The sequence below is a fragment of the Ahaetulla prasina genome, chromosome 7, assembly GCF_028640845.1.
Source record: "Ahaetulla prasina isolate Xishuangbanna chromosome 7, ASM2864084v1, whole genome shotgun sequence".
NCBI lineage: Eukaryota > Metazoa > Chordata > Lepidosauria > Squamata > Colubridae > Ahaetulla > Ahaetulla prasina.
Genome location: NC_080545.1, coordinates 13944341 through 14232698, shown reverse-complemented (window position 1 = coordinate 14232698; position 288358 = coordinate 13944341). Strand labels below are relative to the sequence as shown.

At 41.8% G+C, this 288358-nt stretch overlaps 1 long non-coding RNA gene across 3 annotated transcripts; it reads left to right on the top strand.

The window, feature by feature from the left end:
* The first annotated feature begins 89299 nt into the window (after positions 1-89299).
* On the top strand, positions 89300-275994 carry LOC131202100 (uncharacterized). 3 transcript variants are annotated; one of them, XR_009156056.1, is made up of 6 exons: positions 89300-89447; positions 90208-90277; positions 227080-227164; positions 248604-248686; positions 272673-272793; positions 273327-275994. It is a non-coding gene; the product is annotated as an uncharacterized LOC131202100 (long non-coding RNA). The 3 variants fall into 3 exon arrangements; XR_009156055.1 differs by lacking the exons at positions 89300-89447; positions 90208-90277 and adding an exon at positions 156497-156729; XR_009156057.1 differs by lacking the exons at positions 89300-89447; positions 90208-90277; positions 248604-248686 and adding an exon at positions 156497-156729.
* Positions 275995-288358: the final 12364 nt, after the last annotated feature.

Here is a 288358-nt window from a genome sequence, read left to right as displayed (position 1 = left end):
ATTCTATTCTATTCTATTCCATTCTATTCCATTCCATTCCTATTCCTATTCCTATTCCTATTCCTATTTCTATTCCTACTCTACTTTACTCTACTCTACTCTACTCTACTCTACTCTACTCTGGGCCACATCAATTATCTACACTTTCATCTTTTTAACCACAGTTAAATCTGGTGTGTCATGTGTTCAGAAATCCCACAATACTTTAACCTGCTCGTTTTCGACTACTTTTTCAACTGCACAGTATGTTCCCGCCTATTTTTCATTACTGGCACGTGGTCATTGTTACAGATGTTCCAGTGAATCATTTGGGGGGACTGTGTTATGTCAAGTTGTTTGTAATCGGTTTATGCCATCTTCTTTCCCCAGCTGGAGGATACAATTGTTCTGCCCTTGGAATCGTTGGATGATTGCTGTTAATGGCCTTCTTCACAAGATCACAGCGAATAAGATAAGCCATAGAATTTCTATTTCACCTCCTCTCCCCACTTCCATCTTGAGGCCTCACCGAGAAAAAGGGCCTGCCTGCTTCTTCCTAATAAAAGGTTTAAAACCATCTGCTTTCTCGATTAACCAGGAAGCATCTTATCAATCAGCCAAAGTAGTTATAAGGTGCAATCTACAGCCAACCATCCTTTCTTTGCAAGCCACCCAATGGCCATGTGTAAATAGAGTTGATGCTAATAAAGATACCGTATTTTTCAGAGTATAAGATGCACCGGAATATAAGACGCACCTTAGTTTTTGGGGAGGAAAATAAGAAAAAAGCTGATTGGCAGGGGGATCGGCCTCCCGGAATACCCCCAATCAGCTGTTCCCAGAGGTGAATTTTAGCAACAGGTTCTTTGGTTGTGAGCTCTGTGCCTTGTTTTTTTTTTTGCTTTTTTTTTCTGCCTCTTAAACTCCCTTTCAGAAAAAAACCTTTTTCTGCCTCTGAAAGCCTCCGAAATAGAACTTCAGAAAAAAGCCTCTGAAGCTCTGTTTGGGGGCTTCTTTTCTGAAGCTTCGCTTCTGATGCTTTTTTCAGCCTCTGAAACCTCCCTTTGAGAAGCTGGGTGGGGCTACATTTGGAGTGTAAGACGCATCCAGATTTTCACCCTCTTTTTTGCGGGGGGGGGGGGGAAGGTGTGTCTTATACTCCGAAAAATACAGTAATTCCCTACTCCATCTCTCTTTTTAATCTTCCAGAGATGCCCCATGAGGTGGCTCTTTATAGCTAAGTGTGAAGAGTGATTAAAAAAAAAAAGAAACTGGAGCCAAGTGACTCGCTTCAAGGTGGCACCTTTCTACAGGCACAGGCTGCCCCATCAAGCTTAACTTCAGGGCATGAGTGCCCATTGCAAAGAGGTTGATCTGCTTACCTCTAGATAGATTTAAGTCGCAATCGGGAACATTAATCGGGGAAGAAACTTACCCTCTTCCCAGATACTGGGAAGATGAGGGAGTTAAAGCGTCCTTCCCCTAGCATTTCCAGGTTTCTCTAGGAGGAAGAGAGACCATAGAGTTGTGCTTGAAGGCAACATTGTTCACACGTGGCTGCCATCTTTGACATGGCTGGTTTGTTCTCCACCAGCAAGCTGTTGTCTAAAAACCTCTGGAAGGCACTAGGTTGCCCATCAACAATGGATTAGACTCCTGCTCTTAAACTCTTAAACTTCATACTTAGGAAGGAAGGAATTCAGGAAAGTAAGGCAGATGGTCCAAGTCTGGTGTAGATGTATGTTGATTGAAGACCAGGAGGTGGTGGAAGGAGAAGGGAAAGAAAGACATCAAGAAGTGATGCCAGGTGTCTTCTCCAGGATTCAAACCTTCTTGGTGGTGTCCACGCAGGCAAGTGTGAACATTGGCAAGATGATTCTTAGAATCATCTACAATCATCTAATTGATGAAGGTATCTTGTCTTTTATGTACACTGAGACCGTATGCATCAAGACAAATCCCTTGTGTATCCAACCATACTTGCCCAATAAAGAATTCTATTCTATTCTATTCTATTCTATTCTATTCTATTCTATTCTATTCTATTCTATTCTATTCTATTCTATTCTATTCTATTCCATTCTATGATGGACATTCTTTTCATTCTCTTTCACACATCTGCATGAGAGGTTTGGGATTGAATTCCAATGCCCCGCTCGCCATCCTGCAGATTTTGATTATTTCCCAGAATTCCCCAGACAGGCAGGGGACTCTGGGAGTTGAAGTCCACACATCTTCAAATTGACAAAACTGAGAAATGCAGCCCTAGATTATGGTCATGTTGTTGTGACCCAGGCCCAAATAGGTAGTAGGAAACTCAGTGTAAAAACAAACAAACTTTATTCGAACAGCTGAGAATTACTTCATTCTCAGCGTAGTTCAACTAAATTAAAGCAAATTCCTCCCAACACAAATTCCTCAGTCCTACCACAAACCTTGGTCCAATTAGGCAAACTGCCAAAGGTCTTTCTTGGTGCAAGTTCAGAAGACACCGATACAAAATAAGTGCAATAAGACAAAGCTATCAACATTGTTTTCCGGCAAAGAGCCCAAATACTGTTGCTGGTCTTTTAAGCCTTATGGGAGAGGCCAATCATCTCTTGTCCCTACTCCCGAGTCATCCTCTTTACTCGAGCTGCTCTTGCCTTCTGGCAGCTTTTCTCATGCGTGCATTAGGAACAGGCTCCTCCTGTTCCTCTGCCTCACTACTGTCAGCCTCTGGAGGCTCTGGAGTCTGCACATCACTCTCCGATGGCCCTGGCCCCATCTCTGCCTCCAACGCAGAGCCCTCATCCAGGTCTTCCCCAGCCTCCAGGACTGGCCCATGTTCTTCCTCAGCCTCATCGCTGTCTGACTCCATTGCCAGCTCCGCAGGCTGCTGGCGGACCACAACACATATCCCTGCTTCTATGTTTTGCTTGCTTCTGTGATTCTTATCTTTAGTCTTTTAGCCCCCCTCCCTTTTTTTCCTTTTTCTTTTTCTTTTTCTTTTTCTTTTTCTTTTTCTTTTTCTGATTATGAACTTAACTTCCTCCTGGAGTTGCCACCTGCATAAATTACAACTAGCCAAGGGTCCCTTGGCTACAATGTCCTGGAAAGTTTTTTATTTGCTCCAGGTTTGTCTGCAAGGTACGGTTAAAAAAAAAAGGAAGTTTAAAAGGTGGCCATGATGGCGCGAACAAACGTGGTGCTTTGAACACACCAGCCACCATTTTGACTTTTTTGACCACCCCCTTGTGAACATAGATGATTTGTTTGTTCTCTACTGGCCTTTATGGCTGCAGAATGCCCATTTTCCATGCCTTCAGCTCTGCAGTCTTGCTCAAAGAACATGATCTGCGGTCATGAAAGATTTCCGCAAGAGAGTTTAAAAAAAAAAGAAGTCAAAAATGACGGCTGCAATCCTGAAATCCCTGGTCCCAAACCCAACAGAGTTTTTTAAGTGTGCATCAGTGGTCAGAGTTGAGGGCCTCTGGTGGCTCAACAGACTAATGCAGTCTGTTATTAACACAGCTGCTTGCAATTACTGCAAGTTCAAGTCCCACCAGGCCCAAGGTTGACTCAGCCTTCCATCCTTTATAAAGTAGGTAAAATGAGGACCCAGATTGTCGGGGGCAATAAAAGTTGACTTTGTATATAATATACAAATGGATGAGACTATTGCTTAACACAATGTAAGCCGCCCTTAGTCTTCGGAGAAGGGCGGGATATAAATTCAAATTTAAAAAAAAGAGTTACAATCCCATGCTTGCTAGTTGACCTCACCGTCCCTGAACCATTTCACTCCTAAACTGGATGCAAACCATTGAACAAAATCAGTTGATGGAATCGTGGAGTCTGTTCGGTATATCAGCTTGATTCAATCTGCCAAACCATTTGACTCGAAACCTTCATTGGCATAATCCATTTAAGTCCATTCAGTTCAGCCGGGATTCATATTGGGCCAAGCAGTTCAAATCATAATGGGGGGGGGGTGAAAGTTGGGAAAGGGGTGTTTTTGGATATGCACCAGAGCAATGGAACTTTTGAATCAGATCAGTTCCATGTGACTGTTTGAACTGGTTCAGTTGTGGAGTTTAACAAATCAATTCAGAATCAGGATTCTCCAAAGGAAATATTCATACAACCTACACCCACACATTTAACAATAAGATTGCCGGGAGAAATATCAACAATCTCAGATATACAGATGATACCACTTTAATGGCAGAAAGTGAAGAGGAACTAAAAAGCCTCTTGATGCGGGTGAAGAAGGAGAGTGCAAAAGTTGGCTTAAAACTCAACATTAAGAAAACTAAGATCATGGCTCTCTCAAGTCCTGGCAAATAGTTGGGGAAGAAATGGAGATAGTGACAGATTTTATTTTCCTGGGCTCCAAGATCACTGCAGATGGGGACTGCAGCCAAGAAATTGAAAAGTGCTTGCTCCTGGGGAGGAAAGCTATGGCAAATCTAGATAGCTTACTAAAAAGTAGAGACATCCAAAGTGCATATAGTCAAGGCTATGGTTTTCCCAGTTGCAATGTATGGCTGTGAAAGATGGACCATAAGAAAGGCTGAGCGTCAAAGAATTGAAGTCTTTGAATTATGGTGCTGGAGAAGACTTCTGCGAGTCCCTTGGACTGTAAGGCAATCCAACCGGTCAGTCCTAGAGGAGATCAATCCTGACTGCTCTTTAGAAGGCCAGATCCTGAAGATGAAACTCAAATGCTTTGGCTACCTAAAGAGAAGGAAGGACTCACTGGAGAAGAGCCTAATGCTGGGAATGATGGAGGGCAGAGAATGAGGTGGCTGGATGGAGTCACTGAAGCAGTTGGCATGAGCTTAAATGGACTCCAGAGGATGCTAGAGGACAGGAAGGCCTGGAGGAAACATTGTCCATGGGGTAGCAATGGGTCGGACATGACTTTCGCAACTAACAACAACCACACATACACATATACACAGACACACACACAACACAGACCAACCCTGCCACAACTCTGCTGGGGAGTTGGATCCTTGTGCTTTTTCCAAGCAATCAGGTAGACTGCAAGAAAGGGCCAGACACACACATATATATATTGTTGAATCCATGAATAAAAGACAGATAAGGTAGCTGGGCAATTCTTCAAAGGGGTATTTTGCTGGAATGAAAATCCATGCAAAATGACTCCTTGAATCTGCTTCAAGGGGCAGGACAACCTCCCTGCCTCTCTGGGTGAACAAAATGTAGTGAGGCTTCGCTTTCCTTTCTTCCCCTCCGGGAAAGTGCCAAGGAGGCCTCTGAAGAGGGAAGAAGCCAAGCCACACCAGCCCTAAAGCCTCAGCCATAAGAAATGCTGCTAATCCTGCAAAGGCTTGTGATGGGAGCAGAGCTCTGCAGCATTTCTTCAGTTCCTCTTTACAGGCGCTGGAGGTTGAGCCCCAGATTTGCTCAAGGCTTTCTTATCAGGTTGGGAGAAACCATCTTTCACCCTGGAATTTCAATACAAGCATTACTCATTGCCCTGGGGAACTTTGTGCCTTCAAAATCTTCCACTTCAGTGAAATAGGATATGAGAGTAGAAACTCAGACTCCGGGCGTGCTCTTACAAGTGATGGTTTCTTCTTCTTCTTCTTCTCCTTTTCTTGTTTTTCTTTTTCTTCTTCTCCTTCTCCTTCTCCTTCTCTTCCTCTTCCTCCTCCTCCTCCTCCTTCTGTTTCTGCTCCTCCTCCTCTTCTCCTTCCTCTTCCTCTCCTCCTCCTCCTCCTCCTCCTCCTCCTCCTCCTCCTCCTCCTCCTCCTCCTCCTCCTCTTCTTCTTCTTCTTCTTCTTCTTCTTCTTCTTCTTCTTCTTCTTCTCCTCCTCCCTTTCCTTCTCTTTCTCCTCCTTCTTCTGCTTCTTCTTCTTCTCCTGCTCCTTTTCTTCTTCTTCTTCTCCTTCTCCTTTTCTTCTCCTCCTCCTCCTTCTTCTTCTCCTTTTCTTCTTCTTGGGGCTGGGGAATTCTGGGAGCTGAAGTCCTCCAGGCTTAAAGTTGCCAAGATTGGAAATCCCTGGTATAGAGTATTTGACATGAGTATAAATACAGGACAGAGACAGAGAAACCTTTTTATTCGAAAGAACACCATTTTCCAGTCATCCCTTTGCAGCCATGATCAGGTTTGAGGCACCAAAAGTGTTTAGGCCTGATGTCTTGGACACCAGGTCCCGCTCTCCCACAAAAGGGCAGAACTCCAATCACATGGTTGTGGCTGCCCTCTTGACTTTCTTTAACACTCCCCCCATTGATCTATAGACATTCACAACTAGAAGCCTTGCAGACACACCAATCTTGAACATCCTCCTTGCTGACTAGGGATGATATCCCACAACTTTTGTAGCATTAGTTGTGTGGGAAGTAGGATGAGAAGAAGCAGGGGTGAAATCCAGCAGGTTCTGACAGGTTCGGGAGAACCAGTAGCGGAAATTTTGAATAGTTTGGCGAACTGGCAAATACCACCTCTGGCTGACCCCAGAGTGGGGTGGGAATGAGGATGTTGCAGTATCCTTCCCCTGGAGTGAGGTGGGAATGTGGATTTTGCAGCATCCTTCCCCTGCCATGCCCACCAAGCCACACCCACAGAACCAGTAGTAAAAAAAATTGAATTTCACCACTGGGAAGAAGCCACAGGAAAAAAAGATTGTTCAACTTTCCTTCTATTAAAATACAAACAAACGTTAAAGATTTGAATTATACCAATCGTAAAGCCAGGTGGTGCAGCCCTAACTTGGGCTATTCCATTCAGAATATAGGTAAGAAATCTATTTCAATGAGAAAACATCTTGCTAGGGAGGAGAAGTTAGAACAATTAATCAGTGGAACAACTTGCCTCAAGATGTTGCGAATGCTCCAACACTGGATGATTTTTTTAGAAAATGTTGGATAACCATTTGAAGTGGTATAGGGTTTCCTGCAGTGGTGAAATCTAATTCTTTTTACTTCAAGTTTCTGTGGGCGTGGTTTGGTGGGCGTGGTGTGGCTTGGTGGGTGTGGTGTGGCTTGGTGGGCGTGGCAGGGGAAGGATACGGCAAAATCCCCATTCCCTCCCCACTCTGGATATTTGCCGGTTCTCCAAACTACTCAAAATTTCCACTACCAGTTCTCCAAACTACTCAAAATTTCCATTACTGGTTCTCCAGAACCTGTCAGAACCTGCTAGATTTCACCCCTGGTTTCCTGCTTGAGAAGGGGGTTGGACTAGAAGACCTCCAAGGTCCCTTCCAACTCCGTTATTCTATATAACTTCTATATAAGTGTATCTCAGACTCCTTTGAGCAAAGCAAGTTTTTGTGGTTCGGAGTCCGCTGTTTCAGTAGCATAGCTCAATAGCTCTAGACCAGTCTTTCTCCTTGGCAACTTTAGAACCTGCAGACTTCAATTCTCAGAATCCCCCAGCCAGCACGGGGAAATCCATATGTCTCAAAGTTGCCATGGTTGAAAAACACCGATCTAGACTTTCATTTCCAGATGTTCTGCTGTATTTCCAGAATTATTCTGCTTGCGTTGACATGTCTGAGATGCTAAGCCCAAGAACGAGAGGTTTTTAAAGCTGGAACTCCAAAGAAAATCTCACCTGGATTTTTGAAATAAATGCATTTATTTTGCACATACATTCTGTGCCTGGATTTGAAAGAGACAGCTACAGGATCACCAGCAAAACTGACCTCAGTGCTCAGTTAGATTTCACACACACACACCATTTGTACATACTTACTTACTTACTTATATTTCATATTTGTTAACTACCCATCTTCCTCAGAGAGAAACTTTAGGCAGTGAGAGGAGATTTCTGGTCCTCTATTAGAAGAGAATATATAGGAAATCTCCTGTTAATTTTCATTTGAAATGAGGAAATACATCGTATCAGCTCAATCTTGATGTCAGCTCACTATCGATTTGATAGAAAAGTAGCAGGTTCTTCCTTCCAGATTGTAAAAATACTAAAAATGCAGCTCATTAACTGGATTGTAAATTGCAGTCAAAGTCAGTATTCTCAAATATGTCATTTAGAAGGAATACGGCCACATCAGAGTAGGAAAGTATATAATCGTATCTATCATATTAATATATGTTTTCACCTTTACTGATCCAATGCAAAGGCAAACAAAGAATTATAAAAAAGAAATACAAGAAAACAACGAAAATAAATCCTTTTTAGTTCCATGCATTTCATTATACGATAACTATGGGGTGCTACTAATTGAGAAAGTATTGTACAGGAAAATTGTACCCCAAATTAATGGTAGGATGAGTTTTTCTGATTTTAATTTTTACCAATTAGATTTTGGGGCAACAATGGTTTTGCAGTTGACAAAGTCAATTTAAGAAATTTTATCCAATGGGAAGCAGATTTTAATCCATTGCAGGAAGCAGGAAGTCTGCTATTCACATTGTATTAACTTGCTAGCATATAGGTATGAATTTGAAGAAGTGAAGAAATGCATGGTAAATTGTGATTAGGATGTAGAAGTCAGCTATTGCAGCCCTCTGAAACTATAGCGATGTTGATATTTCAATAAAGTAATATTGGCAGGAATGAGTACATAACATTGATTTAATGAAATGCAAAACAGGGAATATTTTCAGCTGTGATGGAACTGTCCTTGGATTACCAAATTTGTAGCAGGGAGGGGCTAAAAAACCCATGAATAAATGATTTTTTTTATTGCAGGCCACAAACTCACAGTACAATAGCTAAAGAGTAGCAGAAGATTACATCAATCCAAAACAACAAGTTTCTAAACACTCCAAAATATATTTGTAAAAATAGTTATCAAATCATTGCTGCTGAAGGGACATGGATGAGTTTTGCAAAGGAAGAGTCCGCCAATAGTCAGGGGAGCTCCCTCTCCAAAGAATTTTAGGTCTCCCCCCTCCCAAAGAATTTTAGGTTAAAGTGGAGACAGTTGGATTCCACCAATTAGCCAGAACAATCTAGTTTTGTTTCAGACTTTGTTTTCCTCTTTTTGCTCCTGCATTTTTGTTTTTGAGATGCATCTTAGTTATCTGTTGGCCTGTGGGCAAACCTTGTTTTAACATTTTCTGCCAGGCTGAGGCAAAAATCGCTTAAGAATGACAATTGACCAGCCTGAGTGATCTAGAATTCAAACCTTCACTCTCTTGGGTTTGTATCATGAATATGATCAAGATATGCAACATTTACATAGATAGATGCTTTTACTTTACATACGCTATCTTCATTTTGTATTCTGAATTGCTTCCAGTGAAGATAACTTTTTTTTTTTTTTTTAATTCAAAAAGTTTTACAAAATTTTTTTTTCCCCCCTTTCCCCCCCTCCTCCCCCTTCCCTTCGCAACCCCCCTCCCCCCCCCCCGACTTCCCGGAACGAGCACAAGGTATAGTTAAAAGTAAAACAAACATATGCTAAAAGTTTTCGTCCCAACTTAATTATACCCTACAATCATCAATTCCTAACTTCCCCAAAAGCAATCAAAATAATACATCATAATCATTCAAAACAGTCTGATAACTCTTAGTCTGATATCTACGTTGAATATAGTCAATCCATTTTTTCCATTCCTTTAAGTATCTTTCTTGCGTATTGTCTTTCAAAAAGGCTGATATCTTCGCCATCTCAGCCAAATTGGCAACTTTCAATATCCATTCTTGTATTGTTGGTACTTCTTTTTTCTTCCAATATTGTCCTATTAGTAATCTTGCTGCAGTTATTAGATTTAAAATCAATTTAGTCTCAATTACTGTACAATCCGTAATAATTCCCAACAAGAAAAATTGCGGCAGGAACTTTATCTTCTTTTTCAGAACATTTTGTAAAATCCACCAAATTTTTATCCAAAAGGCCTTTATGTCCTTACAAGTCCACCAAATGTGAAAATATGTAGCGTCATCACAATTACATCTCCAACATTTTGCTTGCATTTCTGGATACATACACGATAATTTTTTAGGATCTAGATGCCATCTATAAAACATTTTATAAAAATTTTCCTCAGATTCTGTGCCTGCGTGAATTTAACATTTCTAACCCAAATTCTTTCCCACGTTTCCAATAATATTGGCTCCTGAAAATTTTGTGCCCACTTTATCATACAGTCCTTTACCAAGTCCCTTTCAGAATCTATTTCAAGTAACACATTATACAATCTCTTTATATGCTCCTGAGACTGATTTCTAATTTGCTTTACCAAATTTCCCTCGTTCAGCTCTATACCAATTTTTTGATCTCCCTTCCATCTAGCATGTAATTGCTCATATTGAAACCAAGTATAATTTTTCCCTTCCTCTCTTAATACTTGCAGAGATTTTAACTGCAAATTACCTCTTTCAGTATACAAAAGATCTTTATATGTAATCATTTCCTGCTTCTGTTCTATGTTTATATTTTCTACTGTATGTCTAGGACATGCCCATATAGGAACCTTATAATTTAGTTTAAGATAACTTTTTTAACCAACAAATACAACTGCAGAGATTATAGAAGAAGCAAATTATTTCTATCCTTTTCAGTCAGGTGTCAGATCACACCAGGGGAGGATCTTCACTGGGATCTGGAAAGGGGAAGCATGCCCCCTTGGTCCCTGTTGATCACCTTATCTTTCTGGATTTCCTGCAAGGAATGTGGGGCACTGTTTTATAGTGGTTCTGCTATTTCCTGGTTCCATAAAGCCATTCAAAGAGGTCATCTATTTATTCAGGTTGAGTTAACTTCAACTACTCATCGTCACCCTGGGTGAAGCCAAGAACGTTGGGAGCCAAGAAGAAGCCAGGTGAAGTCCAGAAATTGTACAATTCTTGGTCTGTTTTGATGATAACACTGGATGGGCAGATTGTTGACTTGAGGGTTTCATTAGAGTCTAGAGTCACAACCCCCTAGGACCTGGAGTCACAGATAATAGGTAGGCAGATGAGGTAGTGCAAAGCGGTGGGGGGGACTTTGCTCACTTCTGCCTGCTATAACAGCTGTGTTTTTTCTGAAGAAAGTTTCTGGTTATTATTTCGTACGGCATAACAATATACAGCATTAGTGCGTAAACATTCACAAAAACCAGCTAGTTCTATAGGGACATCAGATCAACGTACATAGACCAATTGTACATAGACCAATTCTTGAATACAGCTCGCCTGTCTGGAACCCATACCACATTTCTGACATCAATACAATCAAACGTGTCCAGAAATATTTTACAAGAAGAGTTCTCCACTCCTCTGGAAACAACAAAATACCTTATGCCACCAGACTTGAAATCCTAGGTTTAGAAAACTTAGAACTCCGTCGCCTTCGACAAGACCTAAGTTTAACTCATAGAATCATCTATTGTAATGTCCTTCCTGTTAAAGACTACTTCAGCTTCAATTGCAATAATACAAGAGCAACCAATAGATTTAAACTTAATGTTAACCGCTTCAATCTAGATTGCAGAAAATATGACTTCTGTAACAGAATTATCAGCTCTTGGAACACATTGCCTTACACAATGTAAGCCGCCCTGAGTCTTCGGAGAAGGGCGGGATATAAATTCAAATAAAAATTTTTAAAAATAAAATAATAATAAAAAAAACATTACCTGACTCTGTAGTCTCTTTTCATAATCCCAAAAGCTTTAACCAAAAACTTTCTACTATTGATCTCACCCCATTCCTAAGAGGTCTGTAAGGGGTGTGCATAAGAGCACAAACGTGCCTACTGTTCCTATCCTATTGTTTTCTTTTTTTCATATATATATATATATATATATATATATATATATATATATATATATATATTTGTTTTCTGAGGTTTTCACGGGTGTTTGTATATAGGTCTTTGGTTGTTCGGGTTTTCTCCCGTGTAAAATTGGAAGTGTCTTGGCGACGTTTCGACGAAGTCTCATTCGTCATCTTCAGGCTTCAGCTTCGTACATATATATATATGTATATTCGTACATATATATATGTATATTCGTACATATATATATATATATGTATATATATATATACACACACACATACACTTATACTTCCTTATATTTCCTCATATATATGTTTATATACTATATAATCATTTTGTGTGATGCTTATGTATATTGTTGTAACAAAAATAAATAAATAAAATAAATCGTGCCTCCAATGTAGAGATTTCTAGGGAGATCAGATCATTTCTATGTGAACCATCTTCTTCAGAATCCGAATCCAGCCTCGATTCGTGCAATAGCAAAATTTTGTGCACAGAAGTGACCCAGCAATAAAACCCAGTTAATAGAAGCAATCATTCAATCTTGGTTTCACATTATAACAGCTGCAGAACTAAAAGACTTGGTTCACTCCATGGGAAGACATTGTAAGGCCATAATGGTTACCCAACTAAGTATAAGCTGACATGGTGATAATTTTTGTATATCTCATTTTTTTCTACGGTGATAATTTTTGTATATCTCCTTTTTTCTACGTGTTTCACTTTTCTTCTTTATACTGTAACTGCTATTCTAATAGCAAATCCTTCATAAAAGTTATTGAATTACATTCTTGATTAAATCATCTTTCCATTGATATATAATTTTATGGTACTGCTCCCCAAAAAAAGTGTTGTTATTAGCTAGTTTTAGAAAATATACTTTTCCCAAAAGGTTCCCACAATTTTGGCCACTACTGTGTGGGGTGGGGTGGGGGAACCAGCTAAAGAACTAAAGACCCTTATTCATAGGAATACTTATTTAGTTATTTTCCAGTTACGTGTATTTGGTTGCATACTTTTATTATATTGATTTTATTGGTGTTGGATGGGTAGACAGGGAGTTGTTTGATTTATTTATATTTATTTTATTTGTAGTTGCTGATATAGAATAGAATAGAATAGAATTTTATTGGCCAAGTGTGATTGGACACACAAGGAATTTGTCTTGGTGCATATGCTCTCAGTGTACATAAAAGAAAAGATACGTTCATCAAGGTACATATGCGGCTGCACCCGCTCCTCCTGCCTGATCCTGGTTGTGTTTCCTGCTTTTTATCGCTCGTTTTGTCGTTTAGTGTTGCTGAACATTGATGGAATAAATAAATACATTTAAATGTTCACAAAAACAGCAAATGAAATGCGTATCAAAATATAAAACACCAGAACAGTGAATTATTTTGGCCAGATATTTAGATTGCTCAGGATGATGTATTTCATGAAGGGATCCAGGGAACCTTCGGAGGGGCCATTCTGTTGCAATACAAAGTAAAGTTTGTGGCACATTGGTTGACCTTAGTAAGCAGGCTTGCTCCTGATTAGGGCATGAAAGGGAGACCACAAGGAGATCTCAGCTTGCTAGAATAGACTAACAAAAAATCACAATATTCTGAAAAAAGGTTATACTTCCTTAATTCTGCTGGTAAACCTCCACGGGTATAGTCACCAGGAATCTGACATATGCACCCTGTGTGGAGATGAGGGGTCTCCCCATTCCCATGGGAAATTGAGTGCTCCGCAGTTATGGTCCCATTCCTCTGGAACAGACTCCTTGGAGATCCATGTTTGCCAAAGCTGAGAAAACATGTTGAAGCTAAAAAATCGTTGTTGGCTCAGAGTGTCCTGATAATACAGGTAGTTCTGACTTACAAGCACAATTTGAACCAGGGGTGAAATGCTCTGAAGTCTGCTATTGGTTCACTTCGCTACTGGTTCAGTTCACTACCGGTTCACTTCCCTACCAGTTCGTTTTGTGCGTGCATGCGTGGTGCGCGCCAAATGTGCGCTTCGCACACATGTGCACTGCAGGTGCTACCGCACAGCGCTGAAAAAGGAGGATTAAAAAGCCTTTTCTAAGGTAAGTAGAACAGCGAGGGTCGGGGGGGAACAGCTGTGCCACGCAATTTAGATTCACTAGAAAGCAGGACTTCCTGCTTTCTAGTGAATATAAATCACGCGGCACAGCTGATTGTCGGAAATACCGGTTCGCCCGAACTAGTAGCATTTTTTTTTACTACCTGTTCACCCGAACCGGTAGCTTTTATTACTACCCGTTCAAGCGAACCAGTCTGAACCAGTAGCATTTCACCCCTGATTTGAACTCAACATTTTTGTTGCTAAGCAAGACAGCTGTTGGGTGAGCTTTGTCCCATTTTACAACCTTTCGTGTCACAATTGTTAAGGGAATCGCTGCAGTTGTTAATATCATGGTTATAAAATAAATCTGACTTTCCCACTGACTTTGCTTGCCAGAAGGTTGCAAAAGGCGATCGCATGACCCTGGGACACTGCAACTGTCATGAAGATAAATCAACTGCCAGGCATCCGAATTTTGATGCTATGACCTTGGGGATGCTACAATGGTCGTAACTGTGAAAAATGGTCATAAGTCACTTGTAACTTTGAAAGGTCACTAAACAAATGATTGTAAGTCTAGAATTACCTACATTAATTTTTAAGGACAGACTTAAACAGCAGCATAATCGGGATGGCTATTCTGCTGTGTTAAACTGTTGCAAACAATTGTGTATAAGGTGGCACACAATTCACTGAAGAAATGAACTGAAACAACACAGCAAATGTATACCATTCATTACTGATGCCCATTTCTTCCTCCCCTATTTCTCCAGGTACTGCAATTGATATAATAATATGTAATATTTGCTGCAAGAGTAATTTGATGTAATAACAATGATCATTACCAAGAAAAAGAGCAACAGAGACAGACTTGAGGGCAAAAGAGCCAAGCACTTGCTACAAGGCATAAACAAAGACTGTGCTGTACACTACACTACATTAGTTTATTTATTATTTATTTATTTATTTATTTATTTATTCGATTTTTATACCGCCCTTCTCCCGAAGGACTCAGAGCGGTGTACAGCCAAATAAAAAGCGCAATATATATATTAAAACAAGACTAAAACAAACATATTACAAAATGGCCAAAAATTTAAAAAATTTAAAACATTTAAAATAGTTTAAAAAACCCTAAAAATATAAATAACCCCAGATTAAAATTTAATTAGGCCAGTCCCGCTTGAATAAATAGATGTGTTTTCAGCTCACGGCGAAAAGTCCGAAGATCAGGCACTTGACGTAAACCAGGGGGAAGTTTGTTCCAAAGCGTAGGAGCTCCCACAGAGAAGGCCCTAACCCTGGGGGCCGCCAGCCGACATTGTCTGGCGGACGGCACCCTGAGAAGGCCCTCTCTGTGAGAGCGTACAGGTCGGTGGGAGGCATAGGGTAACAGCAGGCAGTCCCGTAAGTACCCGGGCCCTAAGCCATGGAGTGCTTTAAAGGTGGTAACCAAAATCTCATGGCTCCCCAGACTGTTTTGCAAATAGCCACTAGAAAGTTAAAAAATGCCCATACGTAAATAATATAACCTTCTTTCAGAATGTTGTAGTTTTTGTTAGTCTATTCTTAAGGTGACCAACTTTTTTACAATGAGGAGGAGGATACAAATAAATTGAAGGAAAAAAATATCGTAAATAAAAGAAACATTTTATTCATTGCAACAATAATACAGAATACACTATAATATGATAAATGCATAATAAAAAACATTTGTAGCGATAACATTTTATACTGTAATTATGCTTACGTTCCTATTCATTGTTATTTAAGTGAGTACTTTTCCATTGAATAAATAAGCTTGTAAATAAAATTATACATATTTGGAAATTATGAAATAGATAATGAATTAATAAAACGTGAATTATTGTGCTCGCCTGTGTATGACTGAATATTCACTGAGAAAGAAGTGAGTCTAATGCGTGCGTGGGTGCCGTGTCGTGTTTCGGTAATAAGTAAACAAAGCCACTTGTGCATGGTGCACTCTTGTGCGTGGCGCACTCTCACACGTGGCACACTCTTTCAAAACAATTCTCCTGTGTGGAGCGCATGCATCTCATAATCGCGTCACATCACACTGTACTGAGCCTTGACGAATCGTCATGTCACATACAAATACATCACATCACACGCAACGGATCGTGTGTCATCGATCAAATACGGAGATTTACAGATTAGTCTTCAAATATCGAAAAGGAGGACATGTAGGAGGACACTTTTCGAGAGAGGACAGAACTTACAAAAGAAGGACTGTCCTCCCTAAAGTAGGACGATTGGTCACCTTACTATTCTAGCAGGCTGAGATCTCCTTGTGGTCTCTCTTTCAAGTCCTGATCAGGAGCGACCCTGCTTACTTAGATTGACCAAGATCCGTCAAGTGCCTTTAGCTGACTGGCAACTTTAACAAAATGCTGCCTGGGGATTTCTGGGAGTGGAAGACCAGATACCTTAAAGTTGCCAATGCTCTAGATTATGTTTGTTGTTTCTTTTACATTTGCTTTTCTTTTAGTTGAGTCCCTTATCTACCAACCATCTTTAAAGCATCTTAGCCCAAAGGTAGCATTTCTCAGAGGGCCTTTGGAAACCACAAATTTGTTTTTCTGTCCCAGCAGGGATTTTTTTTTTTTTTTTACTGAACATGTGAGTGTTTCTTATTTAGTGTTACGAGGTTGTCATGTTATTGTGTTTTGCTTTATCTGGTTACAGGCCCTGGGATTTTGGGCTACAGGCAGAATTGCTAGAAAGGCAAGGCTCCTGTTCTGGCCCCAAAAAGTGATTTAAGATTCTTCCAATCCCGGCTGGAGACTGGGGAGAATGATAATTGCCAGAGAGGAGCGGAGTGGGGGCTGCAATAAAGAGCATTTCTCTTACAATCCAATTGCAACGCGGTCGGGGAGTGGGAGAAATTGCAGCTGAGAATATCGCCCCTTAGTGGACATAAGACTCAGCAAGTCAAGCCTCTAATGGGGCAATGCTGCCATCTAGCGGAGAGAAATAAGAACAAACTGGCATTCCCTTTCTTTCTCTCCGTGAAAAGCAGTGGGTTTTTTCCCCCCAGTACCGTTCAAATCAAGGAATTTGCAGAAGCGGTCCAAATAGTCAAGATGGTGGCTACCAGGATTTGAATTGTATGCTATCGTGCTTTCCTCGAATCCCTCCCCACCAGGACACCCTTGAAAACTGCCCCAAAATATTTCCCACCTAGTTGTACTAGTAAGATATCCTTTTATTTTTTATAAAAGGATATCTTATTTTTATTTTATTTTATTTTATACTAGTAAGATATCCTATTATTAACCTCGTTAGTAGTAACAATGGCAAAATAACCACAGGGAAATGTAAAGTGGCATGGAAGAGCAAGGATTTTGGGAGAAATCGAAGATGTATCTTAAGCAGGCTAAGAAACCGCTGCAGAAGAGCAATTCCAAAGCCAGTCTGCCAAAAGAGTTAAAAACGTAGTTTGCAAGGAGGAACAGAGAAGTGTTTCTCAACCCTGGCATCTTTATAATGTGTGGACTTCAACTCCCAGGATTCCTCAGCCAGCATTTTGCTGGCTAGGGAATTCTGGGAGCTGAAATCTACACATCTTAAAGTTGCCAAGATTCAGAGATACTCTGCTAGAGAAACGAAAATGGTTTTTGATCTGGGATTAACAGAATTCTCTCATGGGACATTTAAGCAAGTGTTTAATTGAACAAAAGACACGAAGAGAAACCAGTCTGGTCCCTGCAATTTTTCACTATCCTGCACAGAGCTGGGAAGAATTTTCTCCCAGTAAAGCAACTCAAGGAAGGAACAGTCCCTCATTCCGCCTCCCAGTCTTCCATCTCATTCCAAACCTGGCACACACACACACACACACACACACACACACACACACACTGCAGCTGCAATTCATTTTTCAAGAAACCACGGGAAATTTCAGTGCATATTTCCCACATCATGGCGAGCGGTGCTTTCCAGCAATCGCACATCCATTCTGACTTGACACAGCTTCTTCTGGCCTTGGAAACCTCAAAAACTCCCTGGAGGGATTTGCTTGGCAGAACGTTTGGTTCCTATTTTGCTTTCAACAGCTCATCTTCCTTTCACCACCGCTGGCCTTAGATATTCTTCATCTTGGGTTACGCAAGGCTGCTTAACCTCCATCATTCTGAAGGAAGACTACAAGATCACCAGCTTTCTTACGGTTTTATATTCTGAGGATTTGTGGGTATCAGTATAGGGGAGAGAAAAAACGATGCCGTCCATAGTACCCCTTTTTCCAATTAGGGGCCCTGCAGATGTATTGAGATCATATGCATGCCCCAAAGAGGCTAAACATTTTAGTTCACTGTGGGTGTTTTAAAGGTACCCACAGTGGTGGCGGTGGTTCAAACTGGTGTTCACAACTGCATGATCATGACACCATTCTGATATTTCTTGGTGGCTGAGTGGCTAGGACACTGAGCTTGTCAATCAAAAGGTCAGCAGTTCAGCGGTTCAAATCCCTAGTGCCGCATAACAGGGTGAGTTCCCGTTACTTGTCCCAGCTTCTGCCAACCTAGCAGTTCGACAGCATGTAAAAAATGCAAGTAGAAAAATAGGGACCACCTTTGGTGGGAAGGTAACAGCATTCCATGCGCCTTTGGCGGTTTAGTCATGCCGGCCACATGACCACGGAAATGTCTTCGGACAGCATTGGCTCTTCGGCTTTGAAACGGAGATGAGCAGCACCCCCTAGAGTTGGGAACAACTAGCACAGATGTGCAAGGGGAACCTTTACCTTTACCTCTGCCAGTATCCCTGAAGTGTCTCCAGATATCGGGAGAACACCATGTTTGGAACAATCTGTTCCAATGGAAGTCAATCCCTGACTTTTACCAATTTGCACTTCCATTAAATAAAGTTTACACTTTATTAGGGTATTCTCCAAAATTCAGAACTGTTTTGGGGCGGGGAATGGTGATGTATAAGAAAAAAAAAGAGTGTGACAACAGGAATCCTCTTCATCTATAGCAGTGTTTCTCAACCTCGGCAACATTATGATGTAAGGACTTCAACATCTAGAATTCCCAAGCCAGCATTTTGCCAGCAAGGACTGACGCTGAATTAGACATTCCTGAAGAAGCAGGAATGGTATTGTGGCAAAGATCATCAGCCAAACATGAGTTCAGACTGGAGAAATTTCTTTGAAAAGGGGAAAGATCGTGAGATTACCTATTTGTACTCTGGACAGCTGCTCCTCGTGGGTAGACTGCAGCAACTGAGATTTTTGTGGTTGGCTTATGAGTTGAGCAACTGGGAGTCGGGATTTTAATAATAATAATAATAATAATAATAATAATAATAATAATAATAATAATAATAATAATAATAATAATAATAACAACAACAACAACAACAACAACAACAATAACAATAACAATAACAATAATAATAATAATAATAATAATAATAATAATAATAATAATAATAATAATACAAATTGCAGCTTCCTGCAATAACACCAGCAGAACTGCAAAAAACTGCGCTACGTGGAACATCATACATCTTAAGAAAGTACTTGGTTGATACCTAAGATGCTGGCAGCAACCTGTATCAACCATCAGCACCAGTCAATGGTATTTGTGATGCCTTTTTGAATGTTCAGTTGACTGAGTTTCATGTTTAATGAATAAAGATAATATAATAACAGAATAACAGAGTTGGAAACAGAATAACAGAATAACAGGTTGGTCATCTAGTCCAATCCCCCACCCAAGCAGGAGACCCTACACCATTTCTGTCAGATGGCAGTCCAGTCTCTTCTTGAAAGCTTCCAGTGATGAAGCTCCCACAACTTCTGAAGGCAACTTTTGTTCCATGGGTTGATTGCTCTCGCTGTCAGAAAATTTCTCCTTATTTCTAGGTTGAATCCCTCCTTGATCAGTTTCTATCCATTATACCTCATCTGGCCTTCAGGTGCTTCGGAAAATAAGTTTTAATCTATCAATCCCTTTTAATTTTAATTAAGTTCCTAGCCATAATAAAGCCTATGTGTTAAGATATTTAACATTTAATAGCTGGAGCAGTGAAGGGTTGGCCAATGAGCAAGAACACCCAGTTGTCGCTAATTAGTTGAGGAGAGCTGGCCCCTGCATGAGGGAATCTGAGCTGTGATTGGCTGCTGTGAGTGAAAAGGGGGCGTTTCTTTGTTTCCCGCCTTTTTCCTCTGTGTACCCTGTGTGCTCGCTTTGATTTACCTCATGATATTCCTTCTGTGTTGATTTACCTGACAATGCTCCTGTTTGCCTATCTTATTTTCTACAAATATATTTATTTATATAAAACTTCTGGTTTGTGTCGGGGTCTCTGACTCCGTTTGGACACCGGCTGCGCAATTACCTGTACAGTGACAATTCCTTGACACTATACAGGTAATCTTTACTTAACAACTGGTAGCTTAGCAACTGTTCAAAGCTATGACAGACCACCAAAAGCAACCTACAACCTGGTTCTGATGGTGACAACCCCCCGCCGTTAGTCACATTGTGGGTTCTTGGCAACAGTACACTTTCATAGCCGGTCGCAGCATTTTGTTGCATTCCAATGAACGCACATTGCTATGATCACGCATCCCCATGACCATGATTTATAATAATTTTTTTGCGGATTTCTGGCCATTTTCCGGTTAAAAAAAAAATGCCCGTAGGAATGAATGGATTCACTTAACAACCATGGTGTTCGCGTAATGACTATTGCATTCCCTTTTGTTCAATGACCGCCACCGGGCAAAGATTAATTCATTGTGGAAATGTGAACAAAGAGGAACATTTTATCATATTTGAAAAATCGGGTTTCAAATTGATTTAGATTCAGAGGATTTTAAAAATGTATCTATAAATTGAGACCAGAAGTTTTTCCTTTGGGATTGATGGACAGACAGTTGGAAAAGCTTATGGAACTTTGTTTTCGTACGTGGTAATTTCAGCAAGATTATTATACGCACAAAGGTGGAGAGATTCGGGACAACCCATTTTGGAGGAATGGTTGGTGGAGATGAATGAATTTGCTGAGATGGCCAAATTGACTTCTCTTAGCAGAGAAAAAAAATCCACATCTACGTTTATTGCTAACTGGAAATTCCTTATGGACATTTTGTGTAAAACAAAAACAAATAAACTTATGATTTTTTATTTTTATTTTTGTTTACATTTATATCCCGCCCTTCTCCGAAGACTCAGGGCGGCTTACAGTGTATAAGGCAATAGTCTCATTCTATTTGTATATTTTTACAAAGTCAACTTATTGCCCCCCCAACATTCTGGGTCCTCATTTTACCTACCTTATAAAGGATGGAAGGCTGAGTCAACCTTGATTTATGGCCTTGGTGATTAGACAGGATAGATTATAGAAAGAAGAGAGTAACTATACAACAAGAAGTAAATGTATATTTGTATTTTTAATTGCTGTAAAGAAAATGGGAAGCTACTTGTATCTTTTTTCTTTTCCTTCCCCCTTTCTTACACTTTTAGCTTTTTCTTTTATTTCTTTTATTTTTCTTATTTTATGTTCATTTGCACTGGTGAAATCACAGGGTATTATAAGAATTTTTGCATCATCTTCAATGTGATTTTAAATCTCAAAAGACAAAAACATCAGAATGTCAAAAACAATCAATAGTTACAAATATCGAACAACATTGAATTACCAAAGATTGATGCTTAGCCAGAAATAAATTATAGTCACTAAAGCAGCAATAGTAATGAAATACGTCATTCCTCATCCAGCACAAATGGTCAATAACCTAATTCAAGAAAATAAAAAGCCATAAAATAATAAAATATGAAAATCTAGGTCTTAAATGTCTAGCTAGGAGTTGTATTTTCAGTAATGCCCAGGTTTCACTGCCTTTTTCCTGGACTGAAACAAATTGTGTCTTTAAACCCTCCTAAGGAAACTTAGGGGACACGATGGCTCAGTGGCTAAGACACTGAGCTTGTCAATCAGAAAGGTTGGCGGTTCAGCGGTTTGAATCCCTAGCACTGCATAACTGAGTAAGCTCCCGTTACCTGCCCCAGCTTCTGCCAACCTAGCAGTTTGGAAGCATGTAAAAATGCAAGTAGAAAAATCAGGACCACCTTGGTGAGAAGGTAACAGCGTTCCGTGCGCCTTTGGTGTTTAGTCATCCTGGCCACATGACCATGGAATTGTCATCAGACAGCGCTGGCTCTTCGGCTTAGAAACGGAGATGAGCACCGCCCCCTAGGAGGAACAACTAACACATAGGTGTGAGGAGAACCTTTACATTTACCTTTAAGGGAGTTTACGATTGGTTGCTAGAAAGCTTGAAGCTGGTTCCATAACGTAAAGGCCAAATCCTGACAAATTGTTACTCATGAAGAGGAAAGAAGAAGAACTTCAGACAAGTTCATCTTCAGAGGCATCAACTGAAAGTTAGAGATGGAAGAGAAGATGAAAGTTGGCACCAGGGAGCCCTAAAGACCAAACCCAAAAGTTAATTTTTGCTTTGAGTAATACATTTCTATTCAAAACTAGCCCATAGCCTGGAGAATCTACTTTGGACTATCAATCCCTACTTTAAGAGTGTTGGAATGCATTGTTGGAATATATTTTTATGCAACAACTATAGAAATATTCAGCCAGTAGATGACAGTATTTACTGTTAAGTTTGGATCTATGATATATACTTTATGCTCTTTTGTTCTAAGTAGAATTTCCTGTTTCCTGTTACAGTTATATAGTTGATCAGTAAAGCACATGGTGACTGTACTCTTCATTTGCTCTGCGTGGTGCTTTATATAAACAGAATTTCTAACAAAAGAGTGTGCCAGTTGTGCTGTTCCTGGATCATGAGGCTTTCCAGGCAGTGACTGACATGCTAATCACCTGCTGAATTGACACTTGCAATGTGATCTATGTGGGACTGCCCTTGAAGATCACTCCAGAAGCTTCAACTAGTCAATTCTGATTCAGGATGCAGCAGCATGAGTAGCAAAGGGCATGATAGTGTGGCATCACTATCTTGTCAGCTGCATTGTTTGCCACTTGGCTTCTGGGTACAATATGAGATGCTGGTTATCACCATGGCATAAGGCCTGGTTATGTGAGGGATTGTCTATCTATGACCATCTCTGGCTGTTTAATGGAGATCAGGCAGAATAGGAATACTGCAAGTTCCTTCAATTAAACTATGTTATCTTTCAGAACCTACAAAGTGTGACTTCTGCTAAAACAGCCTCTACCCAGAGCTCTAAATGACCAATGGAACAGCTTGCCTTCTGGATCTGTGGGTGCTCCATTAATGGAGGTTTTCAAGAAAAGATTGGGCAACCATTTGACCAGGATGCTGTAAGGACTCCTGCTTGGATAGGTGGTTGGACTCAAAGGTATTTTCCAGCCCTATAATTTTATGATGTTGAGGATATTGCTGAAAAGCTGGTTATTAACTCAAACCTTGAGATAGATGGGTATTAAGCAGTGGTGAAATCCAAATTTTTTTACTACCAGTTCTGTGGGCATGGCTTGGTGGGCTTGGTGTGGCTTGGTGGGCGTGGCAGGATAAGGATACTGCAAAATCTCCATTCCCTCCCCATTCCTGGGAGAAGGATATTGCTAAATCTCCATTCCCACCCCATTCTGGGTCCAGCCAGAGGTGGTACTTTCCAGTTCTCTGAACCAGTCACAATTTCCGCTACCGGTTTTCCAGAACCTGGTAGAACCTGCTGGATTTCACCCCTGGTATTAAGTCCTTGTGGGACTTTTAATCTGTTATTATTAATGGATTTCTCTGATGTCTATCATCCATGGGTTTTTATTATTATTATTATTATTATTATTGGTCCTTGGTTTTAAAGCTGCAAGCCACCCAGAATCTTGTGCAGTTGGGTGGCCTCTCAATGGTGAAATTTAAATTTAATTCATGTTATGGGGAAGGGCTATAGAAGCACTTTCCTGTAAAAGGCTACTTCAGCTTCAATCGCAATAATACAAGAGCAAACAATAGATTCAAACTTAATGTCAACCGCTTCAAACTTGATTCCAGAAAATATGACTTCTGTAACAGAGTTGTTAACGCTTGGAACTCACTACCTGACTCTATAGTCTCAACTCAAAATCCCAAAAACTTCAACCAAAAACTGTCTACCATTGACCTCACCCCATTCCTAAGAGGACTATAAGGGGCGTGCATAAGAGCACAAAAGTGCCTACCGTTCCTGTCCTATTGTTCCCTTTCCTTATATCAAATTAATATAGTTGATGCATACTTTTGCTCATATATATGTTCTTTTCTTTTATGATGTGTTGTTGTTTTATGTCGATGTTTACGTATACTGTTGTGACCAAAATAAATAAATAAATAAATAAAAGCATAGGACAAAATCCAAGACAAGGCCTGCATGAATAGGAGTATCTTTGAGAAGGAATGGGGAATCAAGATAGTGTTGGTTACTGTACAATTGAAGCCCAGGTCATGGACACCAACTTAATTTCTTTGACCTACTTGGAAATGCCCTGTGCATCAGAAGCCTCATCATACCTTAGAGATTATTATATTGTCTAGAAAAATGGGAGAGCGTCTTCACTTCTATAGCCATGATGGCGAACCTATAGCATGAGTTCCAGAGGTGGCACGCAGAGCCCTCTCTGGGGGCATGTGTGTTGTCGCCAGTTGCGCTTCTCGGTTTGATTGCACACATGTGCATTGGCCAGCTGGTCTGGAATGCATGCACACCGGACAGCTGCTCTCTCCCCATGCAAACGGGCTCCAATTTTGCCATTCAGTGCTAAAAAGGTTAGCCGTCACTGTTCTATAGCAATCGTATCAATGGATCTCAAATTACCCCACAAAAGATAATATTACAATGTATTGGACTCCATTACATTTGTAGAGAAGGGGACTCCCAAAGCAGCATTTTTGGGGGGAATGTAATAGGGATACTGCATCTTTAAAACACATTTCTACAATGTCCTATACTTCCCATGTTTGGGGAGAAAAGAATGGATTAGTATGATTGTGGGACAAAGGTAAACTTTTCGGAAGGTAATGTTCTTTTGAACTATATACCTGGTAAATGGAATTTGACAATCAGATAATGCAAATAGATTCTCCATGTCCTTATTATGACCAATAGACTGATATTTCAGCACTGGAGAAATACATGCATGGCATCATTTATTCAATGGATTGAACCCCTGAGTGCCCCTGCCCCTTACGAGCGGATTGCGTAGAGACATAGACTTTGTATGGACCAGTATAATGAAATATGAGACTCATTTATACAGAGTAGAATAGGTTAGGGACGCGGTGGCTCAGAGGCTAGGACGTTGAGCTTGTTGATCGAAAGGTTGGCAGCTCGGCGGTTCGAATCCCTAGTGCTGCCGTGTAACGGGGTGAGCTCCCGTTACTTTTCCCAGCTTCTGCCAACCTAGCAGTTTTGAAAGCACATAAAAATGCAAGTAGAAAAAATAGGGACCACCTTTGGTGGGAAGGTAACAGCGTTCCGTGCGCCTTTGATGTTGAGTCATGCCGGCCACATGACCACGGAGACGTCTTCGGACAGCGCTGGCTCTTCGGCTTTGAAACGGAGATGAGAACCGCCCCCTAGAGTCGGCAACGACTAGCACATATGTGCGAGGGGAACCTTTACCTTTACCTTTAGAGTAATTTAAAAATATAGTCACATCAGGGGTGAAATGCTCCCGGTTTGGACTGGATCGGCTGATCCAGTAGCGATGGCGGCGGGTGGTGCAGAGAACCGGTAGCAAAAATTGCCCATACCCAGCTGAGCCGCGTGATCATCAGAGGCTTTTTTTTACTTTTAAAAGCATTTTTTACAACCTCTTCGTCTGAAGAGGTTGTAAAAAATATTCTTTTAAAAGGTAAAAAAAAGATTCCACGCCACAGCTGATCATCCCCCCGTGCGCTGTTCTATTTACCCCATGCCTCCTTTTGGTGTGCACTACGTGTGTATGCATCTCGCATTTGGTGCATGGGGCACACTGCACATGCACACACAGTGCGCATGCGCAGCCAGTGAACCGGTAGTAAACCGGTTCAGATTTCACCACTGAGTCATATGTATTAGAACTATATATGTACTGAAATAATGTTTGCATTAAAGGTAAATGTTCCCCTTGCACATATGTGCTAGTCATTCCTGACTCTAGGGGGCGGTGCTCATCTCCGTTTCAAAGCCAAAGAGCCAGCGCTGTCCGAAGATGTCTCCGTGGTCATGTGGCCAGCATGACTCAACGCCAAAGGTGCATGGAACACTGTTACCTTCCCACCAAAGATGGTCCCTATTTTTCTACTTGCATGTTTTACATGCTTTCGAACTGCTAGGTTGGCAGAAGCTGGGACAAATAACGGGAGCTCACCCCATTATACGGCACTAGGGATTTGAAGCACTGAACTGCCGACCTTTCGATCGACAAGCTCAGCGTCTTAGCCACTGAGCCACAATAGAATTGTGTTTTTTCATGCTAATGATAAAAGAGGATAAACATTAAAAACAAACAATGAACCCAAACCACAACCTGACTAAACTCCACCTTAATGGAGCTGAAATGTTGAAATGTGTTCAATATTTCCCCTGCAGCCCCAGTTTTGGATTTTTTTTTAGAGTGAAGGGTGGGGTAAGGGAAGAAAAATAAAGACTGTGGGTCTTCGCATCAAAACACCAAAGAGCTGGACCCGTTTTTGATCAGGTTTCTTTCCCACAAGGGGGCAACAGACCTCTTCCGCATCTGAAAAACTTACCAAGCCTCTTTCTTCCCCTGCCCAAAAGCTAAAGACTAACTAACCTCTTTTCTTTTTAATACGAACAATAATTCTGATTTGTTTTTTAAAACAATCCTCGGTGAATTAAAGAATTCAACAATATGGGCTGCTCCCAAGGGTGGGCTGCTGGGGGTTTGCAGGGGTTCGGGAGAACCTCTAGCTAAGATTCTGTGCAGTTCGGAGAACCCCCAAATCCCACTCCTGTCTGGCCCCACCCACCCTGCCCCACCCCTCCCAGGAGTCCCCAGGCGGCCCATTTTGGGTGCTAGGTCCGCACAGAGGCTCAGGGAGGGCAAAAAACAGGCCTACCTCCAGAGGGCCTCCGGAGCCTGAGAAGGCCATTTTCGCCCTCCCGGAGACTCAAGGAAAACCTCCAGAGCCTGGGGAGGGCAAAAACGCCCCCCACACCCTGGCATGGTGCAGGAGGCCTACTAGGCCACACCCACCATGGCCACGCCCACCCAGCAACCGGGCAGAGAACCCCTTGCTAATTTTTTTGAAGCCCACCCCTGTCTGCTCCTCCTCCTGCTTCATCTGCATGGACTATTTTTTGCATTTGTCTAATCAGAGTCCCCCACCCTCAAAAAAAGCAGAACAAAAACACGTCCGTAGCATCAGAGACTCCAAATCTGCCTTCCAAACTCCAAGGAATCCTCCTGTTTCCTGCTATTCAGCATGATTTTAGTCCTGAAAATATTTTCCTTGGATAAGATGAAGCTCAAATACAGCTCTGGGTGTATTTGAGCACTGTATTAAAAATATCTGGGCTAATTTATTTGCATCTAGTTCTTCTTCCTCTGTCCCTCTTAAACATATTGAATGAATGCAGGACAATGCTATAGGTAGTCCTCAATTTATGACCGATTGCTTAGCAACCAGTTCCAAGTTACGAAGGAGCACCGGGGAAGGTACTTAACATTTACCATGACCTGCATTTACAGATGTTTGCAGCGTTTTGTGGTCACATGAAGATGATTTACGATGTTTTTGTCAAAAGCCAGCGTTTACTTCCAGTTTTCATCAAAAGCGCTCCATAGCAAAGAATGAGTTTGCTTAGCAACCATGGCATTTGCTTAATGACTGTAGATTCACTCAGTGATCATGGTGACCTATGAACAATGGCCACAAAAATGGTTGGAAAATCGGATCCGTCATAACACCGTCACAATCCTATGGGCAGGCTTCAATACAGACTAGCTCTGCTTCCAAGGATTTAGTTTAACTATGAATTAAACCGCCACAAATTTCACTTCACAGCAGCAGGAGCCGCATAGTCCTGCGTTCAGATGACACACTTAATTGTTGTTAAATCAAAGAGGGATGTTTATTTATTATTTATTTATTTATTAATTCAATTTATATACTGCCCTTCTCCCGAAGGACTCAGGGCGGTTTACAGCCAAATAAAAACAGAGTTACAAAAATTAAAAACATTTTAAAATCTAAATTCAATTAGGCCTGAAAATCTAAATTCAATTAGTTTGTCGGAGCTGTTCTTTGGTAGACAAGATGCTCCCGGAAGGAAGTTGCAGGTCCTAATTGGTTGCCTTCAACTTCTGATTGCCTTTTCTGTGTTCCTGGATCAGAACGGATGCACCACAACTCACACCCATTCAGACCCCACATTTTTCTAAGTATGTTGTGTAGAAGTTGGAGATGACACTGACTTTGTTTCCCTAAAGAAGTTGCCGAAGGACCTATAAAGAGACATATACATGTGCCAGGGAGGAAGCATGGCTTCTCTTGGAAAGGGACTTTCCTCCCTGCCAATATTCCTGTTAAAAGACAGGTGCCAAACTTCAACAACTTTAAGACCCGTGGACTTCAATTCCCAGAATTCTGGGAGTTTTAAGTCCACAGCCCTTAAATTTGCCAAGGAGTGGGATTATATCGGTTCACACCAGTTCGATCGAACCGGTAGCTCATACAATCAGCTGGGAGCAAACCGGTTCTCTCCAATGATCAGGTGCGCCTGTGCATCCACCCCTACACTTTACTGACTGATATCTTTTCAGCTGATTCATGTGGCAGAGCGGATTGCCGCGCCTCAGCTGTGTTACTCCCCAGCAGAAGGTAAGTTTTCATAAAACTGTGCACAGCACGCGTCAGCGTGCAATCACCGAATCGGTTGTTCAACCGGCAGGATCCCACCATTGGTTGGACGCCCCTGTATTAAAGGCTGGGCTTCAGCAGCACCTGCTGCTCTGGGTGGAGAGGAGCAACTCTGGATGGTGGAGAGGTGCAGAAGAAGAAATCTCCCCCTCCCTGCCTCAAAGGAAGTGTTTGAAGACTTTCTTTGGAGTCCGGGGGATGAAAGAGGTAAGCGTCCCACTGAAAACAAAATGCTCATGCATCAATTTTTTTAAAACGAACGGGATAAAAAAGAGAATAGATTTTCACATTTGGCATGTTAAATGAAACTCTAGAAGAAAATGTATGCCTTCCCAAAAGAAGAGCAAAGATACCCCTTGACCGTTTCCTCATAAAACATCTGGTTGCTGTCTCTCAAGATGTACGCCATTTGCTCTGCGAGCCGCTGGAAGGGTTCCAGAGGCCTTAAATAACCAGCTTTTTAAAAAAGCAGCAGCCTGAAAAACTCTCCTTTAAAAGACGGGTCAACAGGCCTAATTCAAATGAGACAACCCAATCTCCCCAGGACTCTCCCTCTCACCCATGACGGAATATTTGAACAGATCGGAGTGAATTCATCTTTGAGAAGAAGTTCTTTTGGGGGGAAAAAAAACAAAGAGAAATTTCACAGCACACTAAGGCTAAAATGATGTGATGAAACAGAATCCACTAACACTAACAAGAGTTGGAAGGGACCTTGGAGGTCATCTAGTCCAGCCCCCTGCTCACGCAGGAGACCTGTACTAGGGATTCAAACTGCCGAATGGCCAACCTTTCTGATCGACAATCTCAGTGTCTTAGCCGCTGAGCCACCTAGTCAAGCATCCAGGACATCATTGCTTGGGATCTGATGGCCAATTCATATTTAGCTCCACTCTTGATGTTCAGCAGAGAGAGAGAGAGAGAAAGGAAGAGACAAAAACTAACAGGATCAGCAGTTTGGGAGTAGGCACTGTGGGAAGTATACACCAAAAGAACAGTGCCAGAAATCTCATAGCACCAGAAACCTCAGAAAACGGTGCCAAGAGACTTAGGCCAGCACTTCCCTCTTTAAGAAAACCCCAGTAAAAACCACCAGCTGAAAGTAGAGCCATTAAGATAAGGGGAATCAGGCTAAAAATAACTCACCTGGAACTTCCCTTTTCCTCTTTCCTGGTAGAATTAACCCCCAGGATAAGAAAGACAAAAGCCCCAAGGACAGGATTAAACCAATAAGGCAGGAAGACAAAATTCAGAGCAATCACTTTAACTAAAGGCACAAACAAAACCTCATCAAACCACACAAAGTTCTCTTGGAAGAAAACATCCATCTGGGTTCAGTTCCAAGTGGGAAAAAAGACACTGGAAACATGGAGGCTGCTTGGAAAGATGGTTTAATGGTGGTCAGGATCATATGGCTTGAGTTCCTGAACAGAAAAAAGGGCGGGGTGCTGTGCACGCCCTGGCTTTATGCTCTCTCTAAGCTTTGAACTTCCCGGGGCACAGGAAGAGTATTCTGATTGGTTGTCAAACTCCCACGGGGTGGGGGTCTTAGCTAGCCTTGCTGGCTGATGTAATCTTCCCAGGTGCCATGTAATGAGTTTCTGTTGCTAGATGGGCCCTATTGTGTTGCAGATGATGGTCCATTGACAAAGGTGGGGGGAATGAGTGAGCTTGGCTGAGGCCTTAATGGCCCATTGACAAAGGTGGTGGTGGGGAGGCAGGAAGCTGCTGGGAGCTGCTTTGTCCTTAAAACATGTTTCTCCATTTCTCATCCAGGGAAATATATTCTGCCTTTTTAATATTTTCTAAAATATTTCATTCTTCTAGGACGGAGTGGGTGCTAACTTCCTACAGTTCAAAGGGAAAATGGCAGGGGTAAAATCCTCCCAGTCTGGACTGGATCAGCTGATCTGGTAGCGATGGCGGCGGGTGGTTTGGAGAACCTGTAGCAAAAATCCCTCTCCCCGCCCCGCCTACGCCCCCCCATGCCCGGTTGCCTGCTTCCCCGCTTGCCGCTTCTTTTAAAAAATGTTTTTAAAAGGTAAAAAAAGAGGCTCTGATGATCACAGCTATTAGGCTGAATAGGTTGTAAAAAAATGCTTTTAAAAGTAAAAAAAAAGATTGCGCACCACATCTGATCACCACCACCACCACCACCACAACTCCGCTCGCTGTTCTACTTACCTCATGCCTCCTTTTGGTGTGCACTATGTGTGGGCAGGTGCACCCTGCATTTGGTGTGTGGTGCACACTGAACATGCGCGCGTGCAGAACCGGTAGTAAGCCGGTTCAGATTTCACCCCTTGAAAATGGGTATAAAAATCCATAAACTTATAATGCCACTCTGCTTGCAACCCAGGAACGCTTGAGCTGTGTCGCTACTTTTCTTGCCTTCCTGAATTAAAGGATCCCTTTTCTGGCAGCTGCTTCCATGTCTATTTCTTCTCAGCATCGGTGACTGCTTCCCAGCTGGGAAACGAACCAGGGAAATTTCTTCCAACAGTACCAACAAAAATCTCAAGAAAAATGACATCCGTTTTCTGCCACATGATTCTCCTTCCCCTCTGCAGAGACCCATGGTTTGGGAAATCCATGGTGCCTTTTAATAGCCCTACTGTGGCTTGTGTTGTTTTGAAGACACTCTGCTTCTCCTTGCATCGTTGGAGATCACACGTCATTGGGACACAGCAATGATCATAAGTATGAACCAGCCGCCAACCATCTGAATTTCGATCATATGAGCATGTAAAGGCCCCACTGGGGTTTTGAATGACCCAACTTGGTGCAGAATTATAGGTTAACATTCCAGCCCTATACAGTAGTCCTCGACTTATGTCTACAATCAGGATTAGAATTTCCATGGCTAAGCAAGAGAATTGTGCCCAATTGTTCTTGATCTTTTTTTTTGCCATGGTGTTGTGTCTTGCCCGCCCTCAGAGCAGCTGGGGCCTTCTTATCTGCTCCCAAACACGGAGGAATGTATGCCTCCCGGCCCCAGTCCTGGCTCCATGCCCAGACAAACTGCAGAAGAAGGAGCACCTCCCTGCCCCAGCCCTGACTCCATGCCCAGGCAAATGGAGCAGCTAGACCCCTCCCCCTCCTCCACAGCATGTGAGCCTGAGGAGGGTTTATTACCAACAGCTGATTGGAGTGATCCTCGCATCAGAAGATTGGATAGGCGGAGGCAACAGAAGGAAGGGAGGGGCAGGCCTTAATGAGTGCTGAGTCATGGAGCCACACCCCATGGCCTATATAAAGGATCTGCTTTCTGGCAGTCTCTGAGTCAGGCAAAAGTCGAACTTATCTTGCTGAAATCACTTTCTGGTCTCCTGCCTGCTCTGAGGACTTTGCTAGGACTTTGGGCAGAGCTGCAGAGGCAAGCCTGATTCGGATTTCCCTGACCCGGCCGTCAGCGGAGGAGTGGGACACGACACATGGTTATTAAGCAAATCACTGCATTTTTAAAGTGAATCACAAGCAATTCCAGCTTCCCCCATTGACTTTGCTTGCCAGAAGCCAGCTGGGAAATGGAGATCGTGTGACCCCCCCCAACACTACAACTGTCATAAACATGTCCATTGCCAGGGGTACAAATTTTGACCGAGGAGACGCTGGTGGCTCAGACTGTTAATAGAATAGAATAGAATAGAATAGAATAGAATAGAATAGAAGACAGTCTGTTATTAACACAGCTGCTTGCAATTACTGCACGTTCAAGTCCCACCAGGCCCAAGGTTGGCTCAGCCTTCCATCCTTTATAAGGGAGGTAAAATGAGGACTCAGATTGTTGGGGGCAATAAGCTGACTTTGTATAATATACAAATGGATGAAGAATATTGCTTAATATAGTGAAAGCCGCCCTGAGTCTTTGGAGAAGGGCGGAATATAAATGCAAATTTTTAAAAAATGGTCGTTAAGTGCAAGGACCGGTCATAAGTTACTTTTTTCAGGGCTGTCGTAACTTCGGAACCATCACTAAACAATTGGTTGTAACTCAAGGACTATCATGCCCATTGCCGATCATCCAAATTTTGATCAGATGGCTGTAAGAATGCTGAGATGGCTATAAGTGTGAGGACCGTTCATAAGTTACTTTTTCAGTGCTGTCATAACTTTGAACAGTTGCTAAATGAAATTTTGTAAGTCAAGGACCACCTCTGTTTATAATGACCAAACCATACAGTTTAGGGAAGGCATAGATAAACTAGGAAGAAGTCTTTTCTGTAGACGTTCTAAACTTTAACTTCTAGTATGCTTCTAAGAACTTCAGATAGTCCTCAACTTACATTTCAGTTCATTTAGTGACCATTCAAACTTACAACGGCACTGAAGAAAGTACCTTATGGACATTTTCCACACTTACGACCTTCGTAGCATCCCAATGATCATGCAATCAAAATACAGTTCCTTGGCAAATGACTCATCCTTATGACCATTGCTGTGACCCAAGGTCATGTGATTCCCTTTTTCAACCTTTTGACAAGCAAAGTCAACCAGGAAGCCCGATTCACTTAACAACTGGGTCACTCCCTTGTCAACTGCAGTGATTCACTTAATAACCGTGGCACAGGAACATCCTAAAATGGGGCAAAACTCACTTAACAAATGAGCAAAAATTTTGGGCTCAATTGTCATAAGTCAAGGACTACCTGTATATTAGGCTTTGTTGGGCAAAAATCAAAAGTCGGCTAGGATTTCTTCTGATTAATACATTTTATTCCAAGACTTCAGTTTCCATGAATGGCAGCTCCCTTCATCAAAAGCCTACAACCGTTTAGCCACCCGATGCATCGGATGAAGGGAGCTGCAACTCATCAAAACTGATGCCTTGAACTAAGTGTGTTAGTGCAGGGGTCTGCAAACTTGGCTCTCTTAAGACTTGTAGACTTCAACTCCCAGAGTTGAACTTGTTCAACTCTGGGAGTTGAAGTCCACAAGTCTTAAAAGAGCCAAGTTTGCAGACCCCTGTGTTAGTGCAAAAAAATGTTACCAGATTATATCCTCCTAGTTAGGAACAAGCCTGATTTTGAATTTTCCAGAAGAAGGAACGGCTCCATCCTAAGTATCATAGACACTCAAACATCACCCAGTGATGTTCCCGCCAGTGGTGGGATTCAAATAATTTAACAACTGGTTCTCTTCTCTAATGACTGGCTGGGTGGGCGTGGCCATGGTGGATGTGGCCAGGGGGTGTGACAGGAAGCACTCGGCCTCCCGCATCCCCCTGGGAGCAAAAATGGGCCGCGGGAAGGATGCGCCGCATCCCCGTGTGCCCCGTTTTGGGCCTAGGAGGCCGTCCTGAAGCCTCCTGGGAGTGAAAATGGGCTGGAAGGGCCCGCTGCACCCTCTGCGCCCTGTTTTGGGCCTAGTAAGCCTCCCTGCACTTACCTGAGAGCCAAAATGGGGTGTGCAGGGACTCCTGGAAGGGACAGGGAGTGGATGGGGTGGGGCCAGCCAGCAATTTAACTACCAGTTCGCCTGAACCAGCTGAATCTCACACTGCCTTCTGCTAATAAACCGGAATGACAGTTTATAATAAAGAAAATAGAAGAAAACCAAGAACAATAATATAATAATATACATTTTATCTGGCATATTCTGTAAAACAGGGGTCTCCAACTTTGATCCCGTTAAGACTTGTGGACTTCAACTCCCAGAGTTCCTCAGCCAGCAAAGCTGGCTGAGGAACTCTGGGAGTTGGTCCACAAGTCTTAAAGGGACCAAGGTTGGAGACCCCTGCTGTAAAACACTAAAACTTATTCAATCACTGCAGTAGTTAAGTGATTGCAGTCATTAAGTAAACCTGGCTTCCTTCGCTGACTTTGCTTGTGGGGAAACAGGCTGAGAAGGAAGCAAATGGCAATCGCCCTGGGACGCTATAAAGATCATAAATGAGAACTGGTTGCCAAGCACCTGAATTTTGATCGTGCGACTCTGGAAATGCTGCAGCCATCGTAAGTGTGAGGATAAAGTCATAGACCCACTTTTTTCAGTACTGTTGTAACTAGGGGTGGGTTTCACTTACCTTTACCACCGGTTCGCCCAGCGTGTGCGCACTTGCTTTTCGTGCACACGCACTGTCTGTGCATGCACCCGGCCTTCGGCGCATGCACTTTGCTCGCTCGCGTGCCTTCTGCGCATGCGCCCAGTCTCAAAAATATGCCTAAATAGTACGACTTGGAGCTAGGACGGGCCCACCTGCGATTGCCGCTTCCAGTTCGTCTGAACCGGTGCGGACCGGCAGAATACCACCTCTGGTTGTAACTTAGAACGGTTGAAAAACAAATGATTGTACATCGAAGTCTACCTGTATTTGACATGGTGCCCTAGCAGTCTAAGGGTGGCAATAGAATCCTCCTTCTCACCTCTACCATCGTTACTTATTTTAAACATCTGTCCTTGCTATAGCGTTGACTTCCTTGATCCTGCACTTCTTAGCCCCCAGGTACATTTTCCACTTAACGTGAAGGCCGAATTGGTTTTCCTTTTTTTTTTTTTTTTTTTTAAATCTCACAAGGGCAGGTTTCCCTGTCTGGGTTTTGCCTCTGGTCGCAAGAGGCTCAGGAGAATGAAGAGCTACTTAACTCTGCTCTCCATCCCCTCCCTTCACAAGCAGACATGGGCATCTGGCTGCCCATGTCGTTCTACCCATCTGTTCGCATGGCCCGGTGCCCAGTTCAAGCCTGGTCAGACCTTTATTCTAGGGGCGCACAAAGGAGGAGAAAGAAAGGATTGAGATGGTGTGCAGAGAGAACAATGGAGATGCCATCCCTTAGGCAGGAACGCTTTTTCAAGCTGATGATTAGTTGGGCATCCTGCAGAGACCCTCTTCACGCCTGCTTGGTAAGGCTAAATTGGGCTGGTTTACAAGCTGGGAATGTTTTGTGTTTGTTTACATGTCTCAGCCCTGGCCAGAGGTAACAAAGAACGAGACATGGAACCAAACTGTACTTAGCATTAAAAAAAGAGAGAAGAATTTTGTCTAGAATTACGATGATCAAGCAGGGGAGTGGTCACGCACCCCTGGCAAAAAGATTACCCTCCTTCGGCAGGGACTGTAATCTTGGATTGAGGTAATCAAAAATCAAATTCTATCCACAAGACCAGGAAGCACTGAAACCGTATTCTATCTCCCTGAACTCCCTCAAATGGGCACTCATCCGGTTCCTGCAACTCTACAGATTTTAAAAGATTATTTTAAGACCAAAAAAAGAGTCATTTATTGACAAAAAAGGACACCATAAAACCATTGGAATTCATTTACCTTCGCTACCGGTTCGCAAATGTGAGCACGCATGTGCAGAGCATCAAAAATGGGACATGATGACATCCAGGCGGATGGGCAGAGCCTCCCACAGCCGTGCTACCAGTTTCCCTGAACTGGACCAGATCAGCTGAATACCACCACTGATTGGAATCAAAGCATAAAGCAAAAATTAGAGATCCTTATCAAAGGAGGCAGCATAAATCTTGCTAAACAGCAGGAGATGGCTAAGCTATTGCAGGTAAACAATGGCAGGAGTCAGTGCCAGATGGCATAGGATGTTTAAAAAAGGTAAGATGGAGATTAAGGTGGCTCAGTGGCTAAGATGCTGAGCTTGTCGATCGAAAGGTCGGCAGTTCAGCAGTTCGAATCCCTAGTGCCGCATAACAGGGTGAGCTCCCGTGACTTGTCCCAGCTTCTGCCAACCTAGCAGTACAAAAGCACGTAAAAAATGCAAGTAGAAAAATAGGGACCACTTTTGGTGGGAAGGTAACAGCATTCTGTGCCCCTTTGGCGTTTAGTCATGCCGGCCACATGACCACGAAGATGTCTTCGGACAGTGCTGGCTCTTAGGCTTTGAAACGGAGATGAGCACCGCCCCCTAGAGCCGGAAAAAACTAGCACATATGTGTGAGGGGAACCTTTACCTTTAAGATGGAGATTGTAACCACTCATCGAGTGGTCCATGCCAGAAATGATTTCCTTGGATTAAATCTGAATAAAGACCTGCAGATGATACCAAGTTAGCAGGAATAGCCAACGCTCCGGAAGATAGACTTAAGATACAAAACAAGGATCTTGACAGACTTGAACACTGGGCGCTATCTAACAAAATAAAATTCAAGGGTGAAAAAAGTAAGGTTCTAAATTTAGGCAAGAAAAAACAAATGCACAGGTATACCGTAGTATAGGTGGTACCTGGCTCAGTAGTAGTAACTGTGAGAGGGATCTTGAGTGGACAATCATTTAAATGATGAGCCAGCCGTGTGCTGCAGTTGCCAAAAAAGCCAATGGAGTTCTAGGCTGCATTAACAGAGGGATAGAATCAAGACCACGTGAAATGTTAATACCACTTTATCATGCCTTGGTAAGGCCACACTTGGAATATTGCATCCAGTTTTGGTCATCATGATGTAAAAAAGATGTTGAGACTCTAGAAAGAATGAAGAGAAGAGCAACAAAGATGATGAGGGAACTTGAGGCTAAAACATATAAAAAATGGTTGCTGGAATTGGGTATGTCTAGTTTAATAAAAAGAAGGTCTAGGGGTGATATGATAGCAGTCTTTAAATAGCTAAGGAGAAGAGGGAGTCAAACTATTCTCAAAAGCACCTGAGGGCAGGACAAGAAGCAATGGGTGGAAACTAATCAAGGAGAGAAGCAACCTAGAACTAAGGAAGAATTTCCTGACAATTGGAACAATTAACCTGTGGAACAACTTGCCTCCAGAAGTTGTGAATGCTCCAACACTGAAAGTTTTAAAGAAGAGATTGGACAACTAGTTGTCTGTATTGGTATAGGGTTTCCTGCCTGAACAGGGGGTTGATTAGAAGACCTTCAAGTTCCCTTCCAACTTTGTTATTCTGACTTCTGAATGATTGGCAGTTCTGTGTCCAAAATTGGTGGACTGAAGACGGGTGCACTGAGTTATGCTCAGCAAATCCTGACAGGCTCTTCCCTTCTGCCCACATCTGCCCTTTGGGCTATTTTCAGGCAAAGGTTTCCAAGACGTCCTATTATTGGGCTAAAAAAAGGCAACTGGCAAAATGTTTCTCAAGTCCACTCCAGCTCTCAAATTGCCCATTCTGGTAAGGCTGCAAGAGAAAAGCTGGGCTGGGAGTGAGAAGACACAGCCAGTAGCATCTGGAAGCATCCTGAGGAATAAATAAAGGATGTTCAAAATGAGACTGCCGCCCTTTGAAAGTGATAAAGACCGACGAAATCATAGCCCTGCAAACATCCATGTTGGCAAAGCAGAAAACCTTTAGCACCCCCATCCAAGAAAGAATCACGAATGGATCTTTTTCCAAGTAAAAAAAATTAATAGCATCACTTTTTATTACTGATGTACTGGTCTTTCAAAGGACTAATAAAACATTTTAATAACCATTATTCTGATTTTCTAGAAGAACAGAAGAATCGGGGTGGGCTGCTGGGGGTTTGCAGCAGTGGTGAAATGCTCCCAGTTTAGACCGGATCTCCCGATCCGGTAGCGATGACGGCGGGTGGTTCGGAAAACCGGTAGCAAAAATCCCTGGCCCCCCCTCCCCCGCCCCAGCTGAGCCACACAATCATCAGAGGGGGTTTTTTTTTACTTTTAAAAGCGTTTTTTCTTCGACCAAAAAATGCTTTTAAAAGTTTTAAAAAAGCCTCTGTTGATGGTGCGGCTCAGCTGGGATCGTCAGAACCCTTTAAAAGCATTTTTTCTACAACCTCTTCGGCCAAAGGGGTTGTTAAAAAAAAGCTTTTAAAAGGCTTCTCTGGCGATCCCAGCTGAGTTGCCTGATCACCAGAATCTTTTAAAAGCATGTTTTCTACAAGCTCTTTGGCTGAAGAGGTTGTAAAAAAAATGCTTTTAAAAGGTTCTGGCGATCAGGCAACTCAGCTGGGTTCGTCAGAACCCTTCAAAAACTTTTTTTCCCTCTGGCGACCCCAGCTAAATTATCTGATCATCACAGGCTTTTAAAAGCATTTTTTTACAACCTCTTCGGCCAAAAGGTTGTAAAAAAAATGCTTTTAAAAATAAAATTAAAAAAAAACAGTTGGCCATGTCCACCCAGTCACATTAACCTCCCCAAGCCACACCCACAGAACCAGTAGTAACAAATTTTACATTTCACCCCTGGTTTGCAGGGATTCGGGAGAACCTCTAGTTAAGATTCTGTGCAGTTTGGAGAACCCGCAAATCCCACACCTGACTGGCCCCGCCCCGCTCACCCCTCCCTGGTGTCACAACGTGGCCCATTTTGGATGCAGGTAAGTGCAGGGCGCATGTGGAGGCTCGGGGAGGGCGAAAAGCAGGCCTACCGGAAGTTCAGTAAGGCTGGAAATGGGCCCATTTCTGGCTTCCGGAGCCTGGGGAGGCTGTTTTGCCCTCCCAGAGGTTCAAGGAAAGCCCCCCCGCCCCACCACGGTGTAGGAGGCTGACTAGGCCACGCCCACCATGACCACGCCCACCCAGCAACCGGGCAGAGAACCCCTTGCTAAAATTTTTGAAGCCTACCCCTGAGAAGAATGCTGTATATATAGAGTCTATGAAAAGCCTCTATGGGACTTTGTAAAACACAGGTGGGCATTACCTGGACAAAGGCCTCCATGGAAGTGAGTGGACTCAACCTCAAGTCCAAGCCGAGAAGGCAGTGGAATGCAATGCCAGTTACTGGAGCCATGCCTGCTTGCAGCCTGAATCGGTCCTTAGAAGCTCAGCTGATGTCTCCTCTTGACCAAGCCACCAAGTTCAGGAATGAGACAGAGTAACTCATTCAGACAGCAAGTCTGAAGAAGATAGAATTTTTTTATTTTAAAACTGAAAGAGCTAAGGATGAATTGAAGTTGCCACTGCTTTGGGTGTTGAAGGCAGGTTAACTCAGAAATGTCTGCAGACCATGGTCAACTTACAATGGTGCAATCAAAACCTCCTCTAGAAATACTTAATGGGCATTTTTGTGCCACAGTGGGTAGATGTGAGAACAAGCTTCTACAGTAGTCTACTAGCTGCTGGGAGATATTAATCTATATATTAATACAACTCTTATGTCTGTAACCTTTAACTGGGCCAAACTATGCGTCATAGGACAAAAATTTTTTGATCAAAGTAAGCCACTTGGACTAACTTACAGAATGCAGCCAAAACCCAGGACCTACGGCTCCCTTGGAGTTGAAATTTGGCAAATTTTCTAAAACATTGTATGACATAAAATGATCATAAAACATTTTATGACATAATACAAAATGTCATAAAACATTTCCTGTGGTTAACTGCTGACGTTTGACTCAGTAGTGGGTTTCAAAACCCGTTGCTACCGGTTCGCGCGCAAGTGCGCACATGCTCGCGTGCTCACGGGTGTGTGCAAAGCTTCTGCACATGCACAGAAGCATCCAGGTGGGTGGGCGGAGCCTCCCGCCACCATGCTACGGGTTCGCCTGATCTGGGGCGAACTAGTAGCAACCCACCACTGGTTTGACTGTGCTTTCCAGCTCAGTCTGGGCTATGTTCAAGGCAGATGCATCTCTGAAGATCTTCCTGGATTTTTAAGAACCTTTCCAATACATAAGAAACTCTGCCACTGGGGAATCCAAGAAGGAAATATCTCTGAAACCAAGACCAGGGGTGAAATCCAGCAGGTTCTGACAGGTTCTGGAGAACCGGTAGTGGGAAAGTTGAGCAGTTCGGAGAACCGGTAGAGGAAATTTTGAGTAATTCGGAGAACCGGCAAATACCACCTCTGGCTGGCCCCAGAGTGGGGTGGGAATGCAGATTTTGCAATATCCTTCCCCTGCCACGCCCACCAAGCCATGCCCACAGATTTGATAATAAAAAAAAATTGGATTTCACCACTGACTAAGACCCAAGGGCTCCTAGCTTATGTAGCCCTCACTCAAAATGAATAAGGAAGAATGAGCTGAGATCCTTGATGGTATGGCCAGTAGATCAAGCTAGCTAATAGAATTTGCCCTGTTGGAATGCCAATTTTTAGACTTGACTATGCTTGGGTCAATAGAATGCCCTTACTAAACCTTTCCTTTTGGGCAATCAGATAAATCTGGTGACTTCTTTCTAGACAGATCATGTCCCCAGCTGCTCAAGAGTCTTCTGCAGAATTGGTGTGACCAACTGAAATTGCAGGAACTCAGTATGCCTAGTTTAATGAAAAGAAGGACTGGGGGAGACATGATAGCAGTGTTCCAATATCTCAGGGGTTGCCACAAAGAAGAGGGAGTCAAACTATTCTCCAATGCACCTGAGGGTAGAACAAGAAGCAATGGGTGGAAACTAATCAAGGAGAGAAGCAACTTAGAACCAAGGAGAAATTTCCTGACAGTTAGAACAATTAATCAGTGGAACGACTTGCCTGCAGAAGTTGTAAATGCTCCAACACTGGAAATTTTTAAGAAAATGTTGGATAGCCATTTGTCTGAAATGGTGTAGGGTTTCCTGCCTGGGCAGGGGGTTGGACTGGAAGACCTCCAAGGTTTCTTCCAACTCTGATATTATTATTATTATTATTATTAATTAACTAAACATAATAAAAATAAATACAAACATCCTTTCTTGAAAATGTAGCTAATAGTAGATAATATCTACTATATGAGATAGTATCTACTATATGAGACGGGGTGAAATCTACTTACCTTCCTTACTGGTTCGGAAGTGCGCGTATGCGCGTCACATGCACACCCAGACCTTCTGCGCATGCGCAAAACCTGCACATGCACAGAAGGTAAAAAACACATTACTTCCTAGTTAAAACCAGGAAGTAATGACACCTGAGCAGGTGGGTGGAGCTTTGCTCCACCATCGCTACCAGATCGCCAAATTACCGGCCATGATCGCTACCGGATCGCATGATTTGGTCCGATCTGGGAGCATTTCACCCCTGTTATGAGATAATATCTACTATATGAGATAGATAATATATACGGAGGGAGGGAAGGAGAGACATTTTAAATGTCTATGGATCTTGAATATTTTGGGGTGGGGTGTTATGTTATTTTTATTTTGCTTGCTTTCTTTTTAACATTCTATGTTATTTACCTTCTTTCCTGTTTGTGATTTTATAGCCAGTTCATAAAAACACAAACCAATAAATAAATGAATGTGGCCAAATGTTTCAAATGATACTTAGCAGAATTTTGCCACAATCACTTTCCCTTTGACCATCTTAATTGGCTGTCTTTATATCTGACTATAGCAGGGCGCTAAAATTTATGAATATCAATTGCCCGGTTTTTTTTTCCTTATCTGCCAGGAGCATCATAAACAGAAGAAGCAATCCAGAGACCAGCTCCCCTTCACCACTTGTTATAGTTCCTATTGACTACCATTGAGTGGAAGTTGAATTAAATTAGTGGAAACATGAGGGAAATGATTTCATACTGCAGGAATTTATGATCTTATGGAAAGCTAGAAATGAGTGAAGTCAAACACCTTGGACTGTGTGAACATTTTTGATTATGGCCAAAAAAAAATAAAATGCTAGACAAATTTCGTAGCTGAGTATCCGAATAAAGAACGTATATTTCCATTTGCAAAGATGGAAACCAAAGAGATTAATCCACCCAGGGGCCATTATTGATCCCTCTGGATTCCAGACAGTTTGAGGTAATGTTTTCTCAAACCTGTTTGGATGCTCTATCAGAAACTTGGTCGAGATATGGAATATCAATGTCTTTGAGAGCTCACTAAGTGCCCCTTGCTAAACATTAGATCTGTGGTTTATCGAGCAGCTCTGAAAATGCAGGGACTGGAGGCTTGAAGGACGTTCAAATGTTTAACCATTTGAACAATTTCATCGATTCAAAAGGCACCGCTTTACAATATTGCACGTTTCTTTTTAAGAGGTCTTTTGTTGTTTTTATTGTATTTCTTTATTCAACCCTGTACCAGTAAGAATGCTGGTGGAAGGAAGGAAGGAAGGAAGGAAGGAAGGGAGGGAGGGAGGGAGGGAGGGAGGGAGGGAGGGAGGGAGGGGATAGGGCTGCAATAAAGTTATGTATAAAAGTATCAGAAAAACCAATATTTTGCTAAGAGTAGCGAAAAGAATGTATTGATCTGTTTGAAAGAACATAAGATAACTTGAATAACTGCTGTTTAGTAATAAAGAGCATTCAGAATTGCTTGGTTTGCTTCTTTTTCTCCCCACCAAAGCGGCCCAACCTAACATAAGCAGCCCCATGGCAAATCAGAACTAGAACCCAGGGTGGACGAAGAGGTTGTTGAGAAATACTCGACATCTTTAAACAAATCCAACCGAGTGGCACCATTGATGCCCCTTGGAGAAAAGCAGGAAAACTGGAGATTATATTGTGATTATAACAGATCTTTAACCATATTAATCAAAAGTCTTCTTTCGCCCCTTTCAAAAAAAACAAAAAAAAACAAACCCATATGTTGACAGACAATAATATCAATACTCCTTTGCTGCTAACACAGGTTTCTGCTTTGCTTTTACCCCTCTTGCATGCCCTCTAAATCAGGGCTGAAACCCAGCAGGTTCTGACAGGTTCTGGAGAACTGGTAGTGGAAATTTTGAGCATTTCGGAGAACCGGTAGCGGAAATTTTGAGTAGTTTGGAGAACCGGCAAATACCACACTCCAGGGGAAGGATATTGCAAAATCCCCCTTCCTTCCCCACTCCTGGTGGAAGGATATTGCAAAATCTCCATCCCCACCCCACTCTGGGGCCAGCCAGAGGCGGCATCTGGCGGTTCTCCGAACTACTCAAAATTTCCGCTACCGGTTCTCCAGAACCTGTCAGAACCTGCTGGATTTCACCCATAATTGAAAGGCAAGCTCTTCTCATTAATACACACGTGATTTTTTTAAACTATTTTAATATTTGACAATAAGGAAATCACTAAATTATATGGGGGGGGAGTGCAAATTTTCATAATGTGATACTAGAAATATTTTGGTCTGCCTCTTCTTTTTCTCTACGCTGTTTTTATATGCAAGAAAAATAAAACCCTTTGTTTTCATTACAAAGGAAAATAACGTAGATAGCTGTAAGGTCTGAAACAACACTAGGAAACAATAAAGATTCGATGCACTTTTAAATGTAAGTTTTTGGGTTTTTTTACTGTGCCTTTATTTATTTTTATTTTTATTTATTTATTTTTATTTGTCACAATAATATATATAAGCATCACACAAAAGATTATATAGTATATAAACATATATATGAGGAAATATAAGGAGGTATAAGCATATATATATATATGAAGAAAAAGAAAATTTATGCATGTTTACTGTCCTCTTCGACTAGCTGCAACTTCCTCTTAACGTTCAGGCTCAGTTCCCAAGTTAAATTAAGCAGAACTGACCGAAATGATGCATGGCTCTTAGCAAGCGGTGGTGGGAACTCTCACTTCAGCATACATTCTCAAAAGCACTCCAGATTGTCTGGAAGGAAAATCAGATGCCCTATTTACTAGCTGGGCTTTATATCTTTTGAATGTTCTCCCACCTTCACCCCACCCGGAGCCAGGCTACAGCTTTTAATTGAATCTCAGCCTGAAGTTGGCACGCTTTCAAATGAATATGCAAATGAGCGAGGGTTCCCATTCCCTCCTGAGTCCCCCCCCCCACAGCCAGGCCCGCCTTGGCATTCCTACGGTGGGCAGATGGTAACCGCCTATTGCTGCCCCCCTCTCCAATGTGGGAATATTTGCCTTTGGGAAACACATCCCAGCCCGCAAAACGAAAGGTTCTTCTTGAGGTTGAGCAACGTGAAAAGGGCAAAATGGGCCTATTTGTGAAGCAGTGGGGGCTCCGATTATCAAAGCCTTGAGTTTTGTCTTGTTTTTCAGGCCGAATGGAGGACAAAAGCTATAGCATTTTGGAAAGGGGAAATTCCATTTTGACCCAACTAAGTAGGAACATCCAGCCAAACTTTGCTCACATCGAAAAGCTAAGGAGGGTTGGATTGGCTAAATTCTTGGATGGGCAGTGATGTCCCCAAGACATGGTTGAAGAAGTCAATTATGGCGGCCTGAATGATGGGATTGAAGGTCTACATCAGGAACAGGCAACTATAGCCCCTTTATGAACTGTGGACTTCAATTCCCAGAATTCCTGAGCTAGAATACCGTAGCTGGCTCACGAATTCTGGGAGTTGAAGTCCACAAGTTGTAAAAGAGCCATCGTTGCCCATCCCTGCTCAATATGTTTGCATATGTGTTGCTCACATATGTAATGGATGAAGCTTCAGTTACATGGTTGGGGATCCTAAGAAATCTCATGAGCATAGACTAGATTGAAAAGTTGGGAAAGAAGACTTCCTGGAAGAAAAAGGAGGAGGAGGAGGGGGAAGAAGAAGAAGAGGAAGAGGAGGAAGAAGACGAGAAGTTCACTTCTTCTTGTTGCCAAAAAAAAAACCCAGATGGATCTATCCATGAACTCATCAAGAATGAAACTCCACTTGAGAAACTTCAGATTTTGACCTTGACAACATGTTGCATCTCAAAGCCGATCAAATCTTTTTCAAAGCAATAGATCCACAGCAGGTTGAACTTAAATCTCTGCTGCCTAATCTTCTGCCCAAATCAGTGTCTCCTGAGCTTGGCAACTTTAAGATGGGCGGACTTCAACTTTCCACCCAACTTAAAGTGCTGAGAAACACTGCCCTTGGTCCTAGTGCAGGAGTATCAGCATGGAGGTCAAAAAAGGCCCGAGGGTCAGCTGTGAACATTCCCAAGGTTTTGCCCATCAGATACCAGCAGATTTGGGGGGGAAGGGTGGTTATCCAGTGCCCCACCTACATTTCCTCAGGCACCTGAGGTCTTCAGGTTGAACATTCAGAACCAGCCAGTCACTCCAGAGATATGAATGGTAAGGCCACACTGGGAATACTGCATCCAGTTTTTGTCGCCACTATGTAAAACATATGTGGAGACTCTAGAAAGAGTACAGAGAAGAGCAACGAAGATGATTAGGGTCCTGGAGGCTAAAACATATGAAGAACGGTTGCAGGAACTGGGCATGGGTTGTTGTTGTTAGTTGTGAAGTTGTGTCTGACCCATCATAACTGCATGGACAACATTCCTCCAGGCCTTCCTGTCCTCTCCCATCCTCTGGAGTCCATTTAAGCTCACACCGACTGCTTCAGTAGCTCCATCCAGCCACCTCATTCTCTGTTGTCCCGTTCTTCTTTTGCCCTCAATCATTCCCAGCATTAGGCTCTTCTCCAGTGAGTCCTTCCTTCTCATTAAGAGCCAAAGTATTCATCTGAGTTTCATCTTCAGGATCTGGCCTTCTAAAGAGCAGTCAGGATTGATCTCCTCTAGGACTGACCGGTTTGATTGCCTTGCAGCCCAAGGGACTCGCAGGAGTCTACTCCAGCACCAGAGTTCAAAGGCCTTAATTCTTTGGCGCTCAGCCTTTCTTATGGTCCAACTTTCACAGGGCATGGATAATTTAGTGAAAAGAAGGACTAGGGGAGACATGATAGCAGTGTTCCACTATCTCAGGGGCTGGCACAAAGAAGAGAGAGTCAAGCTATTCTCCAAAGCACCTGAGGGCAGGACAAGAAGCAATGGGTGGAAACTAACCAAGGAGAGAAGCAACTTAGAACTAAGGAGAAATTTCCTGACACTGAGAACAATTAATCAATGGAACAACTTGCCTCCAGAAGTTGTGAATGTTCCAACACTGAAAGTTTTTAAGAAGAGGTTGTACAACCATTTGTCTGAAGTGGTGTAGGGTTTCCTGCCTAAGTAGAGGGTTGGACTAGATGACCTCCATGGTCCCTTCCAGCTCTATCATTCTATTCTATTGTCTGAATATGGTTCCTGGGACTAGTTTTCTTTCCCTCCCCTCGAATTGAAAGGAGAGAATCAAGATGTTTGTTGCATGATAACAACGAATTTTCTTTTTGGGGAGGGTGGGGTATTCCAGACTTATTGGCAAGGAACCACAAAGTGAAGGTGGGAGAGAGAGAGAGAGAGAGAGAGAGAGAGAGACGAAGAGATTTGTTGCTTGTTGTTTCTGTTTACCCACCTGTTTTCTGACTCCGTGAATAACTTTGCTCCGGCAAAGAAAGGCCGGCTGTTACTGAAACAAGTCCGTCCTGGTGTACATTGGAGGCTCCCTCTTTGTAGAGGAGGTTTTAAGGGACCAGATGCAATAAGTTTGCAACAGACCGTCCTGAGACCATCTGTGCATTGTTTGGGAGAGGCAGGGGGAGAAGATGAATGGCGGGGGTGTGAAGAAAGGCCATTTGTGCAAGCCGTGGGAAAACCAGTGGCTGGCCTTGTCAGCGCGCTCCATGAATTGAACTAATTGAAGATTAGACTGGGGAGCTCCCGGGAGCTGTGAGAGAAGATAATCCTTCGTCAACCAGCCTCAAAAGCCAGTAATTGGAGTATATTACAGGACCTGGTTTCCCTATGGTGCAGGCGAAACTGAGACACATCGGCTCTTAATGATAAGTTCCCAGCAGAAACAGGGGTTTGTAGGTTTCCTGCAGGAGTAAAAGCCTAGAGTCAGAGAAGAAGCTCAGATTGGAAAGCAAAGTTGGAGAAAAGTCACAGATAGAGAGACAGGCAGGCAGGCAGACAGATGTATCAACATCCATGCATAACATATGCACACACACACACACACATACACAATTGAGGCTGCCCTAGAAAATTCATTTCTTCATGCAAATTTATGCTTCTATCAAATGGATACAGGAAACCTTTAAAATGATTAGACTAGGTAGGATAGGATAGGATAGGATAGGATAGGATAGGATAGGATAGGATAGGATAGGATAGGATAGGATAAGGGGAGTCCTTGTCCTAGAGGAGATCAACCCTGACTACTCTTTAGAAGGCCAGATCCTGAAGATGAAACTCAAAGACTTTGGCCACCTAATGAGAAGGAAGAACTCACTGGAGAAGAGCCTAATGCTGGGGAAGATTGAGGGCAAAAGAAGAATGGGGCAACAGAGAATGAGGTGGCTGGATGGAGTCACTGAAGCAGTCGGCGTGAGCTTCAATGGACTCCAGAGGATGGTAGAGGACAGGAAGGCCTGGAGGACCGTTGTCCATGGGGCCGCGATGGGTCGGACACGACTTCGCAACTAACAACAACAAGGATAGGGTAGAATTAGATAGAATAGGATAGAATAGAATAGAATTTTTTAATGGCCAAGTGTGATTGGACACACAAGGAATTCGTCTTGGTGCATAAGCTCTCAGTGAACATAAAAAGACAAGATACATTCGTCAAGAATCACAAGGCACAACACTTAATGATAGCCATAGGGTACAAATAAGCAATTAAATCATACTAGGAAACAATATCAATATAAATTGTAAGGATACAAGCAACAAAGTTATAGTCATGCAGTCATAAGTGGAAGGAGATGGGTGGTGGGAACGATGAGAACATTAATAGTAACGGTAATGCAGACTTAGTGAATAGTTTCACAGTGCTGAGGGAATTATTTGTTTAGTAGAGTGATGGTGTTTGGGGAAAAACTGTTCTTGTGTCTAGTTGTCTTAGTGTGCAGTGCTCTATAGAGTCGTTTTGAGGGTAGAAGTTGAAACTGTTTATGTCCAGGATGTGAGGGGTCTGTAGATATTTTCACAGCCCTCTTTTTGACTCGTGCAGTATACAGGTCCTCAATGGAAGGCAGGTTGGTAGCCATTGTTTTGTCTGCAGTTCTAATTATCCTCTGAAGTCTGTGTCAGTCTTGTTAGGTGGCAGAACCAAACCAGACAGTTATAGAGGTGCAGATGACAGACCCAATAATTCAAGATTATGGCAGAATGAAGAGGCATTCTTCTTGTGCTGCTTCTCGCCGCATAAGAATGTCTCAGATGTTTGATCCAAAAAAGTCAAGAGAACAATTATGATTGACAGTAAGTTCTTTGGAGTTTATATATCAGAGGTGAGTTTCAGCAGGTTCTGACCAGTTCTGGAAAACCGGTAGTGGAAATTTTGATTAGTTTGGAGAACCGGTAGTAAAAATTATGACTGGCCCCACACCCATCTATTCTCTGCCTCCCAAGTCCCAACTGATGGGAGGAAATGGGGATTTTTGCAGTAACCTTTCCCTGGAGTGGGGAGGGAATGGAGATTTTACAGTATCCTTGCCCTGCCACGCCCACCAAGCCACGCCCACCAAGCCATGCCACACCCACCAAGCCACACCCACAGAATCGGTAGTAAAAAAATTTGAAACCCACCACTGTTCTATATGTATCAATAATAACATGGAAAACATAAAGTCCCATCTTGCATTGTGTGATTGCCATCTTGACTTTTTTTTTACTCCCTTGACTCTGCAAGAACAGTCAATGTATTGGAATGAAAAACAATAATAATCCTACACAAATGGATTCCCTCTTAGTAATACCTCTACTTAGCTACAGTTGAAAGACTTTCTTTTAAAAACCGTGAGCAAAATATAAGTCAGTCAGAAGACAGAATACAAATCTTAGGTTTTAAAATTCAAAATTATATTTTAAAAGACCCTACAACACTACAGCTGCTCAGCTCAGCTCGCCTTCCAAAAGGGAAACAGTATGTTGGTATGGTGACAATGGAAAAGAAAAGAAAAAGGAAAGGAAATAAAATGAGCGTTTGAGGATTTGAAAAAATTGCAAAGCAGAATTGGAACTGAGAAAGGAGAGGTGACTCCCAGTTGAGAACTCACTGGAGGTTATGTAACAATATATATAAGAGTACTTTTACATATAGTTTTTTAAACCAGTCCAGAATTAGGTCCAACCTAGTGGTGGGATTCAAAAAATTTTTAGTACCGGTCCTGTGGGTGTGGCTTGGTGGGCGTGGCAGGGGAAGGATACTATAAAATCTCCATTCCCTCCCTACTCCAGGGGAAGGTTACTGCAAAATCCCCATTTCCTCCCCATCAGCTGGGACTCAGGAGACAGAATAGATGTGGGGCGGGGCCAGTCAGAGGTGGTATTTACCAGTTCTCTGAACTACTCAAAATGTCCGCTACCGGTTCTCCAGAACTGGTCAGAACCTGGTGAAACCCACTTCTAATGTCACCCTGGTCCTTCCTTTCATTACCATCACCATCACCCATCTCTTTCCACTTATGACTGTAACTTTGTTGCTGGTAATCCTTATGATTTATATTGATATTGATTGTTCCTGATTGCTTATTTGTACCCTATGATTATCATTAAGTGTTGTATCATTAAGTGTTAAATTGTACCCTATGACCATCATTTGTGTTGTAAATGTTGTATCTTGATGAAGGTATCTTTTCTTTTATGTACACTGAGAGCATATGCACCAAGACAAATTCCTTGTGTGTCCAATCACACTTGGCCAATAAAAAATTCTATTCTATTCTATTCTATTCTATTCTATTCTATTCTATTCTATTCTATTCTATTCTATTCTATTCTATTCTATTCTGGACTAGAGTCTAACAGCATAGAAGAAAATTATTGAGAAAGTCAAAGAGAATCTAGAATTACATCCATGTCCAAGACCTGCAGGTCTTGACACTTGGCCAGTATACATCATCATGATTCCACCATCAGAAAAGCACTGGCTATAAGTCAAGAGAGAATCCAATAGATGAGTAGTGTGATGGAAACCATGGTTAACTACGAAGAACATTGCTGCTCATCTCAGATTTGACAAAAAGCACCTGGATTTCCCTCTGGAAGGTTGTTCTAACGACAGATGAATTCAAAGTGGGACATGAAGGGCTACGTGGCCGTTGTTGTGTCTGATAGAAACCAAACACTACATTCCACAATAAAGACCTCATCGCCAACTGTCTAGCACGGTGAGGGTACCGTCAGGGTTGGAGAAAGCTTTGCAACCTTGGGACCTCAGTTCATTGCCAGCACTAAAAGGATCATGAATTCTGCTTTGTATCAGAACATTCTACAGGAGAATGTCAAGCCAACTGTCCCTCAGATAACACCGAAGTGAGTCATACAGCAAGGCAATGATCCAAAATATACAAACAAGTCTACACAAGAATGGATCAAGACCAAGTTCATTGTTCTGAAAGTCACAATCCAGACCTCGTTCTCTTAGAAATGTGGGGGCAGGAACTGAAAGGAACAGTTAAGGTTAGAAGAAAACCCTCAAATGTTGACAGAAGTGTCTGGGGCAGCTTTAGAAGGGAAGAGGGGGGGATTCCGTAGCTGCCCGTCACAAACGACCTAGGGGCCGAAGTCGTTTCCCACAAAGGAATGGGCCAAAAGACTTGCACAGAGATGAGAGAGATGGATGATTAGCAATAATAGGAAACAGTTTGATAGCAATTCTTGTAACCAACGGAGGTGTAGTAAGTCATTTAAGGAAGTGGTTACCATTATTTTTTTTTAGATTGTGTGATTTTTGTTTAGGAAGTAATTGAAACATTTGTGTTACTTGTTTACTCAGATTCCCAATCTCTCAATCGGCTCCATATGATAACATTCTTTTTTTTTTTTTTGGTAAAAAAAAATTTTTAACACACACACACACAAACATACATTTTTTTCTGAACAGAATATTGGCCAGGTTTCAGATTTATACAACTTTTAGTTCTCTTCCAACACGTTTTTGTATGTTTACATTAATATATTTTTTCCTTTTTTCTCTCATTTTTGTTTTCTTGCCTTTATTTATGTTGTATATCTAATCTTACCCTTCGCCCTGAATTCTAATCATTTATCAACTTCCCTCTTCTTCCCCCTTTCTCATTATTCCCTCTGTTAAACCCTTTATTTCCAAATCAATCGTTATCAAAATTGATATTTGAAAAATTTTATATATACTACTTATCAAACATTAAAATCATTCATATATTTGCGATTCAAAACAATTCATATAATATTCAACTGTTTATAAATGTATAACTCTTTATAATAAACCATAATCAAAAAAGAAAAAAAACTTAGTTAATCTTCATAACATAATATCATTTCTGGAGACGACTTCCGGTATCCAGTGGCAACGGACGTCTGGAAGGTTTCTCCTGCCTCCAGCGCCCGAATCCGGCCGCCGCCGAGGCCCTCAGGGGCCAGGTGTTCCGAAAAGGACACCTGCCGTACGGACGGCTCGCCAGGGGTCTCCCAGCCGACATACAGGACTGTGGGGACCGATGCTGGCGCGTCCTAGGCTTGGCGGGGTTCGGAGGCCACAGGCCGCGGCCATTATTTTGGTCGTCGCCTGGGCCGCTGTGCCCGGTGACACCGGGGCATTGGATTTATAACTGCAGCAGCCTGGTGGTGAACAGGGCACGGAGTAGAATTGAGGAGGAGAAGGGAAGGGAATATCGGTAAACGTGAGTGGAGTGCTCCGGAGTGCGGGGGGGTTTTCTCTCCCCTGCGGTTGGAAGGAGCACGAGTTATTTTGGAGAGAGGAGAACTTAAAATAAGAAGATTACCGGTTTTGTGGAGCTCTGGAGAGAAGAGGTGATGGAGAAATTTAGGAGGGAAGGTTTGAGGCCCCCCCTCCTTCTGGGGAACAGTGGTGGCGTCCAGCTTCCGCCTTCACTATGAGAATTTTGATGACATCACTTCCCTTCGGTTTCCTGGTTGACTAACTGTACTCTGGACTCGTTGCTCCTGTGAGTGCCCCCTGGTGGATCCGGAGGAAATTACAAGGATACTGTGCTTGCCTGAGGATTTTGATTCTTTTTTTTTTCAAATGGCAAAAGGTCAGAGACCAACTGCTGGAGAGATGGAGAGAATTCTGGAAAAGTTATCCAATATGGACAAGAAACTGGATGATTTGCAAAGAGGCCAAACGGAAATAAGAGAAGAAATTGTGACTATCCAAAAGGATCTAAAGGATACTCAACAAGTCTCAGCAGAAAACAAGCAGAAAGTGGAAGGTCTGGAGGGTGAAATGCGGGCAGTGCAGAAAAGAGAGGAGACGACAGGCAATGCTGTGCTTGGACTACAGATGGATAAAATGTCTTATTTCCTTAGGTTTCAAAATTTGGAAGAAGTGGACCAAGAAGACTTGAGAGATGTTGTGACTAAATTGTTGGGAGAATTTCTTGGGAGAAGTGTTGATTTCATGAATTGGGATGTGGATCGAGTTTATAGAGTTAATTCAGCAATATGCACGCACGCATGCAGTTCCCAGAGAGGTTCATGTCAAATTTGTGAGAAGAGAGACGAGAGATGAAATTCTTAGAAAACATAGGAGTGGGGCACTGATTTACAGGGGCAGGAGATAGCCATTCTGAGGCAGATTCCCAGACAGGTACGTGAAAAAGAAAGAAATATTATTTTTGTCAAGCAAATTGTACCAGAAGGAGTGGGCTTCAGATGGCTGATGCCAGAGGGATTGATGATTTTCCGGGAGGGCATTACGAAAAAAATTAGTACAATTGCGGAGGCTACGGCCTATGTGGAGGAACACAAAGCCTTCCTGGAATCAGATGACCCAGGAATTGAAGAAGGGGAGGTTATAGATCATGGGGCTGAAGCGGCTGCCGCTGTTGCGGCCCTGGAGTTGGGTCAGGCTGAACCCAGAGTTCTGAGATCCAAAACTAGGAAGTGATAAAGATATTTGGGATTGTGTTGGTTTTCCTTATTCTCTTTTGTACGATATTCTGTTTATTCTTGACTCTTCTTTATTACGTATTTAAAATTTGCAAACTTTGCTACTTCGTGTCACCTGCTTGCCTTATGGCTGTTGTATGTGTTAAAAAATTTGAGTAAAATTCTTATTTTAGATAAGAAAAATGAAAATTTACCATACCTGATATGTATTTGTATAAACCTTTTTTGACTAATAAAAACTTTTTGAACAAAAAAAAAAAAAAAAAAAAAAAAAAAAAAAAAACATAATATCATTTCTAATGCTTTAAGTGAATTCCATAATTACAGTTAAAGACTTTTTATATTTTCAAATTCCATTATTGATATTTAAACCATTCAATATATTGTCAGCTATTTTTTTATTTTTTTATTTTCTTCTTTTCTCTCTTTCTCCTTTTTTTCTTCTTTCTCTTAAAATCCTTTACTCTCTATATGTGCCCTGTATTTCTATCCACTCTCCCCTTTCCCCTTTCCCTTGTTCTTATGTTCTCACTGTTACTCCCAAAGTGGTCCTTTAACTTTGTATCATAGAAAGTATGATAACATTCAATGGCCAAGATATGCAAACATTCAGGAAATTGGGCGGGGAGGGGGGGGGTGCTATTTCACAGAATGATAGCTTTGTAGGAGGCTGTTTTTCACATACAATAAAAATGTAACCTTATAAAATGTGAGCCAGAGGAAGGGCAAAAATAAAACAAACATGTGGATCCTTTAAAAAGGTTCAAAATAGGGCAGCAGAAAGCATTTTTTGATAGGTATGGTGATTTACGTAAAAGCTAGAATGTGCCAGTTTCTGGTATTAACGATAATTAAAGTTGATCACTTTTCAAGAAATCATGATTAAAACAGGGGGAAAAAGTACAAATAGAAATTCTAAGTGGACTTCTTGCAAATTTAGCATGGCATATGGAGAGATTCCAAGTGCAACGTAACATCATTGAAAAACTTTTGGAGGTCAAATGCATTTTCAGAAGTGCCATCTTTTAAATGATATTTTAAATCTTTTAAAATTTAAAATTTTTATTTAAATCTTTTAAATAAGTCCTAAGAGGACTGTAAGGGGCATGCATAAGAGCACAAAAGTGCCTACCGTTCCTGTCCTATTGTTTCTTTTCATTATATCCAATTAATATAGTTATTACATACTTATGCTCATATATATGCTTATATATTATATAGCTATTTCATTTCATGTTAATGCCTATATATACTGATATGACAAAATTAAAAAAAAATGATTTTGGTAAGGAGTTATGTCATGCTAAATATAACAGAAAGTAGAATTTAAGAAGTTTGAACAGTCGAAAAAGTGAGGAGTTATATTAAAAGAATTCTATGCAACAAGAGACAGCTTAGTGGAAAGAAAAGTAAAGTAGGAAAAACTTAGGCACTTAGGCAGGAAAAATCAAATGCTACAGGTACAGAATAGGTGGTACCTGGCTCACAGTACTAACTGTGAGAGGAAACTAGATATCTATGAGCTGTGGTAGCGCAGTGGTTAGAGTGAAGTCTAACAGGCTACTTCTGCTGACTGCCAGCTGCCTGCAATTTGGCAGTTCAAATCTCACCAGACTCAGGGTTGACTCAGCCTTCCATCCTTCTGAGGCAGGTAAAATGAGGACCCAGATTGTTGGGGGCAATAGGCTGACTCTGTAAACCGCTTAGAGGGAGCTGTAAAGCAGTATACAAGTCTAAGTGCTATTGCTATCTTAGTGGTAAAGGTAAAAGGTAAAGGTTCCCCTCGCACATATGTGGTACTCTTTCCCAACTCTAGGGGACGGTGCTCATCTCCGTTTCAAAGCCAAAGAGCCAGCGCTGTCCAAAGACGTCTCTGTGGCCATGTGGCCGGCATGACTCAACGCCAAAGGCGCACAAAACATTATTATCTTCCCACCAAAGGTGGTCCCTATTTTTCTACTTGAGGCTGAGGTGAGGCCAGGGCCATCAGGAAGTGAGGTGCGGACTCCAGAGCCTCTAGAGACTGATAGTAGTGAGGCAGTGGAACAGGAGGAGCCTGTTCCTAATGCATGCATGAGAAGAGCTGCCAGAAGGCAAGAGCAGCTCAAGCAAAGAGGACGACTCAGGAGTAGGGCCAAGAGATGATTGGCCCCTCCCGTAAGGCTTAAAACAGACCAGCATCGGCGTTTGAGCTTTGCCAGAAAACAATGTTGGTAGCTGCATCTTCTGCTTCATCTTCTGCTTCATCTACGTCTTTATTTTTGTGACTTCTGAACATTTGCCAAGAAAGGCATTTGGCAGTTTGACTAATTGGACTAAGGTTTGCAAGAAAACTGAGGAATTTGTGTTGGGAGGCATTTGTTTTAATTTGAGTTGAACGATGCTGGGAATGAAGGAATTCTCAGCTGTTCAAATAAAGTTGGTTTGTTTTTTCAGGGACTGAGTTGGGCCTGGGTCACAACATAGGTATACCTCCTAGCCCAGGGGTCTGCAACCTTAAACACTGAAAGAGCCATTTGGATCCGTTTCCCATAGAAAAGAAAATACTGGGAGCCACAAAACTCTTCCCATGCCTGACTATTTCTTGAGCAGCCACAAAGCTAGCATATGTAATTGAATTAAACGTTCTGTTTTCTTCTGACACTTTTTTCTTTTCTTGGATTTATCCATGGTTGGCCTACCGGGGATTGAAAACCTCAATAAATCGCATGCCGGCAGGTGTCACACATTGGCGGTTGTGACGCATATTTTGAGTGACAGGGAGCCACAGCAGAGGGGTGAAAAAGTCACATGCAGCTCCAGGTTGCTGACCCCTATCCTAGCCTGTCAAAGAGAAGTGTTAGGGATGACATGATAGTTGTCTTCCAGTACTTGAGAGGCTGTCACAGAGAGGAGGGAGTCTACTTATTTTCCAAAGCACCTGAGGGCAGGGCAAGAAACCTGTTGTGTCTGTGCCCCCCGAGCCGGGCCTCCTGCCAGAAAGTGACTTGGAAAGTGAGGGGGAAGGGCCGTCAGGACTTACCTCGGGAGCACCGGCTTCCCTGGCTCAGCTCCAGGAGCCAGAGGCAGGCCAGGTGGAAGAGATAATGAGGCCTCCGTCCCCTGACTCTTCCCCCCCCCGGCCACGCCTCCAGGCCTAGCTGATGGCAATCAGGCTTGGTTGGACCCTAGGTTTCGTAGGCAGGAGAGGAGGGAACAACAGAAGCAGGAGTGGGGCAGGCCTAGGAACTGCTGAGTCATGGAGCCACACCCCACAGGATATAAAGGCAGCACGAGCTGCTGTGCCTCTTCGTAGCAGGCAAATCAACTGATTAACTAAGAGCTGAAGTTTGTTCCTGGGTGACTCATCGGCGTCGAGGGAGATAACAGAGACTCTTGGCAGACACTCGCTATTTTGCTGCCAGAGCTGATAGGGCTGGCTAATTAAGCCATCACTCGGACGGAGGCGAAGGAGGACAGAACAAAACCAAACCATGGGTGGAAGCTCATCAAAGAGAGATCCAACTTGGAGCAAAGAAACAACTTTCTGGCACTGAGAACAATTAACAGCTTGCCTCCCAGAGTTATGGGTACGCCACCACTGGAAGAAAAGATTGGGCATCCATTTGTCTAGGATGGTATAAGGCAGGGGTGTCAAACACTATTTCATTGAGGGCCGCATATCTGACCTTGGGGGGGCTGGGATGGACCTGGCCAGGGTGGGCGTGGCCAGCTCGACATCACTCATATCGGGGGGCGCCTGTGGTGGAGCCAGCGAAATGGGCTCCCAAGCTCCATTTTCGGCTGCAACAGCCTCCTGCAACCCTTTGCCAGAAAAAATTGGAGCTTGGGAGGGACACCTGCAGCCCTCCCGAGCTCTTTTTTTGCTGGCAGATGCATCATGGGCCGGTCCTTTGCTGTTTCCAGAGCGGCCCTGCAGGCCAGATCTAAGCACCTCGTGGGCCAGATCCGGTCTGTGGGCTGTGAGTTTGACAACCCTGGTATAAGGTCTCTTGCCTTGGGCAGGGAATTGGACTAGACCAGTGGTGTGTTTCAAAAATTTTTTTACTACCGGTTCTGTGGGTGTGGCTTGGTGGGCGTGGCAGGGGAAGGATACTGTAAAATCTCCATTCCCTCCCCACTCCAGGGGAAGGATACTGCAAAATCCCCATTTCCTCCCGATCATCTGGGACTCGGGAGGCAGAGAATAGATGGGGGTGGGGCCACTCATAATTTTTACTACCGGTTCTTCGAACTACTCAAAATTTCCACTACCGATTCTCCAGAATTGGTCAGAACCTGCTGAAACCCACCTCTGGACTAGACCTCTGAGGTCCCTTCCAACGTTGTGATTCTGTGTTCTATTTCCCCAAACTTGACTGCTTCTAGCACTTCCAGACCCCCCCAAAACAACAAATTGGTTTTGTAAATACTTTAGGATGACGAATCTTCAGAGCAGAGTTACAAGTGAATTTGTTTCAATGGGGGGGGGGGGGACAAAAAAATACCAACCCATCATTTGGACCATTTGAAAACATCGTTCCTTGGTTGCAGTTCCGTCAGCGCACTGCGGAAATACGTCATCTCTATTTGTAAAGATGCACTTGGCAAAAATTCTCAGAAGCATCTCAACCCACCACTGAAGAAGCTGCACCTCTGGAATGTCTGCGGCTTCCTTGTGTTTGCAAAGATTCTTCCCAGCAGCAGAGTGCTAGCACAGAAAATGATACGGCTGCTTTGATGAGTTGCAGCCAAAAACGTCGCTTCTGAAAATAAGTCTGAATCACTAAAAGCAGCCAAAAAAAAAAAAAATGTGGATTTTAAGCCAAACTGCCAGCATCTTTTAACAAACGTGTACAAATTATAGTATTACAGTCTTTCCTTTTTCTATTTTAATTTTTAAAACGTTGTTTGAATCAAATGAGATAGACAGGAAATTGCAGGGGTAATTTTATCAGCCCAACAGAAGAATCGGTCAATTTGCCAAAAGAGGAAGGAGAGAGAGAGGAAAGTCTTGGAGAAATGCCACTTTTATTTCCATATATCGCTTTCCCAGCTTGTGAGCTTTATTGCACTACATTTAATTGATGTCGTTTCAGATTTCTTTAATAAGTCTGAAATATATTTTTTTCCCAACTTAAATGACATGTCACTTACCAAGAGAGTGCTTTCTGTGAATCAGTCTTCTGGCAAACTGAATAATGTTCAATGAAGGCTCGTGGATAGAGGTGCACCTGGGGATGGAAGGTCAAAAGGTCAAGATGATGACCGTAAACCCATGAAGGAGGCTCCCTCACTTTTAATTTCAGTCCCACCCAGTGGTGGGATTCAGCCAGTTCGCACCACTTCGGGAAAACCGTTTTTTTAAAATTTGCATTTATATCCCGCCCTTCTCCGAAGACTCAGGGCGGCTTACACTATGTCAAGCAATAGTCTTCATCCATTTGTATATTATATACAAAGTCAACTTATTGCCCCCAACAATCTGGGTCCTCAATTTTACCTACCTTATAAAGGATGGAAGGCTGAGTCAACCTTGGGCCTGGTGGGACTTGAACCTGCAGTAATTGCAAGCAGCTGCTGTTAATAATAGACTGTCCTACCAGTCTGAGCCACAGAGGCCCGTTAACTTTCTGAGCAGTTTGGTGAACTGGTTGTTGGAAGAAATCATTAGGGCAGAGAACCGGTTGTTAAATTATTTGAATCCTACCACTGGTCCCACCCCATTGATGTGCCTGTGCGGCAGTGCCTGCCAAAAAATCAACAAGACTGTGGGGTCATCACACCAATGTTGTGGTTACATTCTTGGTTGAGGTCCTTTAGTCCAAATAGCTACCGTATTTTTCGGACTATAAGACACACTTTTTTGTCTCTCAAAAGGGGATGAAAATGTCTGTGTGTCTCATAGACTGAATATTGCTGAAACCCTGCCCACCCGCTGGCCATTTTACTGCCTCCGCACACCCAATTTTCAGGCCTTTTTTCGGCCTTTTTCAGGCCTTTTTTTGGCCCCTTTTTCAGTGCAGTTTTTGATCCATTTTTGAGGCTTTTTTCGGCCTTTTTTCCAAAAAACAAATGAGTTGAAAAAAGCCTCAAAAATGGGCTGAAAAAAGGCTAGAAAAGGCTCAAAAAAAGGCCCAAAAATGAGGCGCACAGAGACCAAAAACTTTTTTGTTGTTGTTGTTTTCCTCTTCTAAATGTAGGCACGTCTTATAGTCAAGTGCATCTTATAGTCCAAAAAATACAGTACATCTTGGCCTTTCTGTGATAAAGTTGCATCCTGTGTGGACGTCCGCGGGTCAGAGAACCCAGAGAAGTTGGTTAGATCTCGAGGAAATGCCCACTGTTCAATTTCTTTGCTATGCAAATAGCCCTGCAAGCTAGACTCTGTGAACTGAGTGTTGGCCAAGAACTTCTCATTGGACATTGATTAATGGAAGACAAGTGCAATGGGATGGCACATTCCTGGTTAATGTAAGCTGGAGCCTCAATTATAAAGCATACTGCTCCTAAAATTCCATCCACCCCATACAGGTCCAGGCAAGTCAATCATCCACAGCCATTTCCTACAGTAATGAATTTCTACCTAATATTTTAAAGAATAGAATAGAATGGAATGGAATGGAATAGAATAGAATTTTTTTATTGGCCAAGTGTGATTGGACACACAAGGAATTTGTCTTGGTGCAGATGCTCTCAGTGTACATAAAAGAAAAGATACCTTCATCAAGGTACAACATTTACAACACAATTGATGGTCAATATATCAATATAAATCATAAGGATTGCCAGCAACAAAGTTACAGTCATACAGTCATAAGTGGAAAGAGATTGGTGATGGGAACGATGAGAAGATTAATAGTAGTGCAGATTTAGTAAATAGTTTGACAGTGTTGAAGGAATTATTTGTTTAGCAGAGTGATGGCCTTCGGGAAAAAACCGTTCAGTGCTCTATAGCCTCGTTTTGAGGGTAGGAGTTGAAACAGTTTATGTCCAGGATGCGAGGGGTCTGTAAATATTTTCCCGGCTCTCTTCTTGATTCGTGCAGTATACAGGTCCTCAATGGAAGACAGGTTGGTAGCCATTATTTTTTCTGCAGTTCTAATTATCCTCTGAAGTCTGTGTCTTTCTTGTTGGGTTGCAGAACCGAACCAGACAGTTATAGAGGTGCAAATGACAGACTCAATAATAGGACATGTACATATCTTTAAATGGTTGCTATAAGCCACACCCAGGGGTGGGCTGCTGGGGGTTCGCAGGGGTTCCGGAGAACCTCTAGCTAAGATTCTGTGCAGTTCGGAGAACCCCCAAATCCCACTCCTGGCTGGCCCTGCCCAACCTGCCCTGCCCCACTCTGGAGGCCCCATGTGGCCCGTTTTGGATGCAGGTAAGTGCAGGGGGCACGTGGAGGCTCAGGGAGGGGGGAAAACAGGTCTACTGGAAGTTTGGGAAGGCCGGAAACAGGCCCGTTTCCAGCCTCCAGAGGGCCTCCAGAGCCTGGGGAGGCTGTTTTTGCCGTCACGGAGGCTCGAAGAAAGCCTCCAGAGCCCGTGGAGGGCAAAAAGCAAAAAAATATGGTGCAGGAGGCCGACTAGGCCACACCACCATGGCCATGCCCACCCATCAACCGGGCAGAGAACCCCTTGCTAAAATTTTTGAAGCCCACCCCTGGCCACATCTAATAGCCCTTGCTTCAGCTTCACCTGCTGTTTTTCCCCACTACACAGCTGTAAAGGCTCTCTAGCTGAACAAATGGAGCAGAACGGCAATACTTACCCAGTCACAAAACTGAACGAATAAATCAGTAACCCATCACGGGAATTAAGTCCATACATCTTAAAGCGTGCTGACCGGGGAATTCTGGGAATTTATTTATTTTATTTATTTTATTTAATTTTTATTAATTGAAGTACACACGTCTTAAAGTTGCCAAGTTTGAGAATCACCACGCTGGAAGGCTGATGGGATGTTTGATTTATTTGTTCGGTTTCCAACTCACATTAACGACTGCGTAATATTGTTTTTATTTCTAAGGTTGAATGCGAACTGGAAACACATTCAAAATTGGAATCACTCCCCCCCCCAATTTCCCCAATGACTTTCCTGAAAGTCAAAATCTCCTTTGAGTCAACCTTAACTACCATACTTAATTTCAGAGACAAGTCCTTCTTGAACAAATATGAATGTTATTGGCCATTGGGGTATCAGAAATGTCCAGAGGGGTAAAATAAATCATAATTGACAATCACAACCATGGGACAAAATCCACACTCTTTTTTAATTTGTGTTATGGCCAATCATTTTTCTACAGAAGCATGGAAGTTGCATCAAAATACGTTTTTATGTTTAGCATATTTAATAACATATAAATTAATAGACTTGAGTTAGGTAGCTGCACATTAATATTATATGGACATTTTCCTTTACTTTTCCAATGTTCTCATTCATTCATAATAGCCTGTTATTAAAACACGGCTGCCTGCAATTACTGCAGGTTCTAGTCCCACCAGGCCCAAGGTTGACTCAGCCTTCCATCCTTTATAAGGTAGGTAAAATGAGGACCCAGATTGTTGGGGGGGCAATAAGTTGACTTTGTAAATATACAAATAGAATGAGACTATTGCCTTACACACTGTAAGCCACCCTGAGTCTTCGGAGAAGGGCGGGATATAAATGTAAACAAAAAAAAAATTTAAAAAAATTATACTATTATTTCTTTATTCATTTTTATATTTATTAATTTGCTCTTTTTAATTGTTGTTTTAAATTGTATACATTTTTGTTTTATTTTGGCTGTACACCACCCTGAGTCCTTCGGGAGAAGGGCGGTATAAAAATTTAATAAATAAATAAATAAATAAATAAATTAAACTTAGGTGCTGCCCATCTCATCAAAGGTGACGCTAGGTGTTTTACAATCTTTCAATAAAAATAACATATAAAATATTAAAATGATAAATTTAAAATTCGATTAAAATTTTCTCTCTGTGTGTACAGATAGTGCTGTACTTACAATGGTTCATTTAGTGACCATTCAAAGTTACAACAGCACCTCATCCTGAGGTGATTTTTAAAAAGTGACTTATGACCGTTTTTCACAGTTATGATCTTTGCAGCGTCTCCATGTGATCAAAATTCAGACACTTGGCAACTGGATCATATTTATGACCACTGCTGTGCCCCAAAGCCACGTGATCCCCTTCTGACAAGCAAAGTCAATGGGGAAGCCTGATTCTCTTAACTGGGTTACTAACTTACCAACTGCAGTGGTTCCCTTAACAAATGTGGCAAGAAAAGTTTGTAAAATGGGAGAAAAGAAAACTCATTTATCTTAGTAACATAAATTCTGGGCTCAACTGTGGTTGTAAATGGAGGACCACCTGTTCATGTATATATGTATGTATGTTTGTGTGTATGACATACACACACATACTGTACATATGCATATACATACATACCAGTAGTGGGTTTCAATTTCGTTCGCTACCGGTTCGCTCATGGGCGCGCACATGCACAGAGACATCCGGGTGGGTGGGCGGAGCCTCCCACTACCGCCGCTACCAGTTCGCCCGACCCAGGGTGAACTGGTAGCAACCCACCACTGATACATACACACAAAGGTGTTATGTGTGTATGTGTGTGTGTGTGTGAGTGTGTGTGTGTGTGTAATATTATATATATATATATATATATATATTTGTTTTCACAGGTGTTTGTATATAGGTCTTCGGTTGTTCGGGTTTTCTCCCGTGTAAAATTGGAAGTGTCTTGGCGACGTTTCGACGAAGTCTCATTCGTCATCTTCAGGCTTCAGCTTCGTGCTTCTGGGGCTTCAGCTTCGTGCTTTTGCTCCCAGAAGCAGTTGAAGTTTGAAGATGACGACGAGATTGTCGAACGCCGCCAAGACACTTCCAATTTTACACGGGAGAAAACCCGAACAACCAAAGACATATATATATATATATGTAGGTCTTGGCGTATTCGGGTCTTTTCCTGTGTAAGGTTGAGAGTATCTTGGCGACATTTCGACGAGGTCTCACTCGTCATCTTCAGGCTGGTGCTTATGGCTTTGTGCTTGCACAAGCCATACCCGTGAAAACCTAAGAAAACACACACACAAACACATATTGCTATTTTCTTGCAGTAACATAGAACATACTGTACAAGAATAGAGTAAAGTGAACATATTTCTCATTCAGCCATTTTTTTTCTTCTTCTAAGCCTATTTGTTTACCACTTAGCTACTAGTATATTTATTTGTTCCTTATTCCTTGGACAATTTGAGCCTTCTTACCACTCATTTCCTGCTTGTTCCATGGGGAAATTTTGAAGGCCCTTCAGTTTTCTCTTCCCTGCTAAACTCTTTCAGGTTTATGATGACATGTTCACAGTTTGCTCGCTCAGTCAGTTATCTGCCAAGAAACTGCATACCTTATATACTTTCCAGATCTGCTGCCATAATCTCTGCTTGATCGGAAGAAAGCGATTGGCCAAGGATTTGGTGAACATTCATCCCATCAGATATGTAGGGTTACCCAAACAAAAATTAACAGTGTCAAGTTGGTAAAGTATCTTTTCAGTCTAGGAAAATGAGTCTCGGCATGCCCACATGGAGCTTGCTACAAGGAAGTGTAGAGTGATGTACATTTGGGCCAAATATATATATATATGTATATGCAATTTCAGATAACGTCAATGGAGTTTGAGCTAGTGCCAACTGGTTTGAGAGGGAACGGGAATGGAGAATGCAATAAAACATCAACTCGATTTAAAGAAAACATGCATATTCTAAAGCAGGTGTGTCTAACCCATGGGCCACCTATGGCCCTCTACAGCTCATATTGCAGCCCTAAAAAATATTTCAAAAAATAAAGGAAAATTGTTATTCACATGCATTAACTACATTCTATATGTCATATGTGGCCCAGGACAATCCCTTTTTACTCAATGCAGCCCAGGCAAGCCAAAAGGTCTAAAGCAGAGGTGTCAAACTCAAGGCCCAGGGCGCAGATCCGGCCCAGGGGGGGTGCTTAGATCTGGCCTGCAGAGTCACCCTGGAAACAGCAAGGGACCAGCCCGTGGTGTCTCTGCCAGCAAAAATGGAGCTTCCCATCCAAGCTCTGTTTTTGCTGGCAGGGGATTGCAGGAGGCTGTCACAGCCTAAAATGGTGCTCAGGAGTGTGGTGACTCCAACCCCCGAACCTGGCCCCATGCCCGAAAGTGATTCCGAGAGTGAGGGGGAAGGGCTGGTAAGGCTTACCTTGGGAGCACCGATGCCTTTGGCCCGGCTCTAGGAGCCAGAACCAGGCCAGTTGGAGGACGTAATGAGGCCGTCATCCCCTGATTCCTCCCTTCCTCAGGCTATGCCTTCAGACCCAGCTGATAATAATAATAATAATAATAAAGCTTGGATTAACCCGCGCTTCAGAAGATTAGAGAAGCGGTGTCATCAAAGGGAAGGGTGGGGCAGGAGCCCCACCCCACAGGATATATAAGGAGCTTTGGGACTGCTCGCACTCCACGGGGAGCAAAAGATTAGCTGAACCGTTTCATAGAGAGCTGAAGTCTTACTCTGCAAGTCATTTGTTTGAACTTTGGCAGGCAGCTGCGATTTCTCTGCCAGGACTGATAAGAGCCGTGAATCCAGTGGCTGAAGGCCAGCTCGTTACTCCAAGGTGGGGAAGGAGACAGAACAGGGAGCCTGTTTTCACTGGCAGTGCACCATAGGCGCCCCCAATACAAGTGACGTCGAGCTGGCCATGCCCACCCTGGCCACTCCCACCCTCGCCCCCCAAGGTCAAACACAACCCTGATGCGGCCCTCAATGAAATCGAGTTTGACACCCCCCCCGCTCTAAAGCAGCGGTAGGCAGCTATGGTCCCTTTATAACCTGTGGATTTCAATTCCCAAAATTCCCTGTTCTAAAGGAACTTAAGCTTGGGGGGTGGGGGAAGCAAAACTTTAATCCAAATGACCACAGGAGGGCAGAAAACAGAATACTCTGGTTCTCTTTGCTGCCATCTAGTGGATTTTTCTAACATACACAGGCCTTGATACCGAGAAGCCCTAAACTCCTAAATTCAGTCTTCTCTAAAATCTTTAACCAAGCTTGACCGGACAATCTTTTCTTGCTTTTCTGATTCTAGCCAAGTGACTTTTGCAACTTGAATCGCTATCTAAACAAATTTCCACTTAAGGAGCCAGACAGCCAGTTTGAGAGGGACGAGATGTGAGAAAAGCCAAGTACAGTTTTGGAAAGCAAAAAGAAAACTTTTGCATTCATATTTCATTTATTTTTTTTAAAAAAATACTGACTCTCCAGACCACAGATAAGGGGCACCAATTGACTTCTCACCAATCTATCTTTCCTGGCATTTTGTGGAATGATGAAGAGGAAGAGAGACTGGCGAATACTGTTTTGCCTAATTTCAAATCCACTTAAACTTCATGGGTTGGAGAATTGAAAACAGAACTCCAACATTTTGAGGTTTTTGCTCTGTAGGGAACTGGGCCACTGCCAAAATATATCTAACGCAGAATTTGTTAGCCAAGTCCATACTGGTTTCTCATTATAGGTCATTTACATTTCTTGATGTTTCCTGTGACCCCTTTTTCCTGCTGCCTCACTAACAGCAAAGTTGGAACTAAATATGCCGTTGATTTTCCGTGAAGATTCAGTTATGCAATTCTTGCTCCCTGATTATCTAAAAGAAAACTTTTTAAAAAAAAAAAGTCTCAAGGGAGGGCTGGAAAGTCAGTGGGAGAGAGATGAGACGGGAAAAGCTGGCATGAGAAATGCAAGGCCAAGGGAAGCACTGCCTGTCTTCTTATGAGCCAATCTATTCTCCAAACGCTGGGCAGGAATTCAGCGATAGATTTTGCCACACAAATGGAGCCTCTGCGAAAGTACTTATTACTGAAGAACTCTACAACCAACTTTGCCTGGGGTCACCAGAAGGACAAGATTAGCTTGTACCAGCAAACTTCACTGATTTCCAAGCTTGTCTTTTGTTTGGTTCAAGCTGCAGGCCTGAAGGTCTAAAGCAGTGGTTCTCAACCTTTATAGTGCTGCGACTCATTTAATACAATTCCCCATGATGTGGCGACCCCTTTAATACAATTCCCCACGATGTGGCGACCCCAACCGTAAATTATTTTCGTTTTGAATTTATCGTGCCTGAAGCCGTATTGGCTAGCAATCTGAACTGCTTGCGATTGCCTTGAGGACGGCGGCATTAAAGCGGAGACTCCTCCCCTATTAAGTTTATCGCGCCTGAAGCCAGATTAGGCTAGTGATTGGGAGTGATTGCAGCTGGCTTGAGAGGGAGACATCAGAGCAAAGATTTCTCTCTTTTTTAATTCATCGTGCCTAAAGCTGAATTCGCGATTGTTCGACTCGCAAGTATACTTCCCATATTTCTGATGGTCATAGGTGACCCCTGGCAAATCGTCATTCGACTCCCAACGGAGTCCCGACCCACAGGTTGAGAACTGCTGGTCTAAAGGCCCTGGAGTCAGGGCCTCTCAAGAACCCCATCCTCTGAGATTTTCCGCTTTGTTTCTGACTTGGTCCATGCTGCTTGTTCTCCAGGTGGATCAGCGGCGGGTTTCACATTATGTTACTACCAGTTTGCCCCGCACAGGGCTGGTTCACACACGCGCTTGCCTTCCATTCATGCACCCGGCCTCAAAAACATGCCTAAATAGGATGATATAGAGCCTGGATGGTTGGGTGCGGGTGGGCCCACCTATGATTTCTGCTACCGGTTTGGACGAACTGGTCTGAACCACTTGTTCTCCAGGTGGATCAGCGGCAGGTTTCACATTATGTTACTACCGGTTTGCCCCGTGCGCGGCTGGTTCACACATGTGCCTGCCTTCTGCGCATGCGCTCGGCCTCAAAAATGTGTCTAAATAGGATGGCATAGAGCCGGGATGGTTGGGCGGGGGTGGTTGGGCGGGGGAGGGCCCCACCCATGATTTCCACTACTGGTTCGGTCGAATCGGTCCGAACCGGCTGAATACCACCTCTGAGGTGAATGGTTGGTGGGCAAATAGATGTCCCTTGGAGGAGCGTAGGGAGTTGATCATTCTAGGAAAGTGAAAGTGTTCAAAAGAAAGCAGATCCTATGCTAGATTTCACCTTGCCTTGGAGAGAGAAGACCAGCCAGTTGTGAAACTTGACTTGAGCTGCATAATAATACTACGACAACAAAATGTATCAATGCGTGTCAACCCAACAGGAAAGATTTAGAGCTAGGGTGTTCTGACCCAGCTCCCCAAACATGACAAACCCTCTGTAGTTGAAGCAATGATTCCTTTATTAGGAGGTGCCAGCAGCCCCGGTAAAAGGTTTCTCTCTCAACACAGGCTAAACACGTCTGTCTGGCAGGGGAGATGAATAGTTGTCTGCCACATCTATTCATCTCCGCCCCCTGCCTTTTATCCCCAGAGCTAGGGTGGGGCTTTGCTAGTAGCCATGGCTCTTCCTTCCCAAGGACCAGCCCATGGATTTCCACTGCTCTCCTCTCCTCTGCCTTCTGCGCATCCACACGTCAGGCACTGTTCCTCCTCTTCCTCATCAGCCATCTCCAGACCTGGGGGCTGTTGCCTTGCCATATGAGGGCTGACAGACGGCCCAGGCTCCACCTCTGTCTCTCTTTCTCTCTATGCCACCTCCACTCCCTCTTCCCACTTGGAACTCTCAGGTTGCCTTGATGCTGGCCCTGACTCCAATGCCGCCGCCTCCTCCTCTGATTTGGTTGCTGGATGGGCTGGCAGCCGACAGGCCACAACATAGGGGTTAGGGTTAGAGGGTTAGTGATGTCTTAGATAACTGGAGGGCATGAAAAAATAATCCCACCACAATAGCCCATCATCTGCCTCACCGCAGTGATAGATTTGTCAGTTCTACTGTATGATGACCAGAATCTTTTCAGGTAAATCCAATTTTCTCTTCTCAGTCATGAAGGAATGGAGTTGACAGGAAAAGAATAAGTAATAAGGTTTATCACAACCTCTTTGCCAAACAAGAAGCCCAAAGGAACCATCTCAAGAAGCGTATTAATCTACGGATAATTCTGCAGATTGCTAACGAAGAAACTTGTCTCTCAAGGCTACCAAGGGGATAACCATGGGTGAATGTTGCTTAATTCCTGATAGTACACTTAATTGGGGAAGCTCAGCCATGACAGTGCACTCCCTGGCTCAATACTGCATTGCCTTATTTGACATTTTATCCCCAGATTCAACTGGAGGTATGAATCAGCTTGTCTGAATGGTGGAAGCGTAGGCTAAGATAAATTCCTACAGACGTGGCAAATCCAGTATGCCATTCATAGTCTCTTAAACGAGAAGGATCTGGCCAAAAACCAAGCGAACATTTTTCTCTGCTCAGCTGTCTTGTAAAACTTTGGGTGGAGGGAGAGAACTATGGATTCATTAAAAAAAACCCTTCCAGAAGGAAGAAATGTGAAGATGACCTTTAGTGATAGTGTGGCCCGCTTTTCTTGCCAATATAAGAGACGTTGGGGAAGCACCTTCCATTGTCCTACCTGTCAATGACTACTTCAGCTTCAACCAGGGGCTGGGAAGTGGCTCACCAGGCTAATGCAGCCTGTTATTAACACACAGCTGCCTGCAATTACAATTACTGCAGGCTCCCATCCCACCAGGCCCAAGGTTGACTCAGCCTTCCATCCTTTATAAGTTGGTAAAATGATGACCCAGATTGGGGGGGGGGGCAATAAGTTGACTTTGTATATAAATATACAAATAGGATGAGACTATTGCCTTACACAATGTAAGCCGCCCTGAGTCTTCGGAGAAGGGCGGGATATAAATTCAAATAAAACAAACAAACCACAACAGCCCAAGAGCACACAATAGATACAAACTTAAGGTAAACCGCTCCAAACTCGATTGCAGAAAATAGGACTTCCGCAACAGAGTGGTCAATGCCTGGAATGCACTTCCTGACTCTTTAGTTTCTTCTCCAAACCCCCAAAACTTTAACCTTAGATTATCTACTGCTGACCTCACCCCATTCCTAAGAGGTCTATAAGGGGCATGCATAAGCGCACCAGCATGCCTACCGTCCCTGTCCTATTGTCCCCATTTATTTGTATCCATTTCATGTATTCATAACCATATTTATACTTATATCTGTTATCTTATACATGCTTCACAAAATGAATAAATCAATAAAATATCAAGCTGGAGCCAATAAAGGTTGATCTATACACCAGGCCTGGAAGTTGGGAGAAGATTCCTTCCTATCTTTGATTCTTTTTTTTTGTTTTTTGTTTTGTTTTTTTTTCCTTCTTTTTTTGTTTTTTTGTTTTTTTGTTTTTGCCCCTATCTTTGATTCTTGTTTCACCTGGGAATGCAAGTTGGTTCAGGTTTGGTTCTGCAACCCAACAAGACAGACACAGATTTCAGAGGATAATTAGAACTGAACATCACGGCTCACAAGACCAGTTAGGGGCTATAAACTGACCTGAGCTCCCAGAATTCTGATCTTGTGCACCACAAATATTAAGGCAAAAGATGAAAAGAACTACAGAAATCCTTGGGGTGATCAATTATGCCTATTTCATCAACTAGGAAGTGAGAGAACTGCCTGGGAACTGTGGCATTGGTCAAATTTATAATGAGCTGAAATTGCAGAGGACACCACCTTCTAACAAAAAGACTGGATTTGACTCTGGTGGGAATATTATTCCAGTGGTGGGATTCAAGTAATTTAACAACCGGTTCTCTGCCCTAATGATTTCTTCCAACAACCAATTCACCAAACTGCTCAGAAAGTTAACAACCGGTTCTCCCGAAGTGGTGTGAACTGGCTGAATCCCACCACTGTATTATTCGCTCTGAGAGTTTGCCAAGATTCAAAGAATCCTTGATATACTTCACTGAGAAGGACATAAAATGAGATTCTGCCCAGATCACCAGATACTTTGTTCCTCATCCAAAGGTTCTGTTAGTTGAATGCCATCACTCTGCTAAACAACTAATTCCCACAACACTGTCAAATTAACTACTAAGACTATATTATTATTATTATTATTGTCATCCTTACTAATACCTATCTCTTCCCACTTATGGCTATATCCATGTTGCTTGTATGTTTACAACTTATATTGTTTTATTTTTTCCTAGTATGATTTGATTGCTTATTAGTATCCTGTGGCTATCACTAAGAACTGTTGTATCTTATGATTCTTGATGAATATATTTTATTTTTTCTTTATGTACACTGTGAGCATATGCACCAAAGACAAATTCTTTGTGTGTCCAGTCACAGTTAGCCAATAAAGAATTCTATTCTATTCTACTCTGCTCTTCTATTTGAATCCTGTCTGAAGATTCAATCCCATGTGCAAATAATTGTATATCCAACCTTGTCCAGTTGTGGGGATTAGAAAATTATTTATCATATAAGTATGAACATATACCTTTAGATATCTCATCATTATGTATGACTATAACTTGTTGCTGGCAATCCTTATGATTTATATTGATATATTGATCATCAATTGTGTTGTAAATGTTGTACCTTGATGAACGTATCTTTTCTTTTATGTACACTGAGAGCATATGCACCAAGACAAATTCCTTGTGTGTCCAATCACACTTGGCCAATAAAATTCTATTCTATTCTATTCTATTAAGCATGAGTGCAATGAAAACTCTGAAGGCCTAGGAGAAACAGCTGAGACCAGAACTGACAATGCTTCAAAATCCCCATTGCCCTGATCAAGTTGCAGTATGGAAATATCCTTCCATGGAATCTACCAAGAACAAGAACACCTTCTGATATAAACATAAAAAACTAATCAAGGAGAGAAGCAACTTAAAACTAAGGAGAAATTTCCTGACAGTGAGAACAATTAATCAGTGGAACAACTTGCCTCCAGAAGTTGTGAATGCTCCAACACTGGAAGTTTTTAAGACAATGTTGGATAACCATTTGTCTAAAGTAGTGTAGGGTTTCCTGCCTAAGCAGGGGGTTGGACTAGAAGACCTCCAAGATTCCTTCCAACTCTGTTATTCTAAATGATTAATCTTAGGAAACCCATCCTGGACTTTAAATCTAGGAGGATCTTCCAGCCTTATCTCTGTTTTTATGTTGTGCCAGTTAAGAGGTGGGGAGGGAGGGAAGGAGAGAGAAAAACACAGTTCTGTTTGAAGATATATATATATATATATATATATATATGTATATGTATATGTATATGTATATGTATATGTATATGTATATGTATATGTATATGTATATGTATATGTATATGTATGTATGTATATGTATGTATATGTATGTATATGTTTGTATGTATGTTTTCTGAGGTTTTCGCGGGTGTTTGTATGTAGGTCTTTGGTTATTCGGGTTTTCTCCCGCGTAAAATGAGAAGTGTCTTGGCGGCGTTTCAACGACGTCTCATTCGTCATCTTCAGGCTTCAGCTTTGTGCTCCTAGAAGCACGAAGCTGAAGCCTGAAGATGACGAATGAGGCTTCTTCGAAACCTCGCCAAGACACTTCTAATTTTACTGGGAGAAAACCCGAATAACCAAAGACCTACATATATATGTATATATATTCACACCTCATCTAAGCCAGAGCAAGATTCTTAAGCCATGAGGGCAACATGCCAAATACAACATCATTCCAGATAAACCGAAAGAGATTTTTTTTGTTGCACTGACGACCATGTTATCTATTAGGGCTATCTATTATTATTATTTCGCAGGGAGTCTGACTGCTCCAAGGCTAACAAGGAAACCTTATCCCTGTTCAAATATTGCATGCAGCTCACTTGGAAGAAAAACATGACCCGTCAAAGAGATAAAAAACCAAGAGGTGCATAGGCTGACAATGCTTATTTGTCCATCATATATTACAATGAAGGCAGAGCCGATGCCACCACTTTGTCCAAAGAAACGAGCTCTTAGGACTCCTAAGGGGAAAAAAAGGGAATTTTGCCATGGAAAAATCTAATTTCCCGCCCCCACCCTCCCCTCCAAAGTGATCTAGCCAGTGCAATGTTCCCTCAGAGTTTTCATCTGGAGGAAAAAAACAGCTGGAAAGAAAATAGTTTGGAGCAGAAAAGCCTTGATGACTGGACAAAGTTCGGTTACTGTGTGCCTGATATCAAAGTTGACCGACTCTGATACTCTCCAACTATTAATGGATCCAGTTCAGGGGCGGGCTTCAAAATTTTTTAGCAAGGGGTTCTCTGCCCGGTTGCTGGGTGGGCGTAGCTTAGTTTGCTCCGGCTCCAGAGGCTTTCCTAGAGCCTCCGGGAGGGTGAAAATGGGCTCCCCAGGCTCCGGAGACCCCCTGGAGGCTGGAAACAGACCCGTTTCCAGCCTTCCTGAACTTCCGGTAGGCCCATTTTTCGCCCTCCCCGAGTCTCCGCACGCACCCTGCACTTACCTGCATCCAAAATGGGCCTTGAGGGGACTCCTGGGAGAAGCGGGGCAGGGTGGGCGCAGCCAGCCAGAAGCAGGATTTGGGGGTTCTCCAAACTCCACAGAATCTTAGCTAGAGGTTCTCCTGAACCCCTGCGAACCCCCAGCAGCCCACCCCTTATCCAGTTCCCATCAGCCACAGCTGGCTACTACAGGATTCAACGGTAAGGAAAAAAGAGAGCAGGGACATAAGAAATCTTTTTAGTCCCCCATCTGTAAAAGCCCTCTTCTCCATGAGCCCTAGAACCAGGGCTCTTAAACCAACTAGTGGAAGGGTGCAGGAAGGGTCAAAAAAGTCAAAATGGCAGCTGCAGCCCTATGGTTGAAGTCCTGTTTGTTTTTACATGCCACATCTTGATTTTTGTGTGTATGTGTGTGTAGCGGAGGGGAGACCTTTCTGTAGGATGCTGTCCTACCCAATCCTTCCCAATCAATTTGGATGAGATCAGGGCTTCCTTTTCTGCTGGTCTGTGTTTTAGAGGAAACCCAAATGCTTGGGTCAGCAAAATTTAGCAAAGTGGGCTTTCATTTTATCCCTTTGCCAAGCCACTCCAAAAAAAAAAAAAAAAGGCCACTATAAATTTTTTAACCCCAGAGGAGAAATAAACCAGAATGGTTTGTTCTTAAGCAATCTAAAAAAAAAAAAATCAATTTGAAAACCCTTTTCTTACAATTCCATGCTGAGCTAAGTTAAAAAATCTGGGGATCATTAAAAGCATTCAAAAACTATGTGCTTGTGTCTTTTTCACAGGAAACAAAAGAACATACGGATTTTTTTTTAAAAAACGACTTGTTGAAATATTTACATCAGCACAGCTGATCCTATACAAACCATGTTAACATAGGAAGAGTTCATTTCGGGACATACATTTTCCTGTGGGTTATTGTTTTGTTTTTTTTAAGTGTGCAAATCCTGTGCAAATCATATTGAGAGGGTGGGGGAGAAAGAGAAATTAGGTTCTGGACTCCGATGCTGTTGTATTTTGGCATTCTGCCTCTTGACTGTTTTATTGTCTATTTTGGCTGGACTCAAAGTTCTAGCTAGAGCAGCCTGCCAAAAAGAATAGGGGAAAAATGTTAGGTCTTTTAAGGATACTGAAAAGTAAAGCCAGCTTTTAAATCTGCCACGTTCTGTAAGCATAAAACTGAACCTCTACAGAGCTGAGACGTTCTTTCCTGTTCTGTGTTGTCACATTCCAAGCAGAAATGGAACCACTTTTCTTTGTGTTGGACGAAGAAATTTCAAGTCCCTCGGAGTTCTCTACAGGAGCTTCGCTCAACGCTTCTGCTTGCTCAACTTCTCAGCCTGTTATTCACAGATTGGAACATTTATAGATTGGTAAACCATTTCAAAGAAATTCAGAAGTGACCTTGATAAGGAAAAACCAAGGAAGGACTTTGAAAAGCAATTACTTTCAGTAGTTCAGAAGTGGAAGAGAACAAGAAACCCGGAATAACCCCTCCTCGAGGTTGATAGTGCAAGGAGGAGTAACTGAGTAACAGAATGACACAGTTGGAAGGAACTTTGGAGGTCTTCTGGTCCAACCCCCTGCTCAGGCAGGAAGCCCTATAGCAGTGATGGTGAACCTTTTCGGTACCAAGGGCCCAAAACAAAACACGTGTGCATGTGCATGCAAGTTCCAGAGCACCGGAAACCCGAAGACCAGCTGGTCAGCGCGCCCAGCTGGTCTTCAGGTTCCTGGCATGTGCATGCGCATCGGCCAGCTGGTCTTCGTGTGTGCTGGAGCATTGGAAACCCGAAGACCAGCTGGTCAGCGCGCCCAGCTGGTCTTCAGGTTCCTGGCATGTGCATGCGCATCGGCCAGCTGGTCTTCGTGTGTGCTGGAGCATTGGAAACCCGAAGACCAGCTGACTGGCGTGCACATATACGTTTTTTTGCCATTTGGGGGGCGTTTTCAGGCCATTTTCGGCAGTTTTCAGGGCCGTTTTTAGGTTGTTTTGAGGCCATTTTCAGGCTGGTTTTTTTTTTGGACCAAAAACAGCCCATATAATGACCTGAAAATGGCCTGAAAACGGTCCAGAAAAAAGGCCCCCAAATGTCCTAAAAACGGCCTGTTTTCTGATGCTCTGGCACTCACAAAGATCAGCTGGCTGGCACGCATGTGCATGCTGGAAATCAGAAGAGCAGCTGGCGATGGCGTGCGTGCCCCAAGAGAGGGCTTGCGTGCCATTTCTGGCACGCGTGCCATAGGTTCGCCATCACAGCCCTATACCATATCAGACAACTGGTAGTCCAATCTCTTCTTAAAAACATCCAGTATTGCAGGTTCACAAGTTCTGGAGGCAAGTTGTTCCATCGATTGCTTGTTCTCACCATTGGGAAATTTCTCCTTAGTTCTAGGGTTCTTCTTTCCTTGATTAGTTTCCTTCCATTGCTTGCCCTGCCTTCAGGTGCTTTGGAGAATAGATTGACCCTGTTCTCCAAAGGAAAAAAGGGAAACTTAGTCATACTTTTAAATTATCTTGTCCCATTCTACAGCAGATTTCTTGGAATCTTTATGGTGTCTGTTTCTTGATTACCCTTCAAATGGCTAACATCCATTTAGTGGTTTCTTCAGGGAGAACTTGACTTCCGGTGACTTGACGTGTTGTGTCTTGCCCGCCCTCAGAGCAGCCGGGGCCTTCTTACCTGCTCCCGCACACTGAGGAATGTATGCCTCCCGGTCCCAGTCCTGGCTCCATGCCCACACAAACTGCAGAAGGAGAATCTCCCTGCCCCAGCCCTGACTCCATGCCCAGGCAAACGGAGCAGCTAGACCCCTCCCCCTCCTCCACAGCAGGTGAGCCTGAGGAGGATTTATTACCAACAGCTGATTGGTGTGACCCTCGCATCAGAAGATTGGAGAGGCGGAGGCTACAGAGGGAAGGGAGGGGCAGGCCTTAATGAGTGCTGAGTCATGGTGCCACACCCCATGGCCTATATAAAGGAGCTACTTTCTGGCAGTCTCTGAGTCAGGCAAAAGTCAAACTTATCTTGCTGAAGTCACTTACTGGTCTCCTGCCTGCTCTGAGGACTTTGCTAGGACTTGCAGAGGCAAGCCTGATTCGGATTTCCCGGACCCAGCCGTCAGCGGAGGAGTGGGACACGACATGACGTGTGATTCTCCTTTTTACACATATCACTGGCATGGAATTTTTAAAATTGCATAGGACCGGGATATCTTCGGGACCGCCTTCTGCTACCACATGCCTCCCACCGGCCGATTCGCTCCCATAGAGAGGGTCTTCTCAGGGTGCCGTCAGCCAAACAGTGTAGGCTGGTGACGCCCAGGGGGAGAGCCTTCTCTGTGGGGGCACCTACCCTCTGGAATGAGCTTCCCCCAGGACTTCGACAACTTCCTGACCTCCGGACCTTTCGCCGCGAGCTGAAGGCGTATCTATTCTTCCAAGCAGGACTGGCTTAAATAGGGTTTTTAAATATGGATTTTATTGGGGTTTATTTTATATTTTGTATTGTATTTTAAATTTGAGGCTATATTGAATAAGTTTTTTAAAGAGTGTTTTTATTGTAATATATGGTATTATTTTATCTGCCTGTTCACCGCCCTGAGTCCTTCGGGAGAAGGGCGGTATAAAAATTAAATTATTATTATTATTATTATTATTATTATTATTATTATTATTATTATTATTATTATTATTATTATTATTATTATTATTATTATTAAAAAGAGGGAAATTCTTATCCACATAGTTCTGGCTTCCATTTCTCTTTTCTAATATCACTTCTCTCACCAAAGCTTCAGTGATGGGTTGCTACCAGTTCGCCCTGGATCAGGTGAACCACTAGCACAGCAGCGGGAGGCTCTGCCCACCCACCCGGACATCTCTGCGCATGCATAGAAGCATTGCACATGTGCATGGGCACACGCATGTCCACGAGCGAACTGGTAGTGACGGGATTTGAAATCCATTACTGCAATGCTTGTCCTGAAAGCCCAGATATAACACAGATTGATTATTTATTTATTTATTTATTTATTTATTTATTTATTTATTTATTTATTTATTTGTCACAACAGTATATAAAAGCATGAAATAACTATACGATATATAAGCATATATATAAGCATAAGCATGAAATAACTATATGAGTTGGATACAATCAAAGGGAACATTAGGACAGGAACGGTAGGCACGTTTGTGCTCTTATGCACGTCCCTTACAGACCTCTTAGGAATGGGGTGAGGTCAATAGTAGATAGTCTTTGGTTAAAGCTTTGGGGATTTTGGGAAGAGACTACAGAGTCAGGTAGTGCATTCCAGGCATTAACAACTCTGTTTCTGAAGTCATATTTTCTGCAATCAAGATTAGAGCGGTTCACATTACGCTTAAATCTATTGTGTGCTCGTGTTTTGTTGCGATTGAAGCTGAAGTAGTCTTCGACAGGAAGGACAATCTACAACTACTTTGTACAAGAACAGTTTTTTCCCGAAGGCCATCACTCTGCTAAACAAATAATTCCATCAACACTGTCAAACTATTTACTGAATCTGCACTACTATTAATCTTCTCATAGTTCCCATCACCAATCTCTTTCCACTTATGACTGTATGACTATAACTTGTTGCTGGCAATCCTTATGATTTATATTGATATATTGATCATCAATTGTGTTGTAAATGTTGTACCTTGATGAACGTATCTTTTCTTTTATGTACACTGAGAGCATATGCACCAAGACAAATTCCTTGTGTGTCCAATCACACTTGGCCAATAAAAATTCTATTCTATTCTACATAGGATAATCTACAACTACTTTGATGCAGTGGTGAAGGCACTGAGCTAGAAACTGGAGGACCAAGCGTTCTAGTCCCACCTTGCCACAAAGGTGACCTTGGGGCCAGTCACTTTATCTCAGTCCTAGGAAGGAGGCAATGGCGTGCCACTTCTGAAAACCCTTGCCAAGAAAGTTGCAGACACATCCAGTGACTCTGTGAGAATCAGACGCAATTAAATGGAAGGAAAAAAAGAAGAGAGAGAGAGAGAGAGATGATTGATAATGATTATTGGTGACTGATAGATGGCCGCATGATGTATAGGTTTGCATTCTTTCAAATATATAAAAACTTGAACTGCCAAACTAGTTGCCTCCCAAAGGCAATAAATCTGCCTTTTAATTTGCAAAATGTACAAAGCAAAAGATAAGATAAAAAACATTCCAGATTCTCAAAAAAAAAAAAAAAAGACTTAACCACACCTTGCCCTTTGGACAAGTTCTTGAATTAAATGTCCACCAAAAATCTTTCCTCATTTGTTGTTCTGAATGCTTTCACTTTGCTTCCTTGGGGGTCCCATCTAGGGTTGATTTGTATCCTTAGATCAGTGTTTCTCACCCACCCACCCACGTCCACTTGAAGATGCGTGGACTGGCTGGCTGAGGAATGCTGGGAGTTCAAGTCGACACGTCTTCCCATTGCCAGAGTTGAGAGACATGGATTACATATTCTGTGAGGAAAAGTACAAATGGAGTCTAGAACTTTGAGAAAATGTACTCTAAGGCAACTTTAAGCCTGGTGGACTTCAACTCCCAGAATTCCCCAGCCAGCTTTGCTTTGCTTTGCTTTGCTTTGTGTAGCTGGCTGGGGAATTCTGGGAGTTGAAGTCCTCCAGGCTTAAAGTTGCCAAGGTTGGAGACCCCTGCTCTAAGGGAAGACTGTCTTGTCCCCCATTTAGCAATTAACTTTACAGGGTTTACTCATCGCTCAGAAAACTCAAAACGATTGTCCATGTTTAGGAAGAACTTCAGCAGACATGTCCAAATTGTTGCTTTCCAGGGGATTTTCTGTAACTTGGAGTGGGAATCTCTGACTTTCCAGATGTTATCAGACTACACCTCCATCCCTCGCCTAGCTGGATTGGAGAACAATGCATCATTCTAACATGCCTATCCCTTCAGCTATCCCATTTTCCATATTAACATATAACATAATAACAGAGTTGGAAGGGACCTTGGAGGTCTTCTAGTCCAATCCCCTGCCCAGGCAGGAAACCCTACACCATTTCAGACAAATGGCTGTCCAACATTTTCTTAAAAATTTCCAGTGTTGGAGCATTTACAACTTCTGGAGGCAAGTTGTTCCACTTATTAATTGTTCTAACTGTCAGGAAATTTCTCCTTAGTTCTAAGTTGCTTCTCTCCTTGATTAGTTTCCACCCATTGCTTCTTGTCCTGCCTTCAGGTGCTTTGGAGAATAGCTTGACTCCCTCTTCATTCTGGCAGCCCCTGAGATATTGGAAGACTGATATCATGTCTCCCCTAGTCCTTCTTTTCATTAAACTAGACATATCTAGTTCCTGTAACTGTTCTTCATATGTTTTAGTCTCCAGTCCCCTAATCATCTTTGTTGCTCTTCTCTGCACTCTTTCTAGAGTCTCAATATCTGTCGTGTCCCACTCCTCCACTGACGGCCGGGTCGGGGAAGTCCGTATCAAGTGTGCATCTGCAGCTCTGCCAAAGTCCTATCAGAGTTCTCAAGGCAGGCAGGAGACCAGGAAGTGACTTCAGCAATCCAAGTTAGACTTTGCCTGACTCAGAGAATGCCAGAAAGCAGATCCTTTATATAGGCCATGGGGTGTAGTTCCATGACTCAGCACTTATCAAGGCCTGCCCCTACCTTCTATTTGCTGATGTCGCCTCTCAATTCTCCGGAAGCGAGGATCTCTCTAGCCTCCAGCTGTTGGTAGTCTGAGCTCATGACTGGCTTCACATTCTTCAGGCTCACATGCTGTGGGGGAGGGGTTTAGTTGCTCCGTTTGCCTGGGCATGGTGCCAGGACTGGGGGCTGAAGGCACGTCAGGCCCTTCATCTTGCTCGGCCTGTCCGGGCATGGTGCCAGGGCTGGGGGCTGGAGGCATGCCAGGACATTCTTCCGAACTATCAGCGTCTGGCAGGAGATAAGAGGGGCCCGGCTGTGGCAGGGGGAGCGGGCGAGACACAACAATATCTTTTTTACATCATGGCGACCAAAACTGGATGCAGTATTCCAAGTGTGGCCTTACCAAGGCATTATAAAGTGGTATTAACACTGCACGTGATCTTGATTCTATCCCTCTGTTTATGCAGCCCAGAACTGTGTTGGCTTTTTTGGCGGCAGCTGCACACTGCTGGCTCATATCTAAATGGTTGTCCACTAGAACTCCAAGATCCCTCTCAAAGTTACTACTATTCACAAAGGTAGGGAATGAATGTAGATCTGGTCTTGGAAATTAGAAAGGAAGAGGCAAAGCTATGAAGGGGCAAAGCTGTGAAATCAACCAGGAAGGTTGGTCTAATAAATTTGGAATCGGCAGAGTCAAAGTGCCCTGTGAATGAACAATTTCAGAGGGCTTTGGCACAGCTTCACATCTACCTGGTTGCCCAGTCATACCTCCTTGGTTGCCACCTTTGGTTTTGGAAACTCTTTTTCCCGGAACTGGATTCAAAGGTAGATAAAAGAGGATTTTTTTGCGAGTTTTTTTTGCCACCGGTAGTGAAATATCAAAATATTTCACAACCACAACTTGGCATTTTCACAGGGTCCATTGCCAATACCTATCTTATCTTATCTGCCTTGGCAAGGTGTCAATGTCTAGAAACTTCCATTTTACTTTCCTGAAAAATGGGGACATCACTGAGAGACAACCTCTGCAAAATGACAGGTGTGATATTGCAATGTAGGTCATTAAGCTTCAGTCTTAATTGAAAGATTAAGATTGAAAATTCAATCTTAAAGCCCAACATTGTGTACAGTTTCTCCCCTCTCCAGGCCTCTGTTCATAAGCGTAATATTTTTGTACAGCACCCTTAAGTAAACTTCAGTTTTAGTTTTTAATCTTAAGTTTTCACTGAGTGTAACATTGCATTATTTGGTTGGTACCTAGGAATGCCTTTTCTCTATGGCCAGATCTCCTGCTTCCAGTTGACCAATTGACCAAAATAAAATAATCTAGCTATGGCATCCTGAAGAATTTCCCCCTCAGTATTTCCTCCCTCAAAAAATGCCACCAAATTTGCCAAGAAATACAGTCTGGATGTGCCCAAATATCTAGCTTTTTAGCAGATACCTAAATCCACAGTCTTCTCTTTAGCCAGATTTATTGAGAAAGAAAGAGATAAAGTTACAAGAATTTCAGCAACTTAACAAACTCCCATTGGCAGCTACCGTGTTTCCCTGAAAATAAGACCCTGTCTTATATTTTTTTGAACCCTGAAATAAGCGCTTGGCCTTATTGCCATGCGCTCAAAAGTCCGATTGGGCTTATTATAGGAGGATGTCTTATTTTGGGGGAAACAGGGTAATATATATAGGTAGTCCTTGACTTAAGATCACAAGCGAGCCCAAAATTTCAGTTTTTAAGTGAGACATTGGTTAAGTAAGTCTTGCCCCATTTTATGACTTTTCTTGCCACAACTGTGAGGTGAATCATTGTAGTTGTTAAGTTAGTAGCATGGTTGTTAAGTGATTGGGCTTTCCTGTTGACATTGCTTGTCAGAAGATTGTAAAAGGTGATCATGTGATCCCAAGACTCTGCAAAGGTTATAAATATGAACCAGTTGCCAAGTTTCTGAATTTGGATCCCATGACTGCGGGGATGCTGCAATGGTCGTAAGTGTGAAAAATGGTCGTAAGTCACTTTTTTCAGTGATGCTGTAACTTTGAACGGTCACTAAATGAACTTTTGTACGTGGAGGACTACTGTATCCATGTACCTTTGGGCAGATTGTTCCTGATTCTTTGCCTTATGGATTTCCCATGGGCTGGTGAGGAAACGCATCTGTTCTGTCCCCTCCCAACAACAACCAAAACGACACGCGAGCTGACTATCTTTGCCAGCAATGTATTCCGACGACAGATAACAGTTCTGGCAACGAACCTGCAATTGCCTGCCAAGTTCTCCTCAGACCAGTGTAAGTGCAGTTCAGGAATAAACAGAAGCCAAAGTCTGAATCACAAAATAGCACAGCCAAAGCTCCCAAAAGTCTGTTTTTGTCCGTCACGGAGTCCAAAGGCAGGTCCACCCACTTTTATACCCTGTGGGGTGTGGCTCTGTGACTCAGCACTCCCTGGGCTGGCCCCTCCCTGCCTTTTGCTGTGCACGCTTCAGTCAGCGTCGCTGCCTTGCATTTAACCACAATTGATTCTCCTCAGCTGGCTCTTGGAGCTCTGCCAGGGAGGAGGAGGAGGGGTCGGGGGAAAGAGGCCATGTCAGCTCCTCCTGCTCCACCTGGCCTGCTTCTGGAATCTGGAGCGGAGCCAGAGAGGAAGATTCTGCAGAGGGAAGCCCTCTCGGCTCTTCCCCCTCACTCTCCAAGTCACTCTCTGCCAGGAAGCCTGGCTCGGGCCTCGCAGACACAATAGCATCATTCTCTGGAAATGGATAAGTCTGTGGCTGGTTCTTGACCTAACAGGCTCCTGAAGCTTTATTAGTCCAGTTGCACAGAATGTATAACAAACCAGTAATCAACGCAGAAACCAGTTTCAGCATGACATTGTTGCTCAGCTACTAGATGGGGAATGTGCTACATTGATGTCATCACTCCAAGTAATGAACTCAGGGAAGTCAGGACTCTGTTGTGGCCCACCAGCGGATCTGCCAGCAGTTTCAGACAGTGAAGAGGTTGGGGAAGAACATGGGCCAGTCCTGGAGTCTGGGGAAAGCTCTGATGAGGGCTCTGCATCAGAGGCAGAGAGTGGGCCAGGGCCGTATGCCAGTTATCAGCTGCCTTTGGAGTCAGACATCAGTGAGGCAAACAAACAGCTGGAGCCTGTTCCCAGTGTGTATATGCGCAGAGTTGCCAGATGAAGGGAACAGCTAAAGAACAAGGGTCAACTTAGGAGTAAGGCCACAGGTGGATAATAAATGGCCCCTCCCAGAGGGAATAAAAGAGGAGTGAAAGGGGAGTGGAATTTGCAGGAGACAATTAGTTCATTATGGCATTCTTGCCAAGTATTGGCGGGTGAGCCAGAGGGCGGGTGGGCCAGTGGACGGGGGTGGGCCCACCTGCAATTTCCACTACCGTTTCGGGTGAACCAGTCTGAACTGGCTGAATGCCACCTCTGGTGCCTCTCATCTTCAACACCTAAGCAAAACTGAGGTGGGCTTTCAATTGCTCCATCACTGCTGCCATCTTGAATTTTTTTTTTTTTGACACTCCTGCAGGCCCTTCAGAACTGACACGTTAAGTTCCTGCCTTACCATTTTTTTTAGGAGTGTGCTGAAAATCTTCTGCCGAAAATTCAGCTTAGAAGCACAGCTGACCTGCTTTTCACCACAAAACCCTGTGAGAAATGGCAGGGCCCCCCTTTCACACTCTTGCGGAGAAAATGGAAGGCGTTTCCTTTTTAATTCAAGCAATTGTCCTCTCCCTGTTCTCACCACCAGTGCCATAGTTTTTAAAATATTAATCGTTCAGCAATAGCCATTTTTCAGCCTATCATATGCTTCTGTCTGGTGCCATGTTTAAGTGAGTGTAAAAGCCACTTATCTCCAGTAACATTATTTTTTTTTTAATGGATTCATTCAAGCCCCTGTGTTTTAGCAAAAAGAAACATTTTTACACCCAGCATGCTAACTGTTGCTGGGCCTGACCAGTGATTCATCAAGGAGCTAAAAGGCTGGGGATTCCAAGTGAGATACATTAGCTTGCATTCAATATTAATAGCTTATGCCAATATTTATTTGGGCCATTATTTAAGCGGTTGATGTCATAGCAGTGAGGCTGGGCGGCAGCATGGGAAGCAATGGCGTGGGAACTGCAGGCAGGGTGAGGGGAAGTGGCATGGGAAACATCCTCACAGCAAATTCAGGAATGGATGCCTGCAACCACCATTGTCCAATGGAACTGTTGAGCTGAAACGATGCTGTCAGGTGAGGCTAAATTTGTGGGCGTTTTTCAGTTCTTTGCTGCAGTGGTCAGGCCACACCTGGCCATTTCTCCCTGCCACAGTACAAGAAGGATGGTGAGGAACTAGAAAAGGTGCGGAGAAGAACCACAAAGAGGATTGGAGGTTTGAGGCCTAAATCCTACGAAGAGCAGTGAAAAGAAGAGGGTATGATTTAGCCTCCAGAAGAGGTGGCTGAAGGGAGACAAGACAGTTGTCTCCCAATCGAGGGGTGGAATTCTACCGGTTCGGACCGGTTTGGGCGAACCGGTAGCTCTGACAATCAGCTGGGAGAGAACCGGTTCGCTCCAACAATCAGGTGGGCCCGCCTGCCCACCCTTGCACTTTACTGACCTATAACTTCTCAGCTGATTTGTGCAGCAGAGCAGATTGCCGGGCCTCAGCTGTGATACTCCCCAGCAGTAACGCAGAAGGTAAGTTTTTGTAAAACTGCACAACGTGAACGCAGCTCACACGCTCACAGCGCGTGATCACCGAACCGGTTGTTAAACTGGCAGGATCCCACCACTGCCCCAATCCCTAATGAGATGTCCCAGGGAAGATGGTGTGGATTTATACTCCATAGTGCAGTTTTTTTCAACCTTGGCAAGTTGGAGATGGGTGGTCTTTTAAGTCCCCAAATTCCCAGCCAGGGAGGTTTATGGAGAAGCCATTGAAGCTGAAATAAGGAGGAATTTCCTGACTGCAAGAACAATGAAGCAGGGGAACTGACTCTCTTCTGTAGACTCCATTGCTAGAGGTTTTCAAGGAAAGGTTAGATAACCCTTGGTCTGGAATAGTTTGAGGATTCCTGGGTCTGAGCGAGATTTGTGCTAGAAGGTCCTTTCCACCACGTGTCTATGATTCTAAACCATAAATCAAAGGCTCAACCCTTAACACTTTGATTCTTAACATGGACGAAATGGTTGCAGAAGTTGATGGAGTTGGCTGAAATAGCAAAATTGACTATTTTGATTAAAGAGAAGAATATAAGTACTTTTGTTTCCACACGGAGACCGCTTCTGAACTTCGTGCTTGAAGTGGATTACCAATTAGATTGGTAGATTATTTTTATAGAAATGGCTTATTCATATTATTATGAAAAAAACAAAAAATTGTGCTTTGAGATTAACGCCTTATTTTGCTGCAAGAGAGAGAGCTGGAAGTCAATGTTTCTTTTCTTTTCTTTTTTCTTACTCCCTCACTTCTCTTCACCCTCTTCCTTCCCACCGTTTTCCTATTTACCTTTGTATTTTATCTTATTTTATCTTATTTTATCTTATAACGCAATAAAAATGTTAAACAAGGAAAGGGAACAAGTCTTCTCTGAGTGAAATTTGACTCTGGGAACTTCATCAGAAGTGGGTTTTAGCAGGTTCTGACCAGTTCTGGAGAAGTGATAGCGGAAATTTTGAGTAGTTCGGAGAACCGGCAGTAAAAATTCTGATTGGACCAGCCCCCATCTATTCTCTGCCTCCCAAGTCCCAGCTGATCAGGAGGAAATGGGGATTTTGCAGTAACCTTCCCCTGGATTGGGGAGGGAATGGAGATTTTACAGTATCTTTCCTCTGCCATGCCCACCAAGCCACGCCCACCAAGCCACGCCACACCCACCAAGCCACACCCACAGAACTCCACGTTTTCTCAGGAACAACATGCAATTTGCTATTTGCTTCTGGGATGTGTGTGTCTCTGTCCCAGACTGATGTATAGGCCTGGTAGTCTCTCATCCAAGAGTTAGCCTGGCCCTTCTCTGCTCAGATGGTGTCATTTCCCTATTGCTACCTACTGAGACTTTTAATTCACAACTGAGGCTTAAATCAGTGTCCAAAGCTAATGGACAAAGCCATGTACAGATAATCATCGACTGACAATGAATCATTTAGTGACCATTCTGTTGTGACCCAGGCCCAAGTAGATATTATTAAACGCAATCAGTTCAGAAGCAAACAGACTTTATTAGAACAGCTGAGAATTAAACTCGTTCTCAGCGTAGTCCAAACTAAAACAAACTCTTCATAACACAATTCTTCAGTCTTATCACCAACCTTGGTCTAATTAGGCAAACTGGCAAAGGCTTTTCTTGGCAAAAGTTCAGAAGCAGAAGACGCCGACAAGAAATAAATGCAAAAAACCAAGACTATCAACGTTGTTTTCCGACAAAGAGCCCAAATGCCGTTGCTGGTCTTTTAAGCCTTATGGGAGGGCCAATCATCTCTTGGTCCTACTCCCGAGTTGTCTTCTTTGCTTTAGCTGCTCTTGCCTTCTGGCAGCTCTTCTCATGCAGGCACTAGGAACAGGCTCCTCCTGTTCCTCTGCCTCACTACTGTCAGCCTCTGGAGGCTCCGGAGTCCGCACATCACTCCCCGATGACCCGGGCCCCATATCTGCCTCCGACGCAGAGCCCTCATCCGGGCCTTCCCCAGTCTCCAGGACTGACCCATGTTCCTCCTCAGCCTCATCACTGTCTGACTCCGCTGCCTGCTCCGCAGGCTGCTGGCGGACCACAACACATTCAAAGTTACAACGGCCCTGAAAAAAGTGATTTATGACAGTTTTTCACACTTATGACCATTGCAGCATCCCCCTGGTCAGGGAACAAAAATTCAGATGCTTTTGGCAACTGGCACGTATTTATGACGGTCGCAGTGTCCCAGGGTCATGTGATCACCTTTTGTGAATCTCTGACAAGCAAAGTCAATGGGGAAGCCAGATTCACTTAACAACCAGGTTACTAGCTTAATAGAATAGAATTTTTATTTTATTTTATTTTTTTATTTTTTATTGGCCAAGTGTGATTGGACACACAAGGAATTTGTCTTGGTGCATATGCTCTCAGTGTACATAAAAGAAAAGATACGTTCATCAAGGTACAACATTTACAACACAATTGATGATCAATATATCAATATAAATCATAAGGATTGCCAGCAACAAGTTATAGTCAACAACTGCAGTGATTCACTGTGGCAGGAAAGGTTGTAAAAATGAGGCAAAACCACTGTCTTGTATAGCAACAGAAATGTTGGGTTCAATTGTGGTCGTAAGTCTAGGACTGCCCCTACATAAAAGGTGATTTTGTGAGTATGCAGCCAAATCTTTAACGTGTTTCTACTTATACCCTATGTGAAGATTTGATATTACAGAGTCAATGGACATCCCATCTGCATTGCATTAAGGACATAGAAGACTGAGCTACAAATCACGCAATTATTAGTTCTGGCTTTGCCATCCAAAACTAAATTTCTCTCTGCTTTAATTCTTCACCCCACATTGACTCTGCATTCAGTATAAAAATAGTGACTTTCCTCTCTGTCTTAAAAATATTGGCCAATTCGTGCAGCAGGAACAATTTGTGAACCTTCTGAAAAATTCTGCTGCCTTTGGGTTGGACTGCAAAGCCTATAATACCCTATGCAAATTATGGGTTTTGCAATGCAGTGTTTTTAATTTGAAGGGCACCAGGCTTGGCGAATGCAGCTCTCCAATGCAAGGGCTGAAGAAATACCACAGTGAGAGCATCCCTTGCCTTTGACAGAACGAACCTGTCTATATGTTTCGTGGGAAGCAGGCTGGGAATTATTTACAAAAAGATCGCTGGGCATTTGGAACGGATCATGCCCTTTCCTCGCAGGGGGCAACATACCGAAAACTTGCTTACCCAAAGCAAAAGTAAGGGAATGAACAAAGTCAAGACGAGCACAATAAAGAAACAGAGCATCTACCAAGTTCTATGGCTGCCATCTTGATTTTTTTAAAAAAAAAAAAAACTTCTTTCACGTGTGGTGCTGATCAAAAGTGAACTCCTGTCCAATCTAGAAAGATATTAACAAAATAACAGAGTTGGAAGCAAGGTCTTTTAGTCCAACCCCCTGTTCAGGCAGAAAACCCTATACCAGGGATCCGTAACCTTGTTTTAAATAATTTTTTATTCTATTTTTCAACATCATATTTATGTACAAACTATTATCCATCATTAATCATTAATTTCTTATTTATTACTGATTCAGGCCTGCCCGACTGCCACTTCCTTACTACACAACCTCCCTCTCTACCCTCTACTACTTTCCCATCCTTCATCCCCTTCACTTTACTACTTCCTCTCCTCCTTCTCCACTTCTCCCTTCTTCCACCCTATCTAACCCTCTTATTCCCCTCCTCCTTCTCTACACTTTCCTACCTACTTTCTTCCCTCCTTCTACTCCTCTCTCCTTTTCTTCCTGAAATGGCAGTCGAGCATCCCCAATATCATTTTAAATTTTTTAATTTCATATCTTCAAAAATTACTGTACATTAATAATCAATCCATGTATCACTTGTTGATTCATTTCCCCCCCCCCTCCCCCCCCCAGACTTCCCAGAGCAAATACCGGGTATTATGACCAACAATCACAAGCTAAAATATACAAAATATACATAACCTCCCATCTTAAAAAATTTAAAACTATAGATCCCCTCACAATAAAAATAAAAAGATAGGAAAGAATAATAAAAAAAAGAAAAGAAAAGAAAAGAAACAATACCAACTTCACATATTACTTCTTCTTACAGACATTAAATGTTATGGCAATTGAAGAAATATATAAGTGATAAAAATTTGAGTTCGAGAAGATGGACTGTAATTTGAGAAATGGACTTATGAAATTTGAAGGAATGTACAAGTGGAAAAAAAATTGAATTTGAGAAGATGGATTAATTTTAAAAAGGGATCCGTAACCTTAAACACTCAAAGAGCCATTTGGACCCATTTCCCACAGAAAAGAAAACACTGGGAGCCACAAAACCTGGATGGGTTTGGCCAGCTCGACGTCACTCACTCCCACCCAGTCACATGACACACACCCCAGCCACACCTACCCAGGTTTTGTGACTCCCAGTGTTTTCTGCGAGAAAAAGTTATCTGTGTGTGTGTGTGTGTGTCTCTCTCTCTGTCTCAGTTTCTCATCTTTCTCAGGCCAGGCGAGAACTGACTGGAAGGGGTGGGCAAGGGATGGGGCCAGCCAGTGATGGGTTCAGCCGATACGTAGCCACAGCAGGGGGACGAAAGAGCTGCATGCGGCTCCCGAGCCACGGGTTGCTGACACCTGCCCTATACCATTTCAGACAAATGGTTATCCAATCTCTTCTTAAAAACTTCCAGTGTTGGAGCATTCACAACTTCTAGGGGCCAAGTTGTCCCACTGATTAATTGTTCTAACTGTCAGGAAATTTCTCCTTAGTTCTAGGTTGCTTCTCTCCTGAATTAGTTTCCACCTATTGCTTCTTGTCCTGCCCTCAGGTGCTTTGGAGAATAGCTTGACTCCCTCTTCTTTCTGGCTGCCCCTTAGATACCGGAACACTGCTATCATGTTACCTCTAGTCCTTCTTTTCATTAAACTTATTTGGAATAAACATATTTTTCCAGTTACAAAGCCATGGATCCTCTCCAGCATTTATTTCGTTCCTCCTGTCTCAGGAAAATGCTGTGGCAGGGAAACTTCTCTCGACGCAATGCCCAATGCAACCTCGCCTTTCGCCTCCTCGCTTCTAACCCCTGGCAAGTTTCGGCTGGAAATCGAGGCCGCGAAGGCAAGGCACAAACACTGCTGGGTGGTGGTTTTGTTTTTTTAAAAAATTATTATTATTTTTTTTGCCCAGAGCAGCTGCCGAAGCGAAGCGAAGGGAAGTCAAATGTCAGCCTCTAGTATCCCTTCTGCTGTATTTCAAAATGTATGACTTGAATCTGTAATTGTGTCTGATTGGCTGGCCACGAAAACAAATGCCAGCAGGGCGGGGAGGTGGGGGGGGGGCATGACCCACATTTGTTTCCTACTGTATGCTGGTTGTGTAATTCAAATTTATCTCCTGTAAAAAAAACAAAATGTAAAAAAAACAAAACAGACCCCGCTGTGGAAGGCCTGGCTTCCCAGCAGATGGCAGCAAAATGGAGAAAAAGTGGGTGTAAAGAGACAGCCGCCACCGACAAAAGATTGGAGGTCTCTTAACAGCCTTAGTTTCACTTGTCTGCTTTTGAATCCAAGGTAAGTTAACCCAGGTTTTGGAGCTTTGGATCTGGGCCTCTTTTAGGCCTGCCTTTCGTCTGTTTCAGACAGCTGCAAATCCCACACTGGGATACTTGAGATCAACATTTAAATTATCCCGAGGTTGTTTTTTTTTTTTATTTGTTTGGTTTTTTTCTTTTTCTTTTTCTTTTTCCTGCACTGTTGTGTTTTCTTGACAACTTCTAATGTTTGGGGAGGGGTGTGTGTGGGTTATGTAATTTGCAGATTTAATTCCCTGCACCTATGCGACCTTTTGAAGATTGGCACCCAAAGCTAAACTCCCCAAAAGCTTCTTGACGGTGGCATTATTATAAAGTTGGGCTTCTCCCATTTGTAATCAGCATCTGGGTTCAGGGCTGCAAAATTAGGAACAGAGATCGGTGCAAAACTGCAAATCAGGTCAGTGGGCTTCTCTCCCCCCACCCCCACCCCCAAGCCCTCTTGCAGCTAGTAAGGAGTAGAAGTACATTAAAATCTGAGGCAGGATTCTTAATGCATATTTTTATTCCTTCCTCATGGACAAGTCAAGATGGGGACGTCATTTCAAGAAGGTTCATTGCCCTTTATTTTTAATCTTAAAACTTTATTCTCTGTTGTGCCTTTAGAAAAAGAATTTTAAAAAAAAATCCTAGGCTTGTGAATATGTAATTTGAACTGTCATCCATTGAGAGTATACCTGTGATTGATTGATGGAGTGGAAAATTCCATGAAACTAACATTTATTTTCTTTTCCATATAGTTAATGCAGTGGACTGACATTACTGCAGTGTTCGTAATGTGTAATTTCCTGTCCAGCAATCGCACAGAAGGTAAGAAATAAATTTCATAATCTTATGTTAATTTCTTCTCTTGTTTTTTTTTTTTAAAAAACCAAGGGTATTCTTTTAAATCTGAAGTTCTGAAATCGGATTTTGAAACATGCTGTTGTCTGGATTTTCATTGCTTGTATCTCGTTTCTTTTTATAAAAAAAAAGAATTAGAAAGCGGGTGCTTTTATTTTGAGATGTTACTGGCAATATAAGCCTTGTTTCAGTTCAGGTTTATGTGTTTAAGTTTGTTTTCTACTCATTTGTGTTTTACAGAGAATTTGGTATGGTAGATATTCAGAAAATAGAGAAGGAGGAGTATCCATTGTAGAGGAGCAATTGTGAGGAAAATCTTCCCGAATCTAGTCAGGAGAGCTCTTGTGTAGCTTCATATAATGACTTCAAAGATGTAAACCATCTTATTAATTTTACTCCTTTGTTTCTCTGTGTTCTTTGCCTCGCAAATATTTTGACAGTTGTAGTGATAAACTTTCAGTTTTCCCCAATTCCACTCAGTTTCAATGAAGGGATTCAGAGAGCTTTGATTGCAATTGACCTTGAGGTTAGTGTAAGCCTCTCACAATTCAACACAAGCTGTCGACAAGAATTAGCAAAGGCAAATCTTCTCACACTCACCAGAGAAATTTTGGGATCGTATTTGAACGAAGCCATAATGAGGAGAAACCAGGAATGCCCATCGGCAATGCAAAAGTTAGCATTCCTCCTGCAGATCATGCACCTTTTTTAAAAAAAACTTCTTGCAAGAAAATATTTTTAAATCCTTGCAAAATAATAATTTTCAGGTCCCTGGAATTATGACATTTCCAATGGTTGAATTTCCAGAAAGTCATCTTATATTAATTAAATGTCATTATGGGGACAGCCCAGGTTGCATTTTTTAAATTTCCTGTTGTGAATGGCAAATTCTCATCCTGAATTTGTTCAGGACCAAAGTGGCCATTCTCAAAATAAACATTTAATACTTAAAAATATTTTCTTGCAAAGCATTTTTTTAAAAAGGTGCATTTTATCCCATTTTCACTCAGCTGGTCTAACCTTTTATTACGGGGAGTTAGGAGAGGAGAGAAAAAGAGGAGTAAGCCTACTTAAAAAAAAAAGATGCAGATTTTTCATGCAAATAATAAATGACCAGAGACGCTAAGTGAGCTGAGTCTGTTTCCTTCCAGGAGGAAATATTATTGCAGGGGGTGGCTGGATTTCTTTTTTAAAGGGAATAACAAAATATAAATGCATCAATATTGTAGATAGGCCAGATTCAAATAAAGCAACAATCATACAGGTAAGGTAAGATGGGGAGGCAATTTAAAAAAAATCAAAATGGAACCTACTATGTACCATCTCCTTTTAAGGGGAGGAGCTTCAAACTCAGTGGTACTGCCATCTTGGCTTTTAAAGCCCCTCCCCTACAGTTACCGCCACTTATTGGTAAATAAATCGAGTTAAAATTGGAAAGGATCATTTCTAAGAAATTGTAGCTATGGTAAATGAGCCCATAGGTCTCAATGGTAGGATAAAGAAATGAACGTTCTTAAGTGTTTTGTTAAAATAATAGCTTCATGAAATGAAGTATATGTCCTTCCTCTAAGATTTTATTTCCTGAGCATTTGGGTTGAATCCGTTTTTTTTTTCCTGTTGTGGCCTTCACTTCTAATAGACGTTTATATTACAGCAAGCAATTAATAATTTAGATTGTATTTGGGTTAATGGAATTTTATTACTTAGAAGATCGCCTTTTATAGTCAGGTTACATTCAATAAACTTGACTTTTGTTTCATACCTGCAACTGGACAAGGGTGCCAAAAAGAGAGCAGATGAGCTATTAAAATAATTTCCAATGCCGAGCTGGTCTAGTCTCAAGTTAAATATTTTCATATCCCGTGGACTGGATTAGCAGAATCCAATGCTTGCTGAAGCAATCATATTTTGGACTTTTGTAAAAAAAAAACAAAAAAAAACCCCTGCTTCTAATCTATTTCAGTACCCTCTCTTTATTATCATGATTTGGAAGTTAGAGATATAAAGGAAGAAAAACTCGGTAGTTTTGTATGCATGCATGTATCTATGTAGTTTTGAAAATTAGAGAGAGCTCAAAATGCTTCAAAGCTAAATGAATGTACACCTTAGATTTAATTCTTCAATGTGAATAAGTAGAGCCATTTTATTATTCTGTGTTCTATATTGTATTTGAATTTTTTCCTTTCTCTAAGCAAGAAAAAGGGAATAACAGAAAAATGTTTTGATATGTTAAATTTTCTCTAAAGGACTTAATCTATAATATATGTGTATATAACTCAATAGATAATTGATTTTTATCTTTCATAATTGTGCCTCATGTTTTTGGACATAGGCACCTTGTTCGTTTAGCATCTCAAAACTAATTAGTTTAAGCATTAAAACAAGTTAGTTGGGCTTTTCTTTGAGCAAGGGAACAGCGTTGTGCCTCCTTTTCTTTGTATAAAATAGTGTTAACCGGAGAGCAAACTTTACAACGTTTAAGGAAATTTCAGTTAGTTAATCCAAGTGAGTTGGTTTCATCCTCCTTTACTTCTCCGTGTTAAATTTTATATTTTAAATAGGGCCTTGCAATCTGATGGCTGCAGATACAGGCCAGCATATCTTATCTGATAAAGTCTATTTGTTAAGATTAAGCCCGTGAATACTACAGTTTTGAATAAAGTTACCCAGAAGTATGTAATTATTTTCATTGTTGAACAACAGTGTAATTTACAAACTTGAAACAGAAATTATGCTGAATTATGAAACTATATGAAACTATATAAAACTTATATCAGAGGAAGTTTTTTTTAAAAACAAAGTCTGTGAGGTGTAGCATTATTCAATTTTGAGTCGTTGAGTTGCAAGCTGTGCATTGTCAGGAATATAAACCTTCTTTTTTGATGATACTATAGAGAAATAAAAAATGAACACACTTGGAATACTGCATTCAGTTTTGGTCGTCACAATGTAAAAAAGATGTGGAGACTCTAAAAAGAGTGCAGAGAAGAACAACAAAGATCATTAGGGGACTGGAGGCTAAAATAAACTGGACATACCCAGGAACTGGGTATGTCTAGTTTAATGAAGAGAAGAACTAGTGGAGACATCGTAGCACTGTTCCAATATCTTAGGGGCTGCCACAAAGAAGAGGGAGTCAAGCTATTCTCCAAAGCACCTGAGGGCAGGACAAGAAGCAATGGGTGGAAACTAATCAAGGAGAGAATCAACTTAGAACCACGGAGAAATTTCCCGACAGTTAGAACAATTAATCAGTGGAACAAATTGCCTCAAGAAGTTGTGAATGCTCCAACACTGGAAGTTTTTAAGAAGACCTCCAAGGTCCCTTCCAACTTTATTATTCTATTCTAAGGTTTCTGGCAATAGTGGATGTGAGTGAATGGCATCAACTGCATCCACGACGGGATATAGGGTGCATCATTTGACAAATGGCACAAATGAGGTGATTTATATCCATCCTGACAGTCTACAAATTTCATAGTTTGTATTATTTTCCCAATGACGTCATGACTTTTATGATGTCGTAAGATACTTTCTCTTGGTATTTGAACACTAGTTTAAATAAACAAAAATCAAAAAGATCTATTTTTTTTACACTTCCACCCAAATTTGATTATGTGCCATCAATTTAGTTCGAACTCTTAATGACCATGAATATAGTCTTTCTACATGGACCATCCCAAAAGAGTAATCTTTATTGGGGCATCTAATGCTTTACATATAAGATTTGTTCATGTGAAAATGTTACATTACTTTTACTTCATACGCCTACTGCTGTTGTTGAAATAATCTGTAGCCCTCTGCCCACTTATGGGGAAATCCCTATTATTTCCAACGGAAATTATTCTGAATAGCAAGTTTATGACTCTAAAGCTGACAATCTTATAGATATGTATCCTCAGGTATGTTCCATTGAATCGTCCAAACTTTTCTTGTGAAGAGGGAAGCAGCGGTGGGTTTCCAATATTCTTGCCAGCGATTCGCCCCGCGCATGCGCCCAGCCTCGAAAACGTACCTAAATAGTTCATCATAGAGCCTGGGCGGGTAGGCAGGCCGACCCATGATTTCCACTACCAGTTCACCAGTACGAACCAGTTGAATACTACCTGTAACTTTTGATCATACTATTAGCGCCAAATTGCTTTGCCACTTTTTTAAAAAAATCTCCATAACATTTTAAATGGATTTTAGTGTATTTCTCACAATATATGCAAATGTAAAATACATTTGTGTGGCACATATTCAGTGAATTTGCATTTGATGTCTGTTTTCTCCTAATACGTGAATCACTGGTTGCATTTTTTTTAAATTAAAGAACCGCCCTTCGGTATTCAGACAGGAAACTCAGAAATGTAGCAATTTAAATTCTGTTAATGTGAATTTTTTTACTCTTACTTTTGAATAACTTGGACTGGGGATGCACGATTTGGTATTTCTTCTGGAATGTGACCACTCTACACGTCTTATAAAATGACTGATGTTTATTTGATGAAAATTGAGTCAGAGTTACGGGAAACTTTCCTTATCTTTATCAAAATAAATATTACCTGATTATTCGAAAACACAACAACCATTGATCTTTGCTAAAGTTAGCCATTTATTTGTATTATCTACTCTATAGAACCCTGTCCTGCGCTATGGGGGTGGGGTGAGGTAGATAAAAGTAATTTTGATCAGAAAATTTCTGCAAAAAAAGTCTTCACTTTTTATGAAAAATGCCTCACTTTCTTATTATCAGACATTCACAATGAACTTCTGTAGCTGTCCGAATTGTCTGATTGGGAAGCGCAGGCTTCCTTTGCTTCAACATGCACACACAACGCACAGGGAGATTTGTTGGGAATAAATGAAAACTCAGATGAGTATCTAGCCAGTAACACCATCAATATGATTAAAACCATTTGAATTTTTGAAGGGATAAGATAAAGAAGGCATTGGAATAGTAGTTAACCGGTGGCAGAATGGAACAACTCGCCTCAGCCAATTCGCCGTGGTCAATTTGCCATGGCCAACTCACTGCAAGACAACTCGCCGTGGTCAACTTGCCAAATTCAACAATTCAAATTAATTATTTAAAATAGTTTTTAAATTATTATAAAAAAGTATCATAAAATTATTATAAAAATTATAAAATTATTATAAAAATTACCATAAAATTATTATAAAATTATCATAAAATTTTTAATTAATTAATTTTTGTCATTCACATTTCATTTTGTACCTGTTTTGGCATCCGTTCTTTAATGATTCTATTGCACTATTTCTTCGATATTGGTGTAACTCTTCTCTCGCGGGGAGTTGTCCTGTGGCGACTTGTCCGTGGAAAACTGTCCCGTGGCAAGTTGGCCACAGTGAATTGGCCGTGGCGAGTGGTCGTAGACTCAGTGAGTGGTGGGTTTCTTGTTAGTAGGGGCATACTTATACTTGTGAAAGCACAATGATTGAAACCTGTGTCAGCGTGTAAGGCTTCAATATTTCTCCCTTTTTTATTTTTACCCAAGTTACGAGAAAGTCATATGCACTGTAAAGCAGGGGTCTCCAGCCTTGGCAGCTTGTGGACTTCAACTCCCAGAATTCCTCAGCCAGCTTTGTTCTGGGAGTTGAAGTCCACAAGTCTTAAAGTCGCCAAGGTTGGAGACCCCTGTTGTAAAGTAAGTGAATGTTGCTAAGATGTTTGGGACATCTCTCTTTCTACGTAACAGTTTTGCAAATCAGCATGATTGGGCTTTGATGCTACCATGATGTATAATGTTGAGATCTTTGATGTAGCACAGATCAGGAAACCAAAGGTACGAATGCTACTTTTAGTATAAGACTTCAGCACAGGTAGTCCTTGACTTATGACTGGTTGCTTAGCGACAGTTTGAAGTTATGACAGACCTCCTGGGGGCACTTACAACCTGGTTCTAAATTTCCGACAGCTGCCCTCCCAACAATCATATGACCGCATGTCAGGTTCTTGGCAACTGATCCAAATTTACAGTCCGTTTCCAGTCATGTGACTGTGTTTTAGAACTTTTTTGCTGAAAACCGGCATTTACTTCGGATTTTTGGCAAAACCAGCCCATAAAAAACCATTGGTTTGATTAACACCCAGGGTGTATGCTTAACTGCTGCAAAAAAAATAATAAAAAAAAAATCCTTAAATCGGATAAGCCTTGCGCAGTGGTGGAATTCAATTTTTTTTATTACTGGTTCTGTGGGCGTGGCTTGTTGGATGTGGTGTGGCTTGGTGGGCGTAGTAGGGGAAGGATACTGCAAAATCTCCATTCCTACCCCACTCCAGGGGAAGGATACTGAAAAATCCCCATTCCTACCCCACTCCAGGGGAAGGATATTGCAAAATCTCCATTCCCACCCCACTCTGGGGCCAGCCTGAGGTGGTATTTGCCGGTTCTCCAAACTACTCAACATTTCCGCTCCCGGTTCTCCAGAACCTGTCAGAACCTGCTGAATAGCAGCCCAGGCCTTGTGTGAAACCTGCTTTTTTGACCATCACAACTTACAAACATGATCGGCTGGCTCCATTACTGTTGTTAGTTGAGGATTACCTGTAATAGAACCTTGCAAGTCTAAATGCGCTTCCCCCATCCCTTCCTTGGTCTTCTGGGAAGGACCTTTTTTCCTTTCTCTTTCTGTTTGTTGGCTTGATCGTGACTCCTCTTCCCATTCCTTGAGGTGATTCCCACACCCCATTACAAACCCAAAATGTGGATAACCCTCCTCTACTAAAATCCATGGATCCTCTTGTACTAAGGAGAATCAAGGCAGGACAAAGTTGAATTTTTTCCCTCACCTCCTCCTCTCTATTGAGGTTACATTGATGTTTACATAGAAGTCTTTGATTTCAAAGCCTCTGGAGCAGTGGCAGTCAACCTGGTCCCTACCGCCCACTAGTGGGCGTTCCAGCTTTCATGGTGGGCGGTAGGGGTTTTGTCTGATACTGAAGCACTTTCCTTTTTTTTAATTTAATTGACTTTTTAAAAAATTTTCATAGCATTATTTAAAAACATTTTCATTAGGTTTTCATAAAATTCCCCGTGACAATTTAAATTTCTGAAAATGTACTATTTGTATCGCTCGCGCATAAGTTTAGTTCACGTTACGTAAGTGAAACTAAATGGAGCTATAGTGCGACCGCAAACAAAAGACCCTCATCCCAGAATAGCTCACGCATCTCCCCCACCACCACCCAGCTGTAACAGACAAGCAGAGCTGGTAGCCGGCGCCCCTCCACAAACCAATCCATGATGCGCGAGAGGCATGCGCAGACGACAATACACGGCGCATTACTGTGGAACCGGTGGGTGGTTAGAAAATTTTACTACTAACAGAGATACAAAAGTGGGTGGTAGGGATAAAAAGGTTGACTACCCCTGCTCTAGAGCAGGCCTTTCAAACTCACGGCCCACGGGCTAGATGCGTCATGCGCTGGCCACGCCCAGCCGCGGTTTAGCGAAGGGGGGGAAGTCGCGATACATCACGCCATGACGACGAGAATTTGACACCCCTGCTCTAGGGAATGCTAGAATGCTCCTCTAGAGTAGGGGACAAGTGATGAACATGTGTTGCAATGTAACAACATAGGTATGAAAGAACCCAGAATTTTTGGTTATTTTTGTGGTTACCCGTGAATGGCAATAGAAAGGATTCTGAGCCTACTTTGAAGGTGTTCAGAAATCTATCCAGGATAGGTGGTCACGATCATCTGGCCAAGATCAACCTGCGCTCCTAGTGGGCTAAGAATATGCTGTTGCTCCACTATGGAAGTCTGGTTAATTTTACTGACATCTTGGAATCAACTTAGTTGTAGATTTGTATGAGACATAATGCTTCCTAATGAGCTAGAGATGGTGAAAACTTGGTTGCCAAACTTAATGACAGCCATGCGATTTGTAACATTCCTTACTAAAAGCAAAGGTCATATTAGTAAGTTTAGGCACATTTGCCACAACTTCAGCCATAGCTCCAAATAGGCTAACATTATTCTATGCAAACTAAAATACGATTATCAAGGATTATAAGAAAATAGAATCAAAATATGACTTGCATTTACAAGCAGCATTTAAAAACACAGTATATATGTGTGTGTGTGTGTGTGTGTGTGTGTGTGTGTGTGTGTGTGTCTCTTTGGTTATTCGGGTTTTCTCCTGCGTAAAATTAGAAGTGTCTTGGCGACGTTTCGACGAAGTCTCATTCGTCATCTTCAGGCTTCAGCTTCGTGCTTCTAGGAGCACGAAGCTGAAGATGATGAATGAGACTTCGTCAAACGTCACCAAGACACTTCTAATTTTACGCGGGAGAAAACCCAAATAACCAAAGACCTACATATAAACACCTGCGAAAACCTCAGAAAACACACACACACACACACACATATATATGTAGGTCTTTGGTTATTCGGGTTTTCTCCCGCATAAAATTGGAAGTGTCTTGGCAAGACACTTCCAATTTTACGCAGGAGAAAACCCGAATAACCAAAGACCTACATACAAACACCCGCGAAAACCTCAGAAAACAAATATATATATATATATATATATATATATATATATATATATATATATATATATATATATATATATATATATATATATTTGTTTTCTGAGGTTTTCGCGGGTGTTTGTATGTATATACATACATACATACACATCTGCCAATCCAGAAATCCAGTTATTAGACTGATTAAATATAACCAGCAAGGTTAAAACTATCCCCAAATAAAAAGTTGAAACTAGATGGCTCTCCCAAAGTGGAAATGGACCATGATGTGGTCAAAAAAAGTCAAGATGAACTTTCATGATGGTATGAAGTTCTTCCTTCAATCATACCCTTGTGGCTACCATCTTTTATGGACAATTCTGGAGTAGGTACTGAAAAGAACTTCTATTGCTATGTGCATTCTGTCTGGACTATGTGGAGAGGAAAAATTATCTAGCCAGGTTGGACTTCATGAGGGCCATCTTCGGTTCTGAACTCCAAGGAGATTTCAATACAGGAAAAATACCCAAAAGTAAAATTAGTGACCAAAGTAGCTGGAATGAGAGTGGTGTTACAAAGCCAGTCAAAACCTAGTTTTCAGCCAATGGTAGCAACTGATGGCTTCACACAGGGAGAGTGACAGTAATTTAATTGAGAGGTGACAAAGGCATGCTTGTTCTGGCAAGATCGGTATGCTCCAGAAATTATCATAATTGGTTTACTGCTCAAAGAAGCAGGAAAGGGTCTCATACCCCAGTAAATACCAATTATTAAATAAGAAGCTTGGATCAAGGAGAATTTCAAACTCTTATCAACAAATAAACTAAGAAGACTGCATCAGCCCCTCCTCCCCACAAAAATGTTTCTGTCTAACTCATGTGTATTAAAGTTCATCCCAATTTTCTGAGCTTCGAGCACAAAATTTTAGGCTTTCCAGTTTTTTTTTTTTAATTATTGTCGCCCCTCAATATGATTTTAGAGGGCGGATTTTGTATTCAAGGAACTGTGTTATTTCTGAACAGAGAGAACATCATTCTAATCCTAAAAATAAGGTCATCCGTCTCTTGGAGCTGTGTGTTTGTGTGTGTGTGTGCGTGTTTGTGCATGTGTGTACACTTTCATCAAAGCTATTAGGAGGGAAGATTAGCAGCAGACCAGACCTCAATATCACATGGTTCATCAGATGCTGGCAGCAGACAAAAAGCCTATTTATGTTCTAAGAAAAGGGTTATGGAACAGAAAGGAGACCAGTGATGCCTGATGGCCAAATAAGTCATCAGACCATTGAATAGATCAAGCATCTTACTCTTTCAGCAATTGCAACTCATTCACTTGATAGAGAGAGTTTCCAAGTCTACGTTGTGGGAGCTTGAAGTCTAGAGAGGAGAAGCTGACATACAGTACTTGTCTAAGGAAGACAAGCGAAGATGCATCAGACTCAGGAAGTCTTCATCTGATCCTTCATCTGATCCTAACAGTTTAGGACAGCGATGGCCATCGCATGCCAAAAGCAGGGGGAGCGTGGGGAGGTTGCGTGCGCACATGCCCACATCCATAATTCTATGTGCCCTGCCCCCCACACGCATGCACATGCAACCCCCCCTCTCCCCCAGCTTTTGGCATGCAGCGGCCCAGTGGGTCCGGTAGGCCCGTTTTTTGCTCTCCTCAGTTGGGAAATGGGCCGTTTCCGGCCTCCAGAGGGCCTCGGGGAGGGGGTCGGGAAGGCTGTTTTTGTCCTCCCCAGGCTCCTAGAAAGGCTCTGGAGCCTGGGGACAGTGAAAAACGGGCCATGGCAACCCCCCGGAGGCCCTTCGGAGGCCTGAAACAGTGTGTTTCCTGACTTCCGGTGGGCCCAGAAGGCTTGAAAATCATCTGGCCAGCACACACATGCGCACTGGAGCTGAGCTCATGTGCCCACCGATACGGCTCCCTGTGCCACCTGTGGCACGCGTGCCATAGGTTCGCCATCACGGGTTTAGGACAATGATGCCCTGTTCTGATAAATCCCTTGCTGAAACTGAAATAGAAAGAATGATGAACTTGGTTATCTAGACAGTAAAGCCGTTGATGTGTTTGTGTGTCCATTTGTGCAGAAAAGACCACACTACCTCTTTGTCTCTTCTTCTCTTATCCTTCCACTCCGGGGAAGGATACTGCAAAATCTTCATTCCCATCCCACTCCAGGGGAAGGTTACTGCAAAATCTCCATCCCCTCCCCACTCCTGGGGAAAGGATACTGCAAAATCTCCATTCCCATCCCACTCCAGAGGAAGGATACTGCAAAATCTCCATTCCCAACCCAGTCTGGGGCCAACCAGAGGTGGTATTTGCTGGTTCTCTGAACTACTCAAAATTTCCGCTACCGGTTCTCCAGAACCTGTCAGAACCTGCTGGATTTCACCCCTGCTTTGATCTGCCTTCTCCACCATGAGCTATTTTTTGTTCCTGTTGCCGTCAACAATTGTGGTAATGCCAGAAGCCTTAAGAACAGGGAAATGCGGATGTTGACTATGGAAACACAAACAACATGCCGATTCACTGAGATACATATACCTGTGAGGCAGGTAAATTGTGAAACAGGTGCTCATTTAGCCTGCTGGCCCAAGTCTGTCTGCTCCAATTGGCAAGAGCTCACCCGAATTTTGCCAAAGGTCTTCTTGACCTGGGTGGAGTCAGGAATCATCCTTATTCAATCCAAATAAGGATCTATGACAGGCAATGCAATTTTGGTTCTTTCTGCCAGACTAAGGGTTTGAAAAAAAGAAGAAGTTAAAGCTTGCTGAATCCAAACTGGGAGATGAGTAAAAAAAAAAAAATATCGACAAAAGAGAATATTTGTAGTTCAGGGTTGAACTGTGGGTTCCTTGTGCTCTCTGAGCTGGGTGGTTTTCTTGCAGACATTTTATTACCCAACTAGGTAACATAATCAATGCTAGAAGGCTACGTGTACTCATTGTTGTGACCCAGGCCCAAGTAGGTAGTAATAAACTTAGTCCGTGGAAAAACAAACTTTATTCGAACAGCTGGGAATTACTTCATTCCCAGCGTCGTTCAACTCAAAGTAAAACAAATGCAGTTATCTCACAAACCTTAGTCCAATTAGGCAAACTGCCAAAGGCCCTTCGTGGCAAACATCCAGAAGCCACAAAAACAAAGACTTATACGAAGCAGAAGACGCAGCTACAATGTTGTTTTCCGGCAAAGGCCAAATGCCAGTGCTGGTTTGTTTTAAGCCTTATGGGAGGGGCCAATCATCTCTTGGCCCTGCTCCTGAGTCGTCCTCTCTGCTTGAGCTGCTCTTGCCTTCTGGCAGCTCTTCTCATGCGTGCATTAGGAACAGGCTCCTCCTGTTCCTCTGCCTCACTACTATCAGTCTCCGGAGGCTCTGGAGTCCGCACCTCACTCCCTGATGGCCCTGGCCTCACCTCAGCCTCATCGCTGTCTGACTCCGTTGCCAGTTCCGTAGGCTGCTGACGGACCACAACACTCTTTTTATACGGGCACTCGTCAATTTACAACCACCATTGAGCTCAACATCTCTATTGCTAAGTGAGACAGTTGTTGAGTTTTGCCCCATTTTACGACCTTTCTTGCCACCGTCGTTAAATGAATCTCTGCAGTTGCTAAGTTCATAACACGGTTATAAAGGGAATCTGGGTTCCCCATTGATTTGGCTGGTCAGAAGGTTGCAAAAGCTGATCACATAACATCGGGACTGCAACTATCATAAATATGACTCAGTTGCCAAGTATCTGAATTTTGATCGTGGGGATGCTGCAATAGTCATAAGTGTGAAAAACGGTCATAAGTCACTTTTTTCAGCGCCATTGTCATTTCAAACGGTCACTAAATGAACTGTTGTAAGTCAAGGACTACCTGTATACTAGTCGCTAATGAGTTGAGGGCTACCTGTATGCATTCTACATGGAGTTGCTCTTGAAAAGCATTTTCAGGCTTCAACTGACCCAGAATGCAACAGTGCAGGTAGTCCTCGACTTATGACCACATTTGATCCCAATATTTATGTTGTTAAGTGAGAAATTTGTTAAGTGAGTTTTGCCCCGTCTTATGACTTTTCTGGACACATTTGTTAAGTGAATCACTGCCGTTGTTAAATTACTAACATGGTTGTTAAGTGAATCTGGCTTACCCATTGACTTTGCTCGTCAGACGGTCGCAGAAGGGGATCACATGACCTTGGGACACTGCAACCATCATAAACATGAACCAGTTTTTAAGTATGCCAATGTAAATCCCATGACCATGGAGAGGCTGCACCGGTCATAAGTGTGAAAAACGGTCATAAGTCCAGGGAGCTTTAATGGCGTTTCTCCTCATGCCTTCTCTAAACATTAGTGCCGGTTGTAACTTTGAACGGTCACTAAATGGATGGTTGTAAGTCGAGGACTACCCATATTTGCAATATTGGGTAGATTTGCTTCCAGTAGGTCTCCTGACTTACAGAAGCATTTCTCTCTACAGTTTCTACCTCTCCCACCAGGTTTGGCAAAAACAACATGTAAAACAATATCGTCTGAGGGGAGATAAGCCTTCCCTGTCATGACTGAAAAGCCTTTTGGAGTTTCCTCTTTGTGGTTGGAGATCTTTGATTTCCACAATGTGTCCTGGCATGAGTGCGCTGCAGCTGGAGAAGAAGCAAAGGAAAATTCATTAATCATCCCTGGAGGTTGGCCAAGTTGCTCCAGAAAGTTAAGTTGGAAAGAGAGGGATTTGTGAAAGAATTTTCAAGATGGCAGAGGTATATCTACTAGGCATGGTCGAAGAAAGTCAGTAACTCCTAGGCATCAAAAATCCAGGGGTAGCTCTTAAAAGACTTTCTGAAGATGTTGTTAGTTGTTTGTTTTAAGAAGTAAGCATTAATTCCACCTCTTACAACACTAGACAACACAGTATCAACAGTAGAAACCTTCAAATTTCTAGGTTCTATCATATCGCAAGATCTAAAATGGACAACTAACATCAAAAATGTTATCAAAAAGGCACAATAAAGAATGTTCCTTCTGCGCCAACTCAGAAAGCTCAAACTGCCCAAGGTGCTGCTGATCCAGTTCTACAGAGGAATTATTGAGTCTGTCATCTGCACCTCTATAACTGTATGGTTTGGTTCTGCAGCCCAACAAGACAGACACAGACTTCAGACGATAATTAGAACTGCAGAAAAAACAACTGCAACCAACCTGCCTTCCATTGAGGATCTGTATACTGCACGAGTCAAAAAGAGGGTTGGGAAAATATTTATAGACCCCTCACATCCTGGACATAAATTGTTTCAACTCCTACCCTCAAAACAACGCTATAGAGCACTGCACACCGGAACAACTAGACACAAGGACAGTTTTATCCCGAACACCATCACTCTGCTAAAAAAATAATTCCCTCAACACTGTCAAACTAATTACTAAATCTGCACTACTGTTAATCTTCTCATCGTTCCCGTCACCCATCTCCTTCCACTTATGACTGTAGGACTGTAACTTTGTTGCTTGTATCCTTACAATTTATATTGATATTGTTTCCTGAATGTTTATTTGTACCCTATGACTATCATTGTGTTGTATCATTAAGTGTTAAATTTTTAGCCTATGACTATCATTAAGTGTTGTAAATGTTGTACCTTGATGAAGGTATCTTTTCTTTTATGTACAATGAGAGTATGTGCATCGAAGACAAATTCCTTGTGTGTCCAATCAAACTTGGCCAATAAAAATTCTATTCTATTCTATTAATCAACAAAGAAGAATGGTCTATTAAGTATGAATGCACTAGTATCTCTTTTTTTTTTTATTTGAATTTCTATCCCGCCCTTCTCCGAAGACTCAGGGCGGCTTACACTGCGTTAAGCAATAGTCTTCATCCATTTGTATATTATATACAAAGTCAACTTTTATTGCCCCCAACAATCTGGGTCCTCATTTTACCTACCTTATAAAGGATGGAAGGCTGAGTCAACCTTGGGCCTGGTGGGACTTGAACTTGCAGTAATTGCAAGCAGCTGTGTTAATAACAGACAGGCTTAGTCTGCTGAGCCACCAGAGGCATCTCTAATGCAGGGGTGTGAAAAACAAGGCCTGTGGGCTGGATTTGGCCCACAATGTGGTTGGATCTGGCCCTCAGGGCTGTCCTGGAAAATGTAAGGAGCTGGCCCGTGTCACTTTGGCCCAGTCTACCCAATGTAAAGAGGAAACGTCAGTCCAAAGCCACGCTGGGCCCGGTCTACCAATACAAAGAGGAAATATGCTAGCAGTTTGGGGAGTGGCGTCAAGCTGGCCATGCCCATCCAATTGGCCACGCCCACCCAGGCAGCCCCCCCACCCCCCGAGGTCAACCACAGCCCTGATGTGGCTCTCAATTAAATTGATAGCCCTGCTCTAACGTACGTTACTTTTATTGTGAATAAACAATATTGTCGTGTCCCACTCCTCCGCTGACAGCTGGGTCAGGGAAATCCGAATCAGGCGTGCCTCTGCAGCTCTGCCAAAGTCCTAGCAAAGTCCTCAAGGCAGGCAGGAGACCAGGAAGTGACTTCAGCAAGACATGTTCGACTTTGCCTGACTCAGAGAATGCCAGAAAGCAGATCCTTTATATAGGCCATAGGGTGTGGCTCCATGACTCAGCACTTATCCAGGCCTGCCCCTCCCTTCCTTCTGACGCCGCCACCTATCAATTCTTCTGAAGCGAGGGTCACTCCAGTCGGCAGCTGTTGGTAATTGACCTCCCTCAGGCTCACATGCTGTGGGGGAGGGGGAGGGGTCTAGTTGCTCCGTTTGCCTGGGCATGGAGCCAGGGCTGGGGCTGGGAGGTGCTTCCTCCTCCTCAGCCTGTCTGGGCATGGAGCCAGGGCTGGGGCCGGGAGGCATACTAGGACATTCCTCAGCGTTCGGAAGCAGATAAGAAGGCCCCGGCTGCGGTGAGAGCGGGCAAGACACAACAAATATAGGGGAAAGGGGAAAGTGTAAAAGCATCCTTTTTCCCACTAGTCTAAATTTTCATGGGATCTCTGAAGCAAATAAAAGCAAATAACCATATATGTAAAATACGTGTAATCATACTTCCAACAATGTGGTGGATCAACACCGGTGAAGTTCAAGTCCACCCACAGTCATATGAGTTCATTGGGTGACTATGGCCCGGGGGTAAAATCCAGCAGGTTCTGATAGGTTCTGGAGAACCGGGAGTGGAAATTTTGAGCAGTTCGGAGAACCGGCAAATGCCACCTCTGGCTGGCCTCAGAGTGGGGTGGGAATGGAGATTTTGCAATATCCTTCCCCCAGGAATGGGGAGGGAATGGGGATTTTGTGGTATCATTCCCCTGCCACACCCACCAAGCCACGACCACAGAACCGGTAGTAAAAAAAAATTGGATTTCACCACTGCTATGGCCTCTCACTTTTTCTCACCTCAACCTACCTCATAGGCTGATCGTTGTGGATAACAATTGGAGAAGGGGGCACAGTAAGTCCTTGACGTACAACCATAATTGAACCTGGAATTACAGTCATATGTTCTTGCGGTTGTAAGTTGAGGCATCATGTGACCAAACTTTATTTTTTGACTTTTTTTTTTTTTGCAATGGTCATTAAGCATACAGTTCTTAACTGTATCACTTTTTCCCAATAGGCGTTTTTTGTCAGAAACCAGAAATAAATACCGGAAACTGGCCAAAAGAGTCGTAAATTGTGACCACGGGATGCTGTTAGCGGCTCTAAAGCAGTGGTGAAATTCTGCTGGCTCGATCCAAATCGCACGATCCGGTAGCACCGGCAGCAGGAGGCTCCTCCCACCCGCCCGGACGTCATCATGTCCCATTTTTGACCCTCTGCGTATGCGCAGAAGGCTCTGCACATGAATGGAGGAGGCACGTGCTCACATTTGCGAACCAGTAGCGAAGGTACCCCTGCTCTAAAGGTCAGTTGGTTGCCTCAAATGCAATCGCTTGACCTTGGGGGATTGTAACTTTGAAAATGGGTTGTAAATAGCTTTTAATAAGGTCTGTCATTACTTTGGGCAGTTGTTAAGCAACTGATGGTAGGTCAAGGCCTATCTGTATGTGATTAAACCTCCACCTGTTTTTTATGTGGGCGGCCACCTTCTATTTTGTTCCCTCATCCTAAGGATATCTCTGCAAGACAGAGAAAGGAAGCTTGATGTTGATGCTGGCTCTGCAGAAAGTTCAACCATGTGTTTAAACGAAGTCTGGACTCTAATTAGTTCCATAAAAACCAGACCGACTGTGTGGAAACACTCATCTTGTAAGCCCACAACCTCAAGAGGGACTAACTGGGTTAGACCTAGTTTCCAAGGAGCCTCATGTCACGTCCAACGTCCACAACAATGTCACCCTCCATTTGACAGCGTGAAGGAGAAAAATATTACTATATGAGGTATATGGACTTGAACCATGGCTGGTTGCATCTGTTGCTAACATGAGGCTGCAGTGCACTTCACATTCTAGAACAGGGGTCTCCAACCTTGGTCCCTTTAAGACTTGTGGACTTCAACTCCCAGAGTCCCTCAGTCAGCAAAGCTGGCTGAGGAACTCTGGGAGTTGAAGTCCACAAGTCTTAAAGGGACCAAGGTTGGAGACCCCAGTTCTAGAACTTCTGCTCCTTTATCACTGGTCTGGTTGCTTTGCGGTAGAGAAGATGCCACCATCAGGGTATCTTCAAAGAAGATCCAGTGAGGGAAAGTCCAGTGTGATGCTGGTTTGCTGGAGCCCATTAAGGGATGTATATGGTTGTTTGCTTTTTGCCATGGCTATTTGGTATGGAGACAATGGCTAAATGTTCCATTAGAACATGGTATTTAATAATGAGCATGGAGAAGAAGACCAGGCAGCAATTTGGAAGTAACTATGGAAGTAAAAATTATGGAAGTAAAAAGGCTCAGGGGCTAGGACGTTGAGCTTGTCGATCGAAAGGTCAGCAGCTCAGCGGTTCGAATCCCTAGTGCTGCCGTGTAATGGGGTGAGCTCCTGTTACTTGTCCCAGCTACTGCCAACCTAGCAGTTTCTAAAGCACATTAAAAAGGCAAGTAGAAAAATAGGGACCACCTTTGGTGGGAAGGTAACAGCGTTCCTTGCGCCTTTGGCATTGAGTCATGCCGACCACATGACCACGGAGACGTCTTCGGACAGCGCTGGCTCTTCGGCTCTGAAACGGAGATGAGCACTGCCCCCTAGAGTCGGCAACGACTAGCACATACGTGCAAGGGGAACCTTTACCTTTACCTTATGGAAGTAATATAGTCAAGGCTATGTTTTCCCAGTTGCAATGTATGGCTGTGAAATTGGACCATAAGAAAGGCTAAGCACCATAAAATCAAGGCCTTTGAACTATGGTGCTGGAGAAGACTCCTGAGAGTCCCTTTGTACTGCAAGGCAATCAAATCAGTCAGTTCTAGAGGAGATCAACCCTGACTGCTCTTTAGAAGGCCAGATCCTGAAGATGAAACTGAAATACTTTGGCCACCTAATGAGAAGGAAGGACTCACTGGAGAAGAGCCTAATGCTGGGAAAGATTGAGGGCAAAAGAAGAAGGGGGCGACAGAGAATGAGGGGGCTGGATGGAGTCACTGAAGCAGTTGGCGTGAGCTTCAATGGACTCCAGAGGATGGTAGAGGACAGGAAGGCCTGGAGGAATGTTGTCCATGGAGTCGCAATGGGTCGGACAAGACTTCGCAACTAACAACAACAACAACAACAACAAATGGAGGTAATTAAGAAATGGTAGAGAGACTTCAACCATGCCTTTAGGCTCAATATCCTTCTTTCAAATCCTAGGTTAGATTGATGTCAGTGAATTCTCCAGATTTTAATTCATGAAAATAGCAAGCTGGATGAGGGCTTCCAGCAGTTGAAGCCCACACATATTAAAGTTTGCCAAGACTGAGAAACACTGCACCTACCCTCACAACCCCAATAGCAATACAATGAGGGCAATGGCAGGGTTGTTCCGATGGATGAGCGTTTCCTAGAAAATATGTGGAGGAGACCTGTGGTATTCTGAAGTTACCACACTCTCCATTCTTCTTTGGGTAACCTGATGACACATTATACTCTGGATGATGCATTGGTGTTAATATTTTGATAACTCAGAATTTGCATAGAAACTTAATATTCCAAAGATTATTTTAATACATGTTACCTTTTATGTTTTAGCATGGTCTATAGCTGGGTGTCCCACATCTCCTTCCATTCATGTTTGAAGTTTCCTCTGATGTACAGTCGCATAATCCCAAGTGACTTTTTCCTTATTGATTCATATTTATTTATCACCGCTATCGGCAAACTCTTCTTTTCACATGTCTGAATAATTCAGAGTTGCAGGGAGGGGGGAGAAAAAAAAAACTTTCACAAGGCCCATCAAAAGAATTATTGAGTAGGTAGTTGGAAGAGGCAAGTAGAACATTGTGTGTGTATGTGTGTGTGTTGAACCACCATGTTGGCACAACATACGAAGAAGGTTTTTTTTTTAATCTGACTGTCTCTTGCTAACAACAACAACAAAAAATCTTAGCGATTGGCATTAATAATCCATGGGTTTGATCTGGTCTATTTTTCTTGCTAATCCTAAAAATGCTTCTGTACTTTGGCAGTGCATAGCAACCAGGCGAGGAAATCTACAGGGAGAAGGAACTAAAATGTTGAAATGGCAGCCGCAAGCATGGACTGGGGCTGTTTCCCTGAATATCTCGAAGGTGCTTTTTTTTCAAGAGGCAATTGGACTTTATTGTTTTTCTTTGAAGACGTTTCGCTTCTCATCCAAGAAGCTTCTTCAGCTTTCTTGAAAAAGCATCTTCCGGAGAACCATGACCTGGATGACTGAGAATCTCCATAGATGTTTCCAGGGATAGGCTTCAAAAATTTTAGCAAGGGGTTCCCTGCCCGGTTGCTGTGTGGGCGTGGCCATGGTGGGCGTGGCCTAGTTGGCCTCCTGCATCACAGCAGGGGCGGCATTTTTGCCCTCCCCGGGCTCTGGAGGATGACAAGCAGGCAGGCAGGCAGGAAGGAAGGAAGGAAGGGCAATGTAAGAAGGAAGGAAGGAAGGGCAAGGCAAGGCAAGATGGAAAGATGGTAGGCAGGCAGGCAGGCAGGCAGGCAGGCAGGCAGGCAGGAAGGAAGGAAGGAAGGAAGGAAGGAAGGAATGGTGGGATTCAAATAATTTAACAATGGGTTCTCTGCCCTAATAACCAGCTGGGTAGGTGTGGCTCGGTGGTCATGTGACCGTGTTGGCATGGCCAACTCAACCTCACGCACTGTTACAATGTAATAAGGGTTAAACCAGGGAGGCAGTTTCTGTAAGCAGGGCAATAAAGATTAGGCTAGAAACACCACCAGAATGTTGCCTTCCTGCCTTCCTTACAGGATTAGCCCTGTAAAGTGGGAAAAAACAAAATAAGATTTCTTCCAACCACCGGTTCTCCGAACTGCTTAGAGAGTTAACAACCAGTTCTCCCGAATAGCCGCAAACTGGCTGAATCCCACTACTGAAAGGAAGGAAGGAAGGAAGGAAGGAAGGAAGGAAGGAAGGAAGGAAGGAAGGAAGGAAGGAAGGAAGGAAGGAAGGGTTGTGTTTCAAGGTTGTGTCACAAATAACATTTGATTTTTTATTTGATTTTAGTTTTTCCAAATGATGGGCTGCTGGGTTCATCTCTCATTTGGTGACTTTTAATTCTGAACATGATTTGATCATTTGCAATTTGCGCACAAACACCCCTCTCTGTTGTATCGAGCATATATTAACACCTGAAGAGAAGGCTGCCATTTACACACTCAGTGCTACATATTCAGTTAAGGAACAGATTTAATTGGCAGTGGAGAAGATCAGCTGCAAGGTGTCCAAACAATCTCCTCCATCGTGCAGATTCGATAATTAGGAAAAACAGGCAGGCAAATTGTGAAATTGCGGGTGGGGGTGGGAATTAAGGCAAGTGACGCATTCTGTCAGGTTGGAACCTAGCCTGCAAGAGTCAATCTCACCCGATTTATAGAAATATATCAGCATTTGGCCTGGAAAATTGACCAGGACCAGAAATAAAGGTTCAGTACGGCTTCTCCAAACTTAAGCAAGCAATTGCACTGTCCCTTTTTCCCTTCCAGTATAAAGAAGAAAGTCCCTAACATATGTATTTAGGATTAAAGGTAAAAGTAAAGGTTCCCCTCGCACATACGTGCTAGTCGTTCCTGACTCTAAGGGGTGGTGCTCATCTCCATTTCAAAGCCGGAAAGCCAGAGCTCTCCGAAGACCTCTCCATGGTCGTGTGGACAGCATGACTCAACGCCAAAGGCGCACAGAACGCTGTTACCTTCCCACCAAAGGTGATCCCTATTTTTCTCCTTGCATTTTTGACATGCTTTCGAACTGCTAGGTTGGCAGAAGCTGGGACAAGTAACGGGAGCTCACCCAGTTGCGCGGCGCTAGGGATTCGAACCACCGAACTGCTGATCTTTCGATCGACAAGCTCAGCGTCTTAGCCACTGAGCCGCTGCGTCCCTTATATTTAGGATTAGTTCTAATTTAGGATTGGTTCCCTCTTAATACCCTCTTGCCCCCAATTATGTATGTTGCGATCTAGTCTTTATTTGACCGCACTTTAAGGACCCGTTGCAAATATTTACAATACAGAAAGGGAGGCAGGGATTTTGCTCTGCTTTTGCACCCGAGTAAGAGCTGGAGTATCTACACTGGGAGCCAGAGCTGGGCTTCTCCCCCTAACTGGCATAGGATAGTTATCCCCAATTCATGAGTGACCACAGAGAAACCAGGAATGTTACATGTGTCATGCTGTCCATCTTCTTCTCTCTCTGTATCCTCAAGATCTATTTGGACCAAGTTCTTCAATATTAGCCTTCTAAGATCTGCCAAATTAGGATGGATACTGTTGGCCTGTGATGGATGCCCAGTCCCTGCCATACGGATAGGACCAGGACGACAGGGCTATCAAGAACACCCAAAAAAAAACAAGGGGGTTGATCATATGATCATACTTGCATTCTTGATCTTTATGACTTTCCTGTAGACAGATCCCCCAAATTTTCAGTGTCTGGGAAAGGAGAAAAAAAGGACATTGCATCTCATGTTTTGATATAAAATATGTTACCGGGAGCTACTTGAGTTTACAAAATTCAGGCAAATTTTTGAATTCATAGGGCAAAACCCTAATATCACTTTTAGCACCATTCCAGTGGTGGGTTTCTACTGGTTCACCTTGGTTCACACGAACTAGTAGCGGTGGCGGCGGGAGGCTCCACTCACCCGCCCGGATGTCATCATGGATGGTCTGCACATGTGCAGAAGGTCAAAATTGCGAATCAGTAGCGAAGGTAAGTGGAATCCCACCACTGCACCATTCCTACATATTTAAAGCCCAGCCCTGGTTGGTTGGTTGATTGATTGATTGACTGACTGATAGATTGACTGAGAACACACAGTGCTGTTCAATACCTCCTTAGTCAAAAATGAAGACAATATATATTTCCATAAATAATTTTTGGCACGTGCCAAACCCAGTCCCACAATACGATCATCAGCTGCATATGTTTGTTTTAATCTTCGGGACTATTTATGTAAAAATACGCAGAGGGCAGAGTGTCGGTTTAGCTTCAGCATGTGTAATGAGGAGAAAATACCAGCTGCCACACAGAAATGGTCCAGGTGGATGGAAGCCAAAAAAAAACAAAACAGAAAAAGTGCAGAGGAGAATGGGTGCAAGTAAGATGGTGCTGAGGGCATCGCTTGGCAAAAATAATGGCATATACAGCATCCTTAGTTCTGAATTGCTCGTTGAAGTTTTTATCATCCCATAGGTGCCCAAGGTGTGGTCACAAAGCCAAGATGGTGACCAAGATAATCACATTGAAGTTCCAACTTGGCTAAGTCACTATCTTAAATTTTTTGACCACACCTTGGACATCGCTGCCTTGTGCAATTTATTTACTGGTATAATTACTGTAATAATTGCAATTTCCTGCAAGAAGCCAATTATTGGTTTGTGTGCGGTACAGAGAAACATGGTGTTGGGGACAATGACTAGGAGTCATCTGCTCCATCTTTCTATTCAAAGCAGGACTGATGAAAACATCTCTGGCAGAGGCCCCCTCCACCATCTCTTTGAAGACTAGTAGCAAAGGAGAACTCCTCCCTTCAAATGGTAGCCCGTTCCACTGGCATGAAGATCCCCCTAATATCTAGATGAACTTCCTTCCTCAAAGGTTTAACCCTTCTGAGCTATAGGGAGGCAATCCAGTCCCCCTTCTATGTTCCTGAAATCACATGGAAGCGGGGACTGGACTTTTTGAAGATGCCTGCATTAGCATAGCTGGACATCAGTGAAGCAAAGTTTGCTTGGCTCTTTGAATCCATGGCAATCTTGAAATACATTTCTAAGAATCCAGCTGTAACACCAGCTTCACACTGTTCATTTCTTCAGTCCCACTAGGCTATCCCAAACTTTGTTGAGATGAACACATAGAACCAAAGGGCTGGAAGGCTTCTCAGAGGTCTTGTAGTCCAACCTCCTACTCAAGGCAAGAGATCTTATGCCATTCTGGTCAAATGTTTGACCAGTCTATTCTTTTTTTAAAACTTCCAGTGGTGCAGATGTTTTACTCCATGTGACAACTGCCATGTGACAATTGTAAAAAGCCTTACAGTCCATGCTCCTCAAGTGAACCCACGGTGGTATTCACTTATCTTCGCTATGGGTTCGCAAATGCGAGTGCACCTTCCGAGAGCATCAAAAAGGGGATGTGATGACATCTGGGTGGGTGAGCGGAGCCTCCCGCAGCTGCCGGTACCGGTTTGACCGAACCAGATGGAACCGGCTGAATACCACCACTGAAGTAACCACTATAAATTTCATATTTCATTTTTTCCCCCTCTTGTTCTTAGTTTCTCCCCTTCCCTTTGGAAAATAGAGTGAGGCCTGGAGAAGATAACAGGGGTATAAACCAAAAGCCATGTAAAAATTCAGCCAATGGGGAATTCCTGACCATCCAGAACAGGCGTTGCTTCTGCCCTGAAGTAAACCAGGTTAACAAGGGGAGCATTTTGTGCTGCAAATAGGAAGTGAAGAACAGTGGATTCTGTCTGCATTGCAGCTTCTGTTAGAAAAACCTAGACCCATGATGGTGAACCTTTGACGTTCCCGTGTGCCAGCCTACGTGCCAGAAGTGGTACATGAAACCATCCCGCAAGGTATGCGCGGCCCCGCTGGCCTTTGCATGCGTGGGAGTGCCGACACCTGGAAAAGCGGCAGTCCATCGCGCATGCGCAAGCTGGCACCAAAACACCCGGATATCGGCATGGAAGAGCACCCAACGAACAGCTAGCCGTCGTGCATGCACGCAACCTCAACCCAGAAGGTCGGGTGCTGGCCTGCGCATGTGTGCTGGAACGCCGCGCTTCCGGGTTCTGCCGCTCCTGCGCGCGCGATGGCCAGCTAACTGGCGCACGTGTGATCACAGGCAGAGGAGCCTGCGAGGCCGCGCATTCTTTGTGGGATGGTTTCACGTGCCGCTTCCAACACTGACCTAGACAGCACATGTGTCTTCTTTTTAATTTTTCTTCCTAATTTGGTTCTTAGGGTCTCTCTTTTTTCCCCCTATAATCAGACCATCAAGGAAAAACTAATACAATTGCCACTTAAAGGGGCATCTCCAAAAAGAGTAAAAAAAAAAAATTAAGATGTTGACTACAACTTTGCTATCAAAGCTTCACCTTTTTTTCTTTTAACTCGAATTGTCAGCCTGGGGGGTGGGTCAGAGCCACAATCTTGACTTTTTTGACACATACTGGATATCCTGGTTGCAGTTAGTAACCATTTGCGGGTTTTCTGTGCTTTAGAACAGGGGTCTCCAACCTTGGTCCCTTTAAGACTTGTAGACTTCAACTCCCAGAGTCCCTCAGCCGGCAAAGCTAAAAGCTAGAAGAAGCTCACAAAACATTATGCTTTTAAAAAGCTGTTAGTCAGAAAAGGTGCTACTCAGATCCTTTTTATTTTTTTCTTCCCTTAGACCAGGGGTCTGCAAACTTGGCTCTTTTAAGACTTGTGGACTTCAACTCCCAGAGTTCCTCAGCCAGCAAAGCTGGCTGAGGAACACTGGGGGTTGAAGTCCACAAGTCTTAAAAGAGCCAAGTTTGCAGACCCCTGCCTTAGGCTAACCTGGCTCTCCTCATTCTTGCCATCCAAATGAAACTATGCAGGCACTCTGAATGGGAGCAGAGCGGTTGGCTTAAAGAAGTCATAGGCAACAGATTATATATTGCTCCATCTAAGAGCCACCCTTTTTATACATGTCACCAGATCAATCTGCGATGAAATGCAATCTTCCATATATTTTTTTCTGCAAGCAAAGTTGGTGTTTGTGTTGCTGATTAAGTAAAGGGCCCTGCTAAAATTACAACTGCACAGCTAACAAAAAATGTGAAGGCTTTGACTAACTCTTGGCCATCGTGGAAAGTTCTAGTATGTAAGCCCCCCCCTTCCCCCCAAAGCTCATGTCAACCCTGATGATGTTTAGAAAGAACCAGAAGTCTTGTTTTGACCAGGGTCAGAACTGATTTCAGCCATAACTCCCACAAGGATTGCATCGGTCCAGAAATGGGGCTGTTTCTGCAAGTCTCTACAATCCTGGTCTGCAGGACTTCTGGAGATCTTCACAAATAGCACTAATGAAGTTTCGCTTAATTTCTCCTGAAAGATTCTCTCATTCCTGAAGCCAAGGACTAGCCTTCGTTTCTATTGAAACAATGGCTCTTTTTTTTTTCCTCATTGCACCAACAAATGGAACAAGGAAATGGTGAAGTTTGGGATATCTATACCAACCATGGATATCACCTGGATATCTATATCAACTGTGAGGAGGAGCTGGATGTCTCTGCCCATCACAAATTAACCATTAGCCAGCATTGTGATACCACCAATAAAAAGCTACCATATTTTTTAGAGTATAAGACGCACCTTTCCCCCCCAAAAAAGAGGGTGAAAATCTGGGTGCATCTTATACTCCGAATGTAGCCCCATCCAGCTTCTCAAACGGAGGTTTCAGAGGCTGAAAGAAGCTTCAGAAAAGAAGCCACCAAACAGATCTTCAGAGGCTTTTTTTCTGAAGTTCTGTTTTGGAGGCTTTCAGAGGCAGAAAAGTTTTTCTGAAATGGACTTTCAGAGGCAGGGGAAAAAAGCAAAAAAAAGCAAGGCACAGAGCTCACAACCAAGGACCTCTGGTGGCTCAACGGACTAATGCAGTCTGTTATTAACACAGCTGCTTGCAATTACTGCAAGTTCAAGTCCCACCAGGCCCAAGGTTGACTCAGCCTTCCATCCTTTATAAGGTAGGTAAAATGAGGACCCAGATTGTTGGGGGCAATAAAAGTTGACTTTGTATATAATATACAAATGGATGAGACTATTGCTTAACACAATGTAAGCCGCCCTGAGTCTTCGGAGAAGGGCGGGATATAAATTCAAATAAAAAAAAAAAAGGAACCTGTTGCTAAAATTCACCTCTGGGAACAGCTGATTGGAAGTATTCCGGGAGGCCGATCCACCTGCCAATCAGCTTTTTTCTTATTTTCCTCCCCACAAACTAAGGTGCGTTTTATACTCCAGTGCATCTTATACTCCGAAAAATACGGTATATGCTATCTTGAATTAAGTCCAGGGGTGGGATTCAGCCAGTTTGTTAATTTTAATCTGGTTATTGCAAGGACTGGCTGACCCCGCCCACCCTGGAAGTCACTTCTTTATACAGTAATTCTTTCCTTTGATTTCTTCACCTTTGTCTTGGCTCCTTTCTTCTTTCTCTCATTCTTTCTGTTTCATTCTAAACATTAGCTCTTGTTAGCTTTCATTCTGCTTTAAAAATTATAATAAGATGGAAAGACAGAGGCGGGGGGCAGAGAGTCAGAAGATTTCCAGCCATCCAAGTACTTCCATATGGAAGCAACCCCTTCCCTTTTACCCTCCATTCTCAAGTAACTTCTTTTTCAAAGGGCGAGGGGGGAGAAATGGCCCTGGATCGGGGTGAAATCTGCTTACCTTCCTTAACGGTTTGGAAGTGTACACGCCCCCCTCCGTGCACGCCCCCCTCGCTTCGCTCATGCACACATGTCACATGCACGCGCACACCTTCTGCACATGCACAGAAGGTAGTGCTGTGATCCGTAAGCAGCCTGGGGAGCGGTCGGCGGAATCGGACTGTGATGAGCCTGTTCCTAATGCCCGCATGAGGCGAGCTGCCAGAAGGTAGGAGCAGCTCAAGCAGAGAGGTCACCTCGGGAATAGGGCCAAGAGATAATTGGCCCCTCCCATAAGGTTTAAAAGGAGACCAGCACCGGTGTCTCAGTTTGCCGGAAAGCAACGTTGCAGCTGCGCTCTTTGCTCCGTTCTTTGCTCTGGACATTTATCAGAAAAGTCCTTGGCAGTTATCCAGATTGAACCAGGTTTGAGATAACCAAAGACTGTTTGTTTGTGAAGCCTTTGTTTCATTTCAAGTTACCTGGCGCTGGGAATGAATTAATTCCCAGCTGTTTGAATAAAGTGTATTTTTACTAAGGACTGCATTTGTTGCTACCTGCTAGAGTCGGGGTCACAACAGGTAAAAAGCACATTACTTCCTGGTTAAAACAGTGGTGGGTTGCCCCCGGTTCAGACCGGTTCTATAGAACCGGTAATAAAACGAGCGGGAGGCTCCGCCCACTGACCCGAACATCATCAAAAGTGATCTGCGCATGCGGGCACGATGCGAACCGGTAGTAAACGTAAGTAGAACCTACCCCTGGGTTAAAACCAGGAAGTAATGACATCCCGTGCGGGTGGGCAGAGCTTTGCTCCAGCATCACTACCGGATCGCCGAACCACCAGCCACGATCGCTACCAGATCACGAGATCCAGTCAGAACTGGGAGCATTTTATTTTATTATTTAAATTTATTATTCACTCCTGCCCTGGATTGTCAGTCCTTCCCATGCAGTTGAACTGGTAGAAAAGAAGTGATAAGAGAGCCAGCCTTTAATGAATGGCCACCTGCCCCCCAAACCAGTGGTGGTATTCAGCCGGTTCTGTCCGGTTCGGGAGAACTGGTAGCGGCACTCACATTTGGTAACCGGTAGCGAAAGTGAGTGAATGCCACTTCTGCCCCAAACCCTCTCGCTTCAAAATAGCCTCTCACGACATCAGTGGAAAAGAAGCTATTTTAAACTTGGTATGGGGGCGAGGACCAAGCCTTATCACCAAACAGCTGCTGCTCAAAAGTGGGAGTTTTCTTTTTTTTTTTCTTCTTCTAACCTAAAGAGTGAAAGCAGTGGGCGGCGGTGGCAGGGTGGTGGTGGTTTGAGAAGAAATGGACCTCCAGAGTGGCCGTCTTCTGTGAGTCAGTTGCAACCCTGTTGCTGTTGTGAGGTGGGTTGGGCTGAGAGAAGAAGAGTGTCGCCCAAATGACTCTCACGCCTAAGGCAGGGCTAGAACTCACTAGAATTTGATTTCCAATCCAGACCTTAAACATTGCACCAAACTGTCTCTCAGAATGGACTCCTTCTAATCATCATCATCATCATTTATTTTTATTTATTTTATTATTTAGATTTTTATACCGCCCTTCTCCCGAAGGACTCAGGGCGGTGTACAGCCAGATTAAAAAACAGTACAATATACAAATTAAAACAAAAATTAAAACAACATATTCTATAAATGGCCAAAAATTTAAAACCGTCAAATTTGACCCATAAAATTCATAAAATACCCCAATTAAAATTATTAAAATTCGAAAGTTTAAAAAATTAAGCCAGTCCCGCTTGGATAAACAAGTGCGTTTTCAATTCACGGCGAAAGGTCCGAAGGTCAGGTAATTGACGTAAACCAGGGGGAAGTTCGTTCCAGAGGGTAGGTGCTCCAACAGAGAAGGCCCTTCCCCTGGGGGCCGCCAGCCGACATTGCTTGGCGGACGGCACCCTGAGAAGACCCTCTCTGTGTGAGCGTACGGGTTGGTGGGAGGCATAAGGTAACAGCAGGCGGTCCCGTAAGTAAGCCATGGAGCGCTTTAAAGGTGGTAACCAACACCTTAATCAGTGATACCCAGTCATCGGGGCACTTGGTACCATGTCCAAGACTTTTATAAGACACATCAATAAATTGCAGCTTCCTGCAATAACACCAGCAGAATTGCAAAAAACTGCACTACTTGGAACATCGTACATCTTAAAAAGGTACTTGGTTGATACCTAGGACGCTGGCAGGAACTTGTATCAACCATTAGCACCAGTCAATGGTATTTGTGATGCATTTTTGAATGTTCAGTTGACTGAGTTTCATGTTTAATGAATAAAGTAAATAATAATAATGATGATGATGATGATGATGATGATCTTCAGTCAAACATATCAACAGTGTATCTATTCAGCTTTTCACGTGTATACCCATAAACATGCAGACTGATGGACATGCATATATAAAACTTTACATGTGCCCAAATTTATTGCAGGGGGGGGTACTGTTTTCAATTGGCGTTTGCAAGGACAAAGCCAAGCACTGTCCAAAATTTAGATTTTATTTTATTTTATTTATTTATTTTATCAATCATATATAAGATAACAGGTAAAAACATAATTTGGATACATGAAAAGAGTAAGTAAAAAGGAATATTAGGACAGGGACGGTAGGCTATTCTATTTGCCTTTCTTGACTTTTAATTTCATAAAATGAGATGTTTCACTTAAATTCAGTCATTTTCCCATTGAGAAATTATGGGAACGATGCCACGAATTTCTTATTTACATCAACATTGGTTCATTAGTTCTTCCCTGCCCTTTTTTCCTTCCCTGCACCCATAAGTTGCCATCCTTCTGGAGTGTCTTCAGAAAATAAGTCAGAAAATAGCATTTTAATGGCCAAGTGTGATTGGACACACAAGGAATTTGTCTTGGTGCACATGGTCTCAGTGTACATAAAAGAAAAGATACCTTCATCAAGGTACAACATTTACAACACTTAATGATAGTCATAGGGTACAAATTTAACACTTAAGAAAAGTCAGGACAGGGTAGGACCAAAGCTACACCTGCTTCTTGTTGTTGTTTTAATGTACTCTGCAGCAACATCTTTTTTGTGATGGTGGCAAATATCTCGGGTGTAGGGTAAGGATGGAGGTTCGTTCTCCCCCCTTGCCGGTCAGTTTCTGAATGAACATTTCATTATCAGGTGAGGTGTCATCCTCAGCAGAGTTTAAGGGTTTCATCTATAGCAGGGGTCACCAACCTTTCAGACCTCAGGGACCACCAAATTCATAATTTTAAATCCCATGGACCACTAATATGATTTTTTTAAAAAAAAGATAAATAGCATTTAGCGCAATATAAAAAATGCAAATAATTTTTCTCCGGACCACCAAAATTTTCTGGTGGACCACCAGTGGTCCATGGACCACCAGATCTATCACATCTGTGCAGAAAGCGGGGGTCATCCAGGGTTTGCATTGCCCAGGAGTGACATCTTCATTTTATCTATTTATTTTGTCAATCCCATATAACAGGTAAAAGTATAAACGTAATTTGGATCCATGAAAAGAGTAAGTAAAAAAAAAATGGAACATTAGGACAGGGACGGTAGGCACGCAGGTGCACTTATGCACGCCTCTTACAGACCTCTTAGGAATGGGGTGAGGTCAACAGTAGATAGTTTAAGCTTAAAGTTTTTTTTTGTGGGGGGGGTCTCTCTCCTCCTTTCCGTGCCAGGCCAGTTATTCTGTTCCACACATTTTTTTTCCCTTCGTTCTGCATTCCCTCCCCCCCTCCCCCCCAGTTTTCCTAAATTTGCTTTTCAAGGCCCTTCTAACTAGACACAAGAACAGTCCCCCCCCCCCCGAAGGCCATCACTCTGCTAAACAAATAATTCCCTCAACACTGTCAGACTATTTACTGAATCTGCACTACTATTAATCGTTTCATAGTTCCCATCGCCAATCTCTTTCCACTTATGACTATACGTATGACTATAACTTGTTGCTGGCAATCCTTATGATTTATATTGATATATTGACCATCAATTGTGTTGTAAATGTTGTACCTTGATGAACGTATCTTTTCTTTTATGTACACTGAGAGCCTATGCACCAAGACAAATTCCTTGTGTGTCCAATCACGCTTGGCCAATAAAAAATTCTATTCTATTCTATTCTATTTAGAAAAAAGGAAGACAGTAATAATAATAATAATAAATAAAAAACACGAGCTCTCCTTGCTAAAAAAAACGCCTCTCCAAACATCCTCCATCCCCCCTCGCTCTCTCCCACCCACCCACCCACTCCCGTTCCCTGCACGATGCCCATGCAGTCGGGAGGCATTTGGTGCACACAAATGAGGGCAAAGAAGAGAGAGTGCAACGTTGCCTGCGGTGTGTGTGTGTGTGTGTGTGTGTGTGTTTGTGTGTCTCCGCCGAGGGGCTTTTGTCAAGCAGTTCCCCCCCCCCCACACACACACACGGAGACGGTGCGTTTTTTTGCACGGGGGGACAGTGGCTTATTGTTAGCACCCCCACCCTCCCGACAACCACTCCGTCCAAACACCCTTCGGGGAGGGGGGGTGATGGGATTGGGGGGCTTGGCGAAGCAACGCAGCTCAATTTGCATTTGTTCCAGTCACAAAGGTTTATAGGTCAGGGGGAGGCTGGCTGGCAACCGCAAAAAAAAAAAAAAAAAGAAAAGTGGGGGGGGTGGAAAAAAACACCCCCCACCACCACCATTCCCGGCCCTTGGCCCCATTCTTCTATGGTTGTCAGGAATGTATATTTCTTCTTCCCCGCCATGAATATATGATGGCGCGGTCTCTGAATGCGCTTTGTTCCTCTGGAGCTTGGTACCAGCTGGGACTAAGATGGAGGACGTGGCTTGGTGCCAACTCGGCTCTTTTCAGCCCCTTTCCCTCCTTCGGGTGCCTCCCTGGTGCCCACCCGAAGAGGCAGCCGCAGCCGCAGCCGCGTCGGTACCCGCCGTGGCAGTCAGGGGGCGCTCGCCGCGCTGGCTCCCTTCTGTAAAAGGCGAACGGCTTTGCATTAGCTGCACTGGGCGTGGGGGGGGGGCGCTTTCTGGCCCGGCTTTTTGCTTTTTCAGCCGAGCAAGGACGGGGAAACGGCCCTTCGGTTTCTTTCAGGGAAGCCGGAGACTATATATATATATTTTTTATGCAATGCATGGGGGTGTTTTTATATACATACATACATACATACATATATATATTTATTTATTTCGTCAAATAGAATAGAATAGAATAGAATTATTATTATTTTTTTTATTGGCCAAGTGTGATTGGACACACAAGGAATTTGTCTTGGTGCATATGCTCTCAGTGTACATAAAATACACATTAGATAATACATAGAAGCATAAACTGAAAACATAAAATGAATACAACTAAAGGGAGTATTAGGACAGGGACGGTAAGCAGACTGGTGCTCTTATGCACGCCCCTTACAGACCTCTTAGGAATGGAGTGAGGTCAACAGTACACAATTTTGAGTTAAAGATTTGGGGATTTGGGGAGAGACCACGGAGTCTGGTAGTGCATTCCGGGCATTTAACAACTCTTGTTACTGAAATCATTTTTTTTATTTTATTTTTTTGCCTTAGGAACACAGCAAAATCCCCTTGGGGATGGATAGATAGAAGATGCTCCTTGTATCTAACGGTAAAGAGATACAGCCTTGGGTGGGTTGGTTCAATAGGATATCAAACATTCGGGAGAAGTGGTGGTGGTTGGGTGTTGTTTTTTTAAAAAAAGTATCTTTTGAATATCTTCAAACTTTTAAGGTTTGGACAGCGGGGCTTGGAAAGGGGGAGTGGGTGGGATTTTTTATTTTTTTTTACGCCAGGCAGGTGAAGAGATGCTGGAACAAGATGTTAAGGGGTTGTTATTAGGGTCTCACCGCAGGTTTTGATTGAAAAGCGGGTTTCGGGGTTAAGGAAGGAAGGAAGGGATCCTTCTCCGGAGTCAGGTGAAGATATATCGGTTTCAGGGATCCATTCATCCCGCCTCTGTGTCCGAGATGTGCTGTTCCCCCAATTTCTCCCCGCCATCAACATTTGCCCAGCCTGGAGTGTGTAATGCCCCCATTTAAATGCAAACATCGACTCTCTTTTTTTTTTTTCTGAATCCACTTGAAAAAAAAGGCATCCTGCAGAATGCAGATGGGGCTTCTACTCACAGGCTGCTTCAGGAGAGGCTGGCTAAATCTCATTTTGATGTCTCCCTTTGAAATAGGCAGGGAATCCCATTTAAAGACCTGAATCTCTGCCAAAGATTGATTAGCATTCAGGCCCTGTCTTGAACTCTTCAGCCAAACTCTTCCCCCCACTCCAATCCACCCCCAGCAAATGTTCAGGTACAATCGCCTGATTGTCTGTGGCAGTGTCAGCCTGGCTTGGAGAAATCCTGGTCACCCTTTCCTTAAACATCTTTCTAGTCCCAAACAAATTAATTTGTGTGTGTGTTTGTGTGTGTGTGTTATGGCTGAGCATCAAATCCTACTGCAAGATGCGGTAGCTATTTTATTTATACATTTTTATGTGCCCATTTAGCACCAGGCAGTTTATTGTACACTTTATATATTTAATATAGACTTATATTTAAAAAAAACCTCTGAAATATTCTGAATCTTTTAGGTATCTTTTAAAAGCATGCATTTTTAAAATATGCACACTTAATGTAACTTAAGACTGTCATTTGGTCACCGTGTACAGCTAAGCGTGCAGTCCTAGACATACATGAGCTCTCCGAGTGAAATTTCATATAATTCAATGCATTTTAAAACTTTTCCCATGTGAATAATCCTAATCTAACTCAGATACACACTTAAACAGCATTACAGTGCTGGATGATCAACTAGTGAAGAACATTTAGAACCAACAACTATCAAAATAAGGGTGATTTTATTTAAGTGTAAAAGAATATTTTCATAGTGCTGTATAAGAAAAACATTTTGCAGTGTAAGATAGCTTATTATTTATTTATATGGCATCTCTGTTCTTAAAAATGCCCTTTCCTCAAAATGCATAGTAGTTTTTATTACTAATGAATTCCAAATTATTGCTATACCTGTCTCCAAAACCACACTGACATGACGCTTAACTTTCTCTCGGTCAGTACAAAATAATGTAATCTATTTTTTAAAAAAATAGCAACCTCAGATAAAACTTTCAGAAGGAAAACTCATCACATCCGGCACATTTATCTTCCAAATGTTTGTGCCTATCATAAAGAAACCACTTTTAACAATCCGTACAGATAATTCCACGTTAGATGCTTTCTGCGTGTTTCCTAGTTTTGCAGATTGGGCTTCTTATCTGATAACAAAATGATGCATACCAAACTCTTTAGATATGGTTTGGAACTTGCTTTGATTCGTTCCATTTGCAGAAGGAAATTCCCTTTGGAAAATTGCCCAACCCAACAGACTTCCTTTTAGATCTCAGTGTAAATTTAATTCTGACCTTCTTCGATACAGTGGTCTAGACCGGACCTTCTTCTGCCCAAAGTAAATCCATGTTAGCTGCCTGTCATACAGGTAGTGCCTAGCTCATTTAGTGACTGTTCGCAGTTGCAACGGCATTGAAAAAACTGTCTTATGATCACTTTTTACACTTATAACCATTGTAGCATCCCCATGATCATGTGATCAAAACTCAGACACTTGTCAACTAACTCGTATTTATGATGGGTTGCAGTGCCCGGGAGTCACGTGACCATTTTTGGGTGACCTCCTGACCAGTGAAGTCAGTGGAGAAGCCACATTCACTCCACGAGTGTTACTAATTTAATAAGTGCAGTGATTAACAACTGTGGCAAGAAAGGTTTAAAAGGAGACAAAACTTAACAAATGTTTCACTTAGCCAGTAAACCAAACTGGACGAGTTGAGCTCGGTTCAATGTAGACTCACCTCAAATGGCCAGGTAGATCAAACTTTAAATGGAGGAGGATAAGTCCAAGCAGGATGGCTCAAAGAAGTCAAGATGGCGGCTTAATGGTGGTTACGGCTGCCATTTTAGCTTTTTTAGCCTTCCTTCCTGCTGACGCTTCTCATTCTAGAACCCAGTCCTCGCACAATTCGCACAAAGGAGCCCAGTTTTGAAGCCAATTTAAATTAAAACTCTTCTGTGAAAAGACGTAGCAATTCTTTTCTCTTTTGAGGATTGAATTCTTACACCCCGACAAGGCCTAGGTATTTATAAAGATGGCTTTATTAATCTTTGGAACTCATTTTTGTTGAATTATGTCTGTTAATAAGGCCTCCTCATACACTGCAGCGTCTGCGGAAACACGGAGAGATGCGTAAAAGAAAATGGATCTTGGAGCGCACGATTATCAACCTTTTTAATCAGCACATTGGTTGGGCTACCCCCACCCACCCCACCCCCATCCCAAAGTGACCGTGTCATAGACTGGAATGGGAAGGGGGGAAATATTATTTTCACGGCCACAAAGGGGGCTTTAAATCACACAAAAACCCAGACATTCGATTCATTGCCCGCAGACAGGTCCGGTCAATTGCCAGCCTCTTTGGAAAGCAGCTGAATGGAAGGTGAAGTCTCAGACAAGAGGCCTCTGGATGCCAAGGCGGCAACCGGTTGCTTTGGGATTAGCATTTTCGCCTGCTCCCTGGTGCCAAGGGCTGGTTTTTATGAGCCCGATCATCATCGATGAGCAGAAGAGACAGAGCCACAAAAGGAGCTCTTGGCAGGGGAAGGAGGGAGGAAAGGAGGGGGGGGAAGGCCATCAAGGCTTTCTCTGCCCTTCTCCTCCGCTTGGGAAGGGCGAGGACCCATTGGAAGTGGGGCTGTTGGCGATGTGGAGTGGGGGGGGGGCTGAGTGCTTTGGCTTTCCTCTCCTGGAAGAAACAATGGCCTCTGATTTTGCTGCAGATCTTCACATCCATCGCCAAGGACAGTCCCGTTTCTCTTAAGATCCCCAAAAGCAATTGAAAAAAGCAAAACAAAAACAAAAACCAACAAAATAGGAAACAAAACTCCATGCAGAGGGGTTTTCTGGTTTGTTTTCCCACTGGATGACGTTTCTCATGGCAGGCCTTCACAATTAAGACTTGCTTCTGCCAGGCGTGGTTGCCATTGTGCTTTGTGGCCGTGGTAGGAGACAGACAGACAGACAGACACACACACACACACACACACACACAGACGTTCATCTTGACATTTTCGAAAAGTTTATTTCGTGCAGCAATCTTTGGGGCTGTTTCTATTCTTTTGGCCTCGCCGTCAACATTTCAAACAGTTGAAAGCCTTTTGCAATTTGGAGAGGACCAAGCAAGAGTTTGTGGGAAAGGGAAGAAAGGAAGAGGAGGGAGAGGGTTGCTTGCGCCAATCAGCCTGGTTAGGCTTAAGTTTAAATAAATCAATATTACAAACCATCATGTAAACGAAAAGCCCAAGCCAGCAGCATAAAATCTCTGTTCAGAGCTCTCTTCTACAGTGTTCTAAGGGGAGGCTGCCCTCCTCTTGACTGACAGTTTGTTCTGCATTGAATTTGCTAATGATGATTATTTAGAATTGGGTTGTTTGAACCTCCCAGAAAGAGTGTAGCTGACTGAACAGAACGGTGATATGGTAGCACCAGTCACGAGTATATCTAGCAAACAGGGTTTGTGTCAAAATGATGAAATGTGCATCGCAAAATCACAAAGGGAAGCCCCACCCTCTAGATCAGGGGTAGTCAACCTTTTTACACCTACCGTCCACTTTTGTATCTCTGTTAGTAGTAAAATTTTCTAACCACCCACCAGTTCCACAGTAATGTGCTGTGTATCGTCGTCTGCGCATGCCTTTCACGCATCGAGGATTGGGTTGGGGGGGCGGCAGCTACCAGCTCTGCTTGTCTGTTATAGGTGGGTGGTGTGGGGGGAGATGCGCAAGCTATTCTGGGACAAGGCTCTTTTGCTTGCGGTCGCACAATAGCGTCGTTTAGTTTCACTTAGGTAACGTGACCTAAACTTATGCGCGGGCGATACAAATAGTAATTTTCAGAAATTTAAATTGTCACAGGGAAATTTATGAAAACCTAATGAAAATATTTTAATTTTTTAAAAAGTCAATTAAATTAAAAAAAAGGAAAGTGCTTCAGTATCGGGCAAAACCCCTACCGCCCACCATGAAAACTGGAATGCCCACTAGTGGGCGGTAGGGACCAGGTTGACTACCACTGCTCTAGATATATGTACCCAGGTGCAAAAAGGGCAGGATTTGTATCTCAAAGTTGTGTTGCAGCTTTTGTTTGCCCTCTCTTTGCCTTTCTCGGCAGATAGTCATGCCACCAAGACTATGGTCGAGATCAGAAGATATTATTTATTATTATTTATTCAATTTTTATTCAATATTACAGATAGTCCTTGACTTATGTCCGTTCGTTTAAAGACGGTTCAAAGTTAAAATGGAAAAAGTGATTTAATACTTGCCCTCAAAAGCAGGGGTGAAATTCAGCAGGTTCTGACAGGTTCTGTAGAACTGGTAGCAGAAAGTTTGAGCAGTTTGGAGAACAGGCAAATACCACCTCTAGCTGGCCCCAGAGTGGGGTGGGAAAGGAGATTTTGCAGTATCCTTCCCCCTGGAACGTGGTCAGAATGGAGATTTTGCAATATCCTTCCCCTGCCATGCCCACCAAGCCACGCCCTCAGAACCAGTAGTAAAAAAATTTGTATTTCACCACTGCTCAAAAGTTGTGATTGTTGCACCACTCCCATAGTCTCATGATTGCATTTTGAGCACTTGGCAACCAGCTTGCATTTATGGCCAGTTGCAGAATCCTGTGGTTCTGGGATTGTGATTTATGACCTTACGAATCAGTTTCCAGCAAGCAACATCAATTGAGAAAACCTCATTCCCCAATTACCACATGATTCGCTTAAGGACCATGGTAAAATGGTAATAAAATCAGTTCTAGTCACACGATGACTTGGTTAACAATTACATTGCTTAGCAACCAAAATCCCCATCCAATTTTAGTCGTAATTCAAGGACAACCTGTAACATGATCAAGAATTTACTTGCTCTTACTCAACAGCAATTGTATTGTGGGCAGTGGCAGCTGCAACAATGTGATTGTAGCACCTCCATTTCATATACTGATTTCAAAGAAATAATAAAAAATATTAATAATTCCATGGTTCAACCATTAGACTATGAAATCCCAAATTTATACAAATTTGTGGAAGATTCCCAAAAATAACTGATTGTGTGCCGTCAAGTTGTTTTCAACCACTAGCAACTACACAGATAGATTTTCTCCATGACAATTTGTTCCTATCCTGGCCTTTCAGGTCTTCAAAGTGAATTAGAAGAAGGTAATTTATGCCCATGGATCACGGAGGGTGAAGACTTTCCTGGATGGATGGATGGACCAACAGACCAGGGGTGAAATTCAGCAGGTTCTGACAGGTTCTAGAGAACCAGTAGTGGAAATTTTGAGTAGTTCGGAGAACTGGCAAATACCACCTCTAGCTGGCCCCAGAATGGGGTGGGAATGGAGATTTTGCAGTATCCTTCCCCCAGGAGTGGGAAAGGAATGGGGATTTTGCAGTATTCTTCCCCTGGAGTGAGGTGGGAATGGAGATTTTGCAGTGTCCTTACCGTGCCATGTTCACCAAGCCATGCCCACCAAGCCACATCACGCCTACCAAGCCACACCATGTCCACCAAGCCACGCCCACAGAACCGGCATTAAAACAAATTTGAATTTCACCACTGCAATAGACACATGATAGATGGATGGATGGATGGATGTATAGATAGATAGATAGATAGATAGATAGATAGATAATGTAGTTTGGAAAAACTCAGCTACCTTGAGGCTAATGCTCTGAAAATATATTTTCTTTTGAAAGAATTTTTAAAATCACTAGAAAGGTGGTTTGAATTGAGACAAAAAAAGGAGGCGGAAGGAAGAATATCTTCTACATTTTGATGATACTGTGAGGGAGATGTGATAAAACACATTTCACATTCTGAATTTTTTTGTTTGCAACAGATTTATCTGTCTGTGTGTCGAATGTTATTTGAATGTCAAATATAGGATAGTCTCCCTCGAGCCTAAGAAAAGATCATGTAATTAAAGCAACTTCCTCAAAATTCAGGCATGGAAATTCAGAAGGATCCAGTCTAGAGAACCTGTTGCTCCAAGCTATTGTTTCCATGGCGACAAATGATTTCCAGCAATAGACATGATGCAATCACAATTTGCAAATAAGAGCGAGCTGCATTTTTGAGCCTCTGGTTTTAAAAAGTGGAAAGGCTGCCACTGCACAATTTAAACAGCCTTTGCAACCAATGGTGCAAACATGGTTTAACTTTGCGGCTAATTTTTTTTCTTGGTTTTTGGATCGAATCTAGATTTTTATATATAGGCTCATAGGACAAAAGATGAGGTGGTGAGTATGTCAAAGTCCCCTCTTGCACATGGATTGAGGCTGCAGTATTGACTTTGGGGATCAGTCCTGCCTATAGATCGGGTGGTCAACAACCCACGGCTCCGGATCCAGATGTGGCTTTTCATCCTCCTGCTGTGGCTCCCTGTCGGCTGAACTCACCACTGGTTGGCCCCACCCCTTACTCTCCCCTTCCAGTCACTCCTCTCCTGGCCTGAGGGAGAAAGAGAGAGACAGAGAAAGAGACAGAGAGAGATACCTGTTTCCCACAGAAAACACTGGGAGCCACAAAACCTGGGTAGGTGTGGCTGGGAGGAGGTCACGTGACTGGGTAGGAGTGAGTGACGCCGAGTTGACCACACTCACCCAGGTTCTGTGGCTCCCGGTGTTTTCTGTAGGGAAATGGGTCCAAATGGCTATTTGAGTGTTTAAGGTTGCCGACCCCTGTAGATGTTCCTGAACTTGTCCTCCTTCCAGTCTGCTGGCATTTCTCAGTTACCCACTTTATCCTTTGGACGCTTTAGCTCTTTGGAACTGAAAACTGGAAACAGACATTTTCATACTGGAACCCTGCTGGCAACGGGAGTCTAATTCAGATCAAGGTCGGAGCAAATATTTTTACTCAGGGAGGAGCATTTAAGTGGCCAAGCTTTCAGATTACACCTGGGGAGAGAAAAAAGGAAACGCCCCTTAGCAAAAATGGTGCAGAATGTCATGAAGAATCTAAAGAGGAGATAGTTGCAGGTGACTGTCCCCCCAAAAAGAGGCTGCAGTCAGGGGGGACTTCAATGAAAATGCCAGCCCAGCCATCTGGATAGTATATCATAGCGTTTCTCAACCTTGGGAGTTCTAAGATGTGTGGACTTCAACTCCCAGAATTCCCTAGCCAGCATTTTGCAACAGGATAGTTGTGGCCTGATCCATGTACTTCTACGGAGGGGGAAATTCCCATTTTGAAAATGTAGACAATACAAAAAATATGCCGAGGCACTAGAAAGAATACAAAGGACAATAAAGATGATGTTAAGAGGTCTGGAAGCAGGGGTGAAATGCTCCTGGTTTGGACCGGATCACCTGATCCGGTAGCAATGGTGGCGGGTGGTTCGGAGAACTGGTAGCAAAAATCCCTGCCGCCCGCCCCCCCCAATGCCCAGCTGAGCCGCGTGATCATCAGAGGTTGGTTTTTGTTTTTTTTTACTTTTAAAAGCATTTTTTCTTTGGCTGAAAAAATGCTTTTAAAAATAAAAAAAAAGCCTCTGATGATCGCGTGGCTCAGCTAGGATCGTCAGAGGCTTTTAAAAGCATTTTTTCTATAACCTCTTCGGCCGAAGAGGTTGTAGAAAAAATGCTTTTAAAAGGCTTTGACAATCCCAGCTGAGTTGCCTCATCATCAGAGGCTTTTTTTTTCTTTTAAAGGCAAAAAAATTGCTTTTAAAAGAAATCAAAAGCCTCTGATGATCAGGCAACTCAGCTGGGATCATCAGAGCCTTTTAAAAGCATTTTTTTCCAAAATGCTGAAGAAGTTGTAGAAAAAATGCTTTTAAAAATAAAAAAAGTTGGCCACACCCACCCAGTCACATTAACTCCCCCCACCAAGCCACGCCCACAGAACCGGTAGTAACAAATTTTACATTTCACCACTGTCTGGAAGCCAAAGTGAATAATGAATGGTTGATAGTACAAGAAGAAGGACTAGGGTTGATATCACAGCACTCTTCCAGTACATGAGAGGTCTCACAAGGAAGACAGCATGGATTTATTCTCCATATTACCTGAAGGCTGGACAAGAAGCAATGCATAGAACCTTGTAAAATTCAACCTGACAATGAAAACTTATTAAGCAGTGGAACAACTTGCCACCCAAAGTTGCGGTGCTCCATCATGGAAGGTTTTCAGGAATAGACTGGGCAACCAGTTATCCAGGCAGGTGACTGGATGGGGGGGTGGGACGTGGGACAGATGAAGACTTTCAAGGTCTCTTTCCAGCCCTGTGATTCTATGTCATTGCTGGTTTGGCAGGGCCCTGATGTTACCCCACACTCCACTATTAAGGATTTTGAAGATCATCACCAGGACTTTGAAGTAGGTCTGGCACAATGATTGGGGCTACTTGCACAATGGCACAATGATTGGGGCTACTTGCAAGGATGGGGTTAACTCACCCATTACTTAAAAATGGAGCAAAAATGGGCAGTCAACATTATTAGTATAAAGATGGAATCTGAGGCTTTTTAGCCTGGAGCAAAAGAATAAGGAGACGCACAGTCAATATATTCTCATCTCTTAAAATGTTAAAACTAATGATAATCAAAACTCAGTGCAGAGAGATTCAGGAAAGGAAATACATAGTAAAATGATAGTAGTAGCTGTCATCCAAGGTAAGGATGGCCACTGACATAGAAGACAAGTCCATGAAGAAACAGGGAGCATTTCTTAATTACCAGCTGATGAGAAGCAGCAGTGGAAAAGTACAATTGGTTAGTACTCAAGACCATCACCTTCTAGGACAATCCTTGACCAGCACCTGTTTCATGTGGGAGTTCCTTAGCCCAAAAGCCACTTGAAGGTTTTAGACTGGCAGCAACAAATCTTTTTTTGTTGCTGTTGTTGTGCAGGGGAACTCTTGAAAAAGCAAAATATGCATGGAAGCCTTTGTTAGACCAGCGATTTTCAACCACAGTCATTTAAAGTTATGTGAACTTCAACTCACAGAATTGAAAAAAGTATGGCTCTACATTTAGGCAAAAAAAACAAAATGCACAAGTACTGTATATGTGGTATCTTGCTCAATAGTAGTACCTGTGAGAGGGATCTTGGAGTCCTAGTGGATAACCATTTAGATATGAGCCAGCAGTGTGCAGCAGCTGCTAAAAAAGCCAACACAGTTCTGGCTGCATAAACAGAGGGATAGAATCAAGATCACGTGAAGTGTTAGTGCCACTTTATAATGCCTTGGTAAGGCCACACTTGCAATACTGCATTCAGTTTTGGTCGCCACGATATAAAAAAGATGCTGAGACTCTAGAAAGAGTGCAGAGAAGAGCAACAAAGTTGATTAGGAGACTGGAGGCTAAAACATATGAAGAACGGTTGCAGGAACTCGGTATGTCTAGTTTAATAAACAGAAGGACTAGGGGAGACATGATAGCAGTGTTCCAATATCTCAGGGGTTGCCACAAAGAAGAGGCAGTCGGGCTGTTCTCCAAAGCACCTGAGGATAGAACAAGAAGCAATGGGTGGAAACTGATCAAGGAAAGAAGCAACTTAGAACTAAGGAGAAATTTCCTGACAGTTAGAACAATTAATAAGTGGAACGACTTGCCTGCAGAAGTTGTGAATGCTCTAACACTGGAAATTTTTAAGAAAATGTTGGATAACCATCTGACTGAGATGGTGTAGGGTTTCCTGCCTGGGCAGGGGGTTGGACTAGAAGGCCTCCAAGGTCCCTTCCAACTCTGTTGTTATATTATATTATATTATATTATATTATATTATATTATATTATATTATATTGTATTGTATTGTATTGTATTGTATTGTATTGTATTGTATTATTATATTATATTATATTATATTATATTATATTATATTATATTATATTACATTACATTATATTATATTATATTATATTATAATTCAAGCCAACATACTGGCTGGGGAATTCTGGGAGTTGGGAGTCTCTCCATCTTGAGTTGCTGAGGTTGAGAAACACTGGTTTAAATGAACAACCTCCGAATATAATTGCCCCCCAAAAATTCCACCAATGTCAACAGCAGAATTTTTAAACTCCCACCATTATAAAAATGTCCATCCTAAGCTAATGTTGTTGGAAATCAGGGACATTGACTCAGGCTTCCCTCCTTCCAAGGTCGGTAGAATGAGAACCCAGATTTTAAGCAATATGCTGATTCTGTAAACCACTTAGAGAGGGCTGTAAAAGCACTGCGAAGCGGTATATAAGTTTAAGTGCTATTACTATTCATGGGGGGAGCAGGTGGTGAGGAAATTAAAAAGTGGCATCCACAACCGTGTAAATCGCTACCCCATTTTAAACGTGTAACGTGCCTGTCAGCCAAAGTGGAGCTTCGATGGCTGCCATGTAGCTGCCATTTTGACTCTTTTGACATCCCCCCTCGTAGATAACCCCCACTGGTATAAATGAGTCCTATCGCAACTGCCAACAAAGCCTGTATATTTTACAGTCGTGTGAATGAAACCAAGCAGACTTTGGTGGTTTGTTTCCAATGGATGATGAATGAGAATTTTCCAGGTGGGTGGGGGGCAATAGAGGAGTCAGTGGCCTCCTTTCCCCCCAACCCCACCCCTGGATTTCAGGAGAAGCCATTGCAATCCTACAAAGAAGAGCACGGATCTTTGGCCTCCTTCATTTATCCTGCATCGGTCCAGCCCTTCAGAGATGCGTCCGACACAAGTCATAAGGCGATCGTAGCACCTCCATTTTTGTACATGTCATAAACCGATTTCAAAGAAAGAATAAAAAATATAAATAATTACATGGTTCAACCATTAGATTATGAAATCCCAAATGTATACAAATTTGTGGAAGGTAACTGATTATGCACCATTAAGTTGTTTTCTCAACTACTAACAACTACACAGATAAGATTTTTCTCCATGACGATTTGTCCCTATCCTGGCCTTTCAGGTCTTCAAAGTGAATTAGGAGAAGGTAATTTATGCCCATGGATCACAGATGGAAAAGACTTTTCTGGAGGGAAGGAGGGAGGGATGGTGAAGACTTTGATAGATGGATAGATGGATGGATGCAGTGGTGGGTTTCAAAAATTTTTACTACCAGTTCTGTGGTTGTGGCTTGGTGGGTGTGGTGTGGTTTGGTGGGTGTGGCATGGGAAGGATACTGTAAAATCTCCATTCCCGCCCCACTCCAGGGGAAGGTTACTGCAAAATCCCCATTTCCTCCCGATCAGCTGGGACTCGGGAGGCAGAGAATAGATGGGGGTGGGGCCGTCAGAATTTTTACTACTGGTTCTCGGAACTACTCAAAATTTCCGCTACCGGTTCTCCAGAACTGGTCAGAACCTGCTGAAACCTACCCCTGGATGGATGAATGGTGAGAATTTTCAGGCTAGGGAGGCCATGGAGGAGTCAGTGGCCTCCTTTTTCCCACCCACCCACTTCCACATCTGGATTGCAGGCTGTTGCAATCCTCCAAAGAAGAGCAGGAACCTTTTGAAGCTCCTTCATTCCTCCTGCACCCGGTCCAGCCCTTCAGAGGCGCAAATCCTCTTGCAGAGCCATCTGGGGTTGCTCCCCCAAAACCGCCGCAAAGACCCCCCCCCAAGCCCGGCTCCCTTTCCTTCCTCTCCCACCCCGGGTTGCAGGCACTGGGCAGCGCATACCCCCACCCCACCCTACCCACCCCGCGCGCGAATGCTGCTTCTCCCCTCAACCCCGCCTGTCTTGCTTTCAAGCTTGTTGCTTTTCCCAGGCGGGCGGCCGGCCGGCCGGGCGAGTATGCAAGCAGGCAACGCAAAACTCCTCCGGCTAGACGGTTTTCCACGACGTCTGAGTCTGTTTTTTCTCTCCCACCCCCAGGGCCGCGGGGACAGGACAGAGGCAGAGAGCGAAGGGACGAGTGGGTGGGTGGGTGGGGGAGGCTTTTTTGTCACCGTGCCCGATGCAGCGGGCATCCCGCAGTGGGCTACCCACTCCCACCCGCTGCACCCACTTTCAGCGGGCATCCCGGCGCAAAGGCTGCGCTCCGACGGGGGAGCGCTTGCTGCGTGACTGTCTGCAGGAGGGGAGGGGAAAGAAAGGCGGGGATGGGGGGGGAGGAAAGAGAGAGAGAGAGAAGGCTTCCTTGCCCTGGCTTGACACCAGCCTGGCAGGAGCGGACTTGGCGGCCTGCCAGACGCCCCCACTTCAAGCCCCACGATAAGAGCCGCGCAGAAGGCGCCCCCCCCCCCCAGGCAAGATGGCCGTTGTTTAGTCTGCGTTTGTGCAGCCTTTGCTCGGCAGAGCCGGGCATCGGGTCAGAGGGCGGCTTGCCAGCCCGCAGCTGCTCCTGCTGCCCCCGCCGCCGTCGTCGGAGAATGGCCAGGGGGAGCGGGAGCAGAAACCCCCGCAGAAACGTCCAGGCTTCTTCAACGCTGCCCCTTGAGATACACACTCCACACAGACACAGACACACACACACACAGCGCCTTGGATGAGGGAAAACGCGCGCCCTCTTTGTGGCCGCCGCCTCCCCGGTTGGCTTCTCCCCGGAGGGTGAAGAACCGTCCGGGCTCCGAATTGGGCGCCTGGCTTGCGGCGTTTGGGAAAGAGCGAAGAGATTGCATTGGTGTGGGAAAAGCAAGGCGTGGAAGAGTTGTTCTTGTTGCCTTTGGCCCGGTGTCCGGGCCGGACTTTGGCAAGGAAAGGAAAGGAGCTGGGAGGTTGTCAGAAGAATAATTTGGGGTTCCAACTGGAAACCGGGACTGACTGGGCAAGAATAAATAAAAAAAGGAGATTCCAGACAGCTGTGAGGAAGAGAAGAAATATGTATTCCTAAAAACAAAAGAGTTTGTCTTTTAAGGGCAGGCTGCAGAGAAACGGGGCACGGCAGCAGGTTTTTAATAACAACAACAACAGAGTTGGAAGGGACCTTGGAGGTCTTCTAGTCCAACCCCCTGCTTAGAAGGATAGAACTAGAAGAATAGAATTTTTAGGCAGGAAACCCTACACCACTTCAGGCAAATAGTTATCCAACCTCTTCTTAAAAACTTCCAGTGTTGGAGCATTTACAACTTCTGGAGGCAAGTTGTTCTGCTGATTAATTGTTCTAACTGTCAGGAAATTTCTCCGTAGTTCTAAGTTGCTTCTCTCTTTGATTAGTTTCCACCCATTGCTTCTTGTCCTGCCCTCAGGTGCTTTGGAGAATAGCTTGACTCCCTCTTCTTTGTGGCAATCCCTGAGATATTGGAACACTGCTACCATCTCTCCCCTAGTCCTTCTTTTTATTAAACTAGACATACCCAGTTCCTGCAACTGTTCTCCACATGTTTTAGTCTCCAGTCCCCTAATCATCTTTGTTGTTCTTCTCTGCACTCTTTCTAGGGTCTCCACATCTTTTTTACATCGTGGCGATCAAAACTGAGTGCAGTATTCCAAGTGTGGCCTTACCAAGGCATTATAAAATGGTATTAACACTTATAAAGGGGAGCTTGTTGGGGTGAAGTGCCTATGTGCTGATTCTAGGGTGACACTTTAGGGGGAGTGTGTGTGTGGGTGTAGGTATGTTTTATTCTTGTGGACAGGCAGTTCCTCTAGAAGACATAATTTGATTAACTCTTATGTTTGCTGACCTTATCCTTTGATATGTGGATTAGGTGTGGGTAAGTTTGTTCATTTTAGCTGATTAACTTAAGTTTCAGCCTGACTGTCAATTATCTAGTGGAGGCACTGATTCTCAGACCATTGTGGATTCTGTTAACATTTTAAGGGAAGATGGAAACAGTATAAAGGAACAAAATATATATTTGGATGTAAAACTTCTCATGAGGTCAAAAAAAAACAAAAACCAAGAGGGGAACTGAAAACATGGCCACTACCAACATGGTGCAGATGGGATGTACATACAAAGGGAATGCATCTATGGCCGATTGCAGACACCCCTGGAAGGGAACCATCTTGGGTTTTGCGCAGTTCCCCTCACCCCAGACACAAACACACCCACAGGTACGTTTGTGAACATTGTTTCTTGTATCGGAAATGGTACCAATATTAACTGGCAGTTGTGCGTTGTTCCTCCCTTATGCTGATCTTTCAAAATCAAGAGCAAGTGAGAAGATTTCCAGGGAGACCAAAAGTTGCACGGCTGCAGCTGAGTGTCTGGACATAACCAAACACACCCATTTATCAAAAATTGGCCTCCGTTATAAGTCTTCCCCCTCTGCATCCCCCTCCCGGTTTCATTTGCCTATAAACTACAGGGATAGATTTAAGTATGTGAAAAGATTGCAATGTTTCAAGACATTGAATCTGAAAAACATCTCTGTCTGCTGTTGGGCAGACAGCCGGACATATGCACGTGAAGAATGACTTTTGGTAGAGTCTGGTTTGGGCCAGAAAATTTTGGAGATCAGCATTTATAAAGGAAGAATAGATTAAATGGATTGTCAACAAATAATGCATTTTATAGGCCTCTGTTGACACCTTCAGTTCACCTGAGACGGTTCCCACAATATCTTTCCATTTTAAATTTCGAAAAGATTAAAGGGATATATTTTACAATTGACCATGTCCCCCCAAAAAGTAAGCCTATTCTAATTAAGGCAATCCTATTTACCAATGAATGGGTATGCCTGTTTGGGAAAATTGGCTGCTTATTTCACAGTGAAAGTAGCTGCATTTTTAGAACTATCTTTTTACAAATGTGCAAGAAGAATAATTTGATCTAAATTATACTTGCCTCGTGTGTGCAAAACAGACGAATGGCTTTTCCCCCCCAGAAGTGACCCCTATAGTAAATAGAGTGAAGATATTCGGACAGGAAGAATGTAACAGTTTTATCAGAATGTTGTATTTTAAAATCTTCCGAAACAGGGCAACCGCAAGCACTTCATGTTACAAGCTTCTATTTTATAAATGGAAGGAAAAAAAGTACTGTAAATTCTTGTTCAAATTACTTGAAAATTAATTTCATTCCCTTAATTGAGCTACAAATAATAGCATCCGAGAGGACTGTTTGGCTTTCATTATCAAGAAAGTCCACGTTTCTGCACAGAAATGCAGTCGAAATAATTTAATTTTGTTTATTAAATCTCACTCATTTCACAAACGTGCGTATATATGTGTGAAAATGTTAAAATTCATCTGCACATTGCAACCTTTTCCTTGTGTGTTACTCTTTTTACAGTGTGGAGCAAAACCGTGATTATTCCTTAGACAAAATAATTTCCATCTCTTTTACTCTTTTCCTGGTTCAAATCTGCAACGGAACTCTACTCTCTACTTGCTTGTTTTAACGGTGCTACAGCCAACTCCACAAATGTATCATTATCAAAACATATTACAGGAATATCTGGAATTTTGCATAGGCACTTAAGTATTTTTCCTCTTTTTTTGCCCTTGCGTTTCTCTGAAATATTTCTCCAAACTCATTTTCTTCCATTGCTTTCAGTCAAAAAGCACCTAATGGATTGGGCAGAATCTTTGTGATACTAATCACAATCTTTGTGACCTCTTTATGTGCACAAACTAGTTTTTCTGGAGTTGCTTCTGGGCAAAAGGCGTAATATAAAAAGTGCTGACTTTGGAGAAGAGCTAATTATGGTCTAAATGACTGATAAGCCTCCTTATATGAAATACTGTAGTCTTATAAAAATCACTAAGGTTTCTTGAGAGAAATTTATCAAATAATGAGGCAAACAGCAAACAAACAGTTATAGTTTATCCTGAATTATCCGCGATGAATGAGTGATGAGGTAACTTTAGTTAAATTTCTTGGAAAAACATGGTTGGGCCACTCGAGTGACCCAAACTCTGTAAACAGTAGCATTTTTAACTGTTTATCCTTACAATTAAAGAAAGAAAATCTGAACAAGGGAGAAAAACCTATTAGGACTGAACCAAAATAAACGATTTCCTGACAGAAACTGCCTTCAGAAGTTGTGGGTGCTCCATCACTGGAGGCTTTTAAAAAGAGACTGAACAGTCATTTGTCTGAAATGGCATAGGGTCTCCTGCTTGAGCAGGGGGTTGGACTAGAAGACCTCCAAGGTCCCTTCCAACTCTTATTCTGTTATTCTGATTTTGAATTATAGAGGCCACCCATTTTAAAAAAAAAACATTTTGCTGTATTGTTTCAAAATAAAATGGAATGGAATCCTGCTGCTTTTCTCATGAGGAACTGAAATAATTCCATTTTCCTATCAGTTGTGTACCTCAAATTTCATCCAGAAACTCTGAGGTTGTACTTGCAATGATTTGGACTTTTTTTTTTTTAACATTCACTAATAATTTTGCAAACAGACCCAAGGAAGGCTGGGAAGCTGGCAACCTTTTTGGTATTTAAAACAATGCATAAACTGACTGCCTCTCTAATTAATGGACCTATGAAGAAATTATGACTGTCTGTGCATTTGGCTTTTTTCCAGAATTAAAAAAAAATTAAATAATACACAGAAAAACCTTATAATTAAAATTGTTATGAATAGCAGTGATAATGAAGTCAAGTCATTTTCATAATACATTTAAATTTTATTCATATTCATTGTTTCATCAGCTGAAGTGCTTTTTTATACCTTCCCCCCAAAAAACCCTACATTGCAGTAAGAGCAGTTTTTTAAAGATAAGCCAGCAATTACTTCCACATATTAATAAAACTGCAATGATCAAGTAATATTTGCATTATTAAATACTCATATTTTTAAAAAGAATTAAATCTGTGTTAAATTCCAGGACACCTGGATTTGTTTTATTATGTTGTAGGATACTGAATATGCAATAATAATAGATACTGAATTACCTTTTTGTTAAAATTATAATTTGATACTGAAACTAAATTAGGGTTTGATACCAAAATAATATCTGAATCCAAAAAACCTGTAATTGCCATGATTTTCATTAATATTTGCAGTTAATATTGTGGCATGTTTCCTTGAAAAAGAGTGATGGATAAACTATATGAATTCTGCAATAAAATATTCATTTGATGTTTTAATATTTTAGATGTCTACATTCTCATTGGATCTGGATGAACTTAATTTACCCAAATATCACACAGATATTGTGTGCACAAGATGAAAGGAGATGCTGAATTTTGGATGGTAGTGTGGCAGATTTACTTCCAGTGAATCTGGTTAAAATCAAATTTCAATTCAACTATATTGAATGCATTTTGACTGGAACAAGATCTAACTATAAACACATCTTCCTTATTAATGGCTGAAAATAGATTTAGTACAATTCAAATCATCCTGATCACTTCCTTCTCTCCACTTTTATATATATTTGACTAAAATATAAGGTATATTTTAGTCATTTTACAAGTACCAAATAGGTGGGGATGAGTGCAGATGGGAATTACATGTTGATATTTCCATATTGTGACACACACACATTGTTATCTATTTTTGCGTGAGCTTATTATCCAACTCCAACTATTATTAATGACTAGGAAAGGTAAGCTTTTAATGATTAGAATCTAGCTCTGATTAAACAAAACTCTTTCCCACCCACACTTTTCCTCCCTTTCATTTTTGGGTAGTGGGCTGGGGTTACAACACTGGGCTAAATGATCAGATCTGGAGAAAGTGCACCTTCCAAATTTTTATTTATTCCTTGGGTAAATAGCAGGTGACCACTGCTAGTTCTTGATGAAAATGGTTGGGCTGTTGTCATTGTTCTCCAAAATCCTTACAAGTAATTGCTTGGGGGAAAAGGTCTGGATATCAGGGAGATTTTACTCATAGGAGTTAGGGTTCATGACAAATGGAAACATGGCCACACCCAAGGAAAGGTGGAGAGACAATCAAGGCACAAAATTGCTAGGATATTGATCATCTCTTTATAGGAGTTGCTGTTGAATGAAACTGGTTGGCATTCTTAAGTTGCCACTTACTCATTGTTTAAACCAGTGTTTCTCAACCTTAGCAGTTCTGGACTTCAGGTCCCAGAATTCCCCCGCCGACTGGTTTAGACACTGTTTTAAAATAAATACCACGTTGCAGAAATTCTTGGCTTTTAGGAATTAAGACCGACACTGTTTTTGAATAGCCTCTTGGATCAACACACGGTGAATTTGTCCCTGTATGTTCAGCATTTTAAATATATCATTTTCAGCAGAATTGAATGGTTTTTATTTATTTTATTTTAATTTATTTAAAAGTTGGGATGAAGCATTTCCTGTTGTTTGTTTTAATACAACAGGGACTGCATTAGCTGTTGTTGATTTTAAATGCACACTGGAATCCACTTTTACACAAAAGTTCCATTCCTAATTTTTTTTTTTAAAAAAGAAACAGTTGGATTTGGCAACAAGCATGTTCTAAAAACCTCTGTTCCTGGGCAATGTAAAAGGACAAGTAAGAAGTTGAATGAAGCTAGCACTGAATTGTAGAATGTCATATGTACCTCCTGGGTCACCATAGGCAGGTGTGAGTCACAAGCACCTGGAGAAGAGGGTGCCAAAAGAAGTGGAAATAGTGGTTGTGACCTTGTGCCCAAAGTCCCACATCTTTTTCATGTGCATTGCACGTACAATGCATGAAAAAAAGAATGGAATGAAACTTCAACCAAGGTTGCAGCTGCTATTTTGATCCCATCCAACATTCCAAGTCATAGGATTCAACAGAATTCAAATATAATTGTATGTTTGTAGGAGGAAAAAAAATAGCATCCATTATAAAGCTGAACAGTATATTTGGATATCCCCTTTCAGGCCATTTCATAGCATGAAGTGGGTCAATTGACATTTTCATGCTTGAAAATCCTGTCCAAAATCTGACTAGCCATCTTCAATGTGAGTTTTTTAACTGGTCTTCCACATAGGTTGGCCAAGATAGTGGTCATTTCAATAAACTTATAGTCTGTGTTCTGTAATGACAACTACTTTGCTAATAGCTAATATTGTTGAGCGAACCAGGATTAGGCCTACTTCAGTCTCAAAATATGAGGCCAGTTAAAATGGACATAACCATTTTTTTCCAGGAGCCCCTCTTGAGAGAAAACTGCCTTATGGTGAAATATGGTGTAAACATTTCAGTAGGTCAAGAATAGAATAGAATAGAATAGAATAGAATAGAATAGAATAGAATAGAATAGAATAGAATTTATTGGCCAAGTGTGATTGGACACACAAGGAATTTGTTTTGGTGCATATGCTCTCAGTGTACATAAAAGAAAAAGAAAGAAAAAAAAGAAAAAAAATACCTTCATCAAAGGTACAACATTTACAACACAAATGATGGTCATAGGTTGCAATTTAACCCTTAGTGATAGCAACAAAAAGTTATAATCATACAGTCATAAGTGGAAAAAGATTGGTGATGAAAATGATGAGAAGATTAATAGTAGTGTAGATTTAGTAAATAGTCTGACAGTGTTGATGGAATTATTTGTTTAGCAGAGTGATGGCCTTCGGGGAAAAACTGTCCTTGTGTCTAGTTGTTCTGGTGTGCAATGCTCTATAGCGTCGTTTTGATGGTAGGAGTTGAAACAGTTTATGTCCAGGATGTGAGGACATATGTGAGGACATATGTGAGGACAAAGCATCTTTCTCCCTTCTTTTAGCCTGCTGTCCTAGCAAAATCTGTTGTTCTATTTTATAATGTTGGTTTGGGGATGAATCAGTGGTGAAATCCAAATTATTTTAGTACTGGTTCTGTGGGCGTGACTTAGTGGGCATGGTTTGGCTTGGTGAGCGTGGCAGGGGAAGGATACTGCAAAATCCCCATTTTCTCCCCACTCCTGGGGGAAGGATATTGCAAAATCTCCATTCCCACCCCACTCTGGGGCCAGCCAGAGGTGGTATTTGCCAGTTCTCCAAACTACTCAAAATTTCTGCTATCGGTTCTCCGAACTGCTCAAAATTTCCACTACCAGTTCTCCAGAACCTGTCAGAACCTGCTGGATTTCACCCCTGGGATGAATAGCTAATGCAGGTTAACCAAATAGTGCAGATATCTGTAATAAATTTTCAACGGACCCAAGCTGAGCTCAAAATAGCTTTTTATCAACCCTCCAGATTGTTATCTGTTACTGAAGATGCAACCTCTTTCTAGCACACTTGCGTAGATACCAAAATTAAGCATACTGGGGTGCTTCTTCTCAACTTCTTGAGAACTGTAGCCATTCTTCTGTGTGTGTGTGTGTGTGTGTGTGTGTGAAAATGCCCAACGTTAAAAACAGCAGCCAAAAATTTGACGGTTGATATAGAAATATTTTAAACATATAAATAAATGCAGATAAAAATTTGTTCATAATGGATATTCACCACCACTATTCAAACACAATGTCAGTATGATACCAGAGAAGGAACTCAGAATTCAGAAAGAATTTTTTTTTTTAAAAAAAAGCATTATTAAAAGTCCAATTCTGAATCTCTCCACTTTAAAAAAAATTGTTTATTTTATTATTTATTTTTATTATTTGTACAATTTATCGGCTTAAATATCATCTTAAAATTGTCCAGGGTGTGAAGTCCTGGTGTAGGGAGGCAAGGAAGATGAACGTGGCAGAAACACGCAGGAACCATTTCCTAAATAATGGGGGCTGAAACATTTTTTTAAGTTCAGAGCAATGAGATACCATTCAGAAGCAGTTCAGATGGACCTTCTCCCTGATTATCTAGCATGTAAGAAGCAGGATGAAGCCCAGCACCATCAGACTTGAGGGATTCTGCTTGTGTAGCCAATCTTAATAAAATAAAGTTTAGCCTTCCGACGGAGTTTATTTCTTGGTCTGGTTTACCACATGGGGCTTTTTTTTTTCTTGGCAGTCCTAGCAAACCTGCATACAGGGCCCCCCTAATCCTGCCTTTTTAACAGGCTCAGCCAGAACCACCATGCAGCACCAACAACTCCAGTTCGTGGCCTTCTTGGGACTCCAGGATCCTTGCTAGACCGAATTGCGTTTGGATTGAGATACTACCTCACCAACGATGTCTCAGATTAATGCTAACAGACCAGTCTTTCAACACTGGAAAGATAAATTTACAGCCCAGTTAAACCTGATGTCACTGGAGATTCATGGATGAGTTGTTTCCGGACATAGATGATTGATAGGTGATTAGTATGAAATATGGATATATATAAATACAGAGAGACACAAGTACATACAGAGGAAAAGCCATTCTATACGATAAGTCCTCAACTTACGACCACAACAGAGCCCAAAATTTTGATTACTAAGCAAGTGAGTTTTGTCCCATTTTATGGTCTTTTTGCCATGGTTGTTAAGTGAATTACTGCAGTTGTTAAGTGACTCATGCAGTTGTTAAACAAATCTGGCTTTCCCCCATTGACTTTGCTTGTTGGAAGTGAACTGGGAAGGATACAAATGATGATCACACAACCCTAGGACACTGCAACCATCATAAATACATGCCAGTCGACACACGCCCAAATTTTGATCACATGACCACGAGGATGCTGTGATGGTTGCAAGCATGAAAAAGGGTCATAACTCACTTTTCAGTTGTAACTTCGAATGGTCACTAAATGAATGATTTGGGTTGAGAACTACTTGTAGAGCAGGGGTCTCCAACCTTGGCAACTTTAAGACTTGTGGACTTCAACTCCCAGAGCAAAGCTGGCTGAGGAATTCTGGGAGTTGAAGTCCAGAAGTCTTAAAGTTGCCAAGGTTGGAGACCCCTATTGTAGAGTATATCTAATGATTGTTATGGTTGTGATGTTGCTTTCTTTTTTTCTCCTTTGTTCTTTTCTCGTCTTCTGTTTCATGAAATATAGAGAATAAAATAAATGCCCGAGATCTATTGAGTGAACAGATGTGAGGAAAATTCCTGGGTAGTTTTGAGATGACTGAGATGATTTGTTAGATTTATATCTGATTTTTCCTTCAGAATCATAAGTATGTAGTACTCCCTCCTGCTATTTTCCTGCACAAAAGAACAACCCTGTGGAAAAGGAGTGATTGGTTCAAAATCACCCGTTTCAGATGGCCAAAAGGGATTAGAATCAGTGTCTCCTGAGGCAACATAAAAAGAAACAAGCAATTCTACTTTTACTACTCATGAATCGGTGTACATATAGTATTACTTTTATTTTCAAAGTTTTCAAAACTAAGCCTGATTACACTTAATTAAAAAAAATTTTTAAATCTGTTTTAAAATGTAAGTGCAAACTGAGAATATTTTAAGCTGAGAAAATTGTTTTGAAGTTAAGAAAAAGATTTAGGGTAAACTTTTCTTCAGCGTGGGAAGCAATTAGAATTAAATGCAAGCATGTTCAACTACTACTTTCTTTGGGATGCACTCCCTAGGCCCGAGGTTTTTTGTTTTTTTAAGTCCGACAGTTATTCCTGGCTAAGGAGAGCAGCTCCTTGTCTGATCTCCCTCCCGGGGGATATAATGCTCTTTAGTTAATGTATTGGTGATCTTTACTTAGGCAAAATAAACAGTGTTGAGCTTTACAAAGAGGGGGTCATGCTCCACGCATTGCACTCTGACCTCAGGGTTACGGCCTTTGTTCCCTTCTCAATGGGAATTGCTCTCTAAGGGCCATCACAAAATGGAGAACTAATTTGGGCCACGTGCTGGCATGAAAGGGAAAACGTATTAGGATAACTTTATTGAAGCCTCTTCGGGTCTAACCTGGGCATGCAAAGAAAATGAAAGCCATGGGCAGGCTTCATGTTCCCTGCAAATGTGGCGCATTCACTCCATTTCCTAGTTACGGCCAGAGGCTAAAGCTGATGAATGATCTATTCAAAGGCTTGATACAAATGTGATTTACAAAGTCGTTTTTGATGAAATGCAATATGAAATTTCTGCAGAGTATTATTATTTTAAATAATAGTCTTGAACGTCAATTTATTACACCCAGCCTTCCAGTTTAAGCCTTCTGCTAGAAATTCAACCTCTTATTATTGAAAGAAAATTGGGATTAGACTTTCCAAAAGTATCACGCCATGTATTTTTGCTACCCAAAAGTGCTAAGAAAAAGTCGATTTAGAAGAAACAGGAAAAAAAGTCTTTGAAGCCATGAGAATTTCCCTATGATGTTCTGCTTATAACCCATGGTGACTTTAAAAAGATCTACATTTTTAAATTCAGTAAGGATTTGTCTACTAAACAGTTTGCCCTGTAGTTTTTCACTGGCTTCCAATTTGTAGCAACAATAATAAAAAATGAGAACGATGCTGAATTGCAGGAGTTTTATGCCCAAAATTATAAAAATTACTGAGCTGTTGAAACTTACATTGTAGTAATTTTATTTGAAGGATAACAGGCAGCTCAAAAGTTAAGATATTTATGCCGAAATAAACTTACGCTCTGTGCCAATATTGAAGGAAGAGTGTGTTCTTTGCAAAAGAAATGAAATCTATACTGTTCAAAAAACACACAAGTAGTTTCTCTTTTTAACTTTTCTGTTCCAATCGCAGTTTATAAATAAATTAAAGAGCAATTTTACTTTCATAGAGAAAATAAAGATTCCAAGAATATCTTTTTGAAGCAAGAAGTGTTAGAAAATGTATGCTATAATATATAATCTTGCGCCATAAATTGTTTGAAGAAAGTAATTGAAAGAAAAACTCAGTACGAATGAATGTAATTTAAAAACCAAACTGTATTCCTTACTTTTGCCCAAATTAATACAAATGAATTTTTAAGTACAGTAACTGATGTAAAGATAACAATGAAGCTATTCGTTTAAAAAAGCAAAATGAGTTTTTAATATAGTTAAAAGAGAATTATAGTTTGCTCTCACAAAACACAACATTCATTGCCTTGTATATATGTTTATGTACATATACAAGTATATACACAGTGTTTATATTTCTGAGGCAATACAATACGATTTTTAAATAACTAAACTGAAACTATTAACTAAGTGGATAAGTAAATAGTATTAGAACTTTCATTTTCGACCCAGAGAAGTTTGTTTCATAAAAAACAATATTTTATTTTGGGAAACATTCTAAAAAAAAATTTGTGGAATGGATTTGTTAAAACTATGAAGGAGTTAATAAGAAAAACAACTTTTAATGTATTATGAAAGATCACACTCCAAATGGGGCTAGGCAGACTCGAAGGACAAGCTATTCAATCACTGTACAATCACCCAAAAGGCTTTTAAAGAATCCCAGCCCGTTTTATATCAATATTGCCATAGTTTGAACTACCTTAATTCTAAAAGGGGAATCAGACAAAAGCAGAACCAAAATTGCCCATAATCTACAATTGGAAAAACCATGCTTAATGGTTATGATCTAAACTTTCAGGTTATGATCCCAGAATGCAATGGCATTTGTAGACGGGTATCCATGCAGGAAGTCAAAAAAGTCAAAATGACAGCCGCACTAGCGCAATTAAGGCTCTGCCCCACTTTTATGTGGGTACTTCAATTGTGTGATTATGGTTACCATATTTTTTTTAAAAAAAACTGTTTTCTGAACATCTCCTGTCTATAAGAAAAAGGTAATCTTTCAAAGGAAGGAAATCAACCAAATTTCAAATCCTAATTGGGATAAGATTTTTGAGCTTTCAACCTTTACCGAGTTATTCCTGGTTTTTACTAGAATAAAAAAAAATGTTGGAGAATGTACAAGAAAGAGAGATCCGTATTAAAGTTCGAAGAGTGCCAAATTTCAGATTTTGGAGGAGGCATTCCCAAACTATGAGCTTTTAAATTTTGATTTTGTAAGAAAAATACAATAAACTTCATTCAGAGATAAAATATAATGAAAATTTTTATTCCATACTTCAGAGAAGTGGAGTAGCTCCTGCCATGAATTAATAATATTTCAATTCAAAACACAAACCCACCATTTCTCTATTATTGAGGATAGTTAAATTTCCTACCTGGGTTCCACAATTCTATCTTTTAAAGTCTTTTTTTTTTAATTTATCGAACCTGCTTTCAACTTGCATAGTGATTTTTGGGTACTTTTTGCATTACTTACTGCACAAATTTTATTACTGCAATTGTTTTCGTGAGTGCTCTTAAAGAAACGTAGTGCATATTTTTATAAAAAATAATTCTGCAATAATGCCAAAGTTCTGTTAGACTCTTGGGATAAATAAGTATTAATCATATATGAGACATGACTATGTAAATAGGCAAATTTTGTCAGTTAACATGATTTTAGCTGATTTCAAAAAAATGAATGAGAGTTAGGCCTAATTAATCTTTGAAAGGAACATACAAAGAAATGCTAGCCCTGTAGAGGAGATAGGGCATTAAAAAAGGAACAACCCGGAAAAAAATCTGGTGGCAAACTGCTTTTATAGACTTTCCAATAGCTGAGCTCAGCTCAAAGGAATGCCAATTTTATTAGGGATGATTTAAAGACAGACAAAAGACGGACAATTAAAAATTATTCCACATTTTTAATTAAATGTGGAACAGTAAGAGTAATAATAACTACTACTACTATTAAGTGAGTTTTCTTTCTCTGGCATATATATTTTTGCCCTTTCGTAGCCATTTCATATGGATTTAAACATTTATGTTTGTGTATGTGTATATACACACATGTGCGTGCAGACACACACACAGATTTTACTATCACCATAATAATAAGCACCATCATGATGTTTTCATATAAGAATATAAAAAGATCATAGTCACTAACATATTGACACTCTCTTCATGGCACATAATCAATCAATCAATCAAATGTGAACCGATTCCACATATTTTCTAATTTTTTCCTTAAGAATACACCTGGAAATTAAATATACCTACTTGATTTAAACCACCATTATATTGAATCAAAATTATATTGAATCATTATATTGAATCAAAATTTGAATCCCAACGTTACAATTTATTAAATAAATTTCAATGGTTTGCCTACTCAGGAGAATCTGGAAGAATGGGATGCAGTAATGCGTTCAAAATCCCACTTCTCCTGAGAGCAAATAAAGAGGGGTGGGGCTTCTATTGCATGGAGCACCTGCCATCTTGCAAATTTTGACACACAGGTCCTGAGCCCTCTTCCAATTTTAACAGAAAAGCGCCAGTATGTTGGGTAACTTCTGAGAAAATTTAAGGTAAATCTCGACTGAAATTTAATTGGCCCTAGGTATCAGTGGGGCTAGAACCAAAGTGGGTTACGTGTCCGGGCTGCACAGCTGCTATGCTATCTGTGCCAAAAAGAGAAGGAATTAATTTACAGTGTCATAAAATGCAGAATGGGCATGAATTTAAGAGTTTTGTAGAATTCAATAAAACTTACTGCTGAGGAGACAAGTTTATAACTGCCGTAGAAAAGATTGAAATCTCCGAATTGCAGTGAAATAGTCAACAATGCTAATTTTAAAAGAAAATAATGGGCAGTTGTCCTCAACACCTAGGCAGAAGGTGTCCCAGAAATGGACTGCAGTGGCAATATTTTCTACAATTTGTGATTTTTTCACAATATTTGACCCTCTTCGCTTGTGTTGCTGTTATTATTAGACTGGGAATGTTCAGCACCTCAAGAAATTCTGAGAAAGTGTATTTGATAAACCTTTTGAGTCCTTTTTATTAATGTAATGTATTTTAAATTGTTTCAAAAAGAAGACACAACTTGTTAAGTTGATTCAAATTTAAATTAGTAAATTGAAATTATCAAATACACACAAAATATTCTTAAAGATTCCCTTTATTTCTTACTACAAGTAGCATAAGGACATGTTTTACATGCAGCTTTCCTATATTTTCATACACATCCATTAACAGACCTCAATAATTAATCAAAATTTGAGCCATTCCAGTAAAATCTTTTGTACTATACAGCCCTTAAAAATAGTACGATTAGAGATTATAATTAAAGGGGTGTGACAGAACAGCTCCACAAACAAAATGGTATTTGTCACAGGCTCTTCCTTTATGGGTTTTTTTTAAAAAAGGACAATATTTTTTAGAAATCTTCATTCTGAGTAGTATCATTAAAATAAATGAGGATTACTCAAAAGGAAAATTTCACATTTACTGACACTAAATATGATCTTTTTGATATAATGTAACATGATAAAATATTGTCAGAATTAAGTCCTTATTACTTTCATTAAAAATTTAAAAAGTTTGAAATTTTGTATTTACATAATTCGTATTACTTAAGTTGATTTCTTTTTGACTTTTCAATAAAAATATAAGATCAAAATTCAATTTTCCAGTAAAAACAGAAGAGGAAAAACCCTTTAATAATTTGCATGTGTGGTTTTCCTAAACAAAACTGTTTCCAGTTATAGTTTTATCAATTGTAGAACAATGCCAATATATTTTTCTATATGTATAAGCTAACCATGAACACAAAATACATTAATGCTTCTTCCCCACGATGCCCTCGTTTTTACAGCTAGCTCTAAATAAAATAACATTTGTAGAAAGGCGAAATGGAATTTGGCCAAAAATAGGCAGTTTTGACCTAGTTTCTAATTTTGCCAAAGCTACATTTAAGGTACATCTACAGTTATATCTACAGTTAAGGTAAGTATCAGCACAACTAGTTTTTTTTTTTTAAAAAAAAGATTTACTTCAAAAAGATGGTTCATATATAGATATAGTTTATATTTCCTTCTCGTTTCTCTTCAAGAAATTCTGATTTCTAACCTACTCCTTTCTAGAACATTAAAATATTGGCAAAAATACTTGCCAAATATTTCATTGTCTGCAAGTAATGTACAAATAATATGAACTTTATAGAACAATTATATTTCCTTTTAAACAACAGTAAGAAATTAGAGATCCATATTCTTTCAAGAATGAACTACATGATTTTTTTCCCACTGAGTCAGCTAAAAGCTCCGTTTTTAAAAGGCATCCACAAATGGGTATTCAGTATCTCTTGCTTAAATGATTGGAAATACATTTTAAAATATTGCATAATCCCAAGTAAGAAATTGCCACGGGGCCTTCTTAGTACTACTATCACGTACTTTCAGTTTCAGTTGTGTAACTGTATTGTAACAGAGCAACTTAGTAAGTAACAGAAAATTCCATGGCTCATAATGATAGCAAATTCGAGAAACACCCCACAGATTTTCTACAAAATAAATATATGAAAAGTAGAAAACTAGAGGGCTCTTGAACACAAGCGAGTAAAAGTTTAGGCATGTTCACTTCTATTCTGTGCTACTCCAAAGAGAACTTCAGAATACAATGAATATTAGTTTTAGAGGCAGTCCTCTGCAAAAGCGACGCTTCACTGAATTAGAGACCTTATTCTTTGTTTTTGCTTCTGGAGAGTTTGCTATTAATATTAATAATTGACATGGAAACAATGACAAAATAGGACACTTTCCACTGCAAACCATTTTAACCCATTTGTTAAAAATCAGCGTCTTCTCACAGGATGGAATAATAAGAGGTGCAAGAAATTACTGTCTGTGACACGCAAAGCTTCGTTTTACTTGTTATTTTGCCAAGTTTGTTATGAAACCTGAATGTTAAACATATGGGGGTCTCAGCCTTTCCATGTAACCACTTCTATAATTCCCTGGTGTCTGCGTGGAAAGGTGATTCTGACCTTACTGTATTACCTATAAATATTGCATTTGTATTGTATTTCCTGTGTGTACATTTTTTTCCTGAAATATTTCACTCTACTGTGAAGATCAGTTCAAAAAACAGAGAAAGGGTCAGGCTGGGAGTGAGAGGAGATTTACTTATACACTAGATGTGCCATGACATATATTTTATAGTATTCAGAACAACAACTTTGGCCTTGTATGTCATTTAAAACCCAAACACTGAAGTGGAGTACTAGACGTAATTTTTTGCCATTTTAAAAGTTATACTGTAACCAGCATTTAGTCTATACATAAAGAAATTAAATTAGGACAGTTATGGGATACAAATATATAAATTTATACAAACTCCCTTTTTATGACCCTTTAATTCCTTAATTCAAGGAGGCTGAGAAGAGGCTTTGGATTATTTCAAAATAAATCTCGTACTGGAAATAGAGAAAACAAACAGTTGAAAACAAATATAATGCAATTTCTAAAACTTCACTGAAACACCAAAATGATCAATTCATTTTTAAAACAATGCTCACACATACATTTCTTTAAACGTTGTGTGATAATTATTCTGATTTTCCACAATGATCTAATGTATTGGATGCTAAAATTCCAGAAATTAAATATTCGGGAATAGTTTGGAATGGATGCTATTGTGTAGTAACAGTTCCTATTGAAAAAAAACATTTTTGTAATCCTACCATCCTAAATTCTAGGATTAATTTAAGGTTTTAGAAGACGTGAAAGAGTGCAAATATTTTTATTTTACTGTCCTGCTATGAAGTTTTATATTTGATGTCACAGTGAATTGATAAGAGATGTTCATAAATTAACTTCCAAATATTAGCTATTTAATCGTATTGGGACTGCATGTAGTTAAGGTGACATAATAAAGTATCAACTTTCCATCATTTGCAAAAATTAAATCAGTATTTCACAACAGTTCCACTAAAATTGTGGATTTGAATTAGTCAGTGGACATTGTCACCTAAGCTAAAGCTAGAAATCTACAGCAAACCAGCTGAAATAATCATATAGATCACTTACTGGATAATCCAGTATGTTTATAATCATTTCAGAATGTAGGAAAATGTAATATAACACAGTAACCTTTTCTGTATTTAAATGGCCTTAAAATGTTCCACCTTCTAAAAAAATACTGAAAACACTTGTGGACAGTCTTCATCTTGAAAGAAGGAATTAAAAAGAAAAAAAATCGAGGAGAAATAAAAAAATAGACAAACAAAGGAAGCTTCATGGAAAAGCAAATTGCAAAGATAGACTTTTTTTAATAGCTGGCAAAGTGCCTTTTTTTTTTTTAAAGACAGTAGACATTGTGCTGCCGTCAGGCTGTAGTTTTAAATTTCCTTTTCTATGCTAGTTGTTAGATGGGCTACATTGTGTATGTTTAGGCCAGGGGTTGCAATTTGAGTTTTCTGGTTGCAAAAGTTGCCAGATCTTTAATGTTCAGCAGGGCACTGCAGGTGGATGTGGGGCCAGACAATTGGAGGGGGGGAAGAACTGGTAGTTTTGGGTTCTGTGACTTGCTGTGAAAATGTGCATCGAATTAAGCCTTGCCCTGATCTCCCACTCTCTTTATAAAAGGACTTTTTAAGGAGAATTTTGCCCAGAGAAATGAGAGGGAGAAATTTATCATATTATCAAGCACCAAAAGTGAGGGCTGCCAAGCCAGAGAAGTGACAGAAACTCTCGCAAGTGAATGCTTCCAAGTGCAAATCTTAGGCACGGTTCACGACAATGCCTTGAGTTACAATCCCACACTCACTTCTGTGATCTCTATATAAACGTGGATAGAATCCCACTGGACCTTTTTTTAATTTACTCACCCCGCCTAGCCAAGGGGCTTGCCCAAAATAAGTTCCCATGACCGAACCCTGAAATTATGCTTCAAAAAAAAAAAAAAAAAAGGTCCGGTGAATTAATCAAGGCTCAAAAGCCTTTGACTGCTTCAAGTGTGTGCGTTTGTGTGTCTCAGTGTGTGTGTGTGTATGCGGGTGCAACGTGCGCCTGAGCCATTCATTCCCAAATCCACTAATCGAGAAAAATCGACTATCTATTTATAAGAAGAAAGTGGGGTTTCAATTGGTTGATTGAAATGGCGAGATGTGACGCACAAGGACAGTTGGATGGGGAGAAAACACCGAGGTGCGTGTGCCAAAATAAGGCACACCAAGAAACCGGCGTGTGTTTGTTGCGTGCAACAGTGCAAGGAGAGGAAAAGAAAGTTGCCCGGGCCTTCCCTGTCGTTTTAACCCACGAAAGAGCTTCGCTGCCTTAGAAGCACCCAGCCGGGCCGGCACCACCGCGCGCCCGCAAGGAGCCAAGCAAGCCCGAGGCGGAGCGGACACCGCGGCCGCTTCCCCCTCTCCTCGGCTCCTGAAGGAGACTCGAGAAGCCGCCCTTGAACTCGGCCGGCCCTCCGGCCGGCGGCGCTCCCTTTTCCCAAGCCCCGCCTGGCTCGGCCGGGAAGCCTGAACTTGAACCGGCGAGGCCGAAAAGACGCCCCCCCACCCCCATGCAGAGAGAAGAGGCGGCGGGTCTCTGAGGCGGCGCGCGCTCCCGCTCCGCGACGGCCTTGGGACTGAGGGCCGCAGGCAGCCTGAGAAGGAAGCGTCCCCGTCCCGTCCCCCCACACGAGCCGCCCTCGCAGCTCCAGCGGGCCAGGAAGTGGTTCTTCTTCCCAAGCGCGGCGCGGGGAGCCGCCGGGTGGGAAAGGAGCTCAAGTTTTAGGCAAAAGCCGGCGAAGGCGAGGCGCCGCGCGCGCCACCGCCTGCCCTGAAGGGGCCTTTTCTCCCGGGGCTGCCAACGGCGGTGCGGCCTTTCCCGGCCGGCAGCGGGAGCGGAGCTGAGCGAAGCAAAGCACAAAGCTCGGGGTTTTTGGGGGAAGTCGTCGCCGGGCGAGCAGCCAGCTGGCCCCGTTTTGACGGGGAGTGGGGAGGGGGGGGGCGTCGGAGAGCCGCAACAGCGCCCCCTCCTCGGGCTCAGTTTCCGACGGGGATGCCACCTCGCCGCCCCCGCCAAGCCGGGTGCCAAGCCGGCGGGGTCTTTGTGTGCGAGGCGGGCCTCCCTCCCCTCACACACATAGACACGCACACACACACACTCCTTTCTCTCTCTCCCGGCCCCCTTTCCCAGCCCCACGAAGGAAGAGGCGAGGCCGTGTCGAAAGCGGAATCCGACCGTCCTCCTCCTCCTCTTTTTTTAACATCTGGCTCCCGCGCTCGGGAGCGCGCACGTGTGGAAAAGCCGCCTGCCTTCCCCAAACACCCCCCCCCCGCCCAACGCCGCCTTGGCACGGCCTGCTCCCGTCCGCACGGAGCGCCGCTGCAAATCGCGGGAGGCCACAAGGAGCGCGCAAAATGCACCCCGCCCGACTGAACCCACCCCCGGCCGGAGGGCGCGGGGCCCGGCGCGTCTCTTGCACGCCCTGTCTCGGGACCGCGCCGTGTGTGTGTGTGTGTGTGTGTGTGTGTGTGCAAGGCAGGAGGCGGAGGTGTGTGCGTGCGTGCGTGCGTCGGAGGGGGAGGAGGCCTGGTTCATCCTCGGCTCCAACCCTTCTCGGCTGCGCCAGCCTGGGCCTCGGGGCCGGGGCCGTGCGCGGGGCTCGTTAGCCGGGCGGGTGGCTGCTGCTCTTCACACCACAGCCGCCCGCTGAGGGGTCCTGGCCGAACGGCTTGCAATAGCCGCGGGGCTGCGTGACTCTCCAGCCGGCCTGATATATATATATATATATTCGGGGGGGGGGGAATGCCCCTTTTTACGGGCGCTTTCCCTTCGCGCGCCTCCGTTGGCCGCGGCCGTGGACGCCCCCAACGCCCGTCCCGGCTCCCCGTCCTGACTGGGGTTCACGTGTTAGGGCGGGCAGCGGAAGGTTCAAACAAACACAACACCGAGCCGGGCGCCGCATCCCGAAGCCGGGAGCCGGCTCTGGGTTTTCGGGGCAACGTGGGGAGGAGGGAGAGCGCGGAGAAGGTCTCGCTTCGCTTTGCCCGGAGCTTGTCTTGGGTGTTGTTTCTCTCTCTCTCTCTCTCTCCCACCCACCCGCGGCCGCCTGGCTTGCCAGCCCTTCGGGGATGTTGCGGCTGAAGGTTGGGGAGGGCAGGTGCCCCCTTCTAGAAAGAATGGAGGCGGTGCGGGGAAGGAAGGGACGCGGGAGCCGGCCGCGTTAAGCCCTCCCGGAGTTGGTCTAGGCAGGGCAGTGATTCCATTTTGTCCAGCAAAATGGGCGTAGGGAAAAGTTTCTACAGGCATTGCATAAAGAAAGGGCATTCCTTCCTTCCCTCTCTTCCTCCTTCCTTTCTTCTTTCTTTTTCTTTCTTTCCTTCCTTCCTTCCTTCCTTCCCTTTCTTTCTTCCTTCCTTCCCTCCCTCCCTCCTTCCTTCCTTCCCAGCCGCCTTCTTTCCTTCCTTCCTTCCCTCCCTCCCTCCCTCCCTCCCTCCTTTCTTTCTTTCTCTCTCTCTTTCTTTGTTTCTTTCTTTCCTTCGCTCCTTCTTTCCTTCCTTCCCTCCCTTCTTCTTTCCTTGCTTCCCTCCCTCCTTGCTTCCTTCCTTCCCTCCCTCCCTCCCTCCTTCCTTCTTTCCTTCCTTCCTTCCTCCCTCCCTCCCTCCCTCCCTCCTTGCTTTCTTTCTTTCTTTCTTTCTTTCCTCCCTCCTTCTTTCCTTCCTTCCTTCCTTCCCTCCCTCCTTTCCTTCCTTCCTTCCCTCCCTCCCTCCCTCCTTCCTTCTTTCCTTCCTTCCTTCCTCTTCTTTCTTTCCCTTTTACTTTCTCCTTCCTTCTTTCATTTCTCTCCCTCCCTCCCCCCCCGCCTCTTGCATTATTCAAACTGTCACTGGTGACTCGGAGGGTATTAGCATGCATCAGACATGCTGTTTGTCTGTTTGCTAACATTCTTCATTCAAGACTTGTTAACTGCCAGACAAGCTTAACGCACGCTTCCCTCGCCTTTCCCTTTCTCCTCCGGCGCTCCCTCTCTCTCTCTCATGCCAGCCCGCTCTGCATCGCCTATTGTTATTGCCGGGAGCTGGCAGCCTGGGGGGGGGGGAGTTGGCTGTGTCGTGGGGTGGGGGGAGAAGAGGAGGAGTGGGCAGCGGTGGGCAAGAGGTGGCAGGGGACTGAAGAGGCTTTGCACAGTCCTGCTGGGTCAGCACTGCCTGCCTGCCTGCCTGCTCTGCAGGCCTGCGTCCGCTTTGCAGAACGCCGGCGCGATCGCGGCCGCTCTTCTCGCCTCTGCTTTTCGCCGGAGAGACCCGCAGAGGCTGCAAGACGGGCGGCCCCCTTCTCGCGGCTCCTCACCCGCGGCTGCAAGCTTCTTCTTCCTCCTCCTCCTAGGTAAGCCTCGGTTTCTTTCCCTTAAACCGCTTCTGATGGACTTCGGGTATTTCTCCCCGAGGACACTGCCCGCCGAGAGAGCGGAGCCCCGTTCCGAGCCTGGGGGGGGGGAAAAAAAAGGAAGTTTCAACAAATAGAAAAGGGATCTATTAGATTTCCTTGGGATCTTGAGGGCGAGTAACCCTCCCAGTCATCCTCTCCCCCACCCACCCCATAGGAAAAAAAGGCTGGCTCTTTATTCTTAGCACCGGGTACATCCTTGTGCCAACCTTGCTTCAAAACCAGCTAGCTTTCAGTTTTATGAAAATGCCGCAAAAGGTCAACAACTACGGTTTCGTTCTTGAGAGTTAGCCTTGAGGCCGCTGCAGATTTCCTTTCCCTTTTTAAAAAAAAAATATTCTTATTTTATGTTTGCCATCCTCCTCCTCTCCTCTTGATTCCCTTGTTGTATAAATGCCCGGTGGAGAGTTGTTGAAGAAAATAGCATTTAGCAAATGGATCTCTCTGCCCAGGTAGGAAAAACTGCTTTGAATTGTGCCAGCTGGTGATGGCTGCAATAGAGAACTTACTTTTTTAAACACATCCGGAGCTTTTCTTCTGTTTTAAGAATAAAATGCAAATATAGGCTTTTGCAATAGAAAGGATAATTTCATTCAGTTCTGTTTCTTCGGGAATATAATTTCACGACAATCACCTTTCCTTGAGAAGGACACTAACACGTACATCTGTGTGCCACATTATTAGTGGCTGAAAGAAGATGGATGTGATCATTACTAAAAGCATCTAAGCTTTTTTTTAAAAAGTGTAAGTGAATGTAATATGTGCAAAACAAGGCATAACTAATATATAAAATGTATAGACTGAAAGAAAAAAATCAGCATTAATTGCTGTACACTGGATTTTTTTTTTTTAGCTTGGCACATCAAGCCTGGTAAAACGAGATTTTTTTTTTAATGACTGATGCAGCTGTTTTTGCATTTACTAAATTTAATTTTAGAAATTCAAAAATATTAAATTGTAAAGGAGTAGAAGGTATCTAGTTAAAAAGTACTTTATGCAGAGATTGCTTTAAACCCATGTGTGACAGGGTGATAGTTTGTAGTACCTCTGTATTCTTTCAGTAGTATCTAAAATTGAAATCACAGCTGTTGTGCGAAGGATATTTTTTGTTAGTCATATTATTATTAGCTGGCCATCAAGATAACACATCCTCTTGGGATAAAGGTAGTAAAAGTTTAGGTATTCTTTAATCTTGCTGACTTTTTAGTTCTTTGTAGTATCAGCATATTTTAATTATAAAAAATGGGATGCATTGCTGACGCCTGAATATCTAAAAACTTACTGCTGTTTGTTCAATATTTGGAGTAGTACACTTCCTGTTGTTTGTGATAGTAAATATTTTGTTTGGAGATATTTTAAAGAATAATTAGACCAGTCCTTTCAATGAATCTTAATTTTGGGGTAAGGCTAGATTCGGCAAGAAATATAATGAAGCGTATGCTATGCATTTGTAAAAGCTGTGCAAAACAAAAACTAGGATTTATTTTATATAAAATTTGAAGTTTCCAGCAACTGTCTCAGTTCATTCAAAACTATTGAAATGGGAAAAAAATTAAGCCTGCATATATTTTTTAGGAACTGAATCCTACCTACATTTAAAATAAGAAAATTTACAATCAGGAATTAGGATATAGTATCTGTCAGTTTGCCTACCTGTCTATCTATCCATCCATTATGTTTTATTACATATATTTATTTTTGTGTGTAATATATATGAGTATGTGTGTGCGTAATTTTTAATTGTATAATTTTGTGAGATTTAGGCTTAGGTACAACTGTTTCAGGGCTCTGCACTGCTTTGAAAATGGCTTTGTCTTGTACAATGGTTTGGCAAGGAAATAGATTGAATACAAAACCTATTTCCTTGATGAAAACCTGCCAATATTTCAGAAGTTGTCCTTTCGGGCAATGTGGGAGAAAGATTTCTGTGAGAAAAAGGTACTAGGCATAATGAGGCCTACAAACACACGAAGGCTCCCTGTATTATACCAGTTGAAATAAATCAATTTTTTAATTCGTTCATAACACTGTAGTCAAATGACCGGTACAAAATATATTACAACACATATTCGATTGATTTTTTCAACTTCTTCATCAATTTACCTTAAAGGAGATCTGCATTCAGTCGCTCGTTTCTCCTTTTGATCAAGTGATCAATAGGACTTTGGGTTTGAAAAAGGCTTCCTTAAAAAAAAAAAAAAAGCTCCTACAACAATTAATGGGAATCGCATGTCCTGTTCTCAAGTTGTACATGGTTGAATATCTCTCTGGTATGTGTGTGCCTAGAATTGTTCGGCACATGTAATTTCAGTTCCTCGTAGGAAGGAACAAGGCGCTGTACATTAATAAACTCTAGCCTGACCATGCTGCACAAATGGTGTGTATATTTTAATGACAATGGATACAAGTTGTAATTATTAGGAAAATCATACTTTTGTTAAATAAAATGCAACATAGCTTTGACTGCCTTCTTTTCCCAAATTAAGAAATGGAGATTATTATTTTTTTTAAAAAAATCTCTTAATCATCAGCCCATTCCTCTTTTTTACTTTTTACTTTTTACTTTTTTTTTTGGGCAAAAATATAGACACACAAACACATATACAGAGGGACACCCAGGCACACAAAATAGAGCAATGCATGCAACCAGAGCATTTCTCAGAACAGGGAATACCTAGGAAACTCTCCACAATTAGGCTAAAATAAATTAGTTATTCCCTGTGAGCTGTAAGATCGAAAGCAAGGGGAATTCTTAAAACAATGCTCTTTTATTACCAATATTTTTCTCTGTGGAATTTCTTGAAGAACGCATTTTTAAATTATCATTAGCAAAAGCATATGCCACATGAAACTATTATACACGATGCACATTCTCAACAATATTAAGCTTTGAGATCTGGGTTTTGGCGTCCTTCTAAACCGCATGAAAATAGAATAATTTTTGAAAATTGGTTTTTCCTATATTCTCCTTGAGTGAATCACCTTGTATTGCCGTGAATCTGTAGATGTCTAGTGGGGTGAGGTGGAATGATATCACATCATGAGAATCATATAACGTTTGGAATGACATATGAATGTGTGTAAGGTCATGCTAGCTTGTAATGGACGCCTATGAATGGGAAAGATCTTATATCTTGTGTTTAAGGAATGCAAAATGGAATATGTGTTCCCAGGTTGAAAAAGTCCGTCTGAACGATTTCTTTTGCTGTCAGACAAAGAATTTATGGGATCTTTTATCCCAGTCTTATGTGATCAGTGTGAAAAGGGAATTAACCATCAGCAGGCACAAATCTGATTCAATTGTATTCGTTGCATGACAAGAATGGTTTGGCACTCTATCTCAAGTCTACCTAGGGTAAATCCAAAGAGAAAATGGGAAGCATGTGTTATTTTTATCAATGAGCTTTCATTTTGTGCATGGCACCAAGTACAATTTTTGCTGAATGATTAGAACGATAAGACATCCTTGTCCAATTACAAACAGGGGTTTGCTCTGTTATGGGTGTTTATAAAGCTGTCGCTGGTACAACAAATAATAAAAGCAAGAAGGTAGAGCCACTGAATCGCTGTCTGAAAAATGTTCCAGATCTTGCACAAATTCACAGCATCTCAAAACACAAATCCACATCAGTTTGTGACACAGCAAGCAAATCTCAGCTTAATGAATTAGCTTTTGAAAGTAAAGTGGAAACTGCAGTAGTAAAGAACAAGGTATTAATGGTTCTCTTCGTTACATGTTGATGTAGGAATAAATTACATTAATCTCAGTCTGTTTAGGCTTGGGTTGGAAATGATTAAGATTCAGTTTGCTGAGCAGTGTGCCTGCTGGTATTTTGAGAATATCACAGGGAAATCCAGGTTTCTGTCCGTCCATAGCTTTTATAAAATAGCTGGCTACTATAAGGGAAAGGTTCTTAGCTACCTTGGCTGATTTTAAAAAAATCAGGCAAATAGGACTTGGTTAAAACTTGGAAGAAAGACATGAGGAAATCTTTGGACCGTGGATTTTAACCACCTAGAAAGACCTTGGCAAATGGTCAGCCTGTCGTTTTGGGATATTCTTCTAAAGAACATACCGTATACCAAGGATTGACGTTGCTTTGTCTAATCCTTGATAGTTTCCCAAAATACAACAATGTTCCTCCAAATTGTTCAGTGGGCACCTAAAAGAAGGGTCAGAACTAACATGTCGCCATTTATTTCAAAAATTACCTCTCCATCTCTACGAAGAAAAGACCCAAGTGGTTTTGCATTCATTTACCAACCATTTTGGTTTTGTATAAAACCAGTATCATGTTTGGTTCTTAGTCACGTGATCCGGTTTTAAGGCAGATCGTGCAGCATTGCCTTAGATGTACAATTGAATACTGTTGGTGGTTTAATTGTTCAAATAGCAATATGTCGTGAACTTTGCTGCAGCAATTTTATTTGGGAAATTTTTGTGGATTTGCTTCCTTCTAGAAGCCTAAAAGGGGCTTGTTGCGAGAACGAGGCTTCATTATTGATGCATTTATATGCTTATTTATTTTATGATTGGATTTATAAAGCCCCCAACCCAAGGGATTTTAGGCAGATATTTCTTGTTTAATTTTTTTTAAAAAAAACCAGGCATAAAGCTAAACATCGTCTGTAGATTAACAGCTGTAAAACCTGCTTCTTATATTAAACAATAGACAATCAGAGAAAGGAAATGGAATTAACATATAGTTAACCATGTCTGCGTGTTCTCTTTTACACCTTGATAGCCAGTTTTTTCTTGGATTAGCTATTCAGATACATCAATTAATAATGATTTAGGAAAATCAACCTCAAATAAATATGTCTGCTATGGATGCATTGTTGATGTTGTAAGTAAAGAAGCATTAGGAAGAAAAGAATCAAACTAAGAGGAATAGTTCCTCATTCAGGTTCCCAAAAGACTGACAGACCCTTTCGCTTTTCAAGTATTTTTGCCTTGTTGGTACAATCGAAGAGATTTAAAAGTGGCCATGAACCAAAGCTGCATAAGGAGAGATGAGGCAAAGCCCAGCGACATGAAGGGAGGGGTTGCCAATGTTTCCAGGCCTGAAGGACAGCCATGTTTTGTCCCCCACCCACCCACTCCTCCTCCAGTGGGCTTGAAAAAGCAGCGTCTGGGGCATTGCCAAGGCAACTCGGCCGGTGCTTCTTGTCCTGGCACGCTGCAGCTATTTCATTGCCTGCCTTCAGAACAGCAAAACGGGGCGTCGGGCGTCTCGTCTCAACAACCCTGGGGTACGATGCAGTGTGCTGCATGGGGCAGGCCAGCTACACTGCGGCCCGCTAAGGTAACAAGGGAGCCCAAATGCATCAGCAACGGGAAACTGGATTCCAGAGCTGGTGAAGAAATGGGCCCGTCCTGGGGAATTTCAAAATGTCGTTAAAGCAATTATCTTTCTTTCTTTCTTTCTTTCTTTCTTTCTTTCTTTCTTTCTTTCTTTCTTTCTTTCTTTCTTCCTTCCTTCCTTCCTTCCTTCCTTCCTTCCTTCCTTCCTTCCTGCCTGCCTGCCTGCCTGCCTGCCTGCCTTCCTTCCTTCCTTCCTTCTTTTTTTATCCTTTCATCCTAACGTTTGCTGGCTAGGATGGGCGTAGCTCCTGTGATTTAATCAGCCCAGAAAGGGTGGTTTCATAGCAACCTAAATTTTTTTCATAAGTACTACAGTGTTGAAATTAACAGTCCAGAAAGATGCAACAATTGATTGATTGATTGACTGATTGATTGATTTATGGTCCAGTCCAGTAAAACACAAAATGACTTTAAAATTACCATTAAGCCCTGGGAATTTTCAACGTATGGCAGAAAGCTTCAGGGCACACATAACAAAGAGCAGAGCTTAGATACCATCGTCTTTGGTGCCATCTTGGGGTTTTATGGGGGTTTTTTTGGACCATTGTATCAACATGCTTGTGGAAGCCAAGCTTTCGCCAATTAGTAATACAAAGAGGGCACCGATGAATTTCCACCATTTGTAGCTCCTGCTAAGAACTTCCACAGTGGTGCAATTACTGGCTGATCCACAGATACTTCATCCCATGGGGTCCTCACGGTGGGCCCTTTGCCTTGGCCTCCATGGGCGGATTATCCAGGATGACTGTGCAATGATTGTTACCTTTGGGTGTGTATTCAGACCCAGAGGGTTGCATCGGCAGTTCGCAAATTATATCACTCACGGTTCATGCCACTTCTGACTCTGATCTCCCAAACTTTTGGTTGCTTTTCTGACCAAGAGGCAACAGACTTTGCTCCCACACTACGAAAAATAGGCTGCTGCTAAAACAAATTGTCAAGCTCCTAAAGATATAAATAGTGATTTTGTACTCAGTCAGTTCAGAAAGAGCTTAAGAGATATTGGGGGATCAGAAAGATCTAACATTTCACTGATTTTTATTTTGCGCCCTCTTTCTTGTGCATGTTTTTCCCATTTTCTGACACCCCCCCCCACTTCTCTGTATCCTGCGCTAAGAGATGGTCCCCCTCTTCCCATGGCGTTTGAGAACGTTTAGGTTCACTTTCTGAGCTCCGTTTATTCTCATCTGACTTCTTATTTTTTAAGTTCCGTGCAGTTTTCTTGCAAGCTTTCTGTCAAACTTAATTGAGGTAGTCCTTTCTGTTCAGCGGCCCCGAAGGCCTCTTTCTAAAGAAGGGAGGGCCCCTTTCAGCCAAGAAGGGTGTTCAGTGTGTAAGTGTGTTTGCAACGTATCATTCAGGTATGCATTGGTGAAAGGACACATCAGAAACCTTATTTTGACAGATGACGGCTTTGCAACACTGGTAGTTTCTTAGGAAGGTTAGGTGTGCGGGGGGGGGGATCCTAGTTCAGAGTCGATTTATTTAAGTCAGACTTAATTATGTTACAAGGATAAAGATATGTGACTTCATCCTGGTTTGCTTGGGCTGTATGAGATGTTCTGCTTTCAACAAATTGCACTTTTATGTTTTGTGTCTAATTGTAAATCACTTTTTTTGCTTTTAGGCTTTTCAGTGAATTAAAGAGAAGGAGAAAAGCCAAATTAAAATTTAAAAACAGTGGTTCAGCTTGATGGATAAATCACAGCTGCCATCTTTATTTATTATTTGTCAAACATGTAAGATAACAGATATAAATATAAACATGACTATGAATACAGGCTAAGGAAAGAAATAAATGGGGACAGTAGGACAGGGACGGTAGGCATGTTGGTACGCTTATGCACCATTTTTTTTGGACATTTTTGACAAATCTTTTTCCCATGGACACCCCCAGAAATGGATAAACTAATTCCATTTTTTTGTATTCCCCTAGGTTGCCATATGTCTTTTTTTTTAAATCCAGTCAATTTAAGAATCTATATATAATACAACATTCAAAAACTATATATGCACAATACATGTAAATATATCAATTGTTAAGTTAGGCTACTAAACTACCATCTCTTCTTCATAGTATCGTTAGCTAATAATATGGCAAATACTGTAATACTGATAAATTTATGATTTGTAAGATAAGTCTTCTGTTACATTTCAAGTTGTAAACAAATGTAAACCACAAAATACAACACTTTATATTCCTGTATTATTTAAGCTATTATTTATTTTGCTCTGGATAATTATTGTAAGTGTGTCTCCTAGAGAGTTCAAGAAAGTATCAATTACCTCCTAATTTTATTGCATCTGGTGAAGTAGGGCTAAGGGAACATGATTGGCCTAGAGATACCTAGGGAACTCTTGTGGGGGCTTTGAACCCATGTCTCCAGACTGGTAGTTTATGACTTGCAACAGGTCGCTTAGTGACGATTTGAGATTACAATGGATTCACCCTAAAAGCTACTTATGACCCAGTTTTGAAGTTACAACAGCTACACACACACAGAAAGAGAGAGAGAGAGAGAGATAGAGAGAGAGTCATGCGCTTGCATTTTTGGCACTTTGCAACTGAATCACTTTTACAATAGTTTGCTGCAAACTATTGTAAAAGTGATTCAGTTGCAAATGACCATGATTTTCAACAGGTTTTTTGACGACTTCCAGCATTCACTTCCGGATTCCAGTAAAAAAAAAAAAGCCCATTGGGTAAAATTGATTTGCTTAACAACCACCGTATTTACTTAACAACCACTGCATAAAATGATGTAAAATCGGGTCCAGTTTAATGTGACCTGTTTAACGGCCACAACGATTATGACTATAATTCGAGACTCGATTATGGATGTCAGTTGATGGCTATCTAATACAGTAGTCTAAGTTGAATGTTAGTTGTTATTGTCGTTGTTGTTATTGTATTTCGGAACCAGCATTATATTCCAAGAACTTCTGGAATCATTCTACAATTATTCTGTGATGTCATAAAGGACATATTTTTGAGTTCCTCAAAGTGGTTTTAGAGTGGCAATCACTGATGGTCTTTTGCTAGGTCAAAGCACATTGCAATCTCAAATCCTTATCCAGATAGGGTAGTCCTTCTGGTTTTTCATCCACCATTTTTTCATTGACCATTGGTTATTTCAAGAATCAAAGCACGAAAACCGAATGTACATAAAATTGCAGTTTTCCCACTAAAGCTTGCCTAGAAATTGTGTTTTAATCTGTGATTGCTATGGTGATTTTTTTAAGAAACGCAGGTAGTCCTTGATTTACAAGCAATCAGTTAACCAACATTCAAAATTACAATGGCACTGGAAAAAAATAACGTATGACGAGTCCTCGCCCTTATGACTATTGCAGCAACTCCATGGTCACTTCATCAATTTTGGGGCATTTGGCATTACGATGATTGCAGCTGTGTGCAGATCACACAGATCCTGGGATCATGTGATCGCCATTTGCCACTTTCCCAACTGGCTTCTGACAAGCAACATCATTGGGAAGAAACTGGATTTGATTAACAACTGTGTGATTCACTTAACAACTGCAATATTCACACAACAACCATGGCAAAAGTTAGAATATTGGGTCAACTTGCTTAACAACCACCTTACTTAGCAATGGAAAATCTAGTCCTAATTGTGGTCATAAGTCAAGGACTACCTGTGCTTTCTCTGTATTTAGCATTATTGTTGTAGGTTATGAGACAATGGGACAAATGTAGGTTATGAGAAAATGGGGCAGAAGTACATACAAAGGGAAGTAAGAGGCAAATATTTTCCTTATTAAATCTGCAATGTTGTATAGTCTCTGTTGTATCAATAATTTGATGTATTTCACATATCAAATTATTGGTTTTTAAAAGAGAGTTTTAAAAACTTTTCACTCAGGATTTTGGGGTGAAAAACACCCCCTAAAACATAGCATAAAATATGTTCTCAAGATGCAGCTTTAAAATAATATTTAAATATTTTTAATTATGATTTTCAAGCATTTTAATATCATTTTTTATAGGTATTAAGGCAAAACAGTTATAAAACGGTACCAAAATCAAGTCATGAAAATTTAATGGAATACTAACAGTTGAATGAAATGGTCTTGAAAATTCTGGTTGGTTTTATCACATCACTCTCAGATTTTTATTGCTTCCTACAGAAAAGGTGCTAAATATTGAAATTTCAGAACCAACTCTGGGAAGCACCAACTCAATACCACAGAGATCTGGAAGCTTTAAGCCTCCATACAAGAGAAGCTGAGGTAATGTGGAGATGTTTCTTCACCTCTTTCAAAGATGCTGCCACTGCAATGATTCAGTGATTGTACATCATGGATATTTTAAAAGATTTTAGTAACACCCACATCCACTCCCAGAGTCACACCAAAAGTTACTTTATGGTAAGATAAAGGTAAGATAAAGGTAAAGGTTCCCTTCGCACTTATGTGCTAGTCGTTCCTGATTCTAGGGGGTGGTGCTCATCTCTGTTTCAAAGCCGAAGAGCCAGCGCAGTTCCGAAGACGTCTCTGTCTTCGACTAAACGCCAAAGGCACAGGGAATGCTGTTATCTTCCCATCAAAGGTGGTCCTTATTTTTCTACTTGCATTTTTTACCTGCTTTCGAACTGCTAGGTTGGCAGAAGCTGGGATAAGTAACGGGAGCTCACCCCATTATGCAGCACTAGGGATTTGAACCACTGAACCGCCGACCTTTCGATCGACAAGCTCAGCATCTTAGTCACTGAGCCACCGTGGTCCCTACTTTATGATATTTCCCCCCCAATTTTTCCTTTTTTTCCCCCCAGGCCTTCCCAACTCTATCCTTGACTGGCAATCACAATTAGAAGCAGAATTTCCATTGCTAACTAAGCAAGGCAGTTAAGTGATGCCCGATTTTATGACCCTTTTTGCCATGGTTCTTAAGGGAATCACTGCAGTTGTTAAGTGTATCATGCAGTCATTAAGCGAATCCAGCTTCCCCCATTGATTTTGCTTGACGGAAGCCAGCGAGAAATTCGCAAATGGCAATGACATGACTCTGGGACAGTGCAGTTGCCATAAATACATCTTGGTTGCCTAGCACCCAAATTTTGATCGCTTGGCCAATGGGATGCTGTGAATGTCATAAGTGTGAGGATTGTTCTTAAATCACTTTTCTGTGTGGCTGTAACTTTGAATAGTCACTAAATGAATGGTTGTAAGCCAAGGACTACCTTGGCTTACAACCAAGGTATCCATCCTATATGATGGATCACAAAGGTATAATTTTTGGTATGTGGAATAAGAACAGGAAGTGAATCTGATGATTTGCTAGCGGCTATCAAGGATTATTGTTCTAATTTGCCTTGCAGTGTCCATAAATGAGCCTTTCCTTTTAATGCCATATTAAAGTACATTAATACTTATTTAATGTATTAAATAAGTTATTGATTTGATAGGAGTATTTGATGGGAGTTTGGGTTTCTGTGCTCAGGATACCTCATTGGACCAGGCCTTGTGCAGTGATGCAGGTATATTTTGGAAATATGACATAATTGGAGCTGTTCCCAGAGGGAAGTCCCTATGTAGTTGGCCACAGAAATAGGTGGGTGATGTATTTCTCTTTCTATATTTATTATCGTTAATTATCTTCATGCTGGTAAAGTTTGGTAGTTGGTTGGTTTTTGTTTTTGGTTAGAATTATAGCCACAGGTAGATAAATATAGCTGGAATTAAAAGTAGCGTGGAGATTTAGCCCAAATATTATTGTTTTGCATTTTGTTGTGCCTGTAACTGCAGTGAAAAATGCTGTTTGGGAGCGTTACTGTTTGGGCTGTACAGACAACATGGCAGGCCTAAAAAAAATCCAGCATTTATTTTCAAAGAATGCTTCTGGTTTTCTCTTAAATAGTCTACTGCTCCCTTATCCATGTGGCCGGTTTTTCTCAGCATAATAATAAAAATTATGTTCAGCTCCCAAGGAAATCCACAATGGGAAGAAGAGGAATTGAGAAAGTCCGCAATGGAAAGTTTGCCTCTTTCATACATGTATTGCTCATGTGAGGTACATAAAAAAGAGGTGGAATTTCAATCGCAGCTACCATTTTGACTTTTTTGACCTCCCTCCCTCTCCCACAGCGTCTTCTGTTAGATCTATTTTTCTGTGCAATTACAATTTTAAAAACCCAGACAGGGCCTGTACCATCGCTATCACCATACTTGCATAATTTATAAAAATGCCATTTTGCAAATCAGTTCACCTCTGCATTTATGCTCCGTTCTGACAACTTAATCACAACACTAATTCAAAACAAATAGGCCCTGTTTTATATAAGAGCATAAATCTCTCATAATTGATACCAGATCTTGGGAGAAAGATTTCAGCTTCTATTACCCTCTTTGCTTTCCAGTTGAAATGATTTTTTTGTAAGTTACTTATCCAATTGTATATGTCTTAATTTGATGAATGTTTAATATTAATTTGTCCTTTCTGGCAATATTTTTTTGGAATGTTTTTCAGACCTAATTTTAGATTCTAAAGGTATTTAATAGGATTTTTTAAAAAAAAAAAAGAAAGAAAGAAAAATTGGCTTAGTAATAAGTCAGATTTACAGTAACTCTGGTTTTTAGATATACAATAAGCTGTAGAAGTTGAAACTGAAAAAAAGAATAGAAGGATTAATATGTTTTACTTGGAGTGCAGTTTACTTGGAAGTAAGCTTCACTGAATATGATTCATTCCTTGGGATAGAAGCTTTAAACTTTTTTTTTTTAAGGAAAGAAAGCATGAGGTTAAGTTAAACTGTAAATTTGAACAACGTTGTAGGAAGACAGCTGTGCTAGTCTATGGAAGCCAAAAATCCCAACGTGTTATCAGATTCCTCCTGATATTTCAGAGGCTGCTTTGATATATATATCTGTTTCTGCTGCTTTTTCATTTGTTTTTAAATAATTGGAGTGCTGGCATATCCTTTCCCAGCGACTCAGGAGAAAGTAACTACACAGATTGATCGGCCTTCTCCTTTTTTACCCTTCACTACCCTGTTTCCCTGAGAATAAGACATCCCCTGATAACAAGCCCAATCGGGCTTTTGAGCGTATGTGCTAAAATAAGTCTCCCCCAAAAATAAGCCCTCCCCGAAAATATTTAAACGCAGAGCTGGAAATGGCAAGAGGAGCCCCATCTTGCTCCACACACCCCAAAAATAATAAGACCTCCCTGAAAATAAGGCCAAGCACTTATTTTGGGGTTCAAAAAAATATAAGACAGGGTCTTATTTTCAGGGAAACACAGTACTAAAATCAGCTATATACAGTAGATAAATTTTGCTGGAGATTGACGTCTCAGAGAAAAGTATGCTTAAGAAATCAGAGAAGCAGTTTATTTGTTGTGATCCATAGATCCTACGTTTGGTATAGATTCCCAGATGGTCTTTGAGGTTGTGCTAGATTACAGCTTTGCATGGTGAAGCCTAGAGGTCTATGAAGGGATCATGGAAATCCTGTTGAGGCCCCATGAGTGTTCGTAAGATGTGAACCTTGCCCTGTTCCAAGTTGGTCTTTCAGTCTGATTGATGGCTGAGGAAAAAGAGAGTTTAGGGAAGGAAGGGTGCATGAAAGAAGGGATCAACATGATTTTTAGTGCAGTTTACCCCATATGTGGCTGTTGTGTTGGGATTCAACTCATAGAACTTATGGTGCAGTGGTTAGAGTACAGTACTGCAAGCTACTTCTGCTGGTCACTGGTTGGTAGCAGTTTGGCAGATCGAATCTCACCAGACTCAAGGTTGACTCAGCCTTCCATCCTTCCGAGGTCGGTAAAATGAGGACCCAGATTGTAGGGAGAAATATAGTAACACCGTAAACCACTTAGAGAGGGCTGTAAAGCACTATGAAGCAGTATATAAGTCTAAGTGCTATTGCTATAGAAGTTGGGTAATTTTTTCATGCATGGTGCCTGAATGTGTAAACGAGTGAGTATCCCTGTTCCTTCCATGCGTCAACAGAACAAAAGCATGAAATAAAGGACTTGTTCTTTTATAGAAGAAAAGAAAAATAAGCCACAGTTCTCAGAGGGCAAGCAAGAGAAAATAGAATTCCGATAAGATCCATTATTCTTCATCCCACAAGGTGGGAAAGGAGTGCTAGAAATATAAATGGAAAAACACGCAGCACTTTGGCACGAAAGAGGCCTTGGCAAAATGACAGCTCTCCCTCAAAGGAGGAGCATGACGAAGCTGCAAACAATGAGAGCATCTTGGGCTCTTTGCGCTAAAGGATTAATTCTTAAGACTGAAATGAATTATTTGTGCAGGAAAGGTTCGGTGGATTTATCTGGCTTCTATTGCACAAAGGGAAGGATCACAGATTGATGAGGTCCTCAGATAGGTTTGCTACAGGTGCACTGGAATTAAAGGAGCATCAGTGTGTGAAGTCCACACCAGATGTGGCTTTGCATGTTGCAACTCTGCCCTTCCCAACTGAGTTCTGCTGAGCAAAGTACAGAACATTTTATGCAGGGGTGGGCTGCTGGGGGTTCGCAGGGGTTTGGAGAACATCTAGCTAAGATTTTGTGCAGTTCAGAGAACCCCCAAATCCCACTCCTGGCTGTCCCCATGCGGCCCGTGTTGAATGCAGGTAAGTGCAGGGTGCACATGGAGGCTCGGGGAGGGCACAAAACGGGCCTGTTTCCAGCCTCCAGAAGGCCTCCAGAGCCTGGGGAGGCCATTTTCGGAGCCCGGGGAGGGCAAAAAACCTCCTCTTGCCGTGGTTCAGGCGGCCAACTAGGCCACGCCCGCTGTGGCCACACCCACCCAGCACTCGGACAGAGAACCTCTTGCTAAAATTTTTGAAGCCCACCCCTGATTTTATGGTGGTTGCCTTATAGACACAACAAAATCTATTAAGAGTATTCTGGGAGGTGGGGGGAGGGAAACGTGTGTCAAAAAAAATCAAGATGGCAGCTGCAATCAAAGCCTTACTCCCTTTTTTGCATTCACTATGGGTGGAGCTTTGGTCATACAGAACCCTCCTGTTACTCTGGGATTCCTGAAATAAGATGGGAGTTGTAAAGCGTCTGTCAGGTTGCACTGCATGCTTAGATTAAGGGTAAGTGATGTGTAACTACACACATGCATAATGCACACGTAGTTGTGATAGGCAGAAGATGTAGTTGGGAATCTAGTTTTGCTATATCTTCCACAATAAAAGGGGGGTGGGGAATACAGGTAGTCCTTGACTTACAATGTTTAATTTAGTGGCCGTTCAAAGTTCCACCACGGCACTGAAAATAGTGACTTATGACTGTTTTTCACAGTTACCACCTTCGTAGCATCCCCTTGATCACGTGATCAAAATTCAGAGGCTCGGCAATTGGTTCAGACTTATGACCATTGCTGAATCTTTTTTTTTTGTCTTTTTTTTATAATTATTATGTTTTTTTCTGTATCCTTCCTTTGACTTTTAAATCCTTTACTCATCTAGTTTGCCCTAAGTTCCCATCTGATGTATTCCCCTTTTCTCCTCTCACTTTTCTTCTTTCCCCACTGTTGATCTCAATGTAATCATTTAACATTTTTGTGCCTAATCCTTTCCACTTTTCTTTTCTCTCTTGCTTCATCCTATCCTCTCTATTTTTCCCACTGTTAATCCCAGTGTAATCATTAAAAATATTTTCTTCTAGCCTTTTCCCCTTTCTTCCCTTAGTTTGATTCTTTTTGTAGGTTGTTTCCTCCTATCCCTTCTCTTTTTTTCATTGTTTCTCCCAATATAATCATTTAATTTTTCATCATCAATGTCTTTATCTTCAGTGCTGTTTTCTTGCTTCTCGTTCTTAGCCTCTTTATCCAATTGAATATGTTCTCACACAATTTCTTGTTTTCTATCAAGATTAAATGATACATGCATCATTTTTGACCATCTCAATTAGTTCCTGCCACATTTTGATGTTCTGGTTTGTTTTTAACTCCAGTTTACAGTTTTGTTATTTTCTACCTCCTTTGGTTGTCGAGAGATCAAACAGCTTAAAAGAAAACAAATCCTCCTTCAAACTTCTCACAACTCTTGTAGTTTAAGGTCACTGTAATTTTTTCTGGATTTCAAATTGTTTGTTGTAGTGCTTTTTTCCGCCAGCAGATGTCTCTCTCCAATCCACAAGTTTCAAATCAACAAAGTCGCAAAATATCCAATTTGTGTATTAAATCCTCTTATCAAATGCTTTTCAATTTTCTTCTTTCTCTTCTTAATTTTATATCTCCCAATTCCAGTTTAAAATCCAATTTCAAATCCAATTGAAAAATTTCCTTTACAGGGCTTTAGTGCTTTAACTTCCGTTTTGTTCTTCTCCCTCCATTAACATTCCCCAACGCCAATTAGCTGCTATTTCCTCGCCGGGACTTATTTTAAAAAATTTCAAATGCTTCTTTTTTTACCTGTGAGTTGACCATTCACTCACCTGGTACCAATACTCTGTCCAAAACACCACTCCTGCACAAATCTTATTGTGGTTGCCCCAGCTTCATGACGGTCGTAATGGCCGCCGCTGCCAGATCGAAGAGTTTCCTCCAACCTCCAAGAAACTTGCCTGTTCCTCTTGGTCGTCCGAGGTACCTCTCCTTCCCCGTCCCTACAAGACGGATCTGGTCTGAAGACCCTGCAACAGCGGTTTGGCTGGATTTTCGCAAGGCTCATCGGAGCCTGCTATTTTCCAGCCAGTCTCGCCACCATGTTTCCGGTTCTCCAATTATTAAAGATTGATAGATAGGGTTCTTTGCAATTATTCACTCAGTAATCTTTAGGTAAAGGTAAAGGTTCCCCTCGCACATATGTGCAATTCTTTCCCGACTCTAGTGGGCGGGTGCTCATCTCCGTTTCAAAGCTGAAGAACCAGCGCTGTCCAAAGATGTCTCCGTGGTCATGTGGCCAGCATGACTAAACGCCAAAGGCGCACGGAAGGCTATTACCTTCCCACCAAAGGGGGTCCCTATTTTTCTACTTGCATTTTTTACCTCCTGTCGAACTGCTAGGTTGGCAGAAGCTGGTACAAGTAACGGGAGTTCACCCCGTTGCACAGAACTAGGGGTTCAAACCGCTGAACTGCCGACCTTTCGATTGATAAGTTCAGCATCTTAGCCACTGAGTCACCGCATCCCTTTTCAGTAATCTTTATATAAAAGCTAATGAAAACTACAGAGATCGTTATATACAACTATCTGTAAAGGAACTGTTTATTTATATACCCAAACTACATAGCATTTATTGGAGTCAGTTATGGAAGCATCGTATTAGGTTGAAACACACATTAATTTTCTTACAAAAACTGGACAACATTTTATCTATCTTCAAACAAAATTTAAAGTTATGCTTTCGTTTTCTTATTCATATTAAAACATTGATGTAAGACCCATTGTCCAGATAGGTGGCAGCAGTTACCTGACCTTGGTTGATCTCAAAGACATTTAACAGATTTAGAGTTGGTTTGATTTTGGGTGGGAAACAATTTAGGGATTATAGGCTGGGCTGAGAAGATCGAAAACTTCCTGGAAGAATATTATGGCAAGCCACTTCTGTATTTATGGCTAAGAAAACAGGGTAGATCTGTTGATGAAGACACCAAAATTGAATTTAACCAAAGGAGACCTCACTTTTTAAGATTCATTAAATTGAGGAATATAGATCCTTTGGTAGGGTACAGGGATCTATGGTCTCTATTCTCCAAGATAGTCTGCAAAAGCAGATTTGCACCTCCTTGGAGAACCAATATGGCTTATGGACTGCGCCTGGTTGGCTGATTGGTAGGTATTGCTAAGTGAATATGAAAACCAGTTGTGATCCTTTGAGGCCTGCGGTGACACATGGACGGCACTTGTGAGCACTTACTGTCTCATGGTTGAACTGTGAATGAGCAGCTTTGAAAACCATCCCTGTTTTTAAAATGATTTGTGGGATAACCATTCTCTGGTGATTTTCTAATTAAAAAATGCAAGTTAAATGAGGAGCAGCCTCCCATCAGCCCATCTTAAGGGTTACTGAAGACTCAAGTTGCATTATATATGAATATGCCCACAGAGAATATGATATTATAATTACCTGCCAGTAATTGATCTAGAAGTACAGCTTGAGCAAAATAGAAGAACCGTACATTTAATCCTGACCCTGAGATATTAGAATTCCATGTGAACCAGGATAATTACAATAACTACTGGTAACTGGCAGAATAACATGCGCTACATAGAAGTTGAAACTTGGCATACGTTTATGATTTTTTTAAAAAAAACACATGCAACCTATGCCCTTAATTTGATTCTCCTCTACCCTTTTACCAAATTATTTGCATCTGGTGTTAATAGAAGTAATAACATTCATTGACAGCATGAAGTAGGGGAGTTAAGTTGCCCGTCTAATTGGAAACATTACACCAAAATCTTCCAATCTAGGTGCTGGGTATAGAAAATGAGTAACTATTCAGCAACTACTCGGGAAGATAATTAATTTTGTTGGCTGATCTGGATGGGTTTGGAAGGCATTCTTTATATCAGGCCAAGAAAATTCTCTTGTTCTTTTTTTTTTTTAATGGATCTTGGCTGTCCATCTATCCACCGTTCTATTGTGGTCTATTCTCACAAGCCTATTGTATCCAAGTAGTCAGAACAAATTCATGCAAATTACACCATTTGCAGCAATTTTCAGTACTGCACAAAGGGCATACATTTGGATGTTATGACATGTGCGTTTATCAGACACCACTCCACCCATGATGAGCCATTAAAATAGGGTTTGAAAGTATCAGATACCTTGTTTTAAATCGGGGTGTTTAGCCTTCATAACTTAACACCTATGAACTTCAACAGCCTTGATTTAAATCCTGTCTTTTTTTCTTTAGACCTTAATGATCTTTCAGTCTTATGAGATCATGTGATACCATGTTTCCCCCAAAAATAAGACCCTGTCTTATATTTTTTTGAACCCCGAAATAAGCGCTTGGCCTTATTTTTGGGGAGGTCTTATTATTTTGGGGTGGGTGGAGCAAGACGGGGCTTCTCTTGCCATCTTACCTGATTTCCAGCTCTGTCTCCCTAACCCTAAGCAGAGGAAATGGTGAGGAGCGGCTAGGCATGCATTTAAATATTTTCAGGGAGGGCTTATTTTTTGGGGGGGGGGCTTATTTTAGTGCATGTGCTCAAAAGCCTGATTGGGCTTATTATCCAGGGAGGTGTTATTTTCTGGGAAAATGCAAAATAATGATGTTGGAAGAAGGTGGCTGGTTCCTGACATGGTAGAATGCCAAAAGACCTGAGATACATCTTGAATGTATTCCTTTAACAGTAAAACAGAAGGCTTGCTTTCTGATGCATGGATGCGTTAGTTTTTTCTTGCCAGTAGATACTTTTGTGGTTTCATGTATGAGGACTCACAACAGTGACCACCCTCTGTCAGTCGTTCCATTCCAGTCAGATTTGATTCTTCTCCATGTGTAAACTTCAACTCTTCCTACTTCAGGGTTTTCCTTTGAAAACCAAAAGCATGTTAGGGCAAACCTAGGTACTAGACCTGTGATGGCGAACCTATGGCACGCATGCCACAGTGGGCACACGTAGCCATATCAGTGGGCATGTGAGCTCAGCTCCGGCACACATGCATGTGCCAGCCAGCTGATTTTCGGGTCTTCTGGGCCCAACAGAAGTAAGGAAACAGGCTGTTTCCTGCCTCTGGAGGACCTGGGGGGATGTGGGGAAGGCCTGTTTTTCTCTCTCACCTGGCTCCAGAGCCTCTCTGAGTCTGGGGAGGGTAAAAACTGCCTTCCCCACCCTCCCACAGGCCCTCTGGAGGCCAGAAACAGCCCATCTGCCAACTTCTGGTTGGACAGGAAGTGACATTTTTTGCTGTCCCCAGCCTGCAGAGCCTCTCTAGGAGTCTCATCATCTTTCATCATCTTTGAAAGAATTTGTGCAATCAGCATATGCATTATTGGCAATCAGACTTGGAAAGGATTGAGAAATATTGCTGGGTTCCCTTAAATCTTGCCATTAAGCCTAATGCATGACCCAGAGGGTAAGCCTGGCATCCAAAAATGTCATCCACTTTAAAAAGATGTTTAGTCAACTAGTATATGGATGTTATTACAAATATAAAAATTCAGATTTTTACGCTTTCCAGTAAGTGATTACAGCCAGGATACAATTCTATAAACATTGTTTTGTGTGAACGGGTATGTTTTCAACCCTCTTTCTTTTGGTCAACCTTGTGTAATATATAATGTTTATTAAAACAGGATATTTATATACTAACGTGTTATTAGGAACCTCCCCAAAAAATCAGCAGGACATTCACTTTCCAAGAATTTTCCCCCTGGAGTTTTAAAATATTGACAAAACTTAAATATTTAAGGATAAAGGTCAGTGGTTTGTGGCACGGGTGAGTTATGTGACCATTATAGATACCGTCAAAATTGGAGTGGGATGGCGCACGCAAGCCCATATCAACATTACTTTTCCTACTTCCAACAGGACATGCCATTGCCATAATAACAGATCATTAAAAGATACCTAGTGGTCAAGGGCAGCATTTTTCCCCCTACTTATTACTGCTCAAATTATGGCCTTTTATTTCTTTATAGGCCCCAAGGTATTCTAGACAGCAAAGCACTTCAGAAATCACTTTGCATTACTATGCGTGAAGAAAAAGCACAGACTTGAGCTGTAGTGACCTCTGATGACACAAATGGAATCTCTAATGGAATCTCATTGTGGGCAGAATGGATCTCCCCACACGGGAATTCATCAGCCAAAACCAACAGATTATTTTTTTTTTTAAAGAAAAGCAACCCTTTAGTCACTCTAGAAGTAAAAACATCTCTTTGTTTAGTTTGGTGAGAAAAGCATTTTAGACAGAGAATAAACCGTCTTAGCATTCACATATATAAACTTTGTTTAGAGAAGAAAGAGCTGGAGTTAGTTTTTAAATTATTCCTCTTGGCGGGCAGTGATTTATTCCTCATGAAAAACCATTCAGAGATCCTGATTTTTGATATTAGTAGTGGTGTCAATATTCAGGAAGCTAATGTTGGAACCGAGACAGAAATCTGTGATATTTGAAAACTGGTGATTCGTCTCAGCTTCTAAACCTTTAAAAATGCTGTTTAGCTCGCAGTTATAGATAAAATCCATCACTGTAAAAAAATAGCGCTCTTAAAGCCGTTGTTCAAAAGTGGGAGTTCAGCAGGTTCTGACCAGTTCTGGAGAACTGGTAGCGGAAATTTTAAGTAGTTCGGAGAACCGCTAAATACCACCTCTGACTGACCCTGCCCCCATCTATTCTCTGCCTCCCGAGTCCCAGCTGATTGGGAGGAAATGGGGATTTTGCAGTAACCTTTCCCTGGAGTGGGGAGGGAATGGAGCTTTTATAGTATCCTTCCCCTGCCACGCCCACCAAGCCACACCCACAGAACTGGTAGTAAAAAATTTTGAAACACACCTCTGGTGGGAGGAGGCATTGCAACTAAAAGGCCCCAAGCTCAAACCTTTGGAAGTTCAGGGAGATTTGGGCCTATAAACCAGGGATGGGAAGCTATGGGCCCTTTGTGGCTACCTCATGAATTCTGGGAATTGAAGTCCACAGCTTGTAAAAGAGCCATAGCTGCCCACCCTCGCTTTGTAGATCATGTTCAAGACTTTTCTTGAAATAAAGCAATTACCCAGATTTCTGCAAGCTCATACTTGTCCTGAAATCTTCTTTGAAGAAAATCATTTTTAGGATTACCTCTTTTATGTCCTTAATATTGGGAAGAGGTTCTCTGTGCTTTTAACATGTTCCCCCCCAAAAGAGCCTGGCTAAAAAGTCTCATCTGTCCTTCTAGATAGTTGCTATAAGAAGAACCTTCTTCTGATTCCCCTGCTATTGATTTTATATGCTATAGCAAGATCAGGATTTATTTTATATGATGCTCTTCCATGAATAGCTGTTTTTAAATGAAGGCTAACCTGCAAAGAGCAATTATACGTATACTGTTTGCAAACGTATGCTAACCTGCAAAGAGCAATTATACGTATGTGAAATTGAAGGTGAAATGGTGTGAGACTCCATTAGATGTGATATGAGAACATTGGTATGTATTCACATTGTTATGCAGTTCATACATTCATAATTTGCCTTGGTCTCCAGGTCAACATTTGTATGTTCAGCTGCATCTGGAGATGAGGCTTCTCAAAATTCTTGCTAGTCGGATAGCTTCCAACCAGAGTTTCCTTTCTTTTTCCTCCTTGATCTCCCACTTACATGCAGGCAAACCTTTCAAATTCTCAAAGAATGAAAAAAGAATGAAAAAGTTTCCATTTTGGTTGATAAGTTAACTCCATCTCCCTAGTCCACCACACCTTTGGAGACCTTCATAGCAATTTTATTTTTTTTTAAATATTTTTTATTGAATATTGTACACTTCAAAACCAAAGACATAACAGAAAAAGAAAAAAATGAAAAAGAAAGAAAGGAAGAAAGGAAACAGAAATGTGCAGAAATGGCTAAATTGACAATGGAAATTAAAGAAAGAGATGATTCGGACTATTATAAAGTGTGGAATAGGTTCTATATGTGGTTAGAAAATAGAAATCAACATAAGAAATAAAATTGTGAATTGCATTTTGATTAACTGAAAAGCAAAGTATTGAATATCGACAAGGATAAAATACCGACTTTGTAAATAAATAGGATGCAAATATACGTAACAATTTTGGTTACAAGAGTTGTTAAGATGGTTATATAAGACTAAAGGATTATATAGAAGAATTGAATTTAAAAGCAAAGATAACTCTCGATGGAGAAAGTTGTAAAAATATTATATAATGTTACTTATGTTTTGTATTTTAACATTTGGTGTATTTGTATGTTTTCTTCACAACAATTTTAATGAAGGGGAAGGGGTAATTTTACTTCAAAAAACTTGTTAATTTGAAATCCATTTACGAAACCAATATTGTTTTAATCTTCAGAGCCTAAAATTACATGTATACCCAATCGCAAACTTGGATTTCAGAACTAATTTCTGGTCTGTTCATTGATCTTTGCTCATGTCACACCCAATAAATGTGCATACATGTTATTAAATAGGTTCCTATGCAGTTTGAAGCTCTGCCACAAATTATATCCTTTAAAGTAATACCTCTTAAGTTTGGGAGCGTTAGTTAAAAACTCATTCTCCTTTGTATGGCTGAGAATTTCTGCTCAGCAATACAGATGGAAAAATGAGCTGGACCATTTCAACCAATTCCCTGTTGCACAGCCTCTATCACTTCAATCTAGGCTCAATTCCAGTGTGCAGGAAATGACTGAGAAATCCTATTTCGTGCGGAGGGAAGGATATAAGTGCTGGAACATTAAGTACTCTGTGGAACATAAAGCATGAAATGCACACGCGATTCAACGAATTGGATGTAAAGAAACTGTGCAAGTCCATCCAAGTGCAATCTTAATGCATTCACTTCTGGAAGTAAATGCTTTTCGCTCAAGGTGCTTATGTTTAAATAGGTGTACCTATTGCTCCGTTAATGGGTGTCAATTAGATTGCCCCGAAATCAGAGGAAGCATGGAATATTTTGCATCTTGGAATAATTCTATGAATAATTCTAAAAGTTTCATGTGAAAAATACATTCTCATTCCCCCCTCTCCCCCCTCCCTCTCTCTCTCTCTCCCTCCCTCCCTCCTTCTCTCGTATTTGAATAGGGAAAGTTCACCTCTATTTTTGAGGCACTTCTACCATAAAGGATATAGGACCATAGTTAATGTACAATTGTAATTTAAATGAAAATGGTTCTGCATCATTAAGGTATAATTTGCCCCCAACAGTCTCCCACCGTGTATCTGAAACTAGACAAACAGTATTGTCTAGGACTCTAGTTATTTTGATTTCAGAATTGCAGAGTGTTGCTCCATTCTTGGCTCCTGCGTTGAAGTTCTTGAGAGGCTTGTGAGCGAGCAAGGTGTACTGTGTTTGTGTGAGTAACTAAAAGTAGCCAAAAGGGGAAAATTAATTGGGGTGGGGGAACAATCTGAACAATCTTGGTTGATTTTTTTTTAAAATAAGGGTTAAGCAGGGACCATTAGGGGGAGTTCACTCATATGATCTGGGCTCCATTTTGAGTGGGCTCCTGCCCCTGATAAAGCTTCTTTCTTGTACTTGCTGATTTGGACCGCAGCTACAAAGAGGACGGAAGCAACAACTATCCTATAGCAATGTTTGTGTTACAAAGTGGATGGGAAATGATAGTATTTTATTTTTAATGCATGATAGTATGTAGTCGTCTCAACATATTGTTGGAAGAAATATCCATCTGGTTCAGTTCCAAGTGGGGAGAAAGACATTGGAAACACGGGGGCTGATTGGAAAGATGGTTTAATGATGAACAACTACCAAGCACGTTTGATTCTGGGTAGCTGATCACATGGAGTGGAGAGTGAGGGTTATTTATACCCTCTCTTGGGCCTTGCCCTTGAGCTTCCTGTTCCTGTGGCAAGAGCATGTATTCTATTGGCTGTAGTCAGACTCCCATGGGGCCATGTGGAGTCAGGTTTGTCTGGATCAAGTATGGTTGAACCTTGGACTGATGCAATGAAGGGGCTTTGTTGTGCAGTTTCTATTGTGGCTGAATGGCTTTGCCCTGAAGGATAATCCCATCATCCTGGAGCTGAAAGTCTTTTGTTTTATAGATAGGCTGGCCCAGTCCTTCTCAATGGGTACCAAATATCTGCTGGGGGGCAGGGAGCTGAAGCTCTGAGTTTCTATCTTTAGAAACATGTTTCTCCTTTAGGGAAAATATAATATTCTGCCTTTTTAATATTTCCTAAGATATTTCATTCTCCTAAGAGGGGTGGGTGCTAACTTTCTACAATATGTCTATAAAGTTTTAGGGGAAGAGGTAGGAGGACTCTCTCTCTTGGGTTGATCTGTTCCAAATATTTCATTTCCTTGGCTGTCCTTTATATCTGGGAAGATGCCAGTCTTGTTACACCCCAGAAGGATTTTGGGGAGGAGAACCTCTGTCTCCTGCGGTGAGAAATCTGTCCTTGTTAGCCTTTCCTCACACAGTTTCTTGTTGATTTCATCCATCTGGGTGGAATGTCTCACCTTCTGCTCCAGAGGAAATCTTGCTCTTGCAGCTTGTGTCTTTCAACATTTTCTTAGCTTCCCTTTAGCTTATTTAAAATTTCCAGTCACTCATGTCCAAGCATGGTTACCCAACACATCAGTGATTCCACATCCCAGCAGAGTCTACTGCATTATCATGAAGAAAGGCCTACTGTTACACGAGTCTCTGGCTTGTTTTATTATAATGACATTTTGGGTTTCAGTTATTGTAAATTTGGTTTCATGAGGTACTTCGGGTGAAATTTCAGACTGATCTGATAACATCAAATTAAAAGGGCCTGAACTGTTCACAGGGATACTTCCCTATTTTATTTATGGCCAAAGACCCAACATAAAAGCCAAGAAATACGGTGAAATTACACAGAATCCTGAAACAGTCTCTACCCAAAGATGGCATGACACTACCATATGTCTCTTTACAGCTCATCCTTCTAACTTTTTAATATCCATTTCCTTTTTTCTTCTTTTATCTAGCTCTTTCCGCAGCTTTAACTCATTTTTAGCATATATATCTGTCAAATTTTGCTGAAAGCTATGGATATGCTTTAATCTGAAACCTGAGAAACAGTTCAAAACAGATGCCCGGATTTTGTGATGGGGGCTGCTAATACAATTCAAGAGGTCTTGTGATGCAAATTGCTAACACTGTTATACTGAGCCTGCTCAAATAACAGCAAATAAGTTTAAAACATGTCCGTGCACCGCCATTTGCATCAATGGGGCACGCATAAAGCAACGTACAGGTAGTCCCTGACTTATAGCAATTCACTTAGTGACTGTTCAAAGTTACAATGGCACTGAAAAAAGTGACTTATGACCGTTTTTCACACTTACGACTGTTGCAACATCCCCATGTTGTCACATGATCAAAATTCAGATGCTTGGCAACTGGTTCATATTTATGACGGTTGCAGTGTCCCGGTGGGGATCACGTGATCCCCTTTTGAGACCTTCTGACCAGCAAAGCCAGATTCACTTAACAACCATGTTACTAATTTAACAACCGCAGTGATTCTCTGTGGCAAGGAAGGTCGTAAAATGGAGCAAAACTCACTTAAGAAATGTCTCACTTTGCAACATAAATTACGGGCTCAATTGTGGTCGTACGTCAAGGACTACCTTTACTTGTCTCAAACGTTGTACAAAATATGAAATCACATAATTAGGTCATGGCATTACTAAAACTGCTCAGAACCTGAAAGGAGCAAGGTGGAGTAAGGTTTGTGTAAATCTCTCACCTTGTTGGGTCTGTCTAGAACCTGCTATATTTTGGCCCTGAGGAGCAGCTATTGGAGAGTCCAGGTGTATTTGGAGGAGGTAGCTAAGAAGGTGACCATGATAGTGCACTCAAAGCTCCATCTGGTTTTTTTTGGGCCTCGCACCATGATGGCTGCCATTTTCACATTGTTGAGCTTCTTCCAAAAGTGCTCTTTCTAAAAGGCAGTTGGATTTTTTTTGTTTTTTTTCCCCTTTGAAAACGTTTTGCTTGTCATCCATGAGCTTCTTCAGCTCTAAGTGACTAGAAAGGAAAGCCCAATTGCTTTTGGAAAAAGAACCTTTGAGACAACCATGACGGGCACGATTGAGACTCTCCATAGACATTATTGCCCCCAGAGAGTCCAAGGAAGTAATTTTTTAAAGAGAGATTTGGGGACTAATGAAGGTTCAGGGAAGAGACTGGAAAAAAGGAAATAATAAGAAGCACCATAAGCGGTGGTGGTATTCAGCTGGTTCAGACCGGTTCAGACAAACCGGTAGTGGCGACCTGTGGGTGGGTTCACTCCCACCCGCCCTGGTGCTATGTCATCCTATTTAGCCACGTTTTCTAAGCTGCATGCATGGCTCACACGCGAGCAAAGCGCATGCGCTCACATTTTCGGTGCGTGGCGAACCGGCAGTAAAATTATGTGAAACCCACCTCTGACCATAAGGCACATCCGCTGTTGCTGCAGATCACAATGTGCGTTGTTTGTGGGAAGTCACAAAGCCCCCATAGTGTCTTTGTGTTTAGACACTTTATCAGCCCCAATCTCAGAAGAACCCAGAGAGGAAAAAACACCACCACCACAGCTTTCATTTGTATATGGGTGTCTGTTTAGGGTTGTTACGAATCAGTATAAAAATAATGCTTTTATGGTCATCTCACCAGTTGATTTTAAAGATGACATTTGCTTAGCGCTGCTAGAACCACAGTCTTGAAGCGAGACTGTTATAAAATGAATTATTATCATTACGTAAGCCTACTTATTCTCTGACAGCTTCAGAGACGTGGAGAGAAAAATAAGCAATACCGTAACGACACACTTTGCATCTCAGAAATTCAGTGATGAAAATCTCCCGTTGGAAATGCAGATGAAGATTGCTTCATATCGACGCGTGTTCTTCCAAGCCAAGGAGTTCAGCATTTTCCCCATTACGCCATGTCAGCTAAGTAGTATCTCACACACAACTTCCACAATTAATGATGATGTTGTTTAATAGGAATATCCACCCGTGATCCCATACGTTCCTCTACACCCAAGTTTGGAGGACATGTGGCCAAATGCAAGTGATAGGTTTATTTTAAACTAAGGCTGGAGATGGAAATGGAAGATGCAAATGTATTGACCTCCTTCCGATCCTCAATCCTCAAAAGCCAGGTGCGAACCAGTCCCCAAACAGCTATTTCTGTCAATGGGAAAAACAAGAATCCTAAAAGTAATAATGGGAGCAATTTAAGCCTTAATACTCTTAAAAACCAACAGGAAGGGAGAGAAAATTCAGTTGTTTTCTTATACCCCAATAATGTCACAACATCACCAGATAGTTTTCTGGAAATTTGAAATCCTTGATGTCCCCTCTCCCATTGTATACAGTGTCATAAACCATGTTGCTTACCAGTAGAACATAGAATGAGGTTGGAAGGGACCTTGGAGGTCTTCTAGTCCAATCATCTGCTTGATCAGGAGACCTTATACCATTAATGGTTATCCAATCTCTTCTTGAAAACCTCCAGAGATGGAGCATCTGCAACTTCTGGAGGTAAGCCATCCCACGGATTGAAATCCAGGTCTAGAAAGGACTAGCAAAATTGCTCCATGCTCTTGTGGTCTCCTTGTGTCTTGTGAAGCATCTAAGTCCTTGGATACACCCCACTGATGACCATTTCCTGGTTGTTGTGCCTCGTCCTCCCTCCTCTCCTCAGCCAGGCCCCTCCTGCCTACATCCGGGCCTGTTATTAGACTCGGAGGCTGATAATGAAGATGGCCTGTCATGCCTCCAGCCCCTGGCCCTGGCCCCATGCCCGGACAGGATGTCAGGAATGAACAAACAAACCTCACTCCTACAGTGTGTGAGCAGGGAGCCAGCCACGTGCTAGAATTACTGACAGCAGATCCAGCAGAAGAGAATTCATAGTGGGAGGATCCTCGCTTCCGGAGATCTGAGAGGCGATGCCAGCAGAAGGAAGGGAGGGGCAGGTCTGGATAAATGCTGAGTCATGGAGCCACACCCCACAGCCTATATAAAGGACCTGCTTGTGACATTCCAACCTTGAGTCAAGCAAAGTCTCATCTAGTTTGCTGAAGTCACAACTTGGACTTCTTCCTGCCCTGAGAAACCGGGAAGGAATTTGACAAAGCTGCAGAGGCTTCGTGGCTACGCTTGATACGGACTTCCTAGACCTGGTCGTCGGAGGGGGAGGGGGACACGACACTGGTACTATGTACTGGTACTGGTACTATGTGGGTAGAAGCTTTCAGCCTGTCCTTCTACTGGCAGATTGCTATCACTGAATTCTCACATTCAGCTATATGGGAGCTTGAATATTGATCCCTCAAAAGTCACAGGCATCTGCTTCTTCAGAAAAATAATAGGAATATCAAGGAACAGTTCAGGATGCAGAACAAAAGTAGGTACCCTAATCCTTGACTTACAACAGTTCATTTAGTGACTGTTCAAAGTTACAACGCCACTCACTTAACAAATGTTTCACTGAGCAACATACATTTTGGGCTCCATTGTGGTCATAATTTGAAGGACTACCTGTATTTATTATCAAATAATAAATTGGAGGAATTTACTTCCAGTTCTGGTTTTAGATAGGATCTTAAAACTAGAAAAGAATAGTTAAAAAATAAATACAGAATAATAGAGTTGGAAAGGAAGGCAGAGATCTTCTAATCCGACCCTTTGCTGAAGCAAGGAGACCTTATAATATTTCAGCCAAGTGGCTGTGTAGTCTCTTCTTAAAAGCTTCCAGTGATGAAGCACCCACAACTTCTGGAGGCAAGCTGTTCCACTGGTTAATTATTCCCACTGTTAGGAAATGTCTCCTTATCAGTAAAAATAAGGTCATTGATGGCCTCACCAAAGCTTATGGCTGCAGGTTTGAATCGTGAAATACTGGGACTCTATTGCGGCCAGAGGTGTCTGGAAGGAAATCAAATAGTTGTGACATATAAAAAGGTTCAAGGCAGTGGTGAAATCTGAACCAGTTTACTACTGGTTCACTGGCTGTGCATGCGCGCTGCATGTGCAGTGCTCATGCATAGTGCCCACCACGCACCAAATGTGAGGTACGCATGCGCAGTGCGCGACAAAAGGAGGCATGCGGTAAGTAGAACAGTATGCGGGCTGATCAGCTGTGGTGTGCAATTTTTTTTTTTTTACTTTTAAAAGCATTTTTTTACAACCTATTCGGCCGAAGAGATTGTAGAAAAAATGCTTTTAAAATTAAAAAAAAAAGCCTCTGATGATCAGGCAACTCAGCTGGGATCGTCAGAGCCTTTTAAAAGCATTTTTTACAACCTCTTCAACCGAAGAGGTTATAGAAAAAATGCTTTTAAAAGTAAAAAAAAAAAGGCTCTGATGATCACATGGCTCAGCTGTGATCATCAGAGCCTCTTTTTTTAACCTTTTAAAAACATTGTTTTACAACCTATTTGGCCTAATAGGTTGTAGAAAAAATGCTTTTAAAAGTAAGAAAAAGGCTTTGACGATCGCGTGGCTCAGCTGGGCATGCGGGGGGAGGCAGGGATTTTTGCTACCGGTTCTCCAAACCACCTACCGCCATCGCTACCGGATCAGCCAATCTGGTCCAAACCGGGAGCATTTCACCCCGGTCTAAGGCTTTGATCATGTCCTTGCACTCACCATCGTGAATTTTGTAACACCCACCCACCCCAATAGATCCGAGTGGGCTTCATTTTGCTGGAAGGCTTTACCCCAAATCTTCAAGAATTTGGCAGGGCAGCTTCATCAAAGACATCCATTTTGACGTTTTTCCTGGAAAAATTGAGCCATCCTTGCTGAACATTGCATAGCAACTTGTATTAAAGAAATAGGAACAAACAAACACAAATAATAGCTGGCTCTCTATGACCGAGTTCACGAATGGCAGGGAAAGGGTTAATCTCATAACTGTGCCGGGGCAGTGATGTTCCTTAAAACATCCTTTTATTTGTTCCCATGTGAACGAACATTACTTGTCCCAGCTTCTGCCAGCAATTTCGAAAGCACGTAAAAATGCAAGTAGAAAAAATAGGGACCACCTTTGGTGGGAAGGTAACAGCGTTCCGTGCGCCTTTGGCGTTGAATCATGCCGGCCACATGACCACGGAGATGTCTTCGGACAGCGCTGGCTCTTCGGCTTTGAAACGGAGATGAGCACCGCCCCCTAGAGTCGGCAAAAACTAGCACGTATGTGCGAGGGAACCTTTACCTTTACGTGAACGAACACATGCTATTCGCTGGTGTGTTAAAAGAAAAATTAAAAAAAAAAAGGCACTAGACTTCTTACCGAGAGCAAATCTGCTTTTGATTTCTCCACTAAGTAAGAGGTCCCACGTTGGAGGCCTGCAAACAGAAGGACATCGCATCTCCAAATATCTTGGCAGTCAGACACTCCTGTTTAAGGCCACCCACGTACCAATTGTCATCTATTTTTTGGAGTAGGGGGGAGGGAGGAAGCCTTTGTAATGATTAACATTTCAATTCCTTTTTTTAAAAAAAATACCGTAAACAGTTTTAAAAAGCTTGCATCATAGTGGTTCAGATGTTCTGTATTTGTGAAAGCCTGATGAAGTCACATTTGCAGCTTTCAGGAGAATGTAACTTGAGTGGAAAGCGCAGACATTGGAGAAGAATCCCAAGGAAAAATCCACTTTTATCCCACTCTGCACCCAAAGTCAGACTGGATCTGGAAACACAGGTAGCCCTTGACCTAGGACCACAATTCAACCCAAAATGTATGTTGCTAAGTGAGACAGTCGTTGAGTGAGTTTTGCCCTATTTTACGACCTCTCTTGCCATAATAGGGGGACGGCAGGGGTGAAATCCAGCAGGTTCTGACAGGTTCTGGAGAACCGGTAGCGGAAATTTTGAACAGTTCGGAGAACCAGCAAATGCCACCTCTGGCTGGCCCCAGAGTGGGGTGGGAATGGAGATTTTGTAATATCCTTCCCCTGGAGTGGGGTGGGAATGAAGATTTTGTAGTATCCTTCCCCTACCATGCCCACCAAGCTACGTCCGTCAAGCCACACCACACCACGCCCACCAAGCCACGCCCACAGAACCGGTAGTAAAAAAAATTGAATTTCACCACTGGGGGAATGTCAGATTCGCCTAATGACCAAATGATTCAAGTGATTTACTTAACCACTGTGGCAAGAAAGATCATAAAATGAGACAAAACTCACTTAACAACCATCTTGTTTAGCCGTAGAAATCCTGGGCTCAGTTGTGATCGTAAGTTGACTACCAGTATCTCACGTGGTAGGTTATTGCTGGGGCAGTTCAGTGGGCCACAAACGGGAGAGCGTGGGAATCGGTGGCTCCTGTCCAATCAGTACCACCAAAGAACGGCAGGGGAAGTGCTTGCTGGGCCACAGTGGTTAAGACTAGAATCTTGCATAGTCCATACAGGAGTGTCCTTGACTATGGACAAAAAAGTCAACATGTGTGATTGAAACTCTGTCGTTTCTGTCCTATCTCACGATCATCCCGATCATTCAGAATCTGCATTGGAAGATACGAAGTTGGGTTGCCATTCCAACCACTGCCCTTGAGAACACAACTGGTTTATCATATTGAGCCAGTTGGCATTGCAAGAGGATTGCAGACATGCATTGAGTGAGCTGTTTCTTGTACATTTAATCGTGATGCCGGATGATCGTTTATGTAGTTCATCCGATGTACTTGGGGTTAAAGCAGGGGCATCCGTGGGAAAGGTCAAACCCTGCAAGAAGAACAGCATGGCATAGGACAGTGATGGTGAACCTATGGCACGTGTGCTAGAAGTGGCATGCAGTGCCCTCTGTGTGGGCACATGACCCGTCACCCCAGCTCAGCTCGGCCACACATATGTGCACAGCGCCCGCTGACAAGGTGGTCTTTGGGTCTCTGTTGCACATGCGCAAGGGGACATGGCGCATATGGGGGCACGCACACAGTCGTGGGGGGGTGAGGCGCATGCATGGGGGCCGTGCATGCATTGCATTTGGGGGGGATTCAGGCACGCACGCTCTTTGGGCACTTGGTCCGGAAAAGGTTAACCATCACTGGCATAGGACTTCGGTCACTATGATGTGTCTTATATCTTGCGGATTTGTTTTGGGCACGCACACCCGCACACAGAAAATGCTCCCAGAATTCGGAGTGTGTTTCTTTTCTATAGCCATAGCAAGAATGACATGTTGAAATGAAGATGGGTGTCCTGCACTTGGAATAAGGGAACAAAAGGGGGGTTAAATTAGCAGCATCTTGCAAGGCAGATTTTATTTCTTCTATGAATTTATTAAAGATTCAGCAGCTGTTTTATGCTTCTGTCTAAAGAAAACACAGTGGCATGAACCCGTTAACCGTAGCATCAAGGAGGAGTTAATACAATCCTTAGAACCATTCATTGGACTGTTCAAAGTTACATCACCACTAAAAAAAAGCAACTTACAACTGGTCCTCGGACTTATGACCATCACAGCACTCCCCACAGTCATGGGAACAAAATTTGGCCATATGGCAAACGGCATGTATTTACAATGCTTGCAGCTTCCTGGGATCAGGTGGTCACCATTTGTGATCCTCCCAAGCAGCCTCTGATGAATGAAGTCGATGGGGGGGGGAAGGTGGATTTGCTTAACAACCACTTTAAGTGATTCACTTAAAAGTGACTGATTGGCTTAACAACCACAGCAAAAAGGTCGTAAAATTGAGCACAATTCACTTAACCACTGACTTATTTAGCAATGGAAATTCTGCTTCCACTCATGGTCGTAAATCAAGGACCACCTGTGTTCTAATATCCAGTTTTAATTCAATTATATTAGGGAGGGGAAAGGTGTGCATTTGAGATACAAGAATCCTGTTTTGTTTTATGAGAGCGCTTGCATGTCATATGAGCCCTCTAATTAATAGAGGGTTTTAAGAATAATTTTTTTATTAAAAGAATATTTAGAAAGATTTTCAAAGCCTCAGAAAGATAGTGGGAGAAATAGAAAAAAAAACGATTACACAAGGGTAAAAAAACCCTGAAAAATAACAAAAAAGCAAGGAAAAAAAGGAAATATCTAAAGAAATGACTTTCTCTCCTAGTTTGCAGCCTATACAAATGGCATCTCCAGCCTTCCATATTGCATACCATAGTTTCCTTCTTTCCATAAACAAGCCTTTTTAATCAATGAATCCAAAATTTGGTTTATTTGTATCAATTTTCAGTGAAAATTGTTTCTAGTCTTTTATAAAATTAATTGTAGTTCACTCCTTAATCAAATACATCAATGTAGCAATTTCTGCAGACTCAACCATTTTCAAATCCATTTCTCCATTATTGAGGTTTCTGCGGTTTTCTATATTTTTTTATATATATATAATAGCCTCATTGCAGTTGCTGTATATAAAACCAGGTGTCCATGAGCCTTCTCTACTTGAGTGTCTAAAAATCCTAGTAAAAAAAAACCTTGCAGTTTCATCTGAAAGTTAATTTTCAAAACTCTCTATGTTTGTGTCCAATATCTATTAATTTTTCACCAATCCACCATGCCTGGCAAAATGTCCATATTTTTCACATTTCCAACAGCGATTAGAAGTATCTTTATCATCTTAAAAGACAATTTCTCTGGCATCATATGCCAACACCTTTATAAACAAGTTTCTTTTAAATTGTAGGGCAATATGAATTTCAAACCTTTTAACCACATTCTCTCCCATTGATCCATTTGAATATTATAACCAAAACTCTTGGCATCAGTTAATAGTTTGACTTTTACTTAACTTTCCCACACAAATTTGTCCAAGTTCCTTCGTAGGGGCACATGATTAAAAAAAAATTGAATCAAAAGAGAAGAAATAACAGATACACAATTATGATTTACTCTTCTTTCTCTAACTTGGGATACCGTAATCTGAGTCCATGCCTGAAACCCACAAAGCAGCCTTTTGAACCCGTAGTTTAATAGACATGGTTCCCGATTTATGATTGAGCCCAGACCAGAGGTCTCCAACCTTGGCCACTTTAAGACTTGTGGACTTCAACTCCCAGAGTTCTGGGAGTTGAAGTCCACAAGTCTTAAAGTGACCAAGGTTGGAGATCCCTGGCCCAGACTACAGTCACAAATTGTGGTCATTGTACAGCAGGTCACCTTGTGAATGTGCCCAATTTTATAACCTTTTTTTTTTTGCGGTGGTCGTAAAATGAACACCATAGTCATTAAGCAAATGTGGCCTTAAATAAACCAGTTATACCCAATGGGCGTTTTTTTAACCAGAAACCCACCCAATGTACTGTAAATGCTGGTTTCCTGCAAAAACCTCCAAAAATCAATCCTGTGAGAATGAGGCACTGCAAACAGCCATAAATTTGGGCCATTCCCAGTTGTCCAAAATGCAATCCTGTGACCACAGGGGAAAGCAGTAGCCATTAGAACCTTGAAACTGGGTTGTAAGTAACTCTGGTCAGGTCCTTAAACCAGTTGTAAGTCAAGGACTACCTCTACATCTTTATTTAAAAAAAAAAAAAAAGATTGGGTATCCTAGGAGGAAAACACAATAGCACACCAGTTTTGGAGCTCACTTCTCCTTGGATCTGATGTTTTATCCTTGGTATCAATTTGGGCAGATGGCTGAGATTTATTTTTTTTACTGCATTGGCAATGCCAGATACTATATACCTCAGTAATATTAAGATTACTATCCTATTCTTGGTCTGTTGGTGTCCTGACCAGCTCATCCTTTCCGTGTGGGCTTCCAGATCCACCCACAAAGATCCGATTGCTGTCATTGTGCAAAACTGAGGTGGCTGAAGCGAAATACCTCTTGTTATTTTTAACAGCTCTGATGTATGAAAGTATGTCTTGGCTGGTGTGTGTCTGCGTGTTAATTTCTTGAACGTCAAGATGTTCGATTGGGTGCAGATTCCAGCCTTGGGGTAATTGTGGTTTTCATACTTACTTTCTTTCTTTCTTTCTTTCTTTCTTTCTTTCTTTCTTTCTTTCTTTCTTTCTTCGGTGAAATTTCTAACGCTTAAGGCTTAAGGCTTCAGAATGCAATCCATAGGGAGACTACTGTGAATTCCCTCATTTATTCTGCCATTCAGAGGTGGGTTTCAACAGATTCTGACCAGTTCTGGAGAACTGGTAGCGGAAATTTTGTGTATTTTGGAGAACCGGTAGTAAAAATTCTGACTGGCCCCGCGCCCATCTATTCTCTGCTTCCTGAGTCCCAGCTGATCAGGAGAAAATGGGGATTATGCAGTAACCTATATGCAGTAATTTATATCTCTATTTTAAATATTCGGCCTTTGTAATAAGTTTTTTTAAATTAATGTTTTATTCTGTATATATTTACGTTTTATATGGCTGTAAACCGCCCTGAGTCCCTAGGGAGATAGGGCGGTATAAAAGTGTGAACAAATAAATAAATAAATAAATAAATAAATAAAGAAATAAACCTTCCCCTGGAGGTGGGGTGGGAATGGAGATTTTACAGTATCCTTCCGCTGGAGTGGGATGGAAATGAAGATTTACAGTATCCTTCCCCTGGAGTGGGGTGGGAATGGAAATTTTACAGTATTTTTCCCCTGGAGTGGGAAGGAAATGGAGATTTTACAGGATCTTTCTCCTGGAGTGGGGAGGGAATGGAAATTTTACAGTATCTTTCTCCTGGAGTGGGGTGGGAATGCAGATTTTACAGTATTCTTCCCTACCACGCCCATGAGCCACGCCCACCATGCATGCCACACCCACAGAACCGGTAGTAAAAAAATCTGAAATCCACCACTGCTGCCATTGTAGTATTTCAAATAGTGTTGTTTAACATGAAAAATACATAAAGAGGTGAGTACACGAGTTTGACAAAGCACATTTTCTAAACGGATTATAAGTAAGCAAGATTTCAACTTGTTTCGTTTTTCAGCTTTATTGCTCAGGGTTAGTTGTGATCTGTTCGCTGTAGGCCTTCGGAATAGCAGCTAAGTCTTGGCCCTTGACCAGATCATGAACAGCAGACTTTATAGTTTAGTTCTAATATAATATAGTTTTAATTGGTTTTGTTGGTTTTAATCGTGTGTGTTACTTTTCATTGCATTTTTTTGTTGGATAATTTTTTTTGAATGCATTGTTGTCTGAGCAGGGCAGCTATAAAAATATGTTCTAATAAACAGACTGAAAATAGTCAAGGGTCTTGTTGAAATCTTGTCCTAGACTGCCCTGGCTAAGTAGTGGCACCATTGTAACAATTCAAGCTTCTATATGTTGGTGCCAGTGGAAGGCACCAACATGTGCCTTCCATTGAGCATATGTTCTGTCCCCCTCGCCTCAGTCTGAGCGATGACTTAATTAGCCGGCCACTATCAGCTCTGGCAGCAAACTAGCGAGCGTCTGCCAAGTGTCTGTTATCTCTCTTGATGAGTCAACCAGGAACAAACAGTACTTCAGCTCTAGTTAAGCAGTTGATTTGCTTGCTACGAAGAGGTATAGCAGCCCTTGCTGCTTTTATATCCTGTGGGGTGTGGCTCCATGACTCAGCACTTCCTAGGCCTGCCCCACCCCTGCTTCTGTTGTTCCCACCTCTCCTGCCTACGAAACCTAGGGTCCAGCCAGGCCTGATTGCCATCAGCCGGGTCTGGAGGCGTGGCCTGGGGGGGGGAAGAGTCAGGGGACGGAGGCCTTGTTATCTCCTCCACCTGGCCTGCCTCTGGCTCCTGGAGCTGAGCCAGGGAAGCCGGTGCTCCAGAGGTAAGTCCTGATGGCCCTTCCCCCTCACTTTCCAAGTCACTTTCTGGCAGGGGGCGCAGATACAACAGCATAGGTTTAACCCAGGCTGGAAATGTGGCAACTGGGCTTCCTCCCTCTCCAAATCCCGTGGTTTCCAATATGTCCAGGTCAAAAGAAAATTTGGATAGGAATCCAAAGCTTCTGAAAATGCCTCCTGCCAGAGTCAAAGTATTGTGACCCAGGCCCAGGTAGGTAGTAGTAGACGCAATCAGTTCAAAAACAAACAGACTTTATTAAAACAGCTGAAAATTAACTCATTGTCAGTGTAGTCCAAACTAAACCAAAGCAAATTGTTCATAACACAATTCTTCAGTCTTATCACCAACCTTGGTCTAATTAGGCAAACTGCCAAAGGCTTTTCTTGGCAAAAGTTCAAAAGCAGAAGACGCCGACAAGAAATAAATGCTGCAAGACAAGAAGTAATTCTATCAACGTTGTTTTCCGGCAAAGAGCCCAAACGCCGTTGCTGGTCTTTTAAGCCTTATGGGAGGGGCCAATCATCTCTTGGCCCTACTCCCGAGTTGTCCTCTTTGCTTTAGCTGCTCTTGCCTTCTGGTCATTAGGAACAGGCTTCTATAATTTCTATAATTTCTCTTGCTAAGTGATGCAATTGTTAAGTAAGTTATGCATGCTTTTACATTTTTTGCCATAGTTGTTAAGCGAATCACTGCAGCTATCTGTTAGGGTTCCAAGTAATAGACTCATAGAAAACAAAACTCCGAGGCAGGTAGATTTCTCAAAGAATACCTTTATGGGATATATCATATTGGCGCATATCTGGTGAAAGCCGACTCTACAGGTTCCCGTGGTTTTCACCTAATTAAAAGTAGAAGTTTGTCACTTTCTCAAAACAATCAGTCAGGTCAGCTTCAGGGTTGGCACTGTTAAGTGAATCACACGGTCATTAAGCGAATCCAGCTTACCTCCCCACTCCATGGGAAGGATATTGCAAAATCTCCATTCCCACCCCACTCTGGGGCCAGCCAGAGGTGGCATTTTCTGGTTCTCCAAACTGCTCAAAATTTCCGTTACTGGCTCTCCAGAACCTGAATTTTCTTTGGAATCTTTTCTTGGTTGATGGATCCATGCATGTGATAGATACATTAAATGGAGGCGGGGCTTCAATCATACCACCATCTTGGGTTTTTTGACACACACACACACCCCGGGAGCAAAATTCCTTTTTTCCCTGTGTTATTCATCCCTTTCCAGATGTTTTCATCTGGCAAATAATTTTAATCTATCTCCCTACATTTTAACCTTGTGGACTTTGCTATCCATCAAACTGAATTCAATACACTGCAGGGTTATGAGGATTTAGCAGATCAGCTAATATTTCTTGCTTTTCCTTTCTTGGGAATGACAACTTGGAGAAGTCTGTGGCAATAATTCTACTTCTGCTAGAAAGGAGCCAGCGGTGTAGCAGAAATTCATTTCTTCTGAAGGCCCAGAGGAACCTCCAGCCATCCTTTGCAAGCATAAATTGCTATACATTCCCCACCGTGGGAGACATAAAAACTAAATTCATTTATCCAGAGAAGCCTGGGCTGGATTACCATCGCAGTATGACAATATTAAAGAGATCCTTCTGGATTTCATCTTACGACTAAAAATTCAGGGTTCCGATGTTGCATAATAATATCAAGCTGTGTTTAGGATTTTTTTTCTTCCCTTTGGTCAGAGATCTTAATCTGATTTCAGCGCATATCAGAATATCCTAATACGGATGTTTTCATTAATTGGTTGCATCCTGTTGCTGAAACACCTACTCCCTTACATAGTGACACAGAAAACGGGCGTGCTCCGTAGGGTGTCCTCAACAGGAAAGTAGGTTTCATGGCTGCTGGTCCAGAGGACAGGAAGCCAGCTTCTATTTGCAGCTGTATTCCCACTTTCCTCCCTGACCTTTGGGCAAGTCATTTGATACCTCAATCTCTCCGTTAGGGCAGCTATAAAATTGCGATAATTATACCATGTGCTGTGTGGGTATTAAAAGTCACAGCAATTCAAATTGGGGGTGGGGAGTGGGACATGCTTAAGTCAACAATTTTTCAGGGATACTGGTATACCATCTGGTGGCATTTTTTGGTTTTGGGCTGCAAAGCTGATAGAGTCAACCCAGAAGACGCCAATGCCTTCGGCTAAGGGTGTGAGATTCCTTCCAAAGGGAAGAAATGGTTTTCTGAAAGGCAGCGGATTCAGTGGATAGTAGTTGTGAGCTCCATCTTTAATCGTGATCTGCCTTGCAGAGATTCCTACGGCTCTGGAATATGTAGAAGATAAATGACACTTTCTCCCTTGAGTTAAAAGTCAGCTCCATTTTTATTGGCAATAATACAGATGTGGTCGGCCACTAATCTATTTCAGAACTCACAAACGCACCCACTTTCTTAGTCTAGCCCAGCGTTTCTCAACCATGGCCACTTTAAGATGTGTGGACTTCATTGCCCAGAATTCCTCAGCCACCAAGAACTCTGGGAGTTGAAGTCCATGCAAGTGAAAGCGACCATGGTTTACACACACTGTCCTGAAGAGAGAACTCCAAAGCTTCACAATCTTTGAAATGAGTTCCAGGAAAGGGGAGAAGCGGTGGAAGTGCTGGATGGTGAATTCTGGGTGTTGAAGTCCACACATCTTAAAGTGTTCAAGGTTTTGAGAAGTACTGGGCTAGCCTATGTTCCTTGGGGAGCTTCTGGTGGACCACCCAATCTTAAGTTATCAACTTATTGAGTGCAAATACAGTAGTGGCCAAAATTGTGGAAACCTTTTGGGGAAAGTGTATTTTCTAAAACTAGCTAATAACACCACCTTTTTTTGGAGTAGTAGTACCATAAAATCATATATCAAGATAATTTAATCAAGAATGTAATGCAATAACTTTGATGAAGGATTTGCTATTAGAATAGCAGTTACAGTATGAAGAAGAAAAGTAAAACACGTAGAAAAAACAAGATATACAAAAATTATCACCATGTCAGTTAATACTTAGTTGGGAAACCTTTAGCATGAATGACGGCCTTACAATGTCTTCCCATGGAGTGAACTAAGTCTTCTAGTTCTGCAACTGTTATGTGAAACCAAGATTGAATAATTGCTTCTATTAACTGGGTTTTATTGCTGGGTCGCTTCTGACTAACAAGTTTCTTTAGTCAGCTCCATCGATTTTCAATTGGGTGAAGGTCTGGGCTATTCCCAGGCCATTCCAGCAGTGGAATAGGATTATCTTGAAACTCCCCCTGAAAGTGGTGTTATTAGCCATCAAACCTCAAAAATACCCTTTTCCCAAAAGGTTTCCACAATTTTGGCCATTACTGTACAACATCATTCCACACCTTGTAGTGTCATTGTATTTTCCTACTGATTTTTGGGATTTTTTTTTTCCAAGCACAAAAGGCCTAGCTTTTCAAAAACGTGGTGCCGAAACAGTGCAGTTCAACAATATCGAAGAAAGAGATGTAACTTTTGGGTTCCATTTTTTAAAAAATTATACGGCTTTTTAAATACTTCCTCTCAAGAACTTCTCCAAGTTGTGTATTATGTGATTTGTTTCCATCCCCTTTGCCTCATCCATACCTCTTTCCCCTTTTAGGCAAACAGACCAGGATTATCACCTCAAGAATGAGCAAAACTTTGCTTGTACTGTTGCCATCTTCACTTCTTTGCCACTAATTTGTAGTCATTGGTACTTGTAATGTACCAGGTAAAAAAGCCACATCTTTCAAGATGTTCCAATAGAAGAGAAAATTTATAGCTCAAGGTTGACTTGTGGGTGCTCTCGATTCCCTTGGTGCTCTCTGAGCTTGGTTGTTTGCTTGCTGACATTTCATTGTCCATGTAGGTAACATCATCAATGCACTAATGAAGTTAGCTGGGTAATGAAATGTGGAAACTCCACATTTCAAGGCTATAATATTCAATGTTTTTATTTTGTTTTACTTTATTTGTTCAATTTACCAGCTACCCATCTCACATATGTGACTCTGGGTGCTTCACCCAATTAAATGAGAGACAAAAATAATTACAAATAAACAACTAATGAAAACCATTAAAACTAACTAAACGATTTTTAGAATAGAATAGAATAGAATAACAGAGTTGGAAGGGACCTTGGAGGTCTTCTAGTCCAACCCCCTGCCTAGGCAGGAAACCTTCACCACTTCAGACAAATGCTTATCCAACATCTTCTTAAAAACTTCCAGTGTTGGAGCATTCACAACTTCTGGAGACAAGTTGTTCCACTGATTAATTGTTCTAACTGTCAGAAAATTTCTCCTTAGTTCTAAGTTGCTTCTCTCCTTGATTAGTTTCCACCCATTGCTTCTTGTTCTACCCTCTGGTGCTTTGGAGAATAGCTTGACTCCCTCTTCTTTGTGGCAGCCTGAGATATTGGAACACTGCTATCATGTCTCCCCTAGTCCTTCTTTTTATTAAACTAGACATACCCAGTTCCTGCAACTGTTCTTCATATGTTTTAGCCTCCAGTCCCCTAATCACCTTTGTTGCTCTTCTCTGCATTTTTTCTAGAGACTCCACATCTTTTTTTACATCGTGGTGACCAAAACTGAATGCAGTATTTCAAGTATGGCCTTACCAAGGCATTATAAAGTGGTATTAACACTTCACATGATCTTGTCCATTGAATTTCATTTTGTTAGATAGTGCCCAATGTTCAAGTCTGTCAAGATCCTTCTGTTTTATATCTCACACTGATAAATGAGTAGGAGTTGGATAAAAACAGGAAGAATCGATAAAATGTATTTGAAGTTTTCTTACTAAAATTTTCAGAGATGAAAGAATGTTCATATTTAGACATTAGCAAGACATCTTCCTGATATGTGAACTTCAACTCCCAGAATTCTCAACAATGATCATGTTAGCTAGGAATTTATTTTTTAAAAAAAAATAGAGGTTGCCTGGATGATAGTTGTCAAATCATTAGAGGTATTACTGAAGGATATTTCATCTCTGACATTCAAGTTGCCTGGAGATGGAATAAGAGATAAAATCCCAGAGATAATTCCATTAAGCTTCTTAAAATGTGGTGAATTCCCTCAAAGCTCTTAGATAATTCATCATCTCCATCCTTATTTGAAGTCTATTTTAAGCCAAAATTCAGTGGAAGCTCCTGGGTTAGAGCATGTCACAAGCAGATAAAGGTAGTGAATAAGACTGAACAGACCAGATGTTCTAGTAGGGCCCAGAATATGCCTACGGGGAGAAAAAATCCAGATGGTTAAAAGCAATGGGGCATTTCACAGCCAACATGAATTCCTCCATCAGTAAATTTGAGTTGCATAAATCTGTTTTCATTTCCTTATTCCTTCCTGGTGTTCATAATGTTTGCTTGCCCGTGTTTTTGTTGTTGTTGTTGTTGTTTTTTTGTTGTTTTTTGAACTTTTAGGGATGGGATAATAACCATAATTTAATTTTACATCACATTTGCTCATACACCCCATCGTTAGTGTAGATCTCTCAAAAATATTCTTTTCCTTAGCTTTCCTTTTAAGCATGTCAGTATTGAAAATGTTGCTGTTAGTTGTGAAGTCTATCATTGTGAAGTTCTTCACATTGTGAAGTTCTATCATTCAAAACGACCTTGACCATCTAACCGCTTGGTCTAAAAATTGGCAGCTCCAAATTTCAACCAGCAAATGCTCAGTCTTACATATAGGAAAAAAGAACTCTAAAACTAAGTACATACTAGATGGACATTACCTTACAGACGACCCCCATCCCGTTAAAGACCTTGGAGTTTTCATGTCAAATGATCTAAGTGCCAAAGCCCACTGCAACTACATAGCAAAAAAAGCTCTAAGAGTTGTAAACCTAATTTTGCGCAGCTTCTTTTCCAAAAACACCACACTACTAACCAGAGCATATAAAACATTTGCTAGACCAATTCTAGAATACAGCTCACCTGTTTGGAACCCTCACCACATCTCTGACATCAATACAATTGAACGTGTCCAGAAATATTTTACAAGAAGAGTTCTCCATTCCTCTGAAAACAACAAAATACCTTATCCCACCAGACTTGAAATCCTAGGCTTAGAAAACTTGGAACTCCGTCGCCTTGACAAGACCTAAGTTTAGCTCACAGAATCATCTATTGTAATGTCCTTCCTGTCAAAGACTACTTCAGCTTTAATTGCAATAATACAAGGGCAACCAATAGATTTAAACTTAATGTAAACCGCTTTAATCTAGATTGCAGAAAATACGACTTCTGCAACAGAATCATCAGTGCTTGGAATACTTTACCTGACTCTGTGGTCTCTTCCCATAATCCTAACAGCTTTAACCAAAAACTTTCTACTATTGACCTCACCCCATTCCTAAGAGGACCATAAGGGGCGTGCATAAGCGCACAAACGTGCCTACCGTTCCTGTCCTATTGTTTTTCTTTTCTTCTTCCTATATATGTTTATATGTGTATATACTATATAATCTTTTTGTATGATGTTGTGACAAATAAATAAATAAATAAATAAAGTCGTGTCTAACCCATTGCAACCCCATGGACAATGTTCCTCCAGGCCTTCCTGTCCTCTACCATCCTCTGGAGTCCATTTAAGCTCACGCCGACTGGTTCAGTGACTCCATCCAGCCACCTCGTTCTCTGTCGTCCCCTTCTTCTTTTGCCCTCAATCGTTCCCAGCATTAGGCTCTTCTCCAGTGAGTCCTCCTTTCTCATTAGGTGGCCAAAGTATTTGAAAATATATAACTTAAAAATGATTTTAGAACTTAAGAAAGTTCTTCACTTTTAAGAACAGTGAAAGGAAATCAGATCCATTTGGAAATATATTATTAATAGCAATAATAGTAATAACAATATCAATTGTTTCTTGGCAGGCAAGTTAATACATATAGCCTTAAAATTATGTTTGCCAATACCAAGGAGGCATCATTAAATATCCATCAGGTCTGACGCAAAAGTCTTTTCCCCCCCACCAATAGAGCTATAAAATTTTATCTTCCTCAATGAATGCAAAATAGAATCCACCTGTAATAACAAAGCAGGAGATTTCTCTACATCTATTTCTGGATATATTGATGGCAGTTTTTCAAGCCCTTAGAAAAACTGAAGGAGATGGCTTAGTATACATTATTTCCTCTTAAGATTGAAAACAGATTGTTCTCATAGTGAGTTTCATCAAGCATCTAAATAGACCTAGAAGCATTTAATTACTTCTGCCTTTTGCTTCCTGTTTGAGCTGTTGTCACCCTTCCTTTTCCTCCTTCTCTGTCTCCTTGTTGACCTTCACCGGTTTTAAAACTCGCCTCATGTGTTTCTCAGTGGTGGGTTTCAAAAATTTTTACTACCGGTTCTGTGGGTGTGGCTTGGTGGGTATGGCATGGCTTGGTGGGCATGGCAGTGGAAGGATACTGTAAAATCTCCATTCTCTCCCCACTCCAGGGGAAGGATACTGCAAAATCTCCATTCCCACCCTACTGCAAGGGAAGGATACTGCAAAATCCCCATTTCCTCCCGATCAGCTGGGATTTGGGAGGCAGAGAATAGATGGGGGCGGGGCCAGTCAAAATTTTTACTACCAGTTCTCCGAACTGCTCAAAATTTCTGCTACCAGTTCTCCAGAACTGGTCAGAACCTGCTGAAACCCATCCCTGGTGCTTCATGCACAGGTTTGCTGGGGATTGCATTTCGCATGAATGTGCGATATCAAGGTGAACATATAGAATGAAATCATACTTACCGTACCATACAGTTCTCCCACGTGTACTTTGGGGGTATTTCTGTCTCGAAATCAAGGGTGTCAAACTCAAGGCCTGCGGGCCGGATCCAGTCCGTGGGGTGCTTAGATCTGGCCTGGAAACAGCAAAGGATCAGCCCGCAGTGCCTCTGCCAGCGAAAATGGAGCTTGGGAGGGTTGCGCGTAGCCCCCCAAGCTCTGTTTTTGCTGGCAGAGGGCTTCAAGAGGCCATTGCGGCCAAAAATGGGGCCCCAGGGGGTCGTGCACAGCTACCCGGGCTCCGTTTTCGCTGGCAGAGGGAGGGCTAGCAAAACAAACTAAAAGCAAAACGAAACAAAAGGAGAAATGTTTCCCCTTTTGCATTTGAGCATCCAAGAAGGGACAGGAAAAGGAGAAAAAAGGAAAGAGGAAAGACAAAGAAAAAGAAGGGAAGATGGGAAGAGAGCAAGGAAGGAAAAATAAGGAAAGAGGGGAAGGAAGAAGAAAGGAGAAGGAAGGAAGGAAGGAAGGAGATTATAATGAGAGGGAGGGAGGGTCTGTCCTGCCTTAGCACTTGGCCACCACAGGTGCCCCCAACACAAGTGACGTCGAGCTGGCCATGCCCACCCTGGCCAAGCCCCTCCCCCCCCCCCCAAGGTCAAACACAACCCTGATGCGGCCCTCAATGAAATTGAATTCGACACCCCTGCTCTAAATCATTCTAAGCAAGCAGAAAGGTGTGCTTGTGTGACCAAGATATCTTCCTAGAAGTTCTTCACCTAGCAAAGTCACTGTTCCAAACTTCATTTTACCACTGAATTTTGCCATATTGTACTTCGATAGTGATGGGGTTAAGAAAAAAATTTAAGGCTAGGTACAGCTGGAATTAAAACTGTGCTGTGTGGGCCCAAATCCTGAGGCTGTCCAATCTCCATGGTTACTCCTCAGTTCTCAACATCTAAGCAGGGAGGGTTGGGGACTTGCAATGAAGATGTTTTCCCTTGGAAATCTCCATGCCAGTGTTAGAAGTGGCCTTTAACAGTTTGAAGAGAGACAACAACCAAAAAGTGCAAACAAGCCAAGAATAAAGGCTAAAGAACAAAACAGGAAATAATGAGATGTTAAGACTGCGGGGCAGAGAGCAAGAACAAGAGTGCCAGACACCCGGAAACTTTGGCTGATGTTCCTCCAACAAGGGACAGTGAGATGTCCCTTGATACCTGTATAAGTCCCACCATGTTAGCATTTTGAAAAGCCCTAAAGACCTTCGGGTAAGAAGGTGGGATTGTGTCAGGGGTGAAATGCTTCTGGATCAGACCGGATCGCGCGATCCGGTAGCGATCGTGGCCGGTAGGAATGGGTAACATTTTTCAGTTACGGTCCACCCTTAAGAGAAAAACTGAAAGAATAATCAGCAAAAGACCATATTTTGCTCTTGAAGTTCAGTGCTGCATTCAGGGCCAAACTTTTCAAGTAGAATGTTATAGAACAGCTGACTTAGTCGGCCCTCCTTACAAAATGGCACAACCCAGCCATTATAACTTCAGGGTTCCTGTCTTCAAGAAGGTATGAAATAATTTAAAGTAAACATTTAAAATATGGATTTGAAAGAAGCTCCCTATTTGCTGTAAGCTGTCATTGGAGTATAGGATTTTGATGTGGGCCACCAGAGGCAGGAATTGTTAGGATTTATTTTACATGCACTAAACTAGCTGGTATTATACACCTTGAGTGATTATGTCTTTTGATCTAGGAGTGCACTGAGATGGAATGACATTTCCTATAAATACCTTCACCTTGTTCCCATCAATTTTACTGTAGAGGTTTGAAAGAAAAAAGAAAATGTTCTCACATTTTATTAAATCTCACATCTCACACACAGTTTTTTTCCCCTCGTGCCATCACTCTGCTGAAGACCTAATTCCCACAGTACTGTCTTATGTCTAAGTATATTTACCTATGTTGTATGCCTGTATTACTTTTATCGTTCCCATCTGTTCCACTACCTTCTCTTACTGGTATTATTATTATGATTATTATTACTTTGATATTAACATTAATATTAATATTAGGGCCGCGGTGTGGCTCAGGCTGTAAGAAGCCTGTTATTAAAACACAGCTGCCTGCAATTACTGCAGGTTCAAGTCCCACCAGGTCCAAGGTTGACTCAGCCTTCCATCCTTTATAAGGTAGGTAAAATGAGGACCCAGATTGTTGGGGGGGCAATAAGTTGACTTTGTAAATATACAAATAGAATGAGACTATTGCCTTACACACTGTAAGCCGCCCTGAGTCTTCGGAGAAGGGCGGGATATAAATGTAAATAAATAAACATTATTATTAACAATGACAGCCTATGCACTGGAGACAAATTTCTTGTGTCTAATCACACTTGGCCCATAAAGTATTCTCTACTCCAGTGATTCCCAAACTGTGAGCCGCGGCTCCCCAGGGAGCCGCGCCACCGCCACAAGGGAGCCGCGAAGAAGCAGCGTCCGCTCCACACGCGGTGCCGCGAGATCCCAGACGCACAAAGCCGGACACAGCCGCAGCGACCGGGACTCGCACACCGCAACTCGGGACAACTCCAAAAGCCAAGGGACCCCACGCCTGGGAAAGTTCCACAGAGGCCGCTCCCATCAAAGGAGATGGCGCGTCCATCAGCAAAACATGAGTATGCCAAACACTTTGTAGAAACAGACTTTTTGATTAAACTCACATACCTATGTGATATCTTTGAAAAGTTGAATGTGTTGAATCTCTCTTTACAAGGAGGCAATATGCACATTTTAAAGTTAACAGAAAAGATTTCAGCTTTCAGAAAAAAGACAAAATTAAAAAAAATCGGATGTACCTATTAAGGGAGCCATGGAAAAATCCAGTGTTATGGGAACCGCAAACCGAAAAGATTGGGAACCTCTGCTCTACTCTGTTCTACTCTACTCTACTCTACTCTTATCCCTATTCCCAGGGATGGTCTTCAAAAATTTTAGCAAGGGGTTATCTGCCCGGTGGCTGGGTGGGTGTGGCCATGATGGGCGTGGCCTAATAGGCCTCCTGCACCATGGCGTTTTTAGGCGTTTTGCCTTCCCAGGCTCGGAGGCTTTCCTCAAGCCTCCAGGAGGCGAAACAGCGGCGCACCTCCTCCACAAGGCGGAGACCCGAGGGAACAAGGGGATCGCGAGAGGCCAAACTCCGAGACCGAAGCAGGGACCCCCACGCCTGGGAAAGTTCCACAGAGGCCGCTCCCATCAAAGGAGATGGCGCGTCCATCAGCAAAACATGAGTATGCCAAACACTTTGTAGAAACAGACTTTTTGATTAAACTCACATACCTATGTGATATCTTTGAAAAGTTGAATGTGTTGAATCTCTCTTTACAAGGAGGCAATATGCACATTTTAAAGTTAACAGAAAAGATTTCAGCTTTCAGAAAAAAATTCAGAAAAAAAGACAAAAATTAAAAAAAAAATCGGATGTACCTATTAAGGGAGCCGCGGAAAAAATCCGAAGTGTTATGGGAACCGCAAACCGAAAAAGATTGGGAACCTCTGCTCTACTCTGTTCTACTCTACTCTATTCTACTCTACTCTACTCTACTCTACTCTACTCTTATCCCTATTTTCAGGGGTGGGCTTCAAAAATTTTAGCAAGGGGTTATCTGCCCGGTGGCTGGGTGGGTGTGGCCATGATGGGCATGGCCTAATAGGCCTCCTGCACCATGGCGTTTTTGGGGGCGTTTTTGCCTTCCCCAGGCTCCGGAGGCTTTCCTCAAGCCTCCAGGAGGGCGAAAACAGCCTCTCCAGGCTCCTGAGGCCCTCTGAAGGCCGGAAACATCTGGTAGGCCCGGTTTTTGCCCTCCCCAAGCCTTCGTGTGCGCCCTGCACTTACCTGCATCCAAAATGGGCCGCGTGGGGACTCCTGGGTGGGGCAAGGTGGGCGGGGCCAGCCAGTAGTGAGATTTGGGGGTTCTCCGAACTGCACAGAATCTTAGCTAGAGGTTCTCCTGAACCCCTGCGAACCCCCAGCAGCCCACCCCTGCCTATCCCTATCCCTCTCCATTTCTAATGAGCTGTGATGGCACAGTGGTTAGAATGCAGTACTACAGGCTACTTCTGCTGATTGCCGGCTGCCTGCAGTTCAGCAGTTCAATTCTCATGGGCTTAAGGTTGACTCAGGCTTCCATCCTTCCAAGGTCCTCTGGTGGCTCAGACTGCTAAGACAGTCTGTTATTAACACAGCTGCTTGCAATTACTGCAGGTTCAAGTCCCACCAGGCACAAGGTTGACTCAGCCTTCCATACTTTATAAGGTAGGTAAAATGAGGACCCAGATTGTTGGGGACAATAAGTTAACTTTGTATAATATACAGATGGATGAAGACTATTGCTTGACATAGTGTAAGCCGCCCTGAGTCTTCGGAGAAGGGCGGGATATAAATGCAAATAAAATAATTTTTTTTAAAAAAAGGTCAGTAAAATGAAGGCCCAGATTGTTGGGGGCAATAAACCACTTAAATAAACCACAGGGCTGCAAAGCAATGTGAAGTCTAAGTGCTAGTGCTATTGCAATTCTATTCAAAATGAAGGCAATACAGGACTGGAAATGTTGTCCTCACTCAGAATTGACTTTGCAGAATTGATTTCTATGACAACCTCTCACAGCCGAATCTTACCAATTATATGCTTTTTCTGTTCCTAAAAAAAGAGACTAAATTTTAATGAAAAAAATGGCTCTTTAAACTATCAGCCATAGAATGAAGAATTTGCAAGTGAAAACTTATTCAAAAGGTGTTCTTTTCTGCTGTTTTCTTTATAGAAGCACTTTTATTGGCTGTATAAAGAGCCAGTTTGGTCTAGTGGTGAAGGCACCAGGCTAGAAAGTGGGAGACTGAGTTCAAATCCTGCCTTAACCATGAAAGCCAGATAGATGACTTTGGCCCAGTCACTCTCTCTCAACCTAATCCACCTGACAGGATTGCGTTGTAAGGAAAATAGGAAGCGGAAGGTGTGTAGGATATACCGTATTTGCCATCTTGAGTTATTTGTAAAAATAATAAAGGCAGGAAATAAGTAAAAAAACAACAAGAAGCTTTTGAGCAGAATGAGCAGACATGAAAATAGTGAAAAATCCTAAATGACTGGCAAGCTATTCCAGACACAAGGAAGGAAACACACAGAGTGAATACACTCTTAACTTCCATTTAGAAACCGTACAAAAACCGTATTCTGAAGTTGCACAATTATTCTGTGATTTCATTTGCATTGTAACCATGAGAATTCTCAGGATGGCAACTGGGTTTGCGAAACTAAGCAGGAACAGAAAGGGGCCACTATTTTGAAGGAAGACTCCAGGGAAATTCCAAAACTACTTCTATTGTCGTGACAAACTTCATATAGTCACATCCATGACGTCACCAGGAGACGAGGTCTGCGTAAAGAGATGGGAAGAGATTGATAAATGGAACTCAGATTGTCCTAATATCATCCCAGCGGGACCTATATTCTCGCTAGTCTCAGCCCATAAATGTGCATTAAGATGAAAAAGAACAGGGAACATCTGGAAAAACCCAGGAAAGAATATTTATAGTCGGATGACACTTTACGATGTTCTAGCAAATCGAGTTATTAAGTCTTTTGGAATAAATCATACTCATTTTTAGCCTTGCCCAGTTTGTAAGAAGCGGGTATCTACTCTCTCTGGGTTTTATTGAAATGATTGCACAGTAACTTTTAGTACTGTGAATCTGGACAGAGGGAAAAAATAATCATCATCATCTTCTAACAAGGTCAAAGGTCAGCATGATTCATTGATACAAGATCAGAAATAAGCATACATTGGAGTGAAAATGGTTAATATTGTAAACACAGCAGCTTAGGATTGGGAGAACAGTATTTAGAGACAAGGGTTGACATATGGGTTATGTGTGAAATCTTTCCATATTTCCACTTTCCAGCACTCCGTTATCCTATGTCCTGAGTGCTACACGGCATGAAAAATTACAAGCGGTTGTGCAACCTGCCCTTATTTTATTTGAAACCTTTATTTTGTACCACATTATCTTTCACATCAAGTCACCATTTCTCAGCTTTCTTGCTTTGGAAAGCAGGAGTAAAGGACTGATAAGCAGTAAGTTGAAGCTGTATGAAAACATTTATATGTGTGTGTCAGTGGTGGAATTCAATTTTTTTTACTACCGGTTCTGTGGGTGTGGTTTGGTGGGCGTGGCATTGCTTGGTGGGCGTGGTTTGATGGGCATGGCAGGGGAAGGATACTGTAAAATCTCCATTCCCACCCCACTCCAGGGGAAGGTTACTGCAGAATCCCCATTTCCTCCCGATCAGCTGGGACTCTGGAGGCAGCAGATAGATGGGGGTGGAGCCAGTCAGAATTTTTACTACCGGTTCTCCAAACTACTCAAAATTTCCACTACCGGTTCTCCAGAACTGATCAGAACCTGCTGAAACCCACCTCTGGTGAGTGTGTGTATGTGTATTAAAAGAGCGGTTGAAGGTACTTTAACTAAAACTTCTTGGAGTCCTGACAAAATCAGTCAAAGTTGACCTGAAAGATAATCCAATGTTGGTCCATACAATATTGCAAAGAAAATCACAGAATGATTATGCAACTTCAAAATAAATACTGTTCACATACTTGTTTAGAATGACTTGTTTTATAAGGAAAGGAACAAAGAGCAGATTTGATTTTTACTTCCTGTTCAGAATGTTTTTGATCTCTTATCTGAAAATGGCCTCTAATTTTCTACTGTTGCTTACTTTTACAGAAAAGTAGACAATCAAAGTGGATCACAGCATTTCAATACATTACAGTAGTGGCCAAAATTGTGGAAACCTTTTGGGAAAAGTGTATTTTCTAAAATTAGCTGATAACACCATTTTTTTGAGTAGTATCATAAAATTATATATCAAAGGAAAGATAATTTAATCAAGAATGTAATGCAATAACTTTTAGGAAGGGGCTTGCTATTAGAATAGCAGTTACAGTATACAGAAGAAAAATGATACACATAGAAAAATGAGATATACAAAAATTATCACCGTAGAAAAAACGTGATATACAAAAATTATCACCATGTCAGTTAATAGTTGGGTAACCTTTAGCATGAATTACAGCTTTACAACGTCTTATCATGGAGTGAACCAAGTCTTTTAGTTCTGCAGCTGTTATAATGTGAAACCAAGATTGAATGATGGCTTCTATTAACTAGGTTTTATTGCTGGGTCGCTTCTGACTAACAAGTTTCTTTAGTCGGCTCCATAGATTGTCAATTGGGTGAAGGTCTGGGTTATTCCCAGGCCATTCCAGCAGTGGAATAGGATTATCTTGAAACTCCAAAAGAAGTGGTGTTATTAGCCATCAAACCTCAAAAATACCCTTTTCCCAAAAGGTTTCCACAATTTTGGCCACTACTGTATATTTGATCGTACTTGATATTATACTAGATATTGTTGCTTGAAAGGCATAGGAGAAACATTTTTAATAAACTATATCTTCTGTTTAGATTAAATGCAAGGTTAACTTATATATCATATAGTTATTTCATGCTTATGCTTTTATATACTGTTGTGACAAATAAATAAATAAATACCATTCTTAGTTCTTCACTATAGTATTGAATGATTTCACTAGTATTGAGTGATTAATTCAGATCCCTGCAATTGGAAGTTGGCTAAAGTTCTTACTTGTCCAACTCAGAGGGAGATGAAGTCCCAAATGGCTAGATGTAAAAATGATCTGTTTTTCTCATGATGAAATTTTGTCGTCATTTATTTCATTTGTTCAGAGAAACTGTTATTTCGGATTAAAACAACTGATCAGTTCCCTGTAAACTTTCAGTTGAAATTTAGTAGAAGTTGACCTGAATTTCCACATTCCCTTTGAATATCACCTTGGTGTAGTTTGTTCCTCTGAGAGAGAAACCCCATAGCAATTCCTTTAGGGATGGTCTTCAGAGGGCCATCAGGAATTTCAGATTGGATATGAAATTCACTTTAAACCAATTGTGGAAGACTGAATAATCTTACCACCACTGATTAGGAGATCAGACAATGCAAAGGAGTCGAAAGTGCTTTTCCTTTGAAGCCTATCTTCGTTGATTACCTTCTTTCACCGGTGCTAATAATATGCGCCTTTATTTTACTTCTGTTGTGGGAAGAGTACAACTCTAATTTTTAAAAACAGAGGACAGGAAAGGAAGATAAACAAGAAGGGAAGGGCAAAAGGGGAAAGAAAGGAAAATAAAGGAGAAGGAAAAGGAAAAGGGAAGGGAAGGCAATAGAAGGGAAACGAGTATTGTTTTAATTTGGAGCTGCTATATATGGTATTTTCTACCTGACACAAAATAAGGACACCCTTAAGTTGAGTTCGACTCGCAGCGACCTTGTAGTTCACTTAGCAACGATATTAAGTGGTTTGCCCTTATGTTCTTCCTGTCTGGTCTACAGCTTCTCATGATATGGCAAGATTGGCTAATGCTGCCCCCTGCTTAATTCCTGTCATGTTTGTTTGGGGTTGTTTTTTTTTGTAAATATTAAAGGAGGAACTCCATTAATGTACTACCTTTTTCACCAACTCCCTAACATTGCTTTGGAACAGCGTACCGTACCAAATAGGGAGGCTCTGTTTGTGTCTTTGTGCTGTTTTCTTTTTTATTATTATTATTAGAAAAGTTTTTACAAAAAAAAAGCTTTCCCCCCCTTTCCCCCCTTCCCCCTCCCTTCAAAAATCCCCTCCCCCCGACTTCCCGGAACAAACACAAGGTATAGTTTAAAAATAAAACAAACATATGCTAAAAATTTTCCCTCCCAACTCAGTTATACTCCTGCAATTCTCATCAAATCCTAACCACCCCCATAGCAAACAGAAATAATACATCCTAATCATTCAAAGGCAGTCTGATATCTCTTAATCTGATATCTGTTTTGGATATAGTCAATCCATTTTTTCCATTCATTTAAGTATCTTTCTTGTGTATTGTCTTTCAAAAAGGCTGAGATTTTTGCCATCTCAGCCAAATTAGCAACTTTCAATATCCATTCTTTTATTGTAGGTAATTCTTTTTTCTTCCAATACTTTTAACACTTGTTGCCTGTCAAAGAGCTGGTTCTGTTTGTTCAATTTTAGCTTGTTTTCTTTTTCTTTACTCTCTAGTCATCAATGAAAGTTGGATATTGCTTTAGTTTTACAGACTAGAAGGAGATGGGTGTTTAAAAATCCATTTCTTAGCGTTTTCCATTTTCAGAATAGAATAGAACAGAATAGAATAGAATAACAGAGTTGGAAGGGATCTTGGAGGTCTTCTAGTCCAACCCCCTGCTTAGGCAGGAAACCCTACACCACTTCAGACAAATGGTTGTCCAATCTCTTCTTAAAAACTTCCAGTGTAGGCAAGTTGTTCCACAGAATAATTGTTCTAACAGTCAGGAAATTTCTTAGTTCTAAGTTGCTTCTCTCCTTGATTAGTTTCAACCCATTGCTTCTTGTTCTACCCTCAGGTGCTTTGGAGAATAGCTTGACTCCCTCTTCTTTGTGGCAGCCCCTGAGATATTGGAACACTGCTATCATGTCACTCCTGGTCCTTCTTTTCATTAAACTAGACATACCCAGTTCCTGCAACCGTTCTTCATATGTCTTATCTCACGTACGATTTGTAGAGGACGAATGCAGGAAAGGGTCCCACAGGTTGAATGCTTTTCTTCCCTAGAAAATACAATTTATAAGTCTTGAGACTCCTGGCTGATGCCTACTGGCATCTAATCCGTAATACCTTCTTATCTGTGAGCAGCTCCTTTCGTCTTTCTTGACACAAACTGCTCAGGGGTTATATATACTCTACTTTTTGCATGCAGAATAGGTCGTTCTGGTTTATCCCATCTTACCTTGATATACCCTGGAATTATATTTGAAAATGTATGCAAGTACATATATGTGTATAGGAACGTGGTGGCTCAGTGGCTAAGACGCTGAGTTTATCGACCGAAAGGTCGGCAGTTCAGCAGTTTGAATCCCTAGGGCCTCGTAACGGGGTGAGCTCCCGTTACTTGTCCCAGCTTCTGCCAACCTAGCAGTTCGAAAGCCCGTAAAAAAAGCAAGTAGAAAAATAGGGACCACCTTTGATATAGGAAGGTAACAGCGTTCCGTGCGCCTTTGGCGTTGAGTCATGCCGGCCACATGACCACGGAGACGTCTTCGGACAGCGCTGGCTCTTCGGCTTTGAAACAGAGATGAGCACCGCCCCCTAGAGTCAGGAACGACTAGCACATATGTGCGAGGGGTACCTTTACCTTTAACTTTATGGATTTGGTTGTAGGCACTCCTTCCTGTTCCCCCTCTCCCCATGGAATTCCCTCTTTGGTCCTAGAGAGTCATGGTCCAAATGCCAACCATTACAACCCTTTTCAAGAACTTGGAAGCTGATCTCCTACCTTTTGAATTCAACCCAACCCTGGAACCCCCACCCCCAAAAAAAGACTTTCTCCCGTGTGTGAATTGGTGCTCCTTTACATTAAAGTAGCACCGATTGGATGATTTACAAAGCACTTATCTTGCCTCCCAAATAAACAGCATCTGACTTCTGGACTCTGGAAGAATATCAAAGACCTTGGCAGGACATCAGACGGTTCCTTAATATAACTTTCCAGCTATTTGTGGAAGCCCATCTCAATGTTCCTGCAGGCGGGGCTGCTGACCAGGCTGGAGCGAGGTGGGGGCGGCAGCTGAGAGTTTCAACCTTCTTCCGGAAGACATTTCAGCCACGCAGCCTGTGATGCATCTTGGCTGTGCTTTTATAAAACTTTAGGAGTCCTTAACTGAGAGAACTTGGAGCCACGGCGGGTGGAGGAGAACATCTGGAAGGGAGAAAGCCCAGGTAGAGTGTTGGTTGAGCCTTGCTCTTGCATGTTCCTCTTGTTGCCACCAAGAACCAGGTTGAGAAGAACAAGCAACTGGTGTAATTGACTTAAGGCTTTGTGCATTACAATAGCAAAGCAGGTGCATGGAGAAGCTAAATATCTCCCTTCTTGCAAATAAGCCTGACTAATTTAGCCCTTTGAAAGGGTTTTTGCAGCACAATCATCTCCTTGGAAGAGGAATTAGTCACCGAAATTGTTTAAATGCAATAAAGTCTGTTATTCCAGAATAGAAACAAGCTATATTAAGTTAAATGAAACATAACGGCTAAGTGGGTGGATAGGCAGCTTAGGTTGTGGGTTTAAAATTCTGATAGCTGTGAGCACTAGCATCATCATAAAAATGCTATATTATCATTCCAGGGTTTTTTTTTTCCTCCAAAAAAATAATTCTCCATTATAATTACATAAATATATATATATACCCATCATACTAATTTTCTGGGGGCGTAAGGAACATTGTACCAAGCCAGAGAAAAAAAGATGAAGCTGCAGTTTTCAGGGAAATGAAAGGCGGGCAAACAAGGAAAGGAATTGGGAGATTAAATTAAGCACCAAATTTATTTTATATCAACATCACTCACGATGCCTGGCCGTGCTTTTTATCCGCACAAGGTAACCATGTTTACTTGAAAGTTTGTTTGTTTTTTTAAAGTATTTAAACATTTAAAAATCCTGCTTTCTTTGGTAAGGGGATGTGTGTAGTTTTGTATGACATGGAAACTTAATTGCACTTCATTGTGTCTAAACCATAAATTTAATTTTGCAGCTTGACTTTCCTTAATTAATTACTATAACTAATATAACTAGCATAGATGCATTTTACTTGAACTTTAGTGTCCTTAAAATTTGGAATTTCTTAAAAAAAGAAATCTAGACCTTGCCCTTTAACAGGAAAGATGTTCTATTTATCCTGGTAAGCTGTTTGGGAAAACATATTTTGAATAAGAAAGAGAGCAATTTTCCCTCCTTTCGTTTTAATGGCCAGGCTTGCATCAAGCTCAGAAAATCTTTAAAAAGGTTTTTTTTAAAACCTTTTTAAATTTTAAAATTTAAAATCTAAATTTTAAAAATTTAGATTTAAAAATCTAAATTTTAAAAAAATTTAAATTTTTTTTAAAAAGATTTAAAAATCTTTTAAAAAAATAACTTGTCAGTGATGGGTGGGAAACCACCAAGAATTCCACGGCCGAGAAGATAAAAGATCATTTCAGAGGAAAACAGTGACAAACAACTTGTGTAAAGTTGCCAAGAGCATTTGACTGTGCCCACGTAGTCCATTCAGAGTTCAGATTTACCCGTAATCTCAGAGGGGTAGATTATGAGAGTTGCTTTCTAACCCAACAATTCAAATACTGCTAGGAAATTACAAATTCCAGCTGAATTGAAACCTTTTAAAGCAAAAAAAAACACCAAAAAAACAACAACAACGAAAGACCCAGGCAACAGCATCTCTAGGGACTTCTGCTCCTCATTACATGATTTTTGCAACAATAATGCAGTGAAAATTTCCATTAATGTTGATGGAATAGGAAAAGGAGGTTGCAACTGAGACAACTTTGGAAAGGACAAATAAGTCTTGAGGGTCACCTGTTTGCTTTCCTGTTCCAGGATGTCCCATGGAATCAACCAGATCTGGACTGTAAAAATCTATCTGTCCACTAGAGGGCTGCAAAGAGCTATTGAACCACTGTTTCTTTCTGGTGATCATTCAGATGTTTGCAGCTCAGAACTCGGTGCTGAATTTGTAACCCTTTTGAAAGTTGGGACTATAATGTTAATTACAGGTAGGCCCAGGGGTGAAATGTAAAATTTGTTACTACCGGTTCCTGTGGGCGTGGCTTGGTGATGGTGGGGGTAATGTGACTGGGTTTTGGTTTTTTTTGCTTTTAAAAGCATTTTTTCTACAACCTCGGCCAAAGAGGTTGTAGAAAAGATGCTTTTAAAAAGCTCCTCTGACGATCCCAGCTGAGTTGCCCGATCGTCAAGAGGCTTTTCTTTTCTTTTAAAAGCATTTTTTTTTTGCCTTTAAAAGAAAAAAAAAGCCTCTGACAATCAGGCAATTCAGCTGGGATCGTCAGAGGAGCCTTTTAAAATATTTTTTTCTACAATCTCTTTGGCCAAAGAGGTTTTAAAAGCCTCCGACGATCCCAGCTAAGCCGCGAGATCATCAGATGGTAGTTGTTGTTTTTGTTACTTTTAAAAGCATTATTTCAGCCAAAGAAAAAATGCATTTAAAAGTAAAAAAAAAATCTGATGATCGCGTGGCTCAGCTGGGCGTGGGGGGTGGGTGGGCAGGGATTTTTGCTACTGTTTCTCCGAACCACCTGCCGCCATCGCTACCGGATCAGACGATCCGGTCCAAACCGGGAGCATTTCACCCCTGGGTAGGCCTCAACTTACAACCACAATTGAGCCCAAAATTTCTGTTGTCAAGTGAGACGTTATAATAATAATAATAATAATAATAATAATAATAATAATAATAATAATAATAATAATAATAATAATAATAATAATAATAATATTTTAATTTGTATACCGCCCTTCTCCCGAAGGACTCAGGGCGGTGAACAGGCAGATAAAATATAAATACACACAATAATTAAAAACAACCCTTTAAAAACTAATTTAAATGCCCAAAATGTTAAAAAACATACCGTATATACTCGAATATAAGCCGATCCGAGTATAAGCCGAGGTCCCCAATTTTACCCCAAAAAACTGGGGTAAACTGGGGACTCGAGTATAAGCCGAGGGTGGGAAATGAGGCAGCTACCGGTCGGGAAAGCCTCCTCCTCAGCCGAGAAGGCTGGCGGCTCCCGCCCGCCTCTCACTGCACCGCAGGGCTTCGCTAATGCAAAAGCCCGCCAAGTTTGCGCCATCCGGTATAATGTGAAAAAGAAGAAAAAAAAATAATAATAATAATAATAATAATAATAATAATAATAACAGGATGTTTTTCAGCACAAAAAACGTGCTGAAAAACTCGGCTTATACTCGAGTATATACGGTACTCCCCCGTAAAATAACACAATTTTAAAAACCCATCCAATAAAAATAAAAATAAAAATCAGGCTAGTCCAGCCATATGAAATAAATAAGTTTTAAGTTCGCGGCGAAAGTTTGTTGAGCTTTGTCTCATTTTATGACCTTTCTTGCCTCGCTTGCTAAGTGAATCACTCCAGTTGATAAGTTAGTAAGCCGGTTGTTAAGTGAATGTAGCTTCTCCATTGACTTTTGCCCGTCAGAAGGTCCCAAAAAGTGATCCCAGGACCTTGGGCACAGCTATGGTCGTAAGTATGAAGCAGGTGCCAAGCGTCTGAATTTTGCTGACATGACCGTGGGGATGCTGCAAAGGTCGTAACCAGTGGTGAAATCCAGTTTTTTTTTACTACCGGTTCTGTGGGCGTGGCTTGGTGAGTGTGGCAGGGGAAGGATACTGCAAAATCTCCATTCCCACCTCACTCCCGGGGAAGGATATTGCAAAATCTCCATTCCTACCCCACTCCAGGGGAAGGATACTGCAAAATCCCCATTCCCTTCCCACTCTGGGGCCAGCCAGAGGTGGTATTTGCCGGTTCTCTGAACTACTCAAAATTTCCGCTACCAGTTCTCCAGAACCTGCTGGATTTCACCCCTGGTCGTAACTGTGAAAAAAAACAGTCATAAGTTTCTTTTTTCAGTGCCGTTGTAACTTTGAGCGGTCACTAAACGAACTCTGGTAAATCAAGGATTACCTGTAGTATAATATATACAGATAATCCTCGATGTACAGCCACGATGGGGACCAGAATTTTCATTTTAAGCAAGGCAAAGTTAGGCAATTTGTGTCTGATTTCACAAACGTTTTTGACACAATTAAGCCAATCACAGTACTCGTTAAATGAAACCTGTGGTAATTTGGCAAATCAGGCTTCCCCCCCCCCCATCAACTTTGTTTGTCTAACCCTGGTTGCTGAGCACTCAAATTTTGATCACATGACCCTGGGGATGCCGCAGTGGTTATAAATGCAAGGACTACAGTAGTTGCAAGACACTTCCCCCCCGTAATGCTGTTGTAACTTTGAACAGTCACTAAATGAACGGTTGTAAGTCGAGGACTACTCGTAAATGAGAACCAAATAGCTGAACCAAGGGTGGGCTGCTGGGGGTTCTCAGGGATTCGGGAAAACCTTTAGCTAAGATTCTGTGCAGTTCGGAGAACCCCCAAATCCTACTCCTGGCTGGCCCCTCCCCTCCCAGGAATCCCCACGCGGCCTGGTTTGAATGCAGGTAAGTGCAGGGCACACGCAGAGGCTCTGGGAAGGGCGAAAAACAGGCCTACCGTTTCCGGCCTCTAGAGGGCCTCTGGAGCCTGGGGAGGCTGTTTTCGCCCTCCTGGAAGGCTCAAGGAAAGCCTTCGGAGCCCGGGGAGGGCAAAAACGTGCCCCCCCCCCTTGGTGCAAGAGGCCGACTAGGCCACACCCACCATGTCCACACCTACCCAGCAACCGGGCAGAGAACTCCTTGCTAAAATTTTTGAAGGCCACCCCGGAGTTGAACCAATGTTGAATTTGGAGAATTAATTATGGCGCTGCCCTCCCCCCAAATAAATTCGGTTTCATTGTTTCTCAGCAGAAATTCCTACACTTTCATTCAGGTGAGGTTAGTTTTTTGTTGTTGTTGTTCATTTGTTTCTGGCAGGATCGTCCTCAATTTATTCTGCATACATCAGATTGCAACCCTAGAATTTCCTCTAGAGAAATGTCTTCATCCCACAGCCCATTTCTCCCCACTCTGTCATGGATACAGCATTTTCTACTTGGGCAACTTCAGAGAAGAGAAAAACAAGAAGGAAATAAAAATCTCAAGTCCTTTTATGCTGCTTTAAAAGCCAAGAGATAGGTTATTAAAGACCTACAAAAATAGTTTCAGAATCTGCAAGAGCAGGTATCTGTGGATGCCAGATGGTTTCAAAATCCACAATACACTAGTACCCAAAATAACAAGACTTCACTCATACGAACCTATTTTGAAATTAACCTGTATATAAGAATGCACTTTTATGGTTGGTTGTGGAGGTTTAAGATGGATTTAGTGTTTTTATCCACTTATCCAGTTCTTTCCATGGATCTAGTTAGGCAAGTGTTTTTGTTACTGTAGTTTGGGCAGTTTCCTTTTTTTTAATTGTTTTTGTTTTGTTTTTTTTACATTTATACCCCGCCCTTCTCCGAAGACTCAGGGCGGCTTACAATGTATAGGGCAATAGTCTCATTCTATTTGTATATATTTACAAAGTCAACTTATTGCCCCCCCAACAATCTGGGTCCTCATAATAGGTGGAAAGAGCTTTTTTTTCTATTAGATGCTGTTGGACTGCATCAACTCCCGTACTATTTAGTTGGCCTGTAGTTGCCTGGTGCTGCTCCTTTTGCTGTATCTTGCATTATCTTTTTTTCCCACTTCTTATGTTACTTTTTATTGGGTTCTTCTACTTTACCCTCATCCTGCATACATTGCACGTTTATGTTAATAAGATTTCTTATCAAAATGGTTGTGTGTTTTATTTTTATTTTTTATAAATAACTTTTATTTTAGTTTTTCTTTTTCATAACTCTAATATATAGTCAAACAGACAGTGTCATTTTTACATGCTTTGGATTAACAGTTCAATCTATATTATATACATATATATACATCCTCAGCTTCCTTATAATGGATCTTGCATTATCAAGTAGGTTTTTCTAGATGTTAACATCTAGAAAAACCTACTTGATAATGCAAGATCCATTATAAGGAAGTTGAGGATTATAAGGAAGTCTTCAATTTTACCTCCTTGTGATATGTCATTAAACTGCTTGGCAATGAGTGAGTGTAAACCATTATATAGTAATGGGCAAAATTGTGGAAACCTTTTGGGAAAAGTGCATTTTCTAAAACTAGCTAATAACACCACTTTTTTTTTAGAAATACCATAAAACTATATGTCAATGGAAAGATAATTTAATCAAGCATGTAATGCAATAACATTTATGAAGAATTTGCTATTAGAATAGCAGTTACAGTAAAAAGAAGAAAAGTGAAACATCTATATATACTTTTACCTGTTATCTTATATATGCTTGACAAATAAATAAAATCCCTATTATGTAGAAGAAAACGAGATATACAAAAATTATCACCATAGAAAAGACGAGATATACAAAAATTATCACCATGTCAGTTAATACTTAGTTGGATAACCTTTAGCGTGAATTACGGTCTTACAATGTCTTCCCATGGAGTGAACTAAGTCTCTTAGTTCTGCAGCTGTTATAATGTGAAACCAAGATTGAATGATGGCTTATATTAACTGGGTTTTATTGCTGGATCGCTTCTGACTAACAAGTTTCTTTCAGCTCCATAGATTTTCAATTGGGTTAAGGCCTGGAATATTCCCAGGTCATTCCAGCAGTGGAATAGGATTATCTTGAAACTCTCAAAAAAAGTTGTGTTATTAGACATCAAACCTCAAAAATACACTTTTCTCAAAAGGTTTCCACAATTTTGGCCACTACTGTAGTTAGTTGGCCTGTAGTTGCCTGGTGCTGCTCCTTTTGTTGGATTTTGCATTATCAAGTAGGTATTTCTAAATGTTAACCAGTCTTCAATTTTACCTCCATGTGATATGCTTGGCAATGTGTGTAAACAATTATATATTTCATCCAAAACCATGCAATTCATCATCACCTGCTGCTGATCAGTTCTTGATATTTGTTGTCCTTCTCTCCACCATTTCTGCTGTTATTACAGGTCCTTTCATTTCAGCTTCATTTTTATTCTGATCCACTTCCTATATGCAAGTGGAATGTTCATTGCAGTGGTGAAATCCAAATTTTTTTATTACCGGTTCTGTGGGCGTGGCTTGGTGGGCATGGCAGGGGAAGGATAATGCAAAATCTCCATTCCCACCCCACTCTGGGGCCAGCCAGAGGTGGTATTTGCTGGTTCTCCCAACTGCTCAAAATTTCCGCTACTGGTTCTCCAGAACCTGTGAGAACCTGCTGGATTTCACCCCTGGTTCATTGTATCTTTTTGGGTTGTCCCGAAGCTGCAGCCAGAAGTGCGTTATTCTTTTCTTGTTAGGCATTGACTAGTTCGATGTAGTTCGGTCATTGATGGATTGCTAGAAACAATTCTGATACGACCGAAATTGGAGATTCTACCTATCGTATCAGCTGATCTTGGCTGTGGCTGCTATTTGCTTCTTTATTATTTCCATTGCTTCCTTGATCCTCCTTGCTTCTATTTCTTGATAAGATACTGTTTCCTCTTGATACCAAATCTTAAAAAAAGAAAGAAGCATGCAAAAGAAAAGTAAGACTTTGGAAGCATCCAAATGAAATATGCTTCACCTGAAGAATATTTGCGCTGACCAAGGAAGGCTATTAGCACAAACGTAATATACCACCATGTTTCCCCAAAAATAAGACCCAACTGGAAATAAGTCCTAGCATGATTTTGTTGGATGCTCGTAATATAAGCCCTATCCCCAAAATAAGCCCCAGTTAAGATTGTCAGCCAGACAGACACATTTTAATACTGTATTTTCCCCCAAATAAGACCTAACTGGAAAATAAGCCCTAATGCATTTTTTGGAAGAAAAATTAATATAAGACCCAGTCTTATTTTCAGGGAAACACGGTAAGAAATTGTGAGCAATAAATATCTTCAAACCTCTTGTCTACTACAGTATTTTTTCAATCGGGGCAATTTGAATTTCCCAGCCTTTAATATTACTAACGCAAGGAACAATGTGCTTTAGATTTTCTATAATAAACTGGTTTTTAAAATTGAGCTAAATTCTTTAGGTGGCATGAGTTTAATAAATCTGGAAAGTGTAAATAATAGTGACTTCTACTACTCACAGCTACATTAATTAATTAATTAATTAATGATCAATCAATTATGTTTTCCTCAATTCTACATGTTTGATTAGAATTATAAGCTAAATAAGCTTTATCAAGATGTGCTCGTTTGCTTGCATCCTTTCCAACATATTCCAGAAAGTTTCTAATCTATGTAAATTGAAATTTGATTTAATTAATCATTGTGGGAAGGCTGTAGCTTACTTCCAAATGTCCACTAAATACAGATTGACGTAATTTATGACATTTGTGTAAATCACACAATCAATGTTTTTAGATAATTTGTGACAGTTTTCATCATTTGTATAATTACAGGGAAAAAAACCTAAAAATGTCATTTGCATAATTATTCAAATGACCTAAAGACGTCAGTTGCACAGTTACATAAATTAACACATCTCATGTAAATTATGGTAATTCTCCAGATGGACTTATCTGTAAATATGTGGGTGCATTATAAATGAAAATTTGATCCATTGTATCTCATATTTGTTAAACTGATTTCACCAAAATATATTTCAAATAAGCTTAGTGCCATCTATGGATTATCATCAAAGTCACTTTTTTAATGTCTTACTAGAATTGATTTAATCAGGATTCTCAGCCTGAAAGAATTCCAAACAGATTCACAGAGTTGAAATCCCAAAATTATCTTGAGAGGGTTTTTTTGATACAGACCCTTCAGGTTTAATGTAGGAAAAATTATAATATAATATTGAACACATAGCATTAACTGAAATAGGTGAGATTCCTTTTCTATGAAAAAGGTATCTGATTTATTAAAATATGTACTTTCTGGTTTTAAAACTCAGAATTAGGAAAGAGGAAGAAAATCAGAAGTGAATAGCTGGTTTGCAATTATTCCAAATTTCTGATACAGATTTGAGAAGTAGGTATCAATTTTTCAGAAACAGAGAAAAATTATATTGTAGTATATTCACAAATAGAATAGAATAGAATAGAATAGAATTTTTTATTGGCCAAGTGTGATTGGACACACAAGGAATTTGTCTTGGTGCATATGCTCTCAGTATACATAAAAGTACAACATTTACAACACAAATGATGGTCAATATATCAATATAAATCATAAGGATTGCCAGCAACAAGTTATAGTCATACAGTCATAAGTGGAAAGAGATTGGTAATGGGAACGATGAGAAGATTAATAGTAGTGCAGATTCAGTAAATAGTTTGACAGTGTTGAGGGAATTATTTGTTTAGCAGAGTGATGGCCTTCGGGGAAAAAACTGTTCTTGTGTCTAGTTGTTCTGGTGTGCAGTGCTCTATAGCGTTGTTTTGAGGGTAGGAGTTGAAACAGTTTATGTCCAGGATGCGAGGGGTCTGTAAATATTTTCACATATAATAGAAATTATATGTGAAATATTATATATAAATTATATGTGAAATATATGTGAAATAGAAACAAAAATAGAAGGAGTGGCAGAATCTTGGGGGGGGGCAGAGTAAAAAGAGGAATCAGCCTAGAGCCTCTGTGTATAGCTTTAGTAAAGAACATTATTTATTTAATGTTCTTATAATCTAAATTAAATGTTTAGTAAGATCGCACCTGGAATACTTCATCCAGTTTCGGTCACTACATTCCAAAAAAGATTTTGAGACTTTGGAAGAAGTGCAAATAAGAGCAAGTAAGATGATTAAGGGCCTGGAGACTAAAACATATGAAGAATGGTTGCAGGAGTTGGGTATGTCTAGTCTAGTGAAAAGAAGGATTAGGGGTGACATGAGAGCAGTATTTAAGGGGCTGCCAAAAAAGAAGAGGGGGTCAATCTATTTTCCATAGCATCAGAAGGCAAGACAAGAAACAATGGATGGAAACTAATCAAAGAGAAAAACAACCTAGAACTAAGGAGAAATTTCCTGACAGGACAATTAATCTGTGGAACAACTTGCCTACAGAAGTTGCGAATGCTTTATCACTGGAGGTTTTTAAGAAGACACTATGGACAGCTCACTTGTCTGGAATGGTATAGGATTTCCTGCCTGAGCAGGGGATTGGACTAGAAGACCTCCAAAGTCCCTTCCAGCTCTATTCTGTAACAAGCCATTATTAATGTCAGTTTAATTCATGTGTGGTTCTGATTTTTTATGCCTGACTCTTATAGACAGAAAATTAAATGTGCAAATTTAATTTGTGCCCATTGACATTTATTTAATGTCCTTCAAATCTAAATGAACTGTTTTAATTTAAACTGTCAAAATAATGTTTCAAGAATAATATACCTGAACATAAATGTTATTCTTGCTTGGTTTGTTTCTGTGATCTTAATTTTTTTATATATAGAACGATGTATAGTTTTGCCGTGTCTGAGTAGTTTCCAGCCCAAACATTTTTTAAAGTCTGTTGATACAAAGAATGAAATACTTTGGGGAACAATTAGAACAGATTAATTCAGATAATTAGGTGTAGATGTTTCTCTGATTTTTAAAGATATACATATTTAATTATATTTTAGTAAAATATGCATATTTTTATATTTAATTAACATTTTTAGAAAGAGCAATAAGAGTGCAAAATAGAAAAAATAAAAGGGAAAAAATGCAAAGAATCTCTCTCCTTTATGAAAATTACTTTCTATCTTCATCACAAGTATAAAGAATTTCATAATCTCTTCACTCCTCTTTTTAGCAAATATGAAGCTCTTTATCCAGTAACCCATCTCTTAGTAATAAACAAATCAAATAACTAACCTCTTCTTATCTAATTGCTGGCAAAAAGTCCAAACAGGCCTTTAAAATATTAAAACTAATTAACAAATATAAAACAACATTCCCAACGATATGCATACTAATAATATTTTATAAAACCTGTATGCCTGTATGCCACCCAATGACTCTGGGTGGCTTACATTATAGAAATTACAATAAAAATTAATAAATGGTAAAAGTAAAACATGGCAATAACTATTATTCTATTGCTATTGTTAGAGCACAGATTTTTTTTAAAAAATTTGAACAAGATTTTCATATACTTAATAATAGCAAATATATATATATATCTTTAGGAGTTGGAAAAATGCTAGATTAATTCCAGGTATAAAATTCCAGATGTAAAGAATCAGAGATGAGTGATTTAGCAATTTTTGAGAAAATTGTACATTTTGAGAAAGCAGTAAAAGATGCCTTGATTATATTGGAAATTGATTATTTTCTGCGTCTTTTAATATAAAGTAAATTTAGATTTTCCTGAGCTGAGCTCAACTTCTGGTCACTCCATGGATACGTTTCTAGAATTTTGTGGCAATAATAAGTTGAAACATGTCTCCACTGAGTCAGCTTGCTTCTCCTCAATTTTGTCTTGAAATTGTTTCTTGTTAGGACTACTGTTCGATTTAGTACAGTATTTTAAAGATGACAGGATTGAAAGCCGAAATCACCTGGCCTGTATATCTGTTGACATTTTCAGGGTTAGATGTTGTATTACTAAATATTATAAAATAATGCATTGGTCAAATATTGTCATAAAGATAACTGGACTGTAATAAGAGGTGGTTTAATTGCTAAGAAGGTGAAGGTGTTAGAACTGTTAGGATTTAATATGTTAAATTAATAGAATACTCATTTAGCTGTAGTGGATTAATCAGTAGAGGGAAATTTGCGTTAACCAAGGTCATTTTAATCCCGAAGCTGAAACGTAATAACCAGCTTTGTCTGTTGAGTGAGGTCATTCTGGTCCTGATGTGCTGGAAATTGAGAAGGAAGTGTTAAATATGAACTTATTTTCTGAATGTCAGCTTCAGTTTATTAAACTGTAAGTAGGTTTTTCTCTACTTTAGTGATGTCATGACCCCACAAAACAATAAAAAGTGTGTACTCTTCATGAGTCAATGGAACATTCACCATGATATGAGAAATAATCATATCTCTTCTCCAAAGTTATGTGACTTACGTCATATTGTCTCCAGTCAGGCTTATTTTTGTCAGCTGTGTCAGTAAGACGAGTCATATTTACCTTTTCTCTTCCATGCATTTCAGAAATTTGAAATACAAAATAACGGATAAAAACACTAAATCCCACGCACAATGCACTCTGTGGGTGCTCCAGAGCAGGGTTGAAATTCAGCCGGTTCTATCCGGCTCAGACGAACCGGTAGCAGCAGCTGCAAGAGGCTCCCATCATGACATTGCTGTTTTGCTACATTTTAAGCCTCTGCGCATGCACAGAAGGCTTTGCGCCTGCGCAGACAACAACACATGCACATTGTGAACCGGTAGGGAAGGTACCGTATTTTTCAGAGTATAAGACACACTCCCCCCCCCCAAAAAAAGAGGGCGGAAATGTTGGTGTGTCTTATATACCGAATACAGCCATTTTTGGCATCCTGAAGCCCCGCCCTGCTCATCTCATTTTTGCAAAAAATGGGCTCATTTATCGTAAAAACAGGGTGTGCAGTGGGTTTGGGAGGCCTGCAGAGTGCTCCTGGGGGCTGGGGAGGGCAACCCCTTTTTTTTTTTTACTTACCTCTTCGAAATCTTGGTGCGTCTTATAGTCTGAAAAATACGGTAAGTAAATTTCACCCCTGCTCCAGAGGTGGTAGATACATTGCTATATGCCATACCAGAAATTGCTGTTCAATCAAGCTAGTTCTGAGAGGTGGCCTCATAGGCTTAGCATCATTCAAGATCCCCTCTTGACTTTGCTCTCCTCTTTGCTTGTGTGAACCTGTTATATACCTGGCAAGACGAAACAGGGATGAATGTTGACAATCTTACCATCTTGCCTCTGCAAGATGGACCAACTTTTTAAAAACTTAGTGGATACCCCCCCACCCTTTAAATTACTTATGGCCCTTTGAGGGATCATGGCCCACAGTTTGACAGTCCAAATCTAAAGGCGCTACGAATTTTCTCGGTTTTGCAATTAAGCAAGCATTTATATGTAGCTGATCAACTTAGTGGAAGGATGTCTTGTTGGTAAGCTGACAAACCTAAAGTGATAGTAACTGTAACAATAGTATTGTAGATACCTACAATAGGTATTGTTGAGAAGACTTTTGAGGAAGTTCTACTGCCCATCAAAACTAACATATGAGAGATGATGGAGAGGCTGAAAAGAAAGTGAAAAGAGCGGTAGGCATGAACAACAATCAAAGTTTTGTCAACAATGGGAAAGATTATAGACGAAATTATGGTTCTTACAAAATGAAATATGAATAGGCCATAAGCTTCTGAATGCTTCAGATTGTTGCTGGAGAAGGAGATAGGAAAAAGAGAATTGTTATGTCTTCTGCAGAGATTTGAAGGTCATGGAAGAAAGAAATGGTGAAAGAGACTTGCAAATATTCTTGGAAAACTCAGACTTCCAGATGTAAATGACTTCCACTATGTAAAAGGTGGAATCATGTTTGGGCTACAGCCAATATTGGATTTAGAGATTCCAGATGTGGAAAAACTGAAGTGGGAACTTCCAGGAGATTATAACCAGACTTGGAAGCCATGCCTTCAACAAACAGCTTCTAGTTACAATGATAATGGAATTTTTTAATATAAACGTTAACAGTTTTCTTCTTATGGATATTATGTCATATTTTCCATAACTGAGAAAAGCATTGAATACATGAGAAATGTCTTCAAGTCTCAGACCATTCTAAACTCCCAATTGGGATGAATTAATCTGAAATGTGCCTAATTTTAATTCTTGAAGGCTTTTAGTTAGTGGATAGTTTTCACACTATGTTCTTCTCGATATATCAGCTGAAGATTTTGGTTCGAGGTTGTTACTTTTTTATTATGAGAACACTTCAACCCACATTAAAAATGATTGCACCTTGAAAAGATGCAGGAACAAATCTTTGTGATAGATTACTTGAGATCAAACTCCACATATTTATTTATTTTTCTTCCACTGTCATTTTTGAGGGAAGGTATCACAATCGAGGTCCATCAACATGAAGGATCAAAGAAGCACCCAGTTAGAAATCCTATAATTTTCTTCTCCTCTCCTATCTAAACATCTGGTGACCATATTTTCTTAAAAGGGTTATTTAGCACAAAAAGTTGGGGCAAGTATTTTTTTGGCAAGGAGTCTGGCATGATGCCCACTTTGGATCAGGTGTTTATTCCAAATAAACTCCTTCTTTCCTGAAAAAGGGACAACTTAAATATCCTTTTAAAACAGCGTAGGATGTGATTTGACTCAAAAAATACATTTTTACATGTGCCTAGGTCAATTTCGGGCAAATCCTTGTTATCTGATGCAGTGAGGTTTACTTAAACTAGCCTGGCATAATATCCGGAGGCCTTTTACAGATGTTAGACTGAAACTTAACAATTTGAAAGAGACCCTTTCCTGTTCCAATGTTAATATTATTTTTAAATGCTGAGTATTTTTGCACTTGTTTTTAACCATAAATGTCTTCTTCAATTTGAAAGATGAGGCTTGCTCAGTTTTACGTAAAAAAAAATAAATCACAATTGATCAACAATTTAGTAAAGTACCTTCAGGCTCTAGCCTGTCACTTGATTTGTTCTATTTCATTGTTTTGGGAATAACGAGGATCAGGGGTGGGCTTCAAAAATTTTAGCAAGGGGTTCTCTGCCCGGTTGCTGGGTGGGTGTGGCCTTGGTGGGTGTGGTCTAGTTGGCCTCCTGCACCATGGCAGGGGGGAGGGTTTTTGCCTTCCCCAGGCACCAGAGGCTTTCCTTGAGCCTTTGGGAGGGCAAAAATGGCCTCCCCAGGCTCCAGAGGCCCTCTGGAAGCTGAAAACGGGCCTGTTTCTGGGCTTCCCAAACTTCCGGTAGGCCTTTTTCGCTCTCCCCGAGCCTCTCTGTGTGCCCTGCACTTACCTGCATTCAAAACGGGCCGCATGGGGACTCTGGGGAGAGGAGGGGTGGGTAGGGCCAGCCAGGAGTGGGATTTGAGAGTTCTCCAAACTGCACAGAATCTTAGCTAGACCAAGATGCTGTGTTTTGAAAATACAAAATATGCCAACAGTTATAAATATTCTATAATGTAAATAATTTGTTAATATTCTACAAAAGAAAAAAAATCACAAAAAAATGAAATCTTTCATCATCTCTCAACCCATTCTTTTTTTTTCCCCCTTTAGGATATCAATTTTTTTCTACTTTTTGATGATAATCCCCAGTAACAACACAACATTATACCTATGAAAGGATCTCTTTTGGAGTCAGGTAAGTCAGCTGCTAACAGGTCAGGATTAAAAATATTCCTAGTTTATTAACATTATTTGTAAAGGTAATGCATTTATTTCTTTTATTATATTTGCAAATCATCCAGTTAATAGGACTCTTGGCAGTTAAAGGAAATTAAAGGGGAAAAATTAGCTTTAACGAAGCTACCAGGAACTTTTTACAGGGAGTGGTGAACAAAATGGCATTGAGAAGAAGATAGCCATAACTTCAAGATAGTAAACCCAAATTTTATTTTTAAGAGGTAGGTAGATAGATAGGTAAACATTATTACTGTTTTTATTATCATATCTAATTTATGCATATATACATAACATTCTAATTATAAATACGTTGTATGAGGCTTTGATCATCCTGAGCCTCCATCTTGATTTTTTTTTTATTCCTACCCTGTTTTTATACCCGAAAACAAGACCCAACCGGAAAATAAGTCCTAGCATGATTTTTTAGGATGCTTGTAATATAAGCTCTACCCCACAAAATAAGCCCCAGTTAAGATTGTCAGCCAGATGGATGCATTTAGTACCGTATTTCCCTCCCAAAATAAGACCTAACCAGAAAATAAGCCCTAAAGAGTATTTTGGAGCAAAAATTAATATAAGATCCAGTCTTATTTTTGGGGAAACAAGGTGCCAGCCATTTCCATGGCCTCTCTGGCTGAATAAATTTTTAAAAAGGACTGGTTATCATTTTATAGAACTTGCCATTGTGCCTGCATTAACTAAGTCACAATGAAATGAAGGGGATAAATGCTGGATAGAAAAGCAGTGAACACAGGTCTATCATCTCCATGCAAAGCGTCTTGCTATACTGTAGTATCCCATAAAAAATAATTGGCTACAGAAAAGCAAAGCAATGAAAAAAACCCTAAAATGTCCAAAGGGATCTTTATCAATCAATGATTGATTGATTGATTGATTGATTGATTGATCAATGAAGTGAAGCACAAAAAGTCATTGATCATTGTGAACTTAAAAGACATTTAGGATTCTAGCGAAGCAATATTTTGTTTCGAAAGAGAAAAGAGGAGGCATGTTGCAAGGCATGGATGAAATAAGCTAAGGATGGCATCAAACTAAAAGAAATACAGGTAGTTCTCACCTTACAACTATTTGTTTAGTGATTATTCAGGGAATTCAGTACTCTGTAGGGGGTTGCAAAGAAGAAATATTCCTTGTAAGAAGCAAAAAGAACAGTTGGTAAAACCCTTCTTCTATCCATTGTACTTCCATGAAAGTAACATTTGATATGACAGGAAAAACCTAAGAATAAATTGAGTGCTTTGGGAATGAGACGTTTAGGAAATGTGTTTCTCAATCTCAGGAATTGGCTGGCTAGGGAATTGGCTGGCTAGGGAATTCTGGGAGTTGGAAGTCCACACATCTTAAAAGTTTCTGGGGTTGAGAAACACCGATCAATGATAAAATAAGGAAAGACAGGGTCAAAATTAGCGGGTCCTGAATGAAGGGGGGTCCGTATTCAACACTGATCAGAAAAAGAAACGTTGTGGTTATTCGGTAAGATAGAAAGAATGCATGAAGATCACTTAACAGAATGGATATACGGAGGGAAGGGTAGAAAGCAAGGGGAAGATTGATAACGTCGTGGCTAATGGAGTTGATGAGATCCAGTAAGAGAAGTTCAAGGAATAAAAGGCAGTAATTGAAATGGTGTATATAGACACGTGCCATAGGTGGCATGCAAAGCCCTCTCTGTACACACCCCGTCGCCCCAGGTCAGATCTCCGTGGCATTTCTTTCGTGAGCTTCTGTTTCCCTGCAAACAACAAAACAGAAGCTCACAAAAGAAAAAGATCTTACCTCTTGCCACACTGCCGGTTTTGGGATGCCCCGCCTTCTGCCAGCCAGCTGGTCTTCGGGTCTCTGCTGCGCATGTCCGGGCATGTGCACCTTTCAGTTTGGGTATCCACGTGCGCAGTTTGCCATCACTGATATAGATGGTTTACAAGGATTGAGAGAGATGGGAAAGAACAATCAATGGAGTTGGTATAAACTACCATAGACTTCCTTTCCTTCTTTCCTGTCTCCTGTCTTCAATTTCATTGACTTTCTAATTTTTAATTCTTTTTGAGCATGTTGCATAATACGCCTTATGCCACTAGTTAATAATTGCACAATTGGATCAGTGGCGGGTTTCAAAAAATTTTAGTACTGGTTTTGTGGGCGTGGCTTGGTGGCATGGCATGGCTTGGTGGGCGTAGCAGGGGAAGGATACTTTAAATTCTCCATTACCACCCCACTCCAGGGGAAGGTTATTGCAGAATCCCCATTTCCTCCCAATCAGCTGGGACTCGGGAGGCAGAGAACAGATGGGGCCAGTCAGAGGTGGTATTTACCGGTTCTCCGAACTACTTAAAATTTCCGATACCAGTTCTCCAGAACTGGTCAGAACCTGCTGAAACCCACCTCTGAATTGGATGGTGTCAGCTCAGCATAGCAGGCCAGGTCTGGAAATAGACGCCACAAGACCTGCTGGAACTCTTCTTTAATAAATTTCAATAATATTCAAGCAATAGTAAAAGTCTGACTGAGAGGTTCTTCTCTCCTCTTAAATCAACTAGAACCAAGATGAGCAATCTTGAATTTCCATCTCACTTCCTCCTCCTTTATGGGCTGAGCTAATGCACAAATAATAACAGGAAGCTTCCATTCTCTATAGCAGGGGTGTCAAACCCGCAGTGTGATGTCATCACGTTATGTATCACGACCTTTTCCCACTTCCCCAAAAAAGGGGGCAGTTTTGGCTAGTGCGCGATGCATTTGGCCCTCAGGCCGGGAGTTTGACATCCGCTTCTCTACAGTTTCAAATTTATATAGGATAGATTTATGAGGTTTATCATAGGCCTTATCATGGCAGAATCAGCAGCAATGCGTAGATGGCTAGTTTCTCTAAACTCTGATTTTGTAAGGGAAGATTTTATAGAATCAAGTCAATATTTTGCTATTTTTAATTATTCAGCCTTATGTAATAAGTTTTTTAATTGATGTTTTATTTTGTATTTATATGTATATTTTATCTGGCTGTGAACCGCCCTGAGTCCCTAGGGAGATAGGGCGGTATAAAAATGCAAAAAATAAAATAAATAAAATAAATAAACCTGCATGAACAACTTTGAGCATCCAAAATTGCCTAGGAGTCTAGAACTCCCTAAGACCTGGTGGGCAAGGCTTGTTGGACTGACTGGCTGCGTCTGGGCAGAGATATTAAGTAAGTTTGTCTGGATGGGGACCGCAAGGAAGTCCCAGAGATGTAAACTAGATCAAGAAGCTGAAAGTTACATGAGAAGTAGGGAATGTCAACCCTCTTATAGATTATTGTTAGGGTAAATGGGAAGTGGGGGCGAGGGGGAGTGTCACTTAAAAATTTCAAAAAAACAGGTTCAGATCTGGTTGGTATTTGAATGGCAGAAAATCAAATTGTAGAACATTCTGGAAAGTAAAGCTTAAAGTCCCAGAAGAAGGCAAGGGGTAAACCTTTGGTGTGTTGCCAAAAAAAATATCCCTATCCATAAGGTTACCTGGAGGGGACTTTATAGCTTTCTTCACTTCCCTGTGTGCCTGTTGCAAGAGTCAGCCCAACGAATAGAACTGAACTGAACTGAACTGAACTGAACTGAACTGAACTGAACTGAACTGAATTTTTTATTGGCCAAGTGTGATTGGACACACAAGGAATTTGTCTTTGGTACATATGCTCTCAGTGTACATCGGTGGTAGTCAACCTGGTCCCTACCGCCCACTAGTGGGTGTTCCAGCGTTCATGGTGGGCGCTAAGGGTTTTGTCTGATACTGAAGCACTTTCCTTTTTTTTAATGGACTTTTTAAAAAAAATTCATACCATTATTTAAAAACATTTTCATCAGGTTTTCATAAAATTCTCCGTGACAATTTAAATTTCTGAAAATATACTATTTGTATCGCCCGCGCATAAGTTTAGTTCACGTTATGTAAGTGAAACTAAATGGCGCTATAGTGCGACTGCAAACAAAAGAACCTTGTCCCAGAATAGCTCACGCATCTCCCCCCACACCATCCGGCTGTAATAGACAAGCAGAGCTGGTAGCCGGCGCCCCCCCAAACCCAATCCACGATGCGCGAGAGGCATGCACAGACGATGATATACGGCAAATTACTGTGGAACTGGTGGGCAGTTAGAAAATTTTACTACTAACAGATACAAAAGTGGGTGGTAGGTATAAAAAGGTTGACTACACCAGGGGTAGATACGTTCATCAAGAATCATAAGGTACAACACTTAATGATAGTCATAGGGTACAAATAAGTAATCAGGAAACAATATCAATATAAATCATAAGGATACAAGTAACAAAGTTACAGTCATACAGTCATAAGTGGAAGGCGATGGGTGATGGGAACGATGAGAAGATTAACAGTAGTGCAGATTTAGTAATTAGTTTGACAGTGTTGAGGGAATTATTTGTTAAGCAGAGTGATGGCGTTCGGGGAAAAACTATTCTTGTGTCTAGTTGTTCTAGTGTGCAGTGTTCTATAGCATCGTTTTGAGGATAGGAGTTGAAACAGTTTATGGCCAGGATGTGAGGGGTCTGTAAATATTTTCTCTGCCCTCTTTTTGACCTGTGCAATATACAGGTCCTCAGTGGAAGGCAGGTTGGTAGTCACAGTTTTTTCTGCAGTTCTAATGATCCTCTGAAGTCTGTGTCTGTCTTGTTGGGTTGCAGAACCAAACCAGACAGTTATAGAGGTGCAGATGACAGACTCAACAATTCCTCTGTAGAACTGGATCAGCAGCTCCTTGGGCAGTTTGAGCTTTTTGAGTTCAGAAGATCCTCTGAATGTTAATCTCACCTTCCTTCCTTCCTTCCTTCCTTCCCATGCCGTTGCTTCTTGCTTTACTGTTCCGAACAGGATAAGCGAGCAGCAGGCGTCCTACAGTTTTTGACAAAGGTACAAATTAGTTTCTAAAGCAACTGCACGGAACATGAGCAAACATCAAGTATATTTTTGTGACGGTGTCTTAAAAGTCATACTTAAAGCATAAAAATTAACATTTAAAATGTTAGGAGAAAGCCGTGAATGAAAACAGATGCATCTTTGCATCCTTTTAAGAAAAAATAAAATCTGTATATATATATATAAAAAAAAGGTCCTGCAGACTGCATTACAAACACAAAAAGCAAAAAATGGACTGCAAAGATGTTTTAAATCTGCTGCGCTTAAAACCATTCATGGGGAATTCATTTGAAATTAAATGTATCAAAGCCCAATGGATGTACAAAATAAACAGCACTGGTATATCTTGCATTTGATCTGTTTGTTGCTATGAAAATATTGACAAAAGGCGAACGAATGGGCTTCGTTTAGCTTTTATTATACTTGGCCAGCTCTGGAACCTCTCCCCCCCCAGCCCCCCAAAGACAACGGTCTTCCCAAATGTGAAGTTAACACATTCACTGCAGGTCTGAAGCCAAAAGGCAAATGCAGTCCCGCAAAAGATATTCTAGAAGTCAGATGTAGAAATTGCCAATGCGAAAAATACACCCCTTGGAATTTCCTGAAGTCGTGTATTTCTTTGCCCCTGAACCAGTGGTGAAATTCAAATGTTTTTACTTTGTAGGCGTGGCTTGGTGGCCATGGTAGGGGAAGGATACTGCAAAATCCCCATTCCCTCCCTACTCCAGGAGAAGGATACTGCAAAATCCCCATTCCCTCCCCACTCCAGGGGAAGGATACTGCAAAATCCCCATTCCCTCCCCACTCCAGGGGAAGGCTACTGCAAAATCCCCATTCCCTCCCCACTCCAGGGGAAGGATACTGCAAAATCCCCATTCCCTCCCCACTCCAGGGGAAGGATACTACAAAATCTCCATTCTCCATCTCCAAGGTTGGAGACCCCTGACCTAGAGTTTTGTTTTGTAGACATCCTACACCAAGGGAAGGATACTGCAAAATCCCCATTCCCTCCCTACTCCAGGGGAAGGATACTGCAAAATCCCCATTCCCACCCCACTCCAAGGGAAGGAAACTGCAAAATCCCCATTCCCTCCCCATTCCAGGGGAAGGATACTGCAAATATCCATTCCCACTCCACTTCAGGGGAAGGATACTGCAAAATCCCCATTCTCTCCCCACTCTGGGATCAGCCAGAGGTGGTATTTGCCGGTTCTCCGAATTACCCAAAATTTCCGCTACCAGTTCTCCAGAACCTGTCAGAACCTGTTGGATTTTACCCCTGCCCTGAACATTATCTTATTGTTCTGTGTGAAAAATGTCCTATTTGATCAAAAGCCGTTTTATATTTTCCCTTCAGCCTGGAGAAGTAACCAGTTGTGTGTGTGGTGCGTCAAAGGGCACCATCTCACAACCCTGCTGGTATACACTTTCGTCTTTGCCTTGGCAGAGAAATGCATTGCCATTTTTTTTTTCCGCTCAACTATGAAGCCACTATCCTTAGCACAGTCTTTCTCAACCTCTAGTAGCTGGAAGATTGGTGGACTTCTACTCCCAGAATTCCCTAGCCAGCCTTGCTAGCTGGAGAATTCTAGGAGTTGGAAGTCCATTCATCATACAGCTGTGGTGGCACAGTGGTTAGAATGCAGTACTGCAGGCTACTTCTTCTGGCTGCCGGCTACCAGCAGTTAGGCAGTTGGAATCTCACCAGGCTCAAAGTTGCCTCAGCCTTCCATCCTTCCAAGGTCAGTAAAATGAGGACCCAGATTGTTGGGGGCAATAGGTTGACTGTAAATCACTTAGAGAGGGCTGTAAAGCACTGTGAAGCAGTATATAAGCCTAAGTCACTGGTTCTCAACCTTTATAGTGCTGCGACCCCTTTAATACAATTCCCCACGATGTGGCGACCCCTTTAATACAATTCCCCACAATGTGGCGACCCCTTTAATACAATTCCCCACGATGTGGCAACCCCTTTAATACAATTCCCCATGATGTGGCGACGCCAACCATAAAATTATTTTTGTTTTGAATTTATCGCGCTTGAAGCCGTATTGGCTAGTGATCTGAACTGCTTGCGATTGCCTTGAGGACGGAGGCATTAAAGCGGAGACTCCTCCCCTATTAAGTTTATCACGCCTGAAGCCAGATTAGGCTAGCAATTGGGAGTGATTGCAGCTGGCTTGAGAGGGAGACATCAGAGCAAAGATTTCTCTCTTTTTTAATTCATCACGCCTGAAGCCGAATTTGGCTAGCGATTTGAAGCGCCTGCAGCTGGCTTGTGAAGTCAACCATTGGAGTGCGATTTTTCGACTCGCATGCATACTTCCCATATTTCCGATGGTCTTAGGCGACCCCTGGCAAATCATCATTCGACCCCCAACGGGGTTCCGACCCACAGGTTGAGAACTGCTGGCCTAAGTGCTATTGCTATCTTCAAGTTGCTGAAGTTGAGAACACTGGCTTACAGAGGCACATTGATCTCCCACATCACTCCATACTCTTCTTACACAGAAGCATCACCTAGAGTAGGGGACTCCAACCTTGGCAACTTTAAGACTTGTGGACTTCAACTCCCAGAATCCACAAGTCTTAAAGTTGCCAAGGTTGGAGACCCCTGACCTAGAGTTTTGTTTTGTAGACATAGGAACATTGATACACCAGAAGGTTAATAGAACCATGTCAAGATCAATATTCAAGATCAAATTTAATGTGGAGAAAAGCAAGGTTTTTCACCTAGACAGGAAAAACCAAGGGTACAAGAACAGATTAGATGAAACCTGGCCCAGAAACAGTAGCTGTGAGTTCTAATGGACAATCATTTAATCACGAGCCAACAGTGTGCAACATCAGCCAAAGAAGCTAAATGCAATCCTTGGTTGTAGAAACAGAGGCGTAGAGTCGGGATCGTGTGAAGTGTTTAGGACCATTTGTAGGACCACACCTGGAGTGCTGCATCCAGTTTTGGTTGCCGCAATGCAAGAGAGATGTTGAGACTTTGGAGAAAGTGCAGAGAAGAGCAACTAAAATGATTAAACATATAAAGAACGGTTGCAGGATTTGGGTTTGGCTAATCTAGAGAAAAGAAGGACTAGGGGTGACATGATAGCAGTATTCCAGTATTTGAGGGGCTGCCACAAAGATGAGGGGGATCAACTTATTTTCCAAAGCACCTGAAGGCAGGGCAGGAAACAATGGATGGAAACTAATCAAGGAGAGAAGCAACTGGAATTAAGAAGAAGTTTCTGAACAGTGAGAACCAATGGAACAACTTGTCTTCAGAAGTTGTGAGTGCTCCATCATCATCATCAAGTTTTTAAGAAGAGACTGGACAGCGACTTTTCTGAAATGGTATAGGGTCTCGCAAGGCACTAGATTAGAAGACATCCAAGGTCCCTTCTACCTCTGTTCTATTCTAAAATAACGAAAACAGAGGATTGCACATGATTGAGATGATTTCAAACACAGTAAGCAGGACAGGGGGAATGAGCCCAGAATCCTTCCTTTTTCTTATTTGGTTAAAAAACAAGTCATATACCAAGATGACTCTTCTGAAGTTTCTGCAAACCTTCTGAATATCAAGAGTAATTAGACTTATATACGGCTTCATAGTGCTTTACAGTCCCCTCTCAGCGGTTTACAGAGTCAGCATATTGCCCCACAACCAGGGGTGAAATCTAGCAGGTTCTGGAGAACCACTAGCGGAAGTTTTGAGTAGTTTGGAGAACCGGCAAATACCACCTCTGGCTGGCCCCAGAGTGGGGTGAGAATGGGGATTTTGCAGTAGCCTTCCCCTGCCACACCCACCAAGACACGCCCATAGAACTGGTAGTAAAAGAAATTTGGATTTCACCACTGCCCCCAACAATCTGGGTCCTCATTTTACCAACCCCGGCAGGATAGGAGCCTGAGTCAACCTGAGCTCAAGTGAGGCTTGAACTCCAGGCAGTGGGCAGAGTTAGTCTGCAATACTTGCATTCTAACCACTGCGCCATCACGGCTCCTATGCTGTTTCTAGATCTCAGTGATGGCAGCCTGTGACTCCAAGGTGGGCAAGCAGCCCTTGGAACCATCCCCCATCTTTGTCCTGATGGGCAAAAACAAAGGATTGGAAGCGTAATGCCTGCAAGTCAGTGGGAAGGAGGAGTGGGCTTGTCCTGTGGCTTATGGCAGTAGAAATGCAGGAATTCCCTCAACTTTGGGGGGCGGGGGAAGCTGAGTCAGCTTCTCATGGCTACCAATAAAGGAGGTAAAGCTTACTAGAGCAGCGGTCACCAACTGGTGGGTCTGTGGACCACTGGTGGTCTGTGAGAAAATTTTGGTGGTCCACAGAAAAATTATTTGCATTTTTTATATTGCACTAAATCAAGGGTCCTCAAACTGCGGCCCCTGGGCGGGATATGTGCAATGAACGTTTGTGTTGCTGCAGAAAGTCTCCCCCTTTGGGGTCCTTTTGTGTGGCTTGGAGGGGGGCAGAAATTCCGACTTGGGATCTGCTTCAGCCTCCTGGTGAGGGGCTTTGGGCAAAGGCTGGAGGGAAGTGCTGCTGGTGGTGAAGAGCTGGAGGATCTTGTTCCAGTGGGAAAGCATCATGGCCTGGAACTGGCTGACCATCTCAGCCCGCTGAGCCTCCAGGCGCCGGTACCTGGCCTTGCACTCCTGCAAGTCTTCCCTCTGCTTGGAAAACCTATGCTCCTAGTCCTTAGTGAGGTGCTTCTGCTGAGCCTCCTTCTTGGTCAGATCCAATTTGAACTGAGCCAGCTGTTTTGCCAACTCTTTCTCATGGTGGCTGCTTAGCTCCAACAACTGCTTCCTATTGGGGCCTTAAGGAGCTCAGGCAGGCAGGTGAGGAATAGCGAGTAAAGGCTGGCAAGGCACTCCTCGATGTGAGTGACATCGAGTTGGCAACGCCCACCCAGTCACATGACCACCTTGCCAAACCCACCCAGCCGTTCATTAGGCAGATCATATTAGTGGTCCGCGGGATTTAAAATTACGAATTTAGTGGTCCCTGAGGTCCGAAAGGTTGGTGACCCCTGGACTAGAGGGCAGAAATCTGAAAGGGCACAAAACATTACCCCACAGAGTCGATGGATGGTTGGATGGATGGAGTAATGAACTGATGGAGCGATAGAGCGATGGACAAATAACAATAAAGTGAAGTCCCTCATGACTCATGGATTTGTCGCTCCAGCAAGCGACATCCAGCTCCAGCCCTTCAGGTTTCATTTCTGCAAAGAACATCCTGGTGGTTCTGCAACAAATTCCACCCTCTGTTCAACTCCCAGAAAGCAGCCTTCAAGTAGGATTGTGGTTGGACGCAGAGCTCAGCTGCTAAGGAACCCAAAAAGCCTGTGAAAAAAAAATATTACTCTCCCACTGCCCTGATCCCAAGAAATACCTGAGGTGTCTTGAAAGTGAAGACCAAAGATAAGACTTGTTCTATACCAGGGGTCTGCAAAGTTGGCTCTTTTAAGACTTGTGGACTTCAACTCCCAGAGTTCACTGAAGCAGTAGGCATAAGTTTAAATGGACTCCAGAGGATGGTAGAGGACAGGAAGGCCTGGAGGAATGTTGTCCATGGGGTCGCGATGGGTCGGACACCACTTCGCAACTAACAATTGCTTGCGCCAATTGCCTGACCTTCGGGCCTTTCGCCGCGAGCTGAAAATGTATTTATTTACTCGCGCGGGGCTGGCTTAAATTTTAAATTTTTTAAATTCTAAATTTTTTAGATGAATTTTTAGGGTTTTTAAATTTTAAATGTTTTTAAATTTCGGCCAATTATATAATAAGTTTTTTAATTTTGTTTTAATTGTACATTGTTATTGTTTTTATTCTGGCTGTAAACCGCCCTGAGTCCTTCAGGAGAAGAGCGGTATAAAAATCTAATAAATAATAATAACAACAACAACAACAACAACAACTACAATAACTGCCCAACCTGTAATCCTCCAAAATATGACCTACCAGCTCAGGTACTGTGCCAATGCTTTATTTGAACAACTATCTTATGCAATACCTGGGAACTTCAGTTAACTGTCTTTGGAGCATTTAAATTTAGTATTTTGAACTTACGTGCACTATGCAGCTCTTAGACAAAGGTTTGAAAGCCAATTTGATCTAGTGGTTAAGGCATCGGCTAGAAAGCAGAAAACCGTGAGTTCAAATCCCACCTTAGCCATGAAAGCCAATTGGGTGACTTTGGGCAAGTCATTGTCTCCCAACCCAACCCAACCCATCTCAAAGGGTTGTGGTTGTGGGAAAATAGGAGGAAGAAGGTGTGTTGGATAGGACCACCATCTTGAATTATTCGTAAAAACAATAATGGCGGGATACAAATTAAATAAATATAAATACAAATGAATGAATGAATAAATATGAATAAATAGTGCCCCTTCAAAGCTGCTCCATGAAGCCATGTTGCAGTGAACTTGGATTTTAAGAATGGATCAGGCATGTGTTTTTTTTAATTTATCTCATTTCTGAGATCTCCTCTGACAGTGCCAGCTTCTCCAGAAGCTTCTTCTAGTCCTCCGGAAGATAAATAGCTACTTGACAATGGTGGTGGCTACTGGAACTATGCATTTATTTATTTATTTTGTCACACAGTATATATAAGCATAAGCATGAAATAACTATACAATATGAGCATATATATAAGCATGAGTATGTAATAACTATATTAATTGGATATAACAAAAGGAAACAATAGGACAGGAATGGTGGGCACATTTGTGGTCTTATGCATGCCCCTTACAGACCTCTTAGGAATGGGGTGAGGTCAATTGCAGTTTTTGGTTGAGGCTTTGGGGATTTTGGGAAGAGACCACAGAGTCAGGTAGTGTATTTCCCTCCTATGGAGCCAAGCTACCAGAGCCAGTTCTGCATGGAATTTTACAATAAATTTGGTGCAGTGTTGATGCAAAATTGTGCTGGGTCATTGGTACCTCAGACCTTGGGATTCAGAGATAATAGACTGGGCGATAAAAGGTGAACTTTAGTGAACTACTCATGACCTAGCTGTGAGCTGTAGGAGCAGAAGATGTTGACAGTCAAGGGGAAAGCCAGACTGTTACTTAACTTTTTGGGGACATTGGCTAGTTTAAGCGGTGAACATTCTCATCCAGCAAAGGTACAACCAGCTTCACTCCTGCAAACTTTCGGATCTGCTCTTAGCAACCCTGAGAAGGAGAATATGAGTTTGCAAGCTACTCTGTAGGAAGAGTGTGTCTGTGAGAGAGAGAGACAGAGAAGGAGAGGCTCAAGCAATCTTCCCTCAAAAGAGTCCTCACCTTGATTTAATGCTTCCACTTGACTCAACTTACCAGTCAGTAGTGGGATTCAAATCCCATCACTATTAATTCGCTCGTGAGTACACGCTTGCACACGGGCGCAACACTTTTGCGCATGTGCAGAGATGTCCGGGCAGATGGGCGGAGCCTCCCGCCACTGCCACTACCGGTTCGCCCAATCCGGGGCGAACCAGTAGCAACCCACCACTGTTACCGGTATGTCTTTGTAACCTCACTCTGTTCCTGATGGTATTTCTGGATTTGGGATTTTCCTAACAAATGCAAAGCAGAATGGTAATCAACACAGCATTCAGATGAAGGGTTTTAGGGGGTGTCCTGTGAGCTTTAGGGGTGTGTGTGAAAATAGAAGTCAGGCAAAGAGTAGGTTTCGGCAGCACAGTACAGTGTTTCCACCTGTTGCACTAGCATTCCCGGCTTTGGGGTCAGGGGTGGGGGAATGTAAAAATATGCAGGGATATTTTGTGTACTCAAAGAGGGCGAACAAGCATTTAGAAGCTGGAATTTTGCTGGGGAACGTATGGTGTGCAAGACAAATCCATAAGGGACCACATTTGAGCCGAGTCTCTGCTATATCTCCTGTAATAGGTGTCCCACCCACCTGATCTTATGCCATCTAGTTTAAAACCAGTGGTACAATTCACATGTTTCCATAAAGGACTCTTTCCTCATTTTTTAAAAAAGTTTTTATTTTATTTTATTTCTTGAAAACATATTGCGAACGTACAAGGTTGACTCAGCCTTCCATCCATTATAAGGTAGGTAAAATGAGGACCCAGATTGTTGGGAGCAATAAAGCTGACTTCATATATAATATACAAATGGATGAAGACTATTGCTTAACACAGTGTAAGCCGCCCTGAGTCTTCGGAGAAGGGCGGGATTTAAAGTCAAATAAATAAATAAATAAATAAATAAATAAATAAATAAATAAATAAATAAATAAATAAATAAATTCACTTATTCATAATTAGTCACACATATACATATATTTTCTAAAAGAAAAAAGATTTTTTAATTCCATTCAAGGTTGCTCTTCTACTCTTTCTTCTCCCTTATTTTACAACAATCCTTCTCTCTTTCCCTTCCCTGTCTTCTTCTATCCTTTTCTACTTCCTTCTCTCCTCCTCTTCTTCCTCTTCTCTACTTCCCCTTCCTTTCCCTCCTTCTCCCTTCTTCCCCCCTTTCTAACTTTTTCTCCTACTGTTTTCCCCCTCCCGTTCTTCCTCTCCTTTTCCCTTTCTTCTGTTCCTCTCTCTCCTTCTCCCCTCCTATCTTACCCTCTACTCAGTGGTGGGTTTCAAATTTTTTTTACTACTGGTTCTGTGGGCGTGGCTTGGTGGGCGTGGCAGGGGAAGGATACTGTAAAATCTCCATTCCCACCCCACTCCAGGGGAAGGTTACTGCAAAATCCCCATTTCCTCCCAATCAGCTGGAACCTGGGAGGCAGAGAATAGATGGGGGCAGGGCCAGTCAGAATTTTTCCTACCGGTTCTTCGAACTACTCAATATTTCCGCTACCGGTTCTCCAGAACTGGTCAGAACCTGCTGAAACCCACCTCTGCCTTTACTCCTCTCTCCATTCTCTCTCCTTTGTTGTGCAATATTTCCCCTATTGGTATCCGAGCAGCCCCAATTTTCTATTAATACATGCTTTCTTTTCAATTTCTTTTCTATTTTACCAGTTACACATCATCATGATCATACACGTTACTACATAAAAGTGACTCTTTCCTCATTTTTAAGGCATTTTTTGGGGGTGAAAGTTTTTACGCCAAGAGCAATTTACTGTATATAAACTTGTTCTGAAATCTTCTTTTATCAGCTTGCATATAGAAAGAAAAGTATCTTCCAATCATGTGCAAAATATTTGTTTAACAGCTTTCTGGGGTGTTTCTCTCCCCCACACACTGAGAAAACAATGCAAAATAGCTGAATGTTTAATCCATAACATATGTTTGGCCAGTTTTTACACTGTTTGCAGCATTGACCCTTCCTTTGGCTTCTGTGTGTTTGTTAACGTTAGAAATCTGGCAGAGGGACAGCTTCAGAAGTTAAGATTAGATTTGGGGTTTTAATGGCTTCCTTATTTATACATTTTGAGGTCCCATTGCTACGTGGAATCTTCACAGCTATTGGATTCTAATTAGAGAATAATAAATTAAGAAAAAGTTCACTATGCACAGGAGGAGCACACTAATAAGAAGGGACAGGTGATTCTCGACTTATGAGCATAATGGAGCCTGTCCATTATGGTCAAAAATCGTGATAGTCATAAGTCAACATATGACTAACATAAACTTATTTAATTTTACAACTTTTTTTTTTTGTAATGTTAAGTGAATGCTGTGGTCATTGCTGTCTACCTCAAAGATAGATTTTCACAGATTGGCCTATTTTATGTGGTGATGATGATGATGATCACAACTAGGAATCACTTCAGTAGAGACCAAAAATAAGGAAATTTAGGTCTACGTCCCACTCTTCCCCAAGAGAAGTATTTGTTTATCAGAGGCTTAAAGCAAGACCGAATTGGATCAGGGTTATCTACACAACTCTAGGCAGGATGTTGATGAAAAGAAGATTGAAGTTGGAACAGAAACAGATTAACAGAGTTGGAAGGGACCTTGTAGGTCATCTAGTCCAACCCCCCCTCCCCCCGCTCAAGCAGGAGACCCTACACCAGAGATGGGTTTCAGCAGGTTCTGGCCAGTTCTGGAGAACCGGTAGCAGAAATTTTGAATAGTTTGGAGGACCGGTAGTAAAAATTCTGACTAGCCTCGTCCTCATCTATTCTCTGCTTCCCAAGTCCCAGCTGGTTGGGAGGAAATGGTGATTTTGCAGTAACCTTCCCTTGGAGTGGGGAGGGAATGGAGATTTTACAGTATCCTTCTGCTGGAGTGGGGAGGAAATGGAGATTTTACGGTATTCTTCCCCTGGATTGGGGAGGGAATGGAGATTTTACAGTATCCTTCCCTTGAAGTGGGGAGGGAATGGAGATTTTACAGTATCCTTCCCCTGGAGTGGGAGGAATGGAGACCACAGAACCAGTAGTAAAAAAAATTTGAAACCCATCACTACCCTACACCATTTCTGACAAACGGCAGTCCAATCTTTTCTTGAAACTCTCAAGTGATGAAGCTCTCACAGCTTCCGAAGGCAACATCTGTTCCATGGGTTGGTTGATCTCTCTGTTGGAAAGTTCCTCCTTGTTTCCAGGTTGAATCTCTCCTTGGTCAGTTTCCATTCGTTATTCCTTATCCGCCTTTCGGGTGCTTTGGAAAATAGTTTGACCCCCACCCCCTTCTCTCTGTGGCAGCCCCTCAAATATTGGAACACTGCTATCATGTCTCCCTGGGTCCTTCTCTTCACTAGACTAGCCATGCTCAGAAATTCCCCCCCTTGTCCCATTGCTGGCCCATTGACCGTAACTCCCTTACTAATCTGAATTCTCCTCCTGGTAGTACTTCCCAACAAGACAATTAGGTCTAGGTGAGGCATCCAGAGAGAGGAGATCAAAACGGTTGAGATGGCATCTGCTCAATTGAAACCCTGCCCTGTTCTTAGATGCATGGAATAACAATTCAAAGGGTTGAACCCAAGAGAGGATTTAGAGCCAAACATTGCATACATCTCTACCATCTATAAAATCCTGCCCCTCCCCACCCACTCACCCACCCACCCCGCCAATAATCTAGTCTCAGAAATTCTCACAGAGCTGGTTGGTGCTGGTCAGGGCTTTTGTCCCAAGTGTGCCCCCTCTGTACCGCTTTCACTTCTGCTTCGGGGTCGTGAATAGAAAAGATACCTCGAATCTTATTAATTTTTATGGGCCACTTTCACATGGAGATCGGCTTTTATTTCAGGGAATCTGCCTTTATTCGCGGCTCTGTCGTCGGGAAGGTTTGCCGAGCGAAAACAGAGGAGGCATTATGGGCAGAAATCTAATGAATGCTGCAAAAAAGGGAGACCGTCCTCAAGTATCATTCTTCTTGGCTGGGTGCCAGATTGGAGGTCACTGTGAGGTTATCCTGTCTGACTTTCAGAAGGGGGAAAAAAAAAGGCCACCCGAGTTTCCTCCCAGGGGCAGGGAGGGTGGAGGGGAGAAAGAGAAAAGGGACTTGGCAGTGGCCTCCAGTGTTGTAACAAAAGCCTTGTTCAAATGCGTTCCTGGTTAACCCACACCTGTCGTACATGCACATAGGCGCACACACACCTGCTCCGACAGTAAAGCTTGTTTCCTATTTTAAACACTTTGCATGTCTGCCTGCATTCCCTTCCCTCGGCAATTCCACATCATGCAGTGTGTGTGTGTGTGTCCCACCAATAGGAATTAACAAAGTGGCAGCCAGCAGCTATTCCAAGCAGTGATTTTCATGTTGGCTGATTTGAAAAGCTTCATTGACTAATCCAGAAAAGAGAGAGTGCAATAGATGAAAGATTATTTTTCTTTAGAGACTCCTTTATCAGGTGGCCCCGTGGGAAATTGCACAGACTAAAACAGATGCAGCTGTGGCCAAAATTGTGGAAACCTTTTGGGGAAAGTGTATTTTTGAAGTTTGATGGCTAATAACACCCTTTTGTTTTTGTTTTTGTTTTTTTTTACTTTCAAGATAATCCTATTCCACTGCTAAAATGGCCTGGGAATAGCCCAGACCTTCACCCAGTTGAAAATCTATGGAGCCGACTAAAGAAACTTGTTAGTCAGAAGCGACCCAGCAATAAAATTCAGTTAATAGAAGCCATTATTCAATCTTGGTTTCACATTATAACAGCTGCAGAACTAAAAGACTTGTTTCACTCCATGGGAAGACATTGTAAGGCCGTCATTCATGCTAAAGGTTACCTAACCATTAACTGACAGGGTGATAATTTTTGTATATCTCATTTTTTCTATGGTGATAATTTTTTTATATCTCGTTCTTCTTTATACTGTAACTGCGATTCTAATAGCAAATCCTTCATAAATGTTATTGCATTACATTCTTGATTAAATTATCTTTCCATTGATGTATAATTTTATGGTACTACTCCCCAAAAAAGTGGTCTTATTAGCTAGTTTTAGAAAATACATTTTTCCCAAAAGGTTTCCACAATTTTGGCCACTACTGTACTTGCACTCAATAAGTTGATAACTTAAGATGGGGTGGTCCACCAGAAGCTCCCCAAGGACTACAGGCTAGCCCAGTGCTTCTCAAAACCTTGGACACTTTAAGATGTGTGGACTTCAATACCCAGAATTCCCTATCCAGCACTTCCATTGTTTCTCCCCTTCCCTAGATCTCATTTCAAAGGTTGTGAAGCTTTGGAGTTCTCTCTTCAGAACAGTGTTTGTAAATCATGGTCGCTTTCACTTGTGTGGACTTCAACTCCCAGAGTTCTTGGTGGCTGAGGAATTCTGGGCAATGAAGTCCATGGACATAGATTGGTTGGTTGTCTACTTCATTGCTCTTCTCACTGTTTCAGAAGCTGGTTAGGGGTCTCACCTCTTTTACATGATAGCTTTGATTAAATTAGCTAACAAAAAAGATGTATTTCTCTCCAGGACATGAATAATCTCATTTTATCATCAACGTGATCCCCCCCCCCAAAAAAGTTTACACTACTGAAACCATCAAATAAAGACACAGTGAAGCTTGTCTGTGAATATATATCTATACATCTTTACATAAAAGAGCCTCAATTTAACAGTAAATTGGATTCAATTTAAAAATTGAAAATTTAACAAATTTCTGATTGGGGGGGGGAAACATCCTCCAAGGCTAGGAAGCCTGATTTTTCTTAAAGAGAAAAAAACTGAGAAGGTTTTCTCTCCATTTCTCATTGGAAACCCATAGGGAGAGAGGGATTAAGATACAGATGTTAGACATCATCTGGAAAAGAACTCCGAGCTTGGCAGGAACAAGGTTATGCACAGGAGGTTCCCATTGCTGCAGTGTCATGTAGGATGGCTAAGCAGTAGAATCAGGAGATACTTACTTAGGCTTTTGTTGCCAGTTAGGGTTTTATGTCATTACTTCCCAGATCAGAGGTCTCCAACCTTGGCAACTTTAAGACTTGTGGACTTCAACTCCCAGAATTCCTCAGACAGCTTTGCTGGCTGAGTAATTCTGGGAGTTGAAGTCCACAAGTCTTAAAAGTTGCCAAGGTTGGAGACCCTTGTCCTAAATATCTATGGAGATTCTGAGTCACCCAGGTCCTGGTTGCCCCAAAGATGTTTTTTTTTTTCCCCAAGAGACAACTGGATTTTCTGGTGTTTCTTTGAAGACGTTCCTAGACTCTCATAAAGACAAATGCCCTTGTTCTGGATCTTGGCCACTATTATCTAATTTGAAAAATATTGATGATTGGAAAGTACAGTAGAAAGTTTCTTTCACTTTACTTTCACCCTTCTCCAGCATTCCAAGTACATCATTTCCTCTTTTGTCAACCCCATGTGTTGAGTTGTTGCTGCTTGCATCCAATTCAGTTCTTTTCACTTGCTGAATCCCTTTTCGCTTTTAACCTCTACTGTACCTCCACTAGGTTTGAATAGTGGTGAACTACCAGCCTAAGACTGTTAGTCTCTTATTTAGTTCCACAAGATTCAGATCCAGCCAGCTTCCTGCAGCTTCTGGCCTTCCAAGATCTGTTGTGACCTAGGCCCAAGTAGTTATTACCAGGCACAATCAGTCCTGGACAAACATATTAGAACAGCTGAGAAATTACTTCATTCTCAGCTTAGTCCAAATTAAGTCCAAAACAAAGTCCTTCAGAAAAAGTCCTTTGGCCTTATCACAAACCTTAATCTTCTCTGGCACCCTGCCAAAGGCCTTTCTTGGCAAAGCTCCAAGAAGTTCAGAAACAAGAGACGCCAACTCAAAACAGATGCAGCAATGTTGCTTTCCTACAAAGAGCCCAAGAGCCATTGCTGCTCTTTTAAGCCTTATGGGAAGAGCCAATCATCTGGCTTACTCCCGAGTTGTCCTTTTTGCTTTAGCTGCTCTTGCCTTCTGGCAGCTCCGTGCATGCATGCACTAGGAACAGGCTCCTCCTGTTCCTCTGCCTCTCTGCTGTCCGCCTCTGTAGGCTCTGGAGTCCGTGCATTATTCCCAGATGGCCCTGGCCCCATCTCTGCCTCCGACGCAGAGCCCTCACCTGGGCCTTCCTCTGACTCCAGGATTGGCCCATTGTCCTCCCCAGCCTCCTCACTGCGCGACTCCGCTGCCAGCTCTGCAGGCTGCTGGTGGACCACAACAAGATCCTCTGAACGTGCATTATCTCATGTTCCTCTAGGCCAAACCCATCAAGAATGGTTTCTCACAATGATACGACAGTCTCTTTGATTGAGCGCCCAACAAATCAATTCAGAACAAAGCAACACTTAAGTCCATCAGCAAGTGGTAGATAAGCAAGGATACAACAGTTTGATGTTCTCTCTGTCTCCCTCCCTCCCTTCCTCCCCCCACTCACTCTCTCTCTCTCTCTTTCATAGAAATTTCATTATATGGGCAACACATTAGATTTCTTCCATTATATTGTAGATCCTGAAAATTCATCATATTGATATACATACCACCATCATAAATATTAGGTAACATGTTTGGATAAAAAGATCCAACATAAATTTGTACTTAATCCCAGATTGACGTTCTCGCGTAAAGTTCATTTGGGAGAAGATAAATGCCCAGTAAACCCCAGATACGCTTGTGACTTCAAATATTATAAGCGTTATCATTTTTGCCTCATCATGACTATCCGTTTGTATCCAACGTTTTTGCTGTTGAGTGGGATTGCAGTGTTAGAGATAATGTCTTAATTTTTCCTGTTGGGCTACTCTATTTTTTTTTTCCACATGGAGAAGATAGCCCAGTGTTCGTCTAAGATGCAACCGAGATTTGAGAAATTCTTATTCCCAGATAGCACTACAGTCTCCACAAAAAAGGAAATCTGGGAATTTTCACCCAGATTTCCTGGAGACGTGGAATTGGTGCTCCCATTTATCTAAAACTCCCCTTGTCTTTCTGAAAATTGTCATATAAAGTGGCCAAAATAATTACACTTGAAAAACTGGATAAGACCAGAATGGAGGAAAAAAATGAAGAAAACATTCAAAAACAATAGATAGAATATCTATTAATTATCTATTTCTATTATCTAATAGAAAGGGGCATGCATAAGAGCACCAGCGAGCCTACCGTCCCTGTCCCAATGTTCCCTTTAATTGTATTCATTGTATGTATTCAATTCATGCTTATACTTATATATATTATCTAATACGTACGTGACAAATAAATAAATAAAAAATAAATGCAAAAGCTATGAAAGTCCTCAAAAGTTCGATTTTTTTTAATCAGGCTATAAAAGTTTTATCCCCAATCAGCTGGGACTCGGGAGGCAGAGAATCGATGGGGGCAGGCCTGGCAGGGCCAGCCAGAGGTGGTATTTGCCAGTTCTCTGAACTACTCAAAATTTCCGCTACCGGTTCTCCAGAACTGGTCAGAACCTGCTGAATACCATTTCTGAATGAGATAATCTGATGGTTTTGGTTTCTCTTGAAGTCTGTTGCGTGTTCTTCCTATATAGAGAAATATATTTAGTATTAGCCAAAATCTGATCATACCTTGAAAATAATAATACACATACTGTAGATGTAAGTATTTTTTGTTGTTATTTTTTTGTGTGAGGTTCTGGTTGCTCCTTGTAGACCAGGTGTCTCCAACCTTGGTCCCTTTAAGACTTGTGGACTTCAACTCCCAGAGTCCCTCAGCCAGCAAAGTTGGCTGAGGAACTCTGGGAGTTGAAGTCCACAAGTCTTAAAGGGACCAAGGTTAGACACGGCCATTCTTGTTTGGAACTATATATAAATAGTGTAAAAGTAAATGATAAGGAAATACAAACGATTATGACTTCCCTCAAAATGTATGTTTCATCGAGGAGAAATTTCTGAATTCAGATTTAATAGTTCCTGAAATATTTGGGGGAATAAAGTTGAAAGAGAGGCATTTCAGAGCTCAGTTTCCAAAAGATTTAGCTTGTAAGCTCTTTCATGGGAAACAGATGTACAATATTCTTTGTGGGATAGGGGGGAAAAAACTATCTTTCTGGTGCATCAGACAATTAAATGCTCATTTAAAACTCTATAGGACAATCCTCATTCATTCTCACCTGTCATTTTAGGCTTATATCAGACAAATGAACAAAAAGTAAATCTGTCGGCTCCTCACAGCACGAATTGGGGGAAAACTGCAGAATGGTGTCAGGTAATTACAAAAGGGTTTTTTCCCCTGATCTCCTTACTCCTACCATCAGCCTGTAGGTTTATTTATCCTACAAGCTTAAAAGAGTGGTAGTGATTTCCATTAATCCTAAATATTATCTTTTGATATCTTTCGGATGGATGGTATTAATGAAAAGCTGATAGAGCTGGAGAGCTTGGATTTAAAAATTAATTAGGAGACTGCGCTTTACATAGCATGCTCTACAGAAATTTTTCGCAAAAAGGAATGGTATGTTGTATGCCTAAAGTTGGGTGGATATGCAGAATTGATTTCACTCAGTTGGCTCCAAAGCACTTAGAAATTTCCACCGAATTCCCATCCTTTTAAGATAGTGAAAGACAAAAGGGGATTAAAAAAAAACAAACAGATGGCATTCAGAGCCATGTTGTTGAAGTCTCACCATTGGTGAAACAGTATCATGGAGAGATTATTACAATTAAACTTGGTTTTTAGATATCAGGGAGGCGATTTTGAGGCAGTGGTAAAATCCAATTTTTTTTACTACCGCTTCTGTGGGCATGGCTTGGTGGGCGTGGTGTGGCTTGGTGGGCGTGTCAGGGGAAGGATACTGCAAAATCTCAATTCCCACCCCTCTCCAGGGGAAGGATACCGCAAAACCCCCATTCCCTTCCCACTCCTGGGAGAAGGATACTACAAAATCTCCATTCCCTCCCCACTCCTGGGGTAAGGATATTGCAAAATCTTCCTTCCCACCCCAGTCTGGGGTCAGCCAGAGGTGGTATTTGCCGGTTCTCCGAACCATTCAAAATTTCCCCTACCGGTTCTCCGAATTGCTCAAAATTTCCCCTACCGGTTCTCCAGAACCTGCTGGATTTCCCTTCTGTTTTGAGGGTTATAGTTTTGAAAATGAAGGGAGCCACAAATTCTATTGAGAGCGACATCAGGGGTCCTTGGTACTCTCTGAACTTGCTTGTTTTCTTAGAGATGTTTCATTATCCTAAATAGTTAATATCATCAGTGTAAGGAGTGCTGTTTGCTGTCAGTTTATATTCTGGTGACTTGCCTGTCTGTGGGGATAGGGGGCTGTTTTAGAGATTCTTTGGTTGGGCTGTTTACTGATGGCCCTTTGGCAGTTTCTTGATTGGGGTATTGTTTACTTGATTGTTGGTCTGAAGTTAACCTTGGAGTTAATCTATACCAGAGGTCTTCAAACTTGGCAGCTTTAAGACTGGTGGACTTCAACTCCCAGAATTCTGGGAGTTGAAGTCCACAAGCCTTAAAGCTGCCAAGTTTGAGGACCTCTGATCTATACTGATCTGGATGCTGATTATTGGTGGAGTTCTTTTTTCTTCTCTTTTGGGCTCGTTGATTGTCTCTCTTGCACAGCCTATAGATGTTGTTAATGTCTATGTGTCCATTGATGGCTGATTTGTCAGAATGCCAGGTTTCTAGAACATTCCCTGGTGTTTTTTGGATTTGGCCTGGTCTAGGATGGTCACATTTTCCCAGTTGGAACTATAGTTAAATCTGTCTATATGTTGTGAAATTAAAAGAATTTTCGTCATGTCTTCTGACTGCCAGTTGGTGTTCATGGATGTTTTCTGCCAGTCTTCTGCCTCTTTGGCCTACGTAGTGGTTGTTGCAGTTCTTACATTGTATGTTGTAGATCGGGTCTCCAACCTTGGTCCATTTAAGACTTGTGGACTTCAACTCCCAGAGTCCTTCAGCCAGCAAAGCTGGCTGAGGAAATCTGGGAATTGAAGTCCACAAGTCTTAAAGGGACCAAGGTTGGAGACCCCTGTTGTAGATGACGCCTGGTTTTTTTTTCTTCTTGGGTTGCTGGGTCTTTTGGTTTGCTTAGGATGTTTTGAAGGGCTTTAGTTGTTGGCTTTTGTGCTACACTGATTCCATGTGGTTGTACTATTCTGTTGGTGGTTTTTGAGATATTCTGGATCTACGGCAGTGTAATTCCTTTTTAGGGTTTGTGCTAGTTGCGCCTTATGGGACTGAGTGGTCAGGGACTTCTTGATAAAGTTGTTCTTGTGTCTGCGCCCCCCGAGCCAGGGCCCCTGCCAGAAAGTGACTCGGAAAGTGAGGGGGAAGGGCCGTCAGGACTTACCTCGGGAGCACTGGCTTCCCTGGCTCAGTTCCAGGAGCCAGAGGCAGGCCAGGTGGAGGGGATAACGAAGCCGCTGTCCCCTGACTCTTCCCCCCCAGGCCACGCCTCCAGACCCGGCTGATGGCAATCAGGCCTGGCTGGACCCTAGGTTTCGTATGGCAGGAGAGGTGGGAACAACAGAAGCAGGGGTGGGGCAGGCCTGGGAAGTGCTGAGTCATGGAGCCACACCCCACAGAGTATAAAAGCAGCACTGGCTGCTCTTCTGCTCCATGACGAGCAAAAATTGAACTGAATTATTTGACTTGCGGAAAAGTGAGCTGAACGCTTTGACTCTTGGAGAATTGAGCTGAACATTCGGCCTGGACTGCTGACTTCCTGGTTGCCTGACAACCCCAAGATAAAAGGGAGACTTTGGCAGGCAGCTGCAGATTCCCTGCCAGGACTGATAGCAAGCTGTGAACTCAATTACTGGCTCATTTAGCCAACTCGTGTGGCTGAGGCCGGGAGGGGACAGAACAGTTGTGTGGCTATGCATTTTGTTAGAATGTATTGTACAGATCAGTGATGGCGAAGCTTTTTGGCACCAAGTGCCCAAACCAGAACATGCATGTATGTGCATGTGTGTGCTGGAGCGCTGGAAACCCGAAGACCATCTGGCTGGCATGCGCATGCCTGTTTCGGGGCCATTTTGGGGCCATTTTCAGGCAGTTTTTGGTCCGAAACTGGCCGGAAAATGGGCCGTTTTTTGGGTGTTTTTCGGGTTATTTTCCAAAGACCAGCTGGCTGAAAAAGCATGCCAGAAACCATATGTACATCGGGAACCAGAAGAGCAGCTGGTGACAGCACGCATGCCCCCAGAAAGAGCTTGCGTGCCACCTCTGATACCCGTGCCCCATACGTTCGCCATCAGGGGTATAGATGCTCCATTTTCTTTTTCTGCTGTTCTGGGCTCATTTAAATAAAGTCCTTACACAGCTTTTTTTGGGCAGGTTGTGTTGTTGCTTTGGTAGTGGAGCACCCGGTTAGTATGGATGGTTTTTCTGTAGACTTGTGTTTCTACTTTGCCATTGTGGTCTCTGCTGATTCAGGATGTCCAGGAAGGGTAGCAAGAGACATCACCTACTCAAAGTAAAACCTCTTGAACTGAGCTTCTGTATTATCTTAAAAAGGGTTTGAAGCCTTGTACATATATATCTAAGACTCTTAAGTGTCATTGCTTCTAGAAACCGCTCTCTGACAGTTAAAGATGTAGGGAAAATGCCCTAATTTTTCATTAAAAAATGAATAGCAAACTTTCACATCAGGGTAATGTCACATTGAGAAATGGACTTACTCCAGCCTAATTCTGTGTTTTTCTCTAGTCTCATTGCAAAATGTTGGCTTTACATACATGCATATTATACATCTATGTTAGAGCATATGTCAGTCCTGGAAGCCAACTTTTACTTTGGATCTTCAGGGCTGCCACATTTAGTGCTGTGAGAAACTGGAAGTGGGGGTTGTATGTAGTTGGGGAGATATCTAACCAGAATAACATTCTTTCTCTGAGAGTCAAGGACATCCTGCCCTGCACCTGGAGTGGTGTGACTGGGAGGCATCTCGTTGGGAAAGTGCATTGATTGGACCATGTGATGACATGTGGGTGCTGGGGCAGGGACTTGGACTATCCTTTGGGTGGGGAAAACCTGGAAGCTTTCAGATTCGGGTTTTCCCAGATGTGCCAATATAACATCTCTAATAAAATGGAACTTTGAGGAACTTTTCACCTCAGAGTTTTCTTTCGTTGGGGGTGTTACTTGGAACCCTGACATTAACCTGAATCGACAGCATAATTGGAAAGTGAAATGAATTGCTTCTGTAACTTTTCCATATTCACTGTTCTGACCTAGGCTTCCTGAGTCAGTAAAACACACGAGCAGTCCCAAAACCTCTTATTGCAGCAGCTGTGAATTCTGTTCATTCACAGATGAGTCCCAAATAGTTATAAAGAGTCCTTCGGGATAATCACCCACCTTTATCTCTCTTGACACGCTGCCAACGACCTAATTGGCAAAGCCACATGGAGTCCAGAATCAAACAGAGCTTCAGGCTTTAAGCTGAGCAGAATGAACAAAAGTTGCTTCCTGCAAAGGCCCACGTGCCTTTGCTCCTCTTTTAAGTCTTATGGGAGGGGCCAGTCATCTCCAAGCCTTACTCCTGAGTCGTCCTTTCGGTTTTAACTGTTCTTGCCTTCTGGCAGCTCTGCGCATGCGTGCACTGGGAACAGGCTCCCCTCTGTTCCTCTGCCTCACTGAGGTCCGACTCTGGAGGCTCCGGAGGCAGCACGTACCTCCCAGATGGCCCTTTCTCTGCCTCCGACGCAGAGCCCTCGTCCGAGCCTTCCCCAGACTACAGGATTGGCCCATGTTCCACCCCAGCCTCCTCACTGTCCGAATCTGGTGCCAGCTCCGCAGGCTGCTGGCGGACCACAACATTCACAAGAACACCTTGTGTTGCGGACTCAGCCTTGTTGGGCTTCGCTTGAAAGAGATCTTACCTATGCCCATCATTCCATATAAAATGATATCTGTTTGTCAATCAATTGGAGGACAGCCTGCTATCATGACGATGCACTGTCTTTGAGAGACAGTCCCTTCTGAGAAGAAGAATAAAGAAACAATGGGCCACCGGATTACCTTCTGCAAGAAGATTGCACAGACTGACTACAGACAACGACATGACAAAGTAGCAACAACAGTACACTGGAATATCTGCAAGGAAAAAACATTTGCCTGCAGACAAGAAGTGTTGGGAACTTTTGTTTTTTTCTGATTTATTTTAAATCCTGATACCTTTCCATATTTATCAATTACTTCCAACAAAAATCTACTTGAATTTATAGGATTCATTAACGTAACCACTACATCATCTGCAAAAGCTCTAACTTTGTACTCATATTGTCTAATCTTAATTCCCTCTATTTTCATTAATTCTCGTATTTTATCTAATAATGGTTCCAGAGTCAAAACAAACAATAATGGTGATAAGGGACATCCCTGTCTTGTTCCTTTCGCAATCTTAATAACTTCTGTCAAACTACCATTTACTATAATCTGTGCTGTTTGCTCTCCATAAATCGCTTTAATTATTCTAATAAAACAGTCTCCAAATTGCATTTTCTCTATTAATTTAAATAAAAAATCCCAATGCAATCGATCAAAGGCTTTCTCTGCATCCAAAAAAATAAGTGCCGCTGAAGTATTCTTCTTTTCCAAATATTCCAATATATTAATAATCTGTCTAACATTATTCCTCATCTGCCTCCCTTTTATAAAACCAGATTGATCAGTATGAATTCTTTGTTGTAAAACTAACATTAATCTATTTGCTATTATTTTTACAAAAATCTTATAATCATTATTTAAAAGTGAAATCGGCCTATAGTTACCAGGTTTAGAGCAGTCTTGCTCCTCTTTGTATCAGTGAAATAAAAGATGTTTTCCATGACGGGGGTATTCCCACTCCTAATTGTATCTGATTAAATAATTCTTTAAGTGGGCCTAATATTTCATCCTGTGTTTTTTTATAATAAGTTGCTGTAAGACCATCTGTACCAGGGGTTTTCCCCATTTTTAATTGTTTAATTGCCTCCACTATTTCTCCAGTAGCTATCGGCCGGTTCAGCTCCTCCTCTGTTCTAATGTTAGAATATTCACCTTATAATCTTTCAAATAATCATAAATATCCCTATCCAATATTTTGTCTTTTGCATATAGTGCAGTATAAAATTCTGAGAATGCCTTTTTAATTTTATCCTGTTGATATGTCTCTTTACCTTTATATTCTATTTTTTGTATGACACGTGCTTTCTGTTTCTTCCTTAAATTATATGCCAACCATCTCCCAGGTTTATTTGCATTACAAAAGTATTATGTTTAGCATATTGTATATTCGTTGCCACCTGGTCTGCCATTAACATATTAAATTGACTCTGTAATATTTTTATAGCCTCTTTAAGTTTATGATCTTGTGGGGTTTGGATTAATAACTGTTGCTTCCTTTGGATTTCTTCTTCCAAATATCTCGCTGCTTTTGTTTATTATTCCTTTGCCTGTTGTCCAAATAAATCAATATCCTCTAATAAACGCTTTGCTCGCTTCCCACACAGTTCCTATAGGTGTCCCTTTGTACATATTAAAATCAAAAAATTCTTTTAACTGTTTCTTACAATAAGTTACATTATCCTCATATCTAAACAGATTTTCATTCAACCTCCATGTTCTACCACCTTTTTTCCCTTGTAATAATTCCATCCATACTGGGCTATGGTCAGTTAAACACCTCGAAAATATCTTCGTTTTCTTCACCCTAGAAAGCAAGTCATTAGAAATTAAAATAAATCAATGCGTGAAAAAGATTGATGCCTATCAGAAAAAAAAGTAAAATCTCTCTCATCTGGATTCCGTAACCTCCATATATCTCTAAACTCAAAGTCTTCCATCATTTCAAAAAAAGATTTTGGTAATTTTGCATGTATAGGTATCTTCTTGGAGGGAGGTCTTTTAATCCTTCTTGGATTAATTACTCCATTCCAGTCTCCTAATAAAATAAACGAACTATAATCCCAGAGGTCAACCTCTCATGTAACATTTTGTAAAACTTTTCTTGTTGCTGATTAGGTGCGTAAATACCTATCAACAAAGTCTTTTGCATCTATCACCAGTTCAATAGCAATAAATCTTCCTTGAATATCTGCCTCAATTAGCTTAGCTGGTATATCCTTCCTGATATATACAACAATTCCATGCTTCTTTTCCAAAGCTGATGCAACAAAATGGTTACCCAATTTTGAATTAACTAAATATTTTGGTCTGATAATTTTATATGTGTCTCTTGCAAACAAATCACATCATTTTAAATTGTTTCAAGTAGTGAAATATTTTCCTTCTTTTCTGAGCTGAATTCAAGCCATTAACATTCCATGACAAGATTCTATTTGCCATTACTGGCCTCCTGAAGCTTTGAAGCAGACAACGGAAGCTCCTCCTCCGGTATCTTCCGTCTAGCTCCTCCCACAGCTTCCATAATGGGATCCTGACTTTTACTTTGAGACTGTTGCTCTTCTTTACGCTTAAGGGCTCCTCTTGTCACCCTTTGCTCTTGTGGTTCCTCTAATACTGGCAGCAATAAAGGCTCTTGGGTCACCACGCCTTCTTGAGTCTCTTGAAGTTTTCTATCACTTCTATTTCGACTTTCAAAACTGTAGAAAGAAAATCCTTTGCCTTTAAAACCGTGTCAATTCTATATCTCCTTCCTTGATAGAATAGTGTCAGTCCAACTGGCACCTCCCATCTGAATTGAATCTGATGTTTTTTAAGTTCTTGTGTAAAAAAAGCAAATTGCTTCCTGTCTCTTAACATCTTTGAAGGAATCTCTTTCAACACCTTCAACTCCTGTTCTCCAATTTTTAAAGTTGTCTGATATGAAACTTGCAGAATTTGATTTCTCATAGTCCTTTTCACAAAATAAACCACAATGTCCCGAGGAAGCTTTCTCTGTCTTGCAATCCAAGAATTAACTCTATATATTTTATCAATTTGGTAAGCTACCTCTTGGGGTCCGCTTCAATAAATTCAGCCAATGCTTCTGATATAATTTTTCTTAAGTCTTCTCCACGCTCTTCTCGCATACCACAATTCTAAGAGCTCCTTCCATAAGTTTATATTGTAATATCACAACCTGATCTTCATTTTGATCCACTTTTTCTGAACACCTTTCATTTCATCTTCTAAATACTTATTTGACTGAGAGATCTGTTGCATTTCCACTTCCAATCCTTCAATTTTTTACTCAGTCCTTGAACTGCCATAAGAATATCTTCTCTTATTTTTGCATTAAAATTCTCCATCATCTCTTTTGCCTATCTTCAGAAAGTTTTAATTGTTCTTTCAATATTTCCTCAAGACTTGGTTCAGATCCCTTCTTCCAGAAGGCTTTAAAGGTTTAGCTGCCATTCTGTCTTCAAAAGAATCAGGAATTCAAACTTAATAACTCTCCTTCCCTCCTTTCAGTATAAAAAACTCCGTTTGTAACAATCCACAAGTAACGCTGCTTCATCGTACTAAATAATTTTACTTTCACTTTTAGACGCCATTTTAAAAGTCAATTAATCAAAGACAAAGAAAGGTTTCAAATTTCAAAAAGGGAGTCGGTACTTGCCGTGCTGATTCTACATCAAAGTTCGAACGCTTGTGAAATTCCCGTCTGCTTGGAATATCAATCAATTTAATAAGTTCTCTAGAGCAGAAGCAACATTCCTCTCCTTTTCCCTGATAAAAACAGGGGCGTGCTGAAGTTGGAAGGAGTGGAATTCGGTGGGGTCATAAATCCAGGAAAATTCGCTCTTAAGAGCAAACCCCCTGTCAGACCTGCCACTCTTCCACAATTCTGATAATCTCTTTCACCCAGAGATTATGCTAAGCTCAGTGAACAGTGATTTATTTTCTGTTTCACTGACTTTTACAATCTTCTAACACGGAGTGCTCTGTTTGAGCACCCAGCAGGAGGGTGACGTCACTGGAGTGATAATTAAAAATATGTCTATACAACAGAAACAAAAACTAGAGGAAATGACAGGATTTGAGGTAGTAAAAAAGGTTAAATATTTAGGGGTCTATATTAGCTCATCGAACAAGAAACTTTATAAGAATAATTATGACTTGCTATGGCAAAAAGTTCAGAATGATATGAATGGCTGGAAGAAATTGCAGTTATCCCTATTGGGAAGGATTGCGGCTATTAAAATGAATGTGCCGTTTTGGGTGTTTTTCGGTTATTTTCCAAAGACCAGCTGGCTGAAAAAGCATGCCAGAAACCATATGTACACCGGGAACCAGAAGAGCAGCTGGTGACAGCACGCATGCCCACAGAAAGAGCTTGCGTGCCACCTCTGACACCCGTGCCCCATACGTTCGCCATCAGGGGTATAGATGCTCCATTTCCTTTTTCTGCTGTTCTGTGCTCATTTAAATAAAGTCCTTACACAGCTTTTTTTGGGCAGGTTGTGTTGTTGCTTTGGTAGTGGAGCACCCGGTTAGTATGGATGGTTTTTCTGTAGACTTGGGTTTCTACTTTGCCATTGTGGTCTCTGCTGATTCAGGATGTCCAGGAAGGGTAGCAAGAGACATCACCTACTCAAAGTAAAACCTCTTGAACTGAGCTTCTGTATTATCTTAAAAAGGGTTTGAAGCCTTGTACATATATATCTAAGACTCTTAAGTATCATTGCTTCTAGAAACCGCTCTCTGACAGTTAAAGATGTAGGGAAAATGCCCTAATTTTTCATTAAAAAATGAATAGCAAACTTTCACATCAGGGTAATGTCACATTGAGAAATGGACTTAACTCCAGCCTAATTCTGTGTTTTTCTCTAGTCTCATTGCAAAATGTTGGCTTTACATACATGCATATTATACATCTATGTTAGAGCATATGTCAGTCCTGGAAGCCATCTTTTACTTTGGATCTTCAGGGCTGCCATATTTAGTGCTGTGGGAAACTGGGGTGGGTGGGTGGGGTTGTATGGAGTTGGGGAGATATCTAGCCATCATAACATTCTTTTCTCTGAGAGTCAAGGACATCCTGCCCTGCCCCTGGAGTGATGTGACTGGGAGGCATCTCCAGTTGGGACGGTGCATTGATTGGACCATGTGATGGACATGTGGGTGCAGGGGCAGGGACTTGAACTTTCTTTTGCGTGGGGAATACCTGGAAGTTTTCAGATTCGGGTTTTCCCAGATGTGCCAATATGACATCTCTAATAAAATGGAACTTTGAGGAACTTCTAGCCTCGGAGTTTTCTTTCGTTGGGGGTGTTACTTGGATCCCTGACATTAACCTGAATCGACAGCATAATTGGAAAGTGAAATGAATTGCTTCCGTAACTTTTCCATATTCACTGTTCTGACCTAGGCTTCCTGAGTCAGTAAAACACACGAGCAGTCCCAAAACCTCTTATTGCAGCAGCTGTGAATTCTGTTCATTCACAGATGAGTCCCAAATAGTTATAAAGAGTCCTTCGGGATAATCACCCACCTTTATCTCTCTTGACACGCTGCCAACGACCTAATTGGCAAAGCCACATGGAGTCCAGAATCAAACAGAGCTTCGGGCTTTAAGCTGAGCAGAATGAACAAAAGTTGCTTCCTGCAAAGGCCCACGTGCCTTTGCTCCTCTTTTAAGTCTTATGGGAGGGGCCAGTCATCTCCAAGCCTTACTCCTGAGTCGTCCTTTCGGTTTTAACTGTTCTTGCCTTCTGGCAGCTCTGCGCATGCGTGCACTGGGAACAGGCTCCCCTCTGTTCCTCTGCCTCACTGAGGTCCGACTCTGGAGGCTCCGGAGGCAGCACGTACCTCCCAGATGGCCCTTTCTCTGCCTCCGACGCAGAGCCCTCGTCCGAGCCTTCCCCAGACTCCAGGATTGTCCCATGTTCCACCCCAGCCTCCTCACTGTCCGAATCTGGTGCCAGCTCCGCAGGCTGCTGGCGGACCACAACATTCACAAGAACACCTTGTGTTGCGGACCCAGCCTTGTTGGGTTTCGCTTGAAAGAGATCTTACCTATGCCCATCATTCCATATAAAATGATATCTGTTTGTCAATCAATTGGAGGACAGCCTGCTATCATGACGATGCACTGTCTTTGAGAGACAGTCCCATCTGAGAAGAAGAATAAAGAAACAATGGGCCACCGGATTACCTTCTGCAAGAAGATTGCACAGACTGACTACAGACAACGACATGACAAAGTAGCAACAACAGTACACTGGAATATCTGCAAGGAAAAAACATTTGCCTGCAGACAAGAAGTGTTGGGAACAACAAAATAGATAAAGTAATAGAAAATGAAGAAGCTAAATTGCTCTGGGACTTTAGCATTCAAACAGAAAGGTACCTGCCACATAACACCCCGGACTTAACAGTTGTCGATAAGAAAGACAAAAAAGACTGGATACTAGATTAGGCAGTGCCTGGAGACAGCAGAAGAGAAGAGAACAAAATACAAAGACCTATAAATAGAGAACGACTATGACAAAGGCAAGCAAGGGTAGTACCGTTAGTAATAGGTGCCTTGGTTGCAGTCCCAAAACAACTGGAGCACCACTTGAACACTATTGGCATTGACAAATTTGCCATCAGTCAATTGCAGAAGGCAGCTTTATTTGGAACAGCTTCCATCTTGCGATATCTGTAACACAAAACATCCAGATTTGCCTATCCTAGGTCCTTGGTAAGGACTCGATGTGTAGACAAAAATGCCAAACTCAGTCTGAACATCTGGCTGACTGTGCGAATCATCATCATCATCACCATCTTTTGGGACTTTAGAATACACACGGATTGTCATTTGGAACACAGCACGCCAGGTATCACAAGTCGAAAACCGAAATGTACAATTTATTGACATCATGGTACCAGGAGATGCCAGAGTCGAAGAAAAAGAACTGGAAAAAAACCATGAAATATTGCGACCTGGCCATCGAAACTACATGGCTATGGATGAAACGTGTAACAGTGATACCCATTGTCATCGGGACACTTGGTACCATGTCCAAAAATTTTATAAGATACATCAACAAATTGGAGTTTCTTGCAATAACACCATCAGAACTGCAAAAAACTGCGCTACTTGGAATATCGTACATCTTAAGAAGGTATTTGGTTGATACCTAGGACACTGGCAGCAATCCGTATCAACCATCAGCACCAGTCAATGGTATTTGTGATGCATTTTTGAACGTTCAGTTGACTGAGTTTCATGTTTAATGAATAAAGTAAATAATAATAATAATAATGATGATGATGATGACGATGATGCCTTCCCTTAGCATTTGGACAGCTCCCTTCTTGCTCATCATTTTAAGAACTAATTAGCTTTGGAAGTTCTTTTGTGCTGCACTGCTCATCTTAAAATTCAGAATAAAATCGTGGTCACAGCATGACAGATCTGAGAGGAAAAGCAACTTGGAGGGTCTCCCATTCAGAGTCCTGGAAGGTGAAAAGACTATATTGAAATGGCAGGGGTGGGGGGGCCCAGGAGGAACTAGAGCCGTATGATTGTAGAGCCATCCTTTTTTCATGCATTAATCATTAATTAATTTAATATTAAATTAATATAAGAAAAGCCGGGGGTGGGGGGCTTCGCCCACATGGTTGCAGCCTCTTTGCGTCCTCTCTGCAGACATCCCTGCTTCTGCCCAACTATTCTTTTCAAAAATTGGCTTTTTGTGCAGGCTGTGGTACAGCTGTACAAGCTCCTCTGTCGTGTCCCACTCCTCCGCTGATGGCCGGGTCAGGGAAGTCCGTATCAGGCGTGCCTCTGCAGCTCTGCCAAAGTCCTAGCAAAGTTCTCAAGGCAGGCAGGAGACCAGAAAGTGACTTCAGCAAGATAAGGTAGACTTTGCCTGACTCAGAGAATACCAGAAAGCAGATCCTTTATATAGGCCATGGGGTGTGGCTTCATGACTCAGCACTTATCCAGGCCTGCCCCTCCCTCCCTTCTGTTGCCGCCGCCTATCAATTCTCCTGAAGCGAGGGTCACTCCAGTCTGCAGATGTTGGTAATTGACCTTCCTCAGGCTCACATGCTGTGGGGGAGGGGGAGGGGTCTAGTTGCTCCGTTTGCCTGGGCATGGAGTCAGGGCTGAGGGCTGGGGGCGCTTCTTCTTCCTCGGCCTGTCTGGGCATGGAGCCAGGGCTGGGGCCGGGAGGCATGTTAGGACATTCCTCAGCGTTCGGAAGCAGATAAGACGGGCCCGGCTGCAGGGAAAGCGGACGAGGCACAACATCCTCATTGGCAGTGATATTGTCTATAAGAGTTGTCACTTGGGCGGGGCGGGGCGGGGGGGCAAGTCATTTGACAAAAAGCACCAATTCTCTTTGCAACCACAGAAAAAGTTTTCCCCTAAAAGGAACTTTCCTGGCATGGCAGATGCTCCCTGATGTCTGCAGCGAAACAAAAACAAAATAAAATAAAAAATGACAGAACACTTGCAAACCTTGGTATCCGCAAGGAATAGACTAGAATACCATTCTTTACTGGCCAAATGTGATTGGACACACAAGAAATTTGTCTTTGGTGCAGATGCTCTCAGTGTACATAAAAAGACGAGATACCTTCATCAAGAATCATAAGGCGCAACGCTTAATGATAGTCGTAGGGTACAAATAAGCAATCAAATCATACTAGGAAACAATATACATTGTAAGGAAATAGGCAACAAAGTTACAGTGGGAGGAGATGGGTGATGGGAACGATGAGAAGGTTAATAGTAACGCAGACTTAGTAACTAGTTTGACGGTGTTGAAGGAATTATTTGTTTAGCAGAGTGATGGCGTTCGGGAAAAAACTGTCCTTGTGTCTAGTTGTTCTGGTGTGCAGTGCTCTATAGCCTCGTTTTGAGGGTAGGAGTTGAAACAATTTATGTCCGCGATGTGAGGGGTCTGTAAATATTTTCACAGCCCTCTTTTTGACTCGTGCAGTATACAGGTCCTCGATGGAAGGCAGGTTGGTAGCCATTGTTTTTTGTCTGCAGTTTTCTGCAGGAACAAGTAATGCCATATGTATCCTGACATCATCATACAAATGATGGCGATCACTGATATCATAGCAAAAGTGGTATTATCATGACTTCTACCAGAAGGCATTTCTCCCTCAGAACTCTCCGTCAACTAAGTTAAGACAGTCTGTTATTAACAGCAACTGCTTGCAAATACTGCAGGTTCAAGTCCCACCAGGCCCAAGGTTGACTCAGCCTTCCATCCTTTATAAGGTAGGTAAAATGAGGACCCAGATTGTTGGGGGCAATAAGTTGACTTTGTATATAATATACAAATGGATGAAAACTATTGCTAACATAGCGTAAGCCACCCTGAGTCTTCGGAAAAGGGCGGGATATAAATGCAAATAAAATAAAAAAAAGATGTCAGAGAAACAGTTTTTAATTTTACAATGGAGGACCTCCGTGCTTGTATCCTATTGGGGGTCACTTTCAGCCCAGCCCACCTCACAGGGTTGTTGTTATGGAGAAAATAAGAGAAGGAAAGCGTATTTGGTAGAGTCGCTGTCCTGAGTTATTTACAAAAATAAAGGTGGGATATAAATAAATACATTACTAGCATCCCACATATTCATACTGTTATATTCAGTCACACATTTACAGCCAGAGAGGTTTTTTGATGAGAAATTATATCCGTTGCTCTTTTATGTGTCCAAATGTTATGGGCATGTGAGAGAAAGAGTAAGTTTAAACAAATTTGACATCTCAAACGGCTTTTTATGCTGACCAAGCATTAATCTTCCTTCTTTGTTTGCGAGACTGGTGTGTGCCATCTAGTGGCCCTTGTGGGCATTGTCTCAATTCACATCTTGTCTTAATTTTATTACAGAAAATGTTTTCCTTTCTTTCTTTATTCCCAGCGGTCTGCAACACTTGTGGAATTGCTTAATCACTGTCAGGAAATCCGAAATCTGAGTCTTACTTTGTCCATGCTTACTTATAACGCTTTTAAAAAGTAAATTTCCCTGACTTATTTGTCTCTTACTAGTAGCATTGGATTAAAGGGGCGTGGTGGCTCAGTGGCTAAAACACTGAGCTTGTCGATTGAAAGGTCGATATTTCAGCAGTTCGAATCCCTAGTGCTGCCGTGTAACGGGGTGAGCTCCCGTTATTTGTCCCAGCTTCTGCCAACCTAGCAGTTCGAAAGCAGGTAAAAAATGCAAGTAGAAAAATAGGGACTGCCTTTGGTGGGAAGGTCAGCATTCCGTGCGCCTTTGGCGTTGAGTCATGCCGGCCACATGACCACGGAGACGTCTTCGGACAACGCTGGCTCTTCGGCTTTGAAATGGAGATGAGCACCGCCCCCTAGAGTCGGGAACGACAAGCACATATGTGTGAGGGGAACTCTTACCTTTACTTAGTATTGGATTAAACATCCACTTTATTGGTTGCTAAGGTAAATAAGTGCTAGGAATAAGCAAAACAAGAATGTATGTCATCATCGTTATTAGTATTAGTATTACTATTTGCTTTCTGCAGACCAATAAAGACCTCTCAAGGCCAAATTATTGACAATTCTTTTGGTGAGAGAAAATATCATCTGGGCTTATTTTAGAGGATTGAGCCCTCGTTTGTACTTATACAAACGGGACTGGCATAATTAGTGTTGAATTTTAATTAGGTATTTTTAATATTTTTAAACTTTTAAATCTAAATTTTAATAATCAGCCTTTAAAATTTGCTCTTTTTAATTGTTGTTTTAAATTGTATATATTTTGTTTTTATTTTGGCTGTACACCGCCCTGAGTCCTTCGGGAGAAGGGCGGTATAAAAATTTAATAAATAAATAAATAAAATAAATAAATATGGGAGACCTCTAAAAAAAACCCAGTATTGTAGGATAGACAGATTTCAAAAGACATTCGGGAAGGAGGCAAGGCCAAGCCATTGCGCCCCAAGCAAGAAGCTGAGTTAGAGAGCATAAAGGTGATTAATACTGCCAAACCATGCAGAGAAGAAGCAAAACCTGTGTTTGTATTTCTGGCATAGCTAGATGTCCTGAAATGGTAAGCCTCAATAATAAATATAAAAGTTATTAGATATTGATACACATATGAAACATTGACGGGCACAGAGATTGAATTTTTAGGCTATATTTATTTATATAACACCAAGCATTCAGCCGGTTGTGACCTGGCCACCTGCCCTGGCGTTATGCCATCTTATTTAGCTGTGTTTTTTAAGCCCTGCGCATGTGTGCAAGTGTGCATGTGAGCAAAGCACATGCGCAGAATGCGCACACTCATATTTTCGGTGCTGGGTCAGATCAGTTGTTAATTTACCTCTGAATTAACCGCCCACCTCTGACAGCAAGTAATTGTGTACATGTGTGTTTCATGGATGGATGGATGGAAAACAAATGGACATTACCTGTCATAAGACAGCTGAGGTTTGATGACATTTTCTTTCTTTTTTAAAAAGAATTTTATTAAGTTTTAAAAATAAAATTAAAATACAAAGTTATGACACAAGGAGAAAAGTGGGGGAGGGGAACAGTAAGGAAAATTTTAGACATGACAAGCTCCCCCCCCCCCAAAAAAAATATAACATAGGGGGAAAATTACTTCCAGTTCTCTTCAATACAGATATTGTTATAGGATAAAATAAACTCTAGTTTTCATTTTAAAAAAAGAAGATACAAAAATATGAAAGATATACATAATAGTCAAATAATAATATATAGCATCATAGTCTCTCAGCCTAAATAAAAAAATGTAACCCATAAATGTATCGTAATATCACTCCCACAAATAGACATATTATTAAATATTCAATCACTTTGCCTTCTATGATATGAACGGTTTCAGTAATAGTTTTAAATGGTAGTAATTTTTCTTCTTCTAATTATTTTATAGACTTGTTTATTGTTCTGTTTTCTTTTGAAAGAGATTAAAATTTAGGAGGATTGCCAGCTACTAAAAGGATTGACTACAACGTAAAAGTCTCAATTAGTAAAACAAACCACCCAGATCAGGGGTCTCCAACCTTGGTCCCTTTAAGACTTGTGGACTTCAACTCCCAGAGTCCCTCAGCCAGCAAAGCTGGCTTTTTTTTTCTTTTTTCTTTTTTGCTGAGCCAGCAAAGCTCAGCAAAGCTGGCTGAGGAACTCTGGGAGATGAAGTCCACAAGTCTTAAAGGGACCAAGGTTGGAGACCCCTGACCCAGATGGTTCAAATGTAATTTTTTTAAGACTTAAAAAGTGATCTGAGAAGGCCGATTGAAGAGACAATAAATTGATGTGCTCAATTATGAAGTCTTGTTTTAGAAAGAATCACAGGAGGAAAAAGGTGGGCTGCACTAAGCCGAGTATGTCTTCTGTGGGCACATCAGGACCGGATGAATTGCTGTGAGCCAATTTCTTGCTGTGATCACAGCTCTGGAAGTAGAATCCTAGCCAGCAAATAATTGGAGTTCCAGATCCAAGAGTAATGAGACATACACATCCCTCACCTGCCCTTACTCTTCCTCTAGTGCAGGGGCGGGGGAACCAAAGCCCTTTTATGACTTGTGGACTTCAACTCCCAGAGTTCCTGAGCCAACATGGCTGGCTAAGGAATTCTGGGAGTTGAAGTCCATGGCTGGCTAAGGAATTCTGGGGGTTGAAGTCCATGGCTGGCTAAGAATTTCTGGGGGTTGAGGTCCATAGCTAGCTAAGGATTTCTGGGGGTTGAAGCCCATGGCTGGCTAAGGATTTCTGGGGGTTGAGGTCCATGGCTGGCTATGGAATTCTGGGAGTTGAAGTCCATGGCTGGCTAAGGAATTCTGGGAGTTGAAGCCTATGGCTGGTTAAAGATTTCTGGGGGTTGAAGTCCATGGCTGGCTAAGGATTTTAGGGAGTTGAGGTCCATGGCTGGCTTAGGAATTCTGGGAGTTGAAGCCCATGGCTGGCTAAGGAATTCTGGGAGTTGAAGTCCACAAGTCATAAAAGGGCCATGGTTTCTGCACCTCTGCTCTAGTAGAACTAGACCTGTCACAACTAATTGGGGAGGATTCGAGACTAACTGGATCAGAGTAAATATATTTAAAAAGCAAATAGGAAGTTGAATACCTCAGCAGATGCCAACACCTGGCCAGCATTGTCTTGGCTCAGAAGTGATCAGGGTTGGATCTTGCTGGCACTTTTGATGAGAGACCACCAGAAATTTCTGAGCTGTACAGCCCCCCCCCCCCAGCCTCCCCAAACAAAACATTCCAGATTATGGCAATCAGTTTCCAAGAAAACTACGTGAATGCATTCATGAAATCACCTGGATTCAAGCCCAGCTTGACTTTTAGGATATTGTGTGGGATCAGCTTGTAAAGAAAAAAAAATGTCAGAAAGAGGCTTTCTTTTGCCAGTTGTGGTAACAGATTTTTTGTTTCCTTCACTGGTGTCAAATTAGAGTTCTTGCAGCAAAAGCTTTATGAATAATTGACTTGGAGAACAGCATGCTGTGGAACACCATGGTAGCAACCTTCTGCTTCTTTCTTGACATCTTGAAGAGTTCCTTGTGCTCCATTAATGAAGGTTGCACTACCCAAAAGCTTTGTTCCAGGAATTAAATGCATTGAAACACCCACGTTGCAGTAAATCCATCGAGCAGTGCAATCTCCTGAAAGCCACAAGGCACCATTCTTAAAAAATGTTCTTATTCTTCATCCATGTGTTGTGTCTGCACCCCATGAGCTGGGCCTCCTGCCAGAAAGTGACTTGGAAAGTCAGGTCGAAGGGCCATCAGGACTTACTTCGGGAGCACCGGCTTCCCTGGCTCAGCTCCAGGAGCCAGAGGCAGGCCAGGTGGAAGAGATAACGAGGCCTCCATCCCCTGACTCTTCCCCCCCCCAGGCCACGCCTCCAGGCCTAGCTGATGGCAATCAGGCTTGGTTGGACCCTAGGTTTCATAGGCAGGAGAGGAGGGAACAACAGAAGCAGGGGTGGGGCAGGCCTAGGAAGTGCTGAGTCATGGAGCCACACCCCACAGGATATAAAGGCAGCAAGAGCTGCTGTGCCTCTTCGTAGCAGGCAAATCAATTGAGTAACTAAGAGCTGAAGTTTGTTCCTGGGTGACTCATCGGCGTCGAGGGAGATAACAGAGACACTTGGCAGACGCTCGCTATTTTGCTGCCAGAGCTGATAGTGCCGGCTAATTAAGCCATCACTCAGACGGAGGCGAAGGAGGACAGAATACCATGCTTTGTAGAGCTGAACCTCTTAAGTAGTCAGTTTCCAAACATTTGGCATCACCCAGGTTAGGTTTCCTCTAATTGGGGTCCTTTGGGGATGGGGGTGCTAGGGTCCTCATACTGACTGAGAGTGAAGTCTCGACATGCTTGAAGATCGTTCATCAATTCGTATGGCTGCCCATTTCACCAAGTGACTCTGGGCAGTGAGCGATCATTCCTAAATGTGGATAAGAACTTTACACCTGTTGCTAGGTTGCTCTTGCACTATTTATGAGAGTGGTTGTGTAAGTGAGCATTTTGTCAATTGGGGAAGTCTACTCTCCCTATGCCAAACTCCGCTACTGACCTAGTTACTAATGTCTGGTTTTGCAGAATCTAACTCTTTCCAAGTTTGAGAAACAGTGTTTGCTAAGAGGGAGCAAAATAGGTGGATACTACCACATGTGGTGGATGTGCCCCAAAATAAAATTTAAAAAAATTGGTATAAAATTAAGGCTGGAGGAAATTACATCACAAAAGATAGAATTCAAACTGGAATAGAATAGAATAGAATAGAACAGAACAGAACAGAACAGAACAGAACAGAACAGTACAGTACAGTACAGTACAGTACAGTACAGAATTTTTATTGGCCAAGTGTGAGTGGACACACAAGGAATTTGTGTTGGTGCAAATGCTCTTAGTGTACATAAAAGATACCTTCATCAAGGTACAACACTAACAACACTTGATAGTCATAGGGTACAAATTTAACACTTAATGATACAACACTTAATGATAGTTGTAGGGTACAAATAAGCAATCAGGAAACAATCACTATCAATATAAATCATAAGGATACAAGCAACAGTTGCAGTTATACAGTCATAAGTGGAAGGAGATGGGAACGATGAGAAGATTAATAGTAGTGCAGTAGTGGAGCCCTTTCTATTAGGAATAATAGAGCCAAAAATAGAGAAAACTTTGCAATATATAATATTACACATATTAACGGCAGCAAGGATTACCATTGCACAAGGGTGGAAACAGAATAGCGTACCATCAGAGGAAATAGTGATTAGAAAAATTTTATAATCCACAGAAGTGGATAAAATGACAATGGAAATTAAGGAAAGAGAAGATTCGGACTATTATAGAGTGTGGAACAAAATGTATAAATGGTTAGAAAAACGAAAGCAAAATAAGAAATGGGAAAATTAATAATCGCTGAAATCAGAAACCGTAAGTTGTTAATTATTGTTAATCTCAAAGTATTGATTATGTAAATAAAAGTTTATTCTCCAAATAATTTTTTTTAAAAAATCATTTTTTTTTCCGATTCAGAATTGAGCTGGAAGGAACCTTGGAGGTTTTCTAGTCCGGGGGTCTCCTATTCTGGGAGTTGAAGTCCACAAGTCTTAAAGTTGCCAAGTTTGGAGACCCCTGATCTAGTCCCAACTCCCTGTTCAAGCATATATACCATTCCAGACAAGCGGCTGTCCATTCTCTTCTTAAAACCCTCCAGTGATGAAGCACCCACAACTTCTGAAGGCAAGCTCTTCCACTAGTTAATTGTTCTGTTACGAGGTTTTGCCTCAATTCCACATTGCTTCTCTCCTTGATTAGTTTCCATCCATTGTTTCTTGTTCTACCCTCAGGTGCTTTGGAAAATAAACTTGACTCCCTCTTCTTTGTGGCAGCCTCTAAAATACTGGAAAACTGCTATTATGTCATTTCTAGTTCTTTTCTCTAGACTAGCCATACCCAAATCCTGCAAAAAAATGCCAAATTGGGTTATAAAACATCTGGCTAATAACCCACAACCAACACCCAGTTTCAAATTTGGTACATGCAGGGATGTTAAGACAAAATGACTGCAGCTGTTAGGATTTATTTTATTTTTTTATGTTTAAAGTTTTTTATTTTAAACACATTAAAACAAAATTGTTTTAAAACAAAATCTAACAAAATTGTTAGAACAATTAATAAGTGGAACGACTTGCCTGCAGAAGTTGTGAATGCTCCAACACTGGAAATTTTTAAGAAAATGTTGGATAACCATCTGTCCGAGATGGTGTGGGGTTTCCTGCCTGGGCAGGGGGTTGGACTAGAAGGCCTCCAAGGTCCCTTCCAACTCTATTATTATTATTATAAAAGACAAAACATACAAAATTGGAAGAAGGAAAATCCACCAACAGAGGAAGAATTAATTTTAAAAAATACTAGAATGTTCCGAGATGGACAAACTTACAAAAGAAATCAAAGAGAAAGAAGATACAGAATATTATAAGGTCTGGTGCAAAGGGTATGAATGGTTAGAAACTAGGTAAGATAAGAAAATTGAGCAACAAGGTAAAATGTAGATGAAATAAAGAACGGTAGATAAATAAAAGTAGAATTAAGATAGAATTAAAATATGTATAAATAATAGGAAAGGACTGTCTTGAATAGCTGATAAACAGTGATACCTGTATAAATGTTGTATGTTTTGTCTTTCGTTTTAATGTGTTTAAAATAAAAAAAGGATTTATTTTGTTTAGTTTTTCACATAATTAGAAGAAATAAGTAGAAGTAGTAAGACACGCTGCATATGTATGTATGAATATGATTTCCATCCTTTAAAAGTTATGGACGGGATGGTTTAGGAGATGAGCTAAGTTTTTACTGGGGAATAGGTCTTACTTTGGCTCTGTAGGTGTTGTCAGATTTATTAAGCAAGACCTTAACCAGTCGCAATAAATTTACAAGGAGTTTCAAAACTGATGAAATTTTTAACCTTGAGCAAAATGTTTCAACCGAGGAACAAATAGGATTAAACACAAGTTTGCAGTTAATATATATGATAAAGGTTGGACTTGCTTAAGAAGCAATCAAATCCTGGTTTTTCTAAGCAGAGAAGCTGAGGTTAAAATTTGCTTTTCTCAGTAGCCGTGTGAATCTCCTACGACTTCAGTGCCCATTGGCACTCAACCGTCTCCTTCCAGAATAAAATGCAGGACACTAATGACTCAGTTTAATTACAGTTATTGTTTAAATTCTTCAGAAGCTGTTGAACAGAAAACAGGGTGTCCTTGGGGGTTGAAAAATTCAAGATGGCAGCCATGCGTGTAAGATCAAAGCCTGTTCCTTTTTAATATGTGCCATGCCTGCGCGCATAAAAGGAAGAGACTTTTGTAAAGTCCTGTTGAGGGCAATCCCTGGCTCAGAAACTGAACTTAAAAAGAAGCTGAAATAGATTGAGACCGACAGATGAAAAAAATATGAAGTTGTAAGTGAAGGCGTGTCATGGAAGCAGTAGCTAAAGGATAGGAAATCTCATCTTGTCTTCCCACATTTGATGTTTCAAACGTACTACTCTGAGATAGAGATGAACCTTTTTGAGGCAGTAGATCAGGGGTGTCAAACTCGCATCGTCACGGCGGCGTCACGTGACATATCACGACTTTTTTCACCTTCACTAAACCAGTAGTGGGCATGGTCAGCACATGACGCATCCGGCCCACAGGCCCCAAGTTTGACACCCCTGCGGTAGATCAAATTCCCCAAAACCGTGAACAGCAATAGTATATATTTTTCACCAGGTTTTGTTGGAATGCCACCTACAATGGGTGCATTCAACCCAGTGGTGAAATCCAAATTTTTTTACTACCGGTTCTGTGGGTGTGGCTTGGTGGGTGTGGTTTGGCTTGGTGGGCATGGCAGGGGAAGGATACTGTAAAATCTCCATTCCCTCCCCACCACTGGGAGAAGGATATTGCAGAATCTCCATTCCCACCCCACTCTGGAGCCAGCCAGAGGTGGTATTTGCCGGTTCTCCGAACTACTCAAAATTTCTGCTACCGGTTCTCCAGAACCTGCTGGATTTCACCCCTGATTCAAACTCTCATAAGCTTGATATATCTCTAATTTTCTCTTCAAAAAAAAATAATAATCCAAAAAAGATGGAGATGGATTTGGGTCATCACCTGCCATTTAGGTTCTTGGCAGCTAAATAAACAGTTTCAATCACTGTGGATCCCATCTGCCAAAAAGTTGCCTGCGTTACAATTAAATTAAATTGTTATTGAGTGGGAAGAGAGAAATTAACACCAAGCTGTACATTTTCAGCATCAGAGCGATGTTTTTGATAATACATAGTTCTGCCTTATGTAACGCCACGCAAATGGTTCTTCCTTATTTCTGATAATTGTGACAGACGTGTGTATCATCTATACAGCTGGGATTGGTCTGTTACACCAAATATTCCTAATCTGTGCCATATGGAGCCTGAAGAGTGATTGTCAGCTCTGAATTTGCCATGAAATGTCAGGGGATCTTACTTCTCAGTAAATAAAACCTGGTGTATCTGAGGGACTACCTCTCCCCAGTTACATCAGCCTGCCCCGTTAGATTTTACAGAGGTACCACCAGCATTTGGTGGCCCCCAGGAGACATGCCTTCTCAGCTCTGGGGCCCATTTTATGAAATATTATCCCCCCCGCCCCAAATTAGATTAGCTCCATCTCTTTTTGACATTTTAGAAATCTCGAATAAAAGGTGATAGATTAATAAACTAGATAGAGTAAAAGTAAATGAGAGAGAAGATAGAAACTCAGATGACACCTACATAAGTGGAAAAGAGGGAAGTGGGGGTGAAGGAAAAATGTTATTACATAAATGTACAATTATGATGATATATATGAAACTAGTTAAATGGAAAAGAAATTGAAAAGAAAGTATATATGAATAGAAAACCGGGACTGCTCGGATACCAATAAGGAAAATATTGAACTGAAAATAAAAACAACAAGGGAGAGAGAATGGAAAGAGGAGTAGAGGATAAGATAGGAGGAGAGAAGGGGAGAGAGGAACAGAAGAAAGAGAAAAGGAGAGAAAGAAAGGAAGGGGAAAAAAGTAGGAGAGAAGGTTAGAAAAGGGGGAAGAAGTGAGTGGGGAATAGGAAGGGGAAGTAGAGAAGAGGAAGGAGAGGAGGAGAGATGGACCTTTGTGAGAAATAAAAATAAACCAACAGATGGAGGGGGGGAGTTGATGTCTCTAACAGAAGTTAGAGTCTGTTAGCCCGAGTAGTTCTTAAGCCCTCTAAGTAAAAACTTCTGAAAGTTCTTTACCAGGAAATCAACTTTCATATTTTTCATATTTTTTTCTTTGCAGTTGAAATTTCGGATTCCAAGATGGCGTGTATTAGGAAGAAGGTAGACCAAGAATCTCCTCCGTTTCTTCACAAGAGCATTGCCAAGATACATCAGAACAAGAGATGCTTCACCAAACTCAGGTTCTTAAAATATGGGTCATTAGAGCAAATACTGGTTGGATCAGAGAACAGAAAGCATTGCTAGATAGGGTTGGAATAACTCAACTTTACAGTGCCCATTGTAATTTCTTAGCAGAAAAATATATCAAATGCAAACTTACACTCGGAATCTAAACAAGTGCAAGGTTTGGTGTCCTACAGAAGCCTGATAACATTAAAAAACAACACATTTACGTATTTATTTACATCCCACCTTTATTATTTTTTACAAACAACTCACATTGCTGTGGCTTCTATCAGATACTTGTGCTAGTATCTGCTTTTTAAGATTGGAATCCGTCTTCTGTGGGCCCAAGAATTATTCACATCCCTTTTTCTTGCTCATTATAATATTTCAGTTTTCAAGATTAAAGTTTCTTTTAACAAGAGAATAAATTAAAGTTGAAGGTTTGAAATGCAAAGAGTCAGGGTCCAGACAGTTCTGGGGTGATTAGGGCGCAACGCCTGCAAACAATTCTTCGCTACTGTGGAAAGTTTGTGTTTTTGTCTTACAGATGCCAAGGAGGTAATGCTGCGAATGGATGAACAGTGACGGCCTGGAATTTATAGACTGTCCTTTGGGGTGAGGTAGTAGGTTGTATAGTTTTAGGGTTAGACCCTGACTGTCAGATAACTATACAATCTACTGTCTTTCCTGAAGTGGCTGTGATAGCAACGCAGGAGGCATCGTCCCACTTTTCTAGAAACCGCGCTTTGTTATTTTTTTTGTGCATGAAGTTTTTTGAGTAAAAGCTTAGAAAATACAGTGGCATATTAGAAATATTAGAAATTCAAGCAACGTTACAATCCAATAGTCTTGTTTCTTACAATAAACCCACTGATGTTAAGATGGTGGCTGCACCCACCTCATGAAACCCCCATCTCTTTCCACCTGCCACAGCGCACGTACACACCAGAGGTGGGTTTCAGCAGGTTCTGACCAGTTCTGGAGAACCGGTAGCGGAAATTTTGAGTAGTTCGGAGAACCGGTAGTAAAAATTCTGACTGGCCCCGCCCCCATCTATTCTCTGCCTCCCAAGTCACAGCTGATCGAGAGGAAATGGGGATTTTGCAGTAACTTTCCCCCTGAGTGGGGAGGGAATGGAGATTTTACAGTATCCTTTCCCTGCCATGCCCAAGCCACGCCCATCAAGCCATGCCACGTCCACCAAGCCACACCCACAGAACCGGTAGTAAAAAAAATTGAAACCCACCACTGATACACACCCACACACCCCACAGATACCCCAATCCCCAATAATGTCTTTTTGTTTGTGTTATACACAGAATGAACTCTCCTTGGGTCCAGATTGATCAATTTATCTTAACAATGGACTGAATTGTGGATTTTTTTTCTAAAAGAAAAGGAATAACTCTTGCAGAATTCAAAAAGGCCAAAAAATATTTTTCTTTGCGTACTAAAGCTTTAAACCTTTCAAAGTGGATGCAAGTATCAGTCTAAAAGCAATGGAATGGCTATCCCGAAATTGATGTTGACTAGAATTATTCCTAGTCAATGCTCCTGGGTGACAGATTGCAGATCAGGAAACATTCCCATTACAGTTAACTTTTGAATTCATGGAGGAGGAGAAAAAAGAGGCTGTGAGGTAATTCTTCACAGTGAGGTGGTGATCGAGAGCTTTAAGATGAGGAGGTTCTTAAAAGGTGCTAATATTGTTGCTTTCTTTATAATTCGTTTAAACTTTTTCAGCTTATCCAATTCCTGGTTTTCCCAATGATCTCACATCCTAATCTTTTTAAATCTTTTTAAATTTTATTAATAATGTGTAACTAACCAAAAGAATAGTCCTTCAGTGATCATACAGTAAGAAACTACAATATTTTGCAATGTTTAAAATAAACTGAACATAATGGGAAAAAGAAAAAAAAGAAATTAAGGGGAAAAATGAGATACATGTCATGTCAATATATTAATTTAAGCCTTATCATTAAAACTAGACCATATGAAACCATCTGTGCCCCTTTTCAGTTTTGGAATATAAAAACATTTCAAAAACCTATAAAGAACCCATCTTTTAAATTTACTCCTTACTTCAGGAAGATACATTTTTCTTTATCTGGGTAAAACAATTCTTTCCCAAGCTCCAGATTTAATAGCACGAGTTCTTCATAAAATGCCAGTTTTCCTCTTTTAGGTATATAATTCAACATCACATTTACGTCCATCCACAATTTTCTTTATTCTTTTTCAACTATAATACCATGTTTTCCCCAAAATAAGACTGGGTCTTATATTAATTTTTGCTCCAAAAGACGCATTATGGCTTATTTTCCAGTTAGGTCTTATTTTGACAGAAATAAGGTACTAAATGCATTCATCTGGTTGACGATCTTAATTGAGGGTTACTTTTAGGGTAGGGCTTTTATTACAAGCATCCTGAAAAACCATGCTAGGGCTTATTTTCCGGTTGGGTCTTATTTTGGGGAAAATACCGTACTAAATGCATCCATCTGGCTGACAATCTTAATTGGGGCTTATTTTGGGGGGTAGGGCTTATATTACGAGCATCCTGAAAAATTATGCTAGGGCTTATTTTCCGCTTGGGTCTTATTTTCAGGGAAACAGGGTATCTATTGTAACTTGAAATCAGGAAGGGAGCATGACGGGACATTACCAAATAATGTGAGTGAAAGTGTCTCCAAGTTTCTCAAGACACGATCTCCTCACCAAGGAGGAATCAGATCCAGCATTAAGGATCAAGGTCAGCTGAAGCTTCACCCAGCTTTCTAGCAGGGTGAGGTAGTAGGTTGTGTGGTTTCAGGGTAGTAATTTTGCCCCAATCAGGAGTTAACTATACAACCTACTGCCTTCCTTGAGGGAACAGCTTTGCAGCCTCTCTGAACGCTTCAGAGTACAAGCCTACGTAGGTTTCATGTGACATTCAAATTCCCGCTTTATTCAAAATAAACCAAATAAGCTGAGAATTTCCTAGCAGAAAAGGCCGTTCTCCCCTTCAGAGAATTGCGACTTTTCGTCTTGTTCAGATACCCTCTCCAAGTTTTCACTATTTCAGGACCATGTATGTGTATGTGAGTATTGAATTATTCCCTCTGTCAAAGCCTTTGTATCAATAAATCCTACAGAATTTGCCAGTCGAGGCATGTTTCTAGAAAGCCTCTTCATGATCTCGAAGCTGAAATAAAAGGTTTTGTGTTTTCAAGTATTGGTCTTAAAGTGTCATTAGAACTGAATTAAATTGTCGTGGTTGTCTTTTTCCCCCAGGGCTGCTAATTGACTTACATTCAGATCTAGGATAGTAGGGGGGGAAAAACTGACACAACACAGAAAGATTTCTGTTTTTATTAGAGATGAACAGGTGAGTCCAAGTAGATGCAGCCCATAACATCTTTCTACAGGAGCACAGGTGTCTGTGTATGTGTGTGTATGTGCGTGTCCCCTAAAACGGGTCTCCAACCTTGGCAACTTTAAGACTTGTGGACTTCAACGCCCAGAATTCCTCAGACAGCTTTGCTGGCTGAGGGATTCTGGGAGCTGAAGTCCACAAGTCTTAAAGTTGCCAAGGTTGGAGACCCCTGCCCTAAAAACTCAAGATGGTAGCCATGATTTTATTGGCAACAAACACAAAGAAAGAGTGAAGCTTGCGGTTGTAATTGCCCTCTGGACTTTTTCCGACCCACACACAGTCACCCCTACTTGGAAATATTCCGACAGCAAACAGAAACAGCCCTGGAGGCTCTTGGGAAAAATAGCAGCGGGAGGAGGAAGGTTTTTCGAAGTACTGAACTTAAGAGTAGAAATCTCAGCCTTTGTGTTACGATGCATTAAGAGTCGAAAGGCACTTTGAGTCTTGTGAGAAAATTGCCTGTAAAAAGCGCTCTCCCCGAGTACAAACCTATCAATACTTTTCAGTACACTGGGGAAAGGCCTTCTAGCCTTAGTATTGCCCAACAGTAACCAGCACAAATATTTTGATCCGATTCATATTGTCATGTTTGAATGCCTACTTGAATGCATTTTATTTGTGAAAGGGGGAGGAGCAAGTCTTCTGAATGGTTGTTGTGGCCTGCCAGTGGATCTGGCAGCAGATTCGGACAGTGAGGAGGTTGGGGAGGAACATGAACCAGTCCTGGAGTCTGGGGAAGGCTCTGACGATGGCTCTGCGTCGGAGGCAAAGAGGGGGCCAGTGCAGTAGGACAGGTATCGGCTGCCTTCGGAGTCAGACTTCAGTGAGGCAGACGAACAGCTGGAGCCTGTTCCCAGTATGCGCATGCCCAGAGTCACCAGACGAAGGGAACAGCTAAAGAACAAGGGTCGACTTGGGAGTAAGGCCACAGGCGGACAATGAAAGGCCCCAGCCTTAGGGAATAAAAGAGCGAAAGGGGAGGGGTGTTTGCAGGAAACAATTAGTTCATTCCTGCATTCTTGCCAAATATTGCTGCATCTGAAAGACATCGGACTGGCCTCTCTCCAAGCCTGATAAAGGTTGGTAATTGTGAACTATCTTGAAAGACTGGGGGAGAGGAAAGACTTTGCTGGAGAGGAATTCACTGTAAATTAAATAAAAGAGGTTTATTGAGACGACTCGGCTTAGTGCTGCTGGGGAAGCCTAGGTCAGAACAATGGTGTCCCGCCAACCTGTTCTCAGCACCACCAGCAGCTCTCCAGGTTCATTGCCTACAGAAAGGTGCAGACCTATACACCATAGGGGTGAAATGCTCCCGGTTCCGACCAAACCACTTAATCCGGTGGTGATGGCGGTGAGTGGTTCGGAGAATTGGTAGCAAAAATCCCTGGCCCCTCCCACGCACAGCTGAGCCGTGTGATCATCAGAGGGTTTTTTTTTTTTAACTTTTAAAAGCATTTTTTCTTCGGCCAAAAAAATGCTTTTAAAAGTTAAAAGAAAAGCCTCTGATGATCGTGCAGCTCAGCTGGGATCATCAGAGGCTTTTAAAAGCATTTTTCTACCACTTCTTGGGCAGAAGAGGCTGTAGGGAAAATGCTTTTAAAAGTAAAAAAAAAAGTTGGCCACGCCCACCTAATCACATTACCCATCACCACCAAGCCACACCCACAGAACCGGTAGTAACAAATTTTGCATTTCACCACTGACCTACAGGTAAACATCTTAGGGCTGAATTAAATCCTGATTACTATCAGCAAAAACACGCATGCAACTGGTTTTTTACAAAGCAGACATACTTTCAGTAAAGTGTTCCTCCATGTTTTCTACACGTAGGGTCTTTGCCTGCAGGTAGGCAAAAGAGAAGTAGGCTGATGTCCTTTGCCATCCAAGTGCAAACACAGTTGAAAGCAAAACAAGACTTTCTCCTCTTATCAAGACTTCTGTGTTGGCTGAAGGAGAAGAATGGTTTGTCTTCCACCCATCTATAATAAACTTGTGCAACCGATCTGGGAACAGGTGCAGATTTTAAAAATCATGGTATTTGCCACAATCCTTCCAACTGTTTTCAAATAATTTTCACAATGCATTTGGGTTCTGTTAAGGCGAAAGCTTTTAAATATAAGCTCTTTTGGCCAGAGCCAAAAGGCAAGAGCAGCTAAAGCAAAAAGGACAATTCAGGAGTAAGCCAGGAGATGATTGGCCCCTCCCATAAGGCTTAAAAGAGCAGCAACGGCTCTTGGGTTCTTTGTAGGAAAGCAACGTTGCTACATCTGTTTTGAGTTGGTATCTCTTGTTTCTGAACTTCATGGGGCTTTGCCAAGAAAGGCCTTTGGCAGGGTGCCAAAAAAGACAAAGGTTTGTGATAAGGCCGAAGGACTTTGCTTTGGACTTAATTTGGACTAAGCTGAGAATGAAGTAATTCTCAGCTGTTCTAATAAAATATGTTTGTTTAGGACTGATTGTGTCTGGTAATAACTACTTGGGTCTAGGTCACAACACCCATCTCCAAAGTCTTTTTTATGTTGAACATCTGCTAGGGGAAAAAAGTAAGGTGTTTTTTTTTGTTCAACGGACCGTGAAGATATCCTATTGGCCTAGAAAGGAAAAGAACTTCATCTCGTTTGAAATGAGGTCATCTTCCTGCTTTATCAAAAGTCTTGCTAAGGCGCACTCTCTGCGGTTCTATTCTCATCTGCTGAACTTCACCCGGCTTGATTTATAAAGCTCCATGATCTCACTAGGCTATGCAGTGCTGTCTCAGTTAATGCTCACTGCATGTTTCAGATTTATGATAGCTTTTAAGCCAGCCTGTATGGTACATGATGAAAAATAACGCTTAAAGGAAGAAGAAGAAAAAAAGAACACTTGGAAGAACCAAAGCCATTGGAGTGACACAACGGCTAGAGATTCTGTCCCTGCATTTTTGAACTTTCATCATTACGTAGACCCACCGAGACAGAATCGGCGTGTGAGCTGAAAAAAGAGGCTTAGGTGGCTTTCCCATTGATTATACATCCTAAAAATTTTAGCAAGGGATTCTCAGCCCGGTTGCTGGGTGGGTGTGGCCATGATGGGCGTGGCCTAGTCAGCCTCCTACACCACAGCCGGGGGGGTGTTTTTGCCTTCCCCTGGCCCCGGAGGCTTTCTTCAAGCCTCCAGAAGGGCAAAAATGGCCTCCCCAAGCCCTGGAGGCCCTCTGTAGGCCAGAAATGGGCCCGTTTCCAGCCTTCTCAAACTTCCAGTAGGCCCGTTTTTTGCCCTGCCCGAGCCTCCGCACACACCCTGCACTTACCTGCATCCAAAACAGGTCGCGAGGGGACTCCTGGGGGTGGGGCGGAATAGGCGGGGCCAGCCAGGAGTGGGATTTGGAGTTTCTCTGAACTGCACAGGATCTTAGCTAGAGGTTCTGCTGAACCCTCAGCAGCCCACCCCTGCTTCCAAGGCAAATAACAGAACAAAGCAGTAGAAAACTCAGATACATATTGAACAAACCGGAACAGTAAAAATACAGTCTCTCTCTCAAGTCGGGTTTGGCTTCTAATGACTGGAAACATCCGTGTAGCTTTCTTGACAACACTCAGCACATTGCTTTATATTTCCGCTCTTTAAAAACATTTTCTGGGGCTTCCCGGCGTTTCCCCATTTCCCATTCAAATATTAACCAGGTCTGACCCTGCTTAGCTTTTGGCAGAAACAAGAAAAGCAGAATGTCAGGGTATCCCATTTTGGGAAGGTGTTTCTCCCACTTGAAAATGTCTGGACTTCAACTCCCAGAATGCCCCAGCCAGTATGCTCCTTTAGAAATTCTGGGAGTTGAAATCCACACATCTTCAAGTTGTCATGGTTAAGAATACTTGGTTAGACCCATTCTGACCCATTCTCTCTCTCTTTTTCTCTCCCTCCCTCTTTCTCTCCCTCTCCCTTTCCCCTCTCCCTCCCTCTCTCTCCCTCTCCCTTTTTCTCTCTCTCCCTCTTTCTCTCCCTCTCTCTTCATCTCCCTGTCCCCCCTCTCCTTCTCCCTCCCTCTTTCTCTCCCTCTCCCTTTCCCCTTTCCCTCCCTCTCACTCACTCCCTCTTTCTCTCCCTTTGTCCCCTCTCCCTCTCCTTCCTTCTCCCTCCCTGTTTCGCTCCATCTCCCCCCCTCTCTCCCTCTCCCTTTTTCTCTCTCTCTTTCCCCCCTCCCCCACCCCTGCCTCTCCTTTTAGCTCTACAGACTTTTGCAGTCCAGATCAAGTTGCCTTATTTAGTGGCTTCCAAACAACATACCCTAAGACCAATGGTCCCCAACCTTTGGGGGCGCCAGGAAACTGGATCCACAGAGAAAGGTTTTTCCGTGGACCGCAGGGTGTGTGTTTCTCATGCTGCCTGCATCCCGCGAATGAGGCTTCGCTTGTTTGTATGGTCCAATTTCTGGCATGCCACGAACCGGTGCTGGTCCACAGACCGGGGATGGTAGTGACCCCTGCCTTAAGACCATATTGTAGGAGGAGAGGCCAAAAAAGCAGGAGAAGTCAGGCAGCCCCTTTTCCAACTAACACGTTTTATTAAAAAAAGAATCAGAACTTTTGAAAATCTATACAGCGTTTCTCAACCTTGACAAAGCTGGCTGGGAAATTCTGGGAGTGAAGTTCACACCTTTTCAAGTTACCAGGGCTGAGACACACTGAATTAGCCCCTCTAGGCATTTGATGAAAGCTCTGCTTTGTTAGAAAAGGTACTTCCAGATTTGCTTGCGTTTCCAAGACCGTGAAGAAAGTCAACTGGTGCTTCTCAATTGCTTCTTTTCCCATTCGTCTCCATGGAGCCCTATTTTATTGTTACCTCTAAATTACTTCGGATGTTTTTACCTGAGCTTAAGTTTTCAAATCCACCTCTAATTTTACTTTGGCTGAAAGAGTAGGACAATTTTAATTAAAACAGACTGTGCTGTAAAAAAGAGAAGGTGTATAAAATGCCAACACACTTACCAGTAGGCTGCATTTGCAAAGGGATAGAATCAACATTATGTGAAGTATTAGTACAGCTTTATAATGTCTTTTTAGGGATGTGGTGGCTCAGCGGCTAAGACGCTGAGCTTTTCGATCGAAAAGTCAGCGGTTCAGCGGTTCGAATCCCTAGTGCCACGTAATGAGGTGAGCTCCCCTTACTTGTCCCGGCTTCTGCCAATCTAGCAGTTCGAAAGCACGTAAAAAATGCAAGCAGAAAAATAGGGACCACCTTTGGCGGGAAGGGAACAAAGTGCGCCTTTGGCGTTGTGTCTTGCCGGCACATGACCACGGAGACGTCTTCGGACAGCACTGGCTCTTCGGCTTTGAAACAGAGATGAGCACCGCCCCCTAGAGTTGGGAATGACTAGCACATATGTGCGAGGGGACCTTTTACCTTTACCTATAATGTCTTTGTAACACCACACTTAGCAGTATTGCATGTCAAGACTCTAGAAAGAGTGCAGAGAAGAGCAACAAAGATAATTAGAGGACCAGAGGCTAAAATATACAAAGAACAGTTGCAGGAATGGGGTGTGAAAAGACAGACTGGGGTGACATAATAGCAGCGTTCCAACATTTGAGGGGCTGCCACAAACAAGAGGGGGTCAACTTATTCTCCAAAGAACCTGAAGGAAGGCAGGACAAGAAGCAATGGGTGGAAAATAATCAAGCAGAAGAACCAACCTATTTCCTGACAGTGAGTAAAATCATTGGAACCACTTGCTTTTAGAAGCGGTGGGTGCCCCATCGTGAAGGCTTTTAAGAAGAGACTGGACAGCCATTTATCTGAAACGGCATAGGTCGGGTCTCCTGCTTGAGCAGGGGGCTGGACTAGAAGACCTCCAGGGTCCCTTCCAATACTGTTATTCTTTTATATCAGCTCATTGGCCAAATCTAACTGTCACCACAAGGAGGCGCAATGTCCCTTCTTAAAACTTCTGCTCCTCACCCAGTGAGAAACTTGGCTGCAATCGGTCTCAATTTCTCGATCCCATCATACCGATTTCAAGATTCCAGGCCTTGTAAGGTGTTATTAACTCTCCTTTTCGTTAATGAAATATTGATTTTTAAAAACGGAAAAGCAACTTCTCCTAAAACTAACATCCTATGGCATTTCAGGACCCCTTCACAAATGGATATCTGCTTTTCTGTCTAACAGACAACAAGTGGTCAGAATTGGCAATGCTCTATCAAATCCTGTTCCTGTCAAGAGTGGCGTTCCTCAAGGCAGCGTCCTTGGACCAACACTCTTCATACTATACATAAATGATATGTATATATCATATCAAATGATATTTGTGACCATATCTCAAGTAATTGTGTTCTCTTTGTTGACGATGTCAAACTATTTAACACCACAGACAATACATCTACTGTTAGGTTTGGGCAATGAAGAGGCAGGAGACGATACAAGTGACAAAAGCTCTTTAGTTTATTGTGATCCCAGCAAAGACCAACAGGCAAACCCCCTCTTTAAATAGTAATTTGGCTGAGGCACCAGCCAATCAGCAACGTGCTTTTTTCCCGCCTAAATTTCCCTCCTGAAATTCAAATACATTACATCTATCATTCAAAAAGACCTTGATCATCTAACCGCTTGGTCTAATACTTGGCAACTCCAAATCTCAACCAGCAAATGCTCAGTCTTACATATTGGAAAAAAGAACCCAAATACTAAGTACATACTTGATGGACATTACCTTGCAGATGACCCCCACCCTGTTAAAGACCTTGGAGTTTTCATATCAAATGATCTAAATGCCAAAGCCCACTGCAACTACATAGCAAAAAAGGCTCTAAGAGTTGTAAACTTAGTCTTGCGTAGCTTCTTTTCCAAAAACACTACACTACTAACCAGAGCATATAAAACATTTGCTAGACCAATTCTAGAATACAGCTTGCCTGTCTGGAACCATCACCACATTTCTGACATCAATACAATTGAGCGTGCCCAGAAATATTTTACAAGAAGAGTTCTTCATTCCTCTGAAAACAACAAAATACCTTATCCCACCAGACTTGAAATCCTAGGCTTAGAAAACTTGGAACTCTGTCGCCTTCGACAAGACCTAAGTTTAACTCATAGAATCATCTATTGTAATGTCCTTCCTGTTAAAGACTACTTCAGCTTTAATTGCAATAATACAAGAGCAACCAAGAGATGTAAACTTAATGTTAACCGCTTTAATCTAGATTGCAGAAAATACGACTTCTGTAACAGAATCATCAGTGCTTGGAATACTTTACCTGACTCTGTGGTCTCTTCCCATAATCCTAAAAGCTTTATCCAAAACTTTCTAATATTGACCTCACCCCATTCCTAAGAGGACCATAAGGGGTGTGCATAAGAGCACAAACGTGTCTACCGTTCCTGTCCTATTGTTCTTCTTTTTCTCCTTCTTATATATATATATGCTTATTCCTCCTAATATTTACTCATATATATGTTTATACACTATATAATCTTTTCTGTATGATACTTATATATATTGTTGTGACAAAATAAATAAATAAACAAACAAACAAACTCAAAGGCCCTAAGCAAAATGAATTATTCTGCACCGCAGGAACATGCTATATGTTGCCGTACAAATAGCCCTCGATTTATGACGGTAATGGAGGCCAGCATTACAGTCACAAGTCATGGCAGTCCTTAAAACGGGTGACCGTAGGACTGTGCCCGATTTTACAACCTTTTCTGCAGCAGCCATTAAGTCATGATCATTAAGTGAACGCCGCAGTCATTAAACAATTTTCCCCAAATGAGTGTTTTTGATAGAAATCAGAAGTAAACACCAGAAATCGGCGGAAAAAAATGTCAAAAATCCAGAGTCACGTGCCTGCAGGATCCTGCAAACAGCCATAAATGCAAGATGGGGACCAAGCACCCAAAATATGATCACATGACCAGAGCTCTGCAGACAAACATGGCTGTTTGTCTGAAGAACTCTGGAACCAGGTCGCGAATTGTTCTGGGGAAGTCCACTGTAACTTTGAACTATCTCAAATCAAGAGCTACCTGTAATCGAGTTTGTTTTGAATTCCTGCCTCATTTGTTAATCCCTTTAAATATGAACAGATTCTAGAACCTCACCTGGGAAGATCCAAGTAGCTGGTGAGTTTTCTCTGCTTGGATAATCAATATATCCTTCTAGGCAGGGGTGAAATGCTCCCAGTTTGCAGTCGCGAGATCATCAGAGCCATTTTTTTTACTTTTAAAAGCATTTTTTTTACAACCTATTTGGTCAAACAGTTCTGCACTCTGTAACACTTTGTTTAGTTAGATTGGATCGGGGTGAAATCCAGCAGGTTCTGACAGGTTCTGGAGAACCGGTAGTGGAAATTTTGAGCAGTTTGGAGAACTGGTAGCGGAATTTTTGAGTAGTTCAGAGAACCAGCAAATACCACCTCTGGCTGGCCCCAGAGTGGGGAGGGAATGGGGATTTTGCAGTAGCCTTCTCCTGCCACGCCCACCAAGCCGCGCCCACCAAGCGATACCCACAGAACCGGTAATAAAAAAAATTGGATTTCACCATTGGATCGGATTGATATTTACGAAACTTGGTGGGCTTTCTATTCACCTTCTGGCAGTGGAAATAAAGTGGGGAGGGGAGAGGTTAATTTGTTGAAACCTGAGTCTGCAAGGGTACCCTGGGAAGTCAAAAAAGTCAAGATGGCAGCTACAATCCTGCAAGGAAAGTCCTAGCACAGTGTTTCTCAACCTTAGCCATTTTAAGTGTGGATTTCAACTCCCAGAATGCCCCAGCTAGCAGGAAGTCCCTGCATCTTAAAATTGCCGAAGTTTGAGAAACACTGCTCTGGGAGTTTTATTTGTACATGTATCTTCCACAATACGCACATGAAAAAAGGCACAAAATTTCAATCACATGGTCATGACTGCCATATTGGCTCTTTTTGACACACACACAATCCCTGAAGATTTCCCTGGGACTGTGACACTTAACAGTTCACACTTTCTATCGTAGCCATTTCTGTTCTCCACTTGGTTGAAATTAAAGAGATGCGAATAACAAATTGCACAGTCTTCCTACCAGGCCCAGATCCTTAATATGTAGCTGGTTTTAATTTAGATAATGAAAAATACTATTGTCTACCTATTGTGCTGTGGTGGAACAATGGTTAGAATGCAGTATTGCAGGCTAACTCAAGCTCACTGCCAGAAGTTTGATCCTTACTGGCTCAAAGATGACTCAGCCTTCCCTCCTTCTAAAGTTGGTAAAATGAGGAGCCAGATTATTGGGGACAATATGTCAATCACTTAGTAAAGCACTATGTAGTGATATGTAAGTCTAAGTTCTATTGCTGTTGTGATTTAGAGACATGCATTTATTAATTTATTACACATTGTTTTATGCTGTTCCAAAATGAGTCCTGATGGTTCACCTTGTATATAAATTGTTACAAGTTTACTTAATTAAAAAAAATCAGTATGTTCCCGCAACAAGTATATTAATAAAGAAAAGTATGGGGAAGTATTATTACTTCCTTAGCATTCAACTGATGAACTAATTGAATATTGCACATATTGTTAGGAAGAGCACAGATACTTTACTTGAGTTCCACGGAGCGGGGTGTGGTTAAAAAAGAAATATTTATCTGATAAATTTATATGCCCTCCATCTCACTATCAAGCAACTCTGATAAATGACACCGATAGATGGCCATTCAGTAGTTGATGGGTTAATATAAATCTTATTTCCTAGACCTTTGCTTTCCTGGGCACTGTATCAGCATAACCTGCTGTATTGATCCTAAATTCTAATCAATTAAATAAGCAATCTCAACCTTGACGATAAGATTAGCCACCTTTTATTGGGAGTTGGGCTGATGTAATCAGCTGTTTTGATCTATTTATTTGCAATGGGTTGTTTGTGGCTTTACACCGATGCCTAGAAGATGTTTCATGACAACAACTAATGAAACTAGTGAAGAGCTGCTGGGGTGTCCTTTCCTACTTCACCCCCAAGAGAAAAACCACTGTTTTAAGTGGTTTAGAGCCACCAGGCTCTAAGTCAGGGGTCTCCAACCTCGGCAACTTTAAGACCTGTGGACTTCAACTCCCAGAATTCCCTCCCCACTTCAGGGGAAGGTTACTGCAAAATCCCCATTTCCTCCTGATCAGCTGGGACTCGGGAGGCAGAGAATAGATGCGGGTGGGGCCAGTCAGAATTTTTACTACCGATTCTCCAAACTACTCAAATTTTCCGCTACCAGTTCTCCAGAACTGGTCAGAACCTGCTAAAACCCACCTCTGGTCTAAACCCACATTTCCAGATGCAAATTCTTCTGCCCACTTTGCTACTTTGCAGCTTTATATACCTACTGTAGCTAAAGCCACTCATTCATTTTCAGCCTTATGAAACTGTCATGATTACTCCCAGAAATTAAAAAAAAACCACTTAATTGTTAAGCAACAGGATTGCATAAAACTAGTATTTTAATTTATCCACGATATAGAAAATATCAGCATGAAGATCTATTCAGTTTCGCTCAGACTGTTATTACTGGCACAGACCTGTTTCTTTCTGGTTATTGATGTACTCAAGGTGTATATTTTGTTTCAGTCCTCCCAGATTAATACATATATTAGGAATTGAATAGACACAGTTGGCAAGTATTTATTTATCCTGCAAATATTGCTACATCAACTCTTACTTACATCACATACTGTGATTATGCAGAATAAATATATTGCGTTTATTTCAGCTCAGGTTAAATGGGATTTCTGCCCATTAAATTAAAAACAAACAAGAAAAGACATGTTCCTTTAAATTTGCAAGGATTTAAGGCAAGAAATAAAACGGAGGCATGGGGATTAACCAAGGGCAAAACAAACAAAAAAACAAAAACAAAAAAACTTTTGTCAAAAAGAAAACCCCCTCTCACATTGGTGACTTTGGTTAAAGCTACATTGGGTTAAAAAAAAAGCATGCAAACCAGTTTTATAAATGCTTTTTCAATCTGATGTTCAGTATTAGGATAAAATTTATGGTGAAATCCAAATTTTTTTTACTACCAGTTCTGTGGGTGTGGCTTGATGGGTGTGGCTTGATGGGCGTGGCTTGGTGAGCGTGGCAGGGGAAGGATATTGCAAAATCTCCATTCCCTCCCCACTCTGGGGCCAGCCAGAGGTGGTATTTGGCAGTTCTCCGAACTACTCAAACTTTCCGCTATCAGTTCTCCCAAACCTGCCAGAACCTGCTGAATTTCAACCCTGGCATAAATGTTATCTGCTAACCCCAAATAAGGTATTATCAAGTTAAAATTGTAAACACATTATGAATTTTGTCTATGCTTTAGCAGTAGCATTATTAAGCCAGGCATATTTATTACAAATAAATGATAGCCCATTTTAACATCACCATTGGCATCGACATTTAAAAGCAAAAACAATCCATCTTCCAAGCAATTTTAATTCATTTTTGCACGGATCCATCTAAAGTTGCAGAAGGAAAACAGGCGTTCCGTGTCTGCGTAGCAACCAGTACTTGATCTCATATAACAAGGTTTAAATCTTGTGTAAGGCTAAAGAGCTGAGCTGTCACTCCTTCCATAGATTATTCCTGAAATATGCTTGATTTATTATACACAGAGATACTAATACCCACAGGCTGCTGCAGAAGTTAGCACAAACAGAAGGTATAGTTGGCTGGGCAGAACCTGGCTTATCTAAAGGAGACAAGTGAAGATCCTTGCTCTAAAATGGCTTAGAACAGTGGTCTCCAACCTTGGCAACTTTAAGCCTGGTGGACTTCAACTCCCAAAGCAAAGCTGCCTGAGGAACTCTGAGAGTTGAAGTCCACAAGTCTTAAAGTTGCCAAGGTTGGAGACCCCTGACCTGGTCCACGGGTGTCAAACTCAGCAAGTCGCGTGATGTAGTGTGACTTTTTTTTCCCCTTCACGGAGCTGGAGTGGGCGTGGCCTGCATATGACGCCTGTAGGCTGCCATCTTGCCAACCCTGAAGAGTCATCTATGCTTTTGGGAAATTTACAAACAGATCATGTCCCTGCCGGTGGCTTCTATTTATAGGAGATGTCTCCTTGACGGGACCTTCTCTCTCCTTGGTCCAACTCCTTCTTTGCAACATCTGCAGAGGTTGTGTCTCTTTTTCATCTACCTCAGTTAGCAAGGAGTTACTGTTCTACATTCAG